The sequence below is a fragment of the Lepus europaeus genome, chromosome 10, assembly GCF_033115175.1.
Source record: "Lepus europaeus isolate LE1 chromosome 10, mLepTim1.pri, whole genome shotgun sequence".
NCBI classification, from domain to species: Eukaryota; Metazoa; Chordata; class Mammalia; order Lagomorpha; family Leporidae; genus Lepus; species Lepus europaeus.
In genome coordinates, this window is record NC_084836.1 from 6,501,085 (window position 1) to 6,786,342 (window position 285,258).

At 49.9% G+C, this 285,258-nt stretch overlaps 4 protein-coding genes, 1 long non-coding RNA gene and 2 pseudogenes across 7 annotated transcripts; 2 read left to right on the forward strand and 5 right to left on the reverse strand.

Annotated features, from left to right (window-relative positions):
• Window positions 1–2,637: 2,637 nt before the first annotated feature.
• CHADL (chondroadherin like) lies at window positions 2,638–11,699 on the forward strand. The gene is made up of 6 exons (XM_062202787.1): window positions 2,638–2,645; window positions 3,917–4,094; window positions 4,574–6,280; window positions 7,183–7,349; window positions 7,881–8,079; window positions 11,615–11,699. The coding sequence occupies exons 1-6, from the start codon at window positions 2,638–2,640 to the stop codon at window positions 11,639–11,641; spliced, it is 2,286 nt and encodes a 761-aa protein (XP_062058771.1). The 3' UTR covers window positions 11,642–11,699.
• L3MBTL2 (L3MBTL histone methyl-lysine binding protein 2) lies at window positions 9,619–28,491 on the reverse strand. 2 transcript variants are annotated; one of them, XM_062202788.1, is made up of 17 exons: window positions 28,385–28,491; window positions 25,787–26,027; window positions 24,324–24,457; window positions 22,378–22,501; window positions 21,588–21,667; window positions 19,008–19,125; window positions 18,427–18,561; window positions 18,107–18,195; window positions 15,913–16,144; window positions 15,399–15,475; window positions 15,127–15,231; window positions 14,389–14,536; window positions 13,967–14,049; window positions 13,427–13,661; window positions 12,941–13,006; window positions 11,689–11,805; window positions 9,619–11,244 (listed from the first exon to the last, which is right to left on the reverse strand). In XM_062202788.1, exons 1-17 carry the CDS (start codon window positions 28,406–28,408, stop codon window positions 11,135–11,137), a joined length of 2,118 nt encoding a protein of 705 aa, XP_062058772.1. In that variant the 5' UTR covers window positions 28,409–28,491; the 3' UTR covers window positions 9,619–11,134. The 2 variants fall into 2 exon arrangements, with proteins under 2 accessions (XP_062058772.1, XP_062058773.1); XM_062202789.1 differs by lacking the exon at window positions 28,385–28,491 and having other exon boundaries at window positions 25,542–25,865.
• A 4,436-nt stretch (window positions 28,492–32,927) lies between these two features.
• LOC133768327 (uncharacterized) lies at window positions 32,928–67,918 on the forward strand. Its single transcript, XR_009866943.1, has 4 exons — window positions 32,928–33,013; window positions 33,125–33,164; window positions 33,386–33,449; window positions 67,704–67,918. It is a non-coding gene; the product is annotated as an uncharacterized LOC133768327 (long non-coding RNA).
• Window positions 57,092–143,873, reverse strand: EP300 (E1A binding protein p300). Of its 2 annotated transcripts, XM_062202790.1 has the most exons (31): window positions 143,654–143,873; window positions 114,427–115,064; window positions 109,411–109,587; window positions 106,103–106,364; window positions 104,842–104,955; window positions 103,465–103,710; window positions 93,070–93,163; window positions 92,468–92,605; window positions 88,563–88,680; window positions 87,728–87,899; window positions 86,825–86,902; window positions 86,593–86,702; window positions 85,052–85,189; window positions 84,272–84,706; window positions 82,618–82,797; window positions 81,529–81,673; window positions 78,953–79,071; window positions 77,802–78,041; window positions 77,149–77,237; window positions 75,304–75,384; window positions 73,172–73,228; window positions 71,823–71,900; window positions 70,154–70,221; window positions 69,205–69,355; window positions 68,935–69,081; window positions 68,222–68,335; window positions 66,670–66,835; window positions 65,485–65,649; window positions 64,425–64,586; window positions 60,539–60,820; window positions 57,092–60,394 (listed from the first exon to the last, which is right to left on the reverse strand). In XM_062202790.1, exons 1-31 carry the CDS (start codon window positions 143,745–143,747, stop codon window positions 58,199–58,201), a joined length of 7,254 nt encoding a protein of 2,417 aa, XP_062058774.1. In that variant the 5' UTR covers window positions 143,748–143,873; the 3' UTR covers window positions 57,092–58,198. The 2 variants fall into 2 exon arrangements, with proteins under 2 accessions (XP_062058774.1, XP_062058775.1); XM_062202791.1 differs by lacking the exon at window positions 103,465–103,710.
• On the reverse strand, window positions 74,522–74,622 carry LOC133769244 (U6 spliceosomal RNA; annotated as a pseudogene).
• Window positions 143,874–205,080: 61,207 nt separating the features above from the next.
• On the reverse strand, window positions 205,081–205,646 carry LOC133767522 (large ribosomal subunit protein uL22-like; annotated as a pseudogene).
• A 49,365-nt stretch (window positions 205,647–255,011) lies between these two features.
• Window positions 255,012–274,756, reverse strand: RBX1 (ring-box 1). Its single transcript, XM_062202792.1, has 5 exons — window positions 274,641–274,756; window positions 272,857–272,935; window positions 262,920–262,990; window positions 258,299–258,384; window positions 255,012–255,194 (listed from the first exon to the last, which is right to left on the reverse strand). Exons 1-5 carry the CDS (start codon window positions 274,716–274,718, stop codon window positions 255,182–255,184), a joined length of 327 nt encoding a protein of 108 aa, XP_062058776.1. The 5' UTR covers window positions 274,719–274,756; the 3' UTR covers window positions 255,012–255,181.
• Between the last annotated feature and the right edge of the window lie 10,502 nt (window positions 274,757–285,258).

Sequence of the window (285,258 nt, forward strand, 5' to 3'; positions counted from 1 at the left end):
TCTCTCTGTCTCTCTCTCACTATCCACTCTGCCTGTAAAAAAAAAAAAAAAAAGAGCTTCCTAGAATGTAGGCAGCCTAGTCCACAGTACCGGCCTCTCTTTTTGTTGTGAGAGAGAGACAAAGGTCTTCCTTTTTGCCGTTGGTTCACCCTCCAATGGCCACTGTGGCCGGCACATCGTGCTGATCCGAAGCCAGGAGCCAGGTGCTTCTCCTGGTCTCCCATGCGGGTGCAGGGCCCAAGCACTTGGGCCATCCTCCACTGCCTTCCCGGGCCACAGCAGAGAGCTGGCCTGGAAGAGGGGCAACTGGGATAGAATCCGGCGCCCCGACCGGGACTAGAACCTGGTGTGCCGGTGCCACAAGGTGGAGGATTAGCCTGTTAAGCCACGGCGGCGGCCAAGGCTGCTTACATTCTGTGTGTACCAGCTGGAGTCTGGTTGCTACCCTGATTCAGCTCCCTGCTAATGCACCTGGGAACAGTGAAAGACGTAAAGCAGCATACACTGCACTCCGTGGATAGGAAGTTGTGCAGAATCCATGTGGTGAGGCACTATTTCACTTAAGGAAAAAAAAAGGGTGGTGGTGGACACTTAGCCAAGTGGTTAAGACGCTGGCTAGGATGCCTGCATTCCACATCAGAGCCCTGGGTTTGATGCTCAGCTCTGGCTCCTGACTGCATCTCACTGCTGATGCAGAGCCTGGGAGGCAGTGATTGGGTTCCTGCCGCCCACATGGGAGACGCAGGATGAGTTCCAGCTCCCAGCTTTGGCCCAGCCTCAACCCCAGCCATTTTGGGCATTTGAGAAGTAAACAAGCCGATGGGACCTCTCTCCCAAATAATTTTTTTAAAAAATTGAATGAGTGTATAATCAAAGATGCAATTCTATCAGAAACACTGATCTGGAAAACTGCAGAATACAGAGTTTGCTCTAGATTGGGCATACTGTTTATTTTTTAATCATGCATGCCTGAGAAGATATATATTTGGATATTCTTTGCGAAAGTCAGAGTTACACAGAGAGAGGAGAGGCAGAGAGAGAGAAGAGAGAGAGAGGTCTTCCATCCACTGGTTCACTCCCCAATTGGCCACAATGGCCAGAGCTGCACCAATCCAAAGCCAGGAGCCTGGAGCTTCTTCCGGGTCTCCCATGTGGGTGCAGGGGCCCAAGCACTTGGGCCATCTTCTACTGCTTTCCCAGGCCAGAGCAGAGAGCTGGATTGGAAGTGGAGCAGCCGGGTCTCGAACCAGCGCCCATATGGGATACCAACACCTCAGGCTAGGGGGTTAACCCATTGCGCCACAGCGACAGCCCCTGCGATGTTGTTTCTTTCTTTCTTTAAGAGGTAGAGTTACAGACAATGAGAGAGAAAGAGAAAGAGAGAAAGGTATTCCTTCCGTTGGTTCACCCTCCAAGTGGCCAATCCAAAGCCAGGAGCCAGGTGCTTCCTCCTTGTCACCCAAGCAGGTGCAGGTGCCCGTGCCCAAGCACTTGGGCCATCCTCCACTGCCCTCTCGGGCCACAGCAGAGAGCTGGACTGGAGGAGGAGTACCAGGGCTAGAACCCGGTGCCCATATGGGATGCTGGCACCACAGGCGGAGGATTAACCAAGTGAGCCACAGTGCTGGCCCAACATTGTTTTGTTTTCTTTTCTTCTTCTTCTTTTTTTTTTTGACAGGCAGAGTTAGACGGTGAGAGAGAGAGAGAGAGAAAGGTCTTCCGTTGGTTCACCCCCCAAATGGCCGCTATGGCCGGCATGCTGCGCCGATCCAAAGCCAGGAGCCAGGTGCTTCTTCCTGGTCTCCCATGCAGGTGCAGGGCCCAAGCACTTGGGCCATCCTCCATTGCACTCCCGGGCCACCGGGACTAGAACCTGGTGTGCCAGTGCCGCAGGCGGAGGATTAGCCTAGCGAGCCGTGGTGCCGGCCCCAACATTGTTTCTAACAACAAAAAATGGCTACTGAAATATCTAAGATGAATAGATAAATAAATTCGATACATTTTGACAATGAAATACTATACAAAAGTCAAAATGAGTAAGTATATTCAGAGGAATCAATTTGAGCTTCTAATAGTCATGTTGGAATGTAATGTAATACATTACATTTCTGTAATATTCTGCTGTATTACAGTATTAAACATTGTATGTGTATGTAAATGGATAAACACAAGCAATCAGAGAAGTATTCCATCCTTGAGTAACTATTAGGTACCAGGTGCTACCATGCTGCCCGCGGCAAACCCTAAGAACTGGTTACTGATATTCTGTTTTTCCGAGACCAGGAAACTGCGGCTAGGTGAGGGACAGCGTCACAGAGGAGGGAGGGAGCCCAAGGCCGCTGACCCACAGGCTGGCTCCTCCCTGCTGCCCAGGTGGCCCATGGACTCAGGCCTGGGCCATGTTCCTGGGCTGGCGCCGGGCAGGAGGCCCTATGAATCCAGCCACCAATCCCTCCCCTGCCTGGGGAAGCCCCAGTGTGGCCAGACTGCCAACAATGCCTCCCATTGAGCCTTGTCCCTGCTGCCAGGCCTGTGGGGGCTGGGGAGGGGGCCTCCTGCCTTCGTCATCCAGCGAGCGGGGACTGTCGCCGGCCTTTCTCTTGCGCTGTGCCTCCAGGCAGGGCTGGCAGAGACAGCATGGAGGGGTGAGTCTTGGGGCCCTGAGAGTGCAGTGGGGGCTCAGAGGGGCTGGGTGGCAGCAGGCCAGCCCCTGCCGCTCTCTGGCCCTCTGGGGCAGGAGGAGGGGGTCTGGGAGCTCTCTCGGCCTGAGATTTTAGAGGGTTCTCCCTGCGGAAGACATGTCTGGAACGTGGCCACGCTGATGTGCTCCTGGGGGTTAACCCTGTGGGGACCCGTCTCAGCGTTCAGCAGCCGTCTGAGCCCCAGACACTGTCCCTTCAGGGACTTGTCCCCAGTGTTCCCCTTCCTGGTCTGCCCTAAGCCAGCCTTCACCAAGGCTCTGACAAAGGCCCCAGCTCCCAGGCAGGGGTGGATCCTGAGATCCTAAGGAGTCACAGTGACAAGCCGGTGAGGGAGGGGTGAAGGTAGGCAGCTCGGAGGCCGGCAAGGACAAGGCTGAGCTGGGCGTGTCGGGTGACCCGTGCAGTGAGGAGAGAGCTCCGCGCCTGTGCAGGGACACAAAGTTTGGTCCAAGTGTGCCGGTGGCAGGGGGGCCCAGGGTGACGACGAAGAATGTAAGTGGGTTCCAGTTAAGGAATCGGGAAAGTTCAGGCTTTCCACCAAAGGCCGTGGGGGAGACGCTGAAGGATTTGCAGCTGTGGACATTCCAACTGTGTTCTGGAAAATTCCCTTTGGTTTGCGGTGGTGAGTGGAGCGCAGAAGCCGGGAGAGCCCTGGCGGCAGCAGGGACAGGTGGGTGGCTGTGTGACTGCTGGGCGGATGGGTGGCCAGTCCAGGCCAGCTGTGCGGCACTCAGGTGAAGGCAGAACAAAACGGAAGTAAAAAGGCTCCCTCCTGAACCTCGGGCCCCACCAACCTGTTCACAGCTCAGGCCCGCCCTGGGGCCTCTCCTCCCACGGCCAAGCTGTCTTCTCACGGTGGTGCCACATGTCCCTGCTCCCTGGGAGGGGGCATGGCGTCTGCCAGAGGCCAGGATGCTTCTGCACCTCCTCCCATGCACCGGAGCCTGGCCACAGCCTGGTGCGTGCCCTGCAGTCAGCGCTGCTGGCGGAGAGGGAAAGGGCCCCCTCGGGTCACTCTTCTGAGCCTTGGTCTCCTCCAGCATAAAGCGGGACTAAGAACACCCACTGCACAGGGCAGTGATGGCAATGCCATTTTCCTGGTCCAGAGCGGGAGGGCTCCAAGGGGTTCTGGGGGCAGGAGCCGCAGCACGGCTGGGCTCAGTGAGAGCACAAGGCCCCGCCCCTGTGGACAACCGGCCCTCCCGCACTCCCAGCCCCCAGAGCTGCACCCACACCTCCTTGCTGCTGCTGCTGCTGCTGCTGCTCCCACCAGGCCCAGCTTGGCGCACGGCAGCCCAGCGCTGCCCCCAGACCTGCGTCTGTGACAACTCCAGGCGGCACGTTGCCTGCCAGCACCAGAACCTCACTGAGGTGCCGGACACCATCCCTGAGGTCAGCAGGACCCCAGCATGGGTGTGATGGGGTGGGCGGTGGCAGTGGGAGGAGCCAGTGGATCTGCCACCATCTGGCCGGGAGGTCTTGGCAAGTGACTTCTGCTGAGCCTCAGTCTTCATAACTGTATAATGGAAAGCCAAGGACAGGGAGATGATCTATTGGAAACCCTTATTGAGTGACTGGCATAGGTCACACAATATAGGTGTACTCTATAGGTGACCTATAGATTAAACGCTGAATTCATTGCAGGCCCGGGGCACAGAAACGGTGGTCTCTGCCTTGGGAAGTCCCAAGCTAGTGGGGGGTAAACGGGCAGTGACAAGACGGTGGGAAGAGGGCCGTGGTGGGGGGAAGGCTTCCTGGAGGAGGCATCAGGGATCTGGATGAAGAGAACTGAGAGGAAGGCGCTGCGGGGGGGGGGGGGGGGCACAGCAGCGGGTAAAACGGCCTCAGCCGGCTTTGCTCTCCCGCCGCAGCTGACCCAGCGCCTGGACCTCCGGGGCAACCTGCTGCAGGGGATCCCCCCGGCTGCCTTCCAGCACCTGCCCCATCTCACGCACCTGGACCTGCGCCATTGCCAGGTGGAGCTGGTGGCCGAGGGTGCCTTCCGCGGCCTGGGCCGCCTGCTCCTCCTCAACCTGGCCTACAACCGCCTGAGCGCGCTGCCCCAGGAGGCCTTGGACGGACTGGGCTCGCTGCGGCGGCTGGAGCTGGAGGGGAACATGCTGGAGGAGCTGCGGCCCGGGACATTCGGGGCACTGGGCGCTCTGGCCACGCTGAACCTGGCCCACAACGCCCTGGTCTACCTGCCCGACATGGCCTTCCAGGGCCTGCTGCGCACGCGCTGGCTGCAGCTGTCCCACAACGCGCTCAGCGTGCTGGCCCCCGAGGCCCTGGCCGGTCTGCCGGGCCTCCGCAGGCTCAGCCTGCATCACAACGAACTCCAGGCCCTGCCTGGCGCAGCCTTGTCCCAGGCCCGCAGCCTGGTGCGTCTGGAGCTGGGCCATAACCCCTTCACCTATGCGGGCGAGGAGGACGGGCTGGCGCTGCCGGGCTTGCGGGAGCTGGTGCTGCACTACGGGGCCCTGCAGGCCCTGGACCCCCGCGCCTTCGCCCACTGCCCGCGCCTGCGCACCCTCGACCTGCGAGGGAACCAGCTGGACACGCTGCCCCCGCTGCAGGGCCCGGGCCAGCTGCGCCGCCTGCGGCTGCAGGGGAACCCGCTGTGGTGCGGTTGCCAGGCGCGGCCCCTGCTCGAGTGGCTGGCGCGTGCGCGCGTGCGCTCGGACGGCGCGTGCAGAGGACCGCGGCGCCTGCGGGGCGAGGCCCTGGACGCCCTGCGGCCCTCGGACCTGCGCTGCCCGGGAGACGCGGAGGAGGAGGAGGAGGAGGAGGAGGAAGCCGAGCGCGCCGCGGCCCCGCCCCGCGGCCCTCCGCGCGCGCCCGGGGAGCCGGATGCGGCGGCTGCGCCCTGCCCGCGCGCTTGCGTGTGCGTCTCCGAGTCCCGGCACAGCGGCTGCGAGGGCCTCGGCCTGCGGGCTGTGCCCCGCGGCTTCCCCAGCGACACTCAGCTCCTGGACCTGAGGCGGAACCACTTCCCGTCGGTGCCCCGAGCGGCCTTCCCCGGCCTGGGCCACCTGGTGTCGCTGCACCTGCAGCAGTGTGGCATCACAGAGCTGGAGGCCGGCGCCTTGGAGGGCCTGGGCCGCCTCATCTACCTCTACCTCTCGGACAACCAGCTCTCGCGCCTCAGCGCCGCTGCCCTCGAAGGGGCCCCCCACCTGGGCTACCTGTACCTGGAGCGTAACCGCTTCTCGCAGGTACCCGGGGCCGCCCTGAGCCCTCTGCACAGCCTCTTCTCCCTGCACCTGCAGGACAACGCTGTGGACCACCTGGCACCCGGGGACCTGGCAGGGGTGCGGGCCTTGCGCTGGCTCTACCTGAGTGGAAACCGCATCACCGAGGTGTCCCCTGGGGCGCTGGGCCCAGCGCGAGAGCTGGAGAAGCTGTACCTTGACAGGAACCAGCTGCGAGAGGTGCCCACGGGGGCCTTGGAGGGGCTGCCTGCCCTCCTGGAGCTGCAGCTCTCGGGGAACCCACTCAGGGCCCTGCACGAGGCGGCCTTCCGGCCTGTGGGCCGGTCCCTGCAACACCTCTTTCTAAACAGCACTGGCCTGGAGCAGGTGGGCACCGGGCTCAGCACATTCCCTCAACCAACTTTTTAAAATGTTATTATTATTTGAAAGGCAGAGTGACAGAGAGGGAGGGAGGAGAGAGAGAGAGGGAGAGACAGAGAGAGACAGAGTCAGAGAGGGAGGGTGGGAGGCAGAGAGGGGGAGAGGGCTTCCATCTGCTGGTTCCCTCCCCAAATAGCCACAATGTCCAGGGCTGGGCCAGGCTGAAGTTAGGAGCTTGGAACTTCTCCCACGTGGGTGCGGGGGCCCAAGGACTTGGGCCATCTTCCACTGCTCTCCTAGGCACATTGGCAGGGAGGTGGGTCGGAAGTGGAGCAGCTGGGACTCGAGTGGGTGCTCATATGGGATGGCAGTGTCCCAAGTGGTAGCTTAGTGTGCTGTGCCACAGAGCACCCCACACACACCTGGCAGCAAACATCTTGCCACCTCCTTGGTGCCAGATTCCAGGCTGAGTGTGGGGATGCTGAGAGATGCCAGACACTGGCCCTGTCCTTTGGGGACTCAGGTGTGGGTGCCAGACTGGGTGGGATCCAGTGCTGCAAGGCCAGATGCCTGCCCAGGGAGGGCACTACCAGGGCATGGAGAAGGGAGGGACTTGGGGCCATGGGGGTCACCTGTGTACACTTTGAGAGTCCCCAGGAGGCTGTGCCTTTGTCAGGGTGTTGGGCTCATGCAGAACAGAAAGACCACAAACTGGACATCCAGTGAGTTGGATGGAGCAAGTGCTTTGATGGGAGGCCAACCTGGGTTGTGACCCCAGCACTGCCCTTCCTACCTGAGCCCCCTGTATCTCCCCTTGCTGGGCCATGGTGGGACTCCCTCCCAGACCTGGGATGAGTCGGGCCTGGCAGGACCTCATACAGGGTCTGGCACCTCCCACCTCCTTGCAGATTTCTCCTGGGGCCTTCTTGGGCCTGGGGCCTGGGCTCCAGAGCCTGCACCTGCAGAAGAATCAACTTCGGGCTCTGCCTGCCCTGCCGGGCCTCAGGCAGCTGGAGCTCATTGACCTCAGCGGCAACCCCTTCCACTGCGACTGCCAGCTGCTCCCGCTGCACAGGTGGGCACCCCGCCAGACCCCCAAGTCAAACCCCTGCCACTTCCCTGGAGGCACCCTGCCTGTGTTTGGCTGAGTAGCTTGTGGGGGTGGGCAGGGGCGAGTCCTGCCAGAGCCACGCCTGAATGAGCCCATTTCAGCCTCAGCTGCCCTTCCTGGGGGGCTGGGGTAGCCTCCACTGAGCCCCAGTTCCCTCACCCATAAAGGAGGAGTGATCCCTGCTGTCCCCTCGGGCTGGGATCTGGTGAACACACGTGTGCTTTGCGTAATCACACAAGAAGGCAGACCTGGGCTCCGTGGGCTCTGTGATTTTACCAGCTAAGCCTGAGTAAAAGTATCTGCCTAACTAGAGAGATGCACTTAGGGCCTGTGTTGTGGTGCAGCGGGCTAAGCTGCCGCCTGGGACGCCCGTGAGCCTGGGAAGGCAGCAGAGGATGACCCAAGTGCTTGGGCCCCTGCTGCCCTCGCGCTCTTCGTGGAGGCTCTTAGCCGACTGTCAGCACGGTGGGCTGTCAGGCTCTCTCTTTCCCGCAGGTGGCTCACTGGGCTGAACCTGCGGGTGGGGGCCACCTGCGCCAGCCCTCCCAGTGCCCGTGGCCAGAGGGTGAAGGCTGCAGCTACTGTCTTTGAAGCCTGCCTGGGTGGAGCTGCCAGGAAGTCTACGCAGACACCAGCGGCTAGGCCAGGTGCCCGGAAAACCTCCATCCAGGGGAGACAGCGGGAAGCAGACAAGGTTGGTCCTGGGGTGGTGGGCCAGGCCCCAGAGCTGCTGGGGTGGTAGGGTTGCGCTCCTCTGTCCGACCCATGTGTTTCCGGAGCTGGACAGAGACCCTATTGTGTCTGCTCAGTGACATCACACCCCTTCTCCACGCTTGGGCTGGGCCCAGAGTGGGTCTGTAGGAAAGTGACTGCACAGTTCCCTCGTGTGGGACAGTGGCTTTCCCAGCAGGCCACAGCACCCCTGTCCACGTGTAAGATCAGTCCTGTGGTCCACCCAGCCTCTTGCGCCTCACCCCCCAGGGCGAGCAGGTGTGGTGTTGGCTCTGCCTCCTGCCACCTGCCAGCCACAGCGGTGGCCCCAGGCAACAGCCACCATCCTGACTTACCCAGGCCCAGCGTGAGCCCTCAGTTGTAGCAAAATCTCTGGGTGCATCAGAGGAGGGTGAATGAGATAGGAGTGCCTCAGGGCAGGGTGTCTGTGGGTGCCCATGAGGGGTGCGAGGGCCAGTCCTTACAGGCAAGTGAGAACAAAGCAGGCACTGGGACGTGCCAGAGGCCATTAGCTGGGGTTTGCATTAGTGCCCTGGGCCCTCCCACAGCAAGCGTACACACTGGGTGGCCCAGAAAAATGAAGACTGCTGATGACTTGAGCTGGAAGCTGAGAACCAAGTGGTGTGCAGGGCCCCGGAGGGGGAACCCTTCCTCACCTCTGCCAGCGTCAGAAGTCCTCTGGCTATGGCAGCGTAGTCCCAGTGCCTACCTCGGGCTCTTCACAGCGTCTCCCCTCTCTGTGCTGTTTCCCCTGCTTACAAGGATACCACTCCTACCGATCAGGGCCCAATCTAACGATCTCATCTTAACTCCATTCTCTCTACAAAGATCCTACCTCCAGATAAGGTCAGACTCCCAGGTACTGGAGGTTAGGGTTCCCGTTTACCTTTCGCGGGGGCACAGAGTTCAACCCCTGACAGCTAACAGTGTTCCTGTGGAAGCAGGCTGGGATGGAGGCAGGAAACCCAAGACTGCAAGCTGTGGGGGAGCGAGTCTGGCCTCAGAAGGCAGAGAGCTGGTGTAGACAAGGCAGCAGCACCGCCCTCCAGCGGGCAGTGTACCAGCAGACACCGCTCACTTGGCTCAGGGGGGCGGCTCCAGTCCTCCAGGTCAGGAACTTAGTTAAAGGAGAGGATAGGGCATGGTGGCTTCAGCAGACAGCGGGGCCTCTTGGGCCATTTGGCTCAGCTGCCCATTCTGACACGGAGACTCTCCGCCCGGTGCCAGCCCCGGACTGCTGGGTTCGTTAGGTCAGTGTGAGTGTCCTCCTAGGAAGGCTGAGGGCCCTGAGCTCTGGCAGCTCCAGGCTGTGGGTGCTGCCCTGGGGGCCTGAGTCTGGGCCGCGTCTGCCCTGCTCTCCCTCCAGGCCCCATGGAAGGTGGTTAACATGAAGGACTGGGACTGAGTGGATGCTGGGCACAGGGGGAGTGCGGGAGGCCAGCCCTGCCAGCCCCACTGCTGTCACTAAGCAGCCGCAGACATAAGCAATCAATTTGCTCATCTTTATTGAGCCTTTTCTCTTCTCACCTGAGAAGTCAGAATGAACCTCTCAGGGCTCCTTAAATGTGTGGTTCCCCCAGTGCCTGGGGGAGGAGGTCCTTGGGACTCTCCAGCAGAGGGTCCAGGCTACACAAGCTCTGTCTCAGATCCCCTAATTGCAAGGGAATTGGCAATGATGAAGTCTGGCCGGGCTCTGGGAGCAGCAGAGCGTCTTCCCCACAGCCTCCCAGGGCCGATGCCACTGACCCAGCACCCCGAGTCTCAGCACTGTGCGTGTGGGTGATGGCAGGGGAGGCACGGCCCCTTGCCTCACTCCTCTGAGGCCCTTCAGTTTCCAGACCTGTTGACATTTGAAGAAACCTGGGCTGCACCAGCTGCCACTTTCTGGGCCTGGCTTCTGCAGGGGCAGAGGCTGTCTACCGCCTTAGCAAAGGGAAGAGGATCAGGTTCTCTTGGACCTTGTTTAGAATCGCCCAGGTCCTGGATGGCTGGAAACTTGCACCCGCATCCTAGGGATGAATAAACCCAGCCCTGAGCAAACCACAGCGCATCCAGCCAGCGGCAGGTGCAGGTGGCCTGGGCTGACAGAGCAGCACACAGGCCCGAGGGGCCGCAGGAGACAGGACCAAGCCAGGCCACACATCCCCTTCCAAAAACCTAGGTGGAAGAGAAGGGCTAGGACTGCAGCCTGGCCTGACCGTGGTTTCAGGAAGAGGAGCTCAGGACACATGGCTGATCAGAGAGCTTTATGGCTGGCTGAAGTTTGGGCAGACACCAGGTGGAGGAGTTAAAGGACTGGGACCACAGGGGTAGTGAGCCAGGATCCATACCCTGTGTGTGCCCCCCACCCTACCCTGGCACTGGTGGAAAAGCGGGGGCACCTCAGCCCTCAGGGCTGACCACCCCCAGCGACAAGGCCATCCCTGACCCTGCTTAATGGGCAGGAGGGGAATGCAAATGTTGGGCCAGGCCAGGCCCCAGAGCAGGTCAGACTCAGACGGGGCTGGATGGCGCATGGGCCAAGCTCATCTTCGGATCCTGCTGCCTCTGGCAGCACCAGGCCTCGGCCCCTGCCCCATCCCACCCTGTTCCTTTACGGAAGTGGGGGCAGTGCTCAGGCCACCCCACAAGTCACCAAATCCTGGTCACTGCTTCTCAGCTGCCCACCACCGCAGGGTCCCTGGGAGCCAGGAGCACAGCAGAGGCCGGGCGGGCTTCCAGGTGGGGGCTGCTCCTGTCACAGCACTTGTGTCTGTCAGGTGACCTTTATTTACACACAGTTCAGTCCTGCCTTCCTGTGGAGCTACTACTGCAGCTTCCGCGCTCTGCCTGGGGCAGGGCTGCTCACACCCTGCCCCAGTCATGGAGCTCTTTCCTACCAGGGCGGAGGCGTGAGGTGTCAGAGACCCGGGCCTCACAGCAGGCAGCATCTATACAAAAAGGCTCAGTTTCCACTCAGGAGGCGTGGCAGGCTGGGGGAGCAGAGGAGCCGCTCCCTCTGCCCAGCCCAGGCCGGCTCAGTCCGGGGTCTCCTGCTTGATCTCTGTGGGGACAGGCAGCTCTGGACCCGAAGCCTTGCCAGGTGAGGCCGTGTGTAGGTGCTCGTCCTTCACACACACAGCAATGACTACAGAGGGAGGGAAGGCGGGCGGGGAGAGCAGAGAGTCAGCGAGCCTGTCACAGCAGGGAGGGTCAGGGCCCGGGCTCTGGGAGAGGAAGCTGGCTGCCTGCGGAGGGGAGAGCACCTTCACCCTCCTGCTCACCTCCAGGGGCTCACAGACAGGGCCCAGGCCCCAGGCACACCCCAGCCAGGCAGGCTGTGTCACAGACCCTGGCACCCACCCATCTGCCACCCACCCTGCCAAGTACGAGGGCGGGGGCAGAGGGGCTCAGCTCCCACCAGAGGCGGGGGCAGGTGCTTGGGAAGCCCTTGCGGTTCAAGGGCTGCTTGGTGCCCGGAAGTCCCTTCACGCATGACTCCACTCTTCTGTGCCCAGGTGGGGAAGGAGAGGGGCCGCCTCTGAGCACGGAGCAGGCTGGCCCTGCCTGGACCCACTCCCACGGCTCTTACTCTCGTCGGGAACGGGCTCCGACGAGATCTCCCCCGCCGTCTGCAGGTTGTCGTCCAGCAGCGGCTTCTTGGACCCCTGCCTGAGGGGCCGGGTCTTGGTCGGCGGGATCCTTTTCCCTTTGAATAAAAATGGAATCAAACCCGGAATCAGGGTCGAATCCATGCGAGGCTTACAGGGCAGGGTCTCATCCAGCGTCAGGCAGCACGGCAGAGGGGAACGTGTGGTGCGGAGACAACAGGCTGGACTGAGCTCTGACGATGCCCAGTACTGGCCCTGTGCCCTGGGGTCAGACGGGTTCTCTCCCACAGGACGCCAGAAACACCGCTTTCCTCGAGAGCTGAGGCTCAGAGCCACAGTGGTTTAGTTGAAGTTTTTTAAAATTTGAGAGGCAGAGAGAGAGCACGCTCCCCTCGCCCGTTCAAGCCCTAAATATTTTCAACAGCCAACAGCAGGAGCTGAGAACGCCATCCAGGTCCCCAGACACTCGAGCCGTCACTGCTGCCTCCCGGGTCCGCGCTGGCAGGAAGCCAGAGCCAGCACGGAATGCAGGGTGTGGGACACGGCACCTGCACTGCCAAACGCCTGTCCCCGGTTCCCTTTTCTGATCCTTGATTTCCACACCTGCAACTCGCAACGCTGCTGAGTGCTGAATGGCAGACCCCTCACACCTGTACCCTGCCCAGGACCCTCCGCCACTGCTGCTCTGTCCTGTCCCAGGGCGTCCCAGGGCGGAGCCACCCAATGCCGAGGACAGCTGAGCACCCTGCTCCCTCCAGCAGAGCTCACCCTGGGCTCAGGATCTGTTGAGCGTGGGACCAGCTGAGGGGACAGTGGCCAGGAGTCCGGATGCCTTTGCTCCCACCCTCCGGGAGATTCGGAGAGACAGCACCCAGCCCATGCCATGCCTTTACCTTAGAACCAAGTGGCCATGTGGTGGCCAGGTGGCCACGCCGTCTTCTGAGCCTGGGGCAGCAGGGATGGGGACCCTCCCCCCAGTACTATCACTGCCCCTTCCTCAGCGTCTTGACGACTGCCAGAGACTGAATTCCCTAACTGTGCTCTGGGTCCCCAAAGGCCCAGGGAGAAAGGCTCGTGGGGCCAAAGGGCCAGGGAGGGGGACCGTGCAAGAGCTTCATGGGTGTGCAGCACCTGGGGGCCCAGCAGCTAGGTTTGCTCCCCGTGCAGCCCCCAGGGACACGGCCCTGCTGCCCCAGCCCCGCACCAGCCCGGCTGCCCTGGGGCTTCACTTACGTTTCTTCCCAAACTGCTTCTTTTTCTTCTTCGTGGCCTCTTTGGCCTTCAGAGGTGTGGCTGGTTCTGTTGTTGAAAGACAAGGGCAAAAGCACTAAGAGTCTGGGAGGCCAGCACACAGGCTGCCCCGAGAAGGGAGGCCACACTGGGCAAAGAGAGGAGCGGAGGTGGGGAGGGGCTGGGGAACAGTTCCTTCTTCCCATCCTCATTACCAGGGCTGCCCCGAGGGGCTGGCAGTTTCCTGGGTGCACGGGGGCACGCGCACATGACGGAGTGAGCAGGATGCAGGCCGGAGGGAGGGGGAGAGAGTGGTCGGCAGCAGGGCTGGGAGGCAGAGCTCACATTCTACTTAGAGGGGTCCAGGACACTGCCCGGCCCCAAGCCAAAGAACTGAGGTGGGCATGAGGGAGTGGGAGTGGCTGGCAGGAAGGAGGAAAGAGGGAAGAAAGCAAGCCAAGAGCCCTTTAGGGCTGTGAGGAGCCAGACCTGCGGCCACAGGAGGCTGGAGCTGGTAGCCGGTGAGCTCACACCAGCCCACGGGGTAGATGTCCGGGGATTCACAGTCCACCCACTGGTCGTACTCGTTGTCCCAGCCGTCAAAGTGGATGCTGAGCAGCCGATGTACCACCCGCGTCACCGTGGCCACACAGATAAGCCGGGGCTCCATCAGGTCCACGGCCTCCAGCTTCATGCCCACCTTGAAGCCATGGTTGGGGCAGTCCTGCGGTGGGGGAAGCAGTTGCCAGGCCGGTCAGCTTCCTGTCCCCGCAAACTCATGGAATGTCGGGATGGGGGGGGGCGTGTTTCGCTGGAGGGCCCTTGGGGCAGGGTCATCTGGACCATGACCCCTCCGTGCCTCTTTCCCACGCGGCGGCCCCGCATCCCTCTATGGAAAAGGCACGGCTAAACCAAGGCTCGGCAGGGTGCCCAGTGTCACCCGGCAGCAGGGCCTCGAGGGCAGGGGACAGCAGTGGGCAGGGACAGTTAAGGCCACCACAGCCCCCGCTCCATCTTCGGTCTCCTCACCATGTTAAAGAGTCTCGACGGAGCTGCTTTGGACTTGGTTTTCTCCAAGTAGGTGTCCCAGCTGAAAGTCTGTGTCTCATATCCTGGGGGAGCAGAGGCGTAGATGTGGAGGAGAAAGGGGAGGCAGGCGGGGGAGGAAGACCCTGCCACACCAGCCTCCTTCCTTCCTCCCGGGCTGGCATCACATAGGTGGTTCACTGGCCAAAGGCACGAGTGGGAGCTTTGTTCACCACCCACGTGCTGGCCGTGGGCTCAGGTTGGCTCAGCCACGGCAAGGGCTAGTGGGGGCCTGGGCAGCTCTGTCACCTCTCCCACACCGAGGCTCCATGGTCCAAGAGTCCGACCTGACCAGCCATCTGAGCCTGTGGCCTCACTCTGCCCCTTCCCACAAGGCCAGCCTGTGGTGGCCAGTCTAATCATACCTTTTGGGGGTGTGAGCTCGATGTCATTTTTTTGGCAAAAGGTGGCTGGGAAGATGGCATGGGAGGAGGCGTGGTAACAGAACCAGTCCGAGCCATCTGTGGAGGGCCCGCCATCCACACAGATCATCAGGTAGCCGTCCAGGAGCACCTGGGGAGCAGACAGCGTCGAATCCTGAGCCGTGTCCAGGGAGACATGAGGCTGCTGCATGTGGACTCAGGCCTCCGGGCGAGCACCCAAGCTCCCCCTCCAGGGCACTTGGTGCTTCTGTGGTATCGGCAAGGAGACTGTGCCAGCAGGGGCTCCATCTTCCTGTTGCCTCGGCATCCCCAGTGGTGAGCACATACCCCTTCTGCCTGCCCCCCACCGGGCTGGGTCAGCCAAGGGGCAGTGTTTGCACCTTGTTCTGCGGCAGTAAGGGAGCTGGTTTGGGACAAAATGAACCCGCCTGGGGCTCATAGCTAGGCTAGCACAGGGGAAATGGAGTGTGGCAGGTAGGTCCCCAGTGAGGTGACACTGACACAGGGCCAGGCTCAAATGTTCGATAAGCACCTAAGGTGCCTTGGACCCTGATGTGAAGGCACATTGTGAGCAAGGAGCAAGAAAGGCCCCTGTTCACAAAATCACATGCTCCACGGGCAGCCAGTGTCTCCAGGTCCCACAAGCCCTTGACTGAAGCGTGGAGCCCCCTGCACCTCAGTCTTCTGGGAAAGCTGGCGCTGGGGGACAGCCCGACTCACCTTGCAGATGGTGGCCACACAGATGTTGCCCAGATTCAGCGGGTCAATGGCCTCCAGCTTCATCCCCTCCTCAAACCAACCGCCTTCTGTGTAGACAGCTCGGACCTTAGAGGAATGGGACAGTGGGGAATCTCTGGGCAGGCCCAGGGATGGGTGGGGGACAATCCTGTGGCAGAACCTGGCGATGGAAAGGGACAGTCCCAGGAAGAGCCAGGGTCCTCAGGCCTGGAATGGACCATGGCCAAGGGGAGAGTGCCCGGGCTGTGCCTCACCTTCTTGAACAGGTAAGGGACGGCGTCACAGTAGATTTTCCGGAAGGTGGGATGATGGGCCATGTCACTGCGCCGCTCTTGTGTGGAAGGCAGAGGGAGTGAGGAAGAGAAGGGAGGTGAAGGCAGCCAACAGGGCCTCTCCCGACTCCCCCAGAAATGCGAGGCAGCTCCCAGAGGGGCCCCAGCACGCCCCGCCCTAGACCACAGGCGACGGGTCTAGGTCAGAAAACCAGAGCTTGCTGTGGGGACGCTGCAGCCCTCGAGACCCGGGTCCCTCCACGTGACACGGGAGAGGATGGGGCGAGCGGCATCCGAGTCCAAATCTTGATTTTGCCCCTCCAGAGCTGAGCTGTTGACAAGATCCTGTCACTCAGCTGCTCCGGCTGTCGGTGCTGTCATGTGCAGGTGGGGGTGACAGGCTCTACCTGCCATCACCATTGGGAGGTGTAGACAAGGTGTCCCCCCAACCCTTGAGGAAATGGCCAGGGTCACTGCGGCCTGGGGCTCTACTAACCTGACATCTTGATGCCGTGGCCAACGCGCCGTGACCAACCCACTGGGTGGATCAAGGGGCTCCACATGTGGCACCAGAAGTCATCGTCACTGTCACCATCCTCATAGAGGAGTCGTAGGCGACCCCCAATGACTGTGTCCACCACAGCCATGCGGGTCCGTGACACCTGGGACTTGTCCACCACCTCCAGCCGCATGCCCTGACGAAAGGGGTACTTCATGCTCTCCACCATCTGCAATGACAGCAGAACAGAGGCCTGTGTGGTCACGGGCTCCTCCCACCTGCCTTCCCTCTCGGTCTCAGAGGAGGCTGGCATTGTGGCAGGGTGAGTAAAGCCGCCACCTGCAATGCTGGGTCCCTGCTACCCACGTGGGAGACCTGGAAGAAGCTTCTGGCTCCTGCCTGGCCCAGCCATGGCCACTGCAGCCATCTGAGGAGTGAACCAGCAGATGGACAATCCTCTCTCTGTAACGCTTGACTTTCAAGTAAAAAAAAAAAAAAAAAGCAGAGGCGGGAAGGCGTGGTGGGATCACCCCAAACTCAGGTCAGGGTGATGAGCCCTCCTGCAGCGCTGGGGTTGCCATGGCCCTGGTTCCCTAGGATGACAGGCACACAGCTGGGAGCTGTGCACCACTCCTCACCAAGCACTGCCAGTAGGTCAGGACGATGGGAACCACAAAACCCACTCAGACCAAGGAGACCCACCCAAAGGGCCTGCAGAGGCCAAGTAATGTGTCAGAGCCACACAGCGGCACCAGAGCTGGGCCTGGAAGCAGTGTCCACCCACCCTCCTCTCTGCTGATAGCACACAGAAGACCCACATCCGGGGGCTGGCGTTGTGGCGTAGTGGGTACTCACATCCAGGGAGCTGAGGTCTGATTCCGGCTCTGAAATGCTACCAGGGCACCTCAGTAGCAACCAGTGTCCCCACTGACGGGCTGCTCTGCAGAGAGCTGGGGTGGTAGGGGCACAAGTGACAGGTATGGTGCAGGCCTGGAGCACTATTGGCTCACAGAACAGCCAACAGGAAAATCTGACCCAGGAGTGTTAAACCAGATCCCACAGCCCCCAAGTCTCCACATCATAGCAGCTCTAAGCAGAGTGGCGGATGGTGCAGGAGGGCTGGGCTCGGACCCTCTAGGCCACCTGCCCTGCCTCACCTCCCCGGACACACTCCTTCCTCTGGAGCCCACAACCCAGCACTGCACTGGCCTTCTGGTGTTTAGCACCATGGTGAGCAGGCCCCAGCTTCCATACCTTTCTTTTCCACTGTAGGTTTCTATACCACCCCTGCCTATTAGGGTAGAAATTCAAGCGCCTTTTCCCTACCACACCTGCTGACCTGCTCCTCCAAGGGCGCAGTTTGATCATGTGACCTGGCACACCTGCCCTATGTCGTGCCGCACCCTGCTGCGAGGCTCACAGGGCACATAAAACACCACCGTGAGCACCTGGTCCAAGAGACCACATGGGCCCTGAGGAGCACCGGCCGGACACTGCTTCCAGGCCCAGCTCCGGTGCCGAGGCGCCAGTGTGGCTCCTGCACGCTGCTGGACCTTCCCGGGTTCCTGAGCTTCCGTGCCTGGAGCGGGCTCTGTAATTCCCAGCATCCTGACTTCCTGGCAGCATTCTGGTGACGGGAAGCTGTGCCCAGTGTGGGGAGGGCCCCACCGTGAGGCCTGGCACGGGGTGGCAGCACAGACAGTCTTTACCATATACCCTTTAGCTGCCTTGGACTTCTCATCGTGTGCAAATTCTGTCTTAGAGAACTACAGTTTCTAAAGTTAAAATTAAATGCCACTGACTCTGGGTCAGAACCAAGGACATTCTATAATTATTCATGTCACGGGCCAGACCCGAGTTCCCAGATGGCAGTGTCTGTATTCTGTGTATGCCCACAGTGCCCTGTATACTTAACAACATCTATGGTGTGAACACGCCTGTGGAATGTCATTAGCAGAGGCAGGGTCTGTAGAAGGTGGAGCAGCACTGTGACCCGTGTGCCTGGATCAGAGTCGGCAGGGGTGGCAGGTGGCCTTCGCCCTGTGGACTCTGTCCTGGGGAGAAGTGGAGCTGTGGGAGATTGTCAGGCAAGGGAGGCTTGGAAGAATGTTCCTGTGAGCAGCAGGGAGAATGACTAAGACGGGAGAGGGGCGGGATGAGAAGTTAGAGACCCAGCGGGCTCCTGGCTGACCTTGATGTGGAAATCCACGGGAAGCGTCCGGGAGCCCACGAGCCGCTTCATGAGGTAGCCCTTCCAGTCAGTGAACTTGGCGTGAATGGCTGCGGAGACACCGGCAGAATCCGTCACACAGCCTGGCGACACTGCCGCAGCACAGGCCAGCGGTGACTGCACCTTACAGAACCAGGCCCCGCGAGCTGGATCTGCCCTGGGCCCTCCGGGACAGGAAGGGCAGGCTACAAGGGGGCCAGTGTTTACTAACACGAGACACAGGGCTCCCCCACTACCAAGGTCCCACGGGAACCACACAGGGAACCTCTTTGCCAACTCACTCCGGGGGGGCACCAGGATCTTGCTGTTGATAGCACACCAGCCAATGGGGTGGACGTCCACTGTTCCCAGGTTGCACCAGAAGTCATGGCTGGCGTCATTTTCAAAGCCTTCGTAACGAAGAAGCACCCGATACCCTGAGGAGGGAAAAGGACAACCATGAGCTGAGATGGGGGACAGGTGGGTCCTCAGGCCTCCCCTCTTCTCCAGCCTACAGCAGACTTCCTACTGTATATCTGAGAGCTCCTTCCAGGCACGTGGGTGCCTGTGGTCCACGACAGTCATAGCCAAGACAAATCTATTTGGAAAGCATTACTGCATGGAGCCAAGAATTTTTTTATAGCCTGGTCATCCCTGGAATAAACTTTAAAAACTAGAGTTTGCAAGCTTGCTAAGCTCTATGGTCCCTTTGGACGCAGAATTCCAAGAAGGGAGAAAGGAACCCCAGTGGGTAGATTTCTTTGTGTCTTAGGAAGCCAGCTTCTGGCTGTGACACTGCTGGCCTGTCTGGCCACCATCTGCAAGGTGAGTCTGGGGCCGTCCCCCCAGCACTGCTGGCCTGCCCTGGCCAAGGAGCACACACCTGCTGCCTGGATGACGGAGGCGATCCAGTACACCCGGCTGGGGAGCACGGCGTCACTGTTGAGCACCTCCACCTTCATCCCCTTCATCACGTCCTCCCACTGGTCGTACAGCGGGACCTGTGCAGCAATGAGAGCAGTTAAGGGGCTCAGAGAGCTGCTGGGGCAGTAGCAGAGCCACATTCCACTTTGCATCTCAGCTTTTCAGACCAGCTGATGTGTGCAGGAAGAACAGTACATATCTGTGGTCCCCGGGAGCTTAGCTGGGGAATGGGGTCTGCTGGTGGACGGGGTGAAGCTACAGATCCAGAGTCACAGACCTGCATTCCAATCTTTTTAAGTGTTTTTTTTTTTTTTTAAGATTTATTTATTTACTTGAAAGTCAAAGTTACAGAGAGACAGAGAAAGAAACACACACACAGAGAGAGAGAGTTTCTTCCATCCATTGGTTCACTCCCCAGATGGCTGCAACAGCTAGGGCCGGGCCATGCTGAAGCCAGGAGCTTCACCTTTGTCTCCCATGTGAATGGCAGGGGCCCAAACAGTAGAGTCATAATCTTCCATCTGCTGGTTCATTCCCCAAATGGCTGCAATGGCCAGGTCTGGGCCAGGCAGAAGCCAGGAGCCAGGAACTCCATTCAGGGGCCTATGTACTTGGGCCATCCTCCACTGCTTTCTCAGGTCCATTAGCAGGGAGCTGGATTTGAAGAGCAGCCAGGACTGGAACTGGTGCTCCTATATGGGATGCCAGCACCACAAGTGGTGCCACAGTGCTGGCCCTGGGTTCCAGTCTTTACAGGACCAGCTCCTACTTGTACTGTTCTGGGCACATCACACCTCAGTGAGCTCCACTCCTTTGTCACCGTGCTGGCCACTGTTCTGGCACGAGTGCTATCTTCTTCAATGGTCACTCAAACCTGGGCAGTAAATACTGCGACCCCTGAGTTTACACAGAGCTGCCCACGCCCACACTCCCTCCAGCATGTTCTTTTTCTACCCCTGCTTCTATCAAAATATGCCCCCCACCCCCGGTTGGGGCCAGCGTTGTAGCACAGGGGGTTCAAGTCCCAGCTGCTCTGCTTCCAATTCAGCTCCCTGCTAATGCGCCTGGAAAAGCACTGGAAGATGACCCAGATGGAGTTCCTGGCTCCTGGCTTCGGCCTGGCACAGCCCTGGCCATTGTGAATCAGCAGATGGAAGATCTCTGTCACTCTGCCTTTCAAATAAATACATCTTTAAAATGTAATGCCCCCAGCAGCAGGGGCTGCTTTTGGTTGCCTTCCCACTGCCAATTATTTTGTGATTCCTTTTCATTCTCAGCCCTGGCTGCAGCCAGGTGAGGTAGCTCATTGCTTCTCCCTGATCGTCCCAGAACCTGGCAACTCTGGTGCCAGCCCAGGCACAGGGAAGGCTTTCTACAGAGGATACCGATCTTCCTGGCGCAGGCAAGTGCCAGCGAAAACCCATCTGGCACGGCTAGAGCATTCAGGGCCACAAAGAAGTCCCCCAGTAACAGGGATGAACACCTCCCCTCATTAGCAACTCAGGGAGGAGTGAGTTTGCTTGGTCAGGGACCAACCTGTGGGCATGCAGGCGCCCCCGCCCCCACCCTGCCAGCAGCAGTGCAGGAAGGAGGCTCACTCCGGGAGAAGACCCTTTCAAGACTTGAGAGGCCTCCCCCCAGGCTCCCAGGATTGAGGAACTGGATTTGAAAGGGAGAACAGGAGCGCCTCCATAGGTTTCTCTCCTGACCCGCAGGATCCAGCCGCTGGGTGTAAGTTCTACTCAAGTCCAGTGGGCTAGGGACTGGGCTTGTCCTTCTGCTCCCCCAGTGATGGCTGCAGGGGGGTCTTTTGCACAAGTGGCCCCAGAAGTATCCGTTTCTGCTTTCTGGAGACCAAGGAGCCTGGGCCAGAACAGAAGCACCACACCTTCAATGGGCAACTGCTGGACACAGGGGAATGGACAGAAAGGTCCTTCAAGCACCCACTCACGCCGTTCTGCTGTTTAAATAAGCAAGGTAGGGCCCTCAGTGGAGGGGCACTGGAGCCCGGGGCTAGAAGCCCTCAATAAGTGTTTGGGGAAGGGGGTTAATAATTTGAAAGACAGAGTTACAGAGAGAGAGGGAGTGACAGACCTTCCATCAGCTGGTTCCCTCCCTAAATGGCCCCTAACAGCCAGGGCTGGGCCAAGTTGAAGCCAGGAGCCAGACTCCATCCAGGTCTCCCATTTGGGTGGCAGGGGTCCAGGGAGTTGGGCCATCTTCCGCTGCCTTCACAGGTATATGAGCAGGGAACTGGGCTGGAAGTGGAACAGCCGGGACTTGAACCAGTACTCATAGGGCTGCCAGGGTACAGATGGCTTAACTCGCTCTGCCACAGCGCAGCTCCCAGGAGTTGTTGAAAAGCAGCAGACTCACAGCACGGAGCTGGCTGACAAGGCTGAGCCCCTTGCACCTGGTGCGCCCTGCAGTGCTGCAGCACCACACCAGCCTGGCACCATCCTTGGGAAGCGGGTGTGGACGCCAAGGCCAGCGCCTCCGCTGTGTGCCCTGCCCTCCCTCTGCGACCCAGGGCACTCACGTGTTTGAAGCAGCTGACAGGAGCAGCTTTGTAACTGTGATCCTTCAGGAACTTGCCCCAGTCGAAGCCCAAGACCAGAGCTGTGGAGCAGAGAGGGAGATTGGCGCCTGGAAGCCCAGGTGGCAGCCCTGTGGTCACCCGCACCAAGGGCCAGTGGGCTCAGCAGCAGGTGTCCTTCCCCAGCAGTCCCAGTGTGCCCAGACCTGCCCCACCAGTGGCCATCAGGGGGTGCGGGGCAAATCTAGAAGCCATCAATCCTCGGTAGAGGAGCATTTACAAAGAAGTATCTCTCCCTTCTTATCCCCAAGGAAAGGGAAATGCCAGTGTCCCTGGGTTTAAATTCCTCACACCCCCTCAGCCTCTCCTTGGCCACATCCAACCCAACAGGGTGGAGCAGCACAGTGAGGCCCAGACCTGCTGGCGGGGAGGCCAACTTGGCAGAGCTGAGTGGGCCTACACTTAGTTTGCTACACACACAGAGAGAAGGTTCCTTTTGTTATCCTAACCCTCCACTCCTGCCCCTTCAAACCAGACTTGGGCCTCCACTGCCCCAGGGATAAAATCAAAGAGAAACAAAAGTAGCTAATTCCTGACTTCTGAAGGGTGACCCAGGAGCTTTTAGGAGGTAATTTCCACAACAGCCAACAAGGAAAGGGCGATGGGGGGCAGTCAGCCTGGGCCAGGGTGCTTTCTAGTGGCCCAGCTTTCCCAGCCCCCACTCCCAGGGAAGGCCAGCCGGGTCCCGGCCACCACCACAGCTGCTTTCAGAACCTGTCCCGTGCTGTCTTACCGTCTTGCCCTGTGGGCGTCCCATCGGCCAGCTGTCCAGTGCCCTGGGAGTGCAGGAAGGCTCCTATTTTAGCAGACCAGGCCGCCTTGTGCAGCACTTTGGCTTTCTTGGTCGGTGGTTTCCCCTGGAGGGAGAAGAGAGGCCATGAGGTGGCGGCTAAGGACGCTTCTGGATCCGCACTGTCAGGATCTGCCTGGTTTTGTTCAGTTACTTATTCTCTACTGGCTTGAGTTTGTAAAACACAGCGTGGACAAGGCCTAGCTCAGAGGGTGGTGGTGGTGGTGGGTGGTCAGCGGAGCAGGGGCCTCTCCCTACAGCTTTAGCTCTGTAGCTCCTTACTCTGGTGCTGCTACTGAGCCACAGAGAACAGGCTGGGGGGTGGGGCACCACAAAGTCTCTGCTCCAGGAGGCAGCACTCTGTACACAGTAATTGTGCTACACGGAGGCTCCCCCGCTATCTTCAGGTGCTCCGAGGAGGTCGCCCCCTAAAGGGCAAGGCCAGGGCCCTGGTACACACTTTGTAACTTACACGCCGATCAGAAAAGCCAGGAATTGACCAGGATCAATGAAGTGGAAATGTAGGATGACATCCCACACAGACTGGGGGCCAACCCTGGTTCTGAAGCTTTCTATATCTTTTACTCAAATGCTTAAACTCTTAAAACAGGAATTTGTGTAAGTTGTTGTTTAGACTGGGAATGCCAAGCCCTCAACAGGTGTCCCCAGACTGTCACTATTATCAAATAACATCACGAGCTCTCTTTCATGTGTTGCATGAAACCCACAAAATGAGGGAAGCGAAGGCAGCGCAGTGAGTGAGGCCCAGCAGCAGCCAGCTCAGGGCACTTCCACCAGAATCGCGGTGGCAGGCAGTCACCGGCGAGCTCTTTAAATCCCCAAGCCAAGGTCACGCTCCTTCCCTGTTAAACCAGTCTTTGGGTATAGGACCCAAATGTCATATTTTTAAAACTTTCTAGAGGCTGGTGCTATGGTGCAGCAGGTTAATGCACCGACCTGCAGTGCAGGCATCCTATATGGACGCCGGTTCAAGACGTGGCTGCTCCCTGCTAATGCGCCTGGGGAAGCCACAGAGGTGGCCCAAGTGCATGGGCCCCTGCACCCACGTGGGAGACCTGGAAGAAGCTCCTGGCTCCTAATCGGCTCAGCTCTGGCCATTGAGGCCATTTGGAGAGTGAACCAGTGAATGGAAGACTCTCTCTGTCTCTACCTCTCTCTGTAACTCTTTCAAATAAACAAAATAAATCTTTAAAAAAAAAAAAAACTTTCCAGATGTTCCGAATGCACAGTCACCTTTGAGGCCAACGTGTGGACATTGGGAAACAACCCACGGCTGGGCAGCTGAGCGCAGGCTGCAGCCCAGATTCCAATGCTCTCCCTCCACAGAGCTGCATTGGGTCAGTCGTTCTACCTCCCTGTACTCGGCACACTGCATCATCTTGTGGGTTTGACAACATGTGCCTAAGACAAGTGTTTCCATCCCTAAAACTTCTATAAATGTCAAGAGCTTGGTAAGACTTCCCAGGTGGCATCCACGAGACAGTCAGCGACAAGGCATCAGCTTCCTGATGCCGCTGTGGCTGGTGAACCTTGCGCCTATATCCCAGCTCCCCTTCAAGGCACTTATAAAAGCGTGCAGAGAAGAGCAGGGACATCCAGCTCTGATCAGAACCTCCAGGACTCTCACTTAAATTTACTGAATACGTGTGATTCTTGGGGGTGGAAGGATAACAGCAAGCTCTTAACGAACGAGCTCCATAAACTGACTCCTCTGCCCACTGAGGTTTGAGAGCACAGCAAATTCTCAGAAGAAATGTCCAGCCTCAGATGGCCAAAACAAGGAGCTTCCCAAGTCCTCTGGGCCCTCCAGTCAGCTGGTTCCTCTTTTAGCACCCAGGGCCCTGGGGGTCCAAGCGGCTGCCTCTCACCTGTAATCTAGCCAAGATGCTGGCTTTCTTGGAGTTGGAGGAATAGCTCCTGGAGCAGGAGACGCTGCAGAACCTCTTGGTCTTGGAGAAGAAGGCTTCCCTTGTGCCCACGATACCACACATCTCACAGACAGCTGGGAAGAGAACTTAGCACATGACTCACCTGGTACGGTCGCCCCAAATCAAACCCAATGAGGGCCTCCAATACCTGGGACACTGCACTAACCAGGTGAGTGCCAGCCCCCACTAAGGCTGACGGAGGGGGGGGGGGGAGGGGGGGAGGGAGGAGGGAGGAGGGAGGAGGGAGGAGGGGAAGGGGGAGGAGGGGGAGGAGGAGGAGGAGGTGGAGGAGGCGGCGGTGGCAGCGGCGGCCCCACTGAACACATCTGAACGGACCTCACCTAGGCGAGGCTGCCTGGCCTCCCTGGGCTGTATGTGTAACAGCGGGGCTAAGGGAACTTCAGAAAGACAACTGGGGAAACAGGTCAGTGAGGAAGTTTTCAAGACAGAAAAGTCAAAGAGAAAAACGTGTCTTAGGTAGAAGTGCCGAAGTCGCTCAATCCTTGTGGCTCCGTTACCTCATGGGTACAGTAAAGAGCCTGAGCTGGGTCAGCGTTTCAACCCTGACTTCACATTACAGACACCTGGGGAGCTTCAACATTTGCCCACGCCAGGCATTCTACGGAACTGGTCTGCACTGGGGCACCGCCATCTGCAGTGTGTCGGATATCCCCTGAGGGATTCCAGTGTGCAGCCAGGGTCACAACTGGTCTCTACTGGTTGCTTCTAGTTCTAAGGTTCTAAGATTCTATGGGAAGGGCTGGAGGAAGACAGAAGAGAGAAAGAAGAGAGAGGATGAGAAGATAAGATGAACAGGAAGGAAGTAAGATTCAAAGGCAGACTATCGCACTTCTGAAGAGTTTACCTCCCAGGGAATGGGAGTGTCGTCACACGGGCCGCCCTGACACAGGGGCCCAGCAGCCGTCCAAGGACCACAGCTAGCTCCAAAGCCACCTGGCTTCCAGATGATCCTGGGGGATTCCTACTGCCCACCCCCACCCCAGTCCTTGTAGCCAGAGGTCACGTTATTCTGTATTTCCCCTCCCATTGCCTAACTGGCAACCCACAAGCTATTTCTTGTCCCTGGTAAGTGACCACAGCCCTTCAAGCTTTCCTATCTTCTAAATATCCAGGCTTAGAAGTCAACGGCCTGCTTACACAAATGTAGAGGCAGCACCATGTTACTGATGGGCATCTCATAGGTGCTGAGTGAACATCAGCTGTGTGAAAGACAACAAAACCACGATCGGAAACCAGCAGAGGAAATGTCCCTTGCGGCTACTCGGGGTGCGTCTGTCTCTCTCACAGGTCTTTGGACATGAGCAGAAAGCCCTGTATCCATCCCCCTATTCCTCCATGACCTCCTGACTCCTCTCCATCTTCAGGACACACTCTGAAGGCACCTGGCTCAGAACCACTGCCATCCACGGAGCGAGGAGTCCCAGGGCTCAGCAGGTGCAGAGGGGAGGTGGGCAGCTCCCCGGCTTCTCGATCTTCATTCTCTGGCTCACTCGACTCCTCCAGGTAGGAGCTGCTCTCACTGCCCACACTGCTGTTGTAACTCCGGAAACTGTCATAGCCACCAAACAGCTCCAAGTCACCGTCTTCCTCTTCTTCCTCCATTGGTTCCGAAGACGGGGTCTCCTAGAGGACAGATGACACAAACCAGACAGAAGGGCTTTGGTGCGTCAGGAGGAGCTGCAGATGTGCTACTCAGTCTCCTGCTGGTTGTCTGCCAAGTCCACACTTCGGGGAATCTTCCAAATACCCTTTCTGCAAACATCAGGATTACTGTTTGCGTAACATTTCTCTACCATAACTCAACAGAATGGCATTAACAAGACAGAAATATTCACCAGGCTCCTCTGAGGATTTACAAATGCTGTATTAACATGAATTCTGCACTCAAGATGGGGTTTTGTCCTCATAAACTCACTGTAAGTTGAAAATACAAGTCAAAGATGGGTTTAAATTACGTAATCTACCGCACACCACAGCTTGGTAGTACAGCACACTATGGAGTATGGGTTGTTTGCCTCATGACTGTGGGGCAGACTGGTGGCTGCAGCTCATTGTCCAGCACTGAGGAAGGACCATATCACTTGTCTCTAGCCCAGGCAACACCAAAATCTCAGGATGGTGTCTACTGAATGCGGACTGCTTTTGCACCAATGTAAAGTTGAAAAGCTGTCTGTCAAATCAGCAAAAAATTGGGAAGAGCTGAGCAACAGCGTGAAAAGCTACCTAATAAAGACTTTCTGGGGTAGAGGATGTTAAGCATACCTCAGAAAGCATGGGGAAAAATGAAATTAAAGGACATTTTTGTGTAAAAAATGTGAAATTATTGTTTTTTCATAATACACATTTTCTGTTACCTTTAAGGACCCGCGTTAGAAACCCTTCAGTATATGTACACCAAAATAATCTCAACTCAAAAATAATGTCAACTCAAAAGTAATTTAAGTCAAAGAAAAGTAAATTTAGAACTCAGACTGAGAGAGGCAGATGGCACAGATAGCGGTGGTGTGGAGGTTTATGTACCACAGCTTTGGATTCAGCCTTGCTCCTAACTAGCTATGGGTCTGGGGCAAGTCATTTAATCCTGATGGGCCTCAATTTTCTCAGCTATAAGAAGAATATTTGGCTCACAGGGTGCGAGATGTAACTGGGCTACCGTATAAGAATCTACCTAACAGGTAGTTTAAAAAGTATGTAGCCCCGGTTGCCCGTCTTCCAGGCCAGCTCTCTGCTATGGCCCAAGTGCTTGGGCCCTGCACCCCATGGGAGACCTGGCTCCTGGCTTCGGAGGGTGAACCAATGGCAAAGGAAGACCTTTCTCTCTGTCTCTCTCTCTCTCACTGTCCACTCTGCCTGTCAAAAAAAAAAAAAAAAAGGTAGGTAGCAAGCTGAAGGCCTGGGCTCTGACCTGGAGCTCAAGTGCCAGTGCTGGCGATCACTAGTGTGTGACCCACGGCAAGCCGGAATCTCAGCGCCTTAGTTTCCACGTCTGTAAAACGAGGATAATACCCCTTATTTCACAGGATTTGCAGGAGAAGTAAGAGTTAATGCAGCTAAAGCACCTAGAACAGCGACTTGAGCGCTCCATGATGTTGGCGACTATTACTGGCGCTCAGATCAGATACGCATGGGTGCGAACGCTGGCTCTTCCATTCTCAACTGTGTGATTTTCTGTTTCCTTCATCAATACAATGCAGATAATAACAAGCCTTTAGCGGACTGCTGGGGGCACTGAGAAGGGTGAAACCTGGTTCTGTTTCCAGCACAGGGTAAGCGCTCTACCGTATGAGCTATTACTCTTACTCCGCGTTTTAACAGTCTCCTTCACCATCATCCAATTTTGGAGGTAGTACACTTTCTATTTGCAACTACACGTAGAAATACGCTAGAACGGAAGCGGATTCCAGTGCCCCAAGGTGTCCAGAAGCCAAGTGATGAAAGGGTGGGTTGCAGGTCACAGCAGGGCGGATAAAACCCAGCCGGTCAGGTGTTGCAGGCTGACACACTCCGCACCCACTTCCTTCACTCTCGAGCTGTGTGAACGTCCCTGGGGAGTCGCACCAGCTCCCTGCGCCTCCGCTGCTTCAACCATAGACACGATGCCCGGGAGAGCTCCGGGCGCGGAGCACCGTCCGCCGAACTCGAGTCTCCCTCCCCCACCTGGACGTGACGGGCACCGCGATCGCCGAGGAACGCGGCCACGAGACGAGGAGGACAAAGAGGACCCGGCGCTCTCCGTCCCGGGGCGCAGTTCCGCTTCCCCCCAGCGAGGGAGGCTGTTCCGCCCTGAACTCCTCGCCAGACGCGGGCCCCGGCGCTACCGAAGCAAAACGGACCGCCGATCGCCTCTGGCTCAGCCCACCGACCTCAGTTTACCCATCCTTCCCCCTCCCACCCTCGAGGCGTCGCTAAAAGAGACGGGCCCACGGAGCGACGCGCTCGGGGTTCCCTCGCCCAGTCGCGCTAGGTCCTCTCCCTCTCACCTCAGCGCCCCGTGGCTTCTCCATGAGACTTAGTTTCTCAAACCGTCACCAGGTGTAGGAAGCCATATTGGCCTCAGCGCTCTCCCCGAGCGCACTCATTGGCCAGCTCCCTGAGCCGCGGGCCAATCACGCTTCCGGGTAGAGGAAAAGCCGGTTCCGCGCCCGCCCGTGCTCCGCCTCCCCCGGGGCGGGGAAAGCCGCGGGCGATTGTGGGTCTTGTAGTTTCCTTCGGGTGTGCGCGAAGGGTAGCGCCCTAGCGTGGAAATCCCCACCTTGACTGTTATCATTGTGCCTTCCTCTTTATTGGCCTCTTTTTTTAAAAAAAAATTCATATATATTCATTCTCGTTTTTTTTGAGAGGGAGGGAGAGAAGGAGCGAGGGATCGCTGCCATTTGCTGGTTCATTCCCCAAATGTCTCCAGCAGCTGTGGCTGGGGCAGGTGACAGCTAGGAGACTGAAACTCGATTCAGGTCTCTCACGTGGGTGGCAGGAATCCAAGTTCTTGAGCCACCATCTGCTGCCTCTCAGACTGGATTTGTAGGAAGGTGGATCAGAAGCTAAGCAGCTGGGACTCAACCAGCACTCTGGTAAGGGGATGTTCCAAATGCCCACCCTTTTCCTCTCTAAGTCAAAACACCTGCCCCTATTAATATTTTAAAAATGGGGATGGACATTTGGTGCAGCAGTTAAGGCATCTACTGCTTGGGATGCCCACATCCCATATCACAATGCCCGTTCTGGCTTTGCTCCCCATGCCAACTTCCTACCAACATGAACCCTAGGAGGCAGCAGGTGATGCCGCCCACCTGGAAGGTTCTGACTGAGTTCTGGTCTTCTGGCTTGGGGACATTTGGGGAGTGAACCAGTGCTTGGAGGATATCTGTTTCTCTGCCTTTCAAATCAATATAAATATGTTAAAAATAGATTTTAAAAAGTGTAACAATGAATCTCACAGGCAGACAATCTACTAATGATGTCATCTTTTTCATCATGTATTTATCTAATACCTACTACATGCTGGACTGGGGAAACACAAATGAACATCTCTGTTTTCAGGGAGCTGACTCCTGTAGGGAGACAGTGAAAACTTAATCAACAAGCATCCAGTTCCCACTGAGAAGGAATGTAGCAGGGAGCTGTGATGGAGAATAGGGAAGGGAACTCATTGAGAGGGAGATTAGGTGGGGGGAAAGGCTTACTAGGTAGGCAACTTACTTTCCTTGCTGGATGAAAAGACGACCTTTAGGAGAAAGGAGTGATTGGGGGGGAGGGGGAGACTTATCAGGTAGAGACCTGGAATTTAGAGAGTGAGATGGTTAGCAGGAGATGTGGTGGGAAACCTTTGAAGATTTTTTTTTTTTTTTTGACAGGCAGAGTTAGACAGTGAGAGAGAGAGAGAGAGAGAGAGAAAGGTCTTCCTTCCGTTGGTTCACCCCTCAAATGACTGCTACGGCTGGCGCACTGCGCCGATCCAAAGCCAGGAGCCAGGTGCTTCTCCTGGTCTCCCATGCGGGTGCAGGGCCCAAGGACTTGGGCCATCCTCCACTGCCCTCCCAGGCCAGAGCAGAGAGCTGGCCTGGAAGAGGAGCAACCAGGACAGAATCCGGTGCCCCTACCGGCACTAGAACCTGGGGTAACGGCGCCGCAGGCAGAGGATTAGCCAAATGAGCCGCAGTGCCGGCCACCTTTGAAGATTTTTACGCAGGGAAGTGAATCTACTGAATGCATTTTTTTTTTTTTTAAATCACTCTGTGTGTGGAGAGTGGATTGGATTGGAGTGGATTGTCAAGAGAAAAAATGTGGAGACCAGTTAGGAGGTGCCTGTCATGATCCAGGTAAAGAATGATGGTAGCTTAGATCAGAGGCCATGCAGATAATGGCAGGATTTAGGAATCATGTCAGAGGCTGTAATTAATTTTGTGCTGTGGGTTTGGAAGGGGGAGGAATCCAGAATGACTCTGAGGTTAACCTCAGATGGGTTGGTGGTGGTAGCCTTGTTCTGAAATGGTAAAACCTGTAAGAGGAGGGAGTGAGTTTGGGTGGTTGAACGAAGGGAATTCGGAGTTCTGCTTAGTTCTAATACATCTGTGAGACAGCGGAGAAGAGAGCGAGAAGGCAGGTGAAGCTCCGGAGAGCCCTGGAGTCCTAAATCCTGCAACTTTTAGCAGCATCACTTTTGGTTAGAGTCCCTAAGTCTATGCTCTCTGAGAGGTATTATTTTTTTCACATCTCGATGTGTGTATCTCCAACAGTGCCAGGATGCAGAAACCTGAGCTTTCCAGTTTCGCAGTTGGAAAGTACCATTCTTTAGGGGGGGAAAAGCAGCAGAGTGGGGACCTCAGTGACAGGAACCGTTAGTGTAAACTGAAGTGGCCGTTAATTAGGAATTCAGCGGAAACATCTTACTAAACACAGGTTGCTAAGCAACCGTGGCCAGCCTGGAACAGTGCGGCCATTCCTTCTGCTGTGGCTGCAGCAAAGGTACCCTTTTTGGCTGGTCCGAGTCTTCCCTCTGCTAACAGACCTCATTCGCTCCTTTCCTCCCAGAGCCTTCTCCGTGAACCACGGTCCCCTTCTCTGGGATCTCTTGCTGTCTACTGGGTCATTCCCAAGAGCAACACAAGTGCTCGTGTGTGTTATAAAAACACGTCCTCTCTGCCTTGGGCTACTAGCTATTCCACCCCGCAATCTCCTGAAAGACTTGTCTCCATTACTGTTTCTCCCGTTATCTACCTGTCCCCTAGCTCCATTGAAACTGCTTTGAGCAAGTTCGTGTCTGTCTTCTCCCTGGGCATCTCAGTCCTTGAGAAACTGATCCTTTCTTGGGTGTGTCTTGGTTTTCCTACTACCTCTCTGGCCAGTCCTTTCTCCCCTTATCAGGCCCTTCATCTTCCACCAGAACTAAACCTTCAGGGCTTTGTCCTGGGCCTGCTTCTTGGATGTCCTTCACTCTTAGGAATGTAAACAACATGCATATGCCCCAAATCCACACCTTCAGACTCATGTAACCCTGTGTCTAGATGTCACCTGGACCTGGCGCCATAACCCCCAGATAGAACACTTTTTATCTTTACATCAAACCCGCTTCTCTGGTGGTGTCTCCCGTGCTAGTAGGTACACCCGCCAACCCCACTGTCCAGCCCTTCAAACGAACCCCTGTGATTCTCCAACATTTCCAGCGCTTTCTACGCTGTCACCACCTAAATCCAGACGCCCCCTAGCTGGGCTCCCCTCCTACCCTGTTGCTAATTCTTTGCCTGGCAATCTATTTAAAAGCACACATGGGCTCTCCCAACGCCTCACCTGCAGGCTGGGTGCTCTCTGCCCCCACCAGCGATTCTGTGTCGCTGTCCCCCTGGTGGGACCCGCGGGGCGACTTGGAGTACAGAGGGCCAGGTTTAAGAGTTATTGATTCTAACAGTCTGCCTAGTGCGCGCAGCGGGCCCCACAGCGAAGCGAGGACCGCATGGGCCGCCATTCCAGTTCGATCCAGGGGAAAGGAGACCGATGCCAGGCCCGGCGTGCTGCCCTCTGGGCAGGCCTCAGCTCGCCTCTTCTGCAAAATGGGCTGAGGACGGACCCTGGCTCCGCGGCGGGGCGGACACGGTCACGCCACCCGCGGCCGGGCCGGCAGGGAGCTGGGCGGGAGGGGGCGTGGCCTGGGCGTGGCCCGGCGGCCGCGTGGCCGGGCCGGCGCGCGCCAGCTCCCAACGCCAACCGCCGGCCGACTCGCCCCGCGCCCCGCCCCCGGCGCGTGGCCGGCCGGGCACCCCCAGGCCCCCCGTGGACGCTGCAGCCCACCCCGCCGGACTGCGGGACCGCAGGGGTCCAGGCCGGGGGCTTCAGTGACGGCCGTGGGGCAGCGGGGCCCTGCGGCGCGGGGCAGCCGGGGGCGTCGAGCAGGGGCGGCGGGGTCGGGGCAGGCACGCTGAGGCGAGGGGCCCGCCCGCGGGCCTAGGGAGCCCTGGTCTGGCTTGCAGCGCGGGTGCGGGAGAGGGCGCGCCGGGCAGCGGGCCTGAGGGGCCGTGTGCCCGTCAGTTAGCCCCGGGCCGGCCGGCTGCGGCCGTCACCGCTGGCGGTGGAGCCGAGCGGCCAGCGCCGGCCCACGGACCCGGGGCGGCTCGCCGTCGCTCCCCTGCGCGAGGCTGCGGGGCCTTGGAACGCCGGGCGGAGGCTGAGGGCTGGGGAGGCCCGAGCGCGCCCGGCCCCCGGTAGCTGTTGGGCCCCCGGGGAGTGGGCGGGGAGACGTTTGTTCCCCGGAGGCCGCGCTGGCCTCCCGCGTGACGATGGCGGGACCTGGGGCGGCGAGGTCTGAGGCAGCGGCGCTGTGCAAGCCGGGGAGCGCCTTTCCGCCGAGGGGGCGTTTTTGTTAGCCGCCCCCCACGGAAGAGGGAATCGTGTCAGGGGGGCTGGGGGCCCAGCCTTCCGACGGCGCACGCCGCGGCGTTCGCCTCAGGAGCCCCGGGCCCCCGGTTTTCTGACGCCCGGCGCGACGCCCCAACTCCCGACAACCGTATCCGGGCAACGCGCGGCGCAGCTTCCCTCGCTAGTTTTTGTGCGTTTCTCCCTGGCTTGGGCACGGACCGGCTGTGAACGAGTCCCGTAGGCAGGATCGGAACTCCTCGGAGGTAGCTGGACGGGGTGGACTGAGTTCCGGAGAGTCCAGGGAAGTGTTTGAGGCCACGATCTTGAGGGTGCTGGTGATAATTTTTTTTTTTTTTTGTCCCTCCTGTTGACAGGTCTACCTCGTAGGAAATTGTTGGAAGGAACATGAGAAAAGTAAGTAGGGATGTTGAAGTATCAGTTGAAAGAACCCGAGTTGTTTGTTTATAGAGTAATGGCAGTTAATCTGGTGATGTCATTTCTGGATGCGTGAAGTCGATTAGGTGCTTATCAAATGCCCATTTTCGATGAATGTATTTGTTGAGATACGCAGAGCACTCTGCACACGGCAAACGCTGCCATACACCAAGGGATGCTGTTTTCTGTTTGTTTTTCAGTCCTCAGAGGACAGGGAAAGAGAAGAGGAGCCAGGTGTTCTCCACTGTCTGTGATGGGTGCCAGGTGCGCTGCGGGGCTGTGCTGTGGGCTTCTGCTTGCTCTGTAGCCTGGTTTATCATCACAACAAACTAAAAGGCAGGAGCAATTTATTTACTTATTTTTAGAAGTAAAGAGACTGAAGCTCAGGAAATTTAAGTAACTCAGCTCTAGAGGTGTCACAGAAATGTAGGCTTTTCATTACCGCACACTGTTTTCAGGCTGTTGACCCAAAGTCAACAACTATTTAATGAACAGCTCCGTGTGCCCAGGTGCTTTTTGAAATCAGCAAGCATTTAAGAAAAGCAGTATCTCACTACCTCATGCAGAACAGGGAGCTGAGCATTTGTAAATCCATGGTGATGCTGTAGTCTCCCTTGTGGAATAAGACGTGCTGCGGGGAGACGAGCAGTGACTCCCACAGTACAATCCTGGCATTTCCAAAACAAAACAAAAATGGTGTGCGGAGCAGAAAGATGAGCCTTATGCAACAGAGCGAACTGCAAGGGCATTTTCTTCCACTGGTGACAAGTGTAAAAATGCCACTGGTTTCCTGTGTTAAGTGCACACAATCTTGATTAATTAAATTAACTACTGATCTGATACTTGGAGTAATTAGGTGTTGCTTGTGAAAAAACATCTAGGGGAAAATCCGGCCAGGGAAAGGATTAGGCTAAGAAAGGTGATTGTCAGACATTGAAAGGCCTTCAGCTGGTGGAAATCTGGGCATTCTGGGAAGCAGTGACAGAGGCATCCTTTAGTTTTATCCCACCTCCAAGCAATCTGCACAACTTGAGTGATTTTTTAAAAAATATTTTTAAAAATATTGGTTTTTTGTTTGTTTGTTTTGATTCTGCTTTTAATGGGCTCATTTGGAAAGACAGGAAGATCAGTGGTTACTTGGAGCAGAAGGTATCTTTTTTGGGGGTGATGGTTGCACAACTCTAAATTGATGAAAAATCAATGAATTATACACATGAAAGAGATGAGCTGTATAGTATGTAAATTATACCTCAGTACAACTGGCAAAATAAGCCCTGGAAAAGCCTTGTGTGCTCAGTAGCTGTCTCCCCTCCTGCCCCTCTGGATGTTCCTGGTCTGTTCCTGCATGTGAGCCACGCCAGGCTGGCTGCAGAGCTTTGGATAAAGGCTGTGTGGTCTCAGTGCCTCAGCACCTGCTGCTCCTCTCTTGGGCTCTCCTCCTCACTGATGCCTCTGGAGGAAACATTCTTTCTTCAAGGTCTTGCCAAGAAGCTTCCTGATTTTTTTCCAGGCAAAGTCAAGTGACAGTGCTGTTATTTTTTAAATTTAGTTTTCATTTAAAAAATATTTATTTTTGTGAAACAGAGGTCTTCCATCCTCTAGCTCACTCTCCAAATGCCTGCAACAGCCAGGCTTGGGCCAGGCTGAAGTCAGAAGCCAGAAATTCCATGTGGGTCTCCCACATGGGTGGAAGGACCCAACAACTTGAGCAGTTATCTGCTGCTTTCAGGATTCATTCTTAGGAAACTGAATTGTAAGGAAATGACTCGAACCAGCACTCCAGAATGAGGTGCCCACTAGGCCACAATGCCCATCCCTCTTGCTTTCTCTTAACCCTGTGATCTCTGGCAGGTTGCTTAATCTTATGTAAGATAAGGATGGTAGTATTACCTATCTCAGAGTTATGTTGTAAGGTTTAGATGGATTTTTACAGATAAAGCACGGGCACAGAATAGGTGTTCAGTACATGTTAGTTGATATTACATGGTGAGTGTTAGGATAAAGTATTAGGGAAAATACACCTGAAGAAGGTACCACCTGCCCTGAGTTAAGAAATGAGCAGGGCCGGCCACTGCGGCCATCTAGGGAGCAAACCAGTGGGTGGAAGATTCCCTCTCCCCCTCCCCCCCCTCTCCCCCTCCGCCCCCTACCCCTACCCCTCCCCACCTCCCTACCTCCCTTTGCCTCTGTAACTCTTTCAAATAAAGAAATCTTTTTTAAATTTTTTTTAAAGATTTTATTTATTTGAGAGGTTGAGTTACAGAGAGAGAGAGAGAGAGAGACAGAGAGAAAGGTCTTTTTTTTTTTTGACGGGCAGAGTGGATAGAGAGAGAGACAGAGAGAAAGGTCTTCCTTTTTGCCGTTGGTTCACCCTTCAATGGCCGCTGCGGCCAGCGCATCTCGCTGATCCAAAGCCAGGAGCCAGGTGCTTCTCCTGGTCTCCCATGGGGGTGCAGGGCCCAAGGACTTGGGCCATCCTCCACTGCCTTCCCGGGCCATAGCAGAGAGCTGGCCTGGAAGAGGGGCAACCAGGATAGAATCCGGCGCCCCAACTGGGACTAGAACCCGGTGTGCCGGCGCCGCAAGGCGGAGGATTAGCCTGTTAAGCCACGGCGCCGGCCTAAATCCTTTTCAAAAGTGGTGTGGACTGGAGCCTTATAAGCTTTAAAAGTAAAGCACAAAACTGCAGAGTCATTGGGGCAGGGCATAAGGACTAACCAATCACTTAAAGGTCATTTTATGGGGTGATTTTTATAGGACTAGCCATATGTCTATACACTCGTTATCAGTTGTCGCCACTTCCCCTGATGTTGCATCACCAATTAGCTTTGGTGGTAAACAACTTTGGGTTCCACCCACCTTACTTCCTTTGGGTGCCATCTTTGAATTGCCTTGTGTATCTAATTTCCCCACACATATCATCTGGATTTTAATCTGTAGGTGGTGGAGCCATTGCAGTGTTTATGAAAGGGGGATGTGATAACTGAGTTATGCTGTAGGCACAGTCCTCCAGCTGATTTAGGACAGATAAGAGAAGAGGGAATTGAAGGCAGGGAGGCCAGGAGAAACATGACTGCCATTAGCCCATTGGAATGAATATGAAAGTGTCTAATACCTTATAATGATGGTGGCAGTATTCATCAAACTCCAGCTGAGGCCACATTCTGTGTGAAATGCTTTTCATGCATAATCTTATTTATCTTGCACAGTTACCCTTTACACTAAGAATTGTTATCTTCATTGCACAGGTGAGAAAGTTGTAAGGATAACTTATATTAGGTCTCATGGTGATTAAGTGATCAAGCCAAATTCACATGCCTAACTGAGCCTAGGCCTAATGTATTGCAAATCTAAATCTATGCTTGGAAACTAAGTGCAGTGACTAGCACTGGTCAGAACATTCAGGTCTTTGTGTAGCAGACTGCTGTGTAAGGTATAAGTCTTATACCTTACAAGTTGATTCTATATTTGAGAAATCCCAAATCTGTCGCTCTCCTACCATTCCGGACAAAGTCACCGTCATTTCTTTATGGCAGTACTACAGTAATCTCCCTGCTTCCTCTCTTCCACCCAAACCTATTCTTCCCACAGTAGCATGACTGATCTGTTTTAGATGTAAGTCAAATCCTCCGTCTTCCTCCTAAACCACTCCCCTAACTCATAATTACATTTAAAATCTGGTTCCTTACCCTGACCTGTAAGGGTCTATGAGATCTGTCAACTGCTTGCCTTATCAACTCCATTTTGCATTATTCTCTCTCCCTCTCCACCCCCCCCCCCCATTGTATTGCAGCCTTATCATCATGCTTTTTGTCCCTGGAACATGCCAAGCTTGTTCTTGCCTTGAAGAGTTTTCACTCGTTATTTATTTCTAGAATGTTCTTTTCCTAGATAATTTCACATAAGACTCCTTGCCGTTTGGGTCTCAGTTTAAGTGCCATCTCTTCAGAAAAGCCTTTACTGAGTGCCTGAGTAGTACATGAAGCTCTCTGTCATGTCATTTTGTTTGTTTTGGACAGACAGAGTTAGAGAGACAGAGAAGGATCTTCCTTCTGTTGGTTCACCCCCTAAATGGCCGCTATGGCCGGCGTGCTGTGCCAATCCGAAGCCAGGAGCCAGGAGCTTCTCCTGGTCTCCCATGCAGGTGCAGGGCCCAAGGACCTGGGCCATCCTCCACTGCACTCCCGGGCCACAGCAGAGAGCTGGACTGGAAGAGGAGCAACCGGGACAGAATCCGGCGCCCCAACCGGGACTAGAACCTTGTGTGCCAGCGCTGCAGGCAGAGGATTAGCCAAGTGAGCCGTGGCGCCGGCCAATGTCATTCTTTTAAATTTTCTTCACTGAACATATCTCAACTTGATCTTTATTTTTTGTTTGTCTCTACCTCCCTCCACTAGAATGAAAACTCCTAGAACTGCAATAGCTGAAACTTACAGAATGCTTTCTGTGATTAGGCACTAATCTAATTTTTTAAGGTTTATTTATTTTCTTAAAAGATTTATTTATTGGGGCCGGTGTAGAGGGTAAAGCCACTGCTTGCAATGCTGACATCCCATATGGGTGCTGGTTCAAGTCCCAGCTGCTCCACTTCCTATCTAGCTCTCTGCTATGGCCTGGGATAGCAATAGAAGATGGCCCAAGTTCTTGGGTCCCTGCACCCTCATGGGAAGACCTGGAGGAAGCTCCTGGCTTTGGATCAGTGCAGCTCCAGCTGTTGTGGTCAACTGGGAAGTGAACCAGCAGATGGAAGACTTCTCTCTCTGCCTCTCCTTCTCTCTCTCTCTTTCTGTAACTCTTTCAAATAAATAAATCTTTTTTTTTATTTTTTAAAAAAGATTTATTTATTTACTTGAGAGGCAGAGAGAGAGGTCTTCCTTCTGCTGGTTTGCTCCCCAGATGGCTGCAATGGCCAAGCTGCACCAATCTGAAGCTAGGAGCCAGAAGCTTCTTCAGGTCCCCAACGTGGGTGCAGGGGTCCAAGGACTTGGGCCATCTTCTACTGCTTTCCCAGGCCATAGCAGAGAGCTGGATCAGAAGTGGAGTAGATAGGACTCGAACGGCGCCAATATGGGATACCAGCACTGCAGGCAACAGCTTTACCCACTACGCCACAGCACCGGCCCCCTCATTACTTTAATATGCTTATTTTAATTCTTAGAACTGTAGGAGGTGGGTTCTTTTATTATGCCCATTTTACAGATGAGGAGACTCAGTTCACACAGCTGAAAAAGGGCAGAGCGGGAATTGAACCTAGGAAGTTTAGCTCCAACATCTATACATTTTTTTTTTTTTAAGATTTATTCATTTATTTGAAAGAGTTACAGAGGCAGAGAGAGGGAGAAAGGAGAGAAGTCTTCCATCTGTTGGTTCACTCCCTAAATGGCCACAATGGCCATAGGTGGGCCGATCTGAAGCCAGGAGCCAGGAGTTTCTTCCAGGTCTCATGTTGGGTGCAGGGGCTTCTACTGCTTTCCCAGGCCATAGCAGACAGGTGGTTCGGAAGTGGAGCAGCCAGGACTCAAACTGGCACCCATATGAGATGCTGGCTCTGCATGTGGTTGGTGGCTTTACCCACTATGCCACAGTGCCAGCCCCACACTTTTTTTTTTTTGTATAGATTTATTTTATTTATTTGAAATGCAGAGTGACAGGGAAGGAAGGAGAGACAGAGATCTTACATCTACTGTTTTCATTCCCCTAAATGACTACATCTGCTGGGCTGAGCCAGGCTGAAGCCAGGAGCCTGGAATTCCATCTGAGTCTTCCTACGTGGTGACTTAGGCAAGAGGCCCAGGCACTACTTGGGCCATCCTCTGTTGTTCTCCTAGGTGCGTTAGCATGGAAGTGGATCAGAAGTGGAGCAGCTAGGACTTGAATTGGTATTCATATGGGATGCCAGTGTTGCAGGTGACAGCTTAACCCACTGTACCACAACACTAGCCAGCCCCAAGCATCCACAGTGTTAAATGACAGCAAGGACCTGATCTTCCTCACCTCTGTGTCATGGCACCTTGAACACAGCATAATGCTTAACAGGCTCTGTAAAAATTGTGGACTCAATGAATGCACCAAGAGAAATATAACTACGTTATAAATAGAACCCTAGGAATTAGCTTGATCCACTGTCTCCCACTGGTAGATCTGTCAGCAAGCTCGCCATCTGAACTACTCACCGCCACAAAATCCTCTGCACCTGCCGTCTCACCCCTGTCTGTTTCCTCTGCAGCCTTCCCTGAGGTGCTCGGGACAACCTCCCTGCAGTCACCTGAATCACTGGCCTCAGGGAACTTTGCTAAGTCGTTTGATAACTGCTTTCCTTTAGATTAATGCGAGTGGTAGATGTGTTCTTGGGACAGTAATGTTGATTTGGAATGAAAACTTACTGGCTGCCTCATGCCCTAACAGTTTGTTTATTTACTAGTGGTTTGAATAGGGCCACACTCAAGGAATGCTTCATAAGTAGAATAGACCCCAGGTGTGTGGTGCCCCAGCTGGGTGTCGGGTGCTGTGAAGCATGGCAGGGAACCTGGGGAGGAAGGATGTTTTAAGCTCTTTGGGTTGTCATGACAAACTGTGTGTGAAGGCTGTAATGCTGTGTTGTTCGGCTTGAGCAAATAACTGGGTGTGAGAATTAAAGGACTGTGTTGGAAATAGGCAGTATTTTTTCATTTATGCCAAGTGTTTATTCAGCACCCACCATGTGTTTACATATAAGAGCAAAAACACAAGTTAGTCCTTGCCCACATGGAGCAGCTATTCCAGTCAGTAGAATTAGACAGTGAATGTAAACCAAGAGAGAGATAAGTGCTATGAAGAAAATGGGATACTGTGATGGTGCCTTCAAATATGTCACCTTAGGGGCTAGACGAGCTCTGTGTGGAGGTGATGGATCTGACTTGAACCATTTATCTCCAGATAGAAAAAACAAAAACAAGCTTAGAGTGATCTAACCAGCACCCATATGGGATGCTGGCACTGCAAGCAATGGCTTTACCTGCTATATCACAGAACCGGCCCCTTAAATTAAAAATGTTTAAATATTTTACGTATTTATTTTAGAAGTCGAGTTACAGGGGGTGGGGAGACAGAAATGTCTTCCGTCCACTGGTTCACTCCCCAAATGGTTGCAATGCCAGAGCTGAGCTGATCCAAAGCCAGGAGCCAGGAGCTTCTTCCAGTCACCCACATGGGTGTGGAGGCCAAAGCACTTGGGGCATCTTCCACTGCTTTTCCAAGCCATAAGCAGAGAGCTAGATTGGAAGGGGAACAGCAGGGATTTGAACTAGTGCCCATATGGGATGCTGATACCACAGGCAGAAACTTAGTCTACTATGCTCCTTTAAATTAAATGTTTAAAAAATTATTTGAGAGGCAGAGATCCCATCTATTGATTCAGTCTCCAAATGCCTGCAATGACAGGACTGGGCCAGGCTAAAGCTTGGGTCAAATGCAATTCATGCCTGCCACGTAGTTGAGCTGTTACCACTGTAATTAAAAACATTTTCTCATTTTCCTTGTGATTTCTAAGTAACTAAATGAGTTATTTATGCATGGGCATTTGGCCTAGTGGTTAAGCTGTTGGTTACTATGCATTGGAGTCCCTGGGTTGATATCTGGTTCTATTTCCTAATTCCAGCTTTCTGCTAATTCTCCTGAGAGACCAGCTTGAGTACTGTTTTTCCGCTATGAATGTGAGAGACCTGGATTGGGTTCATTGCTCCTGGGTTTAGTCCCCTCAGTTGTTGTAGGCATCTAGGTATTGAACCAGAGGATGAGAGCTCTGTTTTGTGCTTTCTCTCAAATAAATAAATACTCATGGGTTATTTAGAAGTATTTTGCATATTTTTTAATATTGGGGATTTTTCTAGATATTATTGATTTCAATTTGATTACATTGTCAGAAAATCATACTCTGTATGACTATTTTTTAGTTTTTTAAAAATATTTGAGTAGGATTTTTTAAAATTTATTTATTTGAAAGAGTTATGCAGAGAGAAAGAGAGGTCTTCCATCTGCTGGTTCACTCCCCAGTTGGCTGCAATGCCCAGAACTGTGCTGATCCAAAGCCAGGAGCCAAGAGCTTCTGCTGGTTCTCCCACACAGGTGCAGGGGCTCAAGGACTTGGGCCATCTTCTACTGCTTTCCCAGGCCGTAGCAGAGAGGTGGATCGGAAGTGGAGCAGCCAAGACTTGAACTGGCGCCCATATGGGATGCCAGCATTTTAGATGGTGGCTTTACCTGCTATGCCACAGCTCCAGCCCCAAAAGATTTATTTTGAAAGAGAGAATGAGAGTGAGAGCACACGCTTCCATCTACTGGTTCACTCTCCAGATGGCCTCAGTGACTAGGGTTGGGCCAGGCTGAAGCCAGGAACTTCTTCCAGGTCTCCTACATGGATAGTAGGGCCCAGGTACTTGAGCCTTCATCTGCTGCCTTCCCAGGCCATTAGCAGGGAGCTGGATCAGAAGTGGAGTAGCCGGGACACAAACTGAACCCATGTGAGATGTTGCTGTTGCAGGCTGCAGCTTTAGCTGCTATGTCACAATGCTAGTCCCTACCCTGTATGACTTTATTGCTTAGAAATTGATCAAGATTTGTTTTTTGATCAGCATATAGTCTCTTGGTGAATGATTGTGTGAATTTGCAAATGCATTTGTTGTGCATAAAATTCTACAGATGAAATGAGTAGACAGCATCCAAAAATATTCCCTTATTTTATCAATTTATTTGTTTTTAAAGATTTATTTATTTATTTGTATGGCAGAGTTACAGTCAGAGAAGGAGAGACAGAGAGAAGTCTTTCGTCTGCTGGTTCACTCCTCAAAAGGCTGTAACAGCTGGGTCTGGGACATGCTGAAGCCAGGATCTTCATCTGGTTCTCATGTGGGTGCAGGGCCCAAGGACTTAGGCCATTCTCCACTGCTTTCCCAGGCTATATAGGATGCCACCATCACAGTCAATAGCCTTACCCACTTTACCACAATGCTGGCCCCAAGTTTTCCTTGTTTTGAAAATTATTTATTTATTTATTTGAAAGGTAGAGTGACATAGAAACAGGTAGACAGATCTTCCCTCTGCTGGTTCACTCCCAGTAGCCACACAGCCAGAACTGGGCCAGGCTCAAAAAGCCAGGAGCCAGAACTCCACTGAGATCTCCCGTGTGAGTTACAGGGACCCAAATACTTCTGCTGACTTCCTAGATGCATAAGCAGGGAGCTGGATCAGAAACAGAGCATCGAGGATTCAAATCAGCGCTCTGATAGGGGGTGCCAGTGTCATAAGTGGTGGCTTAACCTGCCACACATGCTAGCCTCTTTTTTTTTTTTTTTTTTTTTTGACATGCAGAGTGGATAGTGAGAGAGAGAGAGAGAAAGAAAGGTCTTCCTTTTTGCCATTGGTTCACCCTCCAATGGCCGCTGTGGCCGGCGCTTCTCGCTGATCAGAAGCCAGGAGCCAGGTGCTTCTCCTGGTCTCCCATGCAGGTGCAGGGCCCAAGCACTTGGGCCATCCTCTACTGCCTTCCCGGGCCATAGCAGAGAGCTGGCCTGGAAGAGGGGCAACCGGGATAGAATCTGGCACCCAAACTGGGACTAGAACCTGGTGTGCTGGCGCTGCAAGGCGGAGGATTAGCCTGTTAAGCCACGGCGCCGGCTCTGGCCTCTTTTTTAATGTTGTAATCTACGTTTGTCTGTTTTTTTTCCTCTTCAGTGCCTCCGAACAGTTCTTTTTAAATTTTTTTTTAGAAATTTTCCTTCATATTGGTAGGAGAGTTAGTTTGATACAAGGTATGCTCCTGTAATAAACAGCTGAAAACCCCAGCTAATCTTACAGTTGTGCATCTTTATAAAGCACTGCATGTCTTTTGGTGATGGAATAAGGGGCAAACTAAAAAACAAACAAAAGTCATCCAGCATGGCACCTATCTCCTGCATTGGGAGTGTGGTTATAAGTGGCGCTCACATTCTCTCACCCAGGGTTCGTTCATCTGGATGCTCATCTTGCACACAGCTATGATTTCAGGCCCCTTTCTCATTCCTGTTTTCAACATGGGTCACTGTGTTCTTTCTGGGTTCCATTCTGCTTTCTCTTTCTCCTGTGCATCAGCCTGGGAATGGTCTTCAAGCCATGGCTCAACTAACTTGGTATTTAAATAGCCTTGGCTTTGAAGCACTACAGTCTGCTGAGCTGCATTTCTCAAGGTCCCTTCAGATACTTAACTCCAGAGCGTGATTCTTACTGTATGGATATCCTTACCATCCCCAGGCAGCAGCAGCTTCTTCTTTTTTAAAAGATTCATTTACTTACTTGAAAGGCAGAGTTACAGAGAGGCAAAAGCAGAGAGAGAGAGAGATCTTCCGTTTGCTGGTTTATTCCCCAGATGGCTGCAGCGGCCAGAGCTGAGCCGATCTGAAGCCAGGAGCTGGGAGCTTCCTGGATCTCCCACATGGGTGCAGGGACCCAAGCACTTGGGCCATCTTCTGCTGCTTTCCCAGGCCACAGCAGAGAGCTGGATCAGAAGTGGAGCAGCTGGGACTCAAACTGGCACCCATATAGGATGCCAGCACTGCAGGCGGCAGCTTTACCCACGAAGCCACAGCGCTGGGACCTGACACACTCTTAAGCTATAATCCCCAAAGTAGCTGAGACACAGGTGCACACTTTGTTTTCCATTCACATCCCTAAATCTTCTGATGCTAGTCTAGAGATGAGCAGCTCAGTGAGAACCCCTCTCTACACAGTTGGGACACATGGCTTCCTGAGAGCCCTGCTGTCCTATACTAACACAGGCTTTTTGTCGTGCAAAGCCTCTTTGTTCCATGGGACCACTCGAAGTAGTCAGCTCTGTTCCAGGTGAGGGCTCTGAGGCACAGAGGAGCATGTTGCACCACTAATTCCCTGTGTAACCTTGGGCCAATTATTCTATCTTCCTGTGTCTCAGTTTTCTCATGTGTGAGCAGGGCTAATAATAGTACTTACCAGGTTTTTTCTTTTAAAAATTCATTTATTTATTTGAAAGAGTTACATGATAGAAAGGTTGATCCTCCATCTGCTGGTTTATCCCCAGATGGCTGCAGCAGCCATGCTTGGTGAGTGAGCTCAAAGCCAGGAGCCAGGAGCTTCTGGATTTCCCACATGGGTGCAGGGGTCCAAACACTTGGGCCATTCTCCACTGCTTTCCCAGGCCATTAGCAGGGAGCTGGATCAGAAGTGGAGCAGCCGGGACTCAAACCTGTGCCCATATGGGATGTCAGCAGCCTTACCTGCTACACTACATCCGTGGACCCCACTTAGCAGGTTTTTTCAAGTATTAGATTAAATGATACATGCAAAGAGCTCAGCAGTGATTGGTAGGAGGCAAGTCTTCAAGAACTTTTAGCTAAAACTATTGTTTTGACCAAAATCACACAGCTCTTGGGTGGTGGAACCAGGATGTGAGCCTTGGTAACTATGAAACAAATACTAAGTAGGAAAAATGTCAGTGACAGGGTTCTGGAGAGAAGTGAAACAGGCCATCTGTTGGTGGTGGCAAGGCATCATCTTCAGCTGAGCACTGCATGGTTCAGAGCATGGCCAGGTACAAGGCAGGGTCAGTTCAAGGGCAGAAGCCCTCAGGTGGCACTACTGTGCTAGGTACAGGCCTGAAGGCCAGCCCAGCATGAGGTGCTGGGTGAGCGGGAACATAGTGCGTACGAAGAACAGTTTTTGACCAGGGACCCAAATATGCTGCTGGGGCCAATGCTCTGTATATTTGAAGGGAAGAAGTCTGTAGGCCATGACCAGAGTAGTGTTGAGCCACCATGGAGCAAGTGTTTGTTGTGTGTTCCTGCACTAAGCATCATAGATAGTGGTTTGTGGAAAAGGGACTTGCAGGAAAGTTGGGAAAAGCCAGCCTGCCTCCAGTGGATTTCTACCAGGGACACTTAGAACTTCAGCCAGCCAGCTTCAGTCCCTGGCCTGAGTCTGCCTCTGCAAGGCTCAGTAGTATCCCACTCAGGACAGTGAGCATTTCCTGTCTTCTGGGTTATGTGTGGTCAGCAAGGGTGCGGAGGCTAACGGCAAACTTGGCAGTTCATGAATGTGCATGGAGAGAGAGATGAATGGGTCAGCCAGAGAAGGGACACATGCCCCACTATATTATTATGCTATTGCTAGGAGATCCAGGAACACCAGCTGTGAAAGTTGGCTGCTGGTGAGGGTCATTAAGCTCCAAGAGCTTTGAAGCCTCCTTGGCATGTTGTGGCTGGCCATTTGCCAGGTCTGAGACATGGGTTTGAGCCAGCACTGCCTTTTCTTTCTTTGCTTTTTTTTTTTTTTCAAAGATTTATTTATTTATTTGAAAGAGTTACACAGAGAAGGAGAGGAAGAGAGAGAAAGAGAGAGTGAGAGTCAGTGTCAGTCAGTCTTCCTTCTGGCTCACTCCCCAAATGGCCACAAAGGCCAGAGCCGAGCTGATCCGAAGCCAGGAGCCAGGAGCTTCTTCCAGGTCTCCCACATCAGACTTTAGCCATCTTCTATGGCTTTCCCAGGCCATAGCAGAGAAGTGGATTGGAAGTGAAGCAGCTGGGACTTGAATCGGCACCCATATAGGATGCCAGCACTGCAGGCAGCGGCTTTACCCACTACGCCACAATGCTGGCCCCTGCCTTTTCTTTCTTTCTTTTTTTTTTTTTAAGATTTTATTTTATTTTATTTGACAGACAGATGGAGAGAGAGAGAGAGAGGTCTTCCTTCTGTTGGTTCACTCCCCAAGTGGCCACAACGGCTGAAGCTGTGCCGATCCGAAGCCAGGAGCCAGGTGCTTCCTCCTGGTCTCCCATGCGGGTGCAGGGGCCCAAGCGCTTGGGCCATCCTCCACTGCTTTCTCAGGCCACAGCAGAAAGCTGGACTGGAAGAGGAGCAACAGGGACTAGAACTGGTGCCCATATGGGATGCCGGCGCCGCAGGCAGAGGATTAACCTAGTGAGCCACAGCGCCGGCCCCCCTGCCTTTTCTTTTTCTTTTTTTTTATTTCTTATTTTTATTTCAACATTTAAAATATTCACAGGTTGAGTACTATAGTCAATGACATCTCCATGGACTCCCTGCCTTTTCTTAATAGAGCTGGATGGCCTATCTGATCTGCCTTTTTCTAGTTGCCTTTGTTGACCAGCCCTTCTGGGGCCTTCACAAGATCAGTTGGGCATATGGATTCACTTGGGAATGTTGTATATTTATGGTGACTTGGTATTCTGTTTCTTTTTTTCACCCCTTAAATGGTTGGGAGAATCTTTTTTTTTTTTTTAAAGATTTATTTTATTTATTTGAAACACAGAGTTACAGAGAGAGGTAGAGACAGAGAAAGGTAGAGACAGAGAGGTCTTCCATCCACTGGTTTACTCCCCAGATGGCTGCAATGGCCGGAGATGTGCCGATCCAAAGCCAGGAGCCAGGAGCTTCTTCCAGGTCTCCCACGTGAGTGCAGGGGCCCAAGGACTTGGGCCATCTTCTACTGCTATCCTAGGGCATAGCAGAGAGCTGGATTGGAAGAGGAGCAGCTGGGACTTGAACTGGCGCCCATACAGGATGCTGGCATTTCAGGCCTAGGATTGAACCCGCTGTACCACAGTGCCAGCCCCAGTTGGGAGAATCTTAATGTTTCCCCCATGAACCAATGTACTGAGAACTCAACTCGGATTTGCTCACTTGGAAAACAAGGATTTTCATCCTTGCTTCATGGAGAGCTAAAGCTGAGTCATCACATCTGACTATTTACATTGATATAAATGGGAGTCAACTAAGGCTCATTTCCACAGGTGTATTAATCATTTTTCAAGTGCTCAGTCTTTACCACTTGGGGCTACTGCCTACACCTGGACCACACAGGTGGAAAGCATTTGCAGCATCACAGAGCCTCCTATCTAGAGGTAAATGAAACTGCATAAAGCACAGTACCTGGGTCCAGTTCAAGATGGTGGCAGTGGGTGGAAGATGGAGTGGGAGGCAGTACAGTATAGAGAAGACCTGTGTTTTTGGCCAGGAGGTGAGACCAGATGATCCATGTAGTCATGAATCCATCCACAGTTAGATCGTTGCAGACTGGAGAGGCCTGTGTGAGTTAAAAGGAAGGCAAAGAAGAGGATGTACGCTGAAGGATGTGGAGGCGGCTTCCTGCAGAGACTGAACCTTGACTCTCAAACCTTGAACTAAAGGCTTGGTTTTAGTTCCTCAAGAAGAAAATGATGCAGACTTCTTGTGCCTACTTTTCCATTGTTGCTCCTTTATTTTTATTTTTTTTAAAGATTTATGGGGCCAGTGCTGTGGTGTAGTAGGCTAAGCCTCTGCCTGTGGCACTGGCATCCCATATGGGCACTGGCTTCAGATCCTGGCTGCTCCACTTCCAGTCTAGCTCCCTGCTAATGGCCCGAGAAAGCAGAGAATGGCCCAAATGCTTGGGCCCCTGCACCCATGTGAGAGACTCAGAAGAGGTTCCTTGCTTTGGATCAGCCCAGCTCCAGTCATTGTGGCCATTTGGAGAGTGAACCAGCAGATGGAAGACCTTTCTGTCTCTCCCTCTGTGACTCTGCTTCTCAATAAATAAATAAAATCTTAAAAAAGACAATAAAAATATTTATTTATTTGGAGCTGGTGTTGCATAGTGAGTATCTGCCATCTGCAACACTGGTATCCCATATGGGCGCCAATTTGAGTACCTGCTGCTTCACTTCCAATCCATCTCTCTGGTAATGTACCTGGGAAAGCAGTGGAAGATAGTCCAAGTGCTTGGGCTTCTGCCACCCATGTGGGAGACCGGGAAGAAGCTCCTAGTTCCTGATTTTTTTTTTTTTTAATTTTTTGCCAGGCAGAATTAGAGAGAGAGAGAGAGAGAGAGAGAGAGAGAGAGAGAGAGAAAGAGAAAGAATTGTAGACAGTGAGAGAGAGACAGAGAGAAAGGTCTTTCTTCCGTTGGTTCACTCCCCTAGTGGCCGCTACAGCTGATGCTGTGCCGATCCGAAGCCGGGGCCAGGAGCCGGGTACTTCCTCCCAGTCTCCCATACAGGTGCAGGGACCCAAGCACTTGGGCCATCCTTCACTGCCCTCCTAGGCCACAGCAGAGAGCTGGACTGGAAGAGGAGCAACCAGGACTAGAACCTGGGGTGCCAGCGCTGCAGGCAGAAGATTAGCCAAGTGAGCCATGGCGCCGGCCCCTAGTTCCCGATTTTGACTGGCCCAGTTCCAGACTTTGAGGCCATTTGGGAAGTGAATCAGCAGATGGAAGATCTTTCTCTCCCTCTCTCTTTCCTCCCCTTCTCTGTAACTCTGCCTTTCAAAATAAATCTTTATTTACTTCAGAGGCAGGGACAGAGGGAGAGGGAGATGGAGATCCATTTTGCATCTGCTGGTTCACTCCCCAAGCAGCCAGGGCTGGGCCAGGTTGAAGCCAGAGGCCTGGAACTCTATTCAAGTCTCCTCCATGGGTGGCAGGGGCCAAGTCATCTACTGCTTTCTCGGGCACATTAGCAGGGAGCTGGATTGGAACCAGAGCACCTGAGACTTGAACTGGCACTCCAGTATGGGATGCTGGTGTCATAGGTGGCAGGTTGACCTGCTGTGCCACAATAGTGGCCCCTATTGCTCCTTTCTAACTTAGGATTGTTATTGGATTCAGCAGATGTAAAGGAAATTTATGGAACAAAGTTCTGAATCCCCTTGGCTGCCCTTGGAGATGTTTTCTGCACTCCTACTAGCCAGTGAAGAGGAAACAGGGTTAATCTAAAGAGCATGGGGAGGGCTGGGTGTTGTAGCACAGAGGGTTAAGCCACTGCCTAGGATGCTTACATCCCATATTGAAGTACCCAGCTTGAGTGCTGGCTACTCCTCACCAGGGCTGGTCATAGGCTGAAGCAAGGCGCCTGGAACTCCATCTAGATCTCCCCCCGGGTAGCAGCAACCCATGCCCTTAGGCCATTTTCCACTGCTTTCCCAGGGACCTTATCAGGGAATTGGATCAGAAGTGGAGTAGCTGGAACTGGAACTGGCACCCATATGGTATGCCAGCAACACAGGCGGTAGCTTAATCTTCTGTACCACAATGCTGGCCCCTCAATGTAGATTTTAAAATTCTTAAAACATGTAATTCAGCAATACATAGGCAGATTTAAATATCATGATCAGGTCGAATTTACTCCAGAAATGCAAAGCTGGTTCCGTGTTTGAAAATAAGTGTAATATCTACTAGATTAATAGGGAAAAGAGAAAGATCTTATAATCTGATCAATTGGTATAGAAAAAGCATTTGACAAAATTCAGCACCCATTTATGATAATAACTCTCAGGAAACTAGAAATAGAAACTCAACTTGACAAAATGTACGAGGAAAGCTAGGTGACATCACAGTTGTGATGTACTGAATGCTTTTCCTCGAAGAGTGGGAATAAGGCCACTGCCAGTTGACATGGCAGTGAAGTTCCTGTTAGAGCAATAAGGCAAGAGAAGGGGATGAGAGCAATATGGCTGGGAAGGAAGAAATGAAACGTGTGGGGCTGGAGGTGTGGCGCAGTGACTGTATCCTGTATTAGAGTGCCAGTTTGAGTCCCAGCTACTCCAGTTCCTACCCAGCTCCCTGCTAATGCACCTGGGAAGGTAGCAGAGGATAGCCCAAGTACTTGGGCCCCTGAAAACCACATGGGAAACCTGGATGGAGTTTTTGGCTCCTAGGTTCGGCCTGGCCCAGCTGCAACCACGCAGACAACCAGTGGATGGAAGATCCTCTTTATCTGTCTCACTCTGTTGCTCTGCCTTTTAAATTATTAAATATATCTTAAAATAAAACCTTGTAACAGATGACATGATGATGATGGTATCAGTAGTAAATCCCATGGAATCAGCAACATTCCCACCCCACCCCTGAACCAATAAGTAAGATCCGTAAAGTTATAGAACATAAGACAAATGTATAAAAATAAATTGTATTTCTATATACTATCAACATATAATACTATTAACTGAAATTACCTATAATACTCAGAGGCCAGTATTGTGGTTCAGGGATTTAAGCTGCCAATTGCAATACCGAAGTCCTGTATTGGAAAGGCAGAGAGAGAGAGAGGAGTCTTCTATCCGCTAAGTTCACTCCCCAGAAGGCCGTAACGGCTGGAGCTGCACTGATCTAAAGCCAGGAACTTGGAGTTTCCTCCGGGTCTCCCATGTGGGTGCAGGGGCTCAAGGACTTGAGCCATCTTCTACTGCTTTCCCAGGCCATAGCAGAGAGATCAGAATATTTAGATCAGAAGTGGAGCAGCCAGGACTCGAACCAGTGCCCATGTGGGATGCTGGCACTGCAGGTGTCAGCTTTACCTGCTACACCACAGCACTGGCCCTGCTAATTTTTTTTTTGACGACTTACATTATTTATTTGAAAGAGTTACAGAGGGAGGTAGAGACAGAGAGGTCTTCCATCCACTGGTTCACTCCTCAATGACCGCAATGACTGGAGCAGAGTGAATCAGAAGCCAGGAGCTTCTTCCAGATCTCTTACATGGGTACAGGGGCCCAAGGACCTGGGCCATCCTCCTCTTCCTTCACAGATGCATTAGCAGGGAGCTGGATTCGAAGTGGAGCAGCCAGGGCTTGAACCGACTCCCTTATAAGATGCCAGTGCTGGCTGGCGCCATGGCTTAACAGGCTAACCCTCCGCCTTGTGGCGCCGGCATACCGGGTTCTAGTCCCGGTTGGGGCACCGGATTCTATCCTGGTTGCCCCCCTTCCAGGCCAGCTCTCTGCTATGGCCTGGGAAGGCAGTGGAGGATGGCCCAAGTCCTTGGGCCCTGCACCCACGTGGGAGACCAGGAGAAGCACCTGGCTCCTGGCTTCTGATCAGCGAGAAGCGCCGGCCGCAGCGGCCGTTGGAGGGTGAACCAACGGCGAAAAAGAAGACCTTTCTCTCTGTCTCTCTCTCTCTCACTATCCACTCTGCCTGTCAAAAAAAAAAAAAATAATAATAAGATGCCAGTGCTGTGGATGGGGCTGTGACCTACTGCACCACAGTACCAGCCCAAAAGAGTGGTATTTTTTAAAGGATTATTTATTTTATTTGAAAATCATAGTTACATAGAAAAGGAGAGGCCAGGGGGTGGGGGGAGGTCTTCCATCTGCTGGTTCATTCCCTAATTGGCCGCAACAGCCGGAGCTATGCTGATCCAAAGGCAGGAGCCAGTAGCAGCTTCCAGGTCTCCCACGTGGGTGCAGGGGCCCAAGGACTTGGGCCATCTCTACTGCTTTCCCAGGCCACAGCAGAGAGCTGAATCAGAAATGGAGCAGCTGGGACTCGAACTGGCACCCATATGGGATGCTGATACTGCAGGCGGCAGCTTTACCTGCTATGCCACAGCACCAGCCCCAAGAGTGGTATTTTTAACAAAGGGTACTGGAGCTACTGGCTGTCCATAAGTAAAAGCAAAAGAAGAAAAACCCTTCAAGCTAATTCCTCATACAAAAATATGCTCAAAATGGATCACATATTTAAATGTAAAACACAAAACTCCAAAACTTTTACATGATACCCTAGAAGATCTCTAGGTTCTAGGGTTTGGTTGAAGAGTTCCTAGATGTAACACCAGAAGCATGATCCATAAAGAAAAAAATCAGTGTGTTATTGGACTTCCTCAATTGTGAAGCCTTTTTCCTGCAAAAAACCTTTTTAAGAGTATGAAAAGATGAGTTGTAAATTGACCAAAAATGTTTGCAAACTTCGTATCTGGCTAGAGACTTGTATATCCACATATATATGTGCTTGTAACTTGATTTTCCAACTGTTATTTGGTGATATGTAGAAACTCAAGGGCTTTTTGTAAACTTTCTTTTTATCATGCTACCATGATGAACTGACTTTTTAATTCTAGTAGATTTCTTGTAGAGTCTACACCAAAGGCATTAGGGATGTCAATTTGTCAATTCTCTGATTTATTTAAATATCCTGATGTCACTATCATACAGTCTTAATTACTGTAGCTTCATTTTTTTTTTTAAGATTGATTTATTTATGGGGCCGGCACTGTGGTGTAGTGGGTGAAGCCGCTGCCTGTAGTGCTGGCATTCCATATGGGCATCGGTTCGAGTCCCGGCTGCTCCACTTCCGATCCAGCTCTCAGCTGTGGCCTGCCTCTCTCTCTCTCTCTCTCTCTCTCTCTCTCTCTCTCTCTTCTGTAACTCTGAAAATAAATCTTAAAGAAAAGAGAATTCTTCATCAACTGGCTGACTCCTTAAATGGCTACAACAGCCCGAGCTGTGCCAGGCTGAAGCCAAGAGCCAGGAACCCCATCCAGGTCTCTCATGCAGGTAGCATGGGCCTAAGCCCTTGAGCCATTCTCTGCTGCTTTCTCAAGTGCATTAGTAGGGAGCTGGATCCTGAAGCAGAGTAGTGGGACTCGGACCAGTGCTTCAATATGGAATGTTGGTATCACAGACATCAGCTTAATCCGCATCACAAAGCTAGTCATGCTTCATATGTTTTATGTTCTTCTTTTTTTTACATTTATTTATTTGAAATCCAGAGTTACAGACAGGCAGAAGTAGAGAGAGAGAGATTGAGAGATCGAGAGAGATCTGAAGCCAGGAGCTTCTTCCAGGTCTCCCACATGGGTGCAGAGGCCCAAGGACTAGAGCCATCTTCTACTGCTTTCCCAGGCTATAACAGAGATCTGGATCAGAAGTGGAGCAGCTGGGACTTGAACTGGTGCCCATATGGGATGTCAGCACTGCACACGGAAGCTTTACTTGCTACACTACAGCGCCAGCCCCCGTAAGTTTTAAACTCTAGAAGTGTGGATCTGCCAACACTCTTGTGCTTTGTCAAGATTGTTTTGGCTGTTCTGCTTAGTCCAGTAGATACTCTGGCATGGAGTGCACTGAATCTCTGCAGCATTTTAGCAGTATTGCTTTCTTAGCAGTGTGAGGTCTTCTGATCCATGAAGAAGCGTACCTGTTTAGGTATTTAGTTTCTTCCAGCGAACTGTAGTTTTTAGTGTTTGTCTTTTTCACCTACTAAATTTATTCCTAAACATCTTACTCTTTTTGGTGCTGGCTTGTGTCTTCTTCTTCTTCTTTTTTTTTTTGACAGGCAGAGTGGATAGTGAGAGAGAGAGACAGAGAGAAAGGTCTTCCTTTTTGCCGTTGGTTCACCCTCCAATGGCCACTGTGGCCAGCGCATCGCGCTGATCTGAAGCCAGGAGCCAGGTGCTTCTCCTGGTCTCTCATGCGGGTGCAGGGCCCAAGGACTTGGGCATCCTCCACTGCCTTCCCAGGCCATAGCAGAGAGCTGGCCTGGAAGGGGGGCAACCAGGATGGAATCCGGCGCCCTGACCGGGACTAGAACCCGGTGTGCCGGTGCCACAAGGGGGAGGATTAGCCTGTTAAGCCATGGCGCCGGCCTGGCTTGTGTCTTCTTAAGGAGGGTGTATTCATCATGAGCACACCACTGAAGACCATGTCTGGAGATCAGTTTCCTTGGTTGTAGAGTGAACAGCCTGGGAGGTTATTTTCATGGTTCCCCAACACCACTTTTAAAAAAAAAATTAAAGAAAGGTTTATTTACTATTTGTTTGAAAGAGAGAGACAGAGAGTGTGATCTTCCATCTGCTGGTTCACTACACAAATGGCTGCAATGGCCAGAGCTAGGCCAGGCTGAAGCCAGGAACCTGGAACTCCATCTGGGTCTTCCACATTAGTGGCCCTAGTACTTGGGCCGTCTCCACCTTCCTAGGCCATCAGGAGGGAGCTGGAATGGAAGTGGAGCAGCTGGGACTTGAAGTGGGGCTTTTGTAGGATGTCAGCATCCCAGGCAGCAGCTTAACCTGCTGTGCCACAATGCCACTGTCTCCCCAAGTCCCCACTCCTCCCACTGTATTTCTAGTATTCTGAATTTGCTTGGAACAGGGTGTGTATTAGTTCATCCGTAGCAATCACTAGGGCTTCTCTGCAGTAAGGGAAGTAAAGAATAGGGAGAAGGAGGGTTTTGGAATCCAAGGCTCGACTTTTTTTTTTTTTAAGATTTATTTATCTGAAAGGCAGAGTTACAGAAAGGCAGGGGCAGAGAGACAGAAGTCTTCCATCTGTTGGTTCCCTCCCCAAATGGCTGCAACAGTTGGAGCTGCGCCGATCTGGAGCCAGGAGTTTCTTCTGGATCTCCCACTCAGGTACAGGTGCCCAAGCACTTGAGCCATCTTCTACTGCTTTCTCAGGCCATGGGAGAGAGCTGGATTGGAAGTGGAGCAGCTGGGACTTGAACCCTGTGCCCATCTCCCAAACTCAAGTTTGTAACCCTTCTGCCATGTCATCTTGATCCAATTCTGTCAGTGGAGCTTGTTTTCCCTTTGTCACAGGGGTCATTACTGAGGATTGAATAAACTGAGAAAGTGAAGGCCTCTGGATGCTGCCAGCCCCCATTGTGTCCCTTTTCTAGATAGATATGTTAGAACCACTGGCTCCTTTTATCTCCTTCCAATTGTTCATTAACATTTTAAAGCACAAAGAAACACTGAAATCACTGTTTTATTTAAGAGATTTGAAAGAGTAACAGAGCAAGAGGGAGAGAGCTTTCATTCACTGCTTGACTCCCCAATGGCTACTACAGCCTGTGCTGGGCCAGACCAGAGCCAGGAGGCTGCAGACATCCAGATCTCCCATGTGGGTGCAGGGCTCCAGTACGTGGGCCATCTTGCGCTGCCTTTGCAGGCACATTAGCAGGAAGCTCAAGAGGATGTGGACTAGCTGGGATTCGAACCTGCACTATTAGGATGCCAGTGTCCCTCCTAAGGGGCAGCTTAACCTGTTACATCAGGGCACAGGCTCTCACCTTGTACTCCTGACCTTGGGTTAGTCTGCATCCTTCCTTCCTAGCACTACTTGTGGCCTAGAAAAGAGGTTCCCCTCCCCCTTGTTATTTAATGATTTCTGCCCCTGCCTTGTAGCAGTGCCTGCCATAAGGATGATATGCACTGAGACCCAGCCTGTCAGCTGTCTAGCCAGAGGCAGAACTATGAAAACTTGGAACTGGGGGCTCATGTCAGTCCTAGGAGCTGACTGACAGTTACTATGTAATAGGAATTTGCCACGATCAATGCTTGCGTCTCCTGCCAAGTAGCCCTGGAGCTGCTCTGAGCAGAATCAGGTTCTTCACTCTTTTGGGTGGATTTCTTCCTCACCCATCTCGTCTTCCCATTATCTGCCCCTCGAGATCCAGCTTCCATATTATCCTTCCAGAAACTCCCAGTTACCAGCTAGTTCTTTCCCTCCCTGCATTTGCAGTCCTTGCACACACGTGCTCAGCACTTGATCTGTTGAAGCACCACTGCGTTTTCCTTTCTACACTTCCGTTAGCTTGAGGACAGGGCTGCATCTTGTTGGGTTGTGCTATTTGGTGTGGCGCACACGCAGATGCTGTTTATCAGTTGGCTCACTAATCTGAGCAGGTGGATATCATACATCTTCTGGAACTGGCTCTGATTAATGCTGTATGTACAAGTTCACCCCACATTAAGATACTGATTGAGACTATAAAATAGAGATTTTTGCATCAAGATGCTTCATCTTCTTTAGCCCCTAGTAGACTGTGTCATATTACAGTGGTTTTTTTTTTTTTTTTTAAGATTATTTGAAAGTAATGTGGAGAGCAGGAGTGAGCATGAGCAAGCTTCTGTTGGCTGGTTTACTCCTCAGATGGCTAGAATGGATATGGCTGGGCCAGGCCAAAGCTAGGAGCCAGGAACTTCATCTGAATCTCCCATGTGGGTTGCAGGGGCCCTTTGGGCCATCTTCCGTTGCTTTTCCCAGACCCTTCGCAGTGGTGCAGCCAGGACTTTAACCAGTGCCCAAATAGGATGCTAGTGGTGCAAGCAGCTGTTAAACTTGCTATACCACAATGCTGGCCCCAAGTGTTTTTGATTATTTGAGAGTTACAGAGTGAGAGGAATAAACAGAGAGAAAGGTCTTTCATTCGCTGGTTCATCCCCAAATGGCTGCAATGGCTGGAGCTGCACTTATCAGAAGCCAGGAGCTTCTTCTGGGTCTCCTATGCGGGTACAGGGGCCCAAGCCCTTGGGCCATCTTCTACTGCTTTCCCAGGCCGTAGCAGAGAGCTGGATTGGAAGAGGAGTAGCCAGGACTAGAATTGGTACCCATAAGGGATGCTGGCTCTGTAGGCAGAGGATCAACCTATTGTGCCACAGTGCCAGCCCCTGCCCTGCCAAGTGTTTTCTGTTGTAAAACAAGACTTGCCAACCAATGTCAAAACAGCTAGGCAGTAACATCCTAGTTTCTTAACTCGTTCATGCCAGCATTATGGTCAGCTGGGAGAAGCTATCGACACCTAGCACATTATTGGACCTTTAGACTCTCAGCCTTCTAAATTTGCCTTTCCTTCAATCTGACCCCAACTTTGTTGGCAGTTGACAAAAGGCTTGAATACCAGAGGGAAGGAACATGTAGTTCACCCAGCTTCCAGTCTCATTTCTTTTTATTCCTTCATTCAAGAGGTAGTTACAGAGAGGGAGAGATTGGTTTACTCCCCAAACGGCCACAATGGCTGGATCTGAAGTCAGGATTTTCTTCCAGGTTTCCTATGTGGGTGCAGGGGCCCAAAGACTTGGGCCATCTTCTGCTTTCTCAGGCCATAGCAGCAAGCTGGATTGGAAGAGGAGCAGGCAGGACTAGATCCAGTGTTCATACAGGATGCCAGCACCACAGGCAGCTTATTAGCTTACTACGCCAGTCCCTCTTTACCACGGGGCGAGCACCGTGAGGGCATCCTTAGAGGACTGTGCGAAGTCCTGCATCGCCAGACTCTACTTGGGAATTTGTCGTATGTAACACATAAGCCAGTGCTTTCCCTTTCTGCTATCACTTAAACTGGTATTCTACAAGATGTGACATCAAGAAGTGCAACAAAGTCAGGGTGTCTGTCTCACACAGTTTATTTTAACAATAGGTAATAAGAAATCAAATTTAACAGTCTATACAGTGATCCAAAGTTCATATTTATAAGTAATCAACTTTAATTGCATGATTTACAACAGTTGAGGGTTTTTGCTTTCTATTTTCAAGTTTTACAGAAAGTGTGTGTGTCTGTGTGTAGAGGGACAGGGTAAGAAGAAAGCAAGCAAAGAAGAAACCCCAGGGACCTTGTGCATGTTAAAATCATCCCACCGGAATCGTTTCTTACCCTCTTTTTAATTTTTTTTCCTTTGTTAGATGTAAAAATAACAAAAAAAATTCTTTCAAGAAACAGAAACCACAATATATAATACATCAATTTGGCAGCTGCCCCTGTATATTTTGAAAAAGTCATTTTCTCTCTAATGTACAAATTATTTTAATACTTGAAGTTTTACGCTCAGACTTACAGAATAGAAAATTTTCTGGAGCACAAAAGTTGACTTGAGAGGAAAGGGAATTTTTTTTTTCCTTTTTTACATTTTTAAAAGAATGAACATCTTTGCACCCAGAGAAAAAAACTGGTATTTTAATATATATTTATATATATTTATATATATAGAATGTAATTTTAAAGTAACATTAACCCCTTTTGTCCTCTGGTTTTAGAAATGTTCTTTTAACTCTTCCATAAAGTGAGGAAAATAGGGAAAAATGTCAACCATCTGCACCAGTAAATAATAACTATTAATATTACATATTTTCATTAATTTAAAAAAAATAATAAAACCTATTGGAGGTGCAAGGCAGGAGCGTTCGGTTGGCTTCACAGACCTCAGCTTCCTCCCAGTGCACACTCGAGCCACACACATAAAGGGAAAAGACCGGCGGTGGCCAGCCATAACAAAAATATATTCTTTGTATTCTATCATCCCTCAGGTTCATCTTGCATGTTTGCTTTAAACCACAAATGGCTACTGCACAGTTCTTATGTGTTCCAAGGAAAATTGTCTTTTAAGCTAAGAAAGATTCAAAAAAATTGTTTTCAGTACAAAAAGTCTTGTTAAGAGAAAATAATTTTTTTGCTCCCAAAATACTACAAGGTGTCTCTAGTGTATGTCTAGTGTACTCTGTGAGAGGTTTGAATTCAAGTCTGAATTATCGGTGCTGAGTCCCAGGTCCGTGGCGCTTGCACCATGGAGGTTTGCCATGCCTGGATTGCTAGCAAGCTGAGAAAGCATTGAATTCTGGTCCGGGCTGGCAAAATGCCCTTGTTCCATGGGGTTGGCCTGGGCAGCTACCAGTCCTGGATGCGGGGAACTGGTCTGCGGTGAGACGTGGTGTGGAGAAGGCTGAGGCTGCATCCTTGGGGAAGGGCTGGAGTGGGGGGGCTGAGACTGCGGCCGGGGAGAAGGGACAGGCTGGGGAGAGCGCACTTGACTGGAGAGAGAACTAGGGATCTGCTGGCCTTGCAGGTGTGGGGACTGGGCCTGACTTGGGAGCATGTGCTGCTGGGGGCTCATGGGGTTGGGCTGAGCGGGGGACCCCATCTGTTGCTGAAGGAGTCGCTGCTGATAGGCCTGCAGACTGGCTCCTGCCTCTGCTCCCAAGGCCTGGGGGAGCTGGCCCATCTGTCCCATGTTCCCTTGTTGCATCTGTTGCATGTGATGCTGCATCCGCTGCTGCTGCTGCTGCTGCGGGGGGTACCCAACTCCTTGGGGCTGCTGGAACTGGTTATGGTTGGCCATTCCAGGGCCCATTCCGGGTCCTGCTCCCTGCTGCTGCTGCTGCTGCATCATCTGCTGCCGTCTCAAGATGTCTCGGAACTGGGAAGGCATGGCGTTGTGATTCATGTTCATCTGCTGAGCCTGGGGGCTCATCCCGCCCATGGGTGGCTGGAGTTGCTGCTGTGGCGGCTGCTGTGGTAGGCCAGCCCTCTGGACGCCCGCCTGCATGGGATTCATGTTCTGCATGGCTGGACTGGAGTGGACTCCCTGCTGACCTGGCATGGTAGGTGGCTGTAGCCCTGGCTGCCCCTGGGGCATGCCAGGCTGCCCAGGAAGAGGTTGTGGACTAGAGTTGGCGTACTTGGCAGCCCGCTGCTTGATGAACGCAGCCAACAGCTGGGGGTTGGCGTGAAGGATACTAAGCACCTGTTGCTGCTGTAGGGGAGAGCTGGGAGACCTGAGAGTCCGCAGGAGGTTTTGTAAGGCTTGTTGAGACACAGTGCCTGGTTTGAGAGGGCTCACGCCTACCTGGCCCAATCCTGGCTGGGGAGCCATGTTCAAGGGCTGACCGTGCTGGGCTACTGACATCATAGCTGGCCTTGGCATCCCAGACTGCAACTGCTGGGGCTGAGGCAAACCTCCTTGAGCCCAGGGTGGCTGTTGCTGCATCCCTGCTGGCCCCATCCCTGGATCCAAATGCCCGCTGGGACCCCGGGCCATGGGAGGTGGGTTCATACCCATGGGGGTCATGGGTGTCATCTGGGGCATCTGATGCTGGATCGGCCTTTGAAAAATTTGCACATGGGCCATCTGGCGCTGCGTCTCGGCTGCCCTCTGAATCTGCATTGCCATTTCCACCGCTGCAGGTGGCGGCCCTGGGAGGGGCGGCTGAGCAGTCTGAGGCGGGGTTGGAGGGGTCACCTGGCCTGCTGCCTTACCCTGGGACACAGGGCCAGCAGCTTGAGTCCTGGGCAAATACGGAGGCATGCTGTTGGGAGGCGTGGGCTGGGGCTGAGAGGTGGGCTGGGGCTGAGGGGTCTGCGGGGTGGTAGGCTGTTGGCCAGTTGGCGTGGTGGGAGTGGCAGGAGTCGGAGAGGGCAGGCCCTGCTGCTGCCCCACCACCCCAGTCCGCTGCATGCTGGCCATCCTCCTGCGGAGCATCTGGGCCTGCTGGAGCCGGTGCTGCAGCTGCTGTTGCCGGAGCTTTTGCTTGATGTTCAGGCAGAACGGCACAGGGCACTTGTTCTCCTGGCAGTGTTTGGCGTGGTAGCAGCACAGAGCAATGAGCTGCTTGCAGATGGGGCACCCGCCATTGGTTTTCCGCTTGCAACCTTTGGTATGCTGCACGACCCGCTTCATCTTCTGGCAGGAGGGGAGGGAGCAGTTGGCGTTCCGGCATTGGCAGGCGTGGACCAGAGACTGGATGCAGCGCTGGATGCTCAAGCGGCGAGAGTCTCCAGGGCTCTGGGTGGCCGCAGCCTGCTGGTTGTTGCTCTCATCATCTAAGCCGAGACCTAGTTTCTCCATTTTGTGGTCATGGTTTTTAGTGTTATAGCAGGTGATGCACAAATCATAATCCTGGGGGAAAAAAGAAGGTGCAGGTCAACTCAAGACTGTCATTCAAAGGCAGTGTCTATAGAACAAAACCAGCCTCTTCAGCACTGTCACAGGCCCAACGTGTCCACAGCACCCACTCGTGCCTCCCCTTGACCTGGTGCCTACCTCACAGACGGTGCAGTGCCAGCGCGTCTCCACATGGTGCTTGCACTCATTGCACGTGTAGACAAAGCGGTCCTGGCTCTGCGTGTGCAACTCCACCAGCATGCACATGGTGGACCACTGGGCTCTTCGGAGGGAAGAGAATTCCAGGTGCTTGTCCCTTGCCAGGGTGAGAAAGGCATCACGACCATCCATCAGATCGCAGGGGATGAGAGGGTCAGGATCAACGATGGGAGGCAGGGAGTTGGCAGCAGGGCCAGCAATGAGGCGGATCACAAAGAAGACCTACAAGATAGACAGTTTCATCCCTTGGATCTGGGCCGACAGGCGAGTTAGGCTGCACACCAACCAGACTGGTGAAGGCTTTCACCTCCAGCTTCACAACCTCAGGTCCACTATGCTCAGTCTCAGAGAACAGTTTCACACTGTTGTATTTTCCATCATTCACTAGTTCCCTCAAAGCAGTTCAGGTAGAACATATGTACAGTGAGACATTCTGCCTCAGAGAGGCCACTTTTAAGATGCAGCACATAGCTAAAACCGACCCGATCACAATAAACTAATCAGAAAATCCAGCTGTCTAGACATTTCAGCAAAACATCTCACCTGGACCCATGAACAAAATGCCCATGTCATGAAAGCAAGCAAGCTGGGAACTGTTCAGATGTAAGGAGTCTAAGGAGAGACATAACGCTCAAAGACCCACACCCTTGACGGGGAACACAAGGACCAGACACCAGAGGATGACAGGGGTTAAGTTTCCTGAGGGCAAAACCAACCGTGGTGTGGGCATGTAGAGGATAGTTTCTTTTGTAGAGGGTACTTTCTAAAATAAAGAAAATAGAGGGGCTGGTGCTGTACTGCAGCAGGTTAAAGCCCCAGCCTGCAGTGCCGGCAATCCCACATGGGCACCGGTTCAAGTCCCAGCTGCTCCTCTTCTGATCCAGCTCTCTGCTACGGCCTGGGAAAGCAGAAGATAGCTCAAATGTTTGGGGCCCTGCACCCATGTGAGAGACCCATAAGAAGCTCCTGGCTTCGGATCGGCTCCACTCCAGCTATTGTGGCCATTTGGGGGAGTGAACCAGTGGATGGAAGACTGACCTCTCTGCCTCTCTGTAAACTCTGCCTTTCAAATAAATAAATAAATCTTAAAGAAAAAAAAAAAAAAAAGAAAAAGAAAAAGAAAAAGAAAAATAGCACATGGTATATAGGAGGGTCCTCTGTGCAGCTTTCTTATAGATTTAAAACTTAGTGTGGGTGGGAGGGATAAAAGCCCTTATCCCTTGCTGCTGAAGCTGTAAAAAATTTTGTTCACAGGAGTTTGAAAACTCTTCACAGTTTGTATTCTATTTCTATTTGAAATCATGTCCATAAATTCATACTTTAATAGTTTAATAAAACACCCTCAAGAAATCAGAAACTCATAACAAACTACTGTATTTCTTACAGGATTTTATGGTTTATTTTTTCAGACCTTAAAAACCAATTTTGCTGCTTCTGTTACCCTATAGCTAAACTAATACCTGAATTTAGAAACCATGTATGTAGCTATTTTATTTATTTATTTTTTGACCGGCAGAGTGGATAGTGAGAGAGAGAGAGAGAGAGAAAGGTCTTCCTTTTTCCGTTGGTTCACCCTCCAATGGCTGCTGTGGCTGGCGCATCTCGCTGATCCGAAGCCAGGAGCCAGGTGCTTCTCCCGGTCTCCCATGCGGGTGCAGGGCCCAAGCACTTGGGCCATCCTCCACTACCCTCCCGGGCCACAGCAGAGAGCTGGCCTGGAAGAGGGGCAACCGGGACAGAATCCGGCGCCCCAACCAGGACCAGAACCCGGTGTGCCGGCACCGCAGGCGGAGGATTAGCCTATTGAGCCGCGGTGCCGGCCTGTAGCTATTCTATACCTAAATCAAGCACCTTAGATTCTAACTCCTAAGAGTTGACCATACACCTTGTTTTCAGACTGCAGCCATGAATGTGTCTACAATTTATGCCAAACTCTCTGTATACATATTTTATGGGCCTTTCCCAATGGCTGTTAAACTAAATAATGTTTGAAATGTAATCACTGTTAATAGTTACTTGTGAAGTGAGGAACCCACTAGAACTAAGGATTAAAAAAAAAAATTATTTATATGAAAGGCAGAGTTAGAGAGAGAGAGACAAAGAAGTCTTCCATCTGCTAAATGGTCCCAACGGCTGGAACTGAGCTGATCTGAAGCCAGAGTCTGGAACTTTATCCAGAGCTCCTCTGCTGGTGCAGAGGCCTAAGGACTTGGGCCATCTTCTACTGCTTTCCCAGGCCACAGCAGAGAGCTGGATCAGAAGTGGAGCAGCAGGGACGAGAGCCAGCGTGCCCATATGGGATGCCAGCACTGCAGGCAGCAGCTTTTACCTTCCATGCCACATTGCCTGTCCCAAGGATTTTCATTTAATCAACATGGCTGAAGTTAGTTAGGCCTAATCCATAAAGGGGAGGTGTGGGGTAGTGTGGTAGACTATGGAAAAAGCCATCAAATCTACAGAAATGAAGCATGATTATAACAAGTACTTCTGGGAGCAGGAACTCAGCCTAGCAGAAAACCACCTGCTTCCTGTATCAAGAGTACCTAGGTTGGGTTCCTGCCTGTCTGGATCCATCGCCATCTGCTGTAGGCTTTTGAGAACTGAGAAAGTGGATGGCAGCTTGCACTCAAATGCATAAATAACAATTAGAGACAAAGAACAGCTGCTCACAAAAAGGAATCTATGAAACTACTTCTCTCCCAAAGAGACTGCTTGCTTAGCTAATCTAGTGATAATTCCGTATTAAAAAAAAAAAAAAATCAGTCTTTCAATTCTCTCTCCAAATAACTGCCTAAAGAGTCAAACTGGGAAAAAAAAAAAAAAAAATTCTCTTTAGCTTTCCTTATCGTGCCAATGATGCTGAAGGGTAAAACAAACAAGAGAAAAACAAAAACAAAAAACACCCTAACATTCAGGTATATTCCCAAACCAAACAAAAAACCCAAAAGGTAAGTAATGAAATGAAGTTTTAGTTGAGAAGAAGTTGTAACAATGTCACAAGGGGCTGGCATTGTGGCATAGGGGGAAAAGCCACTGCTTATGGTGCTGGACTCCCACATGGACACTGGTTCAAGTCTTGGCTGCTCCACTTCTGATCCAGCTCCCTGGTACTGTACCTGGGAAAGCAGCGGGGGATGACCCAGGTAGCTGGGCCTCCGCACCACATGGAGATCAGGAGGAAGCTCCTGGCTTTGGATCAGCCCAGCTCCGGCCGTTGTGGCCATTTTTGCTGTGAACTAGCGGATGGAAGACCTCTCTCTCTTTTACACTGTTACTCTGCCTTTCAAATTTATCTTAAAAAGTCACAAACCTAAGCGAATTACAAACAGGGACACACAAACTATGCTAGAAGGATGCAATTAAGGGCCCAGTGCTATGATGAAGGGTTTAAGCTGCCACCTGAGCACCAGCATCCCATAGAGGAGTGTTGGTTTGGGTTCTGGTTTTGAGTTCTGGCTGCTCTACTTCTCATCCAACTTCCTGTTGACACATTTGGGAAGGCAGCAGAAAACAGCTCAGGTCTTTGGGCCCCTGCCACCTCCATGGGAGGCCTGGAAGAAGCTCCTGGCTCCTGCCTGGTCCAGCCCCAGCCACTGTGGCCACAGGGGGAGTAAACCAGTGAAGGAAGATCTTTCTCTCCTTATGTCACTCACTAAATCACCATCTAGATTAATACTTAAATAAAATGGAACATTTCCTGTTCAACCACCCATTCTACCTAGTTATCCCTCAAACGAGTTCTTCTTTCTGGTGTTCACATTGTAAATGCCAACTGAGGTGGCCAGGTTTTGAGTCTCGGCCCCGACTCCTGGTGGCTGTTTCTCACCTCTTTGTGCTTCTCCATGGTGGCGTAGAGCTTCTGTGAGAGGTCGTTGGAAACACTGGGCACCCCAGGCTTCTTCTTGCTGCCCCTGCTCAGGCTGCTCTTGTTTTTGCTGGTCTTTTTATTGTTCTTCTTTTTAGCATTCTTGCTGTCTCCCTTTGTCACCTGCAAGGGCGTACACAGGAGACAAAAAAATGTCAAGTGCTTATTAACAAATTACTTGGAAGTAACACCGAAGGCAAAAACAAAAAAAGACTACTAGCTTTGCTCTCCACTTATTTCAACTCCTTCAATTAGCATTCTAGAGTTCTATGGACTTACAAACCAAACCTCCACCATGAAAACCATTCAATTAAAGGAATCTAAACAAAAAAAAAGTCAAGAATTTTTCACTAGACTTTTTAAGGGCAACCCTAGATTCTATGCTAATAATTTTGCATATGCTGTGAGGAACAACAGGCTAGGTTCTCTGTGAGAGATAGGCAAGCTTGACTAAGGCATTACAGAAATTATCTGAAAAATAATGGTGGAGGGTGTCGAGAGAGATCTTCCACTGATGGTTCACCACCAACTGCAGGGACTCAATTATGGTATTTCAAGAGCAATGCCTGGGCTCTAGGTATGTTTTTGTGTGGCCTAAAGTGCGGTTTTTACATTTCAAAAGCTATGCCAGAGATGGAGGCCCTAAGGGTTTGTGTTCCAGTTCTCAACAGCTTCCTGCTTATTTACATCCTAGAAGGTAGTAGATGATGGTTCAAGTACTTGGGCCCCTGCCACCCATGTTGGGGGACTGGATGGAATTCTGGGCTCCTAGCTTCAGCCTGGCCCAGCCCTGGCTATTGTTAGCACTTGGGGAGTGAAGCAGTGGACAGAAAAATTTCTCTCTCTGCCTTTCAAAAATAAAAACTGGAAATAAAAAAACAAAAAAACCCCATTAAGTCAAAGTATAGTAACCCTTCTAATCCAACATTTCTCAAAGCTCAAAGACCATGGTGAAAAGATTAAGCGCCTTTCTGTTAAAATCCCAGGTGACACTGGAAAGGAACCCAACGCCCATCCTTACGTCTGTGCTTTCATTGCTGGTGTTTTCTTCTCGCTTCCTCTCTTCTTCCTCCTGTTCCAGCTCCTTAATGCTCTCTTCCAGAACATTGGGCCAGAAATCACCCTCAAAGTAAGGCAGTTCCTTCGCGCTTGTTAACCGATCTTCGGTAGCTTGCTTAAAAATATCCTGTAAAAAAAAGTCCATATACAAAAATTAGAATTACTGTTTTCTCTTTAAAAGCATTGATTAGTTATTGGTGGTTGTTTCTGTACTTATTGCCCTTTCTTTTTCATCTCATTTGGTCCAGTGAGCCCTGTTTCTGGCTATTACAAATGACTTCTAGGTCTGGTTCTCTAACTCTAAAAATTCCAAGATTGCACTAGATTGTCTGAAATGGCTGTGACTCTGCATACAGTGCACTAAAGAGAAACTGGGCTGTTTGGTATCTATTTGGGTTGAGGAGAATGGGAACTTTCTAGTAAGATAAATTTCAAATTTTGCCAACTTATTTTAGTCCTGAATTCATTAATCAGCCTGATGTCTGATTAATTTACTGGAAACAGTTTAAACTTCTCTATAGAAAGAATGAATCAGCATTAGTAAAATATTTTAGTGAAGAAAAAAACAAACAAAAAGCATTGATTATAGGAAACAGTCACAGTTAAGAAGAAACATGAAAGATGAAAATGTCTCTCAGAGTGAGGCGTTCGGTGTCAGGCACAGTGGAAAGGCCTGGCCTGCAGTCACGACGTCTGGTTTCCCTGCTTTCACACAACCCAGTGGCTAAGCATCCTGCCAGGAACCGTGTTGGGGCAGGACGGCCTTCGTTCACCATGGAGCCGCTACTTCTCACAAGTGACCTGTGTGACGGTGGTGTCAGCAGGCCTCCTCCACCCATTCTCGAGATGTCAGCAGCTTTAACTGAGAACCAGGCAATGTCCAGTTGGTTCAAGGTCATATCCTACCTCAGCCTATACTCATGAAGGTTACAAATAACATGGCTATTACAGAAATAACTGATCTACAATGCTTCAAAAAACGATTTTTTCTTTGAAAAATCTCATAGAAAAGAAAAATATAAATTAGCATAATTTCATACATTATATGTAAGAGACAGAACAGAGAGAAGACTGTTGATAAACGACGCAGTGCAGAGCGAGATCAGCACATTCCCAAACTGTCACTTCCCCCCACGCTCCAACTGACCTTGTAGTCGTGGACGATTCGCTCAGAAGCTGCCTTGTCCAGCATTTTTTTGTACCATTCCTGCAGTCGCTTGGGCTTGGGTATCTTCTGGTCCGGAGGATGACAGTGGAAGATATAGTCATCCCCCTCACTTGGAGGACATGCCCAAATGTGCCCTGTGGTGTATCTAAGAACACAAGGGAGAGGCAGAGTCATCAACTCTGGACAGAACGCTACACTTGAAACCAGAGATGGCACCAATACAGAAAACAATGATTTCTCACGATACATATGTAAGAAAAATACAGCAAGAAAACAAAACTTTTAGGCCAGAATTCCTAGCACTAATAAAGGATTTCATATTGCCTACTTTTTTTTTAGCCAAGAAAATGTGTTATTAAATTTAGTTGTGGAAGGGGTAGACTGTTTAGCCCTAGATTAAAAAATCTCAAGTTTGCATTTCTGAGACAAAATGAGTGCTACACTGCAAAGAAACATAGACTCAACAACAGAGGCTAAGGGCCGGTTCTGTGGCCTAGCAGGCTGAGCCTCTGCCTGCAATGCCGCCATCCCATATGGGCGCCAGTTCGTGTCCTGGCTGCTCCTCTTCTGATCCAGCTCCTTGCTAATGTACTGGGAAAGCTGTGGAAGAGGGCTCAAGTGCTTGGGCTCCTGTACCCATATGGGAGACTTGGAGGAAGCTCCTGGCTCCTGGCAGCAGATTGGCTCAGTGGCCATTTGGGGAGTGAACCAGTGGATGGAAGACCTTTTTTTCCTGTCTCTCCCTCCGTCTGTAACTCTGCTCTCAAGTAAATAAAATTAAAAAACAAAAACAAAAAACCACCCCCCGCCAAAAAAAAAAAAAAACCACCACACACAGAGGCTTAGTCAAAGACAAACTGTTAAGACCAGCAGGAAAAGGTGGTGCATGTTCTCAAGGACATATGTACTTGAGAGGTAACGAAGTATTTCCGGTGCTTAGTTTGCTTTTGGTCTTTATAGAGGGGTATAAAAAGGATCAGACACAGTTTACAATTTCTGCCTTCTCTGCCCAGGCCGGCGCGGCAGTATACCAGCCCAAGCCATCGCCTACAGCACTGGCATCCCATACGGGTGTCAGTTCCAACAGACCCAGCTCTCTGCTGTGGCCTGGGAAAGCAGTGGAAGATGATCCAAGTGCTTGGACCCCTGAACCCACACGGAAGACCTGGATGAAGCTCCCGGCTTTAGCATGGCCCAACCCTGGCTGTTGTAGCCATTTGGGAAGTGAACCGGCACATAGATTTCTGTCTCTCCTTCTCTCTGAAACTCTTTCACATAAATAAATCTTAAAAAACAAAACAGAAAAACCTGCTCTAACCTACCCATCCATCATCCAAACTGAACAAAGTGAAACTGAAGTGGGATGGGCAGAACTGGAGAAGTACCAATTTCTTCCCACTGACGAATAAAAAAGGGCTGGAGCCCCTCACCTCAAACGGGTTCCAACAAACTTAAAATGACAGTTACTTATTGTACATCCTGACCTACATCTCACGATAATTGTTTTTAAAAACATTATCAATATGCTTACCCCAATTTCTTGACATATTCTAAATATCCAATCAGGATTTCATGATAGACTGCAGTTCTCAAGCATTTAGGACGGAAGAAATGAACACTGTCGAGGTAAGATATGTACACTCTCCTATGTGAAGGAAGACAGGTCACACAATGAGTCTGTAGTTTATGCAGCTGAAAACACCTTCCCCCTCTCTCCTGCTCTTTGCTTGTGCTGTCACTTGTCAAGCTCACCCCAGACTAGCTAAAGGCCTAGATTATGACCCTTTACAGAAGTTTACTGAGCCCACACTTCATGGTATTTTTGGCACCCACCACTGCCTGGCACCTAATTGTATTTTCTGACAGATTGTTACCTGGGCCTTCAAGGTATTTATGGAGACAAGAAATTTTCAACCATACCCTACCCTGTTTATCTGACACTCTTTCCTATAACTCTGATAATCTGGATGTTAAGCCTGTCTGTGTAAAGTAGTAGGTTTGGTTTCTATTTCCAATATCAGGCTGCTTTTTGTATTCGTCTCCACACAAAAGTGGTGTTGAGCAGTCATTTTCTGTTTTGGAGTAGTTTTATTATTAGTGTTTGACTTTAACACTACTGGACACTTAAGATCCTGCATTTCTAAACCAAGTCCACCATATACTCTCTTGCTCCTTATTGCTATTCCATCTATTGTAACTTAAAACTCCCACACAAAGAGAAGCTAGTCACATAGGCAGCCATACCTCTGGTTGGGTGGAGGGCAGTCAGAGCCATACTCTTGAACGTGCATTCCAAAGAAACACAAGTCAACACCGTCAATCTCTTCAAAGGCAAAGAGGGCTTTGGTTCGGTATGGAAAGGATTCTGCCATCTCTCCACTATCTACAAACCTATACAAGTCAGATTGGAGGGGAAAACCACAACATGCCTCATTCAGATTGCAATCACCAAAAGAAAGCACGTATAAGCAATTGTGTGCATTCATAAAAGAAGAGAAGAGAAATATCAGATACCTTGCTTTCATGCCTGGCTTGACTTCCACAGTTTTGTCAGAAGCATGAACTACTCTAACAGTGACCTCCCCCGACTCGGGGTGATTTTGCCGCCTCAGAAAGTCATTTACACGATTCTCCAGAAAGGTGCCAAGTCTGGTAGACGGCAACCCTAGAAACAGAAAAGTTAAGTTACCAAGAGGCACATCTGTAACATCACTCTTAAGGTTCAAATGGCAACTGTGCTCTTTTCAAACAACAACAACAAAAAGGTAGTCAGTATATATCGATCATATCATACTAGCGCAGGGGCCATGTTAACTTCTTGGGTGTCATTCCATTTTTGGTGTATTGCATTGTTACAATAGGTATGGTACTCAATATTCTAAATTTTTATTTGGAAAATATTCCAATTTTGGAAGAGTTAAAAATATAGACCAATGAACATCCACATATACTTTGCACAGACTACAATGATATTTTAATAACAATGGTGGAGAATTACAGGAATCAAGAGCAACCACAAAATACTACACAGGCATGAAGAAAACTAAACCTGATACTTCAGTGAGATCGTCTGTACCAGCAATGTGTGTGATACAATTTGACCTCTCTCCCAGAGAAAACATCAGGTAAGGCTTAAAGGTGTCTTCTATATAAATGATAATGGAACACTCAAGGGATGGCAATTCTTGTCAACCTCTGGCCTTTACTATGAAACAAGGAGAAATTCCCCAGTAAGAAAAACATGGGTCTTGCGTATTTTACAATCCGTTTTCTTTGATAATTTTCTGCTTTTAGGTCTCAGGAATTTTACACCAAAAAGCACATTACAGTTCAGTTCCAAGTAGATCACAGATTTATTTTAACTCTGGCTAAATAATTATAATTAAAATAACTCATTTTGGATGGTTTCTTAACTAGGCTTCAGAGCAGCTTTGCCAGACTTATCTGTAAGAACGTAACTTACTTTTAGCAGAAAACTTGTTTTCTTTCCTAGTTCGTGCAGTTTTCTTTAAGCAGCCATCACAGACAAATCTAAAATGTAAACCAAGCTTTGCTTACACAACTCAGAGAAGCATTAAAGAAGCATCTGTAACAAAACCCACTGTCCGAGTAAAATATTCAAGAAACAACCTGGCAGCAATCTCTCTACATAGCTAACAAAATGGGAACACACGCAATATACACAGAACTTTCAGAAATTAGTAAGACAAAAAGACAACCTAATGGAAAAACAGGCAATAGACAGGAAGAAATGTGAAGGGCAAATAAACTGATTACAAAGATTACAAATGAAGATGGGCGCTTTGTCCTGCCAATCACATCGGCACAGGTATTGACACAGGAATGCACTGAGAGCAGGACTAATAGATGTACAACACACACACATTACTCTTAGTTCCTGCAACTGCTTGCAATGTGTGTGTGTGTGTACAACAGCATCCCTGGGGATCCTACCCCCATGAGAGTGCCGAGTTCTCAGCTCTCATGCTGGAGGGGGCAGAGGAAGCTCAAGTCCCTGCCACCCACTGCAGTGACCTGGACTGAAATCGCATCTGGGGAGGGAACTAGCAGTCGGCAGCGCTCTCTGTATCACTGCCTCTCCAATAAATATGAATGTCCATAATCTATGAGGTAAGAATAAAAAGTTCAGAACATTACATATAAATAATAAAATTATGAATGTGCATAGAAAAAGTCTGTAAACTGTTGGCCATGGTTATTCTTGCGGCAATCTGAGTAAGAGGGGGAGAAGGCGAGACTTTCACTATTTGCTTTACTATCTTTCACTATTTACTTTACTCTGAAATTTTAAAGTGTATTAGAATAAGAAAAAGCAATCTCAATAAATTAATTAAGGAGTTTATCTCTAACCATCAGATCCCAAGTTGTAAGAATTACTTAGAAGCATCTTAGTCATTCCTATAAAGTGTGTGATTAAGGCAAGTACTAACTAAAAAGGTGCACTTAAAGACAAGTCTCGCTGAAAACTGAAATGTAGCTACTGCCATTTCCACAAAATCTGTCAGTTCCCCTCTCCCATGACCACCAAATCAACATCAAGCATCAGAGCAGGAGTGGAACAGAAGCAATGCGGTGACTCCATCCTACCAAGAGGTCCTGTGACCCAGACCCGCCCCACTTGGGAACACAGCCAGGAAAGCCTCATTCTGGGACAGGAAGTCAGCACACCATGACGACAGCTCTGTAGCTTCTTACCTTCACTGCTAGCAAAGACAGTCCTTACTCTGATCACTGCTTAGTTTGTTTTTTCTGCAGTAGCAACAGAAGTGTCCCCTTTGATGCCCTGTCCTAATTTTTCTACTGTAGTACAAATAAATTCAAAATCTGCCAAACTTAATCACATCTAATACCAGCTTGCTACTTTCCAGATGCCTTATCTACCAGGTTTACTTTTGATGTACAACAGGCACCAAAAAAAAAAAAAAAAAAAAAAGTATGAATTAAAGAATGCATGCAAATAAGAGAAAGATCTATTTTTTATTTTTAGATTCTAGGACTTTTAATGTGTTAAAACTGGACTGTAATGATCTTTTCCCAATCAACAGAAAAACTGTTAAAGACAGTAATTGTTGAAGAAATGATAGTCATTGCAAAGAAGACCTAAGCCTCACCCCACTGGCCAGATGATCTCATGATGGAGGGCACAAATCTGATGCATCTTTCTTCCACACTCGGTACACTCAACGAACCTGGAGGTGCAAAGCGATTCCAGCATTAATCCCAGATCTCTAACCAACCGTTTCCTATGATTCCTGACGATGCAAACATAACTAAGGTAAAAAAGTCTAATGAAATGAAAAAATTGTTTTGACAAAATTTTTACTTTTAAAAGAGTTCTTTAGTGTTATGAGCAGAGCAAACTGCAAAGAGAAAATTCAGTCATTAAATCTGACTGGAAAGGAGATGAGAAAGATCACTTGCTGTTAAAACTTATGAGCAACAGCTGGCGCTGCAGCTCACTAGGCTAATCCTTTGCCTGCGGCGCCGGCACCCCGGGTTCTAGTCTCGGTTGGGGCACCAGTTCTGTCCCGGTTGCTCCTCTTCCAGTCTAGCTCTCTGCTGTGGCCCAGGAGGGTAGTGGAGGATGGCCCAAGTGCTTGGGCCCTGCACCTGCATGGGAGACCAGGAGAAGCACCTGGCTCCTGGCTTCGGATCGGCGCAGCACACCGGCTGTAGTGGCCTTTTAGGGGATGAACCAACGGAAGGAAGATCTTTCTCTCTGTCTCTCTCTCTCTCTCTCACTGTCTAACTCTGCCTGTCAGAAGAGGGAAAAAAAAAAAAAAAAAAAAAAACACCACAACTTATGAGCAACGCCATTCTACTCTTTTTAGGACACATAGGAGTACTGCATTTTTCAGGGCTCCAGGCTTGAAGGAGTACGAGTTATGGCCTGAAAATGCAGAGGGGACACGGCTGGAACACGTCGTGGCCAGCAGAAGTAACTTGGTGCTTCACTTAGGCCCATGAAATCCCAAACATTAAGTTAATTTAGTGGAACATAAATGAGTACTGACTGGAGTGTAGACAAGCATCCTTAGTACTGGAGTGTCTTTCACATTTCTGCTGGCTATGGTGGACATGTTACATGCATTTAGGTCACTGAAAACAGGGGCCGGCATCGTGGCATTAACCAGTTAAGCCAACGCCTGCAATGCCAGTATCCCTTATGGGGACCTGGTTCAAGTCCCAGCTGCTCCACTTCCAACCCAGATCCCTGTTAACATGCCTGGGAAAGCCGTGGAGGATGACCCAAGTCCTTGGGTCTCTGCACCCATGTGCGAGGACTGAAGAAGCTCCTGGCTTTCAGCCTGGCCCAGCGTTGGCTGTTGCTGCCATCTGGGGGGTGAACCAGTGGATAGAAGATCGATCGAGCGATCGACTGATCTCTCTCTCTCTGACTGCCTTTCAAATAAACAAATCTTAAGAAAAGAAAAAAGAAAACAATGAAAGAACTACTTACAATTCGGGATCCAGTGTGTCGTTTTTTCTCTTTGAAAACTGTTCTTTATTTATTGTACTAAGGAAAAAAGATGGACATAATGAGAAGAATGAGTACTCTGATCACGGTTCTAATCAAAATGAACAAACATCGTCCTATAAATGGATCACTTTAGATCTAACAGGAGCATACATAATCAGGTACATTCTTGTTTTAAGATTTATAATAAATAATTTCTCCTTATAGGATTTTTTTTTTGACTCTGTGTTCATAGATTGAGTTATAAAATGGGATTGTATGAGGGGGAAGCAAACCACCTCTTAACAATACTATTTTTCAGGAAAGTCTTAACTTTTTGTATCTTTATATCAATAAAAAATTTCAACATTATTAAAATATAGCTGCCATCTTGGCTTCCAAGGGAGACTGATTCCATGATACCACGGATATCATTTAAATAAAATGGTGTGGCATTTGCAAATAACCTTTTCCTGTATACACTGTAATTTCTTATCTAGGATACTACGTAAACACTCTGTATGCAGAGTGTTATTTAGTGAATAATGACAAAAAAACCAAAACCAAAAAAACCTCTTCAACACTACCACAAAAACAAAACAAAACAAACATCCCAACTACATGTCCAGGACGGAAGTAACACTGCCCCTCACTCTGGAATATTTCTGACCCTAGGCTGGTTGAATCTATGGATGTGGAACCTACAGATACAAAGGACCAACTGTCCACTTCAGGTTCTTACAGGTCCCTAGATTGGGAAGTCTGTATTTCACAGTGCTTCATTTAGAATTTCACATGGCTTCCCATCGTCTTAATATTTTCTACCCAGAATCAACTTTAGTAAGCTAAATTTGACTGGATCCTGCTTACAAACACGTAGACATGTGCACATCTAAGACTGGTCCCTACACAAGTTAAAGCCTAGAGATCCACTCATCTCTGTAGCATCTTCCCGAATGGCTAAGGACCATCAATTCAGAATGCAATCTGAAGAGCAGCAGCACCAGATGGACCTGGGAGCTGGTCAGAAATGCAGACTTGCAGACTCTACTGGTACAGACAGGGAGAACCTGTAGGGGGTTTGTTTCTATACTCTTCAGAAAGATGTAGAGTTGTAAGGTGCAGAACATTTGGTCAGCCAGGCCAAACTGTGCATCACTCGAGCTGACCGCTCTGGTTCTGGCAAGGAGTCAGAACATCTCAGAAAAGCCCAAGGTTCCCAGTATCTCATCTCCTAGACCAGCACCCAGCCTCCAACTGTACCGTATTTCAGGAGACTGAAATGGAAAATGCAACTTTACAACCCAATTTGGAAAAATTTAACCATGTTTTTTCCGAAGCCCTGTTTTTTTTTTAAATATGGAACACTTTATGAATTTGTGTGCCATCCCTTCTTCGGGGCTGTGCTCATCTGTATTTTGTTCCAATTTTAGTGCATGTGCTGAAGTGAGCACAGAAACCCTGTTATTCTGGTAACACAATTCCCATTTCTGTGGAATGCTCTGAACAGCTTCTGTTTATTTATAGTAAATATAAATCTACAAGAATATTAAAATTGCCAAAGCAGTTTTTTCTTTGTAAACCAAGTTTGAAATGCAATATTTAACTACATCTTAAGAGAATATAAGTACTATTAGTTTAGGGTATATGCTTGAAAATTTTTCTTGGCATTTACCAAATGTTAAAGAGTGAGAGAAGGGTGCTTGTTCACTCCATCCTCCAACTCGAAGCACTTCGTTATGAAGCTCTAGTACACTAATAATTCAGGGAAGCTGCTTGCTCTTTCTCTGAAGAAAGACTGCACGACCTGGAAGCTGACTGTCAGTGCTGGCCTCCTCTCTGGTCATCACCAAGAGGACGTGCGGCTACGGTGGGTATGTGCTCTCCCTGTGCTTATCAGTATCACAGCCACCAGCCACAGGTGGCTGCCGAGCACTCAAAATTTAAATAGTGCAACAAAGAAGCAATTTTTAATTTTACTTTTATTTATTTCTATTTAATAGAAATCTGTGGCTAATGACTCCCTAAAGCCGGACAACGTAGCTCAAGACCATTTAGAAAGAAGCCTAAGCACAATCCCCTAAGATCAAGCAGACAAACAAGGCCACACTTTTCAAGATAATGCAGCTACTTACGTTTGAGGCTGGGAAGGGTCATCCCCCAAAGAAACGCTCTCCCCTTGGATTTCATTGAAACACTTCTCACAGAAATGATACCTGTCGGCAAGAAGGCCATACTGGGGTGAACTGTTCCGTTCACACAACACAGCCCAAGCCAAGCAACGAAGCCACCAATCACAGCAGGCCAAGGAGGGGACGGGAGCAGAGAGCAGGTCATCAACGGCGACAAGGACATTCAATGATGCAGATTTATGGGCCCCACAGTTTGGGTTTTGTTTTGTTTTTGTTTTTTTGCAATCAAAGCCAAGTGCAGACAACGACAAGCATGAGGGAGAAAAAAAAAAAAACACAAAACAAACGAAGAAATGAGGGATTGCAGGACAACAAAAAACATAAAAGCAAGACAGTACAACACAAAGCAGAAAGCCAAGGCAAAGCTCAGATTAGCATTAAATATCTCAAATGGGATTACAGTAGCAAATGATTACAGCAAATAAAAACAAAAACGTTTCACTTACACAGACCCACACCCTTTCATTTCAGCAATTAATGCTACTTGATCTAAATAATCAAAAGGAGGCGGGGAGAGACACTGTGGAGCTACTCTACTACTTAAAAAAAGCCTATCATTGCACTTCTTCCTGCTTCCAAGGAGAAAAAAAATCATCTAAAAACCACCACAGACTCAAAAAGACAAAATTTCTATTTGACTCCAAAGAAGCCACAAATAAAAGAAGTGTTTTTCACTGAAAAGTCTGCATAATCTGTTAAAAAAAAATGCAGTGGTGTTTGTTTGTACATAATTAAACATCTCAGTACAAAGAACACTGCAAATTGCTGTTAAAAATCCAAAAATATTATGTCAAAATTCTAACAAGTTTCATGCCAGTTGTTACTTGTTTCTGAACATAAGCTGCTTTTAGCAACTTCAGAACCATTTTTATGAAATTTCAATGAGTAAAAATGGTATTCTAATGCTTAAAAAGCATTAGCAGTACACCTAATTCATCACAAATAAAAAGTTTCAGTGACTTTTCAGTGGCAGAAATGCATCTGTATCACACAACTTCAATAAAAACCAACAATACGAGTTTGCTATTACTAACTAAGGGCATTTATTGTCCAGCCTTGCTGCTACTGTATTACATGTGCAAATAGATACCTTGTACAAGCTACTCTATAGGCTGATTACTAACATTACCAACAGGAGACAAACAATGGGGGAGAGATCAGTGAATATTAATTCATGCGATTACAACCACTGACTGGGCAAAAACGAGCAGCAGTGCCTAGTTTGTAAGAACTCTTCCCCTCTGTCACATGCCACGTCTCTGCAGGGAAGAGTCAGGGAGTGCAGAGGTGTTTTAGGAAATTTTCCCTTTATATTTGCTTAATGAAGGAAAGCAAGTACTATGGAATCCTGCTTTCATATATTCCAAGGAGAACAACTTACAGAACAAATACAGAAAGGAAATACTCTCAAAAAGCTGTCTAAAAAGCTTCAGGTAAAAGTTTTCCAGGGAGTTTGAAAATTTTCTGTTTTGCTGTAGTCTGTGGTGCTCAACAAAGGCACAGTGGATAGAGAAGCAGGGCCTGGAATGCGGTCCCTTCTGTGCCACCAGGAACAAAGTTACTTAACTCCCCAAGGCCTGAGTTTCCTCCCTTATGAAAATAAGGGCCTAGACAACTAGTGCAGGCTACTTTCTGCCAGAAAATGCTCTAATTTTGCAAACAACAAAGCTCGTGCTACACAGAGCTCTTCAAGCCAGTTACACGTGACAGTCTGTGGGCTGGTCTATCCGCACGCAGGCCCCAGACATGCGGACACACAGACCATGGCCCACAGGTGGTTGAGCTTACCTGTTCTGGTAACTGTAGTAAGTGGCATCACGAGGGATTGTGCATAATTGTTTGCCGTAGCAACACAGTGTCTGTGGAGAAAACTCCAACTGCAAAAGAAACCATTTGTTACAGAGCACAGAGGCCTGAAGCACAAGCGGAAACAGCCACAACAGCAACTCAGAAACAAAAGTCCTCCTGATGCAAAACGGGCTACTTCAGCGTCCAAAACCCAACTAAGTTTACTCCTCTGATTCCACCATCCTGAGGCTGGCCTAGCAGTCACATTCTTTTCTCTCCTTTCTGCAGACTCCAACAAGACCCAGGGAGCTCAACACTGTGACCTGGTATGCACAGGAAAACCAGTACGTGCTGGACACTGTGCCCAGAGCAGTGACCATAAAAGCCCTCTTCCAGATGGACTTAGTCCGATGATTCAGAATTCTAACTTGGTCAGGTTTTCCTTACAACGTGCACCAGTGAAAAAATGTCTTTATAGAAAGCTCATTCTATAGAAACAGATACTACCATGGTGTGCGAGTAAGTGCAGCTGACGCCTCAGGAGCACGGCTCTATCAGAGCCAGAGCAGAATCCTCTCAAACCCCCGTCATCACTTCCTTCTCCTACAGGTATCTTTGGAGAGTTAAAGGCAGGTCTGAAAGCTCTTTCTTACCTTTCTGCCACAACAGTATCCAAGGCTTTGCATGACAGGATCAATTTCTTGTTCAAAGACTTCAGACAGCTTGGAGCAGTATTTGTATACCCGCGATGTTTTCCGGTTGTATAACCAGGCGTTGTTGAACATAAGCCAAATGTCATCAACATACTGCCAGGGCTCCTGATACTGTCCTGTATCTAACTTCCTCTTGATGGTAGACAGATCCATGGGACTCTTCACAATATCAAAGTAATCCTAGAAGAACAAGCAACACCAGACATTACCCAAGAGTCTCAGTATTTTAGGGCAGATGGGTCTGGTCCTAGCTGATTCTAGAAGCCAGTAACTCCCACATGGGTGACAGAGGCCCAAGTAAAAGGGCATCTTTCTTTGCCTGCCCAGGTACATTAGCAGGGAGCAGGATTGGAAGTGGAGTAGCCAGAACTCACAACCAGCACTCCAATATGGGATGCTGGCACTGCAGGTGGCAGCATAATGCATAGCACCCACATGCTGGCCCTTAAAGTTAGCTTTAAAAACAGACAAAGCTGAAGCTACTATTTGGCCTGGCAGTTAAGATGCTGGCTGGGATCACTGAATTCCCTATCAGAGCCTATGGTTTAACACCTGACTCCAGCTACCAGGTAATGCAGACTCTGGGAGGTAGCAAGTGATGGCTCAACTAGCTAGTCTGGTGCTGTGGCACAGTGTGGTTAAGCTGACACCTGTGGCACTGGCATCCTGCATGGGCACTGATTCGAGTCCCTGCTAATGCGCCTGGGAAAGCAGCAGACGGCCCACGTACTTGGGCACCTCATCCACGTGAAAGACCCAAAAGAAGCTCCTGGCTTCGACTTGGCCCAGCCCTGGCTGTTGCAGCCATTTGCGGACAAGCAGAGAGTGCACGTTTCCATTTCACGAACATCCAGAACGGGCAAATCCAGAGACAGAAGGTAAGTGGTGAGCACACAGGTTGGCCGGTGGAGTAACTATTGCAGGAGGAATTGACAAGTGACTGCTAATGAATATGGGGTTTCTTTCTGGGACTGATAAAAATTAAAAGCTGTGGTTATGGTTGTACCACTCGGAATATGAGTTCTATGTCAGTAAAGCTGTACCAAATCAAAAGAAAAAAAACCTCAGAAGTACATACACCAAATACTTACAGGGATTCCAAGAAGCTGAGGGTCCACAGGCTGACGAAAGGGAAGGGACTCTGGATCCTGGCGGTAAAGTGCCTCCAAGGTTGGCATCAGTGCTTGTCGTAGTTCTTCTGGTTTGAAAACTTTAAAAGTAGATTTGAAATGTTATCCATTACACAAAAAATTTACAAAACATTCAAGTTGAAGCCCTAAAAGGATCTCAAGAACCACCAAACTAACTACAGTGTCCTCAGGCAAAAAAGGTTCCACACTTCTGAGCTGCTTTTTTTTTTTTTTTTAAAGTTTTATTTATTTTGAAAGTCAGAGGTATGGGGCAGGGGGAGAGAAGGGCAGAGAAAGGGAGGAGGAGGATGAGGGAGGGAGTGAGAAAATGAGAGAGAGAGAGAGAGAGAGAGAGAGATTTATTTTCCATCCACTTGTTCTCTTCTGAGATGGTCATAATGGCAAGGGCTGGGGCAGGCTGAAGCCAGGAGCTACTTCCAGGTTTCCTATAGGGGTGCAGGGGCACAAGCACTCAGGCCACTTTCTGTTGCTTTTCCTAAGCCATTAGCAGGAAGCTGGATTAGAAATGGAGCAGCTGAGACAAAAACCAGCACCCATATGGGATGGGTGCAGGCAACAGTTTCACCCACTATGCCACACTGCTGGCTCCTAACAGCTCCTACTCTTGCCTCAGGTCCTGTCACCTTTGTTTTTCTTTTCTTTTCTTTTTTTTTTTTTTTTTTTAATTTTTTGACAGGCAGAGTGGACAGTGAGAGAGAGACAGAGAGAAAGGTCTTCCTTTTTTGCCGTTGGTTCACCCTCCAATGGCCGCCGCGGTAGGCACGCTGCGGCTGGCGCACCGCGCTGATCCGATGGCAGGAGCCAGGTGCTTCTCCTGGTCTCCCATGGGGTGCAGAGCCCAAACACTTGGGCCATCCTCCACTGCACTCCCTGGCCACAGCAGAGAGCTGGCCTGGAAGAGGGGCAACTGGGACAGGATCGGTGCCCCGACCGGGACTAGAACCCGGTGTGCCGGCGCCGCAAGGCGGAGGATTAGCCTGTTGAGCCACGGCGCCGGCCTCTTTTCTTTTTTTTTTTTTTTGACAGGCAGAGTTAGACAGTGAGAGACAGAGAGAGAGAAAGGTCTTCCTTCCATTGGTTCAGCCCCCAAATGGTTGCTGCGGCCGGCGCCCTGCGCTGATCCGAAGCGAGGAGCCAGGTGCTTCCTCCTGGTCTCCCATGCGGGTGCAGGGCCCAAGCACTTGGGCTGTCCTCCACTGCCTTCCTGGGCCACAGCAGAGAGCTGGACTGGAAGAGGAGCAACTGGGACAGAATCCAGCGCCCTGACCGGGACTAGAACCTGGTGTGCCAGCGCTGCAGGCGGTGGATTAGTTTAGAGATCCTTCCTCTGCTGGTTCACTCCCCTACAAGGCCACAGTGGCTGGGCTGGGCCAGGCAGAAACCAGGAGACTGCAACTCCATCTAGGTCTCCCACATGGGTTTCAGGAGTCCAAATATTTAGGTCATCTTCCTCTGCTTTCCCAGGCTTGTCAGCAGGGAGCTGGATTGGAAGCAGAGCAGCTGGTGGCTCACCTGAACTTAAAGCCGGTCCCTAACAGAACACTTTCATATACATCATCTCCAAGAGCCAGCAGACTCACCCTTAAGATACACCCTACCTGTGCCACTTGCAGGGTTACTAGGGTCACAGGAAGCTCTAGTCCCTAAGCACATCAATAAATCTCCATGGGAAAAGTCTGAATAGAGAACTCTACAACAGTTTGGCCTGAGCAGCTAGCCTTACTCCCCTCCCCTTCAGGAGAGATCCTGCCTGGGCTGTCTGGACTCTATGCTGGCCTAGGCACTGAGTAATCCCGGTGTGTGCTGAACCCTCACGGAGTTGAGTGATATTAGTAAGACCATCTCAGTACTTAGCCCATAGAAGGAGAAGGACTATCATTAGTATTACTACCTCCTGCATCTTACTCAAGAGTATTATTATTACTTTTTTTTTTTGACAGGCAGAGTGGATAGTGAGTGTGAGAGAGAGAGAGAGAGAGAGAGAGAGAGAGAGAGAGAGAAAGGTCTTCCTTTCTGCCGTTGGTTCACCCTCCAATGGCCACTGCGGCCGGGGCATCTTGCTGATCCGAGGCCAGGAGCCAGGTGCTTATCCTGGTCTCCCATGGGGTGCAGGGCCCAAGTACTTGGGCCATCCTCCACTGCACTCCCTGGCCACAGCAGAGAGCTGGCCTGGAAGAGGAGCAACTGGGACAGAATCCGGCGCCCTGACCGGGACTAGAACCCGGTGTGCCGGTGTCGCAAGGCGGAGGATTAGCCTGTTAAGCCACGGCACTGGCCAGTCAAGAGTATTATTAACAATTTCTTTTTGAACCTGAAAAATGAGGGTATAACTAACCCAGTGGTTGCAGCAAGTGAATCTACCTTAAGGAAAGGAACTTTTCAACATCAGTCGAAGTCCAAGCTCACAGCCCTAATGGTAACGAAATCATACTAATTGCAACTCAGGACCCAAGAGTCCTGATGCCCTTGTAGTCTGGGTCCTCGACTTCCTCAAAGAGGCGGAGGGAGAGACTTACTCTTTTTCTTCGACTGGCCAGGAGCTGGAGATGACTGGGGGGCGGAAGTAGTTGGCTGGTCGTCTTCTTCCTTGATTTCGGTTTTTAACTCAGTGCCTCTCTCTTCTGTTTCTGGAGGCTCCACTTTACAGTCCTCAGCTTTGCTCTAAAAACACATGGCAGACATTTTTAGTATTCCAAAGGTATCCAATTGGGGAGCAGCAAGACCACTGTCTCACATCATTTATTCGCCCCGTGGACCTATCTTAACAACCTTTCTCACATGAAATCAATGCACCGAGACCTAATTATCAAAATGCTTTTCTCAAACACTGATTTTTTTTTTTTTTTTTTTTTTGACAGGCAGAGAGGATAGTGAGAGAGAGAGAGACAGAGAGAAAGGTCTTCCTTTGCCATTGGTTCACCCTCCAATGGCCACCGTGCTACGGCTGGCACACCGCGCTGATCCGTTGGCAGGAGCCAGGTGCCTATCCTGGTCTCCCATGGGGTGCAGGGCCCAAACACTTGGGCCATCCTCCACTGCACTCCCGGGCCACAGCAGAGAGCTGGACTGGAAGAGGGGCAACTGGGACAGAATCCGGCACCCCGACCGGGACTAGAACCCGGTGTGCCGGTGCCACAAGGTGGAGGATTAGCCTATTGAGCCGTGGCGCCGGCCTCAAACACTGATTTTTTTTTTTTTTTTGATAGGCAGAGTGGACAGTAGAGGGAGACAGAGAGAAAGGTCTTCCTTTTGTCGTTGGTTCACCTTCCAATGGCCGCCGCGGTAGGCGCGCTGCGGCCGGCGTACCGCGCTGATCCGATGGCAGGAGCCAGGTGCTTCTCCTGGTCTCCCATGGGGTGCAGGGCCCAAACACTTGGGCCATCCTCCACTGCACTCCCTGGCCACAGCAGAGAGCTGGCCTGGAAGAGGGGCAACCGGGACAGGATCGGTGCCCTGACCGGGACTAGAACCCGGTGTGCCGGCACCGCAAGGCGGAGGATTAGCCTGTTGAGCCACAGTGCCAGCTTTCAAACACTGATTTTTAAAACTTAGGCTCCCAAATTGGGGTCCTAACCAAATCCTGGGAGCAGCGGCCCTGTTCTCACCTCTGGGACATCTTCTGGCGGAACAGCTGCTGGTTCTGGCTGGTCCACCTCCATCTTAGTCTCCACCTTTATGTCCTGTGCAGGCTGCTTCTCAGGGACAGCCTGAGCGTTCACCTCGGCACTGCTCGTGCTGGGAGGGTTTGACGCTTGCCCTTCAATGCTCACAGTCGGCTGGGAAAGCTGGGCAGAAACAGGGAAACACAGAGCAGATTTGCCAATAACATATTCAGAATACACCACATGCTGGGTGACTAGTGTCATTTTCTCTCTCTGTCCATTGCACCTTCCGTAATTATACTTGAGGACTTGTCAGTATTGGCCGGCCAGCTGAGACTGAAGCCGACAGCAATGGTTTTGTTAATCATCAATTCTGGGCAGTGCGTAAGCAGCAGAAACGTCATCACAGGTGCTGGCCTCTGAGGACCTCCTATTCAGAGAGACATGGAAACTGAAAGAACACAAGCATGACACGCTATCTCGTTTGTTTTTCAATCTGTCCTTGCAGAAAAGCAGAGGAAAAATATGCTGAACTCCTATACAGAGCGGTGCTCTGAATCGTTACACTGTGACAGGGTCGCTGGCAATCCCCAGCAAGAAACCACATAGCAAGACTGTTTTCTGGAGCAATCCCATAAATAATAAAGTAACTGGGATTCAGACTCTTTTCTGCAGGCTGCCATTCCTAGTTGATCAGAGGGTCCCACAGCTAGATGTGACTTGATCTCTCTGTGAACAAACTGAAAGATCAGTTTCGGGGCCAGTACTATGACATAGTGAGTAAAGCTGCTGCCTAGGATGCTGGCATCCCATAGGAGCACCAGTTCGAGACTCCCCTGCTCCCCTTCTGATCCACCTCCCTGCTAATGTGCGTGGACAAGCAGAATATGATCCACGTGCTTGGGCCCCTGCACCCACATGGGAGACCTGAAAGCAGCTCCTGGTTTCTGGCTTTGGCCTGGCTCAGCCCTAGCTGTTACAGCCATATGGAGAGAACCAGCAGATGGAAGATCTTTCTCTACCACTGCCTTTCAAATAAATAAAATAAATCTCAAAAAAATATATAGCATCAATGATCAAGGTAGAAAGAACGTCCTAACCTGTTAACAATACACAGGTTTGATTTTTAAGGATTCAACTACTGGACAGGAATTTAGGTTTTTACTCTACACATAATCAGCTTCTCACAAGGAAGCTGTAGGGATTTAGGTCTGTATTTCTTGTCTCTTTGACCATGACTTTGTTAACCTTTATTAGGGCCAGGGACTCAAATTCAAATCTTCAATCTTTCAGTACTGAACCTTAAAACGTTATAAAAAGGTTTTTAAATATATGTTAAATTCAGGAGGTACAGTAACTGTCACACTAAGGAAGCAAGAGGGGGACTCTCACCTCTTGCCATGCTCTATACTTTTAGGCCCCAGAATACTACATGGCATACAATAATGAAAGACCTAAACAAAATCTTTGAGTTCCTACTACATTAAGTACTACCAAAGGTAGTAAAAACAAGGGGGGAAAGTTCTTAATGAAACACTGCATTCCACTTATGGAGACAACAATAAGAGATGAATCAGAGAATCAAAAATGGCACAAAAGTAACATAGTATTACATTAGCGCTGAAACCACTCCACTGAAATGCAAACCTCCGCTTACCGGAGTGGCGGGCTGCAGAGGCAGCAGTGGCACCGTCGGGGTGGGGACCGAGGCTGCTGTACTCTGCTGAGAGCGGGGCTGCTGGGGCTGGTCGGCGGGAGGAGCAGCAGGGAGCGCAGGCTGCACTTGGGGGGGAAGCTGTGTTGTGGGCGGAGTAGGTGTCTGCCTCGGAGGAGGGTGCAGAGCCTGGGGCTGTGGCCCGGCCGGCATGGCAGGAGGTGTGGGGACAGGGGCTGGGATCGCTGCTGCTGGTGGCTGCTGGGCCCCTATGCTTGGAGGAGTGTGGTGAGGGGTCGGGGTACGACTAGGTACAGGAGATGGTGAATTCTGATGCAGAGGGGGTTGTGCCAGAGGGGGACAGTGCATGTGGCTTCCTTGAGATCCTGGAGGCATTATAGGTGAGTTTACTGGGCAGGAAGAACCAGATATTTGTGCCTGTTAAAATGAAGTCATTAAGATAAAGTCAAACAGAATGAAGGAAAATTTACATAGGCAGATAGGCATTTAGGACACAAACTAACTAAATGTAAAATAACACAGGGTTAAAACCCTCAAATTTAAATTATGTGTTACTTTTAAAAACAAAGCCATTGTTATATACATAATCATCTCTTCATATTCAGAATACCCTAAATCCAAAAGTGTTCATATTTTAAAAAATCATCTAGCTTCACCCACTATTTGCTGCCACTCTTCCGGGCAAAATCCTAACAGAAGGTTCACAAATCCCATCCCCCTCCCCCATCCCCAGAAGGGCAAAGGCCCCCTTGTGAGACATACTTGAGACACTGGTACTTGACCGCTGGGTGGAGCCAAAGGCATATTTGCTACATTCATTCCCTGTGATGAGAACTGAGACTGTGGAAGAAACTGGCTCTGGCTGGTAGGCGGCTGCATGCGAGGCCCATAGCCCATAGGCTGCAAAAAACACAAAGCACCAAACGGCTTCAGTACAGTTCTAGCACAACTGGAATCTCCCACTAACCTGGCCCTGCTGTCAGGCTGACTGCAGAGAAGGCAGGAAAACAGGTAAAGGGAGGGGCAGGGAGAGGGAGGAGAAAAGTGGAGAACTGACGCTTACACCTAGACCATGGGGATGGCCTCATGTCATGGCTTCTCTAAGTTACAGGAGGATGGGGACACACGGCACGCTATCTAGAACTAACAGGAAAAGAGCTAGTTGAAATTTCTTTGAACACGCTAAGTGAAGGACCACAACGTCCTGGGCTCTTTGCTCACTGTTAGTGGCATGGCAACAGTAAAAACTTTTCAGATTCCATAATGTGTGGGAAAAGAAAAGTAAAAACCTACAAGATGTGGCTGAATCTGGCCCCATTCATGGCCCATGACCGCTCTTGGACTGCTACAACTTCATTTTTAAAAACTGGCCCAAACTCGGGCCTTTAACACATGATGGAAATCTGGATGACCAGAAGCAAAAAACTCAACCATTTAAAGAAATGTGTCTGCCTTAGATTAACATGAGAACTAGGATTCCTTGCTGAATGTTGCCAGCTGTGAAAAATACCAATGCTGGAAAACCCTAAAAAAGCTCAAGAATCAGAGGTGCCAGGTAACTTAGCAGGACAGGGTGAGGGTTGGGGCCAATGTTGGTTAAGAGTCTGGGTATGCTCAGCATCTCCACTTCAGTCTCCAGAACCAGGCAATGGCTCCCCCACTGCTCTTATAAAAGACCCACAGTCACTGCCTGGAAGAGAAGATAATTATGGAGGAGAGGTAAACTGACAAAAAGTGGGGAGGCTACTGGACATGCGGACTCCAAAGAGAGGGTACTGGCTGCTTTTAGTCAACTTTCTACTACTATGATTTTTACAACTATGAATAGTATTTGCTTGGATGTGAGCCTTTTTCAGTGTTTATTTTACACAGACTGACTTGTTTGTAATCAAGACACTCTACTCTTCTTCACATGAACTTTCATCACATTATAGCCTCGTACACTGTAACATCCTCTCCTCAGACCGCATCACTAAGTACCTTAGTAATTATTTCTGTAGGATTTCTAACTATTGTTAAGTGAAAGAGATAAGCAGAAAAGATTTCAGTGTTTGTTTCCCAATAGTAATAATTATTTCCTGTCATTCCACCTCTTTAACATAATGCAACTATTTATTCTCATCTCTGAAATACATATAATCATCTATATTAAGGGCAAAATACAACAGAATTAAAATGTAACAACAAGGTCTTGTATTTTGTGTCTAGGCAAGTATGAGAAGTTTTATTCTTGAAGCAAAAACAACAATTTTTAGAAAACCCCTATAAAATCCAAACAGATTACATAAAGAAATCAAACCAACCGGGTTGAGAGCTCCAGGCTGAGCCAACTGTCCATGGTGCTGAAGCGGAGAGGTTTGCCGGGGTCCAATAGGGGGCTGGGGCATACTCATCTGGCCAAATTGATTCAAACCTATGAATACATGCAAAGTATAAAATCTGAGCACCCTTCTGGAGAGTAAGAGGCACTATTCCTCTATCTGGTTCACCATTTATCAAAACTAGTAACTCATTCTTCCTGGTTATAAAATTTACCAGATGGTGGTGTCATCCGAGGCATCATCTGGTTTGGCACACTGCCACGGATCATAGTTGGGTCAGGGAGAGGACCATCTAGGGCAGAAAAGAGAAATAAATTAAGGAAGTCTCTGCACTGGCTGCCCTTTCCTGAAAACAAAAAATGGGCAGGTGTTTTGTGTACTAGTTAAGATGCCACTTGGGGAATCGGTGTTGGGGTGTAGTGAGTAAAGCTGCCACCTGTGACAGACATCCCATATAGGCACTGGTTTGAGATCTGGCTGCTCCACTTCCAATTCAGCTCCCTGCTAATGCATTTGGGAGGGCAGTGGAAAATGGCCCAAGTGCTTAGACCCCTGTAGCTACATGAGACCCCTAGACCGAATCTATGTATTTAAGGGAACAAACCAGCATTTACATTCACACCAATAGCACAGTTCATCCAGAGCCAAGATTCTGCACAGTCTCTAACAACCATTTCATCCTTCAGCCTGAGAATGTGTTTGCTCAATTCTTTCCCTGTATTTCTCCTGTTTGTTTCATGTTCTCTCTGCTCTACCACTTTTCAAGTCACAGATTAAGGTGATCACTTAGGAAGTATGTAAGCCTCTGTTGCACACTGGCCCCTAGTCAGCCTACATCCACCTACTGGCTGCTTACTACACAGACAGTGTTAGAGACTACCAGGGGAAATCTATGTGCGACCACTTTCTAGGTGTCACTATCAGGCATGTCTACAGGGGGCTGTTTAAGTAGTGCTTACTTTTTTAGGCAGAGGATGAACTGTTTTCTTTGCAAAGACAAAAGGCCTTTCAAAAACTCTATTAACAGTTTACACAACTTTGTACAAATTGATGGTTTCGGTTAGAAATCACTTCATTATCAATTTCTCCCCAAATAAACATAACAAAAAGCACTTACTAGAAGTCATTCCTGGTTGTGGCTGTCCCATATTAGGCCCTGGATTCATAGAAACTGGCACCATGCCTGCATTTGGAAGCATGTTCTGTTTCTGTAACCTAGTCCTTCGTTTTTCTTCTAATTCTTTTTGTATCTTATAGATCTTCTCAGCTAGAAGGTGGTAGTATTCCGCCTTTTTGGATTTTTGAAATAACAGATAAGGACAAAACATGAATTACCACCAGAAAACAGAAAAACTACATCAAAGACAGATATTAGTTTCATTTAAACAATAGGTAGAAACTAAAAATGGGAAGAAATTAATCCATTTTCCAAATATGAGCTCATATTTAGAATAATCAAGTGATCATCAGTTTTACTATGAACCTACACATTGAGACCTCTATCAAAGCAGGTTTTATAAAACATATGTTGTCAATTTACAGAACATGGAAAGAACATGTTACATTTTGAAGTAATGCCAATTTAGAAAAAGTTAAAATGATGTACAGAAACTAAAATATTCTTGAAATGAAAATACCCAATAGATGATGCACTATATTCGAGTGAAAACAGCACCGGGCTGGTAACAACAGCTCTGCTACTTTCTCATTTGACAGAAGGACAACCCAGAAGAAGTGCCATAGAACTGCACTGAAGTAAGGGGAAAAACCTAAGGTTTTTGATAACAATCACCTAAGAAACTTCTAACTATACGCAGAGACAGTGAGAAAGGACAGCTGGAGCAATGCTGCTTACATGTGCTAGGGATGAAGAGCAATCGTGAGGGGTAATTAAGTATCTACAGCAGACCCATTCCTGACCGTCAACATGTAAAGAAAAACCAGATGCTCACTCGATTATTTGCAGATTCGTACATGTCCCCTTCCACCTTCCGAGCATACGCTACCAGGTTTTCCATCCGTCTGTCTTTTAAAGCAGCAGGATCCGGAGTGGGAAATATGGCTTGAACTCTAGGAATGGAAAATTCAACCACTGTAATACAATGCCAGCTTCACATTCAATCATAGAAATGTATACTACTTTAAACGATTTCTCAATTAGTGTTTTCCCAATTCTACACACTGGATACAATGAGTACAAGAAAAGTAACAGAAGGTGACAAGTCAATACCAAAAATGAAAACTGTCTTCTTGTAATTACAAAGGATTTTCCTGATCACAATCTAAAAAGTAACTCCATAAAGATATTCTTTGGTCCCTGTTACTCTAAATGTACAGAAAAAATTATTCTGTGCTACATAAATTTATTCAACTTTTAAAAATAACAACTAAGCCTCCAAAATTTTTTTTAAAGACTTATTTTACTTACTGGAAAGCAGAGTGACAAAAACAGAGGGAGAGACAGAAGTTCCATTCTCTGGTACACACACCAAAGGGCCACAAATAGGACTGTGCCAGGCTGAGGCCAGGCGCTACATCTGGGTCTCCCACATAGGTGGCAGGGACCCAAGTACTTGAACCGTCTCCGCTGCTTTCCAAGGCACATTAGCAGGGAACTGAATAGGAAGCAGAGAAGCCAGCAGCTGGGACTTGAATCAGTATTCTGATTGGGGATGTCAGTGTCACAGGTGGCAGTGTAACCCACTGCACCACAATGCTGCCACCCAAAATTTGTAAAGAACAATAGCTTGAAGTAGAGGGACTAGAAATGCCTAATGGTCTCTGGCCATAGCACCTTAAACGTACCCACTCTTCTGATCTCAGAAGCTAAGCAGGGTTGGGCCTGGTTAGTACTTAGGAAAAATAATGATTTTGCTAGATTCAAGGTTAACAGTCTAACAACTTCTATAATTTGCAACAATGACAAATGTGAGAGAAGGCATTTAGAATAGTGCAGATAAGTCATGTCCACCACAGGTGTTATCAGGGTTTCACATACAGCTTCAGCCTCTTGCCAGTATAGGCCCTAGGAGCCAGTGGTGATGGCTTGAGTAATTAGGATCCTGTCATCCCTGTGATGGGCTAAAATTCATGCTCACAGTTCCTGGCTCTGACCCTAAGCCCAGCTCTGCCCCTGGGAACTTTGGGGAGTAAATCAGCAGTGGATGGGAACTCTACAGAGTGTCCTACTTCTTATCTTTTTTTTGACAGGCAGAGTGGACAGTGAGAGAGAGAGAGACAGAGAGAAAGGTCTTCCTTTTCTGTTGGTTCACTGATCTGAAGCCAGAAGCCAGGTGCTTCTCTTGGTCTCTCATGTGGGTGCAGGGCCCAAAGACTTGGGCCATCCTCCACTGCCTTCCCGGGCCACAGCAGAGAGCTGGACTGGAAGAGGAGCAACTGGGACAGAATCTGGCGCCCCTACCGGGACTAGAACCTGGGGTGCCGGCGCCACAGGCGGAGGATTAGCCTAGTGAGCTGTGGCGCCAGCCCTTTATTTATCTTAAAAAATAAATAAAGCAATAAAGAGGAGCTCAAGTTGCAGAGTAGACTGACTTGCAGTTGGCAGTGGAATGCCATATTAGAATTTCATTTAGAGTCTAGCTACTCCACTTCTGATCCAGCTCTTTGCTAATGAGCCTGGGAAAGCAGCAGCAGATTTCCCAATTACCTGAACCCCTGACACCCACATGGGAGACCCAGATGCAGTCTGGCCTAGTTCTTTCTTCACCATCTGGGGAGTGAACAAAAAGAAGATCTCTTTCTGACTCTCCCTCTCTACCTTTCTTTTTTTTAAAAAGAAGTCACCTATCCCACCCTTATTTATTTTCTAAAAAAGACTTTTGGCTGGCGCCGCGGCTCACTAGGCTAATCCTCCGCCTGCAGCACCGGCACCCCAGGTTCTAGTCCTGGTTGCTCCTCTTCCAGTCCAGCTCTCTGCTATGGCCCGGGAAGGCAGTGGAGGATGGCCCAAGTCCTTGGGCCCTGCACCTGCATGGGAGACCAGGAAGAAGCACCTGGCTCCTGATCGGCGCAGCGCGCCAGCTGTAGCAGCCACTTGGGGGGTGAACCAACGGAAAAGGAAGACCTTTCTCTCTGTCTCTCTCTCACTGTTTAACTCTGCCTGTAAAAAAAAAAAGAAAGAAAAGACTTTTATATTGGGGCTGGCACCATGGCATAGTAGGTTAAGTCTCTGCCTGTGGTGCTGGCATCCCATTTGGGCTCCAGTTTGTGTCCTGGCTGCTCCACTTCCTATCCAACTCCCTGCTAATGGCCTGGGAGAGCAGTGGAAGACGGCCCAAGTGTTTGGGCCTCTACACTCGTGTGGGATACTGGAGAAGCTCCTGGCTCCAGATTGGCCCAGCTCTGGCTGTTGCGGTCGTTTGGGGAACTGAACCAGCAGATGTAAGACTTCTCTGTCTTTCCCTGTCTGTAACTCTACCTCTCAAATAAATAAAATCTTAAAAAAACAAACAAAAAAAACAAAAAACAAAAAACCAAAAAACAGGAAATAAGATTGACAAATGTGATATTTTTGTTTTGTTTTGTTTTTTGGACAGGCAGAGTGGACAGTGAGAGACAGAGAGAAAGGTCTTCCTTTGCCGTTGGTTCACCCTCCAATGGCCACTGCAACCGGCGCACTGCACTGATTCAAAGGCAGGAGCCAGGTGCTTCTCCTGGTCTCCCATGTAGGTGCAGGGCCCAAGCACTTGGGCCATCCTCCACTGCCCTCCCGGGCCATAGCAGAGAGCTGGCCTGGAAGAGGGGCAACCGGGACAGGATCGGTGCCCCAACCAGGACTAGAATCTGGTGTGCTGACGCCGCAAGGCGGAGGATTAGCCTATTCAGCCACGGCGCCGGCCGACAAATGTGGTATTTTAAAGGCACTAATTTTATTATCTGTTCACGTAATATTCAATTGTGCACCATCTGAAGGAACCAGATAGAGAAGATATAAATGGAAATTCAAAATATTTGAGGGCCTGGTATTGTGGCACAGTGTGGTAAGGATGCCACATGCAACATGGGCACCGGTTCATGTCCTGGCTGCTCCACTTCCCATCCAACTCCCTGCTGATGGCCCGGGAAAAGCAGAGGAAGATGGCCCAAGTGTTTGGATCCCTGTCACCACATGGGAGACCCAGATGAAGATCATGGTTTCTCGCTGTTGTGGCCAGCTAGGGAGTAAACTAATGGATGCAAGCACTCTAACTTCAAATCAATCAATAAATCAAAAATATCCAAAAACCAAAACAGATGGAACAAAGGAGTATCCGCTGTTAAGTGAAGGCAAAATGAGAAGATCCTGGGTACGTCTCCTTTTACCACTTCACATACCTTCCCCTTTCAACTGACAACTGCTCTGTACAGTGAGCAAGATGGGGTTTCTGAGATACAGTACTCGGTATACATCAACTCACAACAAAGGGTGCAGAAAGTATTTCATAAACACATCTGGAGGATCAGAACGCCACATGAGACCACCCTACCAAAGTCACCCTGGTAACAGAATAAAACTACCAGGAGTAAGACAGAATGGGAACATTGCCATGTTTTAATGAAGCAGGCCTGAATTTCCTTATGAAATATGAACTTATAGGGAATGACACTAAAATCAACAATTTTACTCAATACCTTAATTATGGGCATAGGCAGAACAGATCATCAACTGTTAAACCTTGAAAGATTCTACAAATCATAGTGAGAAGAAAGGCTGCGGAGTAAGAAGTAGACAATGGGAAGAAGAACGACACAGCAGCAGACAAGCGATACAAGAACTGGTAATATTGCTCTGGTGCCCACACGCATACTGGAGCATGCTGACAGGACAAAGCTTTATGAGACAACCCCACTGTCTTACAGTTTATGAACAAGATGATTCCGAAGATCCTGAGTTATGTCTTCATGCCACTGTTTCCGAATTCCAGTACTTGATGGTTGAGCTGCTGTTGGCATAGGACCCAGGGAGGCCACGCTGGCATTTTCATTCATCAATTGGCTTTAAAAAGGAGTCATAATTTTAGCAAAGCGGAGTTGAGATGTCACAATGCAGCTGACAGTGATTATTGTACTCTGTCTGTGTACACAAAGGAGTCTGCAAGGTGGGGAAGTGTGTGACCAGACCTCCACAGAATTACGTATGTATCTGTAGCTCTGTGAGGGCAGGAGTTACATTACTTTGCATAGAAGGGAGGATGAAGTCTTAACCAACCTCTATCACACACACCTGTCATTTTGACACAGCATTATCTCACGGAATCCCTTGCAAAAAATTCTTAACATTGGGATAGCGCAAATTCACTTTTTATGCAGCAATAATCTTGCAACTTCCTGTTATATTTGGTACCCTGTAGGTTACCCAAGGTAACTGATACAACTTCAAATAATAAAAAGCTGTGACCAGGACATTTTTAAACGAAGTATTGAAATGTGACTCAGGACACAGACCAAGTCGATACTTACTTCTGAGAATTTATGGCTGAATGCAACATGGAGTCAGAAAGAAGATTTGGTGCTTGAACGCCTACACCTCCATTGACTCCCATAGGGCTAGCATCTACGTCAAAACAATAAAATACAAAAGTAAATAAAATCACTACCCTCAACACCATAAACAAAGTCAAGAGGCAAATTACAAATAAGAAAAACTGGCAATACACACAAGAAAATAATCACTAGTAGCATAAACTAGTAGCCACAAATATATAAAGGCTAATATGGAAAGTAACCTGACAAACCATTGAGAATCCACACGGAAAAGAAATATGTAATTCACATAAAAACAAAATGCTTTCAAAGAAATGCAAGTATCCTTAAATAAAAGCAAAACTTACAATAGCAACTTTTCATGTACAAAAGTTTTCAAAACTTGAAAGGTAATACTGTAAAATGATGCCTTCACAAGAGTGTGAGAGAAGAATCACCTTCAACCAAAACGCAGGGATGTGTAAACCCACAAATGGCTGGGAAGACTACTTGGCAAGAGCTAACAAACAACAATAGTCAGATATTTTTCCACCTCTGATCATTAATCTTCAAAGGGTACAGGTTGACTATGTATGTATGTATGATGATATTAAAGGGAACATTAAAAACCAGAACCAAAATTGTTTAGCAAGCTGATTCATGTATGCATATCCTTTTATGTAAGGACCTAAGAGCCTAGGAATGGTACACCCCCCAGGATGAGATGAGAAGCAATGCTTCAGTTAAAACATTAAAAAAAAGTTTGTTTCTTTTAAAAAATTTATTTGAAAGGGAGACACAAATGCCCACAATGGCTAGGACTAAACTATGGAATAAGCTGGGAGCTGGGAACTTACTCCAGGTTCCCTACATGGTGGCGAGGAGTCCATTACTTGAACCATCACTGCTACCACCCAGGGCCTGCACTATCAGAGCCAGTTACTCTCAGTTGAGAAAACATGGACATCTTAACCTCTAGGCCAAATCCTTGCGTCAGGAGAAATTTCTATTGAATATTCCTTCAAAATGGCTTGAATATATACTCCATGTACATATTTTACTTTTTCAATTAATAATCTAAGTATTGTTTCTTTTCCTAATTTTATGATTTTTAATCCCCATGCAAAGTTAACACAATCATGACAGATAATATCAATGTAGCACAGTCTTTCCCCTTGTACTTTTTGCCTCTGAAGTTCTCCTGGCTTGCTTCATCCTAATCTTGTACTTCTTTGGCTGTTTCTTGAGGTCCTTTTCTCCTTATACAGGTCATGCAAGGCTGCCTGAGTTCATTTTTCTTTTCATAATCAAAGAATTTGTTCTTTTTTTTTTTTTAAAGGCAGAGTGGATAGTGAGAGAGAGAAGACAGAGAGAAAGGTCTTCCTTTTTGCCGTTGGTTCACCCTCCAATGGCCGCAGCGGCCAGCGCATCTTGCTGATCCAAAGCCAGGAGTCAGGTGCTTCCTCCTGGTCTCCCATGCGGGTGCAGGGCCCAAGCACCTGGGCCATCCTCCACTGCCTTCCCGGGCCACAGCAGAGAGCTGGCCTGGAAGAGGGGCAACCGGGATAGAATCCAGTGCCCCAACCGGGACTAGAACCCGGTGTGCTGGCGCCGCAAGGCGGAGGATTAGCCTGTTAAGCCACGGCTCTGGCCAATAATCAAAGAATTCTAAATCATGCCAAAGCCAGTTGTCTTCCACTGCCACCACCAAAATGGGTTCTGAATCTAAATACAAGGAAGACATCTGGTGTGCTCATGTACATTTATCTAGTCTTGCCTGAATTTCCATCTAAGGCACTACTGTTTTCCCAATGACCATTTGCTTCTCCTGAAGTAGTTGGCTTGTCATGAGTATCCTTGTCTGGACAGTTACAGTGTCATTCATGATGACAGTTGAAGATCATGCAGCCAGGAAGCAAAAAAAACAAAAACAAAAACAAATCCACAACAAAAAACATTCTATTTCTTAAAGAACTAAACATGGGGAGTTGTTTGACTTGGGGTTAAGCCAGTGGTTGGTTATGTAGTTTCTATCACATACTGTAGCACCTGGGTTGGAGTCCCAGCTCGACCACCAATTTCAACTTTACTGGCTTATGTGCACCCTGGGAGTCAGCAGGTGACGGGTGCAAGGTCACTGCCACCCATGTGCAATACCTGGGTTGAGTTCCTGGCTTCTGGCTTTGGCAACACCAGCCCCAGGGGTTGGGAACACTTGGGAAGTGAAAGAGTGGATGGGAACCCTGTCTGTGCCTCAAACAAAACCAAAAAATGGTAACAGTATAAAAAAAAGCAACAGCCATCTTCAAACTAAATCAGCTTTTCATGTTAAAAATTTTTTTGATACAGAGGGGCAGAGGCAGAGAGACAGACAGATCTTTCATCCACTGATTCACTCCCAAACTGGACGTTTCAGCCAGAGCTGAGGTGACCAGAAGCCAGGAGCCACTTCCAGGTCTCCCACGTGGGTGCAGGAGCCCAAGCACTTGGGCCATCTTCTACTGCTTTCCCAGACCATAGCAGAGAGCTGGATTGGAAGAGGAGCAGCCGGGACTAGAACTGGCACTCATGAGATGCCGGCACTGCAGCTATGCTTACAGTCCCTCCACCCCCGTTATTTCAGTGAACAAATAAAATTTCCCACAAAGGGAAATATTGCTGTCTTTCTCCACTGAACTCATGAAATGCTCAGGAAGAGCTTTCCTTCTGATGTTATCAGACCCGCTCTCTGATGACACCTGGAAGTGCTCTTTCTGCAACAGAACTGTGTTATCCAGAATCCTGTATTTGCCACACTTAATACTTGACATATAGAAAATAGGTTTCATTGATGGCAAAAATGGTAACGCAATGAGATAAAAGATGACACTATATGCAGCTGCTTATCTTACCACCTCTTTTGAAGGCATGAAAACATGTCAAAACAATTATCTTTATCCGCAGGTCCATTTATTGACTGGAAGTATGGTTCAATCATAACTTGAGTACACTGGCTAGTATTCAAAACCCTAAGAGTGAGCATTCACTTCAGAATACAAAAATACAGGTGTGGTACTGCTAGACATTCAGAAAAAAAACTGAAGAAAAGAATTCATGGCACCTAATAATCAGAAAGAGAACACAGTTTGCTTCCTAATTCCTAGGAGGTAACCCAATCCAGAGAAACCTTTATAGAATAACAGATTAGGGGCAGGTGCTGGGACACAGCTTGATATGCCTACAGATTATACAGCAGTGCCTGGGTTCTGATCCAGCTTTCTGCCAGTGCACAGCCTAGGAGGCAGAAAGTGACAGTGTATGGGGCTGGCTCTGTGGCGTAGTGGGTAAAGCCACTACCTGCAGTGCCAGCATCTCATATAGGCACTGGTTCAAGTCCTGGCTGCTCTACTTCCCATCCAGCTCCCTGCTAATGTGCCTGAGAGGCACTGGAGGATGGTCCAGGTGCCCTGGCCCCTGCACTCATATGGGAGACTGGGAGAAAGCTCCTGGTTCCGGACAGGCCCAGTTCCAGCCATTGCAGCTATTTGGGCAATGAACCAGCAGGTGGAAGGCCTCTGTCTTTCTGCCACTCAAATAAATAATCATTATTCAAATAAACTAATAGCACAGATATATTGGGGTCTCTCCCATCCATACAGAAGATCAGATCGAATTCTGGATTCTCAGTTTTGGCCTGCTCAACTTCAGATGTTGTAGGCATTTGGGGATGGAAGACTGGTGTCTCGTTCTGTCTTTCAAATAAAACGAAAATAGAAGAATTTGAATATCTGTAATAAAAACAGAAATTCTAAAAAGACTAAAGATGAGTGAGTCCCAATAAATGTTTATATTGACAGACAGCATCCTGATGACCCGTCCTAAAAAATGCTTAATCTGGATCTAATTATAAAGAAGCCATAAGACAAATTCACACTGTGGAATAATCTATAGGACTCATCAAAAGTCAGTGTGCTGGGGCCAGTGCTGTGGTGCGAGTTGAAGCCCTGGCCTGTGGTGCTGGCGTCCCATGTAGGCACCAGTTCGGGTCCCGGCCACTTCACTTCCAATCCAGCTCTCTGCTGTGGCCTGGGAAGGCAGTGAAGGATGGTCCTTTGGGCCCCTGCACCACTGAGGGAGCCTATCCTGGCTTCGGATTGGCTCCGCTCTAGCCGTTGTGGTAATTTGGAGAGTGAACCAGCAGATGGAGGACCTCTCTCTCTGGCTCTACCTCTCTGTGTAACTCTTTCAAATAAATAAAATGGATCTTAAAAAAAAAAAAAAAAAAAAAGTCAATGCATGGATATGGGTGTTGTGGCACAGCTGTTGCTTGCAATGCCAGCAATGCCAGAATCCCGTATGATCATGGGTGTAGTCCTGGCTACTTCACTCTTCTCCAGCTCACTGCTAATCCTCCTGGAAAAGCAGTGCTAGATGGCCCAAGTGCTTGGGCCCCTGTGCCTCCATGGGAGATCCTGATGGAACTTGTGGCTCATGCCCAGATGTTGCGGCAATCTAGGGGGTGGTATACCAGCAAATAAAAGATCCTGCACTCCTGTTCCCCTCTTCTCTCTAACTCTACCTTTCAAACAAACAAATAAATAAATAAATCTTAGAAAAAAGTCAATGCATGGTGAACAAAGAAAGGCAAGATGGTTTCTAGATTAGGAGACAAAATAAAAAAAAAACAAGGTTGACCTTAGGGGCTAAGTGGAGAAATCTAAATACAGCACATACATTATATGATATCACTGAAGGAAATTAAGAGTTCTTAAGTGTTATAATTATAGAAAAGAATGTCCTTATAATGAGGAGATAGGTGCTGAAGCAGCAGTGAGGAGTCACAAAGACCCAAGTCCACATAGAAATGTGAAAAAAATGAAAAAACATTAGCACATCTAGCTATGTACAGGGTCTATACTGGACTATTCCTTTTTAGAAAGGTCTGAAAATTTCAAGATAAAATTCCTGAGAAAAAATGTATTCATGTGTTAGAAATGGGAAGTAGAGGCGCCAGCGTGCTGTAGTGGGTAAAGCTGCTGCTTGCAGTGCTGGCATCCCATATGGGTGCTGGAATGAGTCCTGGCTGCCCCACTTTCAATCCAGCTCTTTGCTATGGCCTGGGAAAGCAGTTTAAGATGGCTCAAGTCCTTGGGCCAGTACAATGTGGGAGACCCAGGAGAAAATCCTGGCTCCTGGCTTTGGATAGGCGCAGCTCTGGCCATTGCGGCCATCTGGGGATTGAAGACCCCCCCTCCCCCTCCTCTGCTCTCTGTAACTCTGCCCTTTAAGTAAATAAAAAAATCTTTATATATAGAAAAAGAAATAAATGGGGAATAGATACACCTTAACACCATCTGCCTTGACCTAAGATTTTAAATCACAGTTGGGATATATACACACATTTTTTTTTTTAATGTCCTTAATTTTGGGATGTATTTTCTTCCCAGATTTCTAATTAGATATCCAGTCCTTTCTGTTGCAAGGGATTCCAACAGTATCAACAAATATGACCTGACAGCACTAACATTTGAGGTCTAGTCTTAGAAAAATGTCAAAAGCATGCACTTTAGGTTGCTGTAACAGGAAATATATAGCTTTTGTGAGGCTAGTGTTGTGGCACAGTGGGTTAAGCTTTGACACCAGCATCTCATACGGGGGCTGGTTCGCACTCCAGATGCTTCACTTCCGATCCAGCTCCCTGCTTCTGCAATCAGCAGAAGACGGCCCAAGTGCTTGGGCCCCTGATACTCAATGTGGGACACCCAGATAAAGCTCCTGGCTCCTGTTTTCAGCCTGGCCCAGCCCTGGCTATTGCAGCCATCTGGGGAGTAATCAGCAGAGAGAAGATCTCTGTCTCTCTCCTTCTGTGTAACTCTTTAAAAATAAATAAATACCATTACATTAAAATACAGTTGGGGGCTGCCAATGTGCTACAGTCGGTTCAGCTGCTTGTAACATCAGAATCCCATATTGAAGGGCCAGTATGGGTCCCGGCTGCTGTGCTTCCCATCTGGTTTCCTATGGTCTGAGTACTTGGGTTCCTATCACCTACCTGTGAGTGGATGGAGTTTCTGGCTCCTGGCTTCAGTCTGGCTCAGCCAACTATGGCTGCTGCAGTCATTTGGGGAGTGAACCAGTAGATAGAAGATTCTCTCTCTTTCTGACTTTCCTTGTCATTCTGCCTTTCAAATAAACTTTTTTTTTTTTTTTAAAAGATTCATTTATTTATTTGAAAGGCAGAATTAGAAAGGGAGACAGAGGGAGAGTCAGGCGGGGGAGGGGGACACCTTTCATCTGCTGTTTCATACCCAAATGGCTCCATCGGCCAGGACTGGGCAAGGCTGAAGCCAGGAGCTACACCCAGTCTACCATGTGGGTGCAAGGGCTCAAGCACTTGGGCCATCTTCTGCTGCATTCCCAGGCTATTAGCAGCGAGATGAATTTGAAGTGGAGCAGCCAGGATGCCAACCAGCACTACCCTTAACCTGCTGTGCCACAGGTTAGCACTGTGCCACAGTGCTGGTCCCTCAAATAAACTTATCTTTTAAAAGAAATTAAAAAAAAAAACAAAAAACAAAAAACAAAAAAAAAACACCCCAGGGCTGGCGATGTGGCCTAGCAGGTAAAGCCATTGCCTATGCAGCACCTGCATCCCATATGGGAACCAGAGTCCTGGCTGCTCCACTTCTGATCCAGCTCCTGCTAATGTGGCTGGGAAAGCAGCAAAGATGACCCAAGTTCTTGAGCCCCTGCACTCAAGTAGGAAACCTGAATAAAGCTCCTGGCTCCAGCCTGGCCCAGCCCCAGCTGTTTCGGCCATTTGGGGAGGGAACCAGTGGATAGAAGATCTCTCTTTCTGCCTTTGCCTTCCCTTCTCTGTAACTCTTTCAAATAAATAAATAAATGTTTAAAAATAAATAAATAAAAAATTATGGTTCCCTCATCGCAGATTTAATTCTACATATTGAAAATAACATAAAAAATTCCAGCACTGAACATGTACACTTTTTTCCTTGTCATCATTCCCTATAAAACAATATTACCACTATTTACATTATATTAAGTATTCTATGTCATCAGAGATGATTGAAAGAATATGGGGTATGATGTAAGCAGGTTATCTACAAATGCATAATTTTATATAACGGACTTGAGTATCTATGGATTTTGGTATCCACAACAGTTGGGGGGTTTAGTTCTGAAACTGCCATCCTTGCCACCTCCAATACTAAGGGACAGCTGAATTTTCATTTTAAATAGTAATTAAGTACAGTGAATACTTCACACATTGCTACAGAAAGAATTCATTACCAAGAACAATTTCAGAACAAAACACAACATATTAAAAACCATGAACATAGTAGTGAGGGATATCTAAATTTTAAAAAATGTTTTAAGAGAAAAACACACTGTAACATTTAAAAAAATTTTGGCACGGAGCTGGATTGGAAATGGAGCGGCCAAGACTCGAACCAGCTCCCATATGGGATGCCAGCACCACAAGTGGATGCTTCATCTACTCACTACAGAGTTGGCCCCAATGTAAAGTTTTTATTTTAAAGATTTATTTATTTATTTGAAATGCAGAGAGAGGAGAGAGGCAGGCTGATAGATGGATATGTGTATCTCTTCCATCCTCTGGTTCACTCCCCAAATGGCAGCAACAGCCAGGACCAGGCCAAAGCCAGAAGCCAGGAGCTCTCTATCGGTCTCCGACATGTGTGTCAGGGGCTGACGCACTTGGGCTATCTTACCCTGATTTCCCAGGCGCATCAGCAGGACGCTGCATTGGAAGTTGCACAGCCAAGACTAGAAGCAGCACTTGGATTGGGATGCCAGAGTCTTAGCAAGTGGCAGCTTATCCTGATTTACAACAATTCCACCGTCCACTCCCATACAAGTTATATTTTTTCATTTGAAAGGCGGCATTCTAGAGAGAGAGAGGTAGAAGGGAAAGAGAGAGAGACAGCGAGAGGGAGGGGGAAATCTTTGATTCCTCAATAGCCCCAAGCAGCTTGGGATAGGCCAGGTCAACAGAATTCAGGAATTATATGTGGGTGCCCCATGGCCCCACATGAGTAGGAGGGATACAAATACTTGGGCCACTATCAGCTGGACTGGAGACTGAAGCAGGGGTCAATATGGGGTGCAGGCATCCCAAGCAGTGGCTTAGCCTGCTGCATAAGGTCAACTCTGACTTTTTTTTTTTTTAATTTATTTGAGAGGCAGAGTTACAGACAGAGACAGGGAGAGAGGTCTTCCATCAGCTGCTTCACTCCCAGATGACCGCAACAGCTGCAGCTGAGCCAATCCGAATCCAGGAGCTTCTTTCAGATCTCTCACGTGGGAGCAGAGGCCCAAGCACTTGGGCCATCCTCTACTGTTTTCCCAGGCCATAGCAGAGAGCTGGATCTGAAGAGGAGCAGCAGGGAGAAGAAATGGTACCACATGAGATTCCAGCACTGCGGGTGGAGGTTTAATCCGTTACGTCACAGCACTGGTTCCCTCTGACATCTATTTTAATAAATGTCTCAGAGGCTAGTGCTGTGGCGTAGTGAGTAAAGCCACCACCTGCAGTGCTGATAAACCATATTACTTCTGATTCAGCTCTCTGCTATGGTTGGGAAAGCAGTAGAAGGCCCAGATGCTTGGACCCCTGCACCCACATGGAAGACCCGGAAAAAGCTGGTGGCTCCTGGCTTTGGATTGGCCCAGCTCCAGCCACTGCAGCCATTTGGGGAGTGAACCAGTGGATGGAAGACTTCTCTCTCTTCCTCTGCCTCTCAAATAAATAGATAAATCTTTTTTTAAAAAAATAAAGTGCATAAGATGTTTAACTGCCTGGTAGCAAAGGAATGGTTATAAAGCAAAATTTTCATCACACACAAGCAGAGAAATGAACAGACCCAAAATTAGGATGCCAGAATCCTTCTCATCCTCTTTTGCTCTTACTCCTATCTTAAGAAGAGGTTAGGCTTTCAAGAAATATCAGTTGTTGAAAGGGTACACTGGGGGCCAGCGCTATGGCACAGCAGGTAAAGCTGCTGCCTGCAGGGCTGGCATCCCATATGGGAACCAGTCTGAGTCCCGGCTGTTCCACTTCCAATCCAGCTCACTCTCTCTCTGCCTCTCCTTCTCTGTGTAACTCTTTCAAATAAATAAATAAATCTTAAAAAAAGGTACACTACTCCTCCTGATCAATCATCTCCATTAACAGTAATTTCTCTGCATGCTACAAACCTCAAACCACGACACAAGTATTTCTTTTCTGATGTTTAAAACACAAGTAGGGCCAGCATTCTGGTGTACCAAGTGGGCCACTGTTTGTATAGCTTGCAGTTTGAGTTGGGGCTCCTCAAATTCTGTTCCAGCTCTCTGCTTATGAGCCTGGGAAAACAGTGGAGGACGGCATGAGTGTCTGGGAGATCCAGAGCTCTGGGAACCTGGATTTGTCTTAGGCTAGTCCCAGCCGTTGTAGAATGACCCAGTGGATGGAAGGCTGATCTCTCACTCTGACTTCTGAGTACAGTATATTAGAAAAAAGAAACCTAGAAATCCCAATGTCCAACTGTAAAAGACTGTTCAATGAATATGTATATGAAGTATATGAAGATGCTTCCAAAAGTTCATGGTCCAAAGTATTTTTGAAAACCATGCATAGAGCCGGCGCCGCGGCTCACTAGGCTAATCCTCCGCCTTGCGGCGCCGGCACACCGGGTTCTAGTCCCGGTCGGGGCACCGATCCTGTCCCGGTTGCCCCTCTTCCAGGCCAGCTCTCTGCTGTGGCCAGGGAGTGCAGTGGAGGATGGCCCAAGTCCTTGGGCCCTGCACCCCATGGGAGACCAGGAGAAGCACCTGGCTCCTGCCATCGGAACAGCCCGGTGCGCTGGCCGCAGCGCGCTACCGCGGCGGCCATTGGAGGGTGAACCAACGGTAAAAGGAAGACCTTTCTCTCTGTCTCTCTCTCTCACTATCCACTCTGCCTGTCAAAAAAAAAAAAAAAAAAAATAAATAAATAAATAAAAAAAAAAAAAAGAAAACCATGCATAGTTTTTCATGTTATTTTCCATAAACTTTTCGAAGACTCCTTGTACATTCAAAAGGATATACTGTGTACTGAATATCAAAGTATCTACATAGTGTTAAAGATATGGAATCATGGGATCCCATTGCTGCACATGTAAACGCATATATGCAAAAACAGATCAAGAAAAATATACACTAATGGCAGCTATGATCTGGTAGATAAACTTTTAAGGGTTCTTATGTGTTATAATCCAAAAATTTTGGAAAATTACCATGTAGCAAAAGAAAAAATAGATAAAAAGGTAAAATAAGGACTTAGTCCAGCATTTACAGATGTCATTTACACACACAACTGACATCACACCCATTACCAGGACACAAACTTACTCATGTTGCCCATGGGCCGCATGCCTTGGGGAGACTGCCCAGATTGCTGATTCTGTTGGCTCTTCGCTTGCACTTGGGGTTGGGTCGGCATCTGATTTACTTGGTAGGGTAGTCCAAGAGCTGCATAGGCTCTTTCTATAGAACTGGGATCAATCTGACTGACCGTGCTTAGGCTGGGGGTAGACTGCTGACCCACCCCTAGAGAGCTAGGGTTTCCTAATCCAACAGGTGCGCCAGTCAAAATTGCTAGAGAAGACAAAAGATAGGGATTAAAGTTGGTTTAGAAAGAGAGACTAACATGTTTGATTAAATTTCAAAAAAACAAAATTATTGTTGTTTGGTTATAAAACATCACAGTACATGTATCTTGTCTCCCACTAGTTTCTTAAAAATTTTTTGTAGATATAGAATTGCTTGATCAAAGGGGATTTTTAGTGTAAAAACAACATACAGCTTCTCACAGTCAACTGTGTATGCATATCTTACAGTCACATAAATGCCACCAGATAGCATCATTTCTGCAAATGTGATAGGAGAGAAATGGTCCCTTTATTTATTATTTCAACAGTGAAATTCACTGGGTGAATTCTCAAGTGAATTTCCTATTCCTTTTATTATTTTAAAAAGATTTATTTCAAAAGCAGAGTTACAGAAAGAGAGGGAAACACACAGACAGAGGGAGAGAGAGAGATCTTCCATCTACTGACTCACTCCCCAAATGGCTACAATGGCCAGGTCTGGACCAGGTCAAAGCCAGGAGTCCTCAACTCTGTGCTCAGGTCTCCCACACGAGCGGCAGAGGCTTCCACCGCTTTCCTAGGTATATCAGCAGGGAACCAGGCTGCAAGTGCAGCAGCTGGGACTCAGAACGGCACTCATATGGGATGCTGGCATTGCATGACGCTGCTTAACTCACTAGGCCATAATACCAGGCCTTCCTATTTCTATTCACATAGGATTACTTGACTTTCCTCTAAGTGCTTCTTTAAATCAGTCTCAATTTTCTATTTAAATAATTTTAAACTATCTTGAGTATTTAGATCACAGGTACCAAACAGCAACTTGTTTAGTGCCAGAACAATAATGCTGAAGTTTCCTTGCACTTGAAATGTAGCATCAGCTATTATTTTTTTTAAATAAAGAATGAATTTGAAAGTTCTTGGGTCTTATTTTAGCTATTAAAGCAGTTCAATCTATTCATTAATATGAGGTTAATGGGAAGAGGAAAAACCAAAATAAACATTCCTTCAACTCAGCACATTTCATTTTCATTTAAAATAGCACCAGGTAATCACAAGTATTTCACATCATCAAGAAGTACTCTATCTACATTCAGAGTACATTAGGTATAAAACTTCAAAAGATTTTATGACTTACACTGTTGATTTCTCTTATCCCCAGCATTTTTGAGAGGAAGACACACAGGACAATCATGCCTTGTACAGTTCTTCCAGTGTGAAATGATTTGTCGAGAAGATGCACAGTGTGCCACTAATGAAAAAAAAAAAATTGTCCATGAATAGGTTATATACTCGCATTACTAGCTAACTTACTGATTATTTAACAGATGTTACAAATGTTAACTCATGTCACCTTCCTAACATCCTTACAGGTAGCTCTAATTAATACTCTGATTTTAAAATTAACAGGCAGAAAATCATCAAGCTATTTACAGAAAATCGGTCTCCCTTTATAACCATTTCCCCCCAACATGCTACATGACCCACATGCTGCTGAGTGGACACATTCTAACCCAAAGTTACGACAGACATAGACAGGCCTATGAAAGGATTTTAATGATTCCATACACAAACTGTATTAAACTGGGTGAAGTTAAATTAAAAATAATCATATATAAAGGATGCGATGTTGGGGCAAATCAAATTCAATGAGGATCACCACAAAGAGGGAAGACCTTTAACCCTTCCTCTGCTACCATATCCCTATAAATTCCTAAAAGGATACTGAATTTTTATTATTTCCTAATACACAGTTAAGACAGACATGACCAGTAAAGACATCAGAGTAACTGTATGTTTACTGTATGCTTCTCTATAATTGCCAAAAATTGTATGCAGCCAAGATGTCCTTTACCAGGTGAATGATAAACTGTGGTGCATCCAGACAATGGAATTTTAAAAAGCTTGAGTTATAAATGATACACGAAGTATTATACACATTTAATGTACACTTTTTTTTTTGACAGGCAGAGTGGACAGTGAGAGAGAGAAAGAGAGAGAGAGAAAGGTCTTCCTTTTCCTTTGGTTCACCCCCCAAATGGCTGCTACGGCCGGCGCACTGCGCAGATTCGAAGCCAGGAGCCAGGAGCCAGGCGCCTCCTCTTGGTCTCCCACGCAGGTGCAGGGCCCAAGCACTTGGGCCATCCTCCACTGCCTTCCCAGGCCACAGCAGAGAGCTGGCCTGGAAGAGGAACAACCGAGACAGAACCGGCTCCCCAACCGGGACTAGAACTCAGAGTGCTGGTGCCGCAGGTGGAGAATTAGCCAAGTGAGCCATGGCACCGGCCTTAATGTACACATTTTGATGAGTTTAAACTACATATGTGTATGTTTGTAACATCATAACCACAACCAAGGTATCAGACCTATCCATCCCTTCATCCAGTGGGCCCACTCACCTTGGCAGGACTTGCCTGACTGGCAGTGCGTCATGTGGTTCAGGACATTCTTCATGGTGCGACAGTGGGGAAGGTTGCACTGCCTCACTTCTCCATTAGCCTGTTCCCGGCGCTGGCACTTGTGTGCGTGTAAAAGGAGAACAAGCTGCTGCTGAATGAGCTTGCGTTTCTCAGGGTCAGCTGTGTGTGCTCCAGAACCCATTCCTTGGGCAACTGGAGTCACCAGGCCCGGTTGCTGCACCTGCGGGGCAGGTTGTTGGCCCTAAGGGTTAGAATGATAAAGACACTTAATGTTATGTGTAATGTACTAACTCCTAATAAACAAGGACCTAGATATTTAAAATTAAAATCTCTCTTGCTGATTTACAATATGCTACATTTTCAAATATAAACAAATGATAGCTCCTACCATAAATAAAACTCAATTTAGTAAGAAAGTAAAAAGCATCACAATGTAATTAATCACATGCACAACAAACTGAACAAAACCAAAGAGAAGGGCATGGTAAATCCCAGTGGGAGAGAGCAAAGCAAGGAGGTGGTAGCATGATTAGCAAGTCCTTGCCAGGTTTTTCAAGAGCAACAGTGGCAGTGTTACGTTCAAGACTTAGGATGCCCATATTCCATGAGAATGCCTGGCTACTCTGCTTTCTTTTTTAAAAGATTTATTCATTCATTTGGAAGTCAGAGCTACACAGAGAAGGAAGGGGGGGAGAGAAAGAGAAAGAGAAGGGTCCTCCATCCACTGGCCCATTCCATAATTGGCTGCAACCACCAGAGCTGCACCAATCCAAAGCCAGGAGCCAGGAGCCCCCTGGTCTCCCCTGTGGGTGCAGGGGCCAAGGACCTGGTCCATCCTCCATTGTCCTCTCAGGCCACAGCAGAGAGCTGGATTGAAAGTGGAACAGCCGAGACTCGAACTGGCACCTATATGGGATGCTGGCACTACAGGCAGTGGCTCTACCTGCTACACTGCAACGCTAGCCACTACTTTGCTTTCAATCCAGCTTCCTGCTAATATGTATTCTAGGAGGCAGCAGATGATAACTCAAGAACCTGAGGGCCGGCGCCATGGCTCAACAGGCTAATCCTCTGCCTGGGGCGCCGAATTCTGTCCCGGTTGCCCCTCTTCCAGGCCAGCTCTCTGCCTGGGAGTGCAGTGGAGGATGGCCCAAGTGCTTGGGCCCTGTACCCACATGGGAGACCAGGAGAAAGCACCTGGCTCCTGGCTTCGGATCAGCACAGTGCGCCGGCCTAGCGGCCATTGGAGGGTGAACCAACGGCAAAAGGAAGACCTTTCTCTCTTTCTCTCACTGTCCACTCTGCCTGTCAAAAAAAAAAAAAAAAAAAAAAAAAGAAACTGAGTCCCTGCCACCCATAAGCAAGACAAGGACTGAGTTATCAGCTTCTGGCTTCCTTATGGCGTTTGAGGGGTGAGTTAGTGGACAGAAGGCCTCTGTCTCTGTTTCTTTCTCCCACACTTTCTCCTCCTCCCTCTGCTTTTTGAATAAAATGAAAATAATTTTTTAAAAAGGATTTACTTATTTGAAAGAGTTACAGAGAGGGAAGGAAAGACAGATCCTCCCATCTGCTGGTTCCATCTTCATATGGCCACAATGGCCAGGGCTGGGCCAGGCCGAAGCCGGAACAAAGGAACCAGGAGCCTCATCCGGGTCTCCTTTGTGGGTGGTAGGGGCCCAGGCACCCAAGCTATCTGCTGCTGCTTTTCCCAAACCATCAGCAGGGAGACAGTGTGGAAACAGAGCAGCCGGGAATAGACCTGGTACTCAAATGGAATGCTAGCTTTGCAGGCAGCAGCTTTACCTGCCATGCCAGAATGCTGGCCCTGATTTTTATTGTGCTTTTTAATTTATTTGAAAGTCAGAATTAGAGAGAGAGAACTTCCATCCACTGGTTCACTCCCCAGGTGGCCACAGGTGCCTGGGGCTGAGCCAGGCTAATCCAGGAGCTTCAGCCAGGTCTCCCATGTGGGTGGCAGGGACCCAATCACTTGAGCCATCCTCCACTGCTTTTCCCAGGCCATCAGCAAGGATGTGGGCCAGAAGTGGAGCAGCCAGGAATCAAACTGGTGCCTATAAGGGATGCCAGTGTCACATGTAGCAGCTTTACCCAAAACATCACAACACTGGCCTAGGTCTCTTTTAAAGACCGGCCCTGTGGCTCACTAGGCTAATCCTCCACCTGCGGCGCTGGCACCCTGGGTTCTACTCCTGGTTGGGGCGCCGGTTTTGTCCCGGTTGTTCCTCTTCCAGTCCAGCTCTCTGCTGTGGCCCGGGAAGGCAGTGGAGGATGGCCCAAGTCCTTGGGTCCTACACCTACATGGGAGACCAGGAGGAGGCACCTGGCTCCTGGCTTCAGATCAGCGCAGTGCACCAGCCATAGTGGCCATTTGGGGTTTGAACCAATGGAAGGAAGACCTTTCTCTGTCTCTGTCCAAAAAAAAAAAAAAAAAGAAAAAAAAATTATAAATAAATAAATAAAAAGATCAACGAGAAGCTTGTTGGTAGACAAGGCGTGTTTTGGGTGGGTAGAAAATTAATTTTTTTGTAAACTCTCGAAGAAATTTAGTTTTCAATTTCTGAAGACATAAATAATATGGCTTTATTAATATTTACATCTCTAGTACATAGCTGATTATCTGAAATAAGGGCAGTGAACATGTAACACAAAGCAAAAAACAAAACATCTGAAACAAATAAAATTACTTAAATCAATTTTTTTAAAAAAACGGAAATTACTCAATAAATTTACAACAAGAAATGGAGCTATTTTAGAAAAATATCAATGTTAGAAGCTTCTGAAAAATTTTCCATAACAAAACCACTGCTTGTAAGTATAATTTAATGGGTCAATTTAAAAAATACAGAAAAATAATAGTATATAACTTTTGAGACAGTAGTTAGCTTTGTGTAGTATTTACCAAATAAAATCAGGAAGTATGGTCCCTGAGAGTTGGAATCCTGTGTGCCAGCGTCCTTCTCCCAAAGAGAAAGGTTCCACTGTCCTATCCTTCAGAAATGCTCACCAGCCAAAGGTACTCAATGACAGAACCCTATAACTTCATGATGGCAGCACACATGGCTCTTGTTTGGATAAGCATTCTTACTGATCATGACACACAAGAACAAAGTACCATATAAAATGAAGTAAACCACAGGTTCACAGGGGTCATCTACTAAACTGGGTTCCTCATGGGTAAAAATCCTAGTATGTATAGAAGGTGCAAAAAGTAACACAACTCATTTGTTAAAACGCCAGTTTGAGACAAGTCTGTAATTAGCACTCACCATGTTGGGCATTCCTCCTCCGGGAACACCCTTTTTATCCATTGCAAATGGAGATAAACTATTTGGTAGTACAGTCTTTGTCTGAATCTGGAGACCAAGGCCACTGGCTCCAATCTGCTGTCCAGAACTCTGAGTATATGGGGAACCATAAGGGTTGGGGTTGCTCATCATTCCCATCTAAGAGCAAGAAACAAAAAAAAATTTTATTCCTCAGATTAGAGTATTCTCTTCCTTGTGTCACTATTCTCTTCCTGTTCCCTAATTATAAAGAAAATTTTAAAAGAAATCCTCTGCTGGTATCAGAAAACATATAGTATGATTGTATCTACTAAACAAGGTTTGTCATTCCAGTCCATCAGAGCAACACACATGGTATTTATGGACTTTCATTCAATGTATAAATCACGACTAATTCAATTCAGTTCAATACCATTTAATCCTAGACATTTTATAGTTTGACATGTCAAAGCATTTTAATGTGTATTTCAGCATTTTCTTTATGTAAAAGATAGAAAATTGGTGGTTTGTGGGATTTGTCCTTTAAAGAAATATATTTATTTGAAAGGAGGGGAGAGACAGACAGAGATGGAAAGATCAATCACTCAGCGAGGTTCCATCTTCTGGTTAGCTCCCCAGATTGCCCCAACAGTCTGGTCTGGGCCAGGCCAATGACAAGAGCCAAGAATCTCAACCAGGTTTCCCATATAGGTGGCAAGGAGGGGCCCAAGTCCTTGTGCCATCATCTGCTGTCTTCCCAGGTGGATTAGCAGGAAAACTAGACTGAAAGTCAATCAGCCAGGACTTGAACTGACACTCTGATACAGGATGACAGCATTGCAAGAGGTGGCTTAACCTGTAGTGCCACAACATTGGCCCCTCATTTAGGAATAATGGCAGTATTTATAAATCTTTTTTTTTTTTTAAGATTTATTTATTGATTTCAAAGTCAGAGTTACACAGAGGAGAGGCAGAGCGAGAAAAGAAGTCTTCCATCCACTGGTTCACTCCCCAGTTGGCTGCAATAACCAAAATCACACTAATCAGGAGCCAGGAGCTTCTTCTGGGTCTCCCATATGGGTACAGGGGCCCAAGGACTTGGGCCATCTTCTACTGCTTTCCCAGGCCATAGCAGAGAGCTGGAATGGAAATGGAGCAGCCGGGACATGAACTGGCACCCATATGGGATACTGACACTGCAGGCGGTGGCCTCACCCACTACACCACAGCGCCGGCCCCTATAAAACCTTTTGATTCTAAATTTAGGTAGACTATGCAAAAAACTCTGGACTCTTTACCATTCTTTTCTATTTTAAACCTAGCAGTTCTATTTCTTAAGTCTTCTGCTTAGTCCTTAAAGTAATTTGACTTTGGAGCCAGCACCATAGCATAGTGGGTAAAGCTGTCTAGTACGATGCCAGCACTGGTGCCAGTTGGTGTCCCAGCTGCTCCACTTCTGATCCAGCTCCCCGCTGAAAGCCTGGAAATGCAGCAGAGGATGGCCTGAGTGTTTGGGTCCCTGCCATCCATGTGGAAAACCCAGATTAAACTGCTGGCTTTGGGCTGGTCCAGTACTGGCTCTTAGGGGGAGTAAATCAGTAGATCAAATATTTCCGTGTCTCTCTCTCTTTCAAAATAAATAAATAAATCGGGAAAAAAAAAAAAAAAGAACAAAATATGGCTGGTGCTGTGGCATAGCAGGTGAAGCTGGCGCTTGCAGTGCCAGCATCCCATATCAGCGCCGATTCAAGACCTGGCTGCTCCACTTCTGATCCAGCTCTCTGCTATGGCCTAAGAAACCAGTGGAAGATGGCCCAAATGCTTGGGCCCCTGCACCTGCATCGGGAACTCGGAGGAAGCTCCTGGCTTCGGGCTGGCGCAGCTCTGGCCATTGAGGCCAATTGGGGAGTGAACCAGTAGATGGAATTCCTCTCTCTCTCTGCCTCTCCTTCTCTCTCTGTTTAACTCTCAGTTTTAAGTAAAATAAATAAATAAATCTTTAAAAAAAAAAAAAGGTAATTTGATTTTGTAACCCCTATGTACTAAAAAAACTAGCTTCTCTTCTGAATTTATGTTAACTTCACTTGGAGCCATCATAATCATTCTCCCTCTCTCAATTTCTCCTCCTGTCACTGTCAAAGTTCAAACCCTTTATCACTGCTTGCATACACTGTATGCAACAGTTATGCCTGCCTCCTGTATTCAACTCTCTAGTAATAAGGAAACAAACTAAGGTAAACACCAAGAGCTTCATGAGGCCTGACTGCCTCTCCATGGTATTACACTAGTCCTTGTACATATGACTTGTAAATGTAAAAACATCCTGCTTCTTGGGCACAACTTTTGCTTGAAGCTTTCCCTGTCTGCAACTGAGCAGATGCACACCTCCTTTCCTATTCTGCTTCCTGACGCTAACCTGTAAGGAAACAAACGGCAGTCACTGTAATGTCGCTTTGTTGTTCATTTAGTTACGTCACAACCAAGAAGCACCTGTGATTCTACGCATCCTTGAAATGCCAAATGTTACTTATGATTCTGTGAAGCACTGTCTCTTCACAGCCCTGGCACAAGGGAACATGTCTATATCTAACACATTTGTGAAAACGTATGCCTCTCCAATAGGCAGACCACGTACAAAAGGGACAGAATCTCAATTCATTTATCATTGTAGTCCCATTATCTTGACCTCTTAAATATCATAGCTCTTTTAATTAGGAAAACAGAAACTATAAAAGCCATAAATTGTATGAACCCCCTGTAAATAAAATTCATTTCTTTAAATCATATGCATTCTGTATAGTCTATACATCTATATGAATGTGACAGCTTCATCAATTCAAAAGTTTGTCTGTGGTAGAAAGGAAAATAAATTAAAAGCACTAATGATAGGGTAATGAGAATAAAGAAAGTAGCATGGTTTGGATGAAGGCATACAAGAATGGGACAGCTTGAATGGGTAGCACCCAGGGCAAAAAATTTCTCAGAAAGTTGAAATTTTCTAAGGAAATCTGACCAGTACGATTGTAGGGACAGGGGCCAGTGCTGTGGGGTAGTGGGTAAAGCACCTGGTGCTGGCAAATCAACAGATGTTCCATTTCTGATCCAGCTCCCTGCTAATGCACCTGGTAAGGCAAAGTAAGATGGCCCAAGTCCTTGGGACCCTGCACCCATGTGGGAGACCTGGAAGAAGCTCCTGGTTCCTGGCTTCGGATCAACCTAGTTCTGGCCATGGTGGCCCTTTGGGGAGTGAACAAGCAGGTAGAAGATCTGTCTCATACCAGCCCCAGTAATTCAGCATTTCAAGTAAATAAACAAATCTTTAAAAAAATAAAATCCTGGGGACGGCGCCATGGTTCACTTGGTTAATCCTCCACCTGCGGCGCCGGCATCCCATGTGGGCACTGGTTCTAGTCCCAGTTGCTCCTCTTCCAGTCCAGCTCTCTGCTGTGGCCCGGGAGGGCAGTGGAGGATAGCCCAAGTGCTTGGGCCCCTGCACCCGTGTGGGAGACCAGGAGGAAGCACCTGGCTCCTGGCTTCGGATCGGTGTAGCTCGGACCATAGCGGCCATTTTGGGGGTGAACCAACGGAAGGAAGACCTTTCTCTCTGTCTCTCTCTCTCACTGTCTAACTCTATCTGTCAAAAAAAAAAAAAAAATCCTGCAATCTGTGCACTGCCTTGATGTCCTTTATAATAATGTTTTTATTCAAACACATCCCAACACAATCTGGTACTTCATGACTACATAGACACCGCCTGCTTGCCTATAGCAACTAAACTTCAACCAGGTACCAACACTGCTTGTTCCCTCAACAATAAGGCATTACCTAGAAAACTCCAAGCTCATTCTATAGCAGACTGCATGGCAGTCTCAAATACATGGCAGTGTCTTCTGGGCAGCTGGTGGTAATTTAGTCCTGACATTTTAGGTCACTCTACCAACAAGGATGCTCTGGTTCTTCTTTTTCTATTTCCCTCAGTTTTGCTGCCAGAGTTATTAAAAAAATAAATAAATACAACCTTCTATCTCCTGAACCTTTTCCCTACTCCCACACCAAATATAAACAGGAAGAAAATGTACTGTATTCCATTTCTTCTGCAACATGGGCAGTGACTTTCTTTTCCATAGCTAATATACTCCCAGGGTCGCCTGACCCAGCACCATGCAGACACCGTCTAAAGTGAAAGGCAGAGACTGGTGATGTGGGTTTAGCTACTGCCTACGAAGCTAGGTGCTGGTCTGAGACCTGGCTGCTCTACTCTTGATCCAGCTTCCTGTTAACGTGCCTGGGCAGGCAGTGGAAGATGGCCTAAATGCTTGGGCCTTTACACACACGTGGGAGACCTGGATGAAGCTCTTGGCTTTGGATCAGCCCAGCCCTGGGTCATTTGAGAAGTGAAGCAGTGGATGGAATCTCTCTCTCTGTTACTCTGCCTTTCAAAAAAAAAAAAAAAAAAAAAAGGTAAACAAAGTATCTCAGAATATGGCATTGAAAGCCTGTCTCCCTCCCCTTGGGGACTCTTAGACCCTGTCTTACACACCTCACGGCCCAAAAACTAGTCCTTCTTAACGCTTCTTGTTAACCCAAGGCTACCTAAGTTATTAAAACAGACATGCAACAGATCATACCTCTTACTTTAAAACTTATGTTAAACACTCTTTAACATTACTTGGCAAAGGCCAAGTGAACATCACAAACTGATTGTCAGAGAGCTCCATAACTGACATTAATAATCCTATAAAAAGGTAAGAAGGAAAGGAGAAAGGAAAAGCAAAAGCAAAGCAAAAAAGCTTCCTGCTTACGTACGCTCTGGAAGGCAGCAGGTGATGGCTCAAGTACTGGGTCCCTGCCACTGTCACTGGAAATCTGGATTGAGTTCCTGGACCCCAGCTTTGGTCTTGGCCTGGCCAAAATTTTTAAACCTCTGACAACAGAGTAGACCCCTGCCATATAACTTACATTGTGTAAGATTAAACATCAACAGTGAGGAGTAAGTGGATAACGGACTCCAACACTCACCTTAAGAGGCTGGGGGCCTCTCAATCCTGTTTGTCCTCCCATTTGAGGAGAGCCCTGCTGCAGTGGCTCTGACAGTAAGTTGCCAGCATTTCCCATGCTTGGGTTTGGGTACTGCATATTCGGTCGCCCTCGGCCTGCTCCAATTGAACCGTTCATGACTTGATTAGGCATCATCCCCTGTCCATTGCCTGCAGCCAACATTCCAGGATTCATGCCAGCATTCATCCCTGTGTTCATTCCCATGGCAGGCTGATTAACTGGACTGTTCATCATACCTGCTGTGGACTGCGTGGGACCCTGATTTGGTCCACCAGTACCCACTCCCATGTTGGGAGAAGTCAAGCCGGCCTGTGCCATCGGGCTTTTCACCATGCTGTTTATCAAACCTAATCCAGGACTGTTCTGTTGGGCCTGGCTGGCCATGACTTGGCCAGGGCCACCAACCCCCATATTGAGGTTAGGGGAACTACCAGACCGCAGCAATTCTGACAGCTGTTTATGTTTGGAGGCTGCATCTTGTACTATGCCAAGACTTGTCTGAAGCTGACTAATATCACCACCATTGGTCAGTCCCAATTCTGTAGAGTTGATCAATTCATCTGGTAAGTCGTGCTCCAGGTCGAACAGTGAACCAAAATCTAAAAGCAAAGAGAAAAGATGTTAAAGTTGAACAGAAGGAAAATCAGAAACTGCTGTACACTGTTTTTAATAAGCATTATAGATATCATTTCTAAACCTTCACTCCATGGAACAGTATCTCTATTGTTTTGCAGTTTTTTCATGTTATGCTGAAACATTTTGTAATATAAATGAAAAAACAGGGTTATTTAGTTATACCAACAGGTTTAAATACGTAACAACTGTATCTAAAATAAAACCAAGGGGAAAAAAAGATGAACTGTTAGTTAACATGCATTATGTGAGTTCCTGGAAGCTTAAACTGATAGTCCAAAAAAAAGGGTAAGCAATTCTGTTGTACGAATAAGCAGAATTCCTTAGAAGGTTAAAAGATTTGTCTACATACAAACAATGCAGAATGAAAGCAAAAATTAAAGTTTATAGTCATAAAGAAAGATAGCTGATATGAAAGAGCTACCATTTGTAGAATTCTCAGTGTGTGTTTTCTCAAGGACCCATCACAGTGCCCACCACAAAGCAGGTCCTTTGAAACTAGGTGAATTTGCTTTCACAAGACCGGCAGCAACACAATAGTTTTCCTCAACCAAAATCTAGCCAGGATAGGGCATAAAGCTATGTTTCCTTCAACACACAAAACATCCCCATCCCACTCCCACCAAAAAACGGCAGAAATTACAAATTAACACACGATTTCTCAGGGCCAGTGCTGTGGCACAGGGGGGTAAGCTGCCGCCTGCCGGCAGCTGCACTTCTGATCCAGCTCTCTGTTAACGCACCTGGGACAGCAGAAGATGTCCCAAGTATTGGGCCCCTAACCCCACATGGGAGAGCTGGAAGAAGTTCCTGGCTTCCGATCAGCAAGCTCCAGCCACTGCATCTGGGATGGATGATCTCTCTATTTCTCTGCGCCCCCCACCCCAACTCTGCCTTTCAAATAAATAAATCTTTTGCTTAAATATTTATTTATGAAAGAATTACAGAGAGAGGATGAGGGTGAAGGAGAGAGGTGTCTTCCATCTGCTAGTTCACTCCCCAAATGGCTGAAATGGCCAGAGCTGAGCCTATCCAGAGCCAGGAGCCAGGAGCTTCTTCTGAGTCTCCCACGCGAGGGCAGGGGCCAAGGACTTGGGCCGTCCTCTGCTGCTTTCACACATTAGCAGGGAGCTGGAACAGAAGTGAAGCAGCCAGCAATGCAAGTGATGGCTTTACCCGCTACACCACAATGCTGGTCCCCAAATAAATAAATCTTAAAAAAAAAAAAAGATAGCAGATCCCTGGTCTCTCTGCTTGTTGGCAACAGCACCTGTGACCAAAACATGACAATTAAAAAAAAGGCTTCCAGATATCAGCAAATTGTGTCCTGGTGCAAAACTGTTTTTTATTGACTTGTTTATGGACAAGGGATCTTCAGAAAGTTCAGAGATGTGTAGCATGAAAAACCAAGGAACGAACTTCAAATTTTTCTGCACCAAAATACATCTTTTAATCCAGTTTCCACAACCTGTTTTTTGAAGTCCCCTCACATTGACCTATGACAAAGTTTTTGAGCTTTCTTTCAATTATCCAGTTTTCACATTAAAAAGGCAGTACTGGGGCTGGTGCTGTGGTGCAGTTGGTTAATTCTCTGCTGGCAGCGCCAGCATCCTATATGGGTGCAGATTCTAGTCTCAGCTGCTCCTCTTCAGCCAGGTCTCTGCTACAGCCTGGGAGAGCAGTAGAAGACGGCCCAAGTCCTTGGGCACCTGCGCCCATCTGGGAGACCCAGAAGTAGCTCCTGGCTTCAGATTGGTACAGCTCCTGCTGCTGCTGCCATTTGGGGAGTAAAACAGCAGATGGAAGACCTTTCTCTCATTCTCTCTGCCCTAACTCTAGCTCTCAAAGAAATAAATAAGATCTTTATAAGTAAAAAAGTCAGTACTGAGTATTTAATATAGTTACAATCTATAATAGCTTATCCTATAAAAAATATGCATCCCTTGCCAACAGCTATTGCTTTAATGATCTACTTGATCCAATTAATCTTGGTATCTAAGTATGGCTCTCTGCCCCTGCTGCTCTATCCTGTCACTGAAATTATCTGTCCGCCTCCATCCCCACTCTGCCATCTTGTCTCACCATCCCTCACCCCACCCATGCACCCAGACTCTGAGAAGAATATGCCTTATTATTACACCCAACTTCTTGAAAAATGTCCAGCACAGTAAGCATGTGGCCACACCTGAACTGTATTCCCAGATCGACATGACTTAAAATCTACAGTTCTACAGATTTTCCTTTTGAAAAATCATATGCCACTTCAGAGTAAAAACATGTAGTAAACAATAGATTTGGAATATAAAGATTCAAATACAATGAACCTAAAGCCACTTCTCACATGGTTGTTTGATATACTGACATATTTCCTTATTTTCTATTTATATAATTTACAAAATTGGAATCAAACTTTCTATGTTTACTGTTCCCTTGATCCAAGCAAGAAAAAAAATATCATCAGCGTATTGAACACGGGGTTGGAGCTGAATTAAAATAATCTCTCATGTGACCGGCGCTATGGTGTAGCAAGTAAAGCCACCACCTGCAGTGTCGGCACCAATATGGGCGCCAGTTCGAGTACTGGCTGCTCCACTTCCGATCTGGCTCTCTGCTTTGGCCTGGAAAAGCAGCAGCAGACGGTCCAAGCGCTTGGGCCCCTGCATCCACATGAGACCCCCAAAGAAGCTCCTGGCTCCTGGCTTCTGATCAGCTCAGCTCCAGCTGTTGCGGCCAATTCAGGAGTGAACCAGTGGATGGAAGACCTCTCTCTGTCTCTGCCTCTACCTCTCCTTTTCTCTCTGTGTAACTCCAGCTTTCAAATAAATAACTAAAGAATCTTTAAAAAAATAATCTCTCCTTAGAATTTAGATACGACTGGCGCTGTGGCAAAGCAGGTAAAGCTACCGCCTGCAGTACCGGCATCCCATATGGGTGCCAGTTCAGAGTCACGGCTGCTCCACTTCTGATCCAGCTCTCTGCTATGGCCTGGGAAAGAAGTAGAAGATGGACCAGGTAGGGTCCCTGCACCCACGTGGGAGACCCAAAAAAGCACCTGGCTCCTGGCTTCAGTTCGGTGTAGCTATGGCTGTTGCGGCTGATTGGGGAGTGAACCAAAGGATGGAAGACCTTTTTCTGTCTCTCCCTTTCTCTGTAATTCTTTGAGATAAATAAATAAATCTTAAAAAAAAAAAAAATTAGACACAAGTAAATAACCACACAGGAAATCACAAAAGAAACTAAGTTGGGGCTGGAGCTGTGGCGCAGTAGGTTAAGCCTCCACCTGTGGTGCTGGCATCCCATATGGTTGCCCATTCAAGTCCTGACTGCTCCACTTCTGATCCAGCTCCCTGTTAATGGGCCCAGGAAAGCAGCGGAAAATGGTCCAAGAGCTTGGGCCTCTGCACCCACTTGGGAGACCCAGAGGAAGCTCCTAGCTCCCATTTGGGGTATGAACCATCAGGTGTAAGAACTCTCTTCTGATTGCAGCTTCCTGCTGATGTGCACTGTGGGAGGCAGTGGTGATGGCTCAAGCTGCTGGGTACCTGCCACCCACGTGGGAGATCCGTATTGGGCTCTGGGGTCCTGTCTTTGACCTGGCCCAGCCTGGCTGCTGCAAGCATTTAGGGGAATGAAAAAACACACACACAGACCCTTCTCTGCTTTCCAAATAAAAATAAATACATGCCATTAAAGTTCTGTAATCTAAAGGCTTGCTTGGGACGCTTACATTCCACACGGCAGTGCCTAGGTCTCAGTCCCGGCTCCACTTCTGATACCGGCTCTCTACTAATGAGCATCCTGGGAAGCAGTAGATGATGGCTCAAGGAGTTGGGACCCTGCCACCCATTGAGGAGACCTGGACTGAATCTGGTGTGTCTCAGCCCTGATTGCTGCAGGCATTGAGAGTAAACCAGGTCCTCTTTCAAATAAAAATTTCTAAGAATTTTTTTATTGATTTATTTCAAAGTTAGAGTTACAAAGAGAGAGGGGAGGGAGGAATGGAGGGAAAGAGAGATTCTTCTACCTGCTGGTTCACTCCCTAGATGGCCACAATGACTGGGACAGGGCCAGGCTAGAGCCAGGAGCCAAGAGCTTCATCTGGGTCTTTGAAGTGGGTAGTGGGGGCACAAGCACTTGGGCCATCTTCTGCAGCTTTTCCCAGGTCATTAGCAGGAAGGCAGATCAAAAGTGGAGCAGCTGGGACAGAACCCAGAGTCCATACAGGATGCAGGAATCACAGGCAGTGGCTTTACTCACTATGCCAACACTGGCCTCAAGAAAAAGAAATTCAAAGGCTGATGATGAAAAATGAGACTAAAAACTAACGGGTTCAGTATCCAAACAGAACAGTAGGAAGAAGCCGGAGAGAGATCTTTGGGTTCACTCCCAAAAAGACGGCAAGGCCAGGGCTGGGCCAGGTAGAGGCCAGGAGCCAGGAGCCTCTTTCAGATCTCCCACTGCAGGCAGGGGCCCAAGCATTTGGGTCATCCTTCACTGTTTTCCCAAGTACATTAGCAGGGAGCTAGATTGGAAGTGGAGCAGCTGGGACTGGAACCTGTGCCCATATGGGATGCTGGCACTGCAGGCGGTGGCTGCAATACTATTAATCAATTTTATGCAAACAAAAACAAAATAACACAACAGAAAACAGTAATTCCCAAGAAAATATTCAATCCTTAATCCAAAAGATAAGACATAGGCTATTCCAGTTTTTCCAAGAAATTAATGGCATAAAGGGAGGTAGAGTGGAGAATGGAAAGAGCTGTGATTTAGGGGCCACCTCCTGCAATGCCAGCATTCCATACGGGCGCTGGTTCAAGACCCAGCTGCTGCACTTCTGATCCAGCTCTCCACTATGGCCTGGGAAAGCAGTAGAAGATGGCCCAAGTGCTTGGGCCCCTGTAGCAGTGCGGGTGACCCAGAAGAAGCTCCTGGCTTCATATCTGTTCAGCTCCAGCCATTGAGGCCATTTAGAGAGTGAACTAGCAATGGAAGATCGATCTCTCTCTCTCTCTGCCTCTCTGTAACTCTACCTTTCAAATAAATAAATAAATCTTAAAAACAAAACAAAACAAAACAAAACAAAAAAAGGAGCTGTGATTTAAATTGAGACTTAGGGTAGGGGGGTTAGCTTAGCACTTAGAGGCCCACTGTCTCCTATCTGGGGTCTCCTGAAATGTCTCCAGCTCCTGACTTCATCATCTTCCTGCTAAAGCAGCCCCTTGAAAGGCAGGCCTGATAGCTCAAGTAACTGGATTCTTCCCACCCTTGTGGGAGACCTGGATTGTATCCCTTTCCTGTTCCATGCCCAGCTTACAGGTCCCACTTCCACTTGCAATTATGAGCATTTGGGGAATCAAAGAGTGGTCAAAATGTGGGTACTCTCTCAAGAGATTCAACAACTGGATGATATTGATTCAAACAAACCACTGTCGAAACATCTTTTGAGGGGCTGGTATTGTGGTGTAGTTGGTAAAGAGACCTTTCTCTCTCTCTCTCTCTCACTGTCCACTCTGCCTGTCAAAAATAAAAATAAATAAATAAATAAAATTCCTGCTAAGGTGCCTGGGAAAGCAGCTGAAGATGGCCCAAGTACCTGGGACTCTGCACACACATGGGAGACCTGAACGAAGTTCCTGGCTTCGGCCTGGCCCAGCCCAGCTGCTATAGCCATTTGGGGAGTTAACCAGCAGACAGAAGACCTGCCTCTCTCTTTCAAATAAATAATATAAATCTTAAAAAAAAAAAAAAAAGGCATTAGAAAATTAGAAACAAGAATCAGAAAATTATACAGACTAGGTAATGGGTGACACTAAAAAATTAACTTTGTTGACTGTAATAATGACATAGTAAAAATTTTAAAATGAATCCTTTTTGAGAGATGTACTTTAGTATTTTTTTATTTACTTGAAAGACACAGGTACAGAGAGAGAGAGAGACAGACAGACAGATAGATCTTCCATCTGCTAGTTCACTCCCCAAATGGTGGCAATTGCTAGGGCTGGGCAGGACCAAAGCCAGGAGCAAGAGCTTCTTTGAGGACTCCCATTGACGGTGAAGGGGCAAATACTTGGGCCATTTTCCGCTGATTTCTCAAGTGTATTAGCAGAGAGCTGTACTGGAAGTGGAGCAGCTGGAACTTGAATCAGCACCCACATGGGACACTGGCTTCACAGGTTGTGGTTTTACTTGCTATGCCACCAAGTCTAGCCCTTGAAGTACTTCTAATGAACTGGTATGGCTGGGATTTGCTTTAAAATACTCCAACAAAAATAGGGAGGGTGGGGTAAAATATGAATAAATTGAAGCTAGGTAAAAAGAACATGTTGGGATAACTCCACCAGGAATACAGGACACATTAGAACACCAATACATCTAGAAATGTCATTTCATTCATCATATGCAGAATAAACAAAATTAAGATTCATTTCAATGGCTGCAAGGAAAGCACTGGATAAAACTTGATACTTAGCCACAACAAAAGCAAAAACAATACTAAGCAATCAAGGGCCAGTGATGTGTTGTAGTGGGTAAAGCTGCTGACCGCAGTGCTGGCATCCCATAGGGCGCAGGTTCAAGACCTGGCTGTTCCACTTCCAATCCAGCTCTCTGCTACGGCCTCAGAAAGCAGATGACCCAAGTGCTTGGGCCCTGGCACCAGTGTAGGAGATCCGGAAGAAGCTCCTGGCTCCTGGCTTCGGATCAGCCCAGCTCCAGATGCTGTGGCCATTTGGGGAGTGAACCAGTAGACAGAAGATCTCTCTCTCACTGCCTTTCATATAAATGAAGCTTACTTTAAAAAAAAAAAAATCATTACATTAAAGGGAACTTCCAACAGTTTCTTTCAAAAACCTAAATCTTGACAACAAATATGGGAAAATGTTAGTCTTCAGTATCAGAACAAGATAAAGGGGTGGTGGGTAAAGCTCCTGCCTATAATGCTGGAATCCAATACAGGTGCCAGTTCGAGTCCTGGCTGCTACACTTCTGATCCAGCTCTCTGCTATGGCCTGGGAAAGTAGTGGCAGATGGCCCAGGTTCTTGGGCCCCTGCATCCGTGTGGGAGTCCTGGAAGAAGCTCCTGGCTTTGGATTGGTACAGCTCCAGCTGTTACGGCCATCTGGGGAGTAAACCAGTAGATGGAAGACTTCTCTGTCTCTGCCTCTCTGTGGCTCTTTCAAATAACTAAATCTTATTTTTTTAAAAAGTTCCCTTTTTTTTAATTTGCTTTCATTTTTTACTTGTTCTTTTTAAAAGATTTATTTATTTATTTGAAAGTCAGAGTTAAACAGAGAGAGGAGAACAGAGAGAGAGAGAGAGAGAGAGAGAGAGAGAGAGTGTCAGTCTTCCATCTGATGGCTCACTCCCCAATTGGCCACAAAGGCCAGAGCTGTGCCAATCTGAAGCCAAGAGCTTCTTCCGGGTCTCCCACGCGGGTGCAGGGGCCCAAAGAATTGGGCTATCTTCTACTGCTTTATCAGACCATAGCAGAGAGCTGGATCAGAAGAGGAGCAGCCAGGTCTTGAAATGGTGCCCACATGGGATGCTGGCGCTTCAGGCCAGGGTGTTAACCCACTGTGCAACCGTGCTGGCCCCTCAAATAACTAAATCTTTTTTTTTTTTTTTTAAAGTATATATTGTGTAAATTACAAACTAAACTAGTTAAGCTAAATAGAATGTTACACCAAGAACCTGAATAGAAATCCCCATTAAAGACATTTCTGGGGTGACTCTGTGGCTTAGCAGGTTAAACCTCCAAGAAGCTGGCATCCCATATGGGCGCCAGTTCGAGTCCCGGTTGTTCAACTTCCAATCCAGCTTTCTGCTAATGTGCCTGGCAATGGGAAGATGGCCCAAGTGCTTGGGCCCCTGCACTCACATGGGAGACCTCGAAGAAGCTCCTGGCTTCTGTCTGGCACAGCCCCAGCCGTTGTGGCTATTTGGGGAGTGAGCCAGCAGATGGAAGACCTCTTCCTCTATCTGTAATTCTGCCTCTCAAATAAACAAATAAATCTTAAAACAAAAACAAAAACAAAAAACCCACACACTTCATTTTTGCAGATGCTTTAGGCTGTCAATTGTTGTGAGAACTAGAATTTTTCAGAATCTTTTTAAAGCTGAGAAATCACCTCTTAACAAAATTTAAATAATATTTTCAGACCAAGAACCCAACTTCCAGATTATCAAACCTATCCTGATAGAGTTAAGAGGACTGAAGCTCAGGGCTGGCTTGGTGCTGCAGTGGGTTAAACCGCTGCCTGTGATGCCAGCATTCCGTATGGGTGCTGGTTTAAGTCTTGGCTGCTCCACTTTTTTTTTTTTTTTTAAAGATTTTTTTAATTTATTTGAGAAGTAGAGTTACAGACATTGAGAGGGAGGAGACAGACAGAAAGGTCTTCCACTGGTTCACTCCCCAAATTGCCGGAATGGCCAGAGCTGCTCCATCAGAAGCCAGGAGCTTCTTACGGGTCTCCCACGCGGTACAGGGGCCCAAGCACTTGGACCATCTTCTACTGCTTTCCCAAGCCATAGCAGAGAGCTGGACTGCAAGAGGAACAGCCAGGACTAGAACCTGTACCCATATGGGATGCCAGTGCTGCAGGCAAGGATTAACCTATTATGCTACAGAGCCGGTCTCTGCTCTACTTTCGATCGATCTTCCTGCTAATGTGCCTGGGAAAGCAGCAGATGGCCCAAGTCCTTGGACCCCTGCAGCCACATAGGTGATCGGGATGGAGTTCCAGGATTCTGGTTTTGGCCCTGCTCTGCTCCTACTGTTGCAGTTCTTTGGGGAATGAACCAACAGATACAAGATCTCTTCCCTCCCTCTCTCTGTAACCCCCTCTGCTAAAGCTCAGAGTGGACACTACAGGTTAAGATGCTTGTGTCTTAACACGGGAAAGCTACCCCACTACCAGCTCCAGCTTTCTGCTAAGACAACCCTGGAAAACAGCAGTGATTGGGTTCCTAACACTTCGTGAGAGATATAGATTGAGTTTCCTACTCCCAGTTTTAACTCCAGCTCAGCTTATCTCTAGCTGCTATGGGAATATGGAATGTGAACTATTCAATAGGAGTTAGCTGTCTCTCCTCTCAAATAAATGGATTTTTAAAAAGAGTACTAAAGATCAAAAACTTTTTGTGTATTATAGTCAAGCCAAATACCAAATTTTTCCAAGGACTTTCAAGAATTAAACCTGGTAACAGGTTCACATGCAGTGAATTGAGTAATGTAATGCAAAAAGGATATTAAAAAATATGCGCTTATGCCTTTAGCCAAAGTTTGCTAAAAAATACAGCAAAGGAAACTTAGCAGTCTAAAACTATCAACAAAATAAGAAAAATTTAAAATTAAAAGGTCACACTAAACAAACATTTTAATACTGTCCAGCCTCAATATCATTCATCGCTTCTTTATTTTTTTGACAGGCGGAGTTAGACAGTGAGAGACAAAAAGAGAGAAAGGTCTTCCTTCCATTGGTTCACCCCCCAAATGGTCACTACGGCTGGCACGCTGTGTGGATTCGAAGCCAAGAGCCAGGTGCCTCCTCCTGGTCTCCCATGCAGGTGCAGGGCCCAAGGACTTGGGCCATCCTCCACTCCATCTTCCAGCTAGACTGGAAGAGGAGCAATTGGGACAGAATCTGGCGCCCCAACCGGGACTAGAACCCAGGTACCGGTGCCGCAGGCGGAGGATTAGCCTAGTGAGCCGTGGCACCAACCCATTCATTGCTTTTTACTAAGCTTAATTAGTTTCTTTTTATCTTCAAAGGGGAAAAAAATAAAGATTCAAATCAATTATCAGACCTCTACCTCAACTTGCCCTGCATAGCAAGTAGTTATATTTAGTTATATAAAATTTAATGTTCAACACGTAAGAACAACCTATAACATAAGTTTGAGATTTTTATTTTAGAGAGAAAAATTTTTTAAAAAAGACTTATTTATTTACTTACACAAACAAAAAAAGGAGAGGCAGAGAGGGAAAGAGATAGGTTTTCCATCCACTGGTTCACTCTTCAGTTGGCCGCAATGGCCAGAGCTGTGCCAATCTGAAGCCAGGACCCAGGAGCTTCTTCCAGGTCTCCTATGCGGGTGTAGGGGCCCAAGGACTTGGGCCATTTTCTACTGCTTTCCCAGGCCACAGCAGAGAGCTGGATCAGAAGTGGAGCAGCTGGGACTCACATGGGATGCTGGCATTGTAGGCGGCGGCTTTACCCACCACACCACCATGCTGGCCTCTGAAGAATTTTATCAACTATAATGAAGCAGATCCTGTGGCACGTGGGTAAGGTGCCAACAGTGACACCAGCACCCCCAAGTGGGCAGCTTCCTGCTAATGCGCCACCCACGTGGGAGATCTGGATGAGTTCTAGGCTTGATATTGGTCTGGCCCAGCTTGCCGTTGCAGCCATTTGGGGAGTGAACCAGTAGATGGAAGATCTTTCTGTCTCTCTTTCTGTAGTTCTGCCTTTCAAATAAGTAATAAATTTCAGAAAAAGAACAAACTTGTATTGACTAGAGACCATTCAGGCACACAATCAAGAATGAATTGGACAAACAAGTGTCAAGTCAGGGAGGATGCTGCTGGAGAAATAATGAGAGCTAGGCTAGTAGTCACATCTACAGAAGCACTAAAGGGACAGAGCCATCAAGGAATAGGCAAGGTGTTAAAAGAAAAGAAAAAGACGAACTTCTGGCATAGACAAGGGAACAGTCTAGTGACATAGTTATGTAGACAGGCAATCAGAGAAGGCACACACGTGAAAGAGAAACGGAACTTCAGTTGTCACTGGAATATCCACACAAAGGTGAACAGCAGACACCCAATCAATAGCTCTGAAACAGAAGAGAAGGTCTGTGAAGGTGCTGCTGTGAGCCCTCCACAGAGTAAGGCTGATCAGAGCGCGTCTATGCAGCAAAAAAAACAAGGAAAAGGCTGAGAGAGGACCCGTAGAATCAACAGAATTTTGAATTTAAGAGACAATAATCTACAAAGATGTTAACCAACAAAAGATGCTAAAAACGAAAAATTTCCCAAGTCATTCAAACAGTGGTACTGTCCTGAAAACTAGGTTCCAAGATGGGAATGGTAGTGGTACCCCATGCTCCAAAGAGAAGTCACTGAATATGAGCAATAGGAGTTAACTGGATTGGAAAGTGAAAAACAGCCAATATTTTCTTTCTAGATAATAAGATGAACTCTTATTTTTTGCTCCATTTTAATTAAAAATTTACAAATCTGAAATTTATCCCATTATTTTAAAACTATCCTATGGAAAATATTATAAAAGCATCACAAATGACTGTTGAAATGAATGAACTTAGACCATCGCCAGGTAATGCATTTCCTGCTTACTAAACTATCAAAGATCATCATCAGCAGGCTACTTCTACCAAATAGTCTGTTGACAAGTTCCTTTAAACCCTAATCATGTTCAAATTCAAAGTTACCTGAGTAAAAGGTTTCTTCATCGTGTGTACATTCAGTCCAAACATAGTGATGAACTCTTTCTCCATCTCCTGATCTCTCTATCTCTTGATCTTTTTCTCTTGCTCTCTCTCCTATGCTCTCCTCCCTCTTTTTCTTCTTCGCCCCTTCCCTCTGGTCTGTCAGGTTACCCCCAAAAACCCTCTCCCTAATTCCGATATTTGGTGTGTTTTGTGGAGGTCTTACACTGGTGCTGTGACTTGGATCCAGGCCCCCCAGTGACTTTGCTGTCCTTTTGGGGATCTCTGAACTGCCCTGGGGTCCTGGATTGCTGTCACTCACAGAACACACCCCCGGAACTCCTTCCACGCCAAACGCTTCGTGATCTCCATCCACACAACAGCCTTCCAAATTCTGAGTGTTTACAGGAGGTGATAATGGAAAGAACCAAGGCCTTCACCAGCCAGGCAGTCAACCAAATGCCGCTACAGGGATATACTCGGCTCCCCACCCAGGAGACAGCGGCTTGTGACAACGGCCCATGATAGCAGAGTACTTTGTTGCCCCAAGTCAACAGGAAGTGGTTCTAAAGACAGATCATTGTCCTTCTACCCCTCCTGGACTTTTGGGACTAATGTAATCCCATACAACTCCTGCTTTATAAAAAACAAAAGGGGGGAATGTTAGTAAAATGGCGCAACCTACACCCTGACACCATCCTAGACTCTAGCCCCCGCCATTGCTGGAAGCCAGGTGTCCACAAGGCCCAACCACCAGTGTCAAGCTCCACCCCCACCCTAATGGGATTTGCTGCTCCTACTTCCCTACCCATCCCCCCCCCCCCCCCCCCGCAACATTTTAAGAGGACCTGTTCCTGAACACATGGCTCTCTTTCTCTCCATCTCCTGATCTCTCTCTCTCTCCCCCTCTCCCTCTGTCTCTTGATCTCTCTCTTATGCTCTCCTTCTCCCTCTTTTTCTTATTCGCCCCTTATCTCCGGTCTGTCGGATTTCCCCAATAAACTCTTTCCCTTAAAAAAAAAAAAGTGACTGAAAGGACAAATTTAAATCTGATTTGAAAAGCTGAGCATACTACCAGTTTATCCAATGGACCATGTATTTGAAATGTGACAATTTAAACAAAAATAAGTTTTGGTTAAACGTGGGAAACTAGCGTTGAGTCAAAACATCCTTTCATAATCACATACTAATTCTATAGATCACCTTTGGTGTTTTCTGTATTTCTTGTGGTCCTCAGACCAGAGTTAACCATGTAATTTTTTGTAAAATAAACTCAGCTCACTTAACCTAACACCCAAAAGATCAAAACAGTTCCACTATACAGGAGAAATCGAATATTATTTACCATGAAACACGTAAGTGAAACATAACCTTCAGATCAAGGGCTGGTGCTATGGTACAGCAGGTTAAGCCATGGCCTGCAGAGCCAGAATCCTGTATGGGTGCTGGTTGCAGTCACGGCTGCTCCACTTCTGATCCAGCTCCTTGCTAATGTGCCTGGGAAAGCAGCGGAAGATGACCTAGCACCAATGTGGGAGAACTGGAAGACAACTCTGGGCTCCTAGCTCCAGCCTGGCCCAGTCCCAGCCATTGCAGCCATCTGGAGAGTGAGCCAGCGAATGGAAGATATCTCTTTGTTAATTCTGCCTTTCAAATAAATAAATAATAGATTAAAAAAAAAAAAACTAGGATCATTAACAATAGTTTTAAAAATATATCTATTTACTTATTTGAAGCAAAGTTACGGGGTGGGGGGAGGGGGCCTGTCCATCTGTTGGTTCACTCCACTAATGGCTACAATGGCCAGGGCTGCGCCAGTCTGAAGCCAGAAGCTTCATCCAAGTTTCCCACGTGGATGCAGGGGCCCAAGCACTTGGGCCATCCTCCACTGCTTTCTCAGGTCATTAGCAGGGAGCTGGACGGGAAGTGGAGAAGCTGGGACTTGAACTGGCACCCATAATGAGATGCTGGCACTGTAGGCAGCAGCTTAACCAGCTATGCAATAATGCCAGTCCCAACAATATAAACAGTGCACTAAGAGCAAAAGTCAAAAAGTGTTTTATCTAGAATGCATGCTCAATATCTAATTCTACATTAACATGACTTCCAGTAACACATTTTTCCCCATTGAGAAGGTTCATACATTATCTGTTGAATAAACAGGTTTTTGTATTTTAGTACTGTAGTCAAATCAACTCAATTCTGCTCTTAAACTGTGTTCACTAAGCAAAATGCCCACATTAATTATTTCAAAACCAGTCAATTCTCAAGGACCCACTTAGAAGACAGAATCGACCCACTGCCATCTCTTCCCTTCTAACTTTCTCTGTGGAGTTAAAATACCTTTTTTTTTTTTCATCCAAAGATGTATTTATCTATTTGAAAGGCAGAGTCACAGAGTCAAAGGCAAAGGCAGAGAAAGAGGTGTCCCATCCACTAGTCCACTCCCCAGATCAACAGCTGGAGCTGTGCGGATCTGAAGCCAGGAGCTTCCCTCAGGTCTCCCATGTGCGTGCAGGAGCCTAAGGACTTGGGCCATCTTCCACTGCTTTCCCAGGCCACTGCAGAGAGCTGGATCAGAAGTGGAGCAGCCAGGACTCAAACCAGTGCCCATTTGGGATATCGGCACTGCTACACCACAGAGCCAGCCCCTGCTCCACTTCTGATCCCACTCCTTGCTAATGCACCTGGGAAAGCAGTGGAGGAGGGCCCAACTGATTGAGCCCCTGCACCCATGTGGAAAACCCATAAGCTCCTGGCTCCTGACTGGCTCAACTCCAGCTGTTGCAGCCATTTATAATGGAGAGTGAACCAGCAGATGGAAAACCTCTCTCTGTCTCTAACTCTTTCAAATAAATACAATGAATCTTTTTTCTTAAATGCTGCCATTTTTTTTTTTAAAGATTTATTTATTTATTTGAAAGAGTTACACAGAGAGAGGAGATGCAGAGACACAGTGAGGTCTTCCATCTGCTGGTTCACTCCCCAGATGGCCGCAATGGCTGGAGCTGCGCCGATCCGAAGCCAGGAGCCAGGAGCTTCCTCCAGGTCTCCCCAACGGGCGCAGGGGCCCAAGGACTTGGGCCATCTTCTATTGCTTTCCCAGGCCATAGCAGAGAGCTGGATCAGAAGAGGAGCAGCCGGGACTAGAATAGGCGCCCATATGGGATGCCGGCACTTCAAGCCAGGGCATTAACCTGCTGCGCCACAGCGCTGGCCCCAATACAATGAATCTTTCAAAAAGATAAGGATTTGGGATTTTAAAAAACAAAAAGGAGTGGAGCTGAAAGTCAAATCTATGTATCATTTATCATTCTGATAAAGATCTAAAACACTGAAATTACCAATCTCACAAAGATCTCTTTTCTTATTGGCTTTGGACATCTGTACTTACACTGGACCCTTCAAATGCATGAAATTTTAAAACAGTGTAGCTTTTGCAACGAGGCAAATTTTGCAAATTGCACAAATTTACCAGGCTGAAATAATTTTCCTAACCACAATTCCATACTTTATTTTTATGTGTTTGAAAGGCAGAGTTTCAGAGAGAGAGGACAGACACACAGATCTTCCATCCACTGTTTCACTCCCCAAATGGCCACAATGGTTGGGGCTGGGCCAGGGCCAGGCAGAAGTCAGGAGCTAGGAGCTTCTTACCGGTCTCCCACATGAATGCAGGGGCCCAAACACTTGGACCATTTTTCGCTGCTTTCCAAGGCACATCAGCAGAGTGGGGTCAGAAGCGGGGCAGCCGAGTCTTGAACTGGTGCCCATATGGGATGCCAGCATCACAGGTGGAGGCTTAACCTGCTACACCACAACGCCAGCCCCTCAGTACTTTATTTTAGAAACAGCCATTTCTGGGGCCAGCACTATGGTGCAGCTGGTTAAGTCACTACCTGCAGTTCGAGTCCTGGCTGCTCCACTTCAGATACTCACTACTAGGCCTGGAAATCAGCAGAGGATCGCCCAAGTGCCTGGGCCCCTAACACCCATGTGGGAGACAGGAGGAAGCTCTGTTGTGACCATTTGGGGAACGAACCAGTAGATGGGAAGAGATCTCTCTCTAAATAAAATCTTAAAACTCAGCCACACAGATACACACACAGCATTTTAACACCCTGTAGATAAACAATTAACCAAAATCACACAAACTCATCTATCAAGGAAAGACAAATACAAATATCTTCAAATTACATAATTTGAAGAAATTCTAAGAAAATTAAAATGAAATAACCATGCTGGAAAGTCAGGTCCAACTCCCAATACAATTGGAAACGCCTATTCTATACAAATTTGGATAGAAGATCATAATAAATTCTTCAGAACCACATAGCTATGTAGCTATTGAACTCTGAAACCCAACAGAGTCAAAAGGCAAAAGTACAAGCAAATTTCAAAATATACACTCTTAGCATTGTCCTGCAAACTTGACCTCAGTAGGTATACCTACAGTTTGGGAAGAGATTAACTTTATTCTTAAGTCTCAAAATGTAAACAGAAATTGAATGATTAATGAATATGACCTGGGACCCACATTTAAAAGTTCTGACTATCTACCAATGACACCTTCATCAATTTACTAATACAGTTGACACTTTTTGGTATAAAATTAACTACAAGATGAGCCGGCGCCGTGGCTTAACAGGCTAATCCTCCGCCTTGCGGCGCCGGCACACCGGGTTCTAGTCCCGGTCAGGGCACCGATCCTGTCCCGGTTGCCCCTCTTCCAGGCCAGCTCTCTGCTGTGGCCAGGGAGTGCAGTGGAGGATGGCCCAAGTTCTTGGGCCCTGCACCCCATGGGAGACCAGGAGAAGCACCTGGCTCCTGCCACCAGAACAGCCCGGTGCGCCGGCCACAGCGCGCCTACCGCGGCGGCCATTGGAGGGTGAACCAACGGCAAAAAGGAAGACCTTTCTCTCTATCTCCCTCTACTGTCCACTCTGCCTGTCAAAACACAAACAAACAAACAAACAAACAAACAAACAAAAAAATTAACTACAAGATGAAAACAATGCTGTTTATCAAAATCCTACCTTAAGAGCCAATTCAAGGGGACTGGCGCTGTGTTGTGGTAGGTTAAGCCCCACCCCATGCTGCCAGCATCCCATATAGGTGCCAGTTCAAGGACTGGCTATTTCACTTCCGATCCAGCTCCCATCTGACATCTGATGCCCTGGGAAAGCAGTAGAAGATGGCCTAAGTGCTTGGGCCCCTGCTCCTGCACGGGAGACCTGGAAGCTCCTGGTTTTGGGTCAGCCCAGCTCCGGCACTTGGGGCATTTGGAGAGTGAACCAGCAGATGGAAAAATCTCTTTCTGTCTCTCTCTCTGTCTATAATTCTGCCTCTCAAATAAATAAATCTTTATATATATATATATATATAAAAGTCAATTCAGAGCCGGCACTGTGGTGCAGAAGGTAAAGCTGCCACCTGTTACTGTGGGATACAATATGGATGCCAATATTGAGTCTTGGCTGTTCCACTTCTGATCCAGCTCCCTGTTAATGGTCTGGGAAAAGCAGCAAAAGATGGCCAAAGTGCTTGTTGGCCCCTAATACCTACCCTGAAGTAAGCTCTTGGTACCTTGGCTTCTGCCTGGCCTAGCCCTGGCTATTTCAGCAAACACATGAAAGATCTCTGTCTCTCCCTCTTTTTCTCTGTAACTCTGACTTTCAAATAAATAAATCTTCAAGAAAAGATTCAATTATATATGTATATATTAAACCTAAACTCTGTGCTATCATTAAACACTTATTGATTTTAAGCAAATATTGGTGTTTTTTACTCCAATGGTATGCCTATATGGGATCCTAAAGGGAAAAGCTATCACACTATTGCCAAAAAACAAAACAAAACAAAAAAAAAAAAAAAAAAAAAACCCCACCAAACCAGATTCCTAGAAACTGCAAAGTTATAAACAAGAGTGAACAAATGGATTCTGAATTAATATCTGCTATATTTTCCATATTTATGCGACTCGTCATAAACGTGAATCTTAAACAATATACTTTGGTCATTACAATTTACCTGAAACTTCCAAAGCAAATAAGTTCATTTCAAAAGAAGGAAAATTAGGGGCCGGCACTGTGGCACAGTGAATTGGCCTACCATCGGCAACACCTGCACTGTGTAGCAGAGCACCAGTTCAAGTCCCAAATTTCCTGTTCTAATGCAGCTCCCTGCTAATGCACCCAGGAAAGCAGTGAAATGATCCAACTACTTGGGCCCCTGCTACCCACATGGGTGACCTAGATGGAGTTCCAGGCTCCCAGCTTTGGCCTAACCTGCCCTGGCCATTACGGCCATTTGAGGAGTGAACCAGCAGGTGGAAGATGTCTACCTCTTTGTCTGTCTCTCTTTCAAATAAAAAAAAAAAGAAAAAAAAGAAAAAGAAAAAGAAAATGGGGGCTGGCATTGTGGCACAAGTTAAGTTACCACCTGCAATGCATGTATTCCACACCAGAGTGCCAGTTCAATTCTTGGCTGCTTCCAACTAAGTTCCTGTGCCTGGGAAGGCAATGGAAGACAGCGCAAGTGCCTGAGTCTCTGTCACCCATGTGGGAGTCCGAGACGGAAGTCTTGGCTCCTGGCTTTGAAGCCACCCGGCCTTGGCTCTTATGGCTATCTGGGAAGCGAATCAGGGATGGGAAGATCTCTTATCTCTCTCTCCCTCATTCCCTCCCTCTCCCATCACTCTGAGTTTCAACTAAATGAATACTTTATTTTTAAAGATTTATTTATTAGAAAGATAGAGTTACAGAGAGAAAGAGGAAGAGACAGTGAGATATCTTCCTTCCACCTGCTGATATACTCCCCAAATGGCTGCAACTGCTGGAGCTGGGTCCATCCAGAGCCAAGAGCTTCTTTCTTCTGGGTCTCCCACAAGGGTGCAGGGGCCCAAGCACTTTGGGCCATCCTCTATTGCCTTCCCAGGCGTGTCAGCAGAGAGCTGGATTGGAAGTGGAATAGTTGGGACTTGAACTGGCACCTATATGGGATGCCAGTGTGCAAACAGCGGCTTTATCTGCTATGCCATAGTGCCAGCTCCCAATAATTTTTTTTTTTTTTTGGCCAAGCAGAGTTAGACAGTGAGACAGAGAGGTTATAGACAGCGAGAGACAGAGAGAAAGGTCTTCCTTCCTTTGGTTCACTCCCCTAATGGCCACTACGGCCGGCGCTACGTCAATCCAAAGCCAGGAGCTGGGTACTTCCTCCCGGTCTCCCATGTGAGTGCAGGGCCCAAGCACTTGGGCCATCCTCCACTGCCCTCCCGGGCCACAACAGAGAGCTGGACTGGAAGAGGAGCAACCGGGACAGAACCAGTGCCCCAACTGGGACTAGAACCTGGGGTGCCAGTGCCGCAGGCAGAGGATTAGCCATGTGAGCCACAGCGCTGGCCCCCAATAAATCTTTTTAATAAAAGCAAAATAACGTGGCCCTGGTCTTCCCACCATTAGGTTTTTACTTTGCTGCTGATCATGTACACTGTCTCCAGAATTAGCCTCTATCCAACCTATCACTCTCCTGCTTCTAAAACTCACCCGGGCAGTCAAGACAAAGTGCAAGTCCCTCAGCAGGTTTGTGTCTTTCCTTCATAGGACTCCAACATCCTTTTCCATCTGTTTCCCATGAACACAGCCCACCAAACAGCCTAAGTTCCAGCGACTTCAGATGCATTTATTTTTGTTCTACCTGAAACAGCCTTCCAACTTCTCCCCACTTTTATGCAAAGTGTTATTTTCCACCCCACCAACCCTGCTCAAGTACACATTTTCTCAGGTTTTTCACCAACATCTCAAACTGACTGTCAGAAAAGATCCCTATCCTGCCTTTATCAAAAACATTTTTCAAACTTATCAGAGCATGGGAAAAGTGATGTATACATATACCAATTCCACCATATCATGAAAAGGATTTGAGAGCAGAAACCACCGTAATAATCTTTACATCAGAAATGCCTAACTTGGCTGGTGCTGTGGCTCACTAGGCTGGCTAATCCTCTGCCTGCGGCACCCTGGATTCTAGTCCCGGTTGGGGTGCCTTTTCTGTCCCGGTTGCTCCTCTTCCAGTCCAGCTCTCTGCTGTGGCCTGGGAAGGCAGTGGAGGATGGCCCAAGTGCTTGGGCCCTGCACCCGCACGGGAGACCAGGAGGAAGCACCTGGCTCCTGGCTTCGGATTTGGGGGATGAACCAACAGAAGGAAGACTTTTCTAACTCTGCCTGTCCAAAAAAAAAAAAAAAAGCCTAACTCGGTGGTAGTTACTCAGTATGTTGGCTGAAATGAGATATAGGCACGCTAAATGAAAACAGTGACTACTCAATTCAGGAGAATCACACAGCTCCAAAATGCCCATCACCCCTACACAAACACTTCACTTCCTGCGTTCCCTAATTCATCACCTATCTAGCTGCCCACACTTGAAATAAGGGGACTATCTTGATTCCTCTGTCTTCCTTCCTAACATCTAATCAGTTACCACCTCACGTCAACCAATCTTCTTTCAAATCTACTTTTTAAGAAAGTTCTGTAGGGCCGGCGCTGCGGCTCACTAGGCTAATCCTCCGCCTGCGGCGCTGGCACCCAGGGTTCTGGTCCCGGTTGGGGCACCGGATTCTGTCCCGGATGCTCCTCTTCCAGGCCAGCTCTCTGCTGTGGCCCGGGAGGGCAGTAGAGGCTGGCTCCTGGTTTTGGATCGGCGCAGCGTGCCGGCCATAGCAGCCACTTGGGGGAGTGAACAACGGAAAAAGGAAGACCTTTCTCTCTGTCTCTCTCACTATCTAACTCTGCCTGTTGAAAGAAAAGAAAAAAAAAAAAAAAAAAAAAAAAAAAAAAAAAAAGAAAAGAAAGTTCTATAGGAAAGCCAGCCCTACACAACTGGAATACTAACACTGCCTCACTGCCTGTTCTTCCCTACTCCTTCCCAACCATTTTAATCATCCCAGGTAAAATTCCGCCCCATCGCTTTAAGTTGGCCAAACTCCTATAGCCTCTACAAGCTCTGCATGAATAGCCTATTGATCACCACTACAACCATATTTCTTGCTGTCCCTCCCAGCTAGGTGGGATTTACAGGTTTTCTCAGCATGCCATACTCTTGGGCCTTACATGATGGGGCTTCGGAAATGCACATTATTTTTAAATTATTCCATGAGCTTTTTAAAAAGACCCTTGTGCTCTCTTGTTCCAGCCTGGGCTCACTCTTACTAAGCCTCTCTCCGTGAGACCCCAAGATCAGACACCAATTCCTCAAAGACAGCCATCAGAGTCCCCGTCTATCCCTGTTCCTCCCACCACTGCCCTTCCCAGATACAATGCTGATCACACCAGACTTTAATGCCCACCTTCTCCTCTGATCTATAAACTGCAGGAAGGAAAAAAGGGACTACGTTTGCCTGGATTACCAGTGCTCCCTGGATTGAGGATAAATGCCTAGCATACAGAAAATGTTGGGCCAATATAGGACAACTGCCATCTTGTCAACTCTTCAAACCACTGTTCTTCAAATAGTGGCTTACAAATTAATAGTGGGGGCCGGTGCTGTGGCTCACTTGGTTAATCCTCTGCCTACAGCGCCGGCGTCCCATATGGGCACCGGGTTCTAGTCCCGGTTGCTCCTCTTCCAGTCCAGCTCTCTGCTGTGGCTGAGAAGGCAGTGGAGGATGGCCCAAGTGCTTTGGGTCCCTGCACCTGCGTGGGAGACCAGGAGGAAGCACCTGGCTCCTGCCTTTGGATAGGCATAGCTCCGGCTGTAGCGGCCATTTGGAGAGTGAACCAATGGAAGGAAGACCTTTCTCTCTCTCACTGTCTAAATTTGCCTGTTTTAAAAAAAAAGAATCATTATAGTAGGTTACAATCAGTTCTCTTAAGGAAAACAAAATCAAAGAAAATATCAAAATACATTACAATTAGTAAGGACAAAATATTAATCATTCATTTGTTGAGATAGGCTCTCTGGTTCTACATGTAAAATATAGTTCTTATTTACATGTGGTTAAAAAATATTTGAGGGGCCGGCGCTGTGGTGTAGCTGGTAAAGCCAACGCCTGCAGTGCTGGCATCCCATACGGGCACCAGTTGGAGTCCGGACTGCTCTACTTCCAATCCAGTTCTCTGCTGTGGCCTGGGAAAGCAGTTAAAGATGGCCCAAGTCCTTGGGCCCCTGCTCCGCGTGGGAGACCAGGAAGAAGCTCCTGGCTCCTCACTTGGATCTGCTCAGCTCCAGCCGTTGCAGCCAATTGGGGAGTGAACCAGCGGATGGAAGCCCTCTCTCTGTCTCTGCCTCTCCTCTCACTATGTTAACTCTTTCAAATAAATAAATCTTTAAAAAATTTTGAGGGGATGGTGCTGTGGCATAAAGGGTAAAAAAGCCACTGCTTACAGTACCAGCATCTTATATGGATGCCAGTTCAAGTCCTAGCTACTCCACTTTTTTTTTTTGACAGGCAGAGTGACAGAGAGAGAGAGAGAAAGGTCTTCCTTTACCGTTCATCCCCCAATGGTCGCTGTGGCGGGTGCGCTGTGGCTGGCGCACCATGCTGATCCGAAGCCAGGAGCTAGGTGCTTCTCCGGGTCTCCCACACGGGTGCAGGGCCCAAGGACTTAGGCCATCCTCCACTGCACTCCCGGGCCACAGCAGAGAGCTGGACTGGAAGAGGGGCAACCGGGACAGAATCCGGCGCCCCGACTGGGGACTAGAACCTGGTTTGCCGGCGCCGCAGGCAGAGGATTAGCCTATTGAGCCGCGCCACCACCTGCTGCTCCACTTCTGATCCACCTCCCTGCTAATGCGCCTGGGAAAGCAGAAGAAGATGGTCCAAGTCCTTGGGCCCTGTACCCACATGGGAAACAGGGAAAGCTCTTGGTGGTGGATAGGTCCAGCTCTGGCCATTGCAGCCATTTGGGGAGCAAACCAGCAGACTGAAGATCTCTTTCTCTGCCTCTGCTCCTCTGCTAACTCTGCCTTTCAAATAAAATAAGTAAATCTTTAAAAAAAAATTGAAAAGCACTGCACTCTTCCATCTATTACCCTTCTTCTTCTTTTAAAACAAAGTCTCTTTTGACCTAAGTAAGCAAACAAAAATTGGAATAAACTGTGTGCACATAATCTTTTAGCAAAAAGGCATTCTTAAGCATTTCTGACAATTTGTTTTCCACTTTTTCAATGCCTTAAATATCCATTTTCAACTACTTACACATGTAAGACATTCTATAGGATACATATATAGTATCTTTACTCTTTAATTTCTCTGCCATTTTTTTTTTTCTAAATTTATTTGACAGGTAGAGTTATAGACAGTGAGAGTGAGACAGAGAGAAAGGTCTTCCTTCCGTTGGTTCACTCCCCAAATGGCTGCTATGGCTGGCGCTGCGCCAATCCAAAGCCAGGAGCCAGGTGCTTCTTCCTGGTCTCCCATGCGGGTGCAGGCGCCCAGGCACTTCGGCCACCCTCCACTGCCTTCCTGGGCCACAGCAGAGAGCTGGACTGGAAGAGGAGCAACCGGGACTAAAACCCGGCGACCATATGGGATGCTGGCGCCACAGGTGGAGGATTAGCCAAGTGAGCTACAGTTCCGGCCCCTCCCATATTCCTATAGTCCTAAAACACTTAATCTTTTGGTGGATGCATTATAAGCTAACCACATTAAGACCTGTTCTAAGACTACTCAATAGGCCGGCGCCATGGCTTAACAGGCTAATCCTCTGCCTTGCGGCGCCAGCACACCGGGTTCTAGTCCCGGTTGGGGTGCCGGATTCTATCCCGGCCGGTTGCCTCTCTTCCAGGCCAGCTCTCTGCTATGGCCCGGGAAGGCAGTGGAGGATGGCCCAAGTGCTTGGGCCCTGCACCCGCATGGGAGACCAGGAGAAGCACCTGGCTCCTGGCTTCGGATCAGCGAGATGCGCCGGCCGCAGCGGCCATTGGAGGGTGAACCAACGGCAAAAAGGAAGACCTTTCTCTCTGTCTCTCTCTCACTATCCACTCTGCCTGTCAAAAAACAAAACAAAAAAACCCAAAAACTACTCAATGAAAGTCATGTACTTGGCTTTCTCTGTCCAACCTATATATCCATTAAAAAGCTACTGCTTTCCTTCTGGTATATTTAGCAACTACATTTTAAAGCAGTTGAGTGCATACAAGCACTGTCCTAGGCACTTTATTAACAGATTTCTCACTTATTCTTCAGCACAACCCTGTGAGTACTGCAGGAAAAGCAGCAGAGAGACATGGTGTAAGTAACTGGCTCAAGGTACAGTTAATATGAACTCTAGAGTCTCACTCTAAAACTCCTTCACTTAGCACTTACTTATTTTTCAGTAATTTTTCTTATTTTTTTAAGATTTAAGAGTTACACAGAGAATAAAGGAAATGCAGAGAGAGAGGTCTTCCATCTTCTGGTTCACTACCCAAATGGCCACAACGGCCGGAGCTGAGCAGATCCAAAATCAGGAGCCAGGAGCTTCTTCTGGGTCTCCCACGTGGGTGCAGAGGCCCAAGGACCAGGGCCATTCTCCACTGCTTTCCCAGGCCACAGCAGAGAGCTGGATCGGAGGTGGAGCAGCCAGGACTCAAACCAGCGCCCATATGGGATGCCAACACTGCAGGTGGCGGCTTTACCAGCTACGCTACAGCGCCGGCCGCTCCAGCAGTTTTAATTTTACTATCTCACTTTCTCAACAAAATTACACCTGACCATTTGAACATTTACAAAAAGGATCTACATCTAAAACCAAATCATATCCAAATGGCTCACAAGCGGCTTAATGTCTCAATTAATATTTATTCTTTTAAACCTTTATGGAGAACAAAGCAACAATTTTAAAATTCCCATTAAAATTTCAGAAGGAAAGTAGTTCTCATGTGACAATAAAATCACCTGCAAAATTCAGTGTTTAGGGGCCAGCAGTGTTATGCAGCTTTTAAGCCACTGCTTGCGACATGATGCTGGCATCCTGTATCTGAGCACCAGTTCAGGCTCTGGCTGCTCACTGCTCACATGCCTGGGAAGGCAGCAAAAGATGGCCCAGGAACTTGGGCCCCTGCCACCCATGTGGGAGACCCACATGGAGTTCCAAGCTCCCAACTCCAGCCTGGCCATTTGGAAGAATGAACCAGTGGATGAAAATCGATCATTTGATCAATTGATTTGTCACTTTGCCTGACAAATAATCTTTTTAAAAATTTCAATGGTTGAAGCATTTTACATTTGGTATAATCTGTTTCACTTGCCCATTAATTTCACTAATGTCTGCCACACTCAAATTCAACTTTGAAAGGAGCAAACTCTGAAATCTGGACACACAAAAAGCAGCATGTTTTATTTTTCCATTAATTTTGGGCATATGAATTGGCAGAGTAACTCCTGAATTGTTTTTGTAAATACACCAGGAAGAAGTATTTTACACTCCCACTTGTATCTCCAACATTCTTCCTACTCTTTTTCTCCCCTTTCCTATTTACCACTTCATGTTCCTGCAAACACCACCATACACTAGTTTTCAACTGATTCAGTTTTCCTTTATGAAATATATTAAAGGAAGAGTTGGAAAACATCAGAAATAATGCCAAAAGACAACTAAGGCAGAACCCTCTCTTTCCCTAGGGTCCATTTATGGGACATGCCAATATATTTCCTACTTCTGTACTAACCGAGAACTCCTGCACCCAAATTCTCACACACAGCAGATTGACACAAACCCTCAGTTTATCTCACATCAGTCACAAACAACTTCCTTGAAGTCCTATCAATGAACTTACAGGGCCTTGAGAATAAGTAATCGTCAGAGAAGTTTAAGGCAATTGGTAAAATATTTTGCAATTTAACACTGAGGTAATCAATACCTTGGCAGACCAAGGAGATGCATCTGAAAGACTCCAGAAGCAGAACTCCAATGTAAACATTCATGCCTAAAAAGTAACCCACAGTATCACAGATTCTGAACCTGAAAGAAGAATGGCCTCTATCAAAATGTTCTGGTTAGGATGATAAATCACCATCAGTCAATTTCATGGAAGAAAAACTGACATCCATAAAATTCTAACCATTTCTCCACTGTGCACATTAATCAAGTAGTCAAAATGCAGGTATACATGATCCGTCCTGTTACTTTGACACAGGGAGGAAAAAAGGGCATGAACCCAAGTTGATCTTAGCACATACAGCAGGGCCACAAAACTGAACCAAGATCCTAAAACTGCCACCCACCTTTCCAGAGTCCATTTATAAATGGTGTTTAGAAGTAGTGACACAACATATTCAGTGACCAACAAAGGCACACACCATACTCATCACTTCAAGAAATATTTTTAGCTTGTACCTGTTACTAACTTTTCTAGTCATTAATATGAACCAAGATCTTTTTACAAATAGCTTTCATGATTTTTGGGGGGTGGGAGAGTCACTTCATTTATCAGATGTTTTGCCCTTAACCATAACTAAGTAAAATTTTCAATAGATCGAATAGAAATACTAAATAGTTACACAAAGATAAAGATTTTTCTAAGTCTCTTTTCCTCCCCATTCCAAAACAAAAAATTTGAACTTAAATCAAGTTACTTGATCAACATGGAAAATTTCTTCCAATATTTGAATATTAAGTCAGTCATCGTTTTCATGCCCCATCAGTACCTAATCTAAAGAAACCCAAAAAGTTGGATTTAAAAATCTGTTTTCAACACTTTAGCATGTCAACCCACTGGATCCCAGTATTCTTTCTTGTAAATGCAACACTCTCAAATACACTTTGAAGCTTACGTCACGTTTAAAAGCCTCTGGGATCTAGAATTTTATTTCTTTCTTTTGATTGGTTCTAGAAAAAAATCATGTAAAATATCCAAGTGACAACTCAAAAATAAAAACGTAGAAATTACAAGTTTGTTAACTTTTAAAAGTGAAGTACCACAATTAAAAGTTGCCTGCAAATGATTGATTACACATTGCTGAACGGAAAACACAAAAACAAGAATCCCCCACTAAGTAACGATGACCAAGCTGAAGTAAGTTCACAGAGGAACAGTATCTTCATAGTACATAATTCTCATCCAAAACACCCAGACTGGTCACAATTAAAAATTGTATGCCAAAGAATTCCTCAAGTTGAATCTTGATTTGGGAGTGTGGAGGAGTGGTAATCAACTACTCACTATAAAATGTAGAGAAAAATCATTAATACTAAAATAAACTCTTAATACTAACAGTGAATGAATGAATCTCTTATATGGAGGCTTTTTTTATTTATAAAAATCCACTTGATACATTTAGGACTCAGAAGTATTCAAAGATATTTCAAGTAGCAAAATAGTTTGTGTGTAGTAAACGGAATAGGACACTACCAGATGAGTCTGTTACCTAAGGACACAGATCAGGGAGGAAGAATGCAGCAGTACAACTGAACAGAAATCTCAGAACAAAGCTGCTCCATCAAATCAGGGCGCATGGAAATAAAGTATATAAAAAAAAGTTTTCCCAACAGTATTCCAAGTTAACTCAAATGTTGAATCCATTACTACTTTTCACCAAAATCTACAGGAGAATACCTGTCTAAATAATATCTCCACAAAATCCTTTTGAAACACCCTTAAGTGCCAAGGAACACAATACTATGTGTGTGCATGAATTCTGAAGAAAAAGTTTTAAAAAAAAATCCTCAAAGACTACAGAAACACAAGGTTACCCACACAAGCTGATGTTTCAAACCTTAGGTGGAGAACTGCAAGATCCTTAGTTGTAATCTTTTTCAGGTTAACAAACGCATGTCTTATGATGATACATCTTTCTTAAAAAGCAACAAATTCATAGCATGCTATAATCCTCCTATTTTCAGCCTTTAAAATGAAACCTACTTAGAAACAAGCTCTAGAAGTTGTCTAACCAACTTCTGGGGTGCATTTAACTCCATTATGCACTCTCACTGGCAGACAGAGGGATGACGTTCTGGGGAGTTACAGAGATGCTCCACAGTTGGGGAACATCTTGTGGACTGTCAGATGGCCAGCCATTCTTCTCTTCATTATGCTGGCATCTCAAACAACCATGACAGCGACAGAGAAGGTCGGTGGCCATCAGGAGACACCATTAAAGTGTAAGAGAAAGAGGAGGCGGCTGCCAGAGGTCTCCCTCAACTTCTCCTAACAAAGGGATCAGTCCACAACTGACTAAAGCAAAAATTCGTAGAGCTTTGAAAACGAAATCTCCATCTCCAGAGATGTTTTAAGGGGAAGAGGACAAAACCACACACAAACCAAAACCTAAAGCATATTTTAAACTTCTGTACAATCAGTTCAAGTCGGAGTTCATGACTGGAACACTCAACTTCGTTCAAACTGGATTCCCAGGTATGTTCCTCTGCAGAACCGTCTCTCCTTTTTGCTTTCGTCCAAAGTGAGAAAGTGACTACAAACTGCAAGAAAATGCCTCGCCTTCCCAACCTGAAAACCCAGAGTTTCAGACATTTTGGTCTCACACCGAAGAGGAGGGGGATGTAAAAATGAACTGCGCCCCATATTGATTCTCAGAGCAAACAGAAAGAAAGAGAAAGAAAGAAAGCTGAGAGTGATGGGTAAAATAATTTGGTTCAACTTCACATCAAATCTGAAATCTGGATCTCAAACGAATAAAACCAAGGTCTCTTTTTTTACATCTTACTCCTGCTCAGATTATCTTGTGCAACGGAGAGAAAAAATTTTGGAAAAGAGTGGAAAGCAAAAGGAAGAGTTAAGTACAATCGAGGAGAAAAGGCTCGCAAGTCTCCATCTACCACCAACAAAAAACGTTCAACCCAGAACTACGTAAAAGCCCTCACACACAGGAGCATCGGCATTCCCGAAATTGAGTGCACGGGGCAACAATAAGGGCCGTTTCCATCCAGCGAGCGCTAATTCCAGAACACACATCGGTTTGACATAGTGTTGCAGCCAATGTATTAGGAGGCCGAGAAAATGGTCGGGCTGCTGGACGTCTTCGACCAGCTCATTCAAACACCTTTAAACATTAATTACGGAGCAGGGAAGTGGGAAGAGGGAAGGGGGGGATACACACGTATGTGCCATGGAAGAGGAAAGGCGCACCGGGCAGGAACGCGAAAGGCCGGGGCCGGGAGCACTAACCTGTGCCGTCGCTGGCCGACGCCGAGAGGGCCGGAGAGGAGAGTTTAGGCCGCTTGGCTGAAGGCGGCCCCGGTTCCACCACATTCTCGGCCATTTTTAATTCTTTCGGAGATCCGGACGAAGCAGACGAGAAGCCTCCGAAAAAAAAAACCTCTTCTTCGGCCCGGGGTCCCGCCCCGCTCCCCGCAGTGGGCTCGGGGGGCTCCGCCGGCGGCCGGGGGTGGGGGGGTGGGGGAAGTTCCTTTTGCTCTCCGCCGGGTCGCGGCGGCCGGAGAGGGATGCCGACTCGACAGAGAAGGTAGGGGCGAGTGCGAGGGGCCGGGCCTGCGCCCAGGCCCGAGCGGGGCGACGGGGGCCCGAAGCCGCCGAGCGCGGCCGATTCCCGAGAACTCGCGGCTCTAGAGGCGCAGTCCCCGGCCCGCCGCGGCCGGCCCCTGCCCAGCCGAGGTCTCTCGGAGCGCCGCCGCCGCCGCCATCAGCCTCTTCCTCCTCGGCGCTGTCCTCCTCCTTCTCATCGCCACAAGGAGGCGGGGGCGAAAAGGGGGGAGAGGAGGAGGCGACGAGAAGCACTCACCTCCTCCCGGGGCCCCCACCCGCCGCCGCCGCACCGGCCCCTAATGGCCGCGGGAAGCTCGCCCGAGCCGAGAGCCAGGCCGGCGCCGCCGCCGCCGCCGCCTCACATCGCGCGGCGCGGCGCTCGCAGGGCCGGGGGCCGAGGGGGCCGGGCCCGCGCCGAGCCCACCGAGGAGGCCGCGCTCGGGCGGCGGCGCGGGAGCCTCCGCTCGCGCTGCGCTCGCCGCCTCCGCCGCCCCGCTCTCCCGCGGAAAATAAATAAATGCGGCGGCCCCCACCCCGGCAGCCCGGTGCCCGGGGCGCCCGCCCCTCGGGGCCGCCCTCGACGGCGGGGCGCGGGGTTATGTAATGGTCCCCCCTCGGCGTCGACGCCGGGCCCGGCTGCCGGGCCGCCGCGGGGGTGTGTGCAAGGCGGGAGGGGGCTGCGGGTCGCCTCAGCCCGTGCGCCCCGGGCCCCCGGCCACTGTCTCGGCCCTGCCGCCGCTCGCCGGCCCGGCTCCGCGCCGCACTCCTCCGCGCCCGCGGGTCGCACTCAGCCCGGCGTCGCGCTCGCCCACTCTCGCCCTCTCTCCCCCCCGAGCCTAGCACACAAACAAGATGGCGGCTGTTGTTTCTTCCCTCTGCCGAATCCTCCTTACGGGCTAGCGGTAGCAGCGGCGGCCGGAAATGAGCCAAGGGGGGGCGAAAAGGGGGGCGGGGCCGCGCCTCGGAGGGCGGGGGCGGGGGCGGGGCCAGGGCCCGAGCCGCTCACACAATGGGGGACGAGGAGCCGGGGGCGGGGCCTGCTCATCACGGGATCCGCCCAGGGCCCCAACGCGGCTGGCGCTTCCGCAAACTCCCCCGGCGTCACCCGGTGGCTCCCTTTAAAGGGGAGGATTTCAAGGCGGGGGGGGGGGGGGGCCGGGGGCGGACTCGGGATCTATTTTCAGTCGGTAGACAGTTACCGGGAAAGTGCCTGGGCTGGGTCCGTCTGCCTCGGCGGCCGGGGGCCGCGGGGCCGACGGGGCTGAGGCGCTACGGCCTGGGAGGCGCCGAGTGTCCGCGCAGGTGGCCGCCGGGGAGTCCCGGTGCGGGCGGCCTTGGGCGGCGGGTGCTGCGAGCGCGGCCGAGGGCACCCGCCGGTGGCTACCCGCCGCCCGGAGTTGGGGGCCGGAGACCCCAGCGCGTCTTCACGTCGCCTTCCCCGGGCGGGCCCCCACCCTGCCCAAAATCACACCGGTTACCGGTTGTTTCCATAGTCTTTGAATTTTCCAAAAATTTTTTTTTTTTTTTTGGACAGGAGACGCGTGTGGTACTTTGATAATTAGGAAACAAACAAACCAACGAAACCCCGCAGTCCTGGGAGGATGCTTTAGGACCCGCCACGTGTGCCCCCCACGCACCGACCAGGTGGGCCCCGCCCCGAAACTTTTGTGGACATGCCTCGGCCCTGAAGAGATGTTTAGGGTCTGTCTTCCCATCCCTCTTCGGCAGGCCAGCTTAAGGAAAGATAACGTGTCTTAAAAGATAATGTGATTATCGAGGGGAAAAAAAAAAAAGCAATATGCTGAAGGTAGTTTAAGGAGGGAGGCAGGAAGCAAAAATGTGGGATGCTGAAGGTAAAGCCCCCAGCCCAGGAGCTGGCTTCCTCGTGGAGAAGCCGGGTTCCCGTGTTTGGAGAGTGAACCAGTGGATGGCAGATCTCTCTCTCTCTCTCTCTCTCTCTCTCTCTGCCTTTCAAGTAAGTGAAAACAAACTTTTTTTTTTTTTAAGATTTATTTATTTATTTATTTGACAGAGTTATAGACAGTGAGAGAGAGAAAGGTCTTCCTTCCGTTGGTTCACTCCCCAAATGGCCGCTATGGCCGGCGCTGGGCCAATCTGAAGCCAGGAGCCAGGTGCTTTTCCTGGTCTCCCACATGGGTGCAGGGCCCAAGGACCTGGACCATCCTCCACTGCCTTCCCCGGCCACAGCAGAGAGCTGGACTGGAAGAGGAGCATCTGGGGCTAGAACCCGGCCCCCATATGGGATGCCGGTGCCGCAGGTGGATGATTAACCTAGTGTGCCACTGCACTGGCCCACAAACTTTTTTTTTTTTAAGCAGAATTGAACCATCATTGTAACCTGGTCGACTGAAGTGTTCATCACTTGAGGGTGAGGCCTGAAGGAGCTCTCTGCCAGTAACAGGGGGACACAGGGACAGGCCGGTGAGAGCAGGGGCACTGGATTGGACAGGACTGGGTTTCCCGTTCTCTCCCTCACTAGTAGCCACGTGACTTGGGCAGGCTCATCAGCAGCAAAGTGGATTTCATGATTTGAACAACTTCATTTTTTTAAAGACAAAAATTTGTGAGTAATGCTTCTCACTGTATCTGACACATACTGAGCACCCCATACACCTTGGCTGATTCAAACTATTTGTTCTAAAATGAAAAGGATCATATGCAAACTCAGGGTTACTAGGAGTACGGAAATGGGATAAGGGCCCGGCACCGTGGCACAGCAGGTAAAGTCACCGCCAGCGCTGATGGTTCCTGTCCTGACTGCTCCCCTTCCTATCCAGCTCCCTGCTAATGGCCTGGGGAAAGCAGCAGAGGCTGGGCTTGGGCCCCTGCCACCCACATAGGAGACCCAGCCTGGCCTAGCTTTTGCAGCCATCTGGGGAGTGAAGAGCAGTGCCTGCCCTGGACTCCCAGAAGGGAACCTCTTTTTTTTCGACAGGCAGAGTTAGACAGTGAGAGAGAGAGAGACAGAGAGAAAGGTCTTCCTTGCGTTGGTTCAGCCCCCAAATGGCCGCTTTGGCCGGCGCGCTGTGCTGATCCGAAGCCAGGAGCCAGGTGCTTCCTCTGGTCTCCCATGTGGGTGCAGGGCCCAGGCACTTGGGCCTTCCTCCACTGCCTTCCCGGGGCCACAGCAGAGGGCTGGAGAGAAAGAGGAGCAACCGGGACAGAACCGGCGCCCCAACCGGTACTAGAACCCAGGATGCGGGAGCTGCAGGCAGAGGATCAGCCTAGTGAGCCGCAGCGCCAGCCCGGAAGGGAACGTCTTAGAGGATCATGCTCTGTTTGCTTGGAAACCTTCGGGTGAGGAGTCCAGGCTCTCAGGCGCCCCAGCCGTTAGGAAGGAGAGCCCTTAGGTGGCGGGCACAAGCAGTGGAGGAGAAAGGCGTTATTCCATCAAGAAGCAATTCGCACGACCCACAGGGAACACAGCCTTGTTCATCTCCACCCCTCCTCCCCAGGATCCACATCTTTGGCTCTGTCTTCCTTATTCCTGTGAGTGATTGCACCTGGTCCAGCTTCTGTCCAGCTGTCCAGGAGGTAATTGTGGATCTGCCTGGTCTCCTGGTTCCTCCTCCAGTGTACAGGTCACTGAGTCCTGTGGATTCTGTGTTCTGAATCACCTCCTCAACCAAGTGGCTTCTGAACCAGGTGGAAACATTACTTACAAAAATTGAATTGGAAACTAAGGAAACCTTAGCACTCTGCCAAAGCACTTGCAGCAAGGAAAGAATATTTTTTTTACTTGGGCTGCTCCTGCCGAGAGAGCGCCGCCGACAGGGGTGTGAAAGTGGCTGCTTGCCCATCCCATCGCAAGGAACTACTGGGCAATGTGCTCTTCCAAAATGTTGCCAGTGTTTGCTTAGTTGATATCACATCTAATAAAGTGTGTTCTTGAAAAACACCTGTAATCGCCAGTATTAGCAAAAGTGGGGAGAGTTGTGGATTTCACACACTGTTAGTGGGAACAGCACATCTCAATCTGTAGCCTTGGAAAACCTCAGTGTCCCTAGGACACATTCCACAAGTGCACACCAATGTGTAGGAGATTCCCTGGAGCCTTGTGACAGTCTCCTCCCCGAAACAATGAGAAGCAAACAAACCATCGATGGTGAATAGTTAAATGCAAGATGGGGAGGTGACGCTACGCAGCAACTCATATGGGCACCGGTTCAAGTCCTGGCTGCTCCACTTCTGATCCAGCTCAATGCTAATGCTAACCTGGGAACAGTAGCAGCCAGAAGCAGCTCCTGGCTTCTGCCTTTGGCCTGGCCCAGCCCGAGCTGTTGTGGCCATTTGGGGGCTGCATCAGCCGATGGAAGATCTCTCTTTCTCTTTCTCCTTCTCTCTCTGCATCTCTGCCTTTCAAATAAATAAATATTTAAAAACAAATAAAAAACAAATGTGCAGGCATCGTGGCTCAGTGGGTTAAACGATTGCTCAGGACACCTGCATCCCACATCACAGTGCTGATTCAAGTCTTGGCTGCTCAGTTTCTGATCCAGCTTCGGGCTAATGCATCCTGGAAGGAAGCAAAGGATGGGCCAAGTGCTTGGACCCCTGCCACCATACAGGAGACTCAAATGGAATTCGGACTGGTGCAAGTACGTATGTAGTGAACTGGCAGACAGAAGAGCTCTTTCTCTCTCTCTCTCTCTCTCGCTCTCTCGCTCTGCCTTTCAAGTGGATGAAAATAAATGAATCAACCATTAAAGCAAATAAATGTGGACATTATTCTGCCTATAATCAAACTTGTAGTATTCGTGACATTTGAGATCGGAACCAAAAAGAAAAAAAAATTTAAACCTTCTATGGTTCCACTTTGCCATTAGAACGAAGCTTCCCGGGCAGGAAGTGGCCCCTGCTCACCTGCCTCCTTTCTCTTAACTTCCTTCCACACAGCCACGTGGACTCATTTCTCTTCCCCTTGTACCATGCTTCCCCCGTCCTTGGGTCATTCCCACACTTGCACCTTCTAACTAACACCTGCCGCTTCACCCGCCTAATTCCCAACTGCCCCTCAGGTCTCAGCTTACACCCTCCCTTTCCTACAAAGCCCCCCCAGCACCCTGAGTCCTGTGTGCAGACTCCTGCTTCCTTTGCACGCCTGGTGAGTGCTGTGTACTTCCGAGCTGCCAGCAATGCACACTGTGCGCGAGTTGTCTGGGTCCTTGTTAGCCATTCCTTGTGACAGCAGGGAAAGTGATGGTGTTGACATCTCTCTCTCCCCGGTGCCTAATTCAAGATGATGCAACGCGTGAATGGCTGATCTGGGTTGGTGGGTTCCCTGCCCCAACCCCACCTAATCTACGACAGAAATAAGGACTTTCTGGCCCGGTAAGGGACATGGTCTGTCTCACCTCTCCATCAGGGTTTCAGTCAACATCTCCACCCTGGAATCTCAAATATACTTTTTAAAGAAATGTTTATTTCTTTGAACAGAGCAGGGTTTTATATATAGAAAGGAGTCTTCCATCAGCTAGCCCACTCTGCAAATGGTCATAATGGCCAGGGCTGGGCCAGGCAGAAGCCAGGAGCCAGGAGCTTCTTCCAGTCTCCCACGTGAGTGGCAGGGGCCCAAGCACTTGAGCCATCTTCCACTGCCTCCCCAGGCCAGTAGCAGTGAGCTGGACTGGAAGTGGAGCAATCGGACACAAACTGGCGCCCATATGGGATGCCAGCACCTCAGGCAGCAGCCTAACCCACTGCACACACACCAGCCCCAATCCTAGGAATCTTTTTTTTTTTTTTTGACAGGCAGAGTGGATAGTGAGAGGAGAGAGACAGAGAGAAAGGTCTTCCTTTTTGCCGTTGGTTCACCCTCCAGTGGCCACTGCGGCCAGTGCATCGCGCTGATCTGAAGCCAGGAGCCAGGTGCTTCTCCTGGTCTCCCATGCGGGTGCAGGACCCAAGCACTTGGGCCATCCTCCACTGCCTTCCCGGGCCATAGCAGAGAGCTGGCCTGGAAGAGGGGCAACCGGGATAGAATCTGGCGCCCCAACCGGGACTAGAACCCGGTGTGCTGGCGCCGCAAGGCGGAGGATTAGCCTGTTAAGCCACAACGCCGGCCCCAGGTATCTTGACTTTGATTCTTTGTAGTTACACCAGAAGAAGGGTAAGAGTTGGAACTCGTTCAAGATCTGAAGAAGGGTGGCTCTCCCACGAGTGACCCCAAACTTCACTGACCCCAAACAGTGGCAACTGGAAGTCTGGAACTTGGGCCTCTCAACACCAGATCCAGGCTCAAGAGGTAGCTCTGGTGTTTCCTCAAGACTCACACCTCGTACAGAGTTCAGAGCCAATGAGTGCTTAGGGACGCACAGGATGGGGAGAGAAAGGGAGGGAGGGAAGTTCAGTTCATAAACACACACACAATCTCTTGTATAGAACTAGAACACAAAGCGGCAACCCCACAGAAGCAGCCATGGCGCTCGTCACTCTCCCCAGCGTAAGGCACCGCACCCCAGCTGAGGACCGGCGTGGGTCAGCAGCCCCTTTGGAGACTGGGGGCTCGTTGACCCCCTGAACGAATCTTTATCAAGTGTCTTCTCCGTGCCCAGCTCCATGCTGGGTGCAAGAGCTCCGGTCCTGCAGTACACCATGCCGTTGGGGAGAAAGTGGATACTGCCCAGAATGCTTCAGGCCCTCGTCAGGCAAACGGGGGTGGCTGAGCGTGAGCAGAAGCACTGGTCAGGCTGCCATCTGCCGCGCCTCAGCCAGCGGGGAGCAAATGCTACTGGGTGCCCGGGTAGGAGAGGGCGCTGAGGAGGCAGCCCAGCCAGACCACAAAGGACAGCGTGCGTCCTGCTGGGAACCTGGACCTGAGACATAGGTCCTGCTTTTTGTTTGGAATAGGTGGTCGTCTCACCCGTAAGCCAGCACAGCAGAGCAGTGGTTTGGTAGAATATTAAATTCTATTAACAGCTCTGTGATTAAAATCTGTTTGACTTCAAAACAAGAAACACTGTGACCTAAAATGTGGTCCTTTACATTCTGAAAGGCTGCTCTGAAAGATGGGAAAGGAGATGGACATGTAAATAAGACGTATTTCCCGTGCCTCGTACCCGCTAAGCCGATGCCGTGTGTGGTAACTATAGCCACGGTGCGCGGACCTATCAGACCGTGACTCTACCTACAGAATCTCAAAATAGCTCTGCTCGGCTCTCTGCGGCGGGAGCTCATTCTTTACTATTGTTGCTATGTGACAAACTATTGGCTCTCAGTGTTCATCCAAGCCTGCCAGAGAAGGAGGGTGGGCAGAGGCTTAGAGAGAAGCATCTTTCCTAGAATCGGATGTAACAAACACATCTCAAGCATTTCTTCTGTGTCCCCACAGTGCACAGACGGGCAGGTACAATACTAGTTCAGTTCGATAAATGTTTATTGAGTAGCCCCTATGGGGCAGGTACTGTGCTGAGTCCCAGGCACACGAAGATAAATAAAATGCACATGGTTTCTGCCCTCAGTTGCTCACTGTCTTGTGGGAGAGGCAGGCTCATGAATAGAACCTACAGTCTAGGTCACTGGCAGGATTGCCTGCTCAATGCACACACACAGAGGGGTGCTCCAGGGGAGTTCAGCTTTGGACATGGTGGTGGGCTTGTGGGACACCCACAGACAGCTGGACAGGTAGGTCTGTTGGGAAAGCAGACTGGGTCAGTGTCCTTGAGGCTCTTGCTAGCTAGGGGAAGAGAGAGAGTCTAAGTACAGTAGATCAGGCACAGTCCTCTGCAGTGGATGCTAACACAGTGCTTTGCACAAAGATGCTGGGACGATGACCATGGCGCTGAAGTTGGGATGTTCCTTTCGGAGACAGCCAAGTAGCTGAGTCTGAGGGATCCAGAGTGGTAACTGGGGGTGGTGAAGACACTGCTCGGGGCCATCACATCGGGGGTAGTGAAGACACTGCGTGGGACCATCACATATCACATCAGAGTGTCTGGATTCGAGTCCACCTCTGCTTCAGATTCCAGCTGCCTGCTAATGAGCACCCTGGGAAGCAGCAGGTGACAGCTCAAATAGTTAGGTGGCTGCCATCGATGTGGGAGACTCAAACTGACTTCCAGGTTCTCAGCCCATCCCTGGCTGTCTCCTTGTCTTCCTCCCCTACCCCTGCCCCTGTTTCTCCGCCCTTCAAATAAATAAATACGTTTTAAAAAAACAAAGTGGTAATGGGACAACTCCTTGGCTCTGCAGTCCAGGCACTGGCAAGGGGAGCCAGCGTGGCCCAAGCTGGAACAGCTGGAACGGGACCTGGACAATGGGCACTGGTGCTGTGGCTTACTGGGGGGCTGGGGGGCTGGCATCACCTGGGGATGTAAGATGGCACCACAGGCAGAGAGGGCAGCAAACCACTCTTCTACACTCCTGCAGTCTGTTTGTTTGTTTGTTTTTTAATTTATTTGACAGATAGAGTTAGACAGTGAGAGAGAGAGACAGAGAGAAAGGTCTTCCTTCCATTGGCTCACCCCCAAAATGCCCACTACGGCTGGTGCACTGCACTGATCCGAATCCAGAAGCCAGGTGCTTCCTCCTGGTCTCCCACGCGGGTGCAGGGCTCAAGCACTTGGGCCATCTTCCACTACTTTCCTGGGCCACAGCAGAGAGCTGGACTGGAAGAGGAGCAGCCGGGTCTAGAACCCCGCGCCCATATGGGATGCCGGCGCCACAGGCAGAAGGTTAGCCAAGTGAGCCACAGCACCGGCCCACTCCTGCAGTCTGACTGACATCACTCCAGATGGGCTGCCAAGACGGCAGGACACAGGAGGAACACTTGCCTTGTCCTGGCACGTGCAGCCTCATCACTGGTTGACTCTTTAAATTACATCTTTGACTCATTTCACATAAATCAAAATAAAAACAATTTCAGATGAAATGCAAAGCAACGTCCTTGCCCATTCTCTAACCTCAGTTAAATTCTGCTCTCTGGGCCAGCACTGAAGTGCAGTGGGTTAAGGCACCACTCTCAGCACCAGCATCCCTACTCAGCACGCTGGTTCAAATCCCCGCTTCCCCACTTCCAATCGAACTTCCTGCTAATGCACCCGGGAAGGCAGCAGAAGACCCAAGGTCTTAGGCACCTGCCACCCACGTGGGAGGCCTTAATGGAGTTTCTGGCTCCTGACTTCAGCCTGGCCCAGACCTGGCTGTTACAGCCATTTGGGGAGTGAACCAGCAGGTGGAAGATCTGCCCTTTGCCGGCTTAATTAAGTCGCCAGACAACTGAGGAAGCCCACGTGGCAAGGAATTCTGGGAGGCCTCCGGCCAACAACAGCAACACACCAAGGCCCACAGCCACAGAGAAATGCATTCTGCCGACAATCTGAAGGGGCTCAGAAGCTCACTTTCCCATCTAAGCCTCCAGTTGACACCTGGGGACAGGCCCGGAGACCCTGAGCAGGGGAGCTGGCCAAGTCACGCCAGGAATCTCAGTTGGAATTGTGAGGAATTCTGAGATGATAAATGTATATATTGTCCGAAGCCCGTAAATTTGTGGTAATTTGTTAGGCAGCAATTAAAAATGACTGTAACATTTCAGGAAAGGAAATAAAAATGATATCTCTTTTTAAAAAAGTACATGTGTCTATCATAAAATATTATATTAACATGGTTTAACACTTTCAAAGGTTTATTTTTTCTCCCTGTCCTGGACCCCAAACACCCAGTCCCTGAAATCAGCGACTGGTTTTGTTGTTTTGTTCTTGCACATGCTTCTAGAGCTAATCCTTGCATGTATAAACAACCATATTCATATTTCTTTATTTTTTCCTTAACTTCCTAAATCACAGATGCTCCCTAAACCAATATGGTAGGCTTGCATGGAAATAATATTGAGCAAAATCAGCAAGCCACAAAGGAATACAGTATGATTCCTTGAGTATAAAAGTCAAAAAGGGGTCGGTATTGTGGTGCTGAGGGTTAAGCCAGCACCTGTGACGCCAGCATCACATATGAGCACGAGTTCCAAGTCCCAGTTGCACCACTTCCAAGTCAACTTCCTGCTAATGTGGCTGGGAAAGCAGTGGAAGACGGCTCAAGTGCTTGGGCTTCTGCACCCACGTGGGGCACCTGAGTGGCGGTTCCTGGTTTCAGGCTGGCCCTGCCTTGGCCATCTTCCATGTGGGAGACTTGGATGGAATCCCAGGCTTCTGGCTTCCACCTGGCCAGCCCTAGCTGTTGTGGATATTTCAGGAGTAAAAGCAGTGGATGGAAGATCTTCCTCTCTTCGTCTTTCCCTCTAACTCTGCCTTTCGAATACATAAATAAGTCTTTTTTTTTTTTTTAAGATTTATTGGCCGGCGCCGTGGCTTAACAGGCTAATCCTCCGCCTTGCGGCGCCGGCACACCAGGTTCTAGTCCCGGTTGGGGCGCCGGATTCTATCCCAGTTGCCCCTCTTCCAGGCCAGCTCTCTGCTGTGGCCCGGGAAGGCAGTAGAGGATGGCCCAAGTGCTTGGGCCCTGCACCCGCATGGGAGACCAGGAGAGGTACCTGGCTCCTGGCTTCGGATCAGCGCGATGAGCCAGCCGCAGCAGCCATTGGAGGGTGAACCAAGAGCAAAAAGGAAGACTTTCCTCTCTGTCTCTCTCTCTCTCACTATCCACTCTGCCTGTCAAAAAAAAAAAAAAGATTTATTTATTTTTATTTGAAAGGCAGAGTTACACACAGAGAGAAGGAAAGGCGAAGATATATATATATATATATATATATATATATATATATATATATAGAGAGAGAGAGAGAGAGAGAGAGAGAGAATGGTCTTCCATCTGATGGTTCACTCCCCAGCTGGAGTTGTCCTGATCCGAAGCCAGGAGCCAGGAGCCAGGAGATTATTCCAGGTCTCCCATGTGGGTGCAGGGGCCCAAGGACTTGGGCCATCTTCTACTGCTTTCCCAGGCCATAGCAGAGAGCTGGATCAGAAGTGGAGCAGCCATCCCATCCAGCTCTTTGCTATGGCCTGAGAAGACAGTAGAAGACGGCTCAAGCCCTTGGGCCCCGGCACCTGTGTGGGAGACCCAAAAGAAGCTCCTGGCCCCTGGCTTCGGATAGACGCAGCTCTGGCTGTTGCAGCCAACTGGGGAGTGAACCAGTGGATGGAAGACCTCTCTCTCTTCTCTCTCTCTCTCTCTCTCTCTGCCTCTCCTCTCTCTGTGTAACTAGGACTTGCAAATAAATAAATAAATCTTAAAAAAAAAAAAAAAAACCACAAACAAGTGGAGCAGCCAGGGCTTGAACAGGCGCCCATATGGGATGCTGGCACTGTGGGCGGCAGGCTCACCTACTATGTCACAAAGCCGGCCCCTAAATAAGTCTTATTATATAAAAAATAAATAAAGGGGCTGGCACTGTGGTGAGTGGTTTAAGTCCTAGCTATTACACTTCTCATCTAATGTGCTAATGTGCCTGGGAAGGCAGTAGAAGATGGCCCAAGTGCTTGGGCCCCTGCACCCACGTGGGAGACCCAGACAGAATTCTGGGCTTCAGTCTGGCCACTGTGGCCTTTTGGGGTGTGAACCAGCATATGAGAGATATCTCTCTATCTCTGCTTTTTAAACAAACAAATAAATAAGTCTTTTTAAAAAGTTCTGGCTCTGGGGGCCAGTGCTGTGGCACAACAGGTTAAGCCTCTGCCTGCACTGCCAGTATCCCGTATTGGCGCCGATTTGAGTCCTGGCTGCTCCACTACCTATCCAGCTTCCTGCTGACGCACCTGGAAAAACAGCAGAAGATGGTTCAAGTGCTTGGGCCTCTGCACCCACGTGGGAGACCTGGGAGAATCTCCTATCTTCTGGCACCTGGCTTTGGCCTGGCCCAGCCCCAGCCTTTGCGGCCATTTGGGGAGTAAACTGGTGGATGGAAGTTCTTTCTCTCTCTCTCTCTCTCTCTCTCTCTCTCTCTCTCTCTCTCCTTCTCTCTCTGTATCTCTGCCTTTCAAGTAAATAAATAAATCTTTTTTAAAGAAGAAGTTCTGGCTCTGAACTGTAATTAATACAGTTGCTGGTACACATGGGCAAGGCGTCTTCAAGGAGAATGCGTGCTAAGAGCAGAATTTCTGGGATGCAGGATGTGGACATCTTCATGTTTTCTAGCCAATGCCAAACTGCCTTTCTGAGCAATTTACCAATCTGCATCCTCACCAGCAATGTGTGAGTTCCAGTTGCTCTACCTCCTTCATACTATTTGGCATTGTCAGAATTCTTCATCTTTACAAAGTTGTCATGGGGTCTGGTGCTACTTCACTTCCAGTCCAGTTCTCTGTTAACTTTCCAGGGAAGACAAAGAGAGATAGCCCTCACACTTGGACCTCTGCTGCCCTGGAGGGAGTTCCTGGCTTCTGGCATCAGCCTGGTCCAGCCTCAGCCACTTTAGCCTTTTGGGGAGTGAGCCAGCACATGAGAGACCTCTCTCTGTGTAACTCTGTCAAACAAATAAATGTTTAGAATACATACAAATAAAAAAATTTTAATTTCAATTCTCTTAGAAGGAGGGGAGGGAGAGAGAGAGGAAGACAGAGAGAGAGAGGAAGCAGAGAGAGACAAAGCTCCAATTCATTGGTACACTCTTCCAAATTCCCTCAACAGCCAGGGTTGGGCCAGGCTAAAGCCAGATGCCAGGAGCATGGAACTTAATCTGGGTCTCCCGTGTGGGTGGCAGGGACCCAAGTTCCCAAGGCCTGCGGCCTCCTAAGATACGCCTTAACAGGAAGCTGTAACTGGGAGAGGAGCAGGATTCGAGCCAGGCATTCCCATATGGGAATGCACAAGGCTTGCTTAGACGCACAAACTGATCTCCATGGAAATCACTGGTCTGCTCGCTCATCCTTGATGGACTGCTGTCCATTTTTCAGTAGCTGCCAACACGATGTTATCCAAATCCTTGTTCTTTGTCCAATCTGATAGTGAGAAAAAGACTTCCATTGTAGTTCTGTCACATCTCTTTGTATAATTGAAGGTGGCCATCTTTTCAATTCAGTTGTCCCTTATGGGAGGCAGGAGTCCCAGGCAACCTCTGTACCAAACACCTGCACCAGACCTCTTCATTTTAACCACACTGGTGGGCATGCAATGGTGACATGTGGCAATTTTGGTTTTTTCATTTACAATTCCTTTATTGCCTATTTGGATTTCTTATTTGGTGAGAGGCCTGTTCAACTTATTGTTTACATTTCTATTGGTTTGTTTGTCATTGTCTGACTGACATAATTTGCAGTTTATTTTTTTAAAAAAGATTTATTTATTTATATGTCAGAGTTACACAGAGAAAGAAGGAAAGGGAGAGAGAGAGAGAGAGAGAGAGAGAGAGAGAGAGGTCTTCCATCTGCTGGTTCACTCCCCAGTTGGCCACAATGGCTGGAGCTGCGCAAATCTGAAGCCAGGAGCCAGGAGCTTCTTCCAGGTCTCTCATGTGGGTGCAGGGCCCAAGCACTTGGGCCATCTTCTACTGCTTTCCCAGGCCATAGCAGAGAGCTGGATTGGAAGCGGAGCAGCCAGGACTAGAACCAGTGCCCATATGGGATGCCAGCACTGCAGGCGGCGGCTTTACCCGTGACGCCACAATGCCGGCCCCAATTTGCAGTTTCACAGTTTGTCTTTTACCCTGTGGCTTTGCAAATGAATCTTAAGTAAAATTGGTCTCTATATTTGCAAATTCTGCGTCTGCAGATTCAATCAAGACTGAAAATATTTTTTAGAAATTCTATCTGTGCTGAACGAGTACAGGTTTCTTTTTCTGGTCATTATTCCCTAAACAGCATGGTACAACAGCAACCAATTACACAGCATTCACATTGTATCAGGTACTGTAATTAATCTAAAGATGAATTAAAGTAATAGGAGGGTGTATGCAGGGTATGTGTAAACACGATGCCAATTCTTTCTACTAAAAAGTTAACATTTTTCTTAAATTATTTTTTAATTTGAGAGGCAGGGAGAAAGCTCCCATGCATTTGGTTCACTCCACAAATGCTCATGACAACCAAGACTGAGCCAGAACAAAGCTGGGAGCTGGGAAATCAATCCAGGTTTTCCACAGGGGTGGCAGGAACCCAGCTACTTGAGCCGTCACCTTCTGCCTCCCAAGGGCTACACTGGCAGGAGGCTAGGGTCAGGAGCTATTCCAATATGGGACTCTGGTATCTTTTCATTTTTTTTTTAAAGATTTATTTATTTATTTGGAGGTCAGAATTTCAGAGAGAGAGAGATGAAGAACAAGATTTTCCATCCACTGGTTCATTCCCCAAATGGCCCCAATAGCCAGAGCTGGGCCAGGCCGAAGCCAGGAGCTAGAAGCTTTATTCAGGTCTCCCATGTGGGTGCAGGAGCCCAAGCACTTGGGTCATCTTCCACCGCTTTCTCAGGTGCACTAGCAGGGAACTGGGTTGGAAGTAGAGAACCCGGGACTTGAACTGGCACCCATATGGGATGCTGACCCTGCAGACATGGCTTCTACCCCCTATGCCACACTACCAGCCTCAACACTGGGGTCTCAAATGACCTCTTAATCATGAGGCCAAACACCCACCCCCTACACCACTTTATACAGGGGACTTAAACACCCAAAGAGCCTGATATTTTCAGGAGATCCTCAAACTGAATCCTGACAGATACCAAGGGACAACCGTAGTCAAAAAGATGGGCACCTTCAATTATACAGAGATGTGACAGGACTACAGTCTCTATCAGACTGGGCAAACCGAGGATTTGGATAACATCGTGTTGGCAGCTACTGAAAAATGGACAGCAGTCCATCAAGGATGAGCGAGCAGACCAGTGATTTCCATGGAGATCAGTTTGTGCATCTAAGCAAACTTTGTACAGTTTGACTCAACCATCGCCCTTCTCAGAAACTGTCCCACAGATGTGTTCACTCATGTGTGAAATCACATGTTCAAGGATGTGCAGGGTTACACTGTTCATCGTAGCAAAGGACTGACAACAAATGTACAGCAGCTCAGGACTGGTTACATGCTCATGAAACATCTTCAAAAGGAATACTAGGGCTGGGCATTTATTTGTTTATTTTCATTTTACTGGAAGCTTGAGAGAGCGAGAGCGAGAGAGAGCGAGAGAGAGAGAGAGGTTCCATCTGCTGCCGTTTCACTCCCCAAATGCTTGCCACAGTCAGGCAGAAGCTGGGAGCAGGAACTCAATCTGGGTCTCCCACAGGAGACTCAAGCAGAACTTAAGCCATCGCCTGATGCTGCCCAAGGTACACATTAGAAGGAAGCTGATTGGAGGTGGAATGAACTGTGCCTTGAACCAGGAATCCCAAGGAATGCAAGTGTCCCAGCTGTCAACTTAACCACTGCCTCTATGTAGAGCTTTTAAAAATTATATTTTATATTGGAGTGCATATACTGTACAGCCACTACATCACTGCTTGGGATGCCTGCATTCCATTTCAGAGTGCCTGGTTTGAGTCCTGGCTTATTTCTCTCCCTCCCTCCCTCCCTTCCTTCCTTTCTTTAATTAATTTATTTAAAAGTCACAGTTACACAGAGGGAGAAGGAGAAGCAGAGAGAGGTCTTCCATCCACTGGTTCACTCCTCAGTTGGCTGCAACAGTTGGAGCTGCACTGATCCGAAGCCAGGAGCCAGGAGCTTCTTCTGGGTCTCCCACACAGGTTTAGTGGCCCAAGGACTTGGGCCATCTTCTAGTGCTTTCCCAGGCCACTAGCAGAGACCTGGAGAGGAAGTGGAGCAGCCGGGACTTGAACCAGCACCCACATGGGATGCCGGCACTGCAGGCGGTGTCGTAACCTGCTATGCCAGAGCGCCAACCCCTTTTTTTCTTTTATGATTTATTTATTTATTTGAATGACAGAATTACAGAGAGGCAGAGAGAGAGAGAGAGAGAGAGAGAGAGAGAGAGAAGAGAGGTCTTCCATCTGCTGGTTCACTCCTCAAGTGGCCGGAAGGCCTAGAGCTGGGGCAATCTGAAGCCAAAAGCCCGGAGCTTCTTCCGAGTCTCCCATGTGGGTGCAGGAGCCCAAGGACTTAGGCCATCCTCCACTGCTTTCCCAAGTGCATTAGCAGGGAAGTGGATTGGAAATGGAGCAGCTGGGACTCGAACCAGCACCCATATGTGATGTGGGTGCCGCAGGCAGGGGCTTTAACCTGGTGCCCCACAATGCCAGCCCCAAATAATTAATTTTAAAATTAATTGAGCAAGGCGGGCATTGTGGCACACCACGTTAAGCTGCTGTTTGGGATGTCCACATCCCATGCTGGAATGCCTGCTTTGTGTTCTGGCTACCCTGCTTCCAATCCAGCTTCCTGCTAACGCACATCCCTGTACTTGGGTCCCTGCCACCCACATGGGAAACCTGACTGAGTTCTGGGCTCGTGGTTTGGTACTTGGGAGGTGAACCAAATGTGGATGACATCTCTCTCTCTCTCTCTCTCTCTCTCTCATTCTACCTTTCAAATATTTTAAAATAATTTTAAAAATTTCATTGAGCTCCTATTATGAACCTGGCCTGTGCCAAGTTCTGAGGCCCAAAAGTGAAGAAAACTGAGGGCTTGCCCCAGGGAGCTCCTGGTCTGGTGTGGGGAGACTCTCACTGAACCCAGCGACACGGGTGACCAGCACGTACTGAGAGCTTGGGGAGACCGACGCCTGACAGACGCCGGCGCTCTTGGAAGCGGCCAGGCAGCCTGAGGTTTGCTCGGGGAGCAGGCAGAAGAGAAAGCCAGTCTGTGGAGGCGGCTTAAGGGACCGGAGGCCCCCGCAGAGGAAATCGTGTTTGTCACAGGGAGCAGAGCTCTGTCCATTTGAGGAACTGAAAGAAGTTCGGCTCAGCCGGAAGCTGACGTGAGTCGAGCTGGTTTTCAGAAAAAGGCAGGCAAGCAATGTGGAGAAAGGATCGAACGCGGCATGAGCAGAACCAGGCTCAGCCAGGAAGCCTCTGTGGGCATCAGACGAGGGACCGGGAGGCTGGATGAAGAGGGGGCAGGAGACAGACACTGGGCACATTCTAGGGAAGCTGAGACCTCAGACCACCTCCCAGCCGCAGGCGTGGGATTGTGTGATGGTGTGAAGCGAGGATCATCGTAATACAAGGTGACACTCAGTAACCATTGTCTATGGTATGATCCTATCTCCCAATCCTCTGCCGTCACCTGGGAGGGAGGAGCTTCCATGACAGGATTCTACAGATTTAGGATCTAGAAGCTAAGGAACTTGCTGGAGGGCACACAGCTGGCATATGGCAGCGCCCTAATTTTTTTTTTTTAAGATTTTTAAAAAAGTGTATTTAAAGGGCACAGTTATAGAGAGGTCTTTCATCTGCTGGTTCACTTCCCAAATGCTGCATCGGCCAAGGCTGGGCTGGACCGAAGCCAGGAGCCAGGAGCTTCTACGGGGTCTCCCATGTGGGTGCAGGGGCCCAAGCACTTGCGCCACCTTCTGCTTTCCCAGGCCTTAAACAGGGAACTGGATTGGACGCAGAGCTGCCAGGACTCAAACTGGCACTCTGATACGGGATGTCAGAGTTGCGAGTGGCTGCATAACCCACTGTGCCACAACACTGGCCCTGATGATATTATTTATGAAGAGAAAACATAAGTGAGGACAGCGGTTTCAGAAAGGAAATGGGCGTATGAATATTTAAGATGCTGCCACGGGGCGGGTGTGTGGCACAGTGGTTAACTTGCCGCTTGGGACGCCCGCATCCAGTATTTGAGCGTCTGGGTTCACGTGCTGTCTCTGATGCAGATTCCAGCTCCCTGCTAAAACATTTTGGAAGGCAGCAGGGATGACTCCAGTACTTGGGTCCGTGCCACTCACATGGGCAGCTCGGATTGAGATTCTGATTCCTGCCTTCAGTCTAGCCCCCAACCCTGGTTTTTAAGGGTATTTGGGGGAGTGAACCAGTTGGGTGGGAGAGCTCTCTCTGTTGTCTTTCTGTCTTTTCTCTCTCTCTGCCTTGCAAATAAAGTGAGAATAATGAATTTAATATTAAAGAATCTCTGCAAGACACCTAGGTAGGTGAGGACAACAGGCAGATTTATAATATATACAACTAGAGAACGTTGTGCACTACAAACGGTGGTGTGCGCATCACCAACAAACTAATGTGCCCGATTTCAAAGAAGCAGATAGAATCAACCTGGGATATACGAAGAGGAAAGGGGAGCCAAGACAGTGTTTTCAGCAGATAAGTTCCATGATCAAATCTTGTTGAAAGGGGCCAGTTGTGGGGTAGTAAGTAAAGTACTGCCTGTGACACTTGCATCCCACATGGGCACCAGTTCAAGTCCTGGCTGCTCCTCTTCCAATCCAGCTCCCTGCTAATGCACCTGGGAAAGCAGCAGAAGATGGCCCAAGTCCTTGGACCCCTGCACCCACATGGGAGACCCAGATGAAGCTCGTGGCTTTGGCCTGGCCCAGCTCAGGCCTTTGTGGCCACTTGGCGAGTGAACCAGCAGATTAGAAGATCTCTCTTTCTGTGTCTTTCAAATAAATAATTAAAAATAAATAACTCTTGGGGCACAGCGGGTTAACACTCTGGCCTGCAGTGCCAGCATCCCATATGGGTGCAGGTTCAAGACCTGGCTGCTCCACTTCTGATCCAGCTCTCTGCTGTGGCCTGGGAAAGCAGTGGAGGATGGCTCAAGTTCTTGGACCCCTGTACCCACAGGGGAGACCTGGAAGAAGCTCCTGGCTCCTGGCTTCGGATCAGTGCAGCTCTGGCCATTGCAGCCAAAATTGGGGAGTGAACCATCAGATGGAGGACATCTCTCTCTCTCTCTCTCTCTCTCTGCCTCTCCTCTTTCCGTATAACTCTGACTTTCAAATAAATAAATAAATATTTAAAAACAATCTCATTTGTAAGTTGATAACTGGCAGAAACATGGAAGACTGAGTTAGGAAGACTAAGTAACAGAAAAGCCAGAATAGGCATTCATGCTCTCATTGAATCACCAAGCACCAAGCACCATCCAAGCACCAACCAAGCACCACCACTTTGTGCTGGGATCACCAACCCAAGGGAACACAGAAACGAACCAGACCCTGAGTTGGTCCTTGTGGAACTTTGAGGCCAGGAATGGAATGAGACTGGTGAGTCCTGTGCTGTGAGAAGGACAGGAGGGCACAGGGCATGCTGGGAGCACAGGAGAGGCGAAGGAGACGCATGCCAACTTGGGAGGCATTTCCTTAGCACATGTGACCAGGTAAGGCCTCCAAGCAGGAGGTGGGCGCCGGCATTGTGGTGCAGCGGGTTAAGCTGCTGCCTGCGATGCCAGAATCCCGAATGAGTGCTGGTTCGAGTCACGGCTGCTCCACTTCTGATCCAGCTCCCTGCTAAAGTGCTTGGGAAGACAGCAGAGGATGGCCCAAGCACTCGGGCCCTGGTCTGACCCAGCCCAGCCCCGGCTATTGTGACCATCTGGGGAAGAGATCCAACAGATAAAAGGCCTCTCTGTGTGCGTCTCCCTCTCTCTCTGTAACTCTGTCTTTCAAATTAACAAACGTCTTTAAGAAACAGAGCCGACAGTTAGATGAGCAAGGGGTAGAGCACTGGACGCAGCGGGGTGGCACGGCTGAGGGTGTGGTCGTCTGAGGATGGCACACTCAGCAGTGGCGAGGGGTCAGTGAAACGGGGGCCCTGGAGAAGGCTGCAGGTGTGGGGGAGCCCGGAAGTCCCAGCGCGCTTCAACAAGGAGTCTCAGTGGACCTGGACTTGGCGGTGCAACTTCAGGGGTTGGAAGGGGCGGAAGAGGACCGGCTCCGCCCTTCCGATGCCTGTGCCTGCAGGGAGGACAGGGGGAGGGGCCGGGTGACAGGAGGACCTAGGAGGAGGTCACGGTTATCCAGGTGAGAGTGAAGGCGCAGACAGAGGCACCTGTCCTACTCAGCTTTCCTTACGTGATGCAGTGTGACAAGAGCCTTTAAAATGTCACGGCATAGGAGAGGGTGTTGTGGCACAGCAGGTTAAGCCACCTCCTGGGACACCTACATCCTACACCTGTACAGCATGTTCAAGTCCCTGCTGCTCTGCCCCCAGTCCAGCTCTCTGCTAATGCTCTAGACGGTGGCCCATGGACTTGGCTCCCTGCCATTCATATGGGAGACCTGGGTGGAAATCTAGGCTCCTGGCTTCGACTTGCCACAGCCCTATCTGTTGTGGCCATTTGGGGAGTGAACCAGCAGATGGAAGCTTCTCTCTCTCCCTCGCTCTCTCTCTTTCTCTTTCTTTTTCACTCTGCCTTTCAAATAAATATTTTAAAATAAAATGATCTCTCATGGTACAAGGGTTTCAGATTGGCTGTCACTCTGCTTGGTTCAACTGCACGTATGTTTTCATCCTGGAACTTAGGGAGAAGCAAGAGCCAACATCTGGGACATATTCCGAGAGGAGGGCCAAAGCAAATGTGTCCCAGCCAAGCCACATCATGCATGGTGCTTCAAGCTCTGCTCCAATGTGACAGAGGTCCCACGGGCCACATCATGTCACAAGGCCACAGATCATGGAAGCATGTTACAGGTTGGAGGGAAGGAATGGTTATTATGAACATACAACATGGTCTATACAGCAACCTGTCTTTGGGGACAGAGAGGATACAATAGGTTAGGATCTTGGAATCAGGTGATTGCGTGTGGAAGTGACAAGGATTACCTTAAGCGGCTTGACCAAAGGTGGCACCACTCAGTAATTTGTACCAGACTCTGCAGGTGCCCGGCGCCAGATCTGCCTTCTAGTGATAATGATGTCCTGATTTTGCTTTGGTGAACCATCTTTCCTCCACTCTCAGCCCTGTGCTTTGGGTAAAACCTCTTCCACCCGCTGCGCAGGAGTGGAGCATGTGACCTGTCCTAGCCAATGAGAATACTCTGTTCTCAGGGGCCGAATTGTGGCATAGCAGGTGAAGCCACCGCCTGCGATGCCAGTGCTCCTTTTGAATCCGGGCTGCTCCACTTCTGATCCTGCTCCCTGCTAGTGGCCTGGGAAAGGCAGCAGAGGACGGTCCAAAGGCTTGGACCCCTGCCTCCATGTGGGAGACCCAGATGGAGCTCCTGGCTCCTGGCTCCTGGCTTGAGCCTGGCCCAGCCCCAGAATCAGTGAGTGGAAAAACTCTCTGTCTCTCCCTTTCTCTCCGTAACTTTTTCAAGTGAATAATTTCTAAAAAAAGAATTCTCTGTACTCTCGAGCACAATGGTTGATCCAAGATAGGGTTCATAACACAAATGTCTCCAGTCACAGCCAGGGAGGCTCATGTTTGTATCTTTAACGTGCCGACTTGAACGAGAAAGGCTGGAGCCACGGCAGCAGGAGGAGAACGAAATCCAGGAATCTAGGAAGGGAGTCAGCGTGGAGCGCGAGCGAGCAGAGGCCAAGGGAGAGGAAGACTGGTTCCCGGTGACATCACCTGAACTTTGACCATCTGTGGAGCAATCCCAGGACATATGAATTCTAAGCATCAGGAACTGAGAGATAAAGTGAGAGAAGACCGGTTCATGAGCGGGATCTACTGAAGCAGGACATAACCAGGGGTTGCATTCATCAGTAGCTGTGCACGTAGAAGACCGACATGAAGCACACTGGAGGAGCGGGGGTTCCCTGGCTCAAGCAGGTGGGGTGCGGGAGGGTTTAGGCTGGAGGCGAAGAGGATGATGGTCGGTGTACCATTAGGGTACCTGAGGACCTGGTCAAGGCCTCTGGATCACAGGTCCGGAAGACAAGGCAAACTGGAAGTTAAAGAATAGGTTCCCTCTGGGCGCGTCAGGTTCGAGGGGCTTCAGGGGCCGGTGCCGTGGCGTAGCAGGAAGCCTCCTGGCATCCCAAATGGGCGCTGGTTTGAGTCCTGGCTGCTGCACTTCTGATCCAGCTCCCTTCTACTGCATCTCTCTGACTCTCTGTAACTTTGCCTTTCAAATAAATTAATTAATTTTTAAAAAGTCATGGGAAAGGTATTAAAAAAAATTCAGTCAGTTATATCCAAATAATGATTTAATATTTTTACTAACATAAATACATGACATGGAAAATAGTTTTTAAAAAGTATCTTAGTTTGATGATAAATTATAGTCACCCTATGTATATTTTTCTTCCCACATGTAAAGCATCCACCTGCTCCCCAATAGAGAAACCCAAAATCCTACTGTGTCCAGCTCAAATTCCATAATCTCGAAGTCTGTAGCTATCCATCAGCAGTCCTGGCTGCTCCACTTTTGATCCAGCTCCCTGCTAATGGCCTGGGAAAAGATGGCCCACGTGCTTGGGCCCCTGCCACCCACATGGGAGACCTGGAAGAAGCTCCTGGCTCCTGGTTTTGGCCTGGGCCAGCCTTGGCCATTGCAGCCACTGGGGAGTAAACCAGTAGACGGAAGATCTCTCACTCTCTCCATCTCTCTCTCTAACTCTGACTTTCAAATACATAAATAAATCTTCACACACAAACACAAAAAGAACATGGAAAAAGCCCAAGATTGTGTAGGGCAGGGAAAATTTCCCCTCTACCCTTTATGGGTTCAATAATTGAGTCTAAAAAAAAAAAAAAAAAGATCACTGACTCCTACCTCCACATCTCGTCCCTGTGGAAGGTCTCCAGGGGCAATAGCATGAATGGAGCTGTCACTTCCTGTGATGACATTGCCTTCTTCTGGAATGTTCCTGAGGGGCTTAGCTGAGGCTCCTCCTGAGGCGGGATCGCTTTCTAGAAATATGTTCGCGGCCGGCACTGTGGCATGGTAAGCTAAGCCTCTGCCTCCGGTGCCGGCATCCCTTATGAGTGCCAGTTCGTGTCCTGGCTGATGCTCCTGGGATGGCAGCAGCAGATGGCCCATGTGTTTGGGCCTCTGCCACTCATGTGGGAGACCCAGATGGAGTGCCAGGCTCCTGGCTCCAGCTTGGCCCAGGCCTGGCCATTATGGCCAGAAGCTGGAAGATTGCTTTCTCTCTCTGCATTTCAAACAAATAAATAAATCTTTAAAATTTCTGCTAAATCCTTCACTGTGGATTTGGGAAGAGGAGTTATTCTTTTGGGGTTCTTCGTCTGTAACTTCTTTTTACCCTGCCCCTTCTTTAGCCATGAGTTCACAATAGGAAATTTTCAGTTCCATTATAACCTTTTTAAAAAAGATTTATTTATTTATTTACTTGAAAAGCAGTTAGAGAGAGAGAGAGAGAGAGAGAGAGAGAGAGAGAGAGAGAACTAGTGAGATTTTTCATCTACTGGTTCACTCCCCAAATGGCTACAAAAGCCAGGGTCCTGGAACTCCATCTGGGCCCCCCAAGTAGGTGACAGTATCCCAGGTACTCAGGTCCTTTTATGCTTTCCCAGGCCCCTTAGAAGCGAGGGGGCTTGCGGCACATCTGGGACTTGAACTGGCACTCACAGGGGAGGCTGGCACTGCAGGAGGTGGTTTAACCCGCTGCGCCACAATGCTGCCCCTAAAGCCTCATCTTTTAATCCCATTTTACACAAACTTTCTGAGGTACCCTCAAATAGTAATAGATATGGGCAAGAAGAAACAGTTGAAGGAATTCTTACAATGGTTGTATGAAGTATTTACTGTTATTATCATGTCCTTTTACAGATGAGGCACAGAAGTTGTTGTTTGCCTAAAACCAAGCCACCAAGAGCAGAGCTGAATTTCCACGCAGAGTGCGAATTCCAGAGGCTGTGACCTTAGTCCCTAGGAAACACTGTACAGAATGTGGTTAAAATAGTGCTCAGAGGGAAATTTATAACTGTAAAAGACAAAAGATCTTGGGCCAGCGCTGTGGCACAGTAGGTTAATCCTCCATCTGCGGTGCTGGCATCCCATATGGGCGTCAGTTTGAGTCCCGGCTGCACCACTTCCTATTCAGCTCTCTGCTATGGCCTGGGAAAGCAGCGGAAGATGGCCCAAGTTCTTGGGCCCCTGCACCTGTGTGGGAGACCCGGAAGAAGTTCTTGGCTCCTGGCTTCGGATTGGCTCAGCTCTGGCCATTGCAGCCATCTGGGGAGTGAACCAACAGAAGGAAGGCCTCTCTCTGTTTCTCCCTCTTACTGTCTGTAACTTTACCTCTCAAATAAAATAAATAAAATCTTAAAAAAAATTACATAAGATCTTAAATGAATAACTCCTTCTTCCACTTTAACAAACTAGAAAGAAAAAATGCAAACTAAATACAAAGCAAGAAGAAAGGAGATGACGAAGACTCAAACAGAAAGAAATGAATTACAGAGTAGCAAAACAACAGAAAAAAATCACCAAAAGCAAAAGTTAATTCTTTTAAAAGGATCAACAAAAGTGACACATTTTAAAGTGGACTAACCAAGACAAAAGGAGACACAACAACCAAGCTGCTATGGTTTGGATGTGTCTCCCCAAGGTGCATGTGTCGCAAGTTTAATCCTCAAATTCGTATGTTGATGGTATCTGGAAGTGGGACTTCTGGGAAGTCATGAGGACTAGACGAGGTCACCAGGACCTCTTCTGATGACATTAATGGCTTTGTCGGAAGACGACAAGTGACTTTGCAACTTGCTCTTTCTCCCCAGGTGACACCCTCTGGCATGCTGTGATGTAGCAGGAAGGCCCTCACCATGCACCTGAGCCATGTGCCCTAGCCAGGTACCCCATCATGCGCCTGAGCCATGCTCTTGACCTTCTCCATCTCCAGAATCAGGAGCCAAACTTCAGTTCTTTATAAATTACCTGGCCTCAAATATTTTGTTATAGCAACAAAAAAAGGAATAAGATATAAGCTAACATATATCAAGAAGATTATAGGGGAATATTATGAATAACCATATGCTGCTAAATTAGATAACTTAGATTAAATGGACAAATTTTAGAAAAACACAAATAATCAAAACTGACTTGGGAAGATATTGAGGGAACTGGTGTCGTGGCACAGCTCACCACCCGCAAAGCTGACGTCCCTTCTGGGCATTGGCTGGAGTCCTGGCTATTCCAGTTCTGATGCAGCTCCCTGCTCATGTGCCTGGGGAAGCAGTGGAGGATGGCTCACGTGCTTGGGCCCTGCACCCACGTGGGAGACCCGGATGGAGTTCCAGGCTCCTGGCTTCAGCCTGGCTCGGCCCTGGGCTTTTCTGCCATTTGGGGAATAAACTAGCAGATGAAAGACCTCTCTCTGTAACTCTGCCTTTCAAATAAATAAATAAATCTTTTCAAAAGGAAAGAGAGGCAGAGAGAAAGGGAGAGAAAGTCATTCAGCCCAGGCCCAGACAGCTTTGCAGGTAAATTCTACCAAACGTTCAAAGAATTACTATCAGTTCTAGTGCTGGGCAATGGCCTCTCAAAGACATCCATGTCCCAGTCCACAGAACCTATGCACGTTAATTTGAATGACAAAAGGGATTTTCCAAAGTGATGAGTTAAGGATCTCCAGGTGGGAAGATTGTTCTGGAATATGCACGTGGGCCCCTGTCATTACAGGGTCCTTGTGGGAGCCCTGCGGTCAGAAGGAAGCAGAGGGAGGCAGAGTCTGAGAAAGAAGATGCTGCAGAGGCCAGCGCCACGGCTCACTCGGTTAATCCTCACCTGCGGCGCCAGCATCCCATATGGGTGCTGGTTCGAGTTTAGGCTGCTCCGTTTCTGATCCAGCTCCCTGCTAGTGGTCTGGGGAAAGCAGCAGAAGATGGCCCAAGTGCCTGGGCCCCTGCCACCCATGTTGGAGACCCGGAAGAAACTCCTGGCTTCAGCCTAACTCAGCCTTGGCTGTTGCAGTTGTCTGGGGAGGGAACCAGAGGATGGAAGATTCTCTATCTCCCTCTTTCTGTAACTCCGCCTTTTTTAAATAAATAAGATAAATCTTCAAACTGGCTTCAAGTCTCCCATATGGGAAGCAGGGACCCAGTCGACCCACCACCTGCTGCTTCCCAGGGTAGGCTTTAGCAGGAAGCTAGCGTCAGAAGTGGAGCTGGGATTTGAACCCACAACTGTGACGTGGGATGCAGGTATCCCAAATGGTGGCTTAACCCCTGTGACAAATTTGCTGAACCAAGTTGGTGTGCGTTTTTTCAGCCACTAAGTTTGTGGTAATTTTTACAGCAGCAACAGAAAACAAATACACCAGCATTTCACAAACTCTTCTAAACAAAACAGAAGCGGAAACACTCCTCAGTCATTTTATAAAGCCAGTATCATTCTGATATGAAAACCAGATGCAGTTATAGAAAAAGAAAACTACAAGTCAACAGCCCTTATTAATTTAGACACAAAAATCCTGAACAAAATGCTAGGAGATTAAACCCAAGAGCATACAAAAAGAATTGCATATTATAACCAAGTGGGACTCACCCTGGGAACACAAAAGAGTTAGCATGGAGGGCCTCAGACTTATCCTCAGAAACACCACCTTTTTACTTTCTTCTTCTTCTTCTTCTTCTTCTTCTTTTTTTTTTTTGACAAGCAGAGTTAGACACAGAGAAAGAAACAGAGAAAGGTCTTCCTTCCGTTGGTTTACCCCTCAAATGGCAGCTATGGCCGGCGTGCTGTGCTGATCCGAAGCCAGGAACCAGGCGCTTCCTCCTGGTCTCCCATGGGGTGCAGGGCCCAAGCACTTGGGCCATTCTCCACTGCCTTCCCGGGCCACAGCAGAGAGCTGGCCTGGAAGAGGAGCAACCGGGACAGAATCCGGCGCCCCAACCGGGACTAGAACCCGGTGTGCTGGCGCCGCAGGCGGAGGATTAGCCAAGTGAGCCGTGGTGCCGGCCTACTTTCTTCTTTAAAAATTTATTTATTTATTTGAAAGAAAGAGTGAGTTAGTGAGAGAGAGAGAGAGAGAGAGAGAATGTCTTTTTTTAAATTAATTTATTGATTTGAAAGTCAGAGCTTACACAGAGAGAAGGAAAGGCAGAGAGAGAGGTCTTCCATCTACTGGTTCACTCCCCCATTGGCCACAACGGCAGGAGCTGCACCAATCCAAAACCAGGTGCAGGGGCCCAAGGAATTGGGCCATTTTCTACTGCTTCCACAGGTGTTAGCAGAGCTGGACCAGAAGTGGAGCAGCCAGGACTTGAACCGGCGCCCGTATGGGATGCCAGCACTGCAGGCGACGGCTTTATCCACTGTGTCACAGCGCTGGCCCAGAGAATCTTCTATCTGCTGGTTTACCCCTCAAATGGCCACATCAGCCAGTGTTGATTCAGGCTGAAGCCAGGAGCCCATAACTCTGTCCAGGTCTCCTATGCGGGTGTGGTGCAGGGGCCCAAGCACTTGGGCCATCTTCTGATGCTTTTCCAGACACGTGAGCAGGGAGCTGGATCAGAAGTGGAGCAGCCAGGAGGGAAGCAGTACTCATGTGGGATGCTGGCACTGCGAGTACTGGATTAACCTGCCACACCACAATGCCAGCCCTTTTTATTTTTATTTTATGTTTCAATTTGAGAGGCAAGGAGATAAAGAGCTTCCTGCTTGCTCACTGGCTAGGACTGGGCCAGGGCCAGGGCTGGGGCTGGGAGCCAGGAGCTCAGCTGGTCTCCCACATGGGTGATAGGAATCCAGTTTCTTGAGCTATGATTGCTGCTTCCTAGGGCCTGTATTATCAGGGAATTTGGAGCGAGAATTCAGAGCAAGGAAGCAAACCCAGGTACTCAAAGTGGAACACAGGCTCTTTAACAGCTGGCTCAGACATTTATTCCCTGAATTACCTGCTTTTGAGGTTGGCCCGAGGCTGGCTTCCGGGAACACGGACTTTAGGGCTTGCAAGACTGGCTCACTGTGCCTGAACTGCACCAGCGATATGGCTTGGCCAAACAGCTGCCTTCCCTCCAAGCTTGCACCTTGGGTGCATGCTACACAGAGGGTGCCCCAGTGATACACCTCTGGCGCTGGGTCTCAAGTGCATTTCCCCGAGAGAGAACACTGCACGCGTGTCGTCACAACTCGCAGCCAGGGGACTCGGGCTTGTCACGTGCTGGCGCCACCAGGAGAGCCCTTTGGAAACTTGTGCCTGGCTTCCTCTGGACTTTGTCCCGGGCGCGGCTGTTTCCGCTTGCTCACGCCGCTTTGTGTCCTCAGCTGTGGATGAGACTGCCTGCTGAGTGTGCAGTCCTCCTGGTGGGTAGATCATGGATCCTGAGGGTGGTCTCCAGGACCCCTCACTTGAACATTAATTCATGCAACACATCACATTAACAGAATAAAAGGTGACAGCCTTACGGTCAACGGAGCATCTGACAAAATACAACAACCTTTCATGAGAAAAATGCTCAACACACCAGGAATGGAAGGGAAATTCCACACCTGATAACAGGAGCCTACGGAAAACCCACAGTTAACACCATATGCAGTTTTTTGTGTTTTTTTTGACAGGCAGAGTGGACAGTGAGAGAGACAGAGAGAGAAAGGTTTTCCTTTTGCCGTTGGTTCACCCTCCAATGGCCGCCGCGGCTGGCGCACTGCGGCCAGCACACCACACTGATCCGAAGGCAGGAGCCAGGTGCTTCTCCTGGTCTCCCATGGGGTGCAGGGCCCAAGCACTTGGGCCATCCTCCACTGCACTCCCAGACCACAGCAGAGAGCTGGACTGGAAGAGGGGCAACCGGGACAGAATCCAGCGCCCTGACCGGGACTAGAACCCGGTGTGCCAGTGCCACTAGGCGGAGGATTAGCCTGTTGAGCCATGGCGCTGGCCCATATGCAGTTTTGAGACTGGATAATACCCTCTGAATACCAAGAGCAAGACAAACATCTCACTGTCTCACTTCTACTTAGCATTATTTTGGAGGTCCTAGGTGAGGTAAGGATCAGTGTGGAAGAAGTAAAATGATCTTTATTTATAAATGACATGATCTTGTATGCAGAAATCCTCAGGGGGCCTGCACTGAGGAGCAGCAGGTTAAGCCACCTGAAGCACCAGCGTCCTAGATGGACGCCAGTTCAAGTCCCGGCTGCTCCACTTCTGATCTAGCTCCCTGCTAATGCGCCTGGGAAAGCAGCAGAAGATGGCCGAAATACTTGGCCCCTGTACCCACATGGGAGATCCAGAGGAAGCTCCTGGCTCCTGGCTTCAGCCTGGCCCATCCCTGGCCATTACAGCCATCTGGGGTATGAACCAGCAGATTGAAAATTTGTCTCTGTCTCTCTCTGTAACTCTGCTTTTCAAATAAATAAATAAAACCTTAAAAAAACAGAAAAGAAAATCCTGAAAAACCTGCTAACATACTATTAAGACCACTAAATGAGTTCAGCAAAGTTACCAGATAAATGATTAATATATGTAAAACAACTATATTTTTAAATGCTTGCAACGAATATTAAATAAAAATAAAATCTTAAGAAAATAACTCCAGGGGCCAGCATTGTGGAGCTGCAGGTTAAACCACCACCTGGAATGCCAGCATCCCATAAAAGTACCAGTTCAGGTCCTGGTTGATGGCTCCTGGCTTCATCCTGGTCCATACCTGGCTGTTGGCATCCATTTAGAGAGTGAACCAGCAAGTGGAAGATAGATTGTGTGTGTGTGTGTGTGTATTTCCCTCTTTCTCTGTAACTCTGCCTTTCAAAGAAATAAATCTTAAAAAAAAAGTAGCTTCAGTTATAAGGGCAAGAAAAAGAATAAAATATTTATCTATAGGTTTAACAAAAGATATGTAAGAGTGGGAACTGCAGAAACATGCTGACTGAAATTAAAGATGAAGAGAGCAATGTCCTGTGCTCATGGATCAGAAGGCTTGACAGTTCAAGAAGAAATAGACCCCAAATTGGTCTCCAGATTCAATGCAATCTCTAAGAACGTCCTCGATGGCTTCTTATACGGAAGTTGACAAGCTGGACTTGATATTTAAGTGAAAATGCAAGGCACCCACAATAGCCATAACAATCATGGAAAAAATAAAGAACTTGGAAGTCTCACACTTTCCAGTTCCAAAATTGTGTACAAAGCTCCAGCAATCAAGACCGTGCAGCATAGGGTACTGCATAAGGATAGACACAAGGACCACTGGACAGAGGCCCATATGTAAATTGTGCCTATGAGTGATGGGTGTGTTAATGTGATTATTGTATTACACCATGTATACATATTTCCAATCATCACTATATTAAGTACCTTGAATATATATAATTTTTATCAAACATTTTAAAATGTAAAAAAAAGTACATTATGATCCACTGTCTTTGTGAAAGAAAAGATTTCAATGAGGAAAAGAATAATCTTTTGGGGTCCGGTGCTGTGGCGTAGTGGGTAGAGCCGCTGCCTGCCAGCATCCCATATGGATACTGGTTCAAGTCCCAGCTGCTCCACTTCTGGTCCAGCTCTCTGCTGTGGCCTGGGAAAGCAGTCCTTGGGCCCCTTCACCTTCATAGGAGACCCAGAAGCAGCTCCTGGCTCTTGGCTTCGGATCGGTGCAGCTCCAATCTTTGCAGCCATCTGGGGAGTGAGCCAGTGAATGAAAGACACCTCTCTCTCTCTTTCAAATAAATAAATATTTAAAAAAGAGTAATCTTTTCAGCAAATGCAGCTGGCACAACCAGATATGCTTATGCAAAAGAACAAAACTGGACCTTTACCTCACACCACACCTAAAACCAACTAAAATGGATCATAAACCTAAATGTGAGAGCTAAAACTGCAAAACCCTCCGAGGAAAACTGAGGGCTACATCTTCTTCAAGACCTTGGGTTAGGAAGCAGTTTCATAGATATGACACCTAAAGCACAATCAAACAAATAAGGAAAATAGATAAATTGCATGTCACTGGAAAATGAAAAAACTTTTGTTCAATGAAAACAAAGACAAATCACAGAATGGGAGAAAGTATTTGCAAATTACATATTCAGAACACATAGAGAAAATTCACAACTGAATAACAAAAGGATAATTAGCTCAGAATTTGAATCAGCCAAGGGTTTGAAATGATATTTCTCTAAAGAAGATGTACAAGTGGATAACAAGCGCATGAAAACATCTCAACATCATTAGCCATTAGGGAAATGTACATCGAAACCACAAAGAGGTGCTTCACTCCCACCAGGATGGGTACAATCAAAGACGGTAGCAACTGTGGGTGAAGATGTGGAGAAATTGGAATCTGCACAAGCTCATCGTAGGAATGTCAGATGATGCACCACTGTGGGAAACACTGCGGAAGCCACACAGTTACCTACAAGCCATCCGCAGGTAGACATCCGAGAGAAAGACAAGCATACACCCCACAAAAACCCGACATCATTTTCCTAGCAGGATTACTCATAACAGCTAAAGATGAACGTCCATCGACGGGTGAATGGGGAACCAACATGTCACACACCCTTGCCATGCATGGAATATTCTTTGCCTATTAGATGGAATAAAATGGGGCCAGAGTTGTGGTGCAGCAAGGCAAGCTGCCACCTGCAACGCTGGCATCCCAGCTTGGAGGGTTGCTTGCGGTCCTGGCTTCTCCACTTCCTATGCAAATTCCTGCTCATGTGCCTGAGAAGGCAACAGAAGATGCCCAAATGCTTATGACCCTGCCACCTGCGTGGGAAACTTGGATGGAGTTCCAGGCTCCTAGCTTTGGCCTGGCCCAGCCCTGGCTGTTGTGGCCATTTGGGGAGAAACCCACCAATGGAGGCTCTCTCTCTGTCTCTCCCTGTCTCTCTGTCACTCTGACTTTCAAATAGGGAAAACTTTTTTTTTTTTTTTTTTTAAAGAATAGAGTGCTGGTACATGTCACAACACGGATGCATCTCGAAAACATGGAACTAAGCGAGGGAACTCAGCCGTAAGAGGGCTGCACTGCGTGATAACATTTATGTCAATGTCCAGAACATTCCATAGAGACAGAAAGCTGGCTGGTGACTGTCAGGGTGAAGTTGGGATATGTGGAGAGTGACGGCTAAAGGCCCAGGGTTTCTTTTGGGAGTGAAGAAAACATTTTAAAAATATTTATTTATTTATTTGAGAGGCAGAATTAGAGAGAGAGGAAGAGACAGAGCGAGAGAGTTCTTCCATCTGCTGGTTCATTCCCCAAATGGCCACAACAGCCAGAGCAGAGCCAATCTGAAGCCAGGAGCCAGGAGCCAGGAGCTTCCTCCAGGCCTTCCACGTGGGTGCTGGGGTCCAAGCACTTGAGCCATCTTCCACTGCTCTCCCAGGCAATTAGCAGGGAGCTGGACCAGAAGACGGGCAGTGGGACGAGAACCGGCATCCACACCGGATACCAGTGATGTAGTTGGAGGCTTAACCTACTACTCCACACTGCCGGCCAAAATAAACATTCTACAATGACTGGTGGTGGCTGCACAACTCTGGATATACTAAAAGCCTGTGGGCTCTCGGTGAACGAGTTGTGTGGTCTGTGAATCACACCCAATAAAGTTGCCTAAAATGTCAAGGGAGCAGATGACGGCTCAACACAGGAGACCAGGACTGCTCCTCGGCTCCTGGCTTCAGCCCCAGCCACTGAGGGTATCTGGGGAGTGAACCAGCCAGCGAATGGGAGCTCACTCTCCGATAAAATAAACAAATAAGCTGAAAAATAAAGTCAAGGGGACACTTGGGTGGGTCCCTCTTTGAGAAGAGGCTGGACAGAAGTGAGTTGTCACAGTCCACATATGGGGGTGAGTGGGGGGTCACCACAAAGATACAGAGACGTCAGTGGGTTCAGGGTCAAGTCCTGAGGTCCTTGACCTTGGAGAGAGAAGAAGGAGGGGGTCTCTGGAGAGGCGGCTGAACAGGAACAATCCATGGGGCATGAGAAGCCCGCGAGAACGTGGGTTGCTGAGGCCATGTGAGGTGTGTGTGGGGGGGTGTGCCAAAGTCAGCTGGAAGAGCAGGGGGTGCCGGCAGGACACAGGGCCAACCCCAGGCTTCCTGCACCACGGGCAGAAAGGGAGGTGGGTCCCCTGGAAGCCTCCGGCAGCGGTAGAGTGCAGCTGAGCTGAAGCAGAGCCCAGAGCACACAGGCACAGTCTAAACTCCACCACTCACCGCCTGGGTGACTTCAGAAAAGGAACCGATCGCCACAGCACCAGCATCCCCTGTGGGCGCCTGTTCATGTCCAGCTGCTCCACTTCCGATCCAGCTCCCTGCTGACGCACCTGGGAAAGCAGTGAAAGATGGCCCAAGTGCTTGGGCCCCTGCCACCCACATGGGAGACCTGGAAGAAGCTCCTGGCTGCTGGTTTGGCCTGGCTCGGCCCTGGCCATTGTGGCCACTTGAAGAGTGAACTAGTGGATGGAAGATCTCTGTCTCTCTCTGTCTTTCTGTAACTCTCCTTTCAAATAAATAATTTTTTTTTAACAAAGAGAAGCCCACGGGTTGATGGAATCCCGTAGCCTATGCAAACACACTTGCTGCAGGCCCTTCAGTGTTAAAACTTCGGCTCCAGAGACAGGCATGGATGGCTGTGTGGCCTTGGTCAGTCTCCTCAACCGCTCTGAACCTCCATTTCCAAGAGGGATAGGTGAATACTGGTAAAATCTACCCGCAGGCTTAGAGCAAGGACTGGAGAGAAAATGCAAGTAAAGCATTTGACAGGGCCTGGTGCACGGCGAGGGCTCCGGAGGGCCGGGTGTTCTCTTCCTCTCTCAGCCCTTGCACTGATGCACGTCCTTGGTTGCTGGCAATCAGGTAACACCACGGGGCAATGGGAGAGCAGCCCTCTAGCCCACATGTTCCTGCAGGGCAGGGCCAAGTCTTCTAAACAGAGAGTCAGGCACCACTGGGCCCCCAGAGGGTTCAGACTGGGGGGAAGCCGGAGGGGGTAGGTGTGAGTATGGTGGGGCACAGGAGGGAACCCTTACCCTCCCCGCTTGGCTCATGCGGGCTCCCAGCTTGGCAACATGATCGCCCTCTAGACCCTGAGAGAGAACAACTGCACTGGGGCCATCGTGTGACTTGTGTCCCTCCTGTCGGCAACCTTAACCCTGAGCAGCTGCCATGGCCATGGCCAACAGCTGGGCCCCACCAGGTCATAAATCACTGAGGGCACTGGACGGGCAGTGTGGCCAGTGGCTGTTCCTCCAAGCAGCCCTGAGGGGGAGGAGCCAGCAGGGGCTCAAGCCCTACCCGGTCCCCTCCACTCAGCCCCAGGGGCGGCTTTGAATCTGGCTTCCAAGTCTTGCAAGGCAAAAGCCTCCTTGAATCAGCAGGCATTGTGGCTCCAGTTGCTGCTGAAGTTAAGCTGGGAGCCGGCAGAGAGGGCCTGGAATAAAACCCCAGGTTCACCCACTACGGGATGTGGGGACCAAATCAAGGGTCTCCCCCCTCCCCCGCCGCCATTAGGCCTGTGCATGCCCACTGGTCTTGCCTCTGCGTTCACTGCAAATGACCAGGAAGCCACGTAATCCCACAGCTCCCACTAATGCCCACAACACACTCCCCGAGCCCGGCACCCACGGGCTGGCCCCGCCTGCAGCTTCAGCCACTGGGCAGAGGACGGGCAGACGTGGGCGGGGCAGCGTGAGCCTGGGGCGAGCTGCAGACTTCTGTCTGTGAGAGTGTGTTCCAGGCAGTGTGTGCACGTGTCTGCTTGGTTCCTGTGTGATTGCTTAGAAAGGTCTGTAACGGCGTTTTCCCTCTAATATCCTAACAGGCAGAGGAGGGATGAACTGCGTGAGTGGCTACTTTGCCTTTAGATCCGTGAGGGCAGAAGAATCCATGGGGGCATGGAAACAAACAGGTGGCCACGCGCTCACAGCTCCACAAGGCTGGAAACAAAAGTGCAAACGCAAACACAACTGATTTAGGGTGCTGGGGCCAGGATTCGGGGCCTGGGTGACAAGAACTGGAAGGAGTTTCTGGAGATGCGTGTGGTGTTCTACCTCCAGCCTAGGTGCCGCTTACCTGGGCGTGTTCACGTGACCCCCAGAACCGCCACTGTACATGTGTGCCCTTTTCTCTTAGACAGCAATAAAACATTGACTTTTTAAAACACTTGTGGGGCTGACGCTGTGGTGTGGTGGGCTAAGCCTCCCCCTGTGGCACAGGAGTCCCATATAGGTGCTGGTTCATGTCCTGGCTGCTTCTCTTCTGATCCAGCTCCTTGCTAATGGCCTGGAAAAGCAATGGAAGATGGCCCAAGGGTTTGGGCCCCGGCACCCACATAGAAGACCTAGAAGAAACTCCTGGCTTCAGACTGGCCCAGCTCCAGCCATTGTGGCCATCTGGGGAGTGAACCAGCAGATGGAAGACCTCTCTCTATCTCCCCTTTGTAACTCTGCCTCTCAAATAAATAAATACAATCTTAAAAAATCACTTGTGGGCCGGCGCCGCGGCTCAGTAGGCTAATCCTCCGCCTTGCGGCGCCGGCACACTGGGTTCTAGTCCCGGTCGGGGCACCGATTCTGTCCTGGTTGCCCCTCTTCCAGGCCAGCTCTCTGCTGTAGCCAGGGAGTGCAGTGGAGGATGGCCCAAGTGCTTGGGCCCTGCACCCCATGGGAGACCAGGAGAAGCACCTGGCTCCTGCCATCGGAACAGCGCGGTGCGCTGGCCGCAGCGCGCCTACCGCGGCGGCCATTGGAGGGTGAACCAACGGCAAAAGGAAGACCTTTCTCTCTGTCTCTCTCTCTCACTGTCCACTCTGCCTGTCAAAAATTAAAAAAAAAAAATCACTTGTGAATGATATCTTTTTTGTGTGTGAACAATTGTAAATGTTTTCAAAGGAACTCCGGGTGCAAAGCACACGAAGGGTTACCTAATCCAATCCCACTGCTGAGCTGATGAAGAAAGAACCCAGAACAGGAACCGCCCATTTCGAATGTGCAAGAGAGTCAGTTTCAAGTGCTCTCACCACAAGAAAATAAGGAACTGTGTTTGAGGTGATGTTAATTACTCTAACCTCATCATTTCCCACTGCGAACAGCATGGCATTACACGGCACCCTGTTAAGTATATACTATTATAATTTGTCAACTTGCAATTATAAAAGAAAGAAAAATTCATCACCACAGCCCATGGACTCAGTTGCAGCACCAGGACCACAACCTCCACTCCTCCCACCAAACCTGGTGATCTCCCCAAGACTGAATTAAGAAAACTATTACAGGGGCACACATTTGGCATAGCAACTCAAGTCTCCACGTACGATGCCCGCATCCCATTTCGAATTGTCCCAGCTACTCGGCTTCCAATCCAGCTTCCTACAGACAAACATCCTGGGAGATGAACAGGAAATGATGGCTCAAGTACTGGGGCCCTGATCTCCACATTGCAGACCCAAGTGGAGTTCCTGGTTCCCAGCTGCTGCCTGACCCAGCCCTAGCTATTGCAGGCATTTGGATGGTGAACCAGCAGATGGAAGATTCTTTCTCTCTGTCCGCCCTTCAAATAAAATGAAAATAAATATTAAAATAATTTTTTAAAAAAACTTTGGGCCAGCGTTGTGGTGTAGTTGGTTAGGCCGATGCCTGTGATGCCAGCATCCCATATGAGCACCTGTTTGAGTCCCAGCTGCTCCACTTCCAATCCAGCTCCCTGCTAACACACTTGGGAAAGCAGCAGCAGATGGCCTGAGTACTTGCGCCCCTGTTACCCAAGTGGGAGACCGGGATGGAATTCCAGGCTCCTGGTTTTGGCCTAGCTCAGCCTTGGAAGTTGCACCTATGTGGGGACTACTCCAATGGATGGAAGCTCTAATTCTGCCTTTCAAATAAGTAAATAAATCTTTAAAAGAAATGAAGAAAAAGAAACCTTATACAGGTCCACAACTTTATTCACTTTAAAAATAATACTGATTACATTTTTGTATCTTTTTAAAATTAAAGACAGTATTTATTTATTTTTTGAAGTTTATTTACTTTATTTTTGAAAGGCAGAATGAGAGATGGAGAGAGAGAGAGAGAGAGAGAGATCTTCTATCCACTGGATCACTCCCCAAATGCCTATAGCAGCCAGGGCTGGGCCACGCCCATGCCAGAAGCCAGAAACTCCCACCAGGACTGCCGCCTGGGTGGCAGGGACCCCGTCCGTGAGCCACCTCCCAGGCACTCAGTCCCAGGGACGTGGGCGTTCCGAGGGGCAGGTTGGCTGCTGTGCCAAATCCACCCTTTAGTTAGTTTCTGAATTTGCAAAATGCACAAAAGCTATGAGATTCAAAAGGGACAGAGAGTTTGCACAGCGGTCCCCTCTGTACAAATTCCTGGCTTCCCCTTCCTCCACTTAGGTCATGCAGCCGACCAGTCTCACAATGTTGAATGGAAAATAGCAGAAATAAAGTTTTAAATAGATTTCATCAGGCACACTGTTCAAAGTTTTCTATTTTATTATCAGCTGTTGTTACTAATCTCTCAAACTTGAGCGTGGGTATGCAGATACAGGAGAGGGCACAGTGTGCACAGGGCTGGGGTTTGCCAGAGTTTTCCTGGACCACGCCCCCAAGGCTCAGCACTGCGGTATGAAGCGAAGCCCCAGGATGTATCCCCAGCTGCCATCCAACTTTGCTTCTGGAGTTGTACACCTTGTCCCGGACCTCGTCTTTCCTGGCTGGCCTCTGCGGGGACCCAGCAAATCCTTAAAAATCAACAACCAATGGCCTGCGCCGCGGCTCACTAGGCTAATCCTCCGCCTTGCGGCGCCGGCACACTGGGTTCTAGTCCCGGTCAGGGCACCGGTTCTGTCCCGGTTGCCCCTCTTCCAGTCCAGCTCTCTGCTGTGGCCCGGGAAGGCAGTGGAGGATGGCCCAAGTGCTTGGGCCCTGCACCCGCATGGGAGACCAGGAGAAGCACCTGGCTCCTGCCTCGGGATCAGCGCGGTGCGCCGGCCGCAGCAGCCATTGGAGGGTGAACCAACGGCAAAGGAAGACCTTTCTCTCTGTCTCTCTCTCTCACTGTCCACTCTGCCTGTCAAAAAAAAAAAAAAAAAAAAAAAAAAAGAAAGAAAAGAAAAGAAAAGAAAAAAAAAATCAACAACCAAATGCAGAGACGCCCCTTCTCTTAGTTCCCCACACCCTGTCCCACCTTGGCCCAGGTCCACCGCGGAGACTTCTGGGTGCCTTTCCGGTTCTTCCCGAGTGCTCTCCTTGTGGACACGCCGTGACGAGTGCTGGTTAAAACATTCAGCCCCCGGCCCCACTGTCTGGAGAGGCTACAGCGAGCTCCTCTGTGGGTACTGAAACGAGTCCCGGAGAGCGGATGGTTAGATCCCTTGCAATCATCTGATATTACAACAGTGCTGTAATAATAGACTTTCTCACATTATTTTGTGTAGGATTAATTCCCAGAAGCAGAATTAGTGGCTCAAGGCACATCCATTTTATTTAAAGATTTATTTATTCATCCATTTGAAAGAGTGACAGAGATTTCCCATCCACTGGTTCATTTCCCCAAATGCTGGCAACAGCCAGGGCCCAGCCAAGCTGAAGCCAGGAGCCAGGAATTCCACCCTGGTCTCCCACTTTAGTCATCATCTGTTGCTCCCCAGGCACATTGGCAGGGAGCTGGATGAGAAGTGGAGCAGCCGGGTCTCAAACTGGCATTCTGATAGGGAATGCAAATGTCCCAAACAGCAGCTTAACTCGATGCACCACAACTATTTTAAACTCAGTAGACATTGTCAAGCTGCTAGCCACAAGTGCCATTTGATAGTCTCATAGGCAAGGTGCGAGAGACATGTTTCCCTACTCTCGCACACAGTGATGTCAAATCTGCAGACTCGGCCAATCTGATAGACCTGGCGAATTATAACTCACCTTGCTATTATTATGGAGCAGGTGAACTTTTTTTTTTATTTGTGTGATTTTTTTGTATTTCTGCTCATTAGAATTGTCTGTTCGGGGCCAGCGCTGTGGTGCAGCGGGTTAACACCCTGGCCTGAAGCACCGGCATCACATATGGGCACCGGTTCAAGACCCAGCTGCTCCACTTCTGATCCAGCTCTCTGCTATGGCTTAGGAAAGCAGTAGAAGATGGCCCAAGTCCTTGGGCCCCTGCACCTACATGGGAGACCCAGAGGAGGCTCCTGGCTCCTGGCTTCAGATTGGCACAGCTGGGCCATTGCGGCCAGTTGGGGAGTGAACCAGCGGATGGGAGATCTCTTTCTCTCTCTCTCTGCCTCTCCTCTCTCTGTGCAACTCTGACTTTCAAATAAATAAATAAATCTTTAAAAACAAAAACTGTCTGTTCATACCCTCTGTCCAGTTTTCTATTCCATTTTGCATTAAGTTGTTGGTTTAATATCACCACCAGGTTTTAAAATGTTAAATATTTACCTTAAAAACACACCTTATCGAATAAACAACTAATTAATAATGGTGTGCACTTGGCCTGGAAGTCAAGACATCCATGTTCCTGAGCAGGTGTCTGGTTCCTTCCCAGCTCCAGCAGACCCTGGGCTGGGAGGCAGCGTGGCTGGCTCCTGCCGCCCAAGTGGGAGCCCTGGATTGAGGGCTGAGCTCCCGACCTCATCCCTAGCCCAGCCCCAGCCATGATGGACATTTGGGGAGTGGAAAAAAAAAAAAAAGATGGGAAATCTCTCCTTCTCTCTCTCAAAAAAAAAAAAAAATTAATGCTAGTTTCTACCGTTTATTGAGTGTCTCCTGGGTGCAAGGCCTGTGTGAAATAATCATAGCACATGAAATTTCCAGTTCTGCTTTTTCTGCTCATGTTGCGGCAGCAGCGGTCTCTCACGTTGCGACAAGGTCTTTATGAGTCGCCCTGGTAAGGCTCAGCACTCCGTGGAGACCGTGTGTGTGGTCTCGTGCAATTACCTGCTCTCCGATGGGTACCTGCCACTTGCTTCGATTGCCTTATGAGTTTTCTTTTAGAATTCTTAAGTTTACTTTCATTTATTTGACAAGGAGAGAGGAAAGAGGAGAGAGGAGAGAGGGGAGAGGGGAGAGGGGAGAGGGGAGAGGGGAGAGGGGAGAGGGGAGAGGGGAGAGGGGAGAGGGGAGAGGGGAGAGGGGAGAGGGGAGAGGGGAGAGGGGAGAGAGGAGAGGGAGAGACTCTTGCAGCCAGTGGTTCACTCTCCAGAAGCCTGCACAGGCAGAACTGGGCCACGCTAAGTCCAGGAATTGGAAACTCAACCTGGGTCTCCTACACAGGTGGCAGGAGTCACCATCTGCTACTCCAAGGGTGTGCAGTAGCTGGAAGCTGGATCCGAAGGCAGGCCGGAACCCAACAGCAGGCACTCCAATGTGGGAGATAGGCATTCAAACAGAATCTGAACCACTGTGCCAAATGCCTGCTCCCGCCTTGTCATTTCTGATTTTAAAAATTGCGTTTACATTGATGCTGTAATTTGTATCTAACTTTAATGTCAGGTAAATACCCTTAATATGTTTATAAATATTCAGTCATCATAATTAGAATGCTTGCCTTTGAAACAAGGGGGAATGAAATGGCACAAGTGACTAGTGGCTCTGAAAGTGTACAGAAGGTACTACGTGTATTTGCACACGCATGCACACCTTGCACACGTACCACCTGCCGGCGCTTCCCTTCTGTGCAGTAGAAACTTCACCCATGATTTGAAATTATAGATAGAGGGGTTGTCACTGTGGTACAGCGGGTGAAGCCACCACCTGCAATGCCAGCGTCCCATACGGGCACCAGTTCAAGTCCTGGCTGCTCCACTTTTGACCCAGCTCCCTGCTTATGTGCCTGGGAGAGCAGCAGCAGATGGCCCAAGTGCTTGAGTGCCTGCCTGACACATGGGTGACCCTGGTGGAGTTCCAGGCTTCTGGTTTCAGCCGGCCAAGCCCTGACTGTTGCAGCCATTTGGAGAGTGAACCAGCAGATGGAAGATCCCTCTCGCTCGCTCTCTCGCTCTCTCTCTGCCTTTCAAATAAAGAAATCTTAAAAAAAAAAAAAAAATGATGGATAGGGTAGGTGCTGAGACTCAGTAGTTAAGCCGCCACATGTGATGATGCTGGTTCAAGTCCCAGCTGCCCCACTTCCAATCTAGCTCCCTGCTCATGCACCTGGGAAGGCACCAGGTGATGGTCCAAACACTTGGGCCCTGGCCTCCTACATGGGAGACCTGGATAGAGTTCCTGGTTCCTGGCTGCAGCCTAGCCCAGCCCTGGCTATTAGAGTCATTTGGAGAATGAACCAGCGGATGGAAGACCTTTCTCTCCATCTCTCCCTCTCTACCTGTATCTGTACCTCTCAGATAAATAAATAAATCCTTAAAAAAATATACTTTTTAGTATGACTTGCTCCTCAATATCAACTTAAAACATAAATGCAATTTGTGACAAAGGAATTATTACGCTATCTTTAGGAAAGTGTGGTTGTGAAACCACATGTTAACAGGTGTACAAGCTGGTTTTATAAAAATGTCTACTTTTCTCTTTTAAAATATATTGTTATTTGTTTGAATGGCGGAGACAGAGCGTCAGACAGGAAGACACAGGTCTCCATCCAGGTTCAGGTCTTAACCACCCTGAGGGGACCAGCCTGGTCCTGGGGGGTTTCTTCCCTGCTGTGTGGCAGAGGGGTGCTCAGCACCCCAAGTCCTCGTGTTGGAGGAACTGCACTGACTCCTCCCATAGAGGACTTCACTTTCCTAGACAAACCCGGGAAAGGTCAGAGGTTTCTGCCTTCTCTGCTGTGGCTCTGAGTTTTGATCGCTAACAAATGTGGTTGCCAAGACAACCATGCAGCAGGGTGGTCTCCAGATACCCCTCCACCTGGGCTGGCGTCAACGGCAGGAGTTTGGGATTGTGTTTTCATAAATTCTGGACCACCGCCTCCCCTCCCGCCGTGGAGAGCACACGGCCAGCCTTTCAGCATTGTCACACACACTCGGTCTTGTCCATCCAGTGCTTATCCTCTGTCCTCCTCCATGCCGACAGGACCAGAGAGGCCATCAGAGGGGAGGGTCAGGGACAGCCAGTGCCTAGGAGTGTTCTTTAGCAGCTTGCTGTACAAGCCCCTCCCCCACCGAGGGCACTGACCCCAGGTCACACAGCTTGGGTGAAGCGCCTGGAGGGGCAGGCACAGCTGCCCGCTCTCCAGCATCTTGGGCAGCTGGTCAGCTCACTTCTCTTGGGATTCCTCTAGGGAGAGCGAGCTCACTACCTCCCTCCAGCCCCCAGTCTCACTGCTAAAAACGCCTCCTTCTAATGAACCAAGCCCTGGCTCCGAGGTCCCAGCCCTGCCCTCTTAGGCCCTACCTAACCTATCTCCCACCTGTCCGAGGCCTCAGTTCCCCAGGGCTGTGTCCTGAGCACTTCCTGTTCACGAATGGGCCAAATGCAGAGGTAACAACACTCTCACTGCCCTTCGGAAGTTCGCACCCTTCGGAGTGCACGGGCGTGGAGGAAGGAACACCTGAGGGGCGGGCTCTTGGCACAGCCTGGCCCAAGTCCTGACCACTCTGCCTCCAGTCCAGCTTCCTGCTGCTGTGCACCCCAGGAGCCAGCAGATGAAGGCGCCAGGACTCAAGTCCCTGGCTCCCGGTTTCAGCTTTTCTTGGTGCTGGCTGTTGTGGGTATTTTGGGGAGCAGATCAGCAGATGGGAGATCTCTCTCTCTCTCTCTCTCTCTCTCTGCCTTTCAAATTAAAAAATGAAAATAAGTAATACAAAGGAACACCTCGAGAACTGGGAAAGTGTTACTGCTGGGGTGCCGGGGAAGAAGCTTCCATAGGAGATGGGTGACCGGATGAGCTGCGAGGGTAAGCCCCGCCCTCAGTGTGGGTGACGTCTGCATCAGCCCGGGGCCTGGAGAGGACAAAGGAAGCAGGGGAAAGACAATTTGCTCTCCCTCTGCCTCTGTCTCTCCTGGTGCTGGGGCACTTTCTCCATTCCAGCGTGGACGTCAGGACTCTGGACTCTCTGTCCCGAGATCCCAGGTCACAGTGACCACTGTGATTCCAGGCCTGCAGCCTCAGCGTGGGAGCTGCACCCTTGGGCCGCCCCCCCCCACCCCGGGGATCGGAGGCTCTCAGACTTGGCTGAGCCCCATGCCAGGTGCCCCCGCTTTCAGGCAGCCTGTGTGGGGCTCCTCAGCCTCCGTGATCCCATGTAGTCCCCCGCTGACTCCTCCTCTCGCACCCCACCTGTATCCACACCTGTACCCGCATCTACCTGCGTCTCCTATTGGCTCTGGCTCCCCAGACAGCCTTGACGAGAACAGCTGTCCCAGGCGCCCGTAGACTCGAGGAGAGCCCGATATCAGGGATGGACATGGAAGCCAGCAAATCAGTGTGGGAAGATCGGAGTTACAGGAGGCATTGTCTGCACCTCGCGGGCAGGCAGTGGGAGGGCCCAGGGCACTGGGCCTGGTGCTGGGAAGGCATCCCTGGGGCTCACAGGGAGGAACGGGGCCGGGGGAGAACAGAGCCTGCAAATGCCTGGCTTTGTCAAACTCTGATTTTTTTTTTTAAAGCTCATCTATTTTCATCCACTTGAAAGGCAGAGGGGCCGGTGCTGTCGTGCAGCGGGTTAAGCCACCACCTGCAGTGCTGGCGACCCATGTGGGCGCCAGCTCAAGTCTGGGCTGCTCCACTTTCAATCCAGCTCCCTGCTATTGACCTAGGAAAAACAGCAGAAGATGGTCACGTGGGAGACCTGGAAGAAGCTCCTGGCTCCTGGCTTTGGCCTGGCCTAGCCCTGGCCATTGGGGCCATTTGGGGAGTGAACCAATGATGGAACATCTCTGTCTCTCCTTCTCTAACTCTGCCTTTTAAAATAAATACATCTTAAAAAATAAAATAAAGCAGAATGGGGCTGGTATTGTGGTATAGCGGGTTCAGCTGCCACTCGCAACACTGGCATCCCATATCATAGCACCAGTTCAGGCCCCAGCTGCTCTGCTTTTGATTCAGCTTCCTGTTAATGTGCCTGGCAAAGCAGTCAATGATGGCCCAAATACTTGGGCCCCTGCCTTCCATGTAGGAAACCAGGATGGAATTCCTAGGCCAGCCTGGCCCATCCCTGGCTGTTATGTGAACCAGTGGATGGAAGCTCTCTCTCTCTCTCTCTCTCTGGCTCTCCTCTGCTTTGTGTCCCTCTGACTTCCAAATAAGTAAATAAATATATAAAAGGTGGGGCCAGGGGAGGGAGGGAGATCTTCCATCTCCTTATTCAGTTCCTGAATGCCTGAATACCAGGGTCGGGCCAGGCCAAAGCCAGGAGCCCAGAACCCTATCCAGGTCTCCTACATATGGGTCGCAGGGGCCCACGCACTTGAGCTAGCATCTGCTGCCTCCCAGGCAGGTCAGCAAGGAGCTGGATTGGAAGTGGAGGAGCTGGAACACCAGCCCAGGCGCTCTGAGGCAGAACGCAGCTGTCCCACACGACAGCTTCACCTGCTGTACCACAGCCCGCCCCTGCAGCACTGAGGGACGAGAGCTTGCTCGTCAAGACCTGCATTCGTGGCCCTTCTGGAAATCGGATCTCCCAGCACCGGCCTCCTCCTCCTCCGGGTCACTTCTCCGCGGGCTGAGCAGCGGCAGCACCCTCTGTCTCTCGCTGACACCGCTGGGCCTGGTCCTTGCAGCTGTCCATGCAGACTCTTAGTGTGAGTCCAAGCCCTTCAGTGTTCTCACGACCGTACCTAGAGAGCTCGTAGTTCAGTGATTCTCAACAAGGATGAAGGAAAACGTATTCCCTTAGGGATGTCTCAAACTACTCCTATGCACTGGAAACAGTCTAACAGCCCCCCGCCCCCCATCCTCCCCTGGCCCTCTCCCTGACAGAAGCCCAGACCTCACCCGTGCCATGTTGTCAGCGTGAGCGCCCACCCACAGCTTCCCTGAGCCTGCAGGAAAATGTGTAGACGTTTACTCTCCTCTCACCCACAGCAGTCCCGCCCCCTTCTCTAAGCATCACTAGACTTGTAACCTAGCAACGCAGCATCTGCGGGGAGCAACCTCTCCCCACTTCATTCAGCCCTGGAGCAGACAGCGACTGAGCTCCTCCCACGCCTGGGATAGGCAGGAGGCACTCAGGAAAGATCTGTTGAATGAATGAATGAGTGAATGAGCGGACGTACAAGGATGAATGAGCTGCTAGTGTTGGGAATAACAAGACTGAAAGAGGGAGTTGGAACACAGGCTGCAACAGGTGCATGTACTGCCTTGTTTTGAGAAGTCACAGAACAGAGAGCAGATAGCTCAGTGCGGTCTCTTGAGAGAGGAGCGGGAGTTTGTTCCGAGCAGAAGAGGGAAGAGGAGGAATAATGTTCCAGGGCAAAGGACATCACAGGCAGAGGCCCAGAGGTCTGGACTGCCCGCTAGGACTGAGGCCGCAGGGACGTTCATCATCAATGGAGCAGATTTGCACAATTTGAGTGCTGGTACAAGCCCTGGCTGCTCTGCTTCCAATACAGCTCTCTGCTGGTGCACTGGGAGGCACATGATGACGGCCCAAGTACTTGGGCCCTCCGGCCCACGTGGGAGACTGGGGCGCGTTCCTTGCTCCTGGTTTCAGCCTGTCCCAACCCTGGCTGTTGTGACCATTTGGGGAACGAACAAGCATTAGGAAGACTGATCTCTCTCCCTCTCTGACACTATGCTTTTCATATAAATAAATACCTCTTTAAAAAAAGGTAGGGGCCTAATGGTAGAGCTAGAAACATGTCATGGGATTCCAAATCCCATTAAGTTGGCATGCACCAATGCCATCTTACTAGTTAAAGTGATCAGTTTAAGTTCATAATTGATCATAAAGATAGGATTAAGTGTCAAAGGGATCACATAAACAAGACCAGTGTCTGCTAATAATAACTGATAGAATTAAAAAGGAGAGAATGATCCAACCTGGGAAGCAGGATACACAGCAGACTCATAGAATGGCAGATGCCCTAAACAGCACTCTGTCCTCAGAGTCAGCCTTTAAGGCATTCGGATCTGGCTAAAAAGCCCATGAGAGTTTCTCAGGCATGGAAATCCAAGACACTGTGGCAAAAAAATGACCTAAATGAAAGATCTCTGTGAGATCCCAGTGGAAAGAAGGGGCCATCAAAGAAGGAGGTACCTTTCTCCTCTGAAAGGAGGAGAGAACTTCCACTTTCATTATGGCCTTGTCTAAATAAGGTCAGAGTTTGTGAACTCAAGAGGCTTCCATAGCCTTGACAGCTCATGACAAGAGCCTCAGGTGATTACTGACATCATAAATAAGAGTGTCAATTGTTAAATCAGCAACAGGAGTCACTATGCACTTACTCCCCATGTAGGATCTCTGTCCTTAATGTGTTGTACTATGAGAATTAACATAAATAATAATCTTCAAACAGTACTTTATACTTTGTGTGTCTGTGTGGGTGCAAACTGTTGAAATCTTTACTTAGTATGGAGTTGATCTTCTGTATATAAAATAATTAAAAATGAATCTTAACGAAGAATGGGGTGGGAGAGGGAGTAGGAGATGGGATGTTTTGTGGGTGGGAGGGTGGTTATGGGGGGAAAAATCCACTATAATCCAAAAGTTGTACTGTCAATATTTATATTTATTAAATAAAAGTTAAAAAAAAAAGGTAGGGGCCAAGATTCCTAGTATCTATACCCAGAAAAGCTGGTTCAAGACATTCCCAAAGTTTAGACAGCAAGAGCTCAAGACAGAAAGCAGGTACACGTCTCTGTTTGATGCGCTGGTTTCAGTGAGGTTTGGCTCCCCAGGGCAGGTGTTGTGTGTGGCGCATCAGGTAAAGGCATCACTTGGGATGCCTGCACACATGACACAGTGTCTGGGACTGAATCCCACCGCTACTCCTGAGCCCAGCTTTCTACTGATGCACAGCTTGGGAGGCAGCAGGTGATGGCTCAGGTAGTTGGGTTCCTACCAAACATGTGGGAGACCCGGTTAGAGCTCCTGACTTGGGCCTGGCTCAGCTTTGGCTGTTGTAGGCATTTGGGGGAGTGAACCAGTAAATGGAAGATTCTCTCTCTCTCTCTTTCTCTCTCTGACTTTTTAAATGAATAAAACAAGAGATATACTTTAAAAAATTGCATATGGGGCCCACGCTGTGGTGTAGCAGGTAAAGCTACTGCCTGCAGTGCCGACATCTCAAATGGGTGCTGGTTTGAGTTCCAGCTTATTTACTTCTGATCCAGCTCTCTATTAATGAGCCTGGAAAAAGCCGTGAAAGATGGCCCAAATCCTAGGACCCCGGTACCCACCTGGAAGACCTGGAAAAAGCTCCTGGCTCTTGGCTTCTGATTATCCCAGCTCCAGCTGTTGCATTTGGGAAGTGAACCAGTGGATGGAAGATTTCTCTCTGCCTCTGCCTTTCAAATAAATAAATAAATCTTTGAAAAACAATTGCATCTGTACTGACTGCATATAGATAGTTAAAAAATAAGATTTGGCATTCCAGCTCATACAGACCCTTAAATCCCAAAGTCTTCCATTCGTGGTTCGTGTTAATGGATTAATGTTAATGGATGATGGCTTAAAGGTGGAGGTCTGATTTAATTATGGCCTTGAGGAGCTGGGCCCAGTGGGAGGTCTTCAGGTCACAAGTTCTCACAAAAGGCTTGGTCATATAAGCTGTGTTAGGCCCAGCCGCTCTCTCTCTCTCTGCTTCCTGGCCCATCATGTGGTCCTCTCACTGCACACTTTCCACCACCCATTGCCACATCAGATGCCAGTGCACCTGATCTTGGACTGTGAACCTCCCAAACTGTAAGCCAAATACACCCCCTTCCTTCCTACATAGTTTCTCTCATTATTTTAGTAATGAAAAGCCAAGTGAAGCAAGGCAGGCCACTGCTCAACAGACGGACTGGTCAGCAGGAGCTCTCTGAATAAGGTGGAAGATGGCTCAGGGACAGAGAGGAAAGAGAACTGGCCTGACAAAGCTAGCCGCCTGCGACACGGCCAAGACCACCCCTGGCACTGGGGAGAGGCTGGGGTTCCAGGGCCTGAAGCCTGGAGGAGTGGCCCCCATGGAGCTGGGACCGAGGTTCCTAAGGAAGCTGTGGTGACAGACACAACGTCACACATCTCAGTGCACCTGAGAGTCTCAGTCTGAGGGACTTGCTCTGCCCCAGGAGAAGCCCTCAACTGAGGAGAGGGGAGAGAGGGATAAATACCAAGCTTCTTCACGCCTAGGTAGAACAACCCCGCGGAGGGCTCCAAGTGACCTCCTCTATCGTGGGCTACCCCCATGGTAACAGCTTGCTCCCGGGCCCTGTTTACCAACCTCCCCCTGCCCCTCCGCTTCCCGACCTGTCCTGCCTCACTTTCCCACTCTCTACTGAGGCTTCCTGGGGTCAGCTTTGAAATAAGCTCTCTGCTTTCAAATCCTTGCCTAAGGATCTGCACTTGACAGAACCTCAAATAGTGTGTTATGACAATGGCTTGGGGGCGGAAGCTCTTGGGATGGGTTTCTGGGATTGGATCATTTGCCAGCCAGATGGGGAGAAGGACCCTGTTAGCACTGACCACTGTGGTTCTGGGCGACACCCAGCATGCTGGGCCAGCACAGTCACTGCCCTTCACCCATGGTAGCCTGGGCTGCAGGACAGGCAGAAGCTGCACCAGGGCAGGCAACCACTCTCACCTGCACCACGAGGTGATGGCTGGCACAGAGGTCATGGAGCTGGTTGACCATTTTAACTGCCATGGAAATCTGGAAAGAGGAAAACAATAGGCTCACACTGGCCAAGTGTCAACCCAGAGTGAGCTGTGACACTGGAAACTCTCCAGTCACCTGTGCGTTCCCGGAGAATGGACAGCTGGCCACATTCTCCATCTTGCCCCAGGGCTGGCTCTCCTCTCTTTCACAGCAGAGTCCTACAGAGCCTTGGCCAGCTAGACAGCGACCCCACCCCAGAGCACGTCCCCCCTCAAGCTGCTGGCCTGCAGGCCTGCTAGAACTCTCCCTGCAAGGCACAGTGCTGGGCACAACTGCTCCCAAGGCTGTGGCTGATCCGTGTCCATTCTGTCCATGCCTCCTCACTCTGTGTTTCCTTTGCCCTCAGCCAGGACTTCAGCAGCGTGAAGGTCTTTACCTGGCAGAATGACTCAACACTTCATTTCCAGACACTCTGGATTCCCAGGGTCCGGAGGGCTGGCTTTGTTTACTTTCCAGTTCACTCTTCTCTTTTCCCATGAACGCTTACTAGTGCACCTGGGGCTCCCAAGAGGTGCCACCTGCCTCCTCTTGGTTCTAGATGTGGTTTTGCAGCAACAATTAGTCTGGTAATCGGGGAGAATCATGGGAGATGGACAAGGTCCAGATTCCAGTTCAGTGGAACCACGGATGCTTCCCTGAAGATTTCTTAGGAAATATTCGTCCCTTGAGAACCAAGTCCTCTCCTGTGTAGCTTCCATCCCCATCACGGGGACCCACTGAACTGGGGGTGGAGAAGGAGGCTCACTGACACCCTCTGAATGGGTCCTTTTGTCCACGTGCTCATCCAGAGCCACCTAGAGAGGGAGAGCATACACAGGGGACATGGTCAGGGCTGCCCTATGTCCACCAGGAGAGGTCCATCCTCATAGCTCTTCCCCACGTCTCCATATCCACCTGCCAGCCCTGTTCCCTCAAGTCTCTGTTAGCCTCTGTCCATAGACTGAATTTCAGGCCATCTCTAGGCTAGACCATGTGGTCCATTATCTCTTCTGCCTCACATCTGCTCCTTTGGAGGACTTCTCTTCACCACTGTCTTACGAGAACAGTCTTACAGCGTTGTAGCACAGCGGGTTAAGCTGCTGCCTGTAATGCCTGTATGCCATATCTGAGTGCCCAGCCTGAGTCCCAGGGGTTCTGCTTCCAAACCAGCTCCTTGCTAATGCACCTGGGAAGGCAGCAGAGGATGGTCCAAGCGCTTGGGCCCCTGCATCCACGTTGGAGACCCAGATGAAATTCCTGGCTCCTGGCTTCAGCCTGGACCAGCCCTGGCTGTTGCAACCATTTGAGGAGTGAACAGTAGATGGAAGAGCTCTCTCTCTTGCTCTCTCTCTCTCTCTGCCTTTCAAATAAACCAGTCTTTCAAAAAGCACAGTTTTGATTGGGAAATCCAGTACCTTAGTGCCCAGTATCTGGTTAAGGTCCTCTTGTTGCATCACAGCGCAGCAGAGAGGATCACATGGAAAGAGAGTGGAAACGTGTGTGGGAAAATCTAAGTCACCAGTGACGGGCTGGCACTGTGGCTTAGTGGGTAAAGCTGCCTCCTGCAATGCCAGCATCCCACGTGGGCGCCGGTTCATGCCTGGGTACTCCACATCTGATCCATGTCTGGGTACTCCACTTCTGATCCATGTCTGGGTACTCCACTTCTGATCCATGCTTGGGTACTCCACTTCTGATCCATGTCTAGGTACTCTGCATCTGATCCATGTCTGGGTACTCCACATCTGATCCATCACGCCTGGGTGCTCCACATCTGATCCATGTCTGGGTACTCCACATCTGATCCATGTCTGGGTACTCCACATCTGATCCATGCCTGGGTACTCCACATCTGATCCATGCCTGGGTGCTCCACATCTGATCCATGTCTGGGTATTCCACTTCTGATCCATCATGTCTGGGTACTCCACTTCTGATACATGCCTGGGTACTCCACTTCTGATACATGCCTGGGTACTCCACATCTGATCCATGTCTGGGTACTCCACTTCTGATACATGCCTGGGTACTCCACATCTGATCCATGTCTGGGTACTCCACTTCTGATCCTTGCTTGGGTACTCCACATCTGATCCATGTCTAGGTACTCTGCATCTGATCCATCACGCCTGGGTACTCCACATCTGATCCATGGCTGGGTACTCCACATCTGATCCATGTCTGGGTGCTCCACTTCTGATCCATGTCTGGGTACTCCACATCTGATCCATGCCTGGGTACTCCACTTCTGATACATGCCTGGGTACTCCACATCTGATCCATGCCTGGGTACTCCACTTCTGATACATGCCTGGGTACTGATCCATCATGTCTGGGTACTCCACATCTGATCCATGTCTGGGTGCTCCACATCTGATCCATCATGTCTGGGTACTCCACTTCTGATCCATGTCTGGGTACTCCACATCTGATCCATGTCTGGGTGCTCCACATCTGATCCATGTCTGGGTGCTCCACTTCTGATCCATGTCCGGGTACTCCACATCTGATCCATGTCTGGGTACTCCACATCTGATCCATGTCTGGGTACTCCACTTCTGATCCATGTCTGGGTACTCCACATCTGATCCATGTCTGGGTACTCCACATCTGATCCATCATGTCTGGGTACTCCACTTCTGATCCATGTCTGGGTACTCCACTTCTGATCCATGTCTGGGTACTCCACATCTGATCCATGTCTGGGTACTCCACATCTGATCCATGTCCGGGTACTCCACATCTGATCCATGTCCGGGTACTCCACATCTGATCCATCATGTCTGGGTACTCCACTTCTGATCCATCATGTCTGGGTACTCCACTTCTGATCCATTATGCCTGGGTACTCCACATCTGATCCATGTCTGGGTACTCCACATCTGATCCATGTCTGGGTACTCCACATCTGATCCATGTCCGGGTCCTCCACTTCTGATCTATGTCTGGGTACTCCACATCTGATCTATGTCTGGGTACTCCACATCTGATCCATGTCTGGGTGCTCCACATCTGATCCATGTCTGGGTACTCCACATCTGATCAATGTCCGGGTACTCCACATCTGATCCATCATGTCTGGGTACTCCACATCTGATCCATGTCCGGGTACTCCACATCTGATCCATCATGTCTGGGTACTCCACATCTGATCCTTGTCTGGGTACTCCACATCTGATCCATGCTTGGGTACTCCACCTCTGATCCATGTCTGGTACTCCACTTCTGATCCATCATGCCTAGGTACTCCACATCTGATCCATCATGTCTGGGTACTCCACATCTGATCCATGTCCGGGTACTCCACATCTGATCCATCATGCCTAGGTACTCCACATCTGATCCATGTCTGGGTACTCCACATCTGATCCATGCCTGGGTACTCCACATCTGATCCATGTCTGGGTACTCCACATCTGATCCATGTCCGGGTACTCCACTTCTGATCCATGTCTGGGTACTCCACTTCTGATCCATCATGTCTGGGTACTCCACATCTGATCCATGCCTGGGTACTCCACATCTGATCCATGTCTGGGTACTCCACATCTGATCCATGTCCGGGTACTCCACTTCTGATCCATGTCCGGGTACTCCACATCTGATCCATGTCTGGGTACTCCACATCTGATCCATGTCTGGGTGCTCCACATCTGATCCATGTCTGGGTACTCCACATCTGATCCATGTCCGGGTACTCCACATCTGATCCATCATGTCTGGGTACTCCACATCTGATCCATGTCCGGGTACTCCACATCTGATCCATCATGTCTGGGTACTCCACATCTGATCCTTGTCTGGGTACTCCACATCTGATCCATGCTTGGGTACTCCACCTCTGATCCATGTCTGGTACTCCACTTCTGATCCATCATGCCTAGGTACTCCACATCTGATCCATCATGTCTGGGTACTCCACATCTGATCCATGTCCGGGTACTCCACATCTGATCCATCATGCCTAGGTACTCCACATCTGATCCATGTCTGGGTACTCCACATCTGATCCATGCCTGGGTACTCCACATCTGATCCATGTCTGGGTACTCCACATCTGATCCATGTCCGGGTACTCCACTTCTGATCCATGTCTGGGTACTCCACTTCTGATCCATCATGTCTGGGTACTCCACATCTGATCCATGCCTGGGTACTCCACATCTGATCCATGTCTGGGTACTCCACATCTGATCCATGTCCGGGTACTCCACTTCTGATCCATGTCTGGGTACTCCACATCTGATCCATGTCTGGGTACTCCACATCTGATCCATGTCTGGGTGCTCCACATCTGATCCATGTCTGGGTGCTCCACATCTGATCCATGTCTGGGTGCTCCACATCTGATCCATGTCTGGGTACTCCACATCTGATCCATCATGTCTGGGTACTCCACTTCTGATCCATGTCTGGGTACTCCACTTCTGATCCATGTCTGGGTACTCCACATCTGATCCATGTCTGGGTACTCCACATCTAATCCATGTCCGGGTACTCCACATCTGATCCATGTCTGGGTACTCCACATCTGATCCATGTCCGGGTACTCCACATCTGATCCATCATGTCTGGGTACTCCACTTCTGATCCATCATGTCTGGGTACTCCACATCTGATCCATGTCTGGGTACTCCACTTCTGATCCATTATGCCTGGGTACTCCACATCTGATCCATGTCTGGGTACTCCACATCTGATCCATGTCTGGGTACTCCACATCTGATCCATCATGCCTAGGTACTCCACATCTGATCCATGTCTGGGTACTCCACTTCTGATCCATGTCCGGGTACTCCACTTCTGATCCATGTCTGGGTACTCCACATCTGATCCATGTCTGGGTGCTCCACATCTGATCCATGTCTGGGTACTCCACATCTGATCCATGTCCGGGTACTCCACATCTGATCCATCATGTCTGGGTACTCCACATCTGATCCATGTCTGGGTACTCCACATCTGATCCATGTCTGGGTACTCCACATCTGATCCATGCCTGGGTACTCCACTTCTGATACATGCCTGGGTACTCCACATCTGATCCATGTCTGGGTACTCCACTTCTGATCCATGTCTGGGTGCTCCACATCTGATCCATGTCTGGGTGCTCCACTTCTGATCCATGTCTGGGTACTCTGCATCTGATCCATCACGCCTGGGTACTCCACTTCTGATCCATGTCTGGGTGCTCCACATCTGATCCATGTCTGGGTACTCCACATCTGATCCATGTCTGGGTACTCCACTTCTGATCCATGCTTGGGTACTCCACTTCTGATCCATGTCTGGTACTCCACTTCTGATCCATGTCTGGGTACTCCACATCTGATCCATCATGCCTGGGTACTCCACTTCTGATCCATGTCTGGTTGCTCCACAACTGAGCCATGCCTGGGTACTCCAATTCTGATCCAGCGCCCTGCTAATGTGCCCAAGAAGGGCAAAGGAAGATGACCTAAGTGATGGGGCCCCAGCTACCCATGTGGGAGACCTGGGTGAAGCTCCTGCCTCCTGGTTTTGGCCTGCCCAGCCTGGACCATTGTAGCCATCTGGGGAGTGAGCCAGCAGATGGAAGATCTCTCTATATATATAGTTCTGACTTTCAAGTAAATAAATAAATCTTTAAAAACAAATAACAAAAAAAAAAAAAAAAAGACCAGGGGCCAGCATGGTGGCATAATACATTAGGTCTCTGCCTGTGGCTCTGGCATAATATATGGGTGCTGGTTTGTGTCCCGGCTGCTCCTCCTCCTCCTCTTCTTTTTTTAAAAGATTTATTTATTTATTTGAAAGGCAGAGAGGCAGAGGCAGAAAGAAAGAGAGAGGTCTTCCATCTGCTGGTTTCACACCCCAAATGGCCACAATGGCCAGAGCTGGGATGATTCAAAACCAGGAGCCAGGAGCTTCTTCCAGGTCTCCCACACAGGTGCAGGGGTCCAAGGACTTGGGCCATCTTCCACTGCTTTCCCAGGCCATAGTAGAGTGCTAGGTTGGAAGTGGAGCAATGGGGACTCGAACCGGCACCCATACAGGATGCCAGCACTACTATGCAACAGCACAGACCCCTGCTCCTCTTCTGATCCAGCTCTCTGCTAATGGCCTAGGAAAGCAATGGAAGATGGCCAAGTGTTTGAGCCTCTGCACCCACGTGGGAGACCCAGAGGAAGCTCCTGGCTCCTGGCTTCTGATTGGCCTTGTGTGGGTGCTGACTGTAACACACCAGCTATACAACAGTATCATTTATGGGACAGTCAGGAAAACATGAGCAATTGTGACTGGCTATTAGAGGATAGTAAGGAATATGTTAGTATTTTTAGGTTTTGATAACTGTATCATGAATTTTTTTTAAAAAAGTTCCTTGGCTATTAAAGATTGAGTCTTTTTTTTTTTTTTTTTTTTGACAGGCGGAGTGGACAGTGAGAGAGAGAGAGAGAGGGAAAGGTCTTCCTTTTGCCGTTGGTTCACCCTCCAATGGCCTCCGCGGCCGGTGTGCTGCAGCTGGCGCACCACACTGATCTGAAGGCAGGAGCCAGGTGCTTCTCCGGGTCTCCCATGGGGAGCAGGGCCCAAGCACTTGGGCCATCCTCCACTGCACTCCCGGGCCACAGCAGAGAGCTGGCCTGGAAGAGGGGCAACCGGGACAGAATCCGGAGCCCCGACCGGGACTAGAACCCGGTGTGCCAGTGCCACAAGGTGGAGGATTAGCCTATTGAGACGTGGCGTGGGCTAAAGATTGAGTCTTAATTTACTTGAGATATACTACTGAAGTCCATTTACGATTGAAATAGAATACTGAGATTTGCTTTGAAATAATCAGGCATGCATAGATGAAACAAGATATAATCATTGAAGCCAGATGGTGCATCTGGAATCATTGCATTGGTCTATCTTTTTGTTATCTTTAGCTTTTCTTTCTTTCTTTCTTTCTTTTTTTTGACAGGCAGTTAGTGAGAGAGAGACAGAAAGGTCTTCCTTCCATTGGTTCACCCCTCAAATGGCCGCCACGGCCAGCGCTGCGCCGATCTGAAGCCAGGAGCCAGGTGCCTTCTCCTGGTCTCCCATGTGGGTGCAGGGCCCAAGCACCTGGGCCATCCTCCACTGCCCTCCCGGGCCACAGCAGAGAGCTGGACTGGAAGAGGAGCAACCAGGACAGAACCGGCACCCCGACCGGGACTAGAACCCGGAGTGCTGGCAGTGCAGGCAGAAGATTAGCCTAGTGAGCCACGGCGCCGGCCAGCTTTTCTGTATTAAAATGTTGTGTGGGGGCAGGTGTCACAAGGTAAGCCAACTCTTATGACCCCGCATTCTGTCTGAGTGCTGGTTTGAGTCCTGGCTACTCCATTTCCAATTCAACTTTCTGTTAATGTTCCTGTGAAGGCAGTGAATGATGGCCCAAGTACTCAGGCCCCTGCCACCCATGTGGGAGACTTGAACAGAGCTCCTGGCTCCTGCCTTCAGCTTGGCTCAGCGTTGGCTGTTGCTGGCACTTGGAGAGTGAACCCCGGGATGGAAGGTTTTGTTCTCTCTCCTTCTCCCTCTCTCTGTCACTCCACTTTTAAAATAAATAAATGCATCTTCTAAGAAAAAGTTGCATTTTTTTTAATATGCCTTGACCTCCTGCCCTCTCTAGCCTCATTTTCCAGTTTTTTTACTCAAACATTCTTCAAGGTTTAACCTATCACTCCCTCGTCCTGTTCTCCCCTCTGGCTCGGCTTCCAGCTTGGTCACTCCTGCGCGGTTGCTCTTGCCAAGGTCACCAACGGTGTCCGTGTTACCAAGCCCAGTGGTCACTCTTTTGCCTTCCTCTTCCTTGACCTCACAGTGGCACCTCAAACTCTTGGTCCCTCTTTCTTCCCCGGGACACTTTCTTCCCGTGGCTTCTGGGAGGCCACCCTCTCCTGGTCTCTGTCCAGCTACTCTGGCCATTATCTCCACCAGCGCCGATCCCAGGATTCTGAATACGCTGCATGTTCTGACTCCCAGAACGATATCTCTAGCTCTGCTTTTTTCTCCAAAAAACTAAATCAAAAAGAAAGACACGGAACTAAATTCCCAAGTATTAGAAAATGAATCCTAATCTCTTAGAAATGCTTGCCAAAATCTCCTTATGACAGAAATAGAACAAATGTTAAGACTTGCTTTAAAATAACCAGGCACACATGGAAGGCATTTGGCCGGGTAGTTAAGCCACTGGGGATGCCCACATCCCGGACCAGAGTGTCTGCTGTGAGTTCTGGCTCCCTCCCAATTCCAGCTTTCTGCTGATGGGCACCCTGGAAGGCAGCAGGTGATGGCTCAAGTCCTTGGGTACGGACCATGACCATCCGCATGACAGACCTGGGCTGAGTACCTGGCTCCTGGATTTGGCCTGATCCAGCCCTGGCTATTGCGGGCACTCGGGGACAGAGACAGTGGATGAGAGCCGTTTGTCTCTCTCTGCCTCTCAAGAGAAGCCAACAAACAAACCAGGCAGGACAAGTTCAAAGAGGGTGGCCAGTACACTGACAGCTGCTGGAGCTGGTCACCCACTGTTGTGACATTCCCACTGGGCTTTCTAACAGGCAGCTCAGGGGCCGGCACTGTGGCGCAGCGGGTGAAGCCGCTGCCTGTAACCCGGCATTCCATCGGAGCGTGGATCGCTCTACTTCTGACCTACCACCCTGCTAATGCACCTGGGAGAGTAGGGGAAGATGGCCCGTGTGCTGGGCAACCTGCCACCCGCGTGGGAGGCCCGGATGCAATCCAGGTTCCTGGCTTCCATCTGGCCAGCCACGGCTGTTGTGGCCATTTGGGGAATGAACCAGCAGATGGAAGCTCTCTCTTGCTGTCTCTCTATGCCTCTGCCTCTCTGTAACTCTGCCTGTCAAATAAATCTTTTACAAAAATTAACTAGTAAAACAAAAGGCAGCTCATATGGAACATGGCCATACCCCGTTTAGGCTCCCCCCTTCCCCACACCTGCCCCCTCCCAGTGATGAGCACCAACAGCCCCCCAGTTTCTCATCCCCATGCCCTTTGCGCTCAAAGCTAACAGCTCTGGGGGCAGAGAATCTGGTCCCGCCCTCCTCCAGCAGGTGCAAGCGCCGTCAGATTCCCACCACCACGGGCTCACTCCCACCTGGGCCACCTGCCGCCCCGGGGCTCACACAGATCACCTGGGCTCCCATGCCTGCTAGCCCTTCACGCCCTCCACGGCTACCTGCCTGAGCGTCTCTACCCGGCTTTTTCAAGTTTTCCACCCCAGCCATGCCGCAGGGATCTGTCTCTGAGCCGCAGGATGGAGAGGGGCAGGGGACGGTCAAAGCCACCTTGTCATGGCCGGGGGGGGGGGGGGGGGGGGGCTCGTGGAGGTGCAGACGTCTCCGCAAGGACACTCAGCAGAAAACCCAAGATTCACCAACTCCTCTGTGGCGGCTCCCAGGTCGGGCCAGGCCCTGCCGCCTGCCACCGTGACCATTTAGTGAGGACTTACTGTTCCGAACCCGCCCTGATAGCGACGAATTCCTGAGCCGCACAGGGCAGGGACCTGGCGTTCCTCCCTCCGTGCGCCCTGCTCCGGGCCCGGGTGGGAGCAGGGAGGGCACGCAGGCTCTGCACGTGCAGCCCGGCCTCCCCGCCCCCACGGCGCGCACGTGACCGCCTCCCGGGCCGGGCCCCGCGTCCAGCCGAGGCCTCCGTGGGCCGCCCTTGGGCCGGGGGTCAGGGGGGGCTCTCGCCGAGCGTCAGAGGAGAAGGAGCGCGGGGCGAGGCGGCCCAGCCCTCCGCACCCTGGGCGCCGAGCGCGGGCCGGCCCAGGTGTCTGGGTGTGGCCGGACGCGGGTCCCCGGGCTGCGGAAGCTGCGGGGCGCCCGGGCTCGGAGGCTCCGGGGCGCGGAGTCCCTGCGCTGCCGCTCCGCGCGCAGCTGCCTTTGTGCGCCCCAGGCCCGGGCAGACGCCGCTGCGCTCGGCCCCTGTCCCGTCCCAGCCCACCCCCTCCACGGCCGCCCCCGCACAAGGCCTTGGAGTGCGCAGAAAACACTTTTTCGCCTTGTTTACGCGCTGCCTCCAGAAATGGCGCCGGGGCCCAGGCTGCGGCCGGGCGCGATCGGGGGACAGGTGGGACGGTCGGGGCCCGCTCGGGAGGCCCAGGGGGCGCGCGCGCGTGCCGGAGCTGGCTGCCGGGGGCCCAGGCAGGGGCCGGGCCCGAGCGGGACTGCTGCAGGGAGCCCCGGCTCTGGGGACGCATGACCGCCGCGCTGCTATCCCGCGCACCGGGCTGAAGGTGGAGGCCACTGGCGGGCACCGCCTCTCAGCCTGAGTCTCCCGGTCCGTAAGATGGAAATGCTTGCGTCCCTGGGCCTCCTAGCTCTGGAAGGAAATGCACACGCAAACCTAACGACTGTGCGGCGGTGCACCTCGGTACAGCCCCAGTCGCTGTCGTCGAATATTCACAGGCTTCTGGAGCCGGGCCTGTGCTGGACGGAGCCTGCACAAGCTTGGCCAGGGGAAGCCAAAGAGTGGCACTTGCCCTGGGGCCAGGCGTCACCCCAGAAATGGGCCCTGGGAGATGCCGGAAGCCTGCCTGCCCAGCACCCCGCTGCCCCAGGCATCTCCGTGCCCAGGGCCTCCCGGCACTGCCCTGCCCGCTCTTGGAATATTTGCTTCTTGATGAATTTTCTAAAAGGCCTCTTGGCTGGGTCATTGTGGGTGCTTCTCCCAAAAGGACTTGGGGAGCCAGGCCCTGGCCCTTCCAGAGAGCCTTTCTTCCAGCCCCCTCTGAATCCTGGGTGCTGCCCACTCCCCCCGACTTTGCTAAGCCCTAGAGGCACTTAGGGCCCAAAGCCTTACAGGCCCTTAGCGCTGGCTAAGGGCCAGCCGGTCCTGCCCAGGGCTTGCCTGGCTGTGGCTAGGGCACCAGGGCGGCAGAGGGTGAACAGTGAGTGAGCGGATGACCTGAGTGCCCCCTTCAGAGCCGTGAAGAGTGGAACATCTCACCACCCCTGCGGCTGTCCTGCCTCAGGCCTCCCCAGGCTGGGCCAGACCCTGGCCTTCTGCTCCACCCTGCTGGACACCGTCAGCCTCAGCGGCGGCTGAGTGACGCGTGCCGGCGTGCTGCACGGGGCCCTGGGCTGTCGTTCTGTAAGCTGGAGTAGACCTCAGCTCAGCCAGGCTCCCTCCGGGTCGCCCCACAGAGCCCCCTGCTGACGGCAGCCCTCTGCTTGTAACTTACCCCTGCCCTGAGTCTTCAGGAAAAAAACAAATTCCGACCTGGAACCCCTGAGGGATGTGCCCTTTGTACTCCCAGTCAGACCCACAGGGTCACACGGGTAGCCTTTTCCTCCACCCTAACCCCCAAACAGGCCTGGCCACGCAGCAAGACCTGAAGACGCTCGCTGCCCTGCCCTGCCCTGCCTTGCCCCGGCCGCGCCGTCCACCTGGGGTGGCCCTGGCCCCCACCTGCCTCCCAGGCAGGGCAGCTTTGCTTGCCCGCCAGATCGTAATCAGCTGTTTGCTCCTCTGGTCCTTTGCGAGGTCTGCGGGCAGGATGGTCTCATCGTGCTGGTCCCTGCTGCCCTGCCCAGCATGAAGGACTAAACGGGGGCTGGTGCGCTGGCGGAGCGGGTTAAGCCACACCTGCAACACCAGCACCCCAAAACGAGCACCAGTTCGAGTCTCGGCTGCTCCACTTCCAATCCAGCTCCCTGCTAATGGCCTGGGAAAGTAGTGGAATCTGGCCCAAGTGCTTGGGCGCCTGCACCCACGTGGGAGACCAGGAAGAAGCTCCTGGCTTCAGCCTGGCCCAGTCTTGGCTGTTGCAGCCATTTGAAGAGTGAACCAGTGGATGGAAAATCTCTCTCACACCCCCGCTCTGTAACTTTGCCTTTCAAATAAATAAATCTTTCAAAAGAAAAAGAAAAAAGAATGCATCTGGAGGTGCCAGAGCCGGGATGTGACCGGGAGGCGGTATCTCCGTATGGTTTGAATTAGGATAAACGGGCAGTTCTTTTTGGGGGCTACCTGGTGATAAACTGGCCCTCCCTGCTAGCCGGCTTAGAAGCATCTGAGGGAACCTGGAAGATAGTGGCCATGTTACCATGGCAGCATGGGTGGCACCTGCTGGGCTTCCACCAATTGGGACAGGGCCAGGCTGGGAGCCTTCCCAACTCACCCCTCCAGCTCGCACCTGTGAGCTGGGGGCTCAACGAGCAGTCAAGGAGATTGTCTGCCTGCCTCCTGGGGCCGGGGGTCAAGGAGGAAGCACACACCAGAGGAGCAGTTGGAACACCCAGGAATGCTGAGTGCAAAGACATGGGGACTTGCGTGCCGACGAGGGTGAGCTGTGGCAGGGAACAGGTGGGAGGGTGACAGCAGGAGAGGCTAGGGCTGAGCAGGTGTTGCCTTTCAGCCCGGAGGAAGCAGCGACTGAGGGCAACAGCCAGAACGCTCGCCAGGGTCTGAGCTGGCCTCCCCGGGGCTGGAGGGAGGGCTGGAGCACGTGGTCTTTTAAGCTCAGGGCCGGCCCCGCACTGCACGGGGTTCTCGGGCTGCAGGAAGGCTGTCTCAGCTCCCCCACTCCTCTGCCCCGTCCAGCCTGGGTAGCTGAGCTCACGCTAAGGGATGCCCACCACTTGGAAAGTTGGGCTCTGTTGTTTTTCCAAAGGAAATTGGGAGATTGATACAGAACTTTTTTTTTCTTTTAATTCGTATTTATTTTGTACTGAGTTTATTCCCGAGCCATAAGTCTTTGCTTCTTTAGTTTCTTCTGGGATATCTTTTTCTTCTGTGCCACCTCCTCTTCTGGCTTAGGAACAGTCTGTTCCTTCTCAGTGAGGATCATCTCCATGTGGCACGGGGAGCTCATGTACGGGTTGATCCGGCCGTGGGCTCTGTAGGTCCGGCGGTGCATCCTGGGAGCCTTGTTCACCTGGATGTGCTCAATGACCAGAGAATCCACACCCAAACCCTTCAGCTCAGCAGTACTCTGCATTTTCAAGCATGTGCAGCAGAAATTCGGCACTTTTTCTGGGCCAACAGCCCTGGGTCCAACCCCACTGCTTGGCCTGGGCACATCTACCAACTCCACCATTGTACCGACGGAACGGCTCACTGCTTCTTTACTGTGACGTCTTTCAGGTATTTGGTGGCTTTCGGATTTGCATACCCTTGATGGCCTGGGCAGTTTCTCCAGTGTTCTTAAAGTGAACGCGAAGATTTGAGCCTCTTGATTTACATGATTTTGTGGGGTTTCCTGGGTCCAGTGAGTAGCGAACCATTTTCGCAGGTCACCTAAGGCCGCTTACAGGAAGAGCGATACATAACTTTTTTAAAAAAGAAAATATTTTATTTATTTATTTGAGAGGTAGAGATACAGACAGTGAGAGGGAGAGACAGAAAGAGAGGTATTCTATCCCAGATGGCCACAATGGCCAGAGCTGCGCCAATCTGAAGTCAGGAGCCAGGAGCCTCTTCCGGGTCTCCCATGTGGGTGCAGGGGCCCAAGGACTTGGGCCATCTTCCACTGCTTTCCCAGGCCACAGCAGAGAGCTGGATTGGAAGAGGAGCAGCTGGGATTAGAACCTGGCGCCCATATAGGGTGCCGGCACCACAGGCGGAGGATTAACCTACTGTGCCATGGTGCCGGCCTGATATATTATTTATTTATTTATTTAAATATTTTGACAGGCAGAGTGGACAGTGAGAGAGAGAGACAGAGAGAAAGGTATTCCTTTGCCGTTGGTTCACCCTCCAATGGCCGCTGCGGCCGGCGCACCGCGCTGATCTGAAGCCAGGAGCCAGGTGCTTATCCTGGTCTCCCATGGGGTGCAGGGTCCAAGCACTTGGGCCATCCTCCACTGCACTCCCGGGCCACAGCAGAGAGCTGGCCTGGAAGAGGGGCAACCGGGACAGAATCCGGCACCCCAACCAGGACTAGAACCCGGTGTGCCGGCGCCGCAAGGCGGAGGATTAGCCTATTGAGCTGGGGCGCCGGCCCTGATATATAATTTTTAAAACATCAAATTGCTAACACAACTGGGGATAACTCAATAAAATCTGACAGCTACAAGATCCCCTGGGTCCTGTATTGAAAAGTTAACAATTACACTGCAAATGGGTGAGCTGCCTCTGTCTACCCTAACCAGGAGGGACCTTAGTACATAACTCAGGGCAGGTGTGTGGCACCAAGATTAAGTCACCGCTGGACACATCCCCATCTCATCTCAGAGTGCCTGGTTCAACTCCTGGATACTCCACTTCTGATCCAGCTTCCTGCCTATGTACACCCTCGGAAGCAGTGTATGATGGCTCAAGTACGTGGGTCTTCACCCACATGGGAGATCTGCATTAAGATCCCAGCTCTTGGCTTCAGCCTAGTCCAGCACCCACAGTTGCAGGCATTTGGGGAGAGAGCTGGTGGGTGGAAGATCCATCTCTTTGTCTCTCTGCCTTTCAAATAAAATGCAAATAACCCAAAGATTAAGAAAAAAAAAAAAACTACACACATAATTGAATAAAAGGTTTCAGAATGGCCTGTGGAGCATGAACCCATACATTCACGGTTTCAGTTTTTTAATCTGCAAAAATAAGGATTAAAAATAGTGCAATCCCATAAAGTGGCTATGAGAAGTAAATGAGCTTTAAGGATTAAACTCCTTAAACTGTTTGGAACAATGCCCATCGCACAGTAACTCCCCAGCAGGCACTGGGCACGTGTGCTGTGCTTCGGCAAGGTGCTGTGGGATGGTGGCTGAAGCCCATGCCAACACTCAGTGCCGTGGTCGGCGACTCCGGCACTATGCATGCACTCGCGAGAACACGTCATTCAAATCATGATAGATACAAAGAGGGGAAATGGGCCTCTGTCATTAAATGACCAGGAATTAGGGACAACGTGTCTCAGTGCTGAAGGGCAAATAGAAGGTTATTAAAGAGAAGCTGAGAACTCCAATTGCCAGGCAGATCCTCATGGTCTTCAGCAAAGAGTTGATGGATGGGGGTTTGGGCTTGTGGTTAAGAGGCCAGTGGAGGGGCCTGCCAGTATCCCATATGGTCACCGGTTCGAGTCCCGGTAGCTCCACTTCCCATCCAGCTCCTTGCTGATGGCCTGGGAAAGCAGCAGAAGATGGCCCAAGTGTTCGGGCCCCTGATACCTACTTGAGAGATCTGGAAGAAGTTCCTGGCTCCTGTTTTGGCCCAGATCTTTAAGAAAAAAAAAAATTCTTTATCTGATAGAGTTAAAGAGAAAGAGAGAGACAGAGAGATCTTCTGTCCTCTGGTTCACTCTCCAAATGGCCACAATGGCTGGGACTGGGCCAGACTGAAGCCAAGAGCCAGGAGCTTCTTCCAGGTCTCACCACGTGGGTGGCAGGAGCCCAAGCACTTGGACCGTCTTCCACTGCTTTCCCAGGTGCATCAGCAGGGAGCTGGATCAGAAGTGGAGCAGCTGGGTCCCCATATGGGATGCCAGCATTGCAGGTGGAGGATTAACCTGCTATGCCACAGCACCGGGCCCAATAAAGAGAAAACAAAACGGCAGTGAAGATACCTGTGCTCCACGTTAGCGTCCCTGTGATGATACCCGGCTCTGGCTCTGGATTCCAGCTCCTGTGAAGGCAGACCCTGGGAGGCAGCAGTGACGCCTCAGGTAGCTGAGTTCCCGCCATGCACGTGGGAGCCCTGGACTGAGTTCTCACTTCCAGCCAGACTGGCCCAGTCCTGGCCCTTACAGGCATCTGAGTGACCAGGCAGAAGGGAGGTGATCTGTGTCTCTGCCTCTCCAATTTAAAATAAGGAAAAATAATTGATGGGATCTGCTCCCCTCCCCCCATGCAAAGCCCATCTTTTCCCACCTGAGGCTGCTACAGGAATACGCCCTTGACTCAGACCACGCCCCTCTTCCCTTCCACCACTCAAAGGTGACGTCTCCCAGGGAATCCTTCTCTCTTCCCTCCCAGCACTTACTGTGTGGGGTTACACATCCACTAGATCCACTAGTTCATTACCTGCCAGGCGACTGCAGGGACAGTGGGTTTCATGCGTCACCTCCTCCCACTGTTCCTGCAGGACCCGGCACCCTGGAGACACTGGGCACACACTGGCGAGGAAGTCCTGGCCGTCCACGGTCTCCTTCAGTGTCCTGCTCACTGTCACCTGTTTCCTAGAAGACTTCACACTGGCATGGGCCCCCAGATCTCACCAATGCCTAAACAACCTTTAGTTCTGGGTCTAGGGGCTACCTCTTCTGAGCTGCCCTCCTTGACTGCCCTTCTCAGGTTTTTATACATAGGGGAATTGTCTCCTCCAACTGTCACACTGCAGTAGCCCTGCTGCTCCTGGAGCTTAGATTCTAGGGGAAGGAGATAGAACTAAAAGAAAGCAAAGAGCAAGTCTAGGTGGTGCTGCCAGGAAGAGAGTGGGCGGCCCAGAGCGAGACGGGGGCAGGGAGGAGGGGTCTGGGAGTGCGGAGGTCCTCACATCCTCTGGAGGACTCAGCTTTCACCCTGAGTGACATGGGGGATGCTTTGCAGGGCGTTGGGCTTGGGAGTAAGGGAACCAGTCAGCACTCAGTGCACCTGCCCTGCCAGTCCTGAGGACCTAGAGGCACCAATCAGAGGGCTCTGACAGCCCACCCCATCCCCCGCCAGTGCTGCCTCAGCTTCCACTGTAGGGAAGTGGCCCCCACCAGCACAGAGATGCACCAGAGAAGGCCTGGCTCCCATGGTGGGCTGTGATCAAGATTTGTTAAATGTGAATGAGTACAAGCGGCAAGTTCCACTTCTGCTTTCTTTCTCCTTCCCTGCTTGTCTTCCCTTATGCCTGAAACATTTACTGAAAGCTCATTCTACCAGCAGCAGTGCGGGATGTTAGCTCACAGAAAATATCCCCAGACTGAAATGCATGGATAAATTAATGAGCAGACAACTGGGGGTGGGGGCTGGAGAGACAGCACTTCTTACAGAGGATTCCAGTTAATGAAAGCAATAGAGATGGGTGCAGTGAGCTAAGCTTCCGTCTGCAAGCCAGCATGCCATAGCAGAGCCAGGGTTCGAGCCCCAGCCGCTACACTTCCGATCCAGCTTCCTGCTAATGCACCTGTGCGGGCAGCAGAAGGTGTCTTTGCCACCCGTGTGGAAGCCCCGGATGGAGCTAGGGCTCTTGGCTTTAGCTTGGACCTGCCCTGGCTATTATGGCCATTTGGGGAAGGAGAACCTGTAGATGGAAGATCTCTCTCTCTCTCTCTCTCTCTCTCTCTCTCTCTCTGTCTTTCTCCACTCCCTCACCTTCAAGTAAATGTCTTTGAAAAAATAGAAAAGAATGATGGAGATGATGCCGGCGCCGTGGTGTAGCGGGTGAAGGTGCCTGCAATGCCAGCATCCCATATGGGCGCCAGCTGGAGTCCCGGCTGCTCCACTTCTGGTCCAACTCCCTGCTAATGGCTTTGGAAAGCAGTGGAAGATGGCCCAAGTGCTTGAGGCCCTGCATCCACATGGGAGACCCAGACGAGACTCCTGACTTCTGCCTGGCCCAGTCCAGGCCGTTGTGGCCATTGAGGATGGAAGAACCGGTGGATGGAAGGTCTCTCTCTCTCTCTCTCTCTCTCTCTCTCTCTCTCTCTGCCTCTGCTTCTCTGTAACTCTGAGTATCAAATAAGCAAGTAAATCTTAAAAAAAAAAAAAAAAAGGAAGGAAGAAAGGAGGGGGAGAGAGAGATGGAAAGAGATGGAAGCCCCCCCCCACACACACACACAAACACAACCACGAGAATTGTAGTGGGCGAAATCCCTTGGCACGTACTAAACTTTGTGGATATCAGCTGAAGAGAAACACAGTGTGTGGTTTCACAGTGTTTCCCCAAGATATTTATTAGCCACAAAGGGAAAGATAGTCATCCCTATGCCTCCGGCGGAGGGGTCTCCCATCTGTGTTTCTTTCCTAAGGCAAACCCTCACTCTGGTCAAGAGAAAACAGGAAGCAAACTCGTGGTGAAGTGAAGGGTGTTCTGCCCCGGAGCTGAGCCGCGCTCTTCGGAAGTGTCAAGGGCGCCAAAGGGAGGGAGTTCTGGAGAACTGTTGCAGAGTGGAGCGGATAAAGCAGAAACAATGACTGCATACCGTGGGGTTCCTGCCCTGGATGCTAGGATGGAAAATGAAAATGGGACGATAATGAAAAAATTGGTGAACTCAGATCAATTCTGTAGTTTAATATGAGCGCATTTCAAACTGTTTGTGGAAAAGGCATTAAAAGGCTCATTCATTTTGCTGCAACAATTTTTCTATAATGTGCATTTTCCCATGAGCTTTGGGAAGATCCTTCATAACACTGTACCAATGTCAGCTTCTTGGTTGGATTAACTGTACTACAGTTACGTAAGGCATCAACTTTAGAGGAAGTGGGGTGAGAGGATATACAGGAACTTTCTGTGCTATTTTTTGCAACGTTTCTGTAAATCTAAAGTTATTTCAAAATAAGTGAAAACAGAAAGAAAATTTAAAAGCAGATTATACCCCTAGCACCCAGCTCGTGATCTCTGAATATCACTTCCCTCTAAAAAGGACCACGGCTCCTTAGCAAAACACAGATTCAGGTCTGGGGCAGTGCACAGGAGAGTCTGGAAGGGCTAGAAAAATCAGCACCAGGAGGCCGGCATTTGGGCATGGCTGGTTGAGCCACCAGCATCCCATGTTGGAGTGCTGGTCCTAGTCCCAGCTGCTCCACTTCCGATCCAGCTCTCTGTAAATGCACCTGAGAAAGCAGTGGAAGATGGCCCAAGTGCTTGGGCCCCTGCTACCCATGTGGGAGACCCAGATGGAGTTCCTGGCTCCTGGCTTCTGCCTGTTGTGGTCATTTGAGGAGTGAACCATTGGATGGAACACCTCTGTGTGTCTTTCTCTCTCTCTCTCTCTTTCTGCCTTTCAAATTAATTAGATTTTAAAAATTTTTAAAGAAAGAAAATCAGTAGCAAAGAAGTTGTGAAAGGGGCTGGCACTGTGGTGTAGTGGGTAAAGCTGCTGCCTGCGGTGCCAGCATCCCATATGGGCACCAGTTCAAGTCCTGGCTGCTCTATTTCCAATCAAGCTCCCTGCTATGGCCTGGACAAGCAGTAGAAGATGACCCAAGTGCTTGGGCCCCTGCACCCGCATAGGAGACCTGGAAGAAGCTCCTGGCTCCTGGCTTCAGATTGACGCAGCTCTGGCCATTGTGGCCAACTGGGGAGTGAACCAGCAGATGGAAGACCTCTCTTTCTCTCTCTCTCTCTCTCTCTCTCTCTTTTTCTCTGCCTCTCCTTCTCTCTCTGTGTAACTCTGACTTTCAAGTAAATAAATAAAAAAAAAAGTGTGAAAGACTCACTGGATGCGTGCAGGGACTCAGGAGCCATGGTGAAGAGATTTCCAGAGGTCAAAGAGGATAATTTGAGTATCAATAAGAACTGTAATAGACTAAAATACATCAAATGTTTAAATGCATGAGTTCACAATGATTCTAAACATGATTTAAAAAAATGGTCCCCATTGCCAGTGCTGGAGAGACAGCTCAGTGTTTGGGAGACCGGGACTGAGGACAAGAAGGAAGAAGTTATTCTCCCTGCATTGTGCTCCGCACTGCAGAGGATCAGCCGGGGGGAGGCGAGGCTTCTCTTCTGGAGGGACTCCAGCTGACCGTGGGAGAGGACACTCAGAACGCATTGTCTTCACTGGGTAGCACCCAGGGAACAAAGGGACCCCAGCCCTGACAAGCAAAGGCTGTTGACATCACACATACAAAACGCCACCAGACAGTGCAAACGTTTGCCTCCTAGTGGAAACACACACCGCCTCCTGGGCATTAGTCTTGTTTTTTGTTTTTGTTTTTGTTTTGTGTGTGTGTGTGTGTGTGTGTTTTGACAGGCAGAGTGGACAGTGAGAGAGGGAGAGACAGAGAGAAAGGTCTTCCTTTTCCGTTGGTTCACCCCCAATGGCCGCTGCGGCTGGCACACCGCGCCAATCTGAAGCCAGGAGCCAGGTGCTTCTCCTGGTCTCCCATGCGGGTGCAGGGCCTTCCCGGGCCACAGCAGAGAGCTGGACTGGAAGCAACTGGGACAGAATCTGGCGCCCTGACCGGGACTAGAACCCGGGGTGCTGGCGCTGCAGACGGAGGATTAGCCTAGTGAGCCAGCCAGCATTAGTCTTGTTAAAAAAAAAAAAAAAAAAAAAAAAAAAAGGAAAGGAAAGGAAAACTTGCATCTCCAGGGGTGGGTGTTGTGGCAGAGTGGGTTAAGCCACTGTTCGGATCACCCCCTCTCCTATCTGAGTGCCTGGTTTTGATTCCAGCCTCTGGCTAACTGCCACTCATGTGGGAGACCAGTTCTGGGCTTCTGGTTCGGCCTGGCCCAACCCTGGCCATTGTGGCCGTTTGGGGAGTGAATCAGCAGATGGAAGATGACTCTCTCTCTCACTGCCCACCCTGCCCCCATAACTCACCCTTTCAAATAAATAATTTTTTTTATTTAAAGGAACTTATTTATTTTTTTTTTTATTTTTGACAGGTAGAGTGGACAGTGAGAGAGAGAGACAGAGAGAAAGGTCTTCCTTTGCCGTTGGTTCACCCTCTAATGGCCGCCGCGGTAGCGCGCTGCGGCCGGCACACCGCGCTGTTCCGATGGCAGGAGCCAGGTGCTTCTCCTGGTCTCCCATGGGGTGCAGAGCCCAAACACTTGGGCCATCCTCCACTGCACTCCCTGGCCACAGCAGAGAGCTGGCCTGGAAGAGGGGCAACCGGGTATTTAAAGGAACTTATTAATACATTAGATTCTCAGGGTCTTAGCAAATGCATGATAATTACTACCACAGAATTCTCATCAGTTCTCCTATTGGTGTGATATTAATACAAATAACAGATTCAATGTAGCTCCTAGATACAATTCTAAGAATATAATGATGGGGCCCAGCACTGTGGCGTAGCATGTAGAGCCGCCACCTGCAGTGCTGGCACCCCACATGGGCGCCAGTTCAAGACCCAGCTGCTCCACTTCCAGTCCAGCTCTCTGCTATGGCCTGGGAAAGCAGTAGAAGATGGCCCAAGTCCTTTTTGTCCCTGCACCCACATGGGAGACCTGGAAGAAGCTCCTGGCTCCTGACTTTGGATCTGTGCAGCTCTGGCCATTGCAGCCATCTGGGGAGTGAAACAGCAGATGAAAGAACTCTTTCTCTCTCTGCCTTTGCCTGTCTTTCAAACAAATGAATAAATCTTAAAAAAAAAAAAAAAGAATATGATGATACTCCACACCCTCCCTCACTCCCTTCCTCCACCCCCCTAAATAAATGAATCCTAAGAAAAAGAAAACCTCTCATCTGAATCTGATCAAGTTCTAGATTAAACTATCAATTTACAGGAAATACAGGGTACAGAGAGTTGTTACATTATACATCAGGAATGCAAGCAGCAAAATTCAAACAGTGGCCATCGTGGAATAAATGATGCGTTTGCAAAGGCAGTAAAGAGATGGGAGGTTGACTACAGATAAGAGACCTAAAGGACACAGTAACCAACTGCACAGTGGTCCTCATCCTTATCATGACTTTAAAGAAACAAAACCCTGCCAGATGGAAACATTTAATGTCATGTATGAGATTACTGCAAGTTTGAACACTGGCCCACTTGATATTGAGGAATATTTGTATCTCTTTTTAGTTGTTGTAACAGTACAGTGGTTATGTAGCTTTTAAGGCTTGCTCTGTAGAAGGACAGCCTGAAATACCAAGGGAGGAAGGGCGTCGCGGCGTGCACTTCCACGGAGCAGGCTCCTGCAGGCCAGCCCCAAGGCAGTGGTGGGCGGGATTTGCTGGCTGAGGCTCACCGTCCTCTTCTGTCTGTTTTTTGGGGGTATGTCCAATATTCTACCAATAAAAAGCCTTTTAAAACATCTGCAATCTACAACTTAGATCACCGACATTTTGTTGTCTTCCAGCATCCCTGTCTTAAACATATAGTTATGTGAGCTTATGTGTTTTGAAAAGCTTGACTCCTACATCTTTTTAGCAACCTCTTTTGAAATATACTGCTCCGCTAATTTTCTGCTTACTGTCACATGTCAGTTGTATTTTAAAAAAAAAAAAAAAGATTTAGGCCGGCGCCGTGGCTTAACAGGCTAATCCTCTGCCTTGCGGCGCTGGCACACCGGGTTCTAGTCCCGGTTGGGGCGCCGGATTCTATCCCGGTTTCCCCTCTTCCAGGCCAGCTCTCTGCTATGGCCCGGGAAGGCAGTGGAGGATGGCCCAAGTGCTTGGGCCCTGCACCTGCATGGGAGACCAGGAGAAGCACCTGGCTCCTGGCTTCGGATCAGCGAGATGCGCTGGCCGCAGCGGCCATTGGAGGGTGAACCAACGGCAAAAAGGAAGACCTTTCTCTCTGTCTCTCTCTCTCACTATCCACTCCGCCTGTCAAAAAAAAAAAAAAAAAAAAAAGATTTATTTATTTGAAAGGCAAAGTTACAGAGGGAGAGACAGAAATCTTCCATCTGCTGGTTCACTTCCCAGATGGCCACAACGACTAGGGCTGGGCCAAGCTGAAGCCAGGAGCTCTGTCAGGGTCTCCCATGTGGGTGCAGAGGCCCAGGCATTTGGGCCATCTTCTGCTGCTTTCCCAAGCACATTAGCTGGGAGCTGGGTCAGAAATGGAGCAGCTGGGATTCGAACCCTGGTTCACTGGGATGCCAGCATCACAGGCAGCAGCTTGACCCAACGCACTGCAACAACGGCCCCTAGCAACCCCCTTGTGTAACCGTTTCAGTAGATGCTCTGAAGCTGGCTAAGTTTCACAAGGCTTTTTCCCGCCCTACCAGTGTATGCCCAGGTGCTGCGGCTCTCAGCTCTGACTCAGTCTGCCTCTCTCTGCAATGGGAGTGTCCTCCCTACTCCCCCAGTCTGCAGCTTCAATGCCACCATCTCCTGCCCACGCCTGGCTTCCAGGGAGACCTGGACTTAGAGGCAGGGATTAACACCAGAGGTCAACGCATGCCTCTGAATATCCGGCATACAGTAGGCACCTAATAAATTGTATTCTGAGCTCTGCCGGGAGGGCGGAGTCAGGACTTCTCCAGGCTGCAGCCCGGACCTTGCCTGTCAGGACGGTGCTATGGTTACAGGGGCCTCTCTGGCTTCTCCAGAAGCCTCCAGTGCCTGCCGGGTCTGGCAAATAAAAGTGTGTGGACTAAGTGAGTCCGTGATGGAGAAACAACCCCAAGTTCACGGCCCTGGACCTGGGTGTGCAGTCAAACCCCTACACCAGCTTCTCAGTGAACTTTGGAGGATGCAGGTCTGTGAGTGTCCCCTCTTCCTTGGGAGGTGACATGCTACAGGGCAGGGAGGAGGAGGAGAAAGGGGAGAGGAAGGCACGGGGCAGGTGGTGGGCGGGACAGAGCTGGGGTTGCCGGGTAGTGAGGAAAGGGAGTGGAAGAGCAAGGACTGGGCCCGCCGCTGGGCTGCGCTCAGCCTCCGGAGAGCCTGGGCCTGGTTGTCTTGGGCATTTGGCAGTGGTGAGGGCACCAGACCGGGCAGCGCCCCCCGTCCACATCAGCTCTTCCTGCCCTAGCTGGGTTGGTCTGGCTGCTTGGCCCTGGGCCTGCGTGCACACCCACGGCCTCCCTCCCTGGGGCCTGTTTACCTGCTGCAGGGTGTGCACCTGCTGGCCTCATTTAACCTGGGGAGGCGGGGGGGGGGGGGCTGCTGTGCAGCTCCGACAGAGCAGGCGAGGGGCTGGGGAGAGGGGCCCCCTCACTGAGCTCCCAAAGCCCACAGGGATGTTTGTCGCCTAGGCCAGGGACCCGAGCTAGTCCAGGGCAAGGCCCATAACCTGTCCATGTGTGGGGCCTCAGTCTGCAGTCCACAGCCTGGCGATCCAATGGGGGAGGCGTGGAGGAGCTTGGGAAACATTTACTGAGTGAATGAGTGAGTGAGTGAGTGAACCTTGCTAAATACAGCTGCAGTGTCCACAGGACAGAGTTGGAAAAAAAGCAAGAGTTCCAAAATCAGGCAGCCTGGCCTGGGTTCCAATCCTGCCCATGCCAGGCACTGGCTGTGTGGCTTTGGGAAAGTCGCCTACAGTGTTCTGGGCTTCGGGGTCCTCAGCTGTGAGAGGGAAGCAAGATTCCACCTCATTTGTGGAACTGGCACGGAGTGCTCACAGAGTGCACGGCTCGAATCGGCTCTGCAGGGTCCTGTCATTACCGGCTCACAGACGGGCACCAAGGCCTCCTGTGAGCAGGGCAGAGGGACAGCAAACGGAAAGAACGAGCCCTTGAACCTGCGAGAGAGAGAGAGAGAGAGAGAGAGAGAGAGATCTTCCATCTATTGGTTCACTCCCCTGATAGCCAGGCTAAAGCCAGGAGCCAGGAGTTCCATCCGGGTCTCCCACGTGGGTGCAGGGGCCCAAGCATGTGGCCATCTTCTGCTGCTTCCGCAGGCCATGGCAGGGAGCTGGCTATGAAGCAGAGCAGCCAGGACTTGAACTGGTGTCCATATGGGACGCCAGTGTCACAGGCAGCAGCTTACCCTGCCGCCCCACAATGCTGCCCCCCCCTTTTAAATACATTCTAGAAACGCATCAGAGAAGAGCTACTGACGGACTTGGAGCAGAAGAGTGGCCTGTTCTGAGAGTGGACTGTAGGGGGCACAGGGAAAGGCAGGGGACCTCGTGTGGGGGCCTTGTGGCACAAGGGTGGTGGCAGGTGGCTGGGTCCTGGGTGGGGTGTGAGGGTGGAGCCAGCGTGATTTCCCGAGGGACTGAGCGTGCAGCGCGCACAGAGACAGTGACGAGGGCTGCGGCCCGTCAGGCCTGGACAAGTGCAAGTCAGTTGCCACCAAGTGAGAAGGATGAGGCAGCCAAAGCAACACGTTTGGGGGCGGGGCTTGGGGCGGAGCCTGTGGTTCACCTGCGGCCTGGCTGTGGGTGTGCGTGGGGGAGCTCTTAGTAGCATGGCCCCGACTATTTTCCCTCTGCTCTCACCTTTGACCCTTGCCCCCCCAGGGAGGAGGGCAGGCCAAGGATGATTCTTCCAGCCCAAGAGAATGAAACTCTTCTTTTTTTTTTTTTTAAAGAGTTATTAATTGGGGGGCAGGGATGCGGCATAGAGGGTAAAGCTGCCACCTGCTGTGCCAGCATCCCATATGGTGCACAAGTTTGAGTCCTGGTTGCTCCACTTATGATTCAGTTCTTTGCTATGGTCTGGGAAAGCAGTGGAAGATGGCCCAGGTCCTTGGGCCCCTGCACCTGCATGGGAGACCCAGAAGAAGCTCCTGGTTCCTGGCTTTGGATCCATCCAGCTCCAGCCATAGTAGCCATTTGGGGAATGAACCAGCAGATGGAAGATCTCTCTCCCTCTCTGTAACTCTGCCTTTCACATAATTTTTTTTTTAAAAAAAGAGCAATTAGTTAATTAATTAGAAGGGTGAACATCAGAGGGAAGTGGTGGTGGTGGGGGAGGTCTTTTATCCTCTGGTTCACTCCCCAAATGGCCACAACAGCCAGCACTGGGCCTGGCCAAAGCCAGGGGCCAGGAACTCCATCTGCATCTCTCGCATGGGTGGCACAGGTCCAAGCACTTGGGCCATTGATGGAATGAAATTCTACAGAGCGTGTGTACCCCAAATAATTGAAAAGCAGGTCTAGGGCTGGTGTTGTGGCACAGTGAGTTAAGCCACCACTCACGATGCTGGCATCTCATGTTGGAGTGCCACTTCAAGTCCTGGCCGCTCTGCTTCTGATCCAGCTGCCTGCTAATATACCTGGGAAAGCAGCAGAGGATGGCCCAAGAGGTTGGGTCCCTGCACCCAATGGGAGGCCCAGATGGAGTTCCTGGCTCTGGGCTTCAGCCTGGCCCAGCCCTGGGTATTGCCACCATGTAGGGAGTGAACCAGCAGATGGAAGCCCTCTCTCTCTGTCTCTCTGCCTTTCAAACAGACAAATTTTAAAAACTGGAAACAGGTCAAACATGAATGTTCACAGAGCACAATTCCATGGAGCAGAAATGGAAAGGACGCGGACGTCCATCGTCTGACGCATGGACGCGTCGCGTGGGGGACCCACAGAATGGACACAGCTCAGCTGTGAGGAGGGACGCAGGGCTGACACAGGCCACCGGGCGGGCGAACCTCAGAAACGCTATGTCGAACCCAGGAAGCCAGTCACAGAAGGGCACATGCTGTGCAAGAACTGTCCCCAGAGCAGGTAACCCAGTTCCTAGAGAAAAGCAGGGGGGGGGGGACAGGAAATGAGCACTTAACGGGCACAGGGCGCTCTGTGAATGCACCCAGCGCCACTGGAGCCTACACTTCCAAAGCATAACTGAATGAGATTTCACCTCATTAAAAGGGAAGGGAATACTCCTCGGGTGTGGAACCTCATGCCAGGATCCCCGGCCCCCAGCGCTGCAACCGCCGGCTCCAGGTTCTCTGTGCCTGCCCACAAGAAGCCCAGAGGGGCAGAAGGATGTGTCCTCTGCAAGGTTAGTTTAGGGCAGCTGGATTTCCCAAACCCAAACCAGGAGATCTGGTCTGACCAGGATGGGATTCGCACCTGAAATCAGCCCAGCCCAGGAAGACCTGTGGCCGGGGGGTGCTGCCGTCAGAACCCACGCTCGCTTCCGGGTTTGTTCTAGGTTGTCTAGACCGGAAGGAGGGAGCCTGCTTTTTAGAGCTTCCTGCTTAACCCTTTGGGAACCACGGCTTGCAGATCTGGAAGGGGCTTTGGGGATCACCTGGGAGGAAATGAAAGCTCCATGGAGATAAAGAACTTCTCCCAACTCACAGAACCAGCCAGGGGCCGGGCACCGGGCGCCTCACTCCAGGGCAGGCGTGGCTGCCGCTCCACACTGCAGCTGACCCCACACAGCTCTGGCTCTCTGCCTACCTGCAGTTTCCTGGGGGGCCCCTCCCCACCTCGTTCACTTAGGTATCCCCCGCTGCCTGGGTACTGAGGGGTTCAAAAGTCACTTAGTGAAGGAAGGAATGAATGAATGGCAACACCGTCCAGGCCAGAGTCCCCAGCCCTCTGGGACTTTCGCACGGTTGCCATGGTAATGGAACTTTTAAAAAACTTTTAGAAATAACAGCTGCAGGCAATCCAGGACAAAAACAGTGAATCCGTCCCTTGCTAAACGAGTTATGCTTTTTCTGTGCAGGCTGGCAAGGAGTAAAGAGCTAGGCGAGGTTTCCTAACCTACTACTGTTGACTACAGACCGCCCCCCACCTTCAGCACGGATCCCTGTTTTTAAAATCTATGTCTACCCAGGAGATGTGCCTCTAAAGGGCGGCCGGGTCGTAATCCCACTCTTCCCACATCAACAATTACAAGGCTGCTACCATCAGAGCTGTGGACTGGCAGCAGTCACCGGCATTACTCCATGGGATGATAGCATTTTAGCCCAAGGCAGAAACGTGACCTTCTTGTGCGCTAGTTGGTACAAGCCTGGAGCGCTTGGACTTCTTGGAATATTAAAAACAGTTTCTTAAGACCAAACAAAGAAAGGAAAATGAGGAAATAACCACAGCTACAAAGAAACTTAAAAGCATTGTGGTGATCACGCAAATAAATGAGAAAGACAGACCTGAAGGGGGAGTTTAATGGGAAAGCAGAAATTACTAAACTGATCCCCAAAAACAGTTACCTCCCAATGGCCCAAATGTCACACAAGAAAATGAAAATATAATCGGAGTCACTCTCCCACTCACAGAGGAAAACAAAAAAGCAACAAGGCCAAACAAGTCCCCAGGTGCACTTGACCAAAACTTTAAGGAGAGGGGCTGGCGCTGTGGCATAGCAAGTAAAGCCGCCACCTACAGTGCTGGCATCCCATATGGGCACCAGTTCGAGTCCCGGGTGGTCCACTTCTCATCCAGCTCTCTGCTATGGCCTGGGAAAGCAGTAGGAGATGGCCCAAGTCCTTGGGCCCCTGCACCCACATAGGGAGACCCAGAGGAAGTTTCTGGCTCCTGGCTTTGGATCAGTGCAGCTCTGGCCAGTCGGGGAGTGAACCAGAGGATGGAAGATCTCTCTCTCTGCCTCTCCTTCTCTCTCTGTGTAACTCTGACTTTCAAATAAATAAATTAATGTTAAAAAAAGAAAAAAACTTGAAGGAGAGATGAGCAAAGATGCCATCCCAGTGGTTCCAGATCCTAGGACTGCCGGTGGAGCCACTGCATGGCCTGCCTGCGTGCCAGCCACAGCCTGAGGGTTGTATCCACTGAGTTTTCACAACACTTCTGTGAACAAGTTCCACCATCTTCGAGATGAGAAAACTCGGCAAAAGCAATGAACGTGTCGGTGGCTATGCGACTAGGAAATTGTAGCCCGCTGAGATCAGTTCCAGAATTTGCCCTCTAATCCAATATGCCAGGCCACCGCCTCCAGGGTACCTTCATGAATATTATAGACATCCAAATCTGTTAGAGGTAGCACAAGACAGGCACACTACAGACCAGTCTCACTTGGGAAAAAGTGAGCCAGTGGGGTGAACAAATAATTGGAAGAACTCTTTTTCTGTTTCTCCCCCACCCTCTTAAAAAAAATATATATATATTTTATTTATTTGAAAGGCAGAGCAAGAGAGAGAGAGAGAGAGAGAGAGGTCTTCCATCCACTGGTTCACTCCCCTCAAAGGGCCGCATCAGCCAAGGCTGGGCCAGGTTGAAACCAGGAGCCAGAAAAGTTATCTTATACCAAATTCATGATTAAAGAATCTATACGTATATCAATAAAAAAAAAAGTACAGAATTGGGATAGTTGGGTCACAATGTAAATTTTCCATTATATTTCAAGTATTTTTTTTAAAGATTTATTTATTTGAAAGTCAGAGTTACACAGAGAGAGAAGGAGAGGCAGAGAGATAGAGAGAGGTCTTCCATCCGCTGGTTCACTCCCCAGATGGCCGAAATGGCTGGAGCTGCGCCAATCCAAAGCCAGGAGCCAGGAGCTTCTTCTGGGTCTCCCACGTGGGAGCAGGGGCCCAAGGACTTGGGCCATCTTCTATTGCTTTCACAGGCCACAGAAGAGAGCTGGATCGGAAGTGGAGCAGCTGGGACTTGAACTGGCGCCCATATGGGATACCAGCATTGCAGGCGGCAGCTTTACCCACCACGCCACAGTGCCGGCCCCTCACTGTCTCTTAAAGACCCCATCTCCTTTGAAGTTCTTGCCTTCCAGCTACACCCTCTTGAGACCCAGCCTCCTTTTCTGTTTGTGTCTCCCCCAGGCCCTGCCTGAGTTCTGGGGGTCTTTGGTGGCCACGTGTGCGGCCCAAATCGTGCCCCTCCTGTGTGCTTGGTGCCTCCCCTTCCTTCTCCCTCATCATCTCTGTCTCCCATCTCCAGGGCCAAAACCTGGAGACTATTGTCTCTCTCCCGAGTTAGCTGTACCCCCCCACCCCTGACATTGAACTCTGGGCAGCTCCTTCTCTCACTTTGCTGTTTGTTCATTTCTCAACTTCCTGTTCAAGGTCCTCTGACCCCACCCACCTGTCTGGGTTCCCTCCCATCGCCACTTCCTTCCCTCACCAGCGCGGATCACATTATCCTCTACCTTGACCGCTCTCTGTCACGGAGACTTCTCTTGACCCCTGTCTCCGTTGCACCTGCCTGGAAACCCTGCTGCAGGGTCAGTCTGGTTCTCCCTGACTACACCTGTGTCCTCAGTTACGCTGGAGAAATCTCATCACCGACAAATCTGGGGCCATCATTCATGGCGTCAGCCACAGCCAGGCAACCGGCTCTGCTCCTGTGCACCAGCTACGGGTGCTCCTTGAGTTACGTCGGGGCCCCATTCTGAGAAAACCATCGCAAGCTGACGATACCCATGCCCCTGACCCACCGAACGTCATGTCTGTGCCACACGCACACCACACCATCTCCGCTGCTTGACCCTGGGCCTGACCGGCGGCTGCGGCTGGATGGAGGCTGAGCGTCCCCCAAGGCTCACCCTGAATGTGAGCTATTGGGAAGGCAGAAGTTTCACCCGACCACGGTGAGTAGGATTAGACAAGGTCATCAGCGTGGGGTCCCAGGATTGAATCCTGGTGTCTGGATAAGAGGAGAGAGGGAGACGGGACACACAGACACGCGCACGCTCTGTCTCTTGCCACTGTGCGCCTTGGGATTCTACTGGCAAAAAGGCTGCCACCGTGCAAGGCCCCTTGGCCTTGTTCCTCCATAACTGTCAGCTGAAATAAACCTCTTTTTGTTAAAACTTCCCTGCCTGTGGCGTTATGCTGTTGGCAACAGAGAACGGGCTGGATATGCCGCATGGCCCAGCGCGGAGAGGTAAGTAAGCTCCGCGTGCCACGGGCCTTGAGGGGGATCCAAATTCAGGAGTCAGTATAGTTTCTACCAGATGCAAATCGCTTTTGGGTTCCGCCTCCGAATTGGCTCCCCGCTAACGCACCTAGGATGGCAGCAGGTGATGGCCCAAGTGCTTGGGCCGCTGCTACCTGCCTGGGAGACCCAGATGGAGTTCCTGGGTCCTGGGTTTGGCCTGGCCAAGATCTGGCTGTTGTGGCCATTTGGGGAGTGAACCAGTGGATAGAAGATCTCTCTGGCTGTTGCTCTGCCCCTCAAATAAAATAAATAAATCTTTAAAAACAAATAAAAGGTGTCAGGCACAGGCAGGAGTTTGGCTGGCAGTTCGGATGCTGTGTCCCACATCGGAGCGCCTGGGGTTCAATACTGAGCTCCAGCTGCTGACTCAAGCCTCCTGATAAACAAATCTATTTGAATCAAATAAGTAAATAAACCATCTTTTCTTAAAAAAAAAGCTTTTGCACCATTGTGAAGTCGAAAAACCTTGAGTGAGGGCTGTCTGAGCCTGGCGCTCAGCTTGTCCAGTGGCCGTATAAAAGCCTCTCCACCCACCCCAGACCACTGACCCTCACTTTCTGTTACACTCAGAGACCGGAAGCTTCTGACCGGCACTCTCCACCACCCTGCCTCCAGCGTGCTCTGTGAGCACCACTGATTGTCCCCAAAGGAAAGACATGTCCATCTCCTCCCGGGCCTGTCGTGCCCCCAGGCTGCCTCCCATCGCCGTCTTCCCACCTTGGGCTTTCAGATGCTTTGTAGGGCTTCTATCACTCGCTGTCTCCCCGATTCCTTTCCAAAAGCAAATGCGGGGGGTGGGGCGTGCTGTGGTGTAGCAGGTAAAGCCAATGCCTGCAGTGCCGGCATCCCATATGGGTGCTGGTTTGAGTCCCAGCTGCTCCATTTCTGACCCAGCTCTCTGCTGTGGCCTGGGAAAGCAGTGGAGGATGGCCCAAGTGCTTGGGCCCCTGCACCTGTGTGGGAGATCCAGAGGAAGCTCCTGGCTTCAGATTGGTGTAGCTCCAGCCATTGTGGCCATCTGGGGAGTGAACCAGCGGATGGAAGACTTCTCTCTCTGCCTAACTCTGACTTTCAAATAAATAAATAAATCTTAAAAAAAAAAAAAAAGAGCAAACAGGGATCCCACCCATCTCCCTCGCACCTTGCCCATGGCCCTCTACTAGCAAGGAGGCCAGCCTTCCCTCCTGCCCACGCCAAGGCCCTTTCGGAAGGAGCGACTGTGACGGCAGCTGCAGGCTCCTCACCTGCTGCTCGGGCAGCCCAGCCTCTGATCCCCAATTCCCCAGGTCCCCTGCAGCCTTGTGCCCGCCAAATTCCAGGACGCCTCTAAGCCGTTCGTGGGCGTGGCTTTTGCTTGGCAGCTGAGCTGCTGCTGCAGGTGAGATGGGGGGGGGGGGTGTCTCTGGAAACTCCTGGGAGAAACAGGGAGGCAGCATGGGGAGGGGCTCAGAGGGCCAAACAGAGACGGGTGGTGGGGCTTTTCTTTCTCTCTTTTTCAGGCAAAGTGACAGAGAAGGGGGGAGAGACAGAAACAGAGAGAGATCTTCCACCTGCTGGTCCACTCCCCAAAGGGCTGCAAGGGCTGTGTCAGGCTGAAGCCAGGAGCCGGGAGCTTTATCCAGGTGGGGACTAGCGCTGTGTTGTGGTCATCCCACATGAGTGCGGGTTTGCGTCCCAGCTGCTCCGCTCGTCCCATCCAGCAGTGGAGAGCCCCTGAGTGACCGAGGGGAGGGGCCGCAGACTCCACGCAAGGGACCACAGGACCGATAGCTCAGGGTGCCACAGCTTCTCAACGCTGCCGCCGTAGCAGTAAAGCAGCCACTGTGGCTGTGTTCCAACAAAACTGTATTTGTAAGTCGGCGCCGTGGCTCAACAGGCTAATCCTCCGCCTTGCGGAGCCGGCGCACTGGGTTCTAGTCCCGGTCGGGGCACCGATCCTGTCCCGGTTGCCCCTCTTCCAGGCCAGCTCTCTGCTGTGGCCAGGGAGTACAGTGCAGGATGGCCCAAGTGCTTGGGCCCTGCACCCCATGGGAGACCAGGAGAAGCACCTGGCTCCTGGCTTCGGATCAGCACGGTGCGCTGGCCGCGGCGGCCATTGGAGGGTGAACCAACGGCAAAGTAAGACCTTTCTCTCTGTCTCTCTCTCTCACTATCCACTCTGCCCGTAAAAAAAAAAAAAAACCTGTATTTGTGGACAGTGAAATTCAAATTGCATATACATTTTTTCCAGCCTCTTAATAATGTAAAAACTATTGTTAGCTCACGGGCTGCACGGGAACAGGCAGCAGGCTGGCTGTGGCCCACAGGCTGAAGTTTGCCAACTCCTAATCTGCAATGTAATGAGTGATATAATTAGGTCTGGGTTGTAGGATAAGGGATCAGAGCGAGGGTGATTAAGGCAGCCACAGAGCCAGACGAGCAAGCCAGGGCAACAGGTGCGTGGCAGCGAGGATGGCACTAAGAGGGTGGATCAGGGGTTCTGGGTGGAGAGAGGGCTCGGAAGCTCCACCGGCACACCCCACTTGGGGAGAGGGGAAATGCCACTGCTGCCTTCCTGCCCGCCCTTAAAGCTGGGGTGCTGGGAGTGGGCCTCACCGCACGCCACAAAGGCGATCCCCTCAGCCTCCCAAGAGCGAGTGCTGGGGGCAGCTCCCGCACCCCGAGCTCCTCAGTGTCCCGAGACCCTCCCCCTCTGGGGGAGCACCTGCATGTATCACGGGCTCCTGAGTCACTCACGGCTGCAGGGACACTGCAGCCGAGGGACCAAGCAAGGCCTTGAGGCTAAAGGACGTCAGCAGTGGGGCAGCCAGGGGGTGATGTGGGGCAGCTGCCTCGGGAGGCCTCGCTGAGGGCACGACCACAGCTCCTGGTCTCCTGAACGCAGGACGAGGTGAAGGCACCTGCGAGGCTCCCTCAGGTGACAGGTGCCATCAGGGAGCTGTTCAGTCCTCTGTGGAGTGCGGATTCCTGCCCTGTTCCTCTCCCGGTTCAGCAAGACCCCACCGAACTCCGCACCGCGCTCCCCGGCCCGGGCCTTGGTGCCACCTCCTCCTCCCGCGCAGGGGGAGCCTGGCATGGTATCTCTGCTCTTCCCTTGCACTGGGCATGGATCGACGCCACGGCCTCCCATCCCAGGGTTCCCCCTTAATCTCAGAGCCCAGCATACATCCCCCAGAAGGCTTGGTCCTGCCCCAGGATCTGCCTCGGTGGGTGCTGGGCAGCCCTCAGCTCTCCTTGCAAGACAGTGCAGCCGTACAACGCGCCCGAGAGCCCACGGCTGAGGAGGAGGCGCGTGGAGCACTCACAGCTGCCCCGAGTCTCCTGGTTGTGTGTCGTGAAGCCAGAGCGAGGGTGTTTAGCGGGGCTCAGTGCTTGTCTGCAGCCGCCCGCAGCCGTGATGCACGGTGGGCCGAGGCTGGAAGGGAGGGCCACTAGGACGGGAAAGGAGCCGGTCCTGGGGCAGTTGCCAGGGCGGGGGGAGACACCCCATCCCGTATCCTGGGTGGGTGACTGCCCTTCTCCCGATTTCAGCTTCCTGCCGATGTGCATCCTGGGAGACTGGGGTCCCTGCCCCCACATGGGAATCCGGGGGACGTTGTTCCCAGCTGCTGCAGACATTGAGGAGTGACTCAGCGGATGGGAACCCTCTGTCGGTTGGTCTCTCTCTCTCTCTCTCTCTCTCTCTCTGTTGTATGTATCTCCCCAGAGCCCAGCACAGCTTGTGGCCTTCAGCCACATCGTCCCTGGTGCTGCCCCAGCTTCCGGCCCAGGCTCCCTGCTGCCGCCTCCGTTTCGGTGGAGCGACCCTCGCTTCCCTCCACACTCACCCAGGTCCCCCCGCCCCCTTGCTCTTCCCACACCACTCACGTCAGCCCCCAGCTCAGGACCTTTGCCGGGGCGGGGGGGGTCCCCTCTTCACCCCGTTCTGGGCTGTTTGGAGGTCACTTTGTGCAAGGGCCCCCCAAGGTCCTCCCTAACACAGCCCCTCCTCCACGCTGTCCCCTTCCCTGCTCTGCTCTCCTCCTCACCCGCCGTCCCACCTAGCACACGGAGGCTGCCTGGCTGACTTGATGACGCCGTTTCTGCAGCCACCCGGGCTCCAGGGAGAATGTGAGCAAAGCCCCACCTTTCCTGCCGCTGGATCATCACCTTCAAGCTGCCCCGGGCCGGCCCGGAGAAGTAGGGGCTTAGTGAACACTTGTTGAATAAGCAGACACACCAGAGAGGCTATTTCATCTTATCTGGGCCTCCCGTCCTCCCCGGCAATGGCCGCTCGTCAGGTGGCTGCGAGGAGGGCGTGGGCGGAGGTTTGCTCCTCTGCGTGCCACCAGGTCTTGAGCAGGGCAGGAAGGAGCCCGTGCTGCCTTCTCCCCAAGGCCACGGGCATCCCCCTGCTCTCCATGCTGTGGGTCTTGCCAAGAGGGATGAAGCGGGGCATGGGGCACCCACCCGGAATCCAGGGCTGGACGCTGGCTGCGTGGGCTGCAGCGGAATCGGAGCTTGAGGGAGAAGAAAGGTGGAGAAGCAGAACCACTCTCTCAAAGACCAGGGCTGGGAGTGGACGGTGCTTTCAAGGGAGAGCGGCCTGCGAGTGGAAAGGCCCCCGGGGAGCAGGAGCAAGGGACGTCTGCCCTGGAGACTGACATCGCTGGAGCACTGTGGGGGGCCCCATGGGGACAGGGTGGCCCTGGCCAGCCCAGGCAGAGCCTCGTAGTCTGGATTCTCAGTGCAAGGAGCAGCCCTTGAAGACAGAACGAGATCCATTCGGATGAAAACTGATCCTGGCAGCCTGGATTGGGTGGGGGTGGGGGGCAGAGCCGCCGCAGGGATCCAGGCCAGCAGCTGTTGGCAGGTGTCCAAGTGCGAGGGGACGGCGCCTTGGGCCAGGGGAGGCTGGAGAGAAATGCATGGACTTGACAGGTATTTAAGAGGTACAACTGGTAGAGCTTGGCAAAAAGTCAGGGAGGATGAGGAGCGAGGAGCGAGACGGAAGGGACAGCCGTGTTTCTTGCTTGAGCAACCAGAGACCGGTGGCGCTGTTGGGGGAAGGCTTCAGGGGGTTGGGGGGGGGGGAGGCACAGTGGGAAGGAAGACAGCGAGCCAGAGACGCAGGAGGGAAACCAGGCGGAGCCACGGTTGACACCAAAGCCAAAGGGGAGGCACGGGCGGCGGGCAGAGAGGAGACCGCGCCACGCACACGCACGGATCCATGACGAACAACCGAGAATCCTGACCAAAGGGAATGTGACAGCCGGAAGGAGGCGTGAGTGCCCCCAGGCTGGGTTCTAGGGTGGCGATGGTGGGAGCAGGTGGGACCTTTAGGAGGTAGGGCTTAGTGTGAGGTAATGCGGTCATCGGGGTCATCGGGGGCACTGCCCTCAGAGGGGATTATTGGAGTAGTTCTCGGGGGACTCCAGCCAGTTCTCTTGAGAGCGCTGTGTTAAAAAAGTCAGACTAGGGCTGGTGCTAGGGCATAGTGGGTAAAGCCGCTGCCTGCAGTGCGGGCATCCCATATGGGGACCGGTTCGAGACCCGGCTGCCCCACTTCCGATCCAGCTCTCTGCTATGACCTGGGGAAGCAGTGGAAGATGGCCCTAGCCCTTGGGCTCTGCACCTACGTGGGAGACCCGGAAGAAGCTCCTGGCTCCTGGCTTTGGATCAGCTCAGCCATCTGGGGAGTGAACCAGTGGGTGGAAGACCTCCCTCTGCCTCTGCCTCTCTGAAACTCTGCCTTCAAATAAATGAATAAATCTTTTAAAAATAAATAAATGAGAAAGCAAGGCTGGCTTCTCTCAGCTCTCTGACTCCGGCTCATCAGCGATGCCTCTCTCCCGGCTGCGCCGTCCCCGCTATGTTGCCGTCCTCTATAAGGGGCTCACCGGAGGTGAGCAGACACCCTCACCCCTCTGAAACCATGAGCTGAACAAACCGCTTTCCCTACTCGGCACCCGGCCTTCAGGATTTTGTGAAAGCAGCAGAAGAGAGACCAACAGAGCAGCGGATCGGAAAGGGCAGTTTACAGGAGAAAGGCTCCCGACGCCTAGGAAACAGCAGAGGCTCCACGGCCCAGCAGACAGGCATGTGAATATTATGGGCTGGATCGTGTAGTGCTGACCCCCAGCTCCTCAGAAGGTGCCCTTTTCGGAAACACGATTGTTGCTGACCTCAGCAGTTGAGGTGAGGTCCTCAGCCGTGCACGTCAGCGTGACTGGCACCGGGCATCGCGCCTGTGGTCCACGGTCGGGGCCTGCGTGCTGCCGTCCTTGCAGGGAGACAGCCACGTAAAGACAGAGACAGGGCTGGCACCGTGGCTCACTAGGCTAATCCTCCGCCTGCGGCACCAGCACACCGGGTTCTAGTCCCGGTCGGGGTGCCAGATTCTATCCCAGTTGTCCCTCTTCCAGGCCAGCTCTCTGCTGTGGCCCGGGAGTGCAGTGGAGGATGGCCCAAGTGCTTGGGCCCTGCATCCCATGGGAGACCAGGAGAAGCACCTGGCTCCTGGCTTCGGATCAGCGTGGCGCACCGGCCGCAGCAGCCATTGGAGGGTGAACCAACAGCAAAGGAAGACCTTTCTCTCTGTCTCTATCTCTCTCACTGTCCACTCTGCCCATCAAAAAAAAAAAAAAAAAAAAAAAAAGACAGAGACAGGCAGGGAGGAGGCCGCCTGGAGAGGAGGGTTGCAGGGAGGCACCTGCAAACCACAGAGGCCGAAGACGGCCAGCAAATCACCAGAGGTTGGGAGGCGGGGAAGGATGTGACCCCGCGGGTTTCAGGGTGAGCTTGGTCCTGCTGGCACCTCGACTCCGTGGGAACCGCCAGGAACCGCCAGGCCTCACGTTTCTGTGTTTTGTGCCGCCCATCTCATGGTTCTTTGTCACCTAGGAAACCAGATGATGCCGTGAGACAACATCGATGTCCCTTTTTAGTTTTCCCCTGGGCTTGGGAAAAAGAAGAAAAGTGGTTCTGTGCAGTGCTGGCAAAGATGGAGGAAAACTCGTGCCGCACCTCGGCCTGCACTGGGTTTCTGTGACGCATCGCCCAGTAACGGTGCGAAGGCCCAGGCCCTAAAACTTGGCAATTCCAGGTCTTTCTGTCTACCCTGGAGACATCCTTGCCCATGTTGACAAAAGACTGACTGAATGTTCTTGCAGTACCTTTGTGGCAGCAAAAACCTGAAGCCCAGGGGGTGGAGATAGCTCAGGAACGGGCTCGTGGGTTACCAGGCAGCACTCACGGTGCTGGTGACAAAGCTGCAGGTTCCTCACTCACATCGCCCCCTTGCAAGGCCTGGGAGAGGCCCCTGCAGTCTTTTAAAGTATCAACTAAATAAATATTGTATTAAGTAAAATAAATATCAGTTCAGGATATAAATCACAATATACAAATATATACATTTAATTGTATTAATATTAAATTTAAGAAATATTGTAATTAATTTTATTTTTAACTGGAAAGGCAGAGAGAGAGAGGAGAAGGTCTTCTATTTGCTGGTTCACTCCACAGTTGCCCACAACAGTCGGGGCTGGGCCAGGCAGAGGCCAGGAACCCAGAATTGGATGAGCTCAGCACTGGAGCCTGCACCTGCTGCCTCCCAGGTGTGCATTAGCAGGAAGCTGGATCAGAAGCGGAGGAGCTGGAATTCGACCCAGGCACTCTAATAGGGATGTGAGCGTCCCAAGTAGCACCTTAACGATTTGCTTATGGCTTATTTACTTGTTTATTTGAAAGGCAGAGTTATAGAGAGCGAGAGAGCTCTTGCATCTGCGGGTTCACTCCCCAGATGGTCACAGTGGCCATGGCTGGGCCAGATTCAATCTAGCAGCCAGCAGCTTCCTCCTCTCTCCTATGTGGGTGCAAGGCCCAAGCTCTTGGGCCGTCCTCCTCTGCTCTCAAAGGCACATTAGCAGGGACTGAATTGGAAGTAGAGCAACTGGGAGTTGAACAGGTGCCCTTATAGGATGCCAGAGTCGCAGGCGGCGGCTTTACACCTATGCCATAACACTGGTCCCAAGCAGCATCGAAACTGCTGCACCAAACCCCACATCTGGTCTCTCCTTACAAAGCCATCGTGGGGCCAGAGCTGTGGCACAGTGGGTTAAAACCCCACCCTGCAGCGCTGGCCTCCCATATGGGCACCGGTTCGAATCCTGGCTGCTCCTCTTCCGATCCAGCTCTCTGCTATGGCCTGGGAAAGCAGTAGAAGATGGCCCAAGTCCTTGGACCCCTGCACCCACATGGGAGACCTGGAGGAAGCTCCTGGCTCCTGGCTTTCAAATAAATAAAATAAATCTTTAAAAACAAAAAAAGCCATTGTGGTCTGACTGTGGAATTCTGCCCTCCTGACTAATCCAACCCGAATCACTTCCCAAGACCCCACTTTCAGACACCGTGATTGGATCCAGCCTCTACCCTATTCCATCAACCACTGATGCATTAACCACTGGGGTAAGATTCCAGGATTTAAACGGCAAGGTGAGCTTGGGGAACCAAATTCTCTCCAAACCATATTAGCCCAAGTGCACAACTCTAGGCCCCATTGAGTCTGAACCTGCCCTGGCATACCATAGAGGGCACGATGATCATCAAAAAAGAAATGAGGCAGATGGCTCGAGAGCCAGGTCGGCCCTTACACCTGCAGGTTCCACGTGCATGGGTTCAGCAACAGCAGGCAGAAAGCATAGTGAGGCCTATGAGGGTTGCAGCTGCACTGGACACACACAGGTGTTTTCCTGGTCACCATCCTGTGAACACCGCCGTATGAAATTACTTACACAGGGGCCGGTGCTGTGGGGTTCTGGGTAAAGCCTCCACCTGCAGCGCTGGCATCCCTATGGGTGCCAATTCTGGTCCCGGCTGCTCCTCTTCCGATCCAGCTCTCTGCTGTGGCCTGGGAAAGCAGTGGAGGATGGCCCAAGTGCTTGGGTCCCTGCACCTGTGTGGGAGACCCGGAAGAAGCTCCTGGCTCCTGGCTCCTGGCTTTGGATCAGCCCCGCTTTGACCATTGTGGCCATTTGGGGAGTGAATCAGAGGATGGAAGACCTTTCTCTCTGTCTGTAACTCTGCCTCTCAAATAAATATGTCTTAAAAAAAAAAAAAAAAAAAAAAAAAAGGAGCGGCGCCAGCACCCTGGGTTCTAGTCCCGGTCAGGGCGCCAGATTCTGTCCCAGTTGCTCCTCTTCCAGTCCAGCTCTCTGCTGTGGCCCTGGAGTGCAGTGGAGGATGGCCCAAGTGCTTGGGCCCTGCACCCCATGGGAGACCAGGAGAAGCATCTGGCTCCTGGCTTTGGATCGGCGTAGTGCACCAGCTGCAACGCGCTGGCCGTAGCGGCCACTTTGGGGGTGAACCAATGGAAAAAGGAAGACCTTTCTCTCTGTCTCTCTCTCTCTCACTTTCTCACTCTGCCTGTCAAAAAAAAAAAAAAGAAAGAAAGAAAGAAAGAAAAAAGAAAAAGAAAAAAAAAAGAAATAAAAGGAAAAAAAAGAAGAAGGAAATGAGTTACACAGGATTTATGTACTCCGGAGTAAATGGGCACATGGGAGGGTGTGCACGGGTTACCCGTGAGCACTGCCACTTCAAGCCGGGATTTGAGCATCTGTGGATTTGGTTGGGGGGAGGGGGTCACAGCACCCATCCCTTCTGGACATCAAGGGACGACTACAGAGGGGTTCACCAAGTGACCTGAGGGTGACAAGTCAAGAAATGGGTGAGGCCAGCACGTGGCACAGCGGGTTGAGCTGCCTCCCACGACACTGCGTTCCTTCTCAGAGCGATGGTTCCAGTCTGCTCCCATCCAGCTCCCTGCTAATGCGCCTGGGAAGGAGTACAAGATGGCCCAAGTACCTGGGCCACTGCCACCCATGTGGGAGACTGGGTGGAATCCCAGGCTCGTGGCTTCAGCATGGCCCAGCCCCAGCTATTGTGACCATTTGGGAAGTGAACCATGGATGGAAAATCTCTCTCTCTGTCTCTCCTCTCTCTTTGCAACTGCTTTTCAAACAAACAAAGAAACAAATAAATCTTTTTAAGATGTATCAGATGTTACTCCTTGCTCTTTCCCTGGGGCAGCCAGCATGGACGGGCATATGACACAGGCTGGGCCGATCTGAAGCCCCCACGTTGGAGGTGGAGCTGGGCCCAGAGGTGGGAGTGAGCATCTTGGAGCTGCCAGTTCCGAGTGTCCAGGAGTGGCAACGCCCGCGGATCCTTCCCGCGGTTTGCTCTTGGCTGCTCGTGGCCCCTCTGAGTTCTGGCCTGATTTCGTCCGTTTCTCTAGCTTTGTGCCTTTGCTAAGCTCTGATCCTCTCCTAGTTAACCCTTTTCCTGCAACACCCAGCTGGTTCTGCTCCTTTTTAGAGATTTAGTTTTTCACTTATTTGAAAGGCAGAGTTACAGGGCAGTGGAGGGGTAGGGATCTTCCATCTGCTGGTTCATTCTCCAAATGGCCACAACAGCTGGGGCTGGGCCAGGCCAAAGCCAGGAGCTTCTTCTGGTCTCCCATGTGGGTGCAGGAACCCAAGGACCTGGGCCATCCTCTGATATTTTCCCAGGCACATTAGAAGGGAGCTGGATCAGAAGTAGAGCAGCCAGAAATTGAACCACGGCTGCTATGGGATGCTGGCGTTGCAGGTGGTAGCTTTACCCACTGCACCACAACGCTGGCCCCTGGGTTCTGCTCTTTGCCATGGGAACCCTGACCGCTACCAGCAACTTTCTTCTTGTCCCAGGAGTATTGGAGGTACTCGACGGAATAATTCTCAATCTACTGCTTTTCTCCCATTCGGTTTTCTGAAATCTTGGATGGCTCACACTTGGCCTAACTAGAATGTCATAAACAGGGGTATTTAACTGGGAGTAAAAGATGTAGCTTGGGGCCAGCGCTGTGGCGCAGTGGGTTAACACCCTGGCCTGAAGTGCCAGCATCCTATATGGGTACCGGTTCTAGTCCTTGCTGCTCCTCTTCTGACCCAGCTCTCTGCTATGGCCTGGGATAGCAGTGGAAGATGGCCCAAGTCCTTGGGCCCCTGCACCCATGTGGGAGACCTGGAAGAAGCTCCTGGCTCCTGGCTTCCAGTTGGCCCAGTCCCAGCCGTTGTGGCCATCTGGGGAGTGAACCAGCGGATGGAAGACCTCTCTGTGTGCCTCTACCTCTCTCTGTAACTCTGTCTTTCAAATAAATAAAATAAATCTTAAAAAAAAAAAGAAGAAGAAGACATAGCTTTATGGATTCTGGGTTCAGTACCAAGTCTCAGCCACAGCGCTTTGTCCTCCAGGACTCCGCGGCCCTGACCATCTGTGGATGCCCAGGAGGGCGACCCCAATGGGGGAGATTCTACCACCACTTAGCACTGTGCGTGGGACGTAAAGGAACTGAGAGGAAAGAACATGGGATTTGGAGGGGGGACTGTGTTGAAGTCCAAGCTTGCTCTTAGCTACCCGTGTGCCCTCAGGCAAATCTCCTAAATGCCCTAAGGCCCAGTAGCCTCATCTGCAATGGGGGTGATAGCGCCCCAAACCAGCAAGCTGGGGCACCGCCGAAGACGGGGTCGGAAGGGGCTTTTGTGGACAAGTTGTTTTCCTTTCTTCCTCGGCCTCAGAAATGTGGACCGGGGAGGATCGGGGCAGCCGGTGCAGGAGGCCAGTGCCCTGGGCCAGCCTGACAACCCTGCCCAGGGAAGGGGGTGACCCAGCCTGCTGCCCCAGCCGCCCCTGGACCTGTCAGATGGAGCAGAGTGGCACAGAACCTCAGAGATGAAAGGCGAACGTCAGGAGACCGTGGCAGGCGGTGGCTGGGAAGCTGGGGGTGCCTGAGCCCAAGCCGCAGGTGCAGGAGGTCCCTGTGTGCAGACGGCGCTCACGGGCAGGACCCTCGGCTCTGCTTCTCAGCCCCTTTGGCTGGAGCTGTGGGAGCCTGCCCGGTTCTCTTTGTGGGGCAGCTCTGTGGGGCCCGGGATTCAGAACTGCCGGGGCCGTGGGGTCAGTGGCTCTGTCCCCAGATTCCTGTTTCCAGGAGCACTGTGCTGTAGTTTGCTCCACACGACCCCTCAGCTGGCACCCACGGAGACCGAGCCTCGGCTGCCCAGGGACGGCCCCCTCCTTGGCTGCCTCTGGTTCCCGCCACACACGCCCTCCCCTCACGGGGCTTCCTGGGAGGTCCCCTCCAGTTTGAGTTTCAGCTGCCAGGTCCTTATCTCAGGCTCTGTTCTGGGGGAGTCTGGATTCAGACAGCGGCACTGCAGGCAAAGAGAGGCAGACACAAGGACCAGCCCTGTGAGCAGGGAGGTAGGGGACACCTGCAGGGACACCCGGACGCGGGCTGGGGCCTGCCGGGCCACGTTCTGTGCACCCAGGCAGCACCATGCAGAGGGGAGGGAGTGCCCACCAGCCAGGGCCACCCAGTGCACCTGAGAGCACACGCTATTCGTTAGGCACCCACTATGTGTAAGCTCTGTGTCGGGCACTTCACTCCCTTCTCGTCTCTTCATGATTGCCAAGGAGGACAGAGCCGCTTTGCAAAAACAAAACAGTGTGGAAATGGCCCCAAGACTAGAACAATGGAACATAGTGGAGACCTCAGACCTACACCCTCACTTCTGGGGTCTGGTTCTTTCTGTTGCTTTTAAGATTGATTTATTGGCCGGCGCCGCGGCTTACTAGGCTAATCCTCCGCCTCGCGGCACTGGCACACCGGGTTCTAGTCCCAGTTGGGGTGCCGGATTCTGTCCTGGTTGCCCCTCTTCCAGGCCAGCTCTCTGCTGTGGCCCAGGAAGGCAGTGGAGGATGGCCCAAGTGTTTGGGCCCTGCACCCCATGGGAGACCAGGAGAAGCACCTGGCTCCTGCCATCGGATCAGCGCAGTGCGCCGGCCGCGGTGCACCAGCCGTGGCGGTCATTGGAGGGTGAACCAACGGCAAAGGAAGACCTTTCTCTCTGTCTCTCTCTCTCACTGTCCACTCTGCCTGTCAAAAAAAAAAAAAAAGAGTCATATTTATTTATAACTCTGAAAGGCAGAGTTACAAATAGAGGGAGACACACACACACACAGGAAGAGAAGCAGAGATCTGTCATCCTCTGGTTCATTCTCCAAATGCCTGTAATGACTGGGGCTGGTCCAGTCAGAAGCCAGGAGCCTGCAGCTCCATCTGGGTCTCCCACGTGGGTGGCAGGGCCCAAGCATTCAGGTCATCTTCCACTGCTTTCCCAAATGCATCACCAGGGAGCTGGATCAGAAGTGGAGCAGCCAGGACTTGATCCTTCATTGGATGGATGTCAAGGTTAAACGCAGCAATTTAACCTGCTGTGCTACAATGCTGGCCCTTGGTGAACTGGTTTTTAACAAGGGACATCACTGGGACATAAAACAATCTCTTCAACAGATCGTAAGATGGATGTTCGTGTGCAAAAGAATAAAGTTGCACCTTTACTGTACTATAGAGAAAAACTCAAAATTGATCACAGATCTAAATCTAAGAACCCAAACTACAAACTCTTGGAAGAAAACATAGGGGTTAATGTTCATGACCTTGAATTTGACAATGGTTTCTTAAATGGAACTCCGTAAGTCCAAGCAACAAAAAGAAAAAAACCCATTGCACGTCATCAAAATCCTAGACTTCGGTACATCAAGGGACACTGTTGGAACTGTGAAGACAACCACAGAAGAAACGCAAGTTCTTGCAAATCGCCCATCAGATAAAGATTTAATATCCAGATTATATAAAGAACCCCTGCAACTCACAGCCAAAAATACCCAAATAACCAGCACCATTAACAATGGGGAGAGGGGGCCGGCACTGTGACCCTGTAGGTTAAGCCTCTGCGGTACTCACACCCTCGTCAGAGTGCTTGGTTTGAGTCCTGGCTACTCTGTCCTCGGATCCAACTTCCTCCTAGTGCTGACCCAGCAGTGACGGCTCAAGTACTTGGGTCCCTTCCACCCAGGTGGGAGTTCTGGAAGGGGTTCTTGGCTCCTAGTTTCAGCTTGGCCTGCTCTGGCTGTAGTAGGCATTTGGAGAGTGGCCAGCAGATGGGAGACCTCCCCCCCACAAATTAATCTCTCTCTCTTTTTCTGTAACTCTGCCTTTCAAATAAATAAACCTTTTTGTAAATGAAAATCATGATGTAATTATACATTTTCTAGCACATAAAACAGCTTCTATAAAGTAAAAAAAAAAAAACAAATAAATAAACCTTTTTCAAAAATGAAAAGATGTTTCACCCAAGAAGACACACAAACGGCTAAGGAGCACATGAGAAATGCCAACGCCGTCAGAGCCACAATGCGATTCCACACCACGCCACCCAGGACGTCTTATCCAAAACCTGGAAAACAGGTGTCGGCAAGGATGCAGCTACAGTCTGAGCGGTGTGCCCTTCGAATTCGCACGTGGACGCCCTAACCCCCAGTGTGACTGCACTTGGAGACAGCGTCCATAGGAGGTCATTAAAGGAGGCCAGAAAGGGGGCCCTAATCCGACAGCATTGTTGTCCTTACAGTATGAGGAGAAGAGACCAGAGCTCTCTCCAGTCTGTGAGCACGTAGCAGGAAGGCAGCCATCGACAAGCCAGGAAGAGAGCCCTCACCAGAAACCAAGATTACTGGTACTTCGAGCTTGGACTTTGGGCCTCTGGACAGAACATAAACTACATCAGCCTAAGCTGACCGAGACAGACGTGGAGAAATGGGAGTGCTTTGCTGGTGGGAGTATGAAATAGTGGAAAATAGCGTGGCAGTTCCTCAAAATCTAAATCTAGACTTTACCATGTGATCTAGCAATCCCACTTCTTGATTTGTACCCCCCAAAATTGAGATCAGCGGGGCTGGCACTGTGGTGTAGTGGGTTCAGCCACCACCTGCGTTGCCACAGGCATCCCATAAGAGCACCAGTTTGAGTTTTGGCTGCTCTACTTCTGACCCAGTTCCCTGTTAAATGTGCCTGGCAAAGCAGCAGAAGGTGCCTCAAATACTGGGGCCCCTGCCGTGTAAGGGAGACCCATATGGAGTTCCAGGCTCCTGGCCTCTGGCTTCAGCCTGGCCCAGCTCTGGCTGTTGTGGCCATTGGAGGAGTGAACCAGCAGATGGAAGATCTCTCTCTCTCTCTCTCTCACTGTAACTCTTTCAAATACATAAAATAAATCTTAAAAAAACTGAAAGCAGGAACTCAGAGATATTCATGCACATAATATTCATTACTCATGAAAGCCAAAAGGAGACTAAATGTCCCTGGGGCCAGCACTGTGCTGTACTGGGTAAAGCCACCACCTGTGACATCGGCATCCCACATGGGTGCTGATTCGTGTCCTGGCTGCTCCACTTCTGATCCAGTTCCCTGCTGTGGCCTGGGAAAAGCAGTGGAGGATGGCCCAAGTATTTGGGCCCCTGCACCTGCATGGGAGACCTGGAAGAAGCTCCAGGCTCCTGGTTTTGGCCTGGTCCATCCCTGGGCATTGCAGCCATCTGGGGAGTGAACCAGCAGATGGAAGATCTGTCTCTCCCTCTCTGACTTTCAAAAAAAGTAAATAAACCTTAAAAATTAAACAAAACAAAACAAGTGATCATCAGCAGATGAATGGGTGAACAAAAGCTGGTGTGTCCACACGAAGGACCACTACTCAGCCACAAAAAGGAATGACATTCGGATACACGCCACGACACGCATGAGCCTTGAGAACACTTTGCTAAGTGAAATAAGGACGACCCAAAGAAAGGAGCTGTGCTGAGTGAGGAAGGTGGAGTCGGCAAACTCAGAGTAAACAGAACGTAAGTTAGCAGGGCTGAAGGGCAGGGAGCGGGGCGCTACTGTTCATGGGTGTAGCTTCTCTTTGGGATGACAAAAAGATCTAGGAATAGTGTTGACAGTCACAGAGCAGTTTGAATAGACTTGGTGCCATTGAACTGTACACTTGCAATGGCTAAAATGGTATATTTTATGTTATGTTGTTATACCACAATTTTATCAACTTGTAAAATAACAAAGAACAAACACAAAAATAGGAGACTCCAACCACTGGAAACAATCAGATGTCCTTCAGTGAGGCATGGGGAGTGTGGTGAGCTCACGCCACAGATAAAGTGGAAGAGACTGTCCATACACACAGCTGGAGATCATTGCAAAGGCATGGGGCCGAGCAAGAGGCCAGCCTCAAGAGATACAGAACTGCAGGGGCGGGCGGGTGTGGGCTTGGGGCTGGGGGAAGTGTTTATGGGAGGGGTTGGGGCCGGGTCGGTGGAGGGGGTGGGGGCTGGGGAAGGTGTTTATGGGGGGGTTGGGGTGGGTCTGTGGGGGTGGGGTTGGGGCTAGGGGAAGTGTTGATGGGGGGGTTGGGGCCAGGTCGGTGGGGGAGGGGTTGGGGCTGGGGTGTTGATGGGGGGGTTGGGGCCAGGTTGGTGGGGGAGGGGTTGGGGCTGGGGAAGGTGTTTATGGGGGGGGGGGGGTTGGGGCCGGGTCGGTGGGGGTGGTGCAGGCTGGGGAAGGTGTTTATGGGGGGGGGGGTTGGGGCCAGGTTGGTGGGGGTGGGGTGGGGGCTGGGGGAAGTGTTGATGGGGGGGTTGGGGCCGGGTCGGTGGGGGTGGGGTAGGGGAAGTGTCGATGGGGGGGTTGTTCTGGATGATGGGTCAGCTCTGCACTCTGATGGTGGTGGTGACTGCTCATCTGCATATATGTAAAACTTCATACAACAATTGTTAAAGTCAGTCTCCCTGTATGATAACGCAGGCTCCTCAGAGTCGGGGCTGGGCTCCGGGCCCAGGTTCCCATCTTCCAACGCGGCCTCCTCGCCCTCGGCCTGAGCTGCTCAGGGTAGAATGAGGGAAAACAGTGGAGGGCTACACACGTGTCGGCCTTCCTTGCTGATCGGGGAACCTGGCTGTTCCTCCCACCCCCAGCGTAATGGAGAATGTTATTATCAACTTGCACACTCAACCTCAACCTTCAGAATACTAAGAGCCAGGGATCTAAAAACAAAACAAAGAAGACGCAACAACAGGTGGAGTCCTCCCTCCTCACCTCCTTGCAAGAGAAAGGACCTGGAAAAGCGCTGGGTGGCCACAGCTGACAGTGAAAAGATCGCCTGCTCTGGCTCACGGGAGACACCGCAGGGCGGGCAGGTCTGTGTGAAGGATGGGGTGAGGTGGCGGCATCGTCACCCAGGACCGGGCGAGGGCGAGGGCACGAATCCTCCAGGAGGGGCAGGAGCCGGACTGTGGCCTCGGGACGAGCACACCGGCTCTGGGGTCAGGCAGACCCCGACTCAGCTTCCGGGGACTCACACGTCACGCAAGCCCTCCGCGCCCGGGCAATGCCAGCACTAACCTCACAGGTTCCGCTTTTGTGAGGATCAAGGGGACGGCCAGGTTGCCATCTGTGGCTGGCGCAGCCTGGCAGTGTGAATGGCAGGTCGTGACGATGGTGACGATGACCAGGCTCGTGGACTCCACACAGGTAACAGAAATCCGTCCGGAGTGAGTCTTAACTGCTAGAGGACGGCAGAGACACCCCGGTCTGCACCCTCTTCCCAGTAGACCTTCCAACCCAGAAGCTGGCCTGGCAGATGGGAACGAAGCAACAGGAAGGGCAGTTCAACTCTTCATTCACTTACTCAAGCAGGATTGATGGAGACGCCGTGGTAGCCACAGGGGAGGTGGGAGACAGGCAGGGGTCTGCACTCCCGGAGCTCAGGACCGAGAGGGGAGACAGGCTGCAACCTGGACGATCAAGACGGCGCTAAGTGCCCAGTTGTCGGTAAGACGGACTGACGTGTGATGGAGCGAGCTGGTGGCAGGAAAGGCCTCCCTGGGGAGATGAGTTACGGTGAGCTCGGAGGGGCCGGCATCTTGGAACGCCCACATCCCGTACCGCAGTGCCCGGGTTGAAGTCGCGGCGACACTCCAGATTCCAGCTTCCTGCTAATGGTGATGGCTTGAGTCCTTGGGTCCCTGTCGCCCACGTGAGACACGCCGACTGATTTCCGAGCTCCTGGATTTGGCTTGGCCCAGCCCCGGGTGTTGTGGGAGTTTTGGGAGTGAACTAGAAGATGGGAGACCTCTTTGTCGGTCTCCCTCTGTTTCTGTGATCTTTCAAATAAAATAAATTTTAAAATAAGAAAAGAAAAAAGGAAACCTAGCAGTTGGCCACAGGTGAAGGATTTTGGAAAGAGTGAGGTGGTGTGATCTGGAGGAGAAAGACAGGGAAAGAACAGAGATGTGCAAAGGGTGGGTGAGCTGCAAGACTTGAAGACGCTGCCATTGGAGATGTGGAGGCGCCCCAGGCCGAGAACCCTGGGTGCTGAGGACCCCAGCATGGGGGGAGCTCTGAGAACACAGAGGGGGCGGTTTTTAAAGATGAGATCAGAGAGGAAGGCTGGGCTGCTGCCCCTGGAAGTAAGTCTGCCTACGTAAGAAGTTTCCATTTTATTTTTGGTCTTTTATTATTATTTTTTTGAAAAATGATTTCTTGATTCACAGAGAGGTCTTCCATCTGCTGGTTCACTCCCCAAATGGCTACAACAGCTGGGGCTGGGCCAGGCCACAGCCAGGAGCCTGGAACTCTATCCAGGCCTTTCGCAGAGGTAGCAGGTGCCTGAGCACTTGGGCCATCCACTGCTGCTTTCTCAGGTGCATTAAAAGGAAGCTTGAGGGTCTAGCACTGTGGCATAGTGGGCTAAGCGTCACCTGCAGTGCCAGAATCCCATACACGTGCGGGTTCTAGTCCCGGCTGCTCCTCTTCCGATCCAGCTCTCTGCTATGGCCTGGGAAAGCAGTGGAAGATGGCCCAAGTGCTTGGGCCCCTGCACCCACGAGGCATACCTGGAGGAGGCTCCTGGCTCCTGGCTTTGGACTGGCTCAGCTCCAGCTGTTGCGGCCATGTGGGGAGTAAACCAACATATGGAAGAACTTTGTCTCTCCCTCTCTCTTTCTGTAACTCTACCATTCAAATAAATAAATGAAATCTTAAAAAAAAAAGGAAGCTTGATCTCAAATGTACGTGGAGGAACCAAGACTTGAACTGGCGCTCATATGGAATGCTGGTGTTGCAGGTGGCGGCTCAACCCACTGCACCACATCTCGGGCCCCTATTCTGGGGTTCTTTGAAGTTAGTTAGGCGATGCACATATTTAAAGCATTTATGCTAAGATCTCTAAATAGAGGTTAGCCTTGTCAACGGGCTGTTGGTGTTCAGAGTTCACTGGCCAAGGCTGCCCCTGTGCTGTGAGCTGGGGTGGGCAGGGCCAACGTTCGTCTCAGTGACGCTCCAGTTTTTGGATTTCAGCAGATTGGTTCGGACACAAGAACGGCAAGAGCCCCTCACGGTCCATTGCTGGCCTGGGGTCCACTTCTCTTCACATGCCCGTCTCGAGTCCCACTCTGACCTGTGCTGTGTTCAGTTCAGCCGCTAACATCTGGGTTCCTCACTCGTCAAGGTGGTCGCTAGGGCTACCATTTTGTGCTCTAAACCATGATTTACAGACAAGGAACTTGTTCAGACGCATGTGTGGATCCCAGGTCTGGGGGCTGAACCTGCACCAAGGGAGGGAGCAAGGGATGTGGAAGGCCTTGGGGGGGGGGGATGCTTGGGGGAGGGGGGAGGATCTGAGTGTGCAGAGACACAGGTGACGCGGGAGCGGGAGAGCAGCAGGAAGGGTCGGAACTCCACTGGAGCCACAGAAAGCAAAGCCGCGAGAGCCTTGGAGCTTCTGGCGCCACACACAGCTGGTGGGTCACGAACACAGTGAGGCTGGGAGCTTGTGGCCGCTCGCAGGTGACTCCAGGTGGACCAGGAGTGGTGAGGGGCAGCGCAGCAGTTGATTGTGAGCCATTAGGCAGATCCAACGCCATTGTGTTGAGGGGAGGGGTGAGCTGCGAGGATAAACCCTCAGCAGAGACAGCGGACAGCTCAGCTTCTTAGGGCTATTACTGTTCTTTCTTTTGAATATAACAGCAAATACGCTGTACAGGAATGAAAACATTGTTATAAATGACCTATAATTTGATCTGTCAGACTGCATTTTCATTTCTGCATGTTGCATATTTTTTACATTGTTGCAATCAAAATGTCCATAATTTTCTTTCCTCTTGGCATTATATAAACTCTTTTCTGTTTCTTATGTTTTCACAATTTTTAAAAATAATGTTTATCCCTACTGAAGTCACACTATCTGATTATTAGGCCGCTTGGGTTTTTTAAAAGGATTGATTTATTTGAAGGGCAGACAGAGAGAGAGGGGAAGAGAGATCTTCCATCCACTGGTTCACTTCCCAAATGGCTGCACCAAGATCTCTGGGACTCCCACATGGGTGGCAGGGTCCCAGATTCTAGGACCAGGTTCCACTACCTCCCCAGGTCCATTAGCAGGTGGCTGGGCCCCAGATTCTAGGACCAGGTTCCACTACCTCCCCAGGTCCATTAGCAGGTGGCAGGGTAGGAAGCAGAGAAGCCAGGTCTTGAATGAGCACTCCTATACAGCCCGCTGGCATTGCACACTGCAGCTTAACCTGCTGCCCCATAACATCAGCCCTTATTAGACTGTTTGATTACTACTAGAACATTCTACTGTTAGAACATCTTTATATGTTTGAGGCAGTTTAAAAATTATTTCTAAAAGTCATCAATATTGCATAAAAGTATCTTCAAGCTACTTTTAGAAAATGAGGTTCTACAATCCAGTGATGTTTAACATTTTTAATTTGAAGGGAAAAAGGATGGAAAGAGAGAGAGAGAGAAAGATCTTATTTCCATTGGTTCATTCCCCAAATGCCCCCAAGCTCCAGGGCTGGGCCAGAGCCTGGAACTCAGTCCAGGTCTCCCATGTGGGCGGGAGGGACTCAGACACTTGAGGCTTCATCAGCTTTTGCCTCCAAAGATCCGCATTAGCAGGAAGCTGAATCAGAAGTGGAAGGGCTGGGACTCACACCGGGCATTCTGATACAGGACGTGGGTACCCCGAGCAGCATCTTAATCAGTGCCCCAAACACCCACCCCTAAAATCCAGCGGTGTTTACACATCAGTGAAACAAACCAGGAGACAGCTGGCAGGTGTGACCTCCCGCTCCCCAGCAGCTGTGGGGAATGGGTGCCTGGTGCAGAGCTTGGGCCCACCGCTCAGCTCTCCATCCTGAGGATGTCACGTAACACAATCAGTCTGCCACCCTCTGAGACCAGCTTGTTTCACCTAACATCGGGCCTCTGTGAGGGATCCAAGCTGTTGTAGGTCGCCACAAAACACCCCAAACACCAGAGTTAGAGGAGAGGTTTATTGTCGGGTGGGGGAAGCCCCACAGGCCAGGGCAGAGGGAGGGGGTAAGCGAGAGAGATCAGGAGAGCACGTGTTCAGGAGCAGGTCCTGTGAAACCTTTGCTGGGGGCGGGCAGGGAAGTAGGAGCAGCGAATCCCATCAGGGTGGGGGTGTGGCTGACACCTGTGGTTGGGCCATGGGGCCACCTGGCTTCCAGCATTGGTGGTGGGGGCTAGAGCCTAGGGTGGTGTCCGGGGCTTAGATGGCGCCACGATAAGACTGCGCCATTTTCCTAACAGCTGTTGTGTGAATGAATGGTTGATTCTATTTTATTCCATATCTGGATACTTTTGGGTCTCGCTTTTGTTATATACCCATTTTTTTTCTTGACAGGCAGAGTTAGACAGTGAGAGTGAGAGAGACAGAGAGAAAGGTCTTCCTTCCGTTGGTTCACCACCGAAATGGCCGCTACGGCTGAGAAGCCAGGAGCCAGGTGCTTCCTCCTGGTCTCCCATGCGGGTGCAGGGCCCAAGCACCTGGGCCATCCTCTACTGCACTCCCGGGCCACAGCAGAGAGCTGGCCTGGAAGAGGAGCAACCAGGACAGAATCTGGCGCCCCAACTGGGACAAGAACCCGGGGTGCCGGCACTGCAGGCGGAGGATTAGCCTATTGAGCTGTGGCGCCAGCTCTTTACCACAATTTTTACAAATGCATAAATAGGCTGGCACTGCGGCTCACTTGGCTAATCCTCTGCCTGCGGTGCCGGCACCCTGGGTTCTAGTCCCGGTCGGGGCGCCAGATTCTGTCCCGGTTGTCCCTCTTCCAGGCCAGCTCTCTACTGTGGCCCAGGAGAGCAGTGGAGGATGGCCCAAGTGCTTGGACCCTGCACCCACATGGGAGACCGGGAGAGACACCTGGCTCCTGGCTTCGGATCGGCGCACCACGCTGGCCGCAGCGGCCATTGTGGGGTGAACCAAAGGAAGGAAGACCTTTCTCTCTGTCTCTCTCTCTCACTGTCCACTCTGCTTGTCAAAAAAAAAAAAAAATTTTGTGGTAAAGTACATAGAACATAGAAGACTCAGGGAATATGAATTTGCTGAAGGGACTAACTCTTAAGATGCCACAGAGCTGGGTCTAAGATGTTGCCCCGAGGACAGGGGCTGCCAGTCATGGGCGGGGGACTTAGTGTGCCAGGAAATAAAATATTGAGTTATCAAGGCGTCTGAAAAAGCTTAATTCCCCTGTAAGTATAGGATCTGACGGGGCCGATGCTTGTGTAATGGCTGGTTTCACATCGCAGAATGCAAAACGCAGACGCAATTAGTTGAAAAAAGTGCCACTCTGAGGTTACTTCTATCTAACAAGAAAGAACTGGCTGGGGTCAGGTAGAGGGAGGATGGAGGGGAGAGAAGCCGGGAGGGCGCGAAGTCAGAGGCCGTGTGAGGCTCTGCAGAGCACGGGGTGGAGTTGAGGCCACAGGGCGGGGCAAGAGGCTCTCAGAGGACGTTCCAGCAGTCGGTAAAAATGGGTTCAAAAGGAAGAAAAACGGATCTCTAAAGACGACATTGCAACAATGCAGAATCGGCCGGCTCCACGGCTCACTAGGCTAATCCTCCGCCTGCAGTGCCGGCACCCCGGGTTCTTGTCCCAGTTGGGGCGCTGGTTCTGTCCTGGTTGCTCCTCTTCCAGTCCAGCTCTCTGCTGTGGCCCGGGAAGGCAGTGGAGGATGGCCCAAGTGCTTGGGCCCTGCACCCGCATGGGAGACCAGGAGGAAGCACCTGGCTCCTGGTTTCGGATCCGTGCAGCGCGTCAGCCGTAGTGGCCATTTTGGTGGTGAACCAACGGAAGGAAGACCTTTCTCTCTGTCTCTCTCTCTCACTAACTGCCTGGCAAACCACAATACAGCATCAACTCTGCAGCGAGTCATGATTTGAAGAGCCGATCTAATCATGGGACAAAGACAAGGGCTAGAAAACAGGAGAAGGGCTGTCAGAAGGCTGTACTGTGGACTGAGGTCAATGTGTAAAAAATGTCAACTTCTGGGGGCTGGCGTTGGGCACAGTGAGTTAAGCTGCCACCTGCAATGCTGGCGTCCCATATCGGAGCACTGGTTTAAGTCCTGACTGCTCCACTTCCAATCCAGTTCCCTGCTGCCTGCCTGGGAAGGTAGCAGACGATGGCCCAAATACTTGGGCCCCTGCCACCTGTGTGGAAGACCTGCACAGAGTTCCAGGCTCCTGATTGGGCCTAGCCCAGCCCTGACTATTGCAGGCATTTGGGGGAGTGAGCCATCAGATGGAAGCACGCTCTCTCTCTCTCTCATATGTTTTTTATGTTTATTTATTTGAAAGGTAGAGAGACACGAATCTCCCAACTGTGTGCAACAGCAAGGGCCAGGGCTGGGCCAGGCAAGCTAGGAACTCAGGCCGAGTCTCACATATGGGTGGCAGGGACCCAAGTACTTGAACCATCACCAATTGCCTCCCTGGGTCTGTATTAGTAGGAAGCTGGAATCAAGAGTGGAATTGAGACTGGAACCTGGGCACTCTGATGCGTGACATGGGTATTGCGAGGCATCTTTTTTTTTTTTTTTTTTTAAGATTTTTTAATTTATTTGAGAGAGAGAGAGAGAGAGAGAGAGAGAGAGAGAGAATCTTTCATTCTCTGGCTCACTCCCCAGATGACTGCAATAGCTGGGGCTAGGCCAGGCCAAACCCAGCAGCCAGGAGTTTCTTCTGGGTCTCCCACATGGGTGCAGGGGCCCCAAGTACTTGAGCCATCCTCCACTGCTTTCCCAGGCCAGGCCATTGGCGGGGAGCTGGATTGGAAGTGGAGCAGCCGGGACTTGAACTGGAGCCCATATGGGATGTTGGCACTGCAGGCGGTGGCTTTACCAGCCATGCCAAAATGATGGCCCCCAAGTGGCATCTTTTTTTTTTTTTTTAAGATTTACTTATTTGCAAGTCAGAGTTACACAGAAAGAGGAGAGGCAGAGAGAGACAGAGAGAGAGAGAGAGAGAGAGAGGTCTTCTATCCGATGGTTCACTCCCCAGTTGGCCGCAATGGCCGGAGCTGGGCCAATCCGAAACCAGGAGCCAGGAGCTTCTTCCAGGCCTCCCACGTGGGTGCAGGGGCCCAAGGACTTGGGCCATATTCTACTGCTTTCCCAGGCCACAGCAGAGAGCTATATTGGAAGTGGAGCAGCCAGGTCTCAAACCAGCGCCCATATGGGATGCTGGCGCTTCAGGCCAGGGCGTTAACCACTGAGCCACAGTGCCAGCCCTATCCCAAGTGGCATCTTAACCACTAACCAAATGCTTGTCCTAACTGTTCAATTTTTACAGTAGAATGGACATTAGAAGTGTTAGAGACCTCACAGCGGCACAAAGAATGTTGGAGAATTAGGCTCAGAAAGTGGGCAGTAGCTAGGACCATAGCCAGAATTCTGCCACAAAACCAGTCTAGGAAGGCGCTGGTTATTGGCTGTGTTAAATGACGCATGTCATAACCTTTTAGTCACCTGTACGAGGCCTTGGCTGTGCCCACAGCCACAGTGGCAGAAAGAGGGAATGACTCTGGTTGGTGGCAGGTGGGGAACCCACGTCACTTCAGCTGCCAGTAATTTGGACTTTTTATTTATTTATTTGTTTGTTTTTTTGTTTTATTTGCCAGGCAGAATTAGACAATGAGAGAGAGACAGAGAGAAAGGTCTTCCTTCCGTTGGTTCACCCCACAATGGCTGCTATGGCCGGCACTGCACCGATCCTAATCCAGGAGCCAGGTGCTTCTCCTGGTCTCCCACGCGGGTGCAGGGCCCAAGCACTTGGGCCATCCTCCACTGCACTCCCGGGCCACAGCAGAGAGCTGGACTGGAAGAGGAGCAACTGGGATTAGTACCCGGTGCCCCAACCGGGACTAGAACCTGGAGTGCTGGTGCTGCAGGCGGAGGATTAGCCAAGTGAGCCCCAGCGCCGGCCATCTGCCAGGAAGTTGGAAAAGCCAGGATCAGGCAAGTTCAAAGGCTGTGATGGGAAATGAACTCTGCTTCCGACAAGGCTGATCATTTCCAACTGGGGGAGGGGGATGAGACTAAATCAAAGACCCACGAAGCTTCACAGCAGAGACTAGACAGTGCAGCAGAGGGAGGTGCAATCATTTTGGAGAGAACCAGAGGGTCCTGACTCTGGGTGGCAGTGGGAATGGAGAAAGGGAACGGACTGAAGTGAGAGCAGAGCAGACAGAGCAGAGCCGGAGGCCAGCAGAGTCCAGAACGCCTCTTGCATCCCTTTGGGCTTCAGGGGTTGGATGCCTGGCGATGCCACTAAGCCAGGGACAGCGGCGTGCTGCAGGAAGGTGAGGACCAGTCAGTGGACAGACAATGGAGACCTCTGGATGTGACTTCCCTAACGATGACAACCAGGCAGCGACTAACAGAAAGCTAGCTCTGCTTTGTGGCTTTCTGATTCCCATCGGGAAAATACGCCCACTCTGGCCAATTTCAATCTGGAAATGGATCTGGGGGGAGATGCATCAGTCAGCTCCCAGGAGCCCATCCCAGGGCCCAGGTCTCCTATGACCAGGGGGCAGCAGGGGAGGATGAACACACAGCAGAACCCAAGCGAGCTGTGTCCTCCTCAGAGAGAAGCATTCATGCAGCTTGGATGCCCACTGCAGAGCTTTAAAGAAGGGATTTTCAGCCGGCGCCACGGCTCCCTAGGCTAATCCTCTGCCTGTGGTGCCAGCACACGGGGTTCTAGTCCCAGTTGCTCCTCTTCCAGTCCAGCTCTCTGCTATGGCCCGGGAGTACAGTGGAGGATGGCCCAGGTCCTTGGGCCCTGCACCCACATGGGAGACCAGGAGAAGCACCTGGCTCCTGCCATTGGATCAGCGCGGTGCGCCGACCGCGGCGGCCATTGGAGGGTGAACCAACGGCAAAGGAAGACCTTTCTCTCTGTCTCTCTCTCTCTCACTGTCCACTCTGCCTGTCCAAAAAAAAAAAGAATAATAAGAAAAAAGAGATAATATGGATATATTTTGATAAAAGGTTCTATCCAGCAAGTTGACATAACAATATAAATATATATGCACCGAACACCAGACACCCAGATATATTATCAGACCTAAAGGGAGAGAGAGACTCCAATACAGTACTAGTTGGGGGGCTTCAACATTCCACTCTCATCAATGGACAGGTCAACCAGACAGTCAGTAAAGATACATCGGAGTTGAAACGTGGAACAAACCGACCTGGCAGATGTTTACAGGACATTTTACCCAAGGCTACAGAACACAGCTTCTTAGCAGTACGGGGAACATTTTCTCAGATAAACCACATTTTAGGCCAAGTCTCAGCCAATCTAAAAAGACTGAAACCATAGCAAATATCAGACCATAAAGAAAGAAAACTAGAAATCAACAAGAACAATACAGCACCCATAAATACTTGGAAATTAAACATGCTACAGAATGATCAGTGGGACATGGAAGAAATTAAAAAGGAAATCAAAAATGTTCTTGAAATAAGTGAAAATGAAAACTCAACATACCAAAACCTGAGGATACAGCAAAAGCAGCATTAAGAGAGAAGTTTATGGCATTAAGTGCTTACATTTGAAAGAGTAATGTCTCCAATTAAAGATCTAATGATGCATTTTGAAGACGCAGAAAACAAAAACCAAACCCAAAATCAGAAGGTGAGAAATAACAAGGATCAGAGCAGAAATAAATGAAACTGAAACTAAAAAACAATACAAAAGATCAACAAAACAAAAAGTTGGTTTTTCCAAGAAGACAAGCATAATAAACCTCTAGCCAGATTAATAAAGAAAAAGAGAAAAAAAAAACTGAAATAGAAATGAAAAAGGAGACATAACAACTGACACTATTGAAATACAAAGGATCATAAGAAACTACTACAAAGAACTATATGCTAATAAACTGGAAAACCTCAAAGAAATGGGTAAGTTCCTGAATTCATATAATGTACCAAGATTAACTCAAGAAGATACACAGACAACCTAAACAGACCCAAAAGTCTTCCATCAAGGAAAAGCCCCAGATCTGATGGCTTTAATGCTGAATTCTACAAAACACTCAAAGAGGAAGTAACTCCAATACTCTTCAAACTATTCCAAAATATTGAACTGAATGGAACTCTCCAAACTCTTTTTAAGAGGCCAGCACTACTTTGATACCAATACCAAAGATATGACATGAAAACGACAGACCAATATCCTAATGAACACAGATGCAAAGATTCTCAACAAAATACTAGCAAATCAAATCCAAAACCACATCAAAAGATTGGGGGGAGGGGGGAGGCGGCACGGTGGCATAGGGTAAAGCTGCTGCCTGCAGTGCCAGCATCCCATATGGGCGCCGGTTTGAGTCCTGGCTGCTCCACTTCTGATCCAACTCCCTGTTATGGCCTAAGAAAGCAGTAGAAGATGGCCCAATGCGTGGGAAGTAGCTCCTGGCTTCGGACTAGCCCAACTCCAGCCATTGTGGCCATTTGGGGAGTGAACCAGCAGATGGAAGACTTTTCTTTCTCTATGCCTTTGCCTCTCTATAATTGCCTTTCAAATAAATAAATCTTAAAAATTAGATTTATCCCAGAAATGCAAGTGTAGTTCAACATTTGCAAATCAATAAATGTCATAAATCACATCAACAAAGTGAACAAAAACCATATGTTCATTTCAATAGATGCAGAGAAAACAACTGATAATATTCAGAACTTCCTCATGATAAAAACCCTGCACAAATTAGGTAAAGAAGGAACATTCTCAAAATTATAAAGGCTATATAGGACAAACCAACAGCCAATATCATACTGAATGGGAAAAAACTGAATGCATTTCCCCTCAGATCTGGAACAAGACAAGGATGTCCACTTCTGCCACTCTTATTCAATATAGTACTGGAAGTTTTAGCAAGAGAAATTAGGGAGGAGAAATAAATAAAAGGAATTGAAATTGGGAAAGAGGAAGTCAAATTATCCATGTCTGCAGATAACATGAGATTGTACATGGAACAACCTAACCACTCCACCAAAAAGGTGTTAGAATCGATAGACTGGGGGCTGGTGTTGTGGCACAGAACCTTAAGCCTCTGCCTGCAGCAGCAGCATCCCATACGAACACCAGTTCGAGTCCCAGCTGCTCCACTTCTAGTCTACCTTCCTGCTAATACCACTGGGACAGCAGTGGAAAATGGCCCAGGTGCTTAGGGCCCTGCACCCACACGGGAGATCGGATGATGCTTCTGGCTCCTGGTCGCCGGGCCCCAGCCATTGCAGCCATTTTGGGGAGTGAATTAGTGGATGGAAGACCTTGCGCTCTCTCTCCCTCTCTCTAACTCTGCCTCATAAATAAATAAATCTTTTAAAAAATTGATAGGCCAGTTCAGTAAAGTTTTAGGTTACAAAATAAAAATACAAAAACAGTAGCTATTCTGTATGCTAATGCTGAACTCACAGAAAGAAAAATCAAGAAAGAAATCCCATTCACAATAGCCACAAAAAATATCAAATATTTAGGAATAAATTTAACCAAAGAAGTGAAAGATCTCTACAATAAAAATTATCAAATATGGATGAAAGAAATCATTAAGGACACAAAAAACTGGAAAGATTCCTGGCCCATGGATCAAAATAATCAATATCATTAAAATATCAGGCTGGTGCCGTGGCTTAACAGGCTAATCCTCCGCCTTGCGGCGCTGGCATACCAGGTTCTAGTCCCGGTTGGGGCGCCGGACTCTATCCCGGTTGCCCCTCTTCCAGGCCAGCTCTCTGCTATGGCCCAGGAAGGCAGTGGAGGATGGCCCAGGTCCTTGGGCCCTGCACCCCATGGGAGACCAGGAGAAGCACCTGGCTCCTGGCTTCGGATCAGCGAGATGCGCCGGCCGCGGCGGCCACTGGAGGGTGAACCAACGGCAAAAAGGAAGACCTTTCGCTCTGTCTCTCTCTCACTATCCACTCTGCCTGTAAAAAAAAAAAAAAAAAATTAAAATATCTATACTACCAAAAATATCTACAGATTCAATGCAGTCCCTATCAATATACCAATGACATTCTTTACAGAACTAGAAACAGCAAGCCTAAAATACATATGGAATCACACAAGACTCAGAATAGCCAAAGTGTTCCTGACCAAGAGAAAAATCAAGCTGGAGGCTTCACAACACCTGATTTCAAAGCGTACTACAAAGCTATAGTAATTAAAATAGCATGGTACTGGCATAAAAACCAATACATAGATCAATGGAACAGAACAGAGCGCCCAGAGCTTAATTCACATATACACAGCCAACTGATTTTTTATAGTGCTCAGAACATACAGTGGAGAAAAGATAGTCTCTTCAACAAATGGTGCTGGCAAACCTGGATTTATACATGTAGAAGAATGAAATTAGATTCGCACTTCTCACCATATACAAAAATCAACTCAAGATAGATCCAAGACCTAAATTTAATACCTGAGACAATGCAGTTGCTGGAAGAAAACAAAAGGGAAACACTCCAAGACATCGGTGTAGGGGACAACTGCTGGACAAGACCCCAAAGCAGACAACAAAAGCAAAACTAAACAAATGGGACTCCAGCAAACTCAGAAGCTTCCGCACAGCGAATGAAATGACAGACATCACGGAGAGACATCCAACAGACTGAGGGAAAATATTTGCAAGCTACTTATCCGACACAGGATTAATATCCAAAATATATCAGCAACCTAAGAAACTCAACAACAACAAAAAACCAATCCAGTTAAGAAATAGGCAAAGGACCTCAATAGACAGAAATACAAATGGCCTTAGCAATCAGGGAAAGGCTAATCAAAACCACACTGAGGTTATCACCACCCGTCAGAATGGCTCCAGTCCAAAACACAGAGTAACAAATGCCAGCGAGGATGTGGACAAAACGGAACATTTACACATTTATACACCATTGGTGGGAATGCAGAAAACAGATTTCTCAACTAGCAACAGACTTGCAGTACGACCCAGCAATCCCACTACAGGGTAGACACCCAAAAGACTTGAACATTCAATAATGCATCAGAGACACCTGCACGGCCATGTTCATAGCAGCACTGTTCACAACAGCCATCATCAGATGAAGGACACAGAAACTGGTACATACACACAGGGGAATACTATTCATTTATAAAAAAGAATGAAATTCTACCATTTGCAGCAAAACGGACACAACTGGAGGACATTACGCTGAGTGAAATAAGCCGGACCCAGAAAAATACTGCATGTTCTCCCTTATATGTGGAAGCTAAAATTAAAAAAAATATATATATATTCTGTTGTATCAGTATTGCTGCAAAATGTTATACTACTATAGTGTTAATAACTTTGATTACTTTAAAATTTACTGTACATGGGCAAAATTTCTCCAATTATTGTCCAAAGCTGTTGTCCACATTCCCAACTAGGGTCTTTTTGCTTTTGCAAAGTATAAGGCCTTTTTACTGTAATATAAATTTAAAATGTTATCTCAAAAATAAAGGGAGAAGAGGTGAAGGAGGGAGGAAGGAAGAGAATATAATTTATGTTCTTAGAATTGTATCTACAAAGCACACTGAATCTGTTAAAAAGAAATTAAAAATAAAATTTAAAAATAAAGAATCTTTGGGGCCAGTGCTGTGGTATACCAGGTAGAGCCACTGCCTGCAGCACCAGCATCCCAAACAGCTGTCAGTTGAAGTCCCCGCTGCTCCATTTCCAACCCAGCACTCTGTTAATGCACCTGGGAAAGCAGCGGAATTTGGACCAAGTGCTTGGGCCCCTGCTCTTGCATGGGAGACCCAGAAGCTCCTGGCTCCTGGCTTCAGATCAGCCCAGTTCTGGCTGTTGCAGCCATTTGGGGAGTGAACAGAAGATGGGAGGTCTATCTGTTCCTCTCTCTCTCTGTAACTCTTCTTTCAAATAAAATCTTTAAAAAAAAAATACCTTTACTATTTTTCAAAACAGAATTGGGCCAGCGCTGAGGCTCACTTGGTTAATCCTCTGCTTGCGGTGCTGGCATCCCGTATGGGCCCCAAGTTCTAGTCCCGGTTGCTCCTCTTCCAGTCCAGCTCTCTGCTGTGGCCTGGGAGGGCAGTGGAGGATGGCCCAGGTGCTTGGGCCCCTGCACCTGCATGGAAGACCAGGACACCTGGCTCCTGGCTTCGGATCAGTGCAGCGCTGGCCGTGGCAGCCATTTGGGGGGTGAACCAACGGAAGGAAGACCTTTCTGTCTCTCTCACTGTCTATAACTTTACCTGTCAAATAAATAGAGACAAAAATTAAAAAACAACAACAACAACAACAAAAAAGAACAATTAATGAGGAAGAGTAGCATCATAAAATGTTAACGTCTTTGCAAATCTCTTTTCTGACTACAAGAGGTGGATTCTCAGACCTGCTCCAATCCATACGCTGCGGGTTCCACACAGCCCTGGGTATGCTCAGAGCACACTTTGTGAACCGCTGCAGGAAACTTCAGATTGTCCCTCCGATTCTGCAGAGCGATTCCGTCTGCAGCCAAGACATTTCCACTAAGCTGGGAAGGGTTGGAGACCGTGAAGGAAATGTGACTTCTGTGAATTCCACTTTAAGTGACATCAGTTTCTAACGAGTTCATAATTATTCTTTTGACAGCCAAGATTACACATTAAGATGTTTAGAAATTTTTTTCTCTGCTGAGAAGGCAACATGCTATACACAATCAGAGTTGACATTTGTCCAGCAAAGCTTCTCTCTGCACCCACAGGACCGACATTACAGCAGAAGCAAGCTCTGGGCAGAGGGGACTTGCCCAAGACAGTTGTTGGGAGCTGGCTGCAGAACCGGGACGGAGCGGGTTTCGTCCCCCACTCAGCTGCCCGTGGCTGTCACACAGAAGGGAGACGGGACTGCCCACTATATCTGGGGGCCAGTAATCCACACTCCCTTTACCTGGTTGATTCCTGTGACAGCGATGGCTCACAAAGCACCTGTGCTGTGCACGTGGTGACGAAACACTGCGCTCAGAAGCTGGCTTTCCAGCCTTTTCCTTCGTATTCACTTTTCCCACAAAACACAGGAGGCAGCATCCATTCTAGACTTCAACCAGACTTTATTTGACACAATACAATATGGCCGCAGGAACAACAAACTGAAAAGACAAAGCAGAAAAGACACAGTTCTATCTAATTTATAATTAACTGGAGGGCAAGTCAGGAAATGAACAACAAACAATGAAGCTTGATGGAAGAATTCTCTTTCTAGTGCCCATACCTGAAAGACAAAGTAAATTTTTTATTAATTCCATTGCAGTTTCCTGTTTGAGACGATAAAATGTGCCTAAACATGAGCCACCTTAGTGAGAACTCCGGCAAGACTGAGTGACTACAAGTGTCTGTAACCCCTCACCTACAACCCCTGCCCAGCGCTGGGCCTTCCCTGAGGCTCAACCACAGCACCGGGCGGCTCCCAGCAGGTACACGGAGACATTACGAACCTGGCAGGGAAGTCACAGCTGATGGCTGCGAAAAGGATTCTGCCTCAGAATCTGAGCTTTTGGGTGCCCCTACCTGAGGCAACCTATCTCTACTTCAATTCCAGTACCCAGGCAGGTGTGTCGTAAGGCAAGTAAGGACAGCAATTAAACAGCCTTCAAATTCAGAATCTGTCGTCAGTTCCAACGACAGCTCTGATTACATGCAGTATTGTGGAAAGAGGACTGTGGAGAAACCAGGCATGGGTTTGGATTTCAGGGGGTTCTGGTTGTAAAAATAAATACGGCCAGGGCATTTCTTCCACAAACATTTCTTGAACACAGTACCCCTCATTATGATCTTATTTAATCATTTGTTCTGTTTTTTTTTTTTGGGTGGGTAGCCTCTGATAAAATTTGTACATGGACAGAAACCAGGGCACCAGAACTCTGAGTCACCACGCCATCATCTGGAAGGGCTGTTCTCATACAACATTCACTATCATCTAAAAAAAGCTGTTCCGCCACATTCCCCACAAGTTAGTACTCCAGTGTGTGTTAATGGACTGCAGAGTAGTCCAGAATTTTATTTATTTATTTTTTTATTTTTTGACAGGCAGAGTGGACAGTGAGAGAGGGACAGAGAGAAAGGTATTCCTTTTCCGTTGGTTCACCCTCCAATGGCTGCTGCGGCCAGCGCACTGCACTGATCCAAAGCCAGGAGCCAGGTGCTTCTCCTGGTCTCCCATGCGGGTGCAGGGCCCAAGCACTTGGTCATCCTCCACTGCACTCCCGGGCCACAGCAGAGAGCTGGACTGAAAGAGGAGCAACCGGGACAGAATCTGGCGCCCTGACGGGGACTAGAACCTGGTGTGCCAGCGTCGCAGGCAGAGGATTAGCCTAGTGAGCAGTGGCGCTGGCACAGAATTTGTTTTAAAGAATGCTCTAGAGAGGCTGGCATTGTGGGTAGCAGGGAAAGCTATAGGCTGCAACACCAGCATCCCCTGTGGGCGCTAGTTCAAGCCTCGGCTGCTTCACTTCTGATCCAGCTCCTTGCTAATGACCTGGGAGAAGCATCGGAGGATGGCTAAAGTTATTGGGCCCTGCCACCCACATGGGAGACCTGGATGAAGCTCCTGGCTCCGGGCTTTGGCCTGGACCAGTCTCGGGCACTGCAGCCATCTGGGGAATGAATCAGTGGATAGAAGGTGTCTCTCTCTCTCATTTCTGTCTCTCCCTCTCTCCCTGTAACTGACTTTCAAATAAATAAATACATCTTAAAGGAGAGGATGACCTAGAATTTACTCTTCCTGAGCTTGTTTTCCCAGTGCACGGATGACCCCCACCTGGGAAAGTCAGCACCAACTGGCAGTAGCAAAGCTCAGTGTGAGGGATTCTGCGCCATGTCCAGTTCTCAGGCTTAGCCCAGGGCACATGTAATGGGCAACGTGGGAGTCCTGTTCTGACTTGGAACCTTGAGCCTGCTCAAGGGCATAGCCAAGTACAGAGGCCTTCTGAGAACTCAGGGGTGCTTCTGCCTGGAGGAGTACTGCTGTCAGGTTCCATTTGGATGCAAGCTCCCCAAGGCCCAGGAAGGACAGTTTGATGCATGTTTGCATCTTACACAATACTTAGCTTACGCTTTGCTGAATGGAGCCCACAGTGCAAGTCAGACAGTGAGTATCTGGAAGTTGTCTTAAAAAAACAAAAAATGGGGACCGGTGCTGTGATGTATCGGGTAAAACCCGCCGCCTGCAGTGCCAGCATCCCATATGGGTGCTGGTTTGAGTCCCGGTTGCTCTCTGCTGATGGCCTGGGAAAATAGTGAAAGATGGCCAAAGTGCTTAGGCTCCTGCACCTACGTGGGCTACCAAGAAAAAGCTTCTGGCTCTGGATAGGCCCAACTCTGGCTGTTGTGGCTATCTAGGGAGTGAACCAAAGGATGGAAGACTCTCTGTCTCTCCCTCTCCTCTGTCTGTCTGTAACTTTGCCTCTCAAATAAATAAATCGTAAAAAAAAAAAAAAGAAAGAAAGAAAGAAAATGTACATCCTTCTTTACCATTCTTTAAGGAATCAGGAATTACTGCTACAGAGACATTTGCACATATACACAAAGATTCACATACAAGGATACCCACCCCTATACACTGTTTAACACTGAAAAGCTGGAAACTCAAACATCCATCAATAGAGACGGATCTTAAAAACGACGGTACGTAGAGAAATACTCTACATCACTAGAAAGGAGGAAGTTTAACATTTACAGATAGGGAAAAATCTCCAAACCCAAAACATGGCAAACCGTTATACACAGGATGCTCACATTTACATTAAGACAAAATATGTATGCACACATGCCCACATGGTCCCACATGCAAACACATCTAGGGACAGTCAGAAAAGCAGGAAGAAGCTGCTGCCGCCTGTTACCGTCAATGCATGGGACTGGGGTCTAAGTTGGGAGATTTATTTCTTGTGGTAAATGCCCTTTCAACCATTTGAAATTCTAAAAAGTTACCATGTCATGTTTATTTACATAATAACACAAATTCAATCAGGACATTCATAAATGCTCTTACAGAAGTAAAATTTGTGGGATAAACCAATGGAGCATGTGACAGGCGGCTGCAAATCGAGCCCAAAGCACAGGTGCCTGGCACTGGGCAGCTCCAGGCCTTGTTAGTTTGCAGATTCCTGTATTTCTACTTTTACAGACCCTGGAAGGTCAGGGAACCTGGGCTGCAAACTTCTACTTTGGTTAACCCTTTGTTCATTTCCCACATTAATGAGTCCTTTTAAAAATTAACCACAGCTAGGTTTACAAACAAGGCAAGTTCCCATCAGCCTGGGGTGAGTCAGACGGGCACGGAGGCCTTACAGCACCAAAACAGCTTGAGACACCTACTTTTGGAACTCCCACTCTCTGTTGTCCAAGGGACACACCTGCCGTGTTTTGAGCCAGCGAGAGATGCAGTGGAAGTGAAAAGCGTGCTGAAAGAAAAGATACATTCGATTAACAGCAACTCTGGGCAGCCTCGGCCAGCACTGACATGTCTCACAGGACACGGGAACGGGTCCGTAAGGTGGGCTGGGGCAGAAAAGGAGACAACAAGGCAAAGCTCAAAGTTCAACAACTGAGTACACCATGGGGATGACAAGGATATTTGCAATAAGGCATCTGTTGGAAATGTTACTACATCTCTTTCCAGGTGGACCCAGAGCAAGCAGCGTACAGAAATCTCTCTTTTTTTCTTCCTGGCTCACTCTCCCTGAACAATGCCCACATGTGTGTGTGTTTTCCTCATCTTTTGAATAAACTTTATCACTTTGTATTTTGTTTTTGTGCTTGTATTTAGAATGTTTTTCTAAGTAACAGGCAAGAGCCTGGAGTAGGAATTTAGGCCCAACCTAGCCCGCAACATTATGGTTTTCTTGTATAAAAATACCTGGATAGGAAAAGGGGTCAAAACTATAATAAATGTGCTTTTATAAGGAAAGACAGAGAAAGGAAGGAAGGAAGGTAGGTTGGTTACTACTGGGGCTGGCGTTGCACATCAGGTTAAGTTCCTGCCTGAGACGCAGGCAATCCACATGGGCCGCTGCTCCACTTCCTTTCCAGCCCCCTGCTCACGTGTCTGGGAAAGCAGCGAAGATAACCAAGTCCTTGGGCCCCTGCACTCACAGGGGAACCTGGATGAAGCTCCTGGCTTCGGCCTAGCCCAGCGCTGGTTTTTGCAACTATTTGGGAGTGAACCAGCAGATGGAAGATCTGTCTATTTCTGTATAACTCTTTCAAATAAATAAAACTTAAGGAAAAAATGTTACTACTAAAGGGAGAAATGATGTAGGAAGCATGGGCGTGAGTTCCAGCAGTGAGCTCGCTCTTCCTCTCCTTAGGGGAATACGTAGTATGGCTCCCTGATGGCACCTGGCCTGTAACGGATGCTTCCACCTTTCTTGGCGAAGGAGCCCTGATCACAAGCAGACTTCAAACTTCCCCATGCTTGGTCCCCAGCTTCCCTTGCCTCCTCCTGCTCTGAGACTGAAAAGCCCAAGGACAAAGCCCTCACCTCCTCTGCTGGCGTAGGGTAGCACTGGCACCCACCCAGAGCCAAGGCACCTCCATACCCAGCTCAACTCTGCTCAAACGAACTTTATTTCCAGATTTGTTCATAGACTTACTGACTGATATTATTAGAGCTCAGCATGTAATAAACCTCAAAAGGGTGAAGAATTTTGTCTTCAAAAGGAATGAGAATTTTAAAACCCGGGTAAAACTTAGTACTTGGAGGGACAAACTTCTCACAAGCAGTAATAGGGCCCTCAAGGGCTACTTTCCTGACCAGGACAGGAAGCAAAAAGTACTAAGAGCACTGGAGGGAGGGGAGCTAGGAGTTAGCTAAGGTTTGGGAAGGGAAATCTGTGTGCACTACTTTGTTGTGGGCCAATACATACAGATGCTGATCACAACTCTGCAGCGGATCTCACCCTCCCCCTGCACAGGGCGTTCAGACAGAAGCAGCAGGTGCTCCCCCTCACTTAATCTGTGGTGGGCTGGGGTAGGCAACATGGGAGAAATAATGACACCCCAACAAAACAACAAATGCTCTGTAGGCTTGGTGTAATAGCAGCTTTGAAACCTGGGCAGTTAAGTCTTCCAAAACATACAGGGAACTGAAGCAGTCATATAGTATGGATTTCTATCTTGTGAACTCTCTTTTGACAATTGAAAAAAAGGTAATTCTGTGGGTCTAGCGCTGTGGGTTGAGCCTCCAACTGCAGTGCTGGCACCCCATGTGGGCTCCCTGCTGGTCCAGCTCCCCGCTGATGGCCTGGGAGACCAAGAGGAAGTTCCTGGCTCCTGGCTTTGGGTCGGCCCAGCTCTGGCTGTTGTGAGTGTTTGGGGAGTGAACCAGCAGATAGAGGACCTCTCTGTCTCTCCCTTTCTCTGTAGCTCTGCCTCTCAAATAAATAAATCTTTAAAATAAATAAATATAGGCCGGCGCTGCGACTCAATAGGCTAATCCTCTGCCTTGCGGCGCCGGCACACCCGGTTCTAGTCCCGGCCAGGGCACCGGATTCTGTCCCGGTTGCCCCTCTTCCAGGCCAGCTCTCTGCTATGGCCCGGGAGTGCAGTGGAGGATGGCCCAAGTGCTTGGGCCCTGCACCCCATGGGAGACCAGGAGAAGCACCTGGCTCCTGCCTTCGGATCAGCGCGGTGTGCCGGCCGCAGCGTGCCTACCGCGGCGGCCATTGGAGGGTGAACCAACGGCAAAAAGGAAGACCTTTCTCTCTGTCTCTCTCTCTCTCACTGTCCACTCTGCCTGTCAAAAAAAAAATAAAAAAATAAAAAATAAATAAAAATAAAAATAAATAAATATACGTATTTATGTGTGTGTGTATGTGCTTGTAGATAAAACTCAGTAACTAACAGTGGAACGCAGAGCTTGTACATGTTGGGTACTCATGGACAAGAATTACCCCCGAGCGACAGCCTTCATGACAGCCTTTCTTAACTCTCATAGAACACACTATGAAAGACAGAAAAAACACAGAAATTCCAAAAAGCAGAAGACAGAGACATTTTTTCTCTGGCAGCTGGTGCTAGGGTCAGGCCACCTACAAGAACTTAAGGCCCCCTCTCGAGCCCCCTGCTGCCTGTGAGGCACCTTGCAGCAGCGTGGGGTCCTTGTGCTCCCCAGCCCCTGCACCACCCTGCCCCAGGGAGATGGCAAGTGCTGACGGGCACAAGGGGCTGCAGCACAGGGGACAGTGGCCCCAGCACTGCTCAGCCCAGCTCTCCTCCTGTTAGTAACTAAGATACACTCATGGGCTTATGTAGCAGTCCAAGGAGAATCTACAGAGCTGAAATTTATGGTACTTTACAATTTACAGAAGATGTTGACATTTACTGCCTTATCTGAGCCTCACAGCAACCCTGGCAAGCAAGCATGGCAGATACTATTATTATCTTCACTCCACAGACAGGAAACCCAGACGAGGGAGGTGACTTGCTAACTCATGGAGCTGTGCTGCGGAAGACTCAGAACTGGAACCCAGGACTGGTCCAGAGACGTCTGCCTCACGAGGCCAGCCCTCCTTAGTGGCAGACTCCCTGAGCTAGTCTCTAGTTAGCAAACTGAAGGGGCAGTTCACGCCTCCTTCCATACAAGGGATCGCCATTTTCAGGACAAGCCTGTGCACCAGGGAGTGCAAACAGCCCGGCGTTTTATCTCCATAAATGATGAAAGTGGTCCCATGGCAAATCCTGTGAAATCAGCCAGAGTCCTGACAGAGCGGAGAAAGGGCCTCGGCCTCAAGGGAAAGGTCCTCAGAGCCACCAACTGCTAGGAACCCCTCGCTCCAAATTTCTATTTAGACTTTTTTAACAAACACTCATGCTTACTATGTGCCAGGAGCTGTTATAGCGCTTTCCAGCACTGAATCATTTAATCTGATTATAGTTCTACGCGATTACCATTAGTCCATTTTACACGCCAGAAGCCTGAAGTCACTCAGTAAGGAAGACAGACGGAATGGCAGTGACCCCAGAACCCCCCAGTCCTGTGTGCTGCTGCGGGCTGTGGGTCCTCTGTCCCCTGTCACAGGAGGTCTGAGCAGGACAGTTTTAGCCCATGTGACTGTGACTACATGGCCGTAAGGGTGAATTTTTAACACGTGCTAGAAATAACACATTGATGCCTATTGTCCTCCACAGCTGTCACGGTGTGGGAAGGCCACGCATTCAGTCCAACGATGCTTCATAAAACACTTCTGGCACGAGCCGTGTTAAAAAAAAGAGAAGAAAAAAAACCCTCACTCAGTACATTCACCACAGATGCACACAGACCTGAACATTCAGCTTACTCACCAAACTCAGTTCCACAAGACACACCACTGGAAAGTCAGTCTAGAAAGTCAAGATTCTCTATATGGGAATATTCCAAAGACTGTGCCATAGGTGTTGAGGGCAATTCAAAAGATGAATCCCGGCCGGCGCCGTGGCTCAACAGGCTAATCCTCCACCTTGCGGCGCCGGCACCCCGGGTTCTAGTCCCGGTTGGGGCGCTGGATTCTATCCCGGTTGCCCCTCTTCCAGGCCAGCTCTCTGCTATGGCCCAGGAAGGCAGTGGAGGATGGCCCAAGTGCTTGGGCCCTGCACCCGCATGGGAGACCAGGAGAAGCACCTGGCTCCTGGCTTCAGATCAGCGAGATGCGCCAGCCACAGCGGCCATTGGAGGGTGAACCAACGGCAAAAAGGAAGACCTTTCTCTCTGTCTCTCTCTCTCTCACTATCCACTCTGCCTGTCAAAAAAAAAGATGAATCCCCAGAATACTGCTAACAAAAGTGGGCTCACTTTACAGTAAAGACAAACTAGTGCTCTTCGTACTAATCATTTTTACTCTCTAACCGGGAGTAATACAGGGAGAAATGTGGGCTGGTCCCTTTCCCGTTTCAACACTGGCAAAGCAGGCAGAGAGGCGAAAGTTTACAGCCGTGCTGACAGGAGAAGACGCTTCCTTACATTGCAGACGCCCCATGCAACGGTGCACTCTTCCGACGTAGCAGATGCCTGGTTGGCTTGACACTCTATGCCTGTGGGAAAGAGACAACAGGATCACTGGACCTCGCAACAACCAAAACACACAAATGGTTAATTAGCTGTAATATTTTTTTAACGAGTGCATAAAAGGGCAAAAGAACAGAGAAGTCATTCTGGTATGACTTAACAGTGTGCCTTCAGACAATTTCCTAGCCTTGTTTAAAAACGTAGTAACAGGGGCTGGGGTTGTGGCATAGCACCACTTGTGGTGCCGGCATCTCACATGAGAGCTGTTCGAGTCCCGGCTGCTCCACTTCCAATCCAGCTCCCAGATAATGGCCTGGGAAAGCAGTAGAAGATGGCCCAAGTCCTTGGGCCTCTGCACCCACGTGGGAGACCCAGAAGAGACTCCTGGCTCCTGGCTTCGGACCAGTCTAGCTCTGGCCATTGCAACCATTTAGAGGATGAATCAGCAGATGGAAGATCTCTCCATATCTCTCCCTCTCTCTTCTTAAATTTGCCTTTCAAATAAATAAATAACTCTTTAAACTACATAAATAAATAAAAAGTAACAAATGGAATGGTGCTTTTAAACGCTGAGCATAAGCTGACCTGTTAAAATGGAAGTGATTTCAATCTGGTAAATCTAGTGGTCTCAGAGCCACCTTCTCACTCTCAATGTTCTCAGAACTGGCGTCTTTCTCTGTTCCTGGTGAATGCCTCCTCTCGGGCCCCAGCCTGCCCACAGAGGCCTCACTGGCTAAGGAGCTCCAATCTCTAAAGTGGTCAGATGTGAAATTGAACTGAGATAGAAGTGAAATAACAGGGTGAAGATGCCTGTGTCAAACTGCAGAGTATCCTCTGTGTACAAACTCAAAATCCTTCAAAACACTGTCAAACAAAGCAGGTTTGCTAGGGCAATGGGTTAGAGATTTAGAACTCAACAATGTTATACTATTGTCCCTGAAGTGCTTCTGTCTGGGAAGTAGACCACATTACTGCAACTGTACGTAAATATCTATTTCATAGGGAAAGCGTAGTGAGTAAAGCTGCCACCTGCAGCACCGGCATCCCATATAGGCACTGGTTTGAGTCCCGGCTGCTCCACTTCTGATCCAGCTCTCTGCTGTGGCCTGGGAAAGCAGTGGAGGATGGCCCAAGTCCTTGGACCCCTGCACCCACATGGAGACCAGGAAGAGGCACCTAGCTCCTGGCTTCGGATCGGCACAGTGCACCAGCCGTGGCAGCCATTTGGGGGGTGAACCAACGGAAGGAAGACCTTTCTCTCTATCTCTCTCTCTCACTGTCTAACTCTGCCTGTTAAAAAAAAAAAAAACAGGGAGTGAACCAGAGGATGGAAGGCCTTTCTGTCTCTGCCCCTGCCTTTCAAATAAATGCATAAATCTTTTTTGAAAAGATTTCACAGGGATAAAAAAGGAGGGAATTTGAATAGAATAAAGATTTGGCTGAGACTGAGTACTGACGGGCAAAGCTCTATTTGGGACGAATACTCAAAGAACAAGAATTATTTAGGCGCACTTTGCTTTCTATGGAGACAGTGACAGAATGGAGTCCCCCTCCTGAAGAATGAAAAGCTGTGGGGGCGAGTGTCAGACCTAGCAGCTGAGATGCCATTTCCAATACCCAAATCCCTGGGTTCAAATCCGAGCTCTGCCTCCTTACTCCAGCTTCCTGCTGATGTGTATCCTAGGAGAGCGGTGACAGTTCGAGTAATGCTGATTTTAATGGGTACATTTGGTCTTAGGGGAAGAGACAGAGGGGTTTATATCACCCTTCAAACACAAGAAAAACAAAGGATCTGAACCACAGAACTTGCTTTTGCCACCCAAACTCACAATACAAACAGTATAACTTAGTTTGTCATCTAATTAGAGTGGAAAATCCAGGGTATAGGCCATTGATAACTGAGGCTGTGAACATACTATTTGGAAGAATGGCAGAAAAATAAACATTAATATTCTTCAAGTGGGATCTCTTAGACAAGGATAATGTATTAAAACCAAAACTGGGGGCCAGCACTGTGGATCAGTAGGTTAATTCTCCGCCTGCAGTGCTGGCATCCCATATAGAAGTTGATTCTAGTCCCGGCTGCTCCTCTTCTGATCTAGTTCTTTGCTATAGCCTGGGAAAGCAGTGGAAGATGGCCCAACCACTTGGGCCCCTTACCCACGTGGGAGACTGGGAAGAAGCTCCTGGCTCCGCATCAGTCCAGCTCCTGCTGTTGCCGCTATTTGGGAAGTGAACCAGAGGATGGAAGACCTTTCTCTCTGTCTCTCCCTCTCTCTGTAACTCTGCCTCTCAAATAAATAAATAAAATCTTTAAAACAAACAAACAAACCCAAAACTGTTTCAGAGTTGGCATTGTGATGTAGTAGGTAAAGCTGCTAGCTGAGATGTCGGCATCCCATATTGGCGCAAATTTGAGTCCCAGCTCCACTTCCAACCCAGCTCCCTGCTAATGGCCTGGGATAAGCAGTGGAAGATGGCCCAAGTGTCTGGGCCTCTAAGGAGACCTAGAGGAAGCTCCTGGCTTTGACCTGGCTTAGCCTTGATCATTGTAGCCACGTGGGGAGCAAACCAGCAGTTGGAAGATCTTTCTCTTTGATTTTCAAATAAATAAATCTTTTTTAAAGATAAAAATAAATAAATTTAAATAATACATTTAAATTTAAATAAATTGTATTTATTTGAAAGGCAGAATTACAGAGAGGCAGAGGTAGAGCGAGAGATCTTCCATCTGCTGGCTTACTTCCCAAATGGCAGCAACAGCAGGAGCTGGGCTGATCTGGAGCCAGGAGCCAGGAGCTTCTTCCTGGTCTCTCATGTGGGTGCAGGGGCCCAAGCATTTGGGTCATCTTCCACTGCTTTCCCAGGCCATAGCAGAGAGCTGGATCGGAAGTGGAGCAGCCAGAACTCAAACTGGTGCCCATGTGGGATGTCAGCACTGCAGGCGGTGGCTTTACCTGCTACACCACAGCGCAGCCCCCTAAATACATCTTAAAACCAAAACGAAAACCGTTTGCAGGTCCCTCGTGTTTAAATTTGCCATGTAGGTCTTTCTTTCTGGCTGTGGAGTCCCTCAAGCTCCCTCATGTGGAAGTCTTCTCCTTTCCCCATGCCTTTATTCCATTTCCGGAAGACGCTCACTCTCAACCCCCCCCATCCTTGGGTTCGGGCTTAAATCCCTGTGCAGGCTGAAGCTTTTCCCGACTCCCCAGACTCGTGTCCCACCCCTCAGGCACTGATACAGCGCTTCCTACAACACTATCCAGTGACCCTCTGGTGCCTCCACAAAACCCCCAAAGCTCCTGCATGGCAGGGACCTTCTCTTTCTACACCAAGTGCAAAGAAGGCTCTCAGTACCTGGATAAACAAAAACTGCTTCTAAAAACAGAGAGATCAGGGGCCAAATATATACTTATTCTTTACCAGAAAACAAAGAACAAAAACATACAGGACAGATAAAACCGCTACCTTAAATGCCAGCTGAGGGACATGGCTTGGAAAATGATTAGACATGTATATAGCATGTGCTCATACACACACATATATTTTTCAGGATTTTGGTGCAGCTGAGCATAGTGATTGAATCAAGCTAAACTGAGGCAGAAGGGATGGACGTCATGGCACAATGGGTTAAGCTGTTGCCTGTGACACCGGCATCCCTTACGATCTCCAGTTTGAGTCCTGGTTACTCCAGTTCCAATTCAGCTCCCTGCTAATGGGCCTAGGAAAGCAGCAAAAGATGGCTCGAGTCCTTGGGCCCCTGCCACATACGTGGGAGACCCAGATGAAGTTCCAGACTCCTGGATTTGGCCTGGCCTAACCCTAAACATTGCAGTCATTTGTGGAGTAAACCAGTGGATGGATGACGATATCTCTCTCTCCCTCTATAATCTTAACTTTCAAATAAGTAAAAAAAACCAAAAACCAAAAAACAAGCAGCTGGCGCTGTGGCCTACCAGGTAAAGCCACCAGCTATAGAGCCGGCATCCCATATGGGCACCAGTTTCAGTCTCAGCTGCTCCACTTCTGATCCAGCTCTCTGCTATGGCCGGAGAAAGCAGTAGAAGATGGCCCAAGCCCTTGGGCCCCAGCACCCCTGTGGGAGACCTAGAAGAAGCTCCTGGCTTGGATCAGCTAAGCTCTGGCCACTGCAGTCATTTAGGGAGCGAACCATCAAAAGGAAGACCTCTCTCTCTCTCTCTCTCTCTCTGTAACTCTTTCAAATAAATAAATCTTTAAAAACAAAAACCCTGAGGCAGGAATTGTTCACTGTCAAACCAGAGCAGAGAGCATGGAAGGTTCATGTCACACCCCTGCTATGCAGAAGTTTATTTCATGTAATTCATAAAGCACGGGGCTTCTATACTTTGAAAAAGGACAGGACAGAAAAGGAAGCAATGTTTCATCTCAAGAGTAAACACATCTCACCTTCTAAAACATGGATGGAGGAGCCAGTGCTGTGGTGTAGCAGGCAAAGCACTGCCTGCAATGCCAGCATCCCGCATGGGGCTGTTTGACACCTGGCTGTTCTACTTCTGATCCAGCTCCCTCCTAATGCACCTGGGAAAGCAGTGAAGACAGCCCAAGTGCTTGGGCCCCTACAGTCATGTGGGAGACCAGGAAAAAGCTCCTGGCCCAGCCTTGGCCATTGTGTCCATTTAGGGGAGTGAACCAGTAGATGGAAGACTGCTCTCTCTCTTCCCCTCTCTGTCTAACTCTTTCAAATATATAAAATAAATCTTTAAACAAACAAAAGGACAGCTCTGCAGTGTCATTAAGACACTTCCATCTTATAAGCAAAGGTCAATCTAAGATGAAGTTAGATCTTCATCTGAAACAAAATTACCAGAAATAATGAAGGAGATAACACCTAGTAGACTACATGCCTTAGCAACACTTTACAACAACCAAAAATGGGATCATGTAAGATAAACATAAAGCAAGAGCAGGGGAGCTGGCTTTGCGGTGTGGTGGGCCAGCCACTGCCTGTGATACAGATGCTCACATGCGTACTGGTTTCAGTAGTGGCTGCTCTCCTTCTGATCCCCCTTCCTGCTAACATGCCCGGGAAAGCAGATGACGGCCCAAGTATCTGGGCCCCTGCTGCCCACATGGGAGACCCTGAGGGAGTTCCAGGCTCCAGGCTCCAGCCTGGCCCAGCCCTGATCCTTGTGGCCATGAGGGAATGAACCGGCAGACTCAATCTCACTTTCTCTCTGTCTCTCCCTCTCTGTAACTTTGCCTTTCAAACAAACAAACAAAAGCAACGGTAGACTCTAAAGGGGAAGTAGAAATCTGGCCAGGGCAGATTGTTATTTACATATAACAATGTATATTAATTATTCACTCAATGCTAGACCAGATTTACCAGAAAAATGGCCATTGCTAAATCCAGATTCTTATTTTCAACAAAAATCTCTTAACGAATTTGTGAATTTGTTTTTTAAAGTTCTGACACCTAGAGCCAGAGCTCTAACACAGCAGTGAAGCCACGGCCTGCGACTCCGGCATCCCACAGGGGAAGGCCAGTTCCAGTCCTGGCTGCTCTGCTCCAATCCACCTCCTTGCTAATGTGCCTGGAAAATAGCAGAAAATGGCCCAAGTGCTTGGATCCCTGCCACCCATGTGGGAGACCTGGATGGAGTTCTTGGCTTCTGGCTTCAGCGTGGCCCAGGCCTGGTGGTTGCAGCCATTTGGGGAGTGAACCAGCAGATGGAAGTGCTCTCTCTGCCTTTCAAACAAATAAATATTTAAAAAACAAAACAAACGCATAATTTTTTGTTATGGAGTTCAACATTCTACTTCATCTGACATTTAAAAAATATTTAAAAAGATTTATTTTGAAAGTCCAAATTACAGAGAGACGGATAGAGATCACTCTTCCATCCGCTGGTTCACTCCCCAGATGGCTCCAACAGCCAGTCCTGGGACAGGCTGAAGCCAGGAGCCAGGGGTTCATCTGGGTCTCCCATGTTGGTGGCAGCAGCCCAAACACGCAGGCCATCTTCTGCTGCTTTTCCCAAGTCATCAGCAGGGAGCTGGAGAGGAAGCAGAGCAGCTGGGACGCAAACCAGCACCCAAATGGGACGCCAGTGTCCCAAGCAGCAGCTTACTCACGACACAATGCCAGTCCATTTATCTGATAACACAGGCATCCGACTGAGAGTCTGCATGGTCTCTCAAGTGTTCAACACTAACAGAAGACAGCGTCCGTGTTTTGTAGTCCTAAGAAGTATATACGCTCATATCTATGGAGACATACAATGCTTAAATAGGAGGCAAAAAAAAAAAAAACCTTAGGGTTTTAAAAAATCATTAACTATTTTCTGAAGAGAGGCTCCAGGCACAACTTGTGGAAATATAAGGCACAGGAACTGCAAGCGCATCATCAAAGACCCCACCCAGACACACTTAAAACCCTGCGTGCGTTTTTCTGTGATGGACTCCTGCCATCTGTAGTAAACATCATGGCAGCTGCTGATCTGCTTAGACTATAGTGTGAAAAGGAAACAGGGTCAAAGTTCAAAGAAGCCCAGGGTGATCAACCACCAGCACACACCATGGCTGCTTTCCAACACAAAATATTTGATTTGTGCTTTCCAAGTTGCAGTATCCACAGAATATTCTGGTATTCTGAATTTACATTATTCACCCAGCAAATACTTATTGAGAACTTATTCAGTACTGGACACCACAATAGATGCTGGGTTTGTAGTAGTAGAAAACACAGACATTGACTGAAAACCAACTCAATTAAATGATTAATACAAATGGAAACTACAGGACGTTCTGGGAATATTTCACAAAACTACCATAGCCAGCTTATATGTGTGTGAGTATGATCATGGTAAAATTCTTTGAGCAAGTTCAAGGTAAGAGCTGAAGATCAACTATGGGTTAGTCCTACATTGCCCAATAAACTAGCCATAAACAACATAAGGCTACTGGGCACTTGAAATGTGCTAGTCTGAATGGAGACACATTTTAAGTATAAAATACACAATGAATTTTAAAGATTTAGTACCCAAGGCGGCGCCACGGCTCACTAGGCTAATCCTCTGCCTTGCGGCGCCGGCACACCGGGTTCTAGTCCCGGTCGGGGCACCGATCCTGTCCTGGTTGCCCCTCTTCCAGGCCAGCTCTCTGCTGTGGCCCGGGAGTGCAGTGGAGGATGGCCAAGTGCTTGGGCCCTGCACCCCATGGGAGACCAGGAGAAGCACCTGGCTCCTGCCATCGGATCAGCGCGGTGCGCTGGCCGCAGCGCGCCAACCGCGGCGGCCATTGGAGGGTGAACCAACGGCAAAAGGAAGACCTTTCTCTCTGTCTCTCTCTCTCACTGTCCACTCTGTCAAAAAAAAAAAAAAAGATTTAGTACCCAAAAACCCTATTTTTTACAATTATCACATGTTGAAATGGAAATATTTTAATAAGTTAAATATAACAGGCCAGCGCCATGGCTCACTTGGTTAATCCTCCACCTGTGGTGTTGGCATCCCATATGGGCGCCCGTGCTCTAGTCCCGGTTGCTCCTCTTCCAGTCCAGCTCTCTACTGTGGCCCGGGAAGGCAGTGGAGGATGGCCAAGTGCTTGGGCCCTGCACCTGCACGGGAGACCAGGAGAAGCACCTGGCTCCTGGCTTCAGATTGGTGCAGCACTGGCTATGGTGGCCATTTGGGGAGTGAACCAATGGAAGGAAGACCTTTCTCTCTGTCTCTCTCTCTCACTGTCTAACTCTATATGTCAAAAAAAAAAAAAAAAAAAAAAGTCAAATAGAACATTAAAATTAATTGCATTTATTTCTTCATTAATGTGGGTACCTGAAAGTTTAAAATTATGTAAGTGTTGGCATTTCTGGCTTCTATTTAGATTGGAGAGTGCTGGGTTAGATATGTACATGGGGAGCAAGAACAGAGAACACTCCAATCAGAAGGCTCTAAAAATAAGCGATACTTCAAGCATGGAAAGAAGACCTAAGAGACTACCACAGTGGAGAGTAGCTCAGGATGAAACTGGAAATGCAAGAGAACCATCTTAAAAAATAAGTGCCTACAATTAAAATTCTCAAAACTTAAGAATTTCTCTGCCCTACCTGATTTCAATAATCCATTTTAGTGCCAAGATGAAAAAGTAACCTCAGGGCAAGAGCTATGGCATAGTGGATAAAACCGCTGCCTGCAGTGCCAGCATTCCATATGGGCACCAGTTCGAGTCCCGGCTGTTCCACCTCCCATCCAGCTCTCTGCTATGGCCTGGGAAAGCAGTGGAGGATGGCCCAAGTCCTTGGACCCCTGCACCCACATGGGAGAGCCAGACGCTCCCTCCTGGCTTTGGATTGGCCCAGCTCCAGCATTGCAGCCATTTGGGGAGTGAACCAGTGGATGGAAGACCTCTCTCTCTCTCTGCCTCTCAAATAAAAAAAAAAAAAAAAGAAGAAGTAACCTCAACTTTTCCTGGTGTGATCAACACTCTTTTCCCATTACTGGAAGGTCACAAAGTCAGCCCACCACCAGCTATAATCATATCTATTATGTGTAAAGAAACTTCTTTTAGGCAATTAATTACCTATTTAGATATTGGCAATGCCCTTTCTACTGTGTTTGGGACTAACATAAAAAATTCTTGGCTGGCACTGTAGTGTAGCGGGTAAAGCTGTTGCCCGCAGTGCTGGCATCCCATATGGGCGCTGGTTTGAGTGCCAGCTGCTCCACTTCCGATCCAGCTCTCTGCTATGGCCTGAGAAAGCAGAAGATGGCCCAAATCTTTGGACCCCTGCACCCATGTGGGAGACCCAGAGCTCCTGGCTCTGGATCGGCGCAGGTCCGGCCACTGTGGCCAACTGGGGAGTGAACCAGCGGATGGAAGACCTCTCTCTCTCTCTCTCTCTGCCTCTCTGTAGTTCTGACTTTCAAATAAAATAAAAATTTGAAAGTCAGAGTTACACAGAAAGAGGAGAGGCAGAGAGAGAGAGAGAGGTCTCCCATCTGATGATTCACTCCCCAACTGGCCATAACGGCTAGAGCTCTGCTGATCCAAAGCCAGGAGCCAGGGGCTTCTTCCAGGTCTCCCACGAGGGTGCAGGGGCCCAAGGACTTGGGCCATCTTCTACTGCTTTCCCAGGCCATAGCAGAGAGCTGGATGGGAAGTGGAGCAGCCAGGTCTTGAACTGGTGCCCATATGGGATGCTGGTGCTTCAGGCCAGGGCATTAACCCACTGCGCCACAGCGCGGGCCACCCAAAAAAATTCTCAATCCAGGGCACCAGCATCCCTTATAGGCACCGGTTCATGTCTTGGCTGCTCCACACAACCTTCCATTTATTTTAGTTCATCTCTAGGTAACTTACAATGCCTAATACAATGTAACTGCTATGTAAACAGTTGTTAAGCTGTATGGGTTAGGGAATAATGACAGGGAAAAAAGGATATATTTGTCCAGTACAGACATAATTAAAAAACGCATATATATTTTTGATCCGCAGTTGTCTGACCCCACAGATAGGGCGGAGTGTAAATCTCGCCCAGCAAAAATTAGCTCATGTAGGATATTTTAGGTCAAAGTTTACTTTCTTCCATTCACTATGTCTGCCTTTGAGTTATGAGTATGAGACGGGAGATACAGAGAAGAGTACACAGCATCTCTGTGTCCAAATTTCATTCTAAACGTGTCCTTGCCATCCTTAAGACTGTATGGAGTGGACTTATTCCAAGAGCTGGGTATGCATGTAGGACATCAGAAAAAACCACTTTCCTTCAAACACCCCAATGGACTAAATGCAAAAGACCTCGAGCACGCTATGCTTTGTGTCTCCTGGTGAAGAAGGAAACTGGTCACTTCAGGATGGCCACACTCCCTGTAACCTCTCCACCTCCTCCCATCCTCCTCCAGTTACTTACAAAGATCCATAATGTGGTTCCTGCAGATGGCACAGTTATCAACCACAATATCCCAGGCCCAGAGGGCTACTGCATTCCACTGCAAAGAGAAAAAGGGGGAACAATGCACTCTGCTTGTAACGTCACGCACACACAGCTGCCGTTACCCACCTGGGCCACAGGGACCACCAGACAAAAGAGTTTTTGGATGTTACATTATTCTCATTTATTATACTAGGGGACAACTGGAAGCTATATGTACCCTAGCCCGTTCTCCAAAGGTTTGGTATAGGAACACAGAAATGAATGAGTCATCTTTTTTATTTTTCCCTACAGTTTAAAATAATTTGGTCAGTCATATCAATATAGGCCAAGTTAGGAATAATTTTTCAGTGCCTGCTTTAGGATTAATAAGCACAAACTTGAATTCCTGTGAAGGTTTTTCTGGCAGCTGCAGGGCTCAAAGTCTGCATAAACATCAGGAGCTGGAGGTGAAAGCTAGGAACAGGATGAACTAAGATGATGACTGGATAATAAAGTGGGTAATCGTGGGATAAGCTGGATAACTGGTGACCCAGGGTGGGTACCCAGAGCAAGGTCACCGCTTCAAAACGGCAGAATTTACTAGGATCTTTAGTTCTTATCAAATACGCTGATGTTCTCAACTTTAGTATGTTGCAACTCTAACAGTAAATTCCAGTGAGGATTTATCTTAAAAAAAAAATTATGAAAAACAACGTCCAAACTCCCCTTTCACCCACTGTCTGGCGCCGCCACCCAAGCCTTCATCTCTTTCCAGGCCAGTTCTCGGCGTCTAGGAACTTCTCCAGCACTTCCCACACCTCAGCTCCAACTCGGAGAGACCCCCGAGTCCTCAACATGGCTGCTGGCAGCAAGTGGGCAGCGGTGGCCGGAACGCACCGGGAGGGCCCGTGGTGTCCGCGCCTGGACGATGTCCCAGGAAGCGCAGCTCCCCTGGGTCCGCATCTTCATTTTCCACAGATTTATTTCATCTTAGGTGGGAGTCGACACTTTTCTCCAGAGCTGCTGGCTCGGGAAAAGCAGTGAGGGGGCAAACCTCACGCCAAAAAAAAAAAGAAAAAAAAAAGCCGCTTCCACATGTGTTCCCGCCCCCGTCTGGACCAGGCCGCTCGGAGCTAGCACTCGATCCTCCACGGACGGCACGAGACCGGGGCATTTTCGACAAATTCCACCATGATTTCTTTTTTTTTAAAACGTCTTTGGAGGGGGATTCTGGACGCGACACCGCAAGGCTGGGGCGGCTGTGTGACACCGACAAACGCCCCCCAAGAGCCGAGCTGCGCGCTGCGGGCGGGGGCCGGGCCGCCGGGGACCACGACCCTCCACGCCTCAGGAGGCGGCGGGCGCGCACCAGCCGGGCTCCTCGGAGGCCTCCACTGCGGTAAGAGCTCAGGGTCTCGGCTTTCGCCACACCGCCCCATCCTCCACCCGCCGCAGTCGCTCCCCTTCCCCCCACCCCTCGGCCGCTCCAGTGACAGCTCAGGCGCTTGGCTCCCGCACCCCGTCGCAACCCCGCGCATCTCAACAAGCACCTCCGTGATTGGCCCCTCAGCCTCAAAGCGAACTCAACATTGCGCTCGACAGTGGGCCGCCGACACGCCGATCAACGCTAAGGCCCGCCCCCCCGGCTTCCTTTCGTGGTACCCGGTCCTAGGAACGCCCTGAATTGGAGCCCTTTCCTCCGCGCCTCGGTCATCCAAGGGCCTGCCAGCCAGATCCGCGCCTCTCTAGCGTCCCCGAGGAAGGCGCTGGCGAGACCCAACCTTTTTCACTTCAAAGCGCTTCTTGCCCGCGCCGCTGTTGGTGCCGCTCGGGGTATCCACATCCATCGCTGCCGCCATTTTGGAAACACACGAGCTGTCGTCCGGCCAATGCGCCTGCGCAGTAGCGCGCGCCTCGCTTCCCTCCCACCCCCCGACGCCCGGGCGCCTCCTCCCGCACCCCTCCCCCGACTGGCGCGCGAGGGGCAGATGGAGGCGGAGCCCATGGCCACGCCTCTTAAAGGCGCTGGCGCAGGCCTCCCCCCTCACGTCGGCCGGGGAGGAGGCGGCGGCCGGAGTGGCCGGGGCGGGGCCGGGCGGGGCCGAGGCGCCTGCAGCGAGCCGGGTGGAAACGTTCGACCGGGCTCGCTGTCGTCGCCCTTCCCCGGGAAGCCCCGGGCCGCGCTGCCTTCGGCCGGGACGGCGGCGGCTGCTTCCTCCGCCAGCCCGCCAACCTGGCGGAGGCCGCGGCCGCGTTCCCGGGCCAGAGGCGGGGTGGCGCCCCGCGGTGCGGGACTCCGCACTGCCCTTTTGCGGACCGGCCTGGCCCCGCTGCGGAGCCCAGGCCCCGGCGCCAGTCGCCCTGCGAGGCCTGGGCCGGGGTCTGTCGGGCCCGCCAGGCCCCGGCTGGCTTCCGCGATGCCAGCTCGGGGAATGCCCAGGGCTTCGACGGCAGCAGCAGGAGGGGACCGCGGACGTCCTCCCCAGGGGCGAGCCGGGCAGGCGTCCTCCTGCTGGTCCGGTCGGCCCGGAGGGACGCGGGCTCGGCCCCCGGGCCCGCGCCGGGTCTTTGTGAGGCGGCCTCGCCCGGTCTTCTGGTCGACCTCCCTCCGCGCCGCACCAGGCCTCCCGGGGGTCTCTGTTTGAAATCTCCCCTCTCGCCTCTCGATCCGGCGTGTGGCCTCCACCGCGAAGCCCGAGGGACTTGGGATGTTTTCCTTCTTAATCCCAAACAGGAACGACAGACCCGTGAGTCTGTGGGAGACCCGAGGGGGTCGCAGGAACCCCGCAAGGTTCCTTAGCCCAAGCTTTAAGGAGTCTGGGGTGAAGCTGCCGGTCATTAATGTGTGCCTGTGGCCCTTCCTGCAGTCCCTGAAGCCCAAGGCAGAGCCTCCGAGGCCCTGGTTCTCCATCACCCAACACATGACCTGGGGGGGCATTGTGGCCGCGCTAAGCCCCCCGCCTGTGACGCCGCATGCCACGGGGGTGCTGGACTGAGTCCCGCCTGCTCCACTTCCCATCCAGCTCCCTGCTAACGCGCCTCGGAAAGCAGCAGAAGGGGGCCCGAGTGTTTGGGTTCCTAGAGTTCCTGGCAGCCGTCGGAGGAGTGAACCAGCCCATGGAAGATTTGACTCTGACCTTCCAATGAGTAAAAATCGTCAAAACAATAAACTGTATTGCGCCACCCTTGTGGCACAGCAGGTTAAGCCGCCACCTGCCACGCGAGGATCCCACGTGGGTGCAGGTTGGACTCCCGGCTGCTCCACTTCCGATCCAGCTCTGGGCTAGTGGCCCTGCCACCCACATGGGTGACCCAGATGCAGCTCCAGGCTCCTAGCTTGGACTGCCCCAGCCCTGGGTGTTGTGACCATTTGGGGAGTGAACCAGGAGAGGGGATATCTCTGTCCCTGTCTCTGTAACACTGCCTTTAAAATCGATCGATCAATCGATCAGTCTTTTAAAAAAACAAAAACAAAGGTATTGAGAATGTGCTGGGTCCGTTTTAAAACAGGAGAGACACAGTGATGAAGGAATCCAATTTCTCGTAGGGAAATAATACATGTCAATAAATAATTACAAAAGGAAATCTTAGGTACCAGTAAATGCTCTGAGGAAAACAAAACAAGGCCATGAGCTTGAGGAGAGGAGGAGCCACCATTAACTGGAGTGGTTAGGGAAGGCCTCTAAGAGTGACGTCTAAGCTGGAGTCCTCACAGTGGCCTCAGTGGCCCTGGTGATCTGCTTCCCTGTCCAGTTTACATACACACTCACACCCTGAGGAACATTGGGATACATTCTGAAATGAGCCTTGTGTTAGGTACTTTTGTTGTGTGAACAGTGTAGGTAGACAAAACTAGGTGGTATAAATATATATGGCCTACTACCATATATATTTTGTGCACAGGCTATGACTGCACAGGCTATGACTACGTCGTGTTACTGTTCTAAACATGCGGAAAATTGTAACACAATGGAAAATATTTGTGTATCTAAAATAGAAAAACTACAGCAAGGGGTCAGCCTTTGTGGCACAACGGATTAGACTGGCACACGTGACACCAGCATCCCCTCTGGCTGTGACACTTTGGTAACAACATTTAGCTTAAAACACAATCACATTGTACAGCTATACAAAATATTTTTTCTTTGGGGCCAGTGTTGTGGGATAGCAGGTAAAGCTGTCACCTGCGATGCCGACATCCCATATGGGTGCGCTGGTTCAAGTCCTGGTGGCTCCACTTCCAGTCCAGCTCCCTGCTAACAGCCTGGAAAAGCAGCAAAAGATGGCTGAAGTCCCTGGGCCTGTGCCGTCCATATGGGAAGAAGCTCCTGGCTCCTGGGCCCTGGTTTCAGCATGGCCCAGCCCCAGTCGTGGAGGTCGTCTGGGAAGTGAACCGGCGGGTGGAAAATTTCTCTGTCTCTATAACTCTGACTTCCAAATAAATAATTCCTTTAAAAATATTTTTCTTGGCCGGCGCCGTGGCTCACTAGGCTTATCCTCCGCCTTGCGGCGCCGGCACACCCGGTTCTAGTCCCGGTAGGGGCACCGATCCTATCCCCGTTACCCCTCTTCCAGGCCAGCTCTCTGCTGTGGCCAGGGAGTGCAGTGGAGGATGGCCCAAGTCCTTGGGCCCTGCACCCCATGGGAGACCAGGAGAATCACCTGGCTCCTGCCATCCGATCAGCGTGGTGCGCCGGCCGCAGCGCACCTACCGCGGCGGCCATTGGAGGGTGAACCAACAGCAAAAGGAAGACCTTTCTCTCTGTCTCTCTCTCACTGTCCACTCTGCCTGTCAAAAATTAAAATATATATATATATATTTTTCTTTTTAAAAACCTTGTTTGAAAGTCAGAGAACAGTGAGGGGAGAGGAAGGGAGAGAGACTGATCTTCAGCCAGCTGGTTCACTCCCCAAATGGCAACAGCCACAGAGACACAAGTAATCTGCTGTCTCCCAGGGTGTGCATTAGCAGGAAGCTGGATCAGAAGCAGAGCCTGTAGCTTGACTTGAAAATCAGAGTTACACAGGGAGAGAAGGAGAGGCAGAGATAGAGAGAAGTCTTCGCTGGTTCACTCCCCAAATGGCTGCAAAGGTAGGAGCTGCGCTGATACGAAGCAGAGAGCCAGGAGCTCCTTCCAGGTCTCCAACACGGGTGCAGAGCCCCAAGGACTTGGGCCATCCTCTACTGCTTTCTCAGGTCATAGCAGAGAGCTGAATCCAAAGTGGAGCAGCCAGGACTTGAACCGGCACCCATATGGGATGCTGGCACTGCAGGCGGTGGCTTTACCTGCTACGCCATAGCACTGCTTCCCCCCCCCCCCTTTAAAAAAGATTTATTTGAAAGAGTTACAGAGAAAGAAGGAGAGGCGGAGAGGGAATGTGGGCATTCTAAGACACTTTAACCCACTACACCACAAAACCTATCCTATTTTTTTTCTTTATATACATATTTTAGATTTCTTCTATTAAATTTTTTTCTGGGGCTGGTGCTGGGGCATAGCAGGTTAGAGCTGCTGCTTGTGGCACCAGGATCCCATATGGGCGCCAGTTTGAGTCCCAGCTGCTCCACTTCTGATCCAGCTCCCTGCTAATGCACCTGGGAAAGCAGCAAAAGGTGCTTGGGTCCCTGCACCCAACCTAGGACCTGGCTTCAGATCAGCCCAGCTCTGGGCATTGTGGCCATCTGGGGAGTGAACCAGCGGATGGAAGACCTCTCTCTCTCTCTTTCTCTCTCTCTCTCTCTCTCTCTCTCTCTCCCTGAAACTCTGCCTTTCAAATAAATAAATAAATCTCCAAAACATTTTTTTCTTTACTTTTTTTTTTTTTTTTTTTGAGAGGCAGAGTGGATAGTGAGAGAGAGAGAAAGAGAGAAAGGTCTTCCCTCCGTTGGTTCACCCTCCAATGGCCGCTGCGGCCAGCGCATCTCGCCGATCCGAAGCCAGGAGCCAGGTGCTTCTCCTGGTCTCCCATGCGGGTGCAGGGCCCAAGCACTTGGGCCATCCTCCACTGCCTTCCTGGGCCATAGCAGAGAGCTGGCCTGGAAGAGGGGCAACCGGGATAGAATCCGGCGCCCCAACGGGGACTAGAACCCGGTGTGCCAGCGCCGAAAGGCGGAGGATTAGCCTGTTAAGCCACGGCGCTGGCCTTTTTCTTTACTTTTTAAACTTTTCCTGTTAAAAACTAAGACACAGCAATGAGCATTTGGCCAGCAGTTAAGATGCCAGTTAAGACGCCTATGTTCCATATCCCAGGGCCTGGGTTCAATTTCTGGTACCAGCTCTTCTCTCCAGCTTTCCCATAATGCAGTAATGCTGATGGTACAAGTAATTGGGTTCCTGTTACCCACATGGGAGACCTGGATTGGATTCCTGGCTCCTGGCTTTAGCTCCAGCCCAGTCCTGGCCATGGCAGGCTCTGAGTAGTAAACCCATTAACGAGGCTCTCTTTTTCTCTGTCCCTGTCTCTATCTCAAGAAAATAAATTAAAAAAAAAAAATCGTAAAGGAAAAACCCTGGGGCCGACGTTGTGCCACAGCCTCTCTATAATGTCTCCCACGTGGGAGACCTGGAAGAAGCTGTTAGCTCTTGACTTTGGCCTGTCCCAGTCCCGGACATTGGAGCTATTTGGAGAGTGAACCAGTGGATGGAAGATCTCTCTCTCTCTCTCTCTCTATCTCTCCCTCTCTCCCTCTCTCTTTGTAATTCTTTAAAATAAATATTAAAAAAAAAAAGAAAAAGAATTACCCTAAACAACACAGAGGAAACCATGTCCCCTCATTTTCATTCCAGCAAAGGCTGAATGGGGCTAGTCTGCCCAGTTGGCAAGTTTGTGGCCCAGCGTCCCAACATCTGAGCCGTGGTGTACAAGAACCTTCATCCCCTCCAGCTGATAATGAGCTCTCCTGCTCCTGCGGTGTAGACTTCCCCACTAACCCACAGTGAGGAGATTCCCCCGGCCCTCCCTGTGTGCTTAGCACTGAGAGGGGCCCGAGGAGAGACAGGGTAACCGTGGGGTCACCCCCAGTGCAGCACCAGAAGAGAGCATGTGGGGAGCTGGAGCTTCCACCCTCTCCCAGGGAAGGCGGAACAGCCCTTCCCGTGGGTGCTGACGGGAGCTAAGTGACAGAACCTGGCCTTCAGCTCCACCGGACAGCAGTGAGGCAGAACCACGGTTCCCTGCCGGAGCAGCATGAAAGAAAGCCGACTAAAACAGAAGGTTTGATGAGAGCCGAAGTCCGTGCATCATGACGTCCACCTTCAATTAAAAAATCACTGTTTACCAACAATTATGAGATCTTAAACTGAATTTTAAAAAAGGACAATCAACAGGTATCACACTGAGTTGACAGAGATTTTAGAATTATCTGGCAAAGATGTTAAAGCGGCCATGATAAAAATGCTTGAATGAGCAGAAACACACATGAGTGAAACAAAGGAAAAGTTAGAAATCCCCAGCAAAGAAATAAGATTCAAAGAAGAACTACATGGAAGTTTTAGAATTGAAAAATTTAATAACTGAATTAGAAAATTCCATACCGGCGCTGTGGCTTAACAGGCTAATCTTCCGCCTTGCGGCGCCGGCACACTGGGTTCTAGTCCCGGTCGGGGCGCCGGATTCTATCCCGGTTGCCCCTCTTCCAGGCCAGCTCTCTGCTATGGCCTGGGAAGGCAGTGGAGGATGGTCCAAGTCCTTGGGCCCTGCACCCGCATGGGAGACCAGGAGAAGCACCTGGCTCCTGGCTTCGGATCGGTGAGATGCGCTGGCCGCAGCGGCCATTGGAAGGTGAACCAACGGCAAAAAGGAAGACCTTTCTCTCTGTCTCTCTCTCTCACTGTCCACTCTGCCTGTCAAAAAGAAAGAAAGAAAGAAAGAAAATTCCAGTACAGAGGCTGGTGTTTTGGCCCAGTGAGTTAAGCTGCCAGCCACAATGCGGGCATCCTATGTCTGAGCCCTGGTTCGAGTCCCAGCTATTCCACTTCCAACTCAGCTCCCTGCTAATGGCCTGGCAAACCAGCAGAAGATGGCCCCAATTCTTGGGCCCCTGCACCCACATGGAAGACCTGGATGGGTTTCTGGGCTCCTGGCTGCAATCTGGCCTAGCCCTGGCCATTGTGGGCCATTTGGGGAGTGGATGGAAGATCCTCTCTTTCTCTCTCCCTCCTTCTCTCTCTCTGTTTCTCTCTTTCTGTCTCTCCTTGTTACTCTGCCTTTCAAATAAATAAATAATCAAATAAATCTTAAAAAAAAGAAAAGAAAGAAACCATGAAGGCCAGAAGGAAGTAGCCAAAATAATTTTTTCAGTGCAGGAAGCAAACCAAAAAAACCTGTCGACCCAGATCTTATACACAGTGAAGATAACTTCCAGGGATGAAAGAGGCAATCAAGACATTTCCAGACAAAGGAGAGCTAAACGAATTTGTTCCCAGCAGACTCATCCCCGAAAGTGGCTAAAGGAGAGAAAAAATAAAACCAGGAAGCTTGGGATACTGGGAAAGAAGGGAGAAGATAGTAAGCAGAAAAACAGGGGTGAACACAGCGCTTTCCTCTCCTACCCATGAGCTTGGGTAGATGTTTGCCAGTTGTGGTGAAAGTCAGCACACTCTCTGATTGGTTCTTGATCTGCAGAGAGGAAACGGTTAAGATAACCGTAAACGGGGACAGCGTGGGGAGCAGTAAAGCTTCTGTGTTTTACGCAAGCTGATAAAACGTGGACACCAAGGCCGGCGCCGTGGCTCAACAGGCTAATCCTCTGCCTGCGGCGCCAGCACCCCAGGTTCTAGTCCCAGTCGGGGCGCCGGATTCTGTCCCGGTTGCCCCTCTTCCAGTCCAACTCTCTGCTGTGGCCCAGGAGTGCAGTGGAGGATGGCCCAAGTGCTTGGGCCCTGCACCCCATGGGAGACCAGGAGAAGCACCTGGCTCCTGCCTTCGGATCAGCGCAGTGCGCCAGCCGCGGCGGCCATTGGAGGGTGAACCAACGGCAAAGGAAGACCTTTCTCTCTGTCTCTCTCTCTCACTGTCCACTCTGCCAGTCAAAAACAACAACAACAAAACGTTGACACCAGTAGATGGTCACAAGTTATGTATATAAAAACAATAAAAGCTATACAGGAAAGGTACACTGAAAAACACTACAGGTAAGTCAAAGATAAGTCAAATTGGAATTCTAAAAAGGATTAGATTAACCCACGAGGAGTGGGGAAACAAGAACAGATAAATAAATAGAGAGAAAAACTGAAAACAAAACATGAAATGATAGAATTAACACATTAATAATTACATTACATATAAATTATCTAAATATAACAATTAAAAACCAGAGAATAGGAGAATGAATGAAACAGTATGACCCAACGATACGCTGTCTACAAGAAACTCACTTCAGGTATTATGATATAGAAAGTTTACAAATAAGAGGATTGAAAGATATTTCAGGGGCCGGTGCTGTGGCATAGCTGGTAAAGCGACCGCCTGCCTCCCATATGAGCGCATGGCTGCTCCACTTCCAATCCAGCTCTCTGCTATGGCCTGGGAAAGCAATAGAAGATGGCTCAAGTCCTTGGGCCCCTGCACCCATCTGGGAGGCCCAGAAGAAGCACCTGGCTCCTGGCTTCGGATCAGGCAAGCTCCGGGAGTGAACCAGTGGATGAAAGACCTCTCTCTCTCTCTCTATCTCTCTCTGCCTCTGCTCTCTGTAACTCTGCCTCCAAATAAATAAATAAATCTTTTCTTAAAAAAAGATATTTCATATGAACATTTATCAAAGGGAAGTAGGGGTGCCTACATACATATTTTTAAGTTATCTTTGGGGCCAGTGCTGTGGCATAGCGGGTAAAGCTGTCTCCTGCAGTGCTGGCGTCCCATATGGGCACTGGTTCTAGTCCTGGCTGCCCCATTTCTGATCCAGCTCTCTGCTGTGGCCTGGGAAAGCAGTAGAAGATGGCCCAGTCCTTGGGCCCCTGCACCCACTCAGGAGACCTGGAAGAAGTTCCTGATTCCTGGCTTCAGATTGGTGCAGCTCCAGCTACTGCAGCCATCTGGGGAGTGAGCCAGCAGATAGAGACCTCTCTCTCTCTCTCCCTCTGCCTCTCTGTAACTCTGCCTTTCAAATAATAAATAAATAATTTTTTTTTTGACAGGCAGAGTGGATAGTGAGAGAGAGAGAGACAGAGAGAAAGGTCTTCCTTTTTGCCATTGGTTCACCCTCCAATGGCCGCTGCGGCCTGCGCATCTTGCTGATCTGAAGCCAGGAGCCAGGTGCTTCTCCTGGTCTCCCATGCGGGTGCAGGGCCCAAGCACTTGGGCCATCCTCCACTGCCTTCCCGGGCCGTAGCAGAGAGCTGGCCTGGAAGAGGGGCAACCGGGATAGAATCCAGCGCCCCAACCGGGACTAGAACCCGGGGTGCCGGCGCTGCAAAGTGGAGGATTAGCCTGTTGAGCCACGGCACCGGCCATAAATAAATCTTTAAAAATTTTTTATTTATCTGAAAGGCAGAGTTATAGAGAAAGAGGGAGGGAGAGAGAGAGAGAGAGAGATCTTCGATCCACTAGATTACTCCCCAGAGAGCTGCAACAGTCAGGCCTGGGCCAGGCTGAAGCCAGGAGCCAGATACTCCATCCAGCTCTCCCATATGGGTGCAGGGCCCCAAGCACTTGGGGCTGTCTTCTTTTCCTTTCCCAGGCGCATTAGCAGGGAGCTGGATCAGAAATGGAGGAGCCAGGATGAGTGCCCGTATTAGTATCAGATAATGTAGACTTTGGAGCAATGAAAATGAGGCAGAGATTAGATGATGTTTCAAGAGCCAATCTACTGGGAGGGAGGGAGAAAAGGAATGTCATTATGTTGTTAGACTTGTATCTACAAATCGTATTGACTGTTAGAAATTAAAATAAAAAATGAGGCATTTAATATGTTAAAAAAAAAAAGAGTCAATTGAGTAAGGAGACACAGTGATCCTAAATGCGTGAAAAAAACTGTGCTACAAAATGTGGAGAATCCAGCTTCCTTCTGACGGCCTGGGAAAAGCAGCACAAGATGGCCCAAGTGCTTGGGTCCCTGCACCCACATGGGAGACCCGGAAGAAGCTCCTGGTTCCTGGCTTTGGCCTGGCTCAGTCCTGCTTGTTGTGGCCACTTAGGGAGTGAACCAGCACATGGAAGATCTCTTCTTCTCCATCTCTCCATCTGTCTCTATTACTCTTTCAAATTAAAAAAAAAAAAATCTTAAAAAAAAAACAAAAACAGAACAACAACAACAACAAAAAAGACCAGATGGGACTGGTGCTGTGGCGCTGTGAGTTAAGCTGCCACCTGCAGCACCAGCATCCCATATGGGCACCAATTTGGGTCCTGACTGCTCCACTTCCAATCCAGTTCCCTGCTAATGCCCCTAGGGAGGCAGTGGGATGGCCTGGGTCCTTGGGTCCCTGTCACCACGTGGGAGGCAGGAATGAAGTTTCTGGCTCCTGGCTTCATTAGACCTGGCCCAGCGATGGCCACTGCAGCCGTTTGGGGTGTGAACCAGCAGATGGGCCTGCACGGCACTGGAAGGCAGGCAGGTCACTTCTGAGGGCTGACGTGGAACGCGGCCGGCTGCGAGTGGGAGGCTGGAGGTGGAAACTGGAATAGGCTGTGGCTATCAGCACATCCCCGTGCAAAGCACCCTGGTGGCTGAGGGAGGACACCCGGTGCAGACCTGCCAGTGCTCAGCAGAGCGTGATCTCAGGCGAGCCACTCCGTCTTGTCAGGCCCCTTTGAAAGGGTCGTGGACAAAGCCCCGAGCACCATTCTTGCCTCTGAAATTCCGAGTCTGAGAGCTTCCACTCACTGGCTCCGCGTCTGCCTGATGGAGCAGCGTAAAACGCAGGGCTCCGCACGGGAGCCTCGGAGCCAGCACGCATCCCCCGACTGTTCTCTTCTCCGCTCAGAACAGCCTCTGCTCTTCCAGCCATTTTCATGACAGTTGTGTGCATATTCCACACCGCCATCACTGCAGGCGTGTGAGACTACAAACTCCATGCTGAGTTAGCATTTTCATTCTCGCTGAGTCACCTAAGTACTGCCAGCCGCAACAGGCTTTTAGCCTTCTTCTTCCTGTGGCCCAGGTGCTAATACGGTTCTTTATTAAAAAAAAAAAAAAGAAATATTTTTTTTTTTTGGACAGGCAGAGTGGACAGTGAGAGAGAGAGACAGAGAGAAAGGTCTTCCCTCCGTTGGTTCACCCCTCAAATGGCCGCTACGGCCAGCGCTCTGTGCCGATCCGAAGCCAGGAGCCAGGTGCTTCTCCTGGTCTCCCATGCGGGTGCAGGGCCCAAGCACTTGGGCCATCCTCCACTGCACTCCCGGGCCATAGCAGAGAGCTGGCCTGGAAGAGGGGCAACCCAGGACAGAATCCGGAGCCCC

Coding starts and splice junctions, on each gene's coding strand:
- CHADL (XM_062202787.1), top strand. Junction 4,095..4,573: donor TGCCGGACACCATCCCTGAG/GTCAGCAGGACC, acceptor CTCCCGCCGCAG/CTGACCCAGCGCCTGGACCT. Junction 7,350..7,880: donor CAGCTGCTCCCGCTGCACAG/GTGGGCACCCCG, acceptor TCTTTCCCGCAG/GTGGCTCACTGGGCTGAACC.
- L3MBTL2 (XM_062202788.1), bottom strand. CDS start 28,408: ATGGAGAAGCCACGGGGCGCTGAG. Junction 26,028..28,384: donor AGAAGCCACGGGGCGCTGAG/GTGAGAGGGAGA, acceptor TCTGTCCTCTAG/GAGACCCCGTCTTCGGAACC. Junction 11,806..12,940: donor GAAGCAGTTTGGGAAGAAAC/GTAAGTGAAGCC, acceptor TTTTATTCAAAG/GGAAAAGGATCCCGCCGACC.
- EP300 (XM_062202790.1), bottom strand. CDS start 143,747: ATGGCCGAGAATGTGGTGGAACCGGGGCCGCCTTCAGCCAAGCGGCCT. Junction 87,900..88,562: donor ACGAATCTGCAAATAATCGA/GTGAGCATCTGG, acceptor AAATCCAAAAAG/GCGGAATACTACCACCTTCT. Junction 73,229..75,303: donor GACCCTTCCCAGCCTCAAAC/GTAAGTAGCTGC, acceptor TTTTTTCCTTAG/TACAATAAATAAAGAACAGT.
- RBX1 (XM_062202792.1), bottom strand. CDS start 274,718: ATGGCGGCAGCGATGGATGTGGATACCCCGAGCGGCACCAACAGCGGC. Junction 272,936..274,640: donor AGCGCTTTGAAGTGAAAAAG/GTTGGGTCTCGC, acceptor TTCTCTTTGCAG/TGGAATGCAGTAGCCCTCTG. Junction 258,385..262,919: donor TTGCATGGGGCGTCTGCAAT/GTAAGGAAGCGT, acceptor CTTTTCTTTCAG/CACGCTTTTCACTTCCACTG.